General features: G+C 39.0%; 4 protein-coding genes and 1 non-coding gene across 12 annotated transcripts in view; 3 read left to right on the top strand and 2 right to left on the bottom strand.

Moving 5' to 3' along the window:
• The first annotated feature begins 27,150 nt into the window (after positions 1–27,150).
• HABP2 (hyaluronan binding protein 2) lies at positions 27,151–82,642 on the top strand. The gene is made up of 13 exons (XM_027852167.1): positions 27,151–27,266; positions 48,372–48,411; positions 60,720–60,830; positions 62,053–62,160; positions 65,214–65,330; positions 68,423–68,542; positions 69,078–69,249; positions 69,927–70,024; positions 70,841–71,093; positions 72,502–72,644; positions 74,026–74,160; positions 78,328–78,464; positions 81,769–82,642. The coding sequence occupies exons 1-13, from the start codon at positions 27,198–27,200 to the stop codon at positions 81,931–81,933; spliced, it is 1,668 nt and encodes a 555-aa protein (XP_027707968.1). The 5' UTR covers positions 27,151–27,197; the 3' UTR covers positions 81,934–82,642.
• Positions 82,643–82,678: 36 nt separating this feature from the next.
• On the bottom strand, positions 82,679–166,855 carry NRAP (nebulin related anchoring protein). The gene is made up of 41 exons (XM_027852166.1): positions 166,799–166,855; positions 165,618–165,705; positions 160,814–160,918; positions 156,996–157,100; positions 155,227–155,328; positions 154,459–154,563; positions 151,629–151,736; positions 150,126–150,233; positions 146,390–146,494; positions 145,077–145,193; positions 143,127–143,231; positions 140,285–140,392; positions 139,348–139,452; positions 136,437–136,535; positions 134,349–134,453; positions 129,897–130,004; positions 129,514–129,615; positions 128,266–128,463; positions 127,443–127,547; positions 125,461–125,559; positions 123,819–123,923; positions 122,960–123,067; positions 120,654–120,965; positions 119,310–119,414; positions 115,093–115,191; positions 113,052–113,156; positions 111,208–111,315; positions 109,915–110,028; positions 106,762–106,959; positions 104,416–104,520; positions 102,963–103,061; positions 100,343–100,447; positions 99,494–99,601; positions 98,317–98,628; positions 93,971–94,075; positions 93,019–93,117; positions 91,695–91,799; positions 86,699–86,806; positions 85,234–85,545; positions 83,585–83,716; positions 82,679–82,997 (listed from the first exon to the last, which is right to left on the bottom strand). Exons 1-41 carry the CDS (start codon positions 166,852–166,854, stop codon positions 82,794–82,796), a joined length of 5,181 nt encoding a protein of 1,726 aa, XP_027707967.1. The 5' UTR covers position 166,855; the 3' UTR covers positions 82,679–82,793.
• LOC114035866 lies at positions 131,312–131,422 on the bottom strand. The gene has a single exon (XR_003568280.1). It is a non-coding gene; the product is annotated as a U6 spliceosomal RNA (small nuclear RNA).
• Positions 166,856–172,389: 5,534 nt separating the features above from the next.
• Positions 172,390–229,528, top strand: CASP7 (caspase 7). The gene is made up of 7 exons (XM_027852212.1): positions 172,390–172,494; positions 187,063–187,175; positions 220,381–220,526; positions 221,720–221,848; positions 223,636–223,811; positions 224,098–224,227; positions 228,869–229,528. Exons 2-7 carry the CDS (start codon positions 187,063–187,065, stop codon positions 229,090–229,092), a joined length of 918 nt encoding a protein of 305 aa, XP_027708013.1. The 5' UTR covers positions 172,390–172,494; the 3' UTR covers positions 229,093–229,528.
• Positions 229,529–254,151: 24,623 nt separating this feature from the next.
• The window catches only part of PLEKHS1 (pleckstrin homology domain containing S1), a 28,140-nt gene continuing 16,887 nt past the window's right edge, over positions 254,152–265,404 (top strand). For 3 of the 8 annotated variants that reach the window (XM_027851861.1, XM_027851857.1, XM_027851853.1), the window contains exons 1-8: positions 254,153–254,708; positions 257,784–257,873; positions 258,148–258,206; positions 259,677–259,723; positions 262,461–262,549; positions 262,659–262,765; positions 264,111–264,245; positions 265,144–265,219. In XM_027851861.1, coding sequence (XP_027707662.1) covers positions 259,696–259,723; positions 262,461–262,549; positions 262,659–262,765; positions 264,111–264,245; positions 265,144–265,219 — 435 coding nt within the window. In that variant the 5' untranslated portion in view covers positions 254,153–254,708; positions 257,784–257,873; positions 258,148–258,206; positions 259,677–259,695. Of the gene's footprint in view, positions 254,709–257,378; positions 257,488–257,783; positions 257,874–258,147; positions 258,207–259,676; positions 259,724–262,460; positions 262,550–262,658; positions 262,766–264,110; positions 264,246–265,143; positions 265,220–265,404 lie in introns of all 8 variants that reach the window. The other 5 variants (XM_027851854.1, XM_027851859.1, XM_027851856.1 and 2 more) reach the window with 5 other exon arrangements.

Below are 265,404 nucleotides of genomic sequence, written 5' to 3'. Positions count from 1 at the left end.
GATAAGCATCAGACAATGTTTGTGTCCCATTCGTATCCATCAAATGGCCAGTGAGCTAGCAAAAGAACCTCATCTGTTAGACCCCTAATAAAGGATTTATGTGAGAATACGAGCAAGAGTCACACAGGATGTTTTTTGCACTGATGGAGGAAGTACTAATATCAGTGGGTACACAGATCCATTGGAATGTGATGTTTTTTAGAATCAAGTTCTAGCAATGGAATTATTGGGTAATATGGTGTGATAATATTTGTGACAATACATTACCAAATTGATCTCCAAAATGTTTGCACTAGTTCTACAGTGCCACCGCCAATGTATATGCATTCCTGCTTCCCCTTGGCACCAGCATTGAATTTTATCTTTTTTGGATGTGGCTAGTTTACCCATTTTAGTGTATGTTAGATGATATATTAAGGTTTCCTGGATTTGTATTTCTATTATCATTGGAGTATTTGAGTGTCCTTTAATGTAGGTTAATAACAGTTTATATTTTCTCCTTTAAATTCTCTATTCATATACTGGCTATTATCTTCAGTTGTCCCCTTCACTCTGAATGTTTAAAAGCAACTTAAATCTGTATATCCATATCATATATGTGTATATGCAACATGGATCTACTTTAAAACTTAATATAGTTGATGTGTCTATAGTGTGTCTCCAAAACACACTGAACGTAAAGATTCTTTTTCAGGGCCAAACATCCAAAAGATGCTCCAATTTGAGTCCTTCACTATCAGCTTGGAGTTCTTTTCGTGGCAATGAAGAGTTGGAAAACTAAAGGAGCGTGTACCAATTGGGGAATGGCTAACCAAATTATGGTATGTAAATATAACGGTATATTATTGTGCTGAAAAGAATGACAAGGGAGGCAGAAACGAGGAAAGCCTTTTATGACATAGAGCGAAGTGAGCAGAGTCAGGAGAACAATTTATCCACCAACAACAATACCGTACAGGCAAACAACTTAGAAAGACTGAAGAATCTTCAGTCTGATCAATTCAATGAGCAAGCGTGAGTCTAGAGGACCAATGATCAACCATGCTATTCATCTTCTGAAAGACAGGTGACAGACTCAGAGCGTAGAATGAAACACGCATTTTTAGATGGCCAATGTGGGCATTTGTTTTGTTTGGCTATGCTTATTTCTTATAAGAGTTTTGTTTTTGTTTTTCCTTTCTTAAATGGAGCATGAGGAGGGGAGGTGGGAAAGAAAGGAAATTAATTTTCATTAATGGAAAAATAATGAAAACAATAACAACAACAAAATGATAACTGTGAAATCTGATGGAGGGAAGACCATTCCTGACTGGGGAGATTATGACAAGCTTCATGGAGAAAGTAGCATTTGAGTTAGACCTTGAAGGGTGGGTAGTGCAAAATTATTTAAATGAATTATGTCATTCGAGCCTTACAAATAACCTTGGGAACTACAGGTGTTATTGCCACCATTTTACAGTTGAAGAAACTAAGTCTTAAAGAGGTTCAGTGACTTGCTCGTGATTTCAAAACTAGTAAGTCATAGAAGCTTGATTTGAATCCAGGTCTTACTGAAATCCCTTTCATCTTCTCCTGTTGAATTCCTAGCCACCTACTTCAAGACATAACCTTTCTCTATGAAGCCTTCCCTGATCTCCCCAATTAGAAATGATATTTCTTTCATCAGATTTCACATCCAACTTTCTTCATCTCCTATGTGTTTATTTTATTCTGTGTGGCAGTATAGTTATTTGTAAATATGTTCCTTCTCCCCTGTTGTTGTTCAGTCCTGTCTAACTCTTTGTGACTCCATTTGGGGTTTTCTTGGCAAAGATACCGGAGTGGTTCGCCATTTCCTTCTCCAGCTCATTTGACAGATGAGGAAACTGAACCAACAAGGATTAAGTGATTTGCCCAAAGTCACACAGCCAGTAATTATTTGAGGCCAGATTTGAACTCAGGAAGGTGAGTCTTCCTGACTCCAGGCCCCTACTCTATCCACTGCACCGCCTAGCTCTGCTGCCATCTACCCTACAAGGCTGTGACCTGCTTGAAGTCAAGAATCATGTATTATTTAGTTTTATATCTCATTCTACACCTAGCATAGTGATCTGCACATAGTCAGTACTTAATAAATGTTAAGTTTGAATATTCATTTTGCTCTAAACTCATTAAGACACAATAGAATTCTGAGCAGTGGGATTAAGACAAAAATTCTGCTCTTAGAAATAAGTGTAGTCTGGAGCTAGCTTCACCTTCCAGAAGATCATGGGGCCAGAAGGAACCTAAAGAAGCATCCAGTTCAGGGGCGGGGAACTCGAGGCCTCAGAGTCACATGTGACCCTCTAGGTCCTCAAGTGTGGCCCTTTGACTCAATCCAAACTTTAATTGTTCTGTGAAGTTTGGATTCAGCCAAAGGGTGGCACTTGAGCACCTGGAGGGCCACATGTGCCCTTGAGGCCACAAGTTCCCCACCCCTGATCCAATCCAATCCTCTTATTTTACAGAAGAGGAAACTAAGGCAAAATGACTTGCTCAGTGTCATACAGCTCATTATTGGCAGAGCAGGGACTAAAATCTGGGCCTCCTGAGTCTCAATCACTGCTCTTTCCTCTGCCCCACAGCTATCTCATTTTAAGATAAACAAGGGGAAGGATGCCAATTGCTGGAATCATGTAACCCAATCAGAGCTAAGGGACAGGTTTGTATCGCAGATCTCTACCTGGTTGCCCCAGCTTCTGGTTAAGTTAGAAAAATCCCTTTTGGAAGATAGTATTTGGACTGTGGAGACTGAACTAAGTTATTTTTCCCCTCCACGTCATTGTACACATGGAAGGAGAGCCAAAGAGAAAAGTTAACACAGTGAGTTTCTGAACCATGTACATTTAGCTCATCAATATATTGTCTTATAAGAACTATTCCTTGCCTAAGTAGAATTTTAAGTCTCTGGTAAGCCTTCATAAGCTCCAAAGATTATGCTAAGCTGGGAGTATGAAGGAGGAGAAAAGATAAACAGCATAATGGAGATCATTAGCTATGCAGAAAAAGGTAGATTTTTGTGCTTTGGCTACACTAATCCTCAAATTGAAATCAGCTCAGGACATCATTCTGAGAGAGGAGATCACAGAGGTGAGAGAAAGCTACCCTCTGAAGTTACAACAGCTAGAATGTGTCTTTAAAAAAGAAAGTGAACAGTGTCCTTTCCAAAGAGCCAAAGGACAAGATTTGTTGCGGTGGTCATGTTTGACTCTTCATGACCCCATTTAGGGTTTCCTTGGCAAAGATACTGGAGTTGTTTGCTGTTTCCTTCTCCAGCTCATTTTACAGATGAGAAAAATGAGGCAAACAGGGTAAAGTGATTTGCCCAGGATCACACAGTTAGTAAGTATCTGAGGCCAGTTTTGAACTCATGAAGATGAGTCTTCTCTACTCCTGGCCTGGTACTCTAACCACTATGCCATCGCCTGACTACCCAAGGACAAGAAGACAGGACCAAATGATACAAAAAGGCAGAAACTGTTTCTTTAAGGAACCAATATTGGAAGAATTAGAGGAGATGTTGAACAGCACCAAAGGTGGGTGAGCTATTTCTGTGCTGTCTAAGTGCATTGTTTAACTACCAGGCCCTTTTCCATCCACATGAAGAGAAGGATTTTTCTTCTTTCCTTGTCCCATTGTTTTTCCTTGTAATTTTCCTTAAGTCCTAGGTCTTTGGGATCCATGTCCTCTGCTTTTTTCCCACCCTGCTCCTGCCGTAGGACACGTGTTGGGCAGCTTAGCAGCAGTATGACATCTCTTTCTTGGATTGTTGTATTCCAGTCCCAGATGTTGTGAGCATCTGCAGCAGATACAGTATCCTGGGTGCCCAGGGGACCATACAACATGACAAAGTTTGTTTGAACACAGATATCTTTGCATTCAAGTACGGATCCTGGCTTCCTTAAAAATGGTTTTTCCTGTGATGAACACCAATCTAAATGTGCATACTTCATGTATTATTTACACCTCTCTTTGAACAATTCTCCAAGAAGGAAAAAAGTTTTGCAGGATTCCATAGCTTAAAACCAGTGTGACAAGGTAGAGTCAGCAGCTAGCTGTCTTTCTTTCTCCAGGATTTGAAAACGGAACTTAAAAGTCTGGAATTATACTCAGATGGATTTCAGTCTTGTAATATTAACATTTTTTTTTATTACCTGAACTATTTCCCCTGTCTCCATGACTCCCTCAGCAGGGGCTCCCATATGATTTCCTACAGTGATCCACCCCCACTTTCAGGGAGCAGGATTTGAGGAGCTGCCCTACCATTTATCAAAGCCTTCCCCTTGGTCATCAGAGAATATCTCGTCTGGCTTGGGCTCTATGAAATCGTCTGCTTCTACTTCTCTTGCTCTCTCCCCCTCCTTTCCCCTCCCGTTCTCTCCACCCCTCTGCTTTTTCTTCCTCTTCTTTGTATTGAGTTATCTGTTCAGAGCAAAGTAATCTCCCTAGAACTGCCTGGATGGAGATCTTGTCTTCCTTCAAAGCCTCAGCACCCCTCTCAAGCTAAGCCAGATCTTTGTTGTAACTATGTGTGTAAATCTTAACGGGCTGAGGCTCAGAGAAAGGGCCTCTGTAGCCCAGGGCTGAAGGTCAGTGAAAATTAAACCTGGTGTGTTTACATCAGTGTGTAGGTGTATATATATGTGTGTGTGTGTGTGTGTACACACAGACACATAAGCATATACACATGCATATGCAAACATACTATATATACACATTTGTCTATGTATACATATACACACACATACATACATGCATACTCACATATATACATAATGTATGAGTGTGTGTATAACAGCTAAAGAAAGACTCCATTTGAGGTAATAACAATAAACAAGGAGCTAGCTATGAAGTTTGTGGTGCTCTTATAAAGGTTAATCATTCTTAGCTTAAGTCCACCCATAAGCCTTGGGGAAAACTGTCACACACAAAACTCCATTAATTCAAAGCTAGAAGGAGCCTTAGAGATCCTCTATTCCAATCCCTTTCATTTTATAGATGAGAAAACTGAAGCCCAGCCAGGGTAAATGACTTGCCCAAAGTCACAGGTATTAAGGGGCAGGACCAGAATTCAAACCCAGGTCCTTTGCCTCCTGATCCAGCACTCTTTCCAGGGAGCTTCATCACCTCTCTCTGGGCATTCTGTTAGCTGAGGCTGGCTCCCTGACCCACACTTGGGTGAGTCACGCACCCTTGTGAAATTCAAACCCATTTCCTTTTATCGAGCCACCGTAATAACTATTCTAAACTGGCGGGCCGCAGGCTTAAGCAAACCTGTGATTAGTCTACAGTAGACGGATGACTACTGACTCTAAATAGAGTATGCCATCATTTTTGTCTTTTTAAGATAAATAACATTAGCCCAAGTCTGTTTTAGAATTACTTAGCCCTTTACAAGCATTATCTCATTCGATCTGCACAACTCAGAGCAGTGAGTAATAATGATAATAACAACACTAATTGAAATTTACATGGTAGAAGTGCAGAGATGGGACAGACCCAGGGTTACACTTGCACCGAGGTAGTCAAAAGCCTTAGAGGAAGGTGCTCTGTCCCTTCTCCATCCCACCAGAACAATGGGTAAGTCTTTGGTGCAGGATTTACGGAAGAAGATAGACAATAGAATAAATGATGAGAAAGTATGAATGGGGTTTGGTCTGCATCAATGGAAGGAATGTCTACAACAAAGAGATCAACAGAACCATGGAACTACTGAAGTACACTATATACATTATCTTGTTTGAGCCCCCCATGCTTCGAAGTACAAATTGCCATTATGACTATCCCCACTTTACAGATGAGGAAACTGAGGCTTCAGGAGGCAAATTGTTTTGTCCGACCAACTGATATTTTAAAAGGAAATGTGCAGAAGAGAGAAGCAAGGTCAGATAATAGAGGATAATATAGGAGTATGGCAAAGTCCTGTTCAGAATGCACTGAAACTAGCAAGGGAAGCTTAGGACAACAAAAAAAGGGGGGTTTTGTTTGTTTTTATTCTCATTTTAGCTAAAATATTGGGAGAAAAGAGGAACTACCTCCTATCTAAAGTCTTTCCTTATCCCCAGCTATTAGTATCCCACCGAATTATCTTCTATTTATTTTGTGTGTATCTTGTATGTGCTTATTTATGTACATGCTATCTTTCTCCATAGAATGTAAGGTCCTTGAGGGCAGGGACTATTTTGTTTTTGTCTTTGTATCCCCAGAACCTGGCCTGGTGCCTTTCACATAGTAGGCACTTAAATGCTTGGTGATTGACTAATTGATTACTCAAGGTCATGCAGGTACTGAGTAATAGAAGCCAAATTCTAGAAGTCTTCTGAGTTTAATGCCAGTTTCTTTCACCATGTAGTCTCTGCCCTTAAATAAGTGACCAGATAGAGGCACATCAGATGCTTTTATCCCTACACAACTTCTTCCCTCTTTAACTTTTCATAGGGTGTCATTTATACATCTGTGATGTTTTCACAAGAAAAGTCAGAGTTAGGGGTTTGTTGTTTTTTTGTTTTGTTTTGTTTTGTTTTTGTTTTTGTTGTTAAAACTTTCAGAAAGGAAAAATAAAACCAAGGTGTAATTCTGTTTGGGCAGCCAGGTGGCACAGTGTATAGAGTGCTGAGCCTGGAGTCAGGAACACTCTGCTTTGTGAGTTCAAATCTGGCCTCAGACACTTACTAGCTATGTGATCCTGGGCAAGTCGCTTAACCCTATTTGGCTCAGTTTCTTCATCTGTAAAATGAGATCAAAATGGCAAACCACTCCAGTATCTTTGTTGTAAAAACCCCAAATGGAGTAATGAAGAGTTGGACACAACTGAAAATGACTGAACACCAACAAATTCTGTTTAGGTGGTTATTGAGCAAATCAGTCTCCAAAAAAAAGCCCAAATTTACTTCTCTACAATACATGACATGTAAATCTGCAGATTAGCCAGCCAAAGATCAAACTAAAATGGAAGCCAGGAAGAAGATATCATCGCCATCTTTAACCCCTTGCTTAGCCATTATCATTGAACTCAGTTTGGTACTCTATTGTTCAGTCTGTAGAGTAATTTTTCAAAGTAGAGGAATGCCTCAAAAGTCTGCAATTCAGGGAATGGGATGTTTCTTCTAAGGGAATTTTCCACATAAATAAAGTACCCACCAAGCACCAATACTCTTTAAAAATTTGTGGAAAAAAAAAAGAAAGAAAAAAATAAAAATTCTTAAAATGATTCTTCAGTTAGTTTCCCTGGCTTCCTTCAAATCCCAGTTCCTGCAGGAATTCTTTCCCAGTTTCCCCACCTTATGGTGGTTCTTAATCTGGGTTCCATGAACTTTTTAAAGAAATACTTTGATAACTCGATTTCAATATAACTGACTTCCCTTGTATTACACCTTATTTTATTTTATTATTTAAAAACAGTATTCTGGGAAAAGGTCCATAGGCTTCATGAGACTGTCAAAGGGATCAATGCCATAAAAAAGGCTTAGAACTCCCATGAGTCTTTCCTTCTGAGATTACCTCCCATCTGCTCTGTATGTATCTTGTCTATACCTAATTATTTACAGGTTATCTCTCCATGTTAGAATGGAAGTTTCTTGAGGGCAAGTACTCAGGCACTATTTTTTGTCCTTTTTATCTTGGCTTACATATATGCAACTCTTTGTGACTCTGTGGACCATAATGTCCATGGTCTTTTCTTGGCAAAGATACTGGAGTGATTTGCCATTTCCTTCTCCAGTAGATTAACGCAATCAAGAGGTTAAGTGACTTGCCCAGAGTTACACTTTGTTAGTTAGTAAGTGTCTGATGTGGGATTTGAATTCAGGTCTTCCCATCTCCAGGGCCAGTTCTCTACCACTGAGCCACCTAGCTGCCTCCTTGATAGATGATTAGGAGCTTAAATAATGCTTTTGATTGATTGGTTGATTGATTGACTACATTCAATTCAGTTCAATTCAACAAGCATTTACTAAATACAAGAGACTGTGCTAGGGGCTAGAGATAGAAAGACAACAATTTTGAAAGAACTTCCCTTCTACTGGGGTGGGGAGGGGGCCGGGACTTATAAACCACTGTTTAAACTTCCCCATCTTTTTAAACAGAAAATACTGAACACATGTGATAATTTCTTTGTGATTCAGGGTTGCAGTTATAAACATAAATTTTTGTGCCTTTTTTTTTTTTACAACAACAAATGTGTTTCTTTATGCCAGTATTTTTCCCAGAAAAATATAGCACAGTATATAGTAGATAGAGAGCTGCACTAAGAGTCAGAAAAACCAGGGGTCAGACCCTTCCTCTGATGCTTACTAGTGGTGTGGCCATGAACAACTCTCCTCACTTCTCTGAACCTCAGTTTCTTCTTCTAGGATAGGGTTGGCCAACTATGGCCCTCAGATCATAGTTTGCCAATCCCTCTTCTAGAAAATGGAAAATGTGGTACCTACCTCTGAGGGTTGTAAAGTAATGATACAGAGGTGAGAAATGAAGTATTTATATCATGTAAATCAGTTAGCCTGGAACATAGGAAAAGGCAGGTGATATAATTGATAGTGATTGAGAAAAGATTTAGACTGTAATCGGGAAGATTTGAGTTCAAATCCTTCCTCAGTTACTTATTGACTATGTGGCCTTGGTCTCTCATTTCTCTCAGCCCCAGTTTCCTTATCTGTAAAATGAGGATAATCATAGCACCTACCTCAGAGAGTTATTTTGAGGCTCAAATAACATAACATATGTAAGACACTTTGGCAACCCTAAAGCCTCATGTAAGTGCTAGCTATTATTACCATTTCATGAAGAGGAGTCATTCGAAATCAGTATGGAAAGATAAATTGGAACCAGGTTATCCTACAAAGAGTAGGAAAGGCAAGTCACCTGTACCCTCTGGTCAAAGTTCATCTCAGTGGCACTTGCGTTCTAGGGTCATTCATACCCTCCAACCCTAGATGGATGATTCTATAACTCCCTGACCTCCTAGGCTCAGGATATTGTCTGCCTAGACTTACTGGACTTATACAACCCTCCCTGTTCATGGTTAGACTGTTCCTGTCTGCCTGGTTTCAATATACATGGGTGCAGGTGTTGCAGAGATGCCAGGGGCAGGGTAATTTCAGAAAAGTAGTTTGTATACCCAAATTCCTAGGAGTAATTAAATTGGTGTGAATGAGCTGGAAAAGTTATGGAGATAGAACATCTGGAGGTCTATGGGGATTATTTGACTTTAGGTAATACAAAAATTCAGTTGAACAAACTTTTATTGACCATGTGCTATGTATAAGGCACTGTGCTCAGCACTGGGAAAATGATGATAAAACATTATACAGTCCCTGTTACAGTTGTAACTAGGGCAGGGCAACTAAGGCTTTGCCTCAGGGTACGGTAGAAACAACTGAACTTAACAACTTGTTAACTGAGTTAGCAAGTTTAATTTAAAAATTAGTTAAAATAGCAAACTGCAAGATGCGACTCTTCCTCTTTCTCACTCTACCCTCCTCTAGAGAACCTGTGACATCCCAGGGTCTCCACCACCCTATCTTAGGGTCTCATCTCCTTCTCAATTGAATTCATTTTTAAAAGTTGATTTGAAAGCATATTTTTATGCTGCTTGCCCAGGATATGATTTGTGCTATTTGCCTCAAGTGACAGAATTGCTAGTTATAGTTCTGGTCATTCCCTCAAGGAACTTACACTCTAATTAAAGTGGAGGAAGGCCCATGGCATGTGCACAAATAAGTATAATACAAAGTAGAATGTGATAGAGGCAAACTGTAATGAGAAATTTAAGAAAGAAGAGCTCATTTCCACTTAGATGGAGGTGGGGCTGTGTCTAGAAACCCTGGGAAGGTACAAAACCATTGGAGTTTGGCTTATGCATAATGGCCCATACATGTAAATACTATACTCTATTATCCTTCCTCTGGGTTTGGGTAATTGAGCAAAGCGATTAAACGGAGGCTCCCAGCCCAGTGTGCATGTATCATTACTCTGTTGCTTAGAGCACATTGATCACTTTCTCATGTGATGAGTGTAATAGTTGTAGCTGATGAGTTTTCTCTCACATTTCAGTGGCTTTTAAAACAAAATGGGTAGGCAATGCTGGAGACCTGTGCAAAAGCAAATGGAGCTATTTAGGCTGCACCCAGATGTTGCTTGATTGACCACCCATGGTCAGATCTCTACATTTCAGGTAAGGCTCACTTTTCATGCTCTGTGGTTTTGTATCAGTGTGTAGGTAATCATTCCTTAGGGAGCTATTGACAAACGTCCCCTTTGTCAACATTGCCACTTCACAGGTGTATTTATTTAGCTCTAAGGATAAGTATTGATTGAGTTTAAATATCTGGATAGACTCTGAACAAACAAGGAGGTACATCATTTCTAGAGTGACCCCCATGACCTTTCCACAATGCCCACCCATCCAGGATCCCCATTATCACACACAATCACGGACCTGAATGGGGCCTCCATTTAGAAAATGAAAGAACTAGATTAAATAATCTCTAAGGCCCCTCCCAAGTTGAAAAATCATGAGGGTTAAAGTCCTTTAACTTTTGGAATCCCTGTCTGCTTTCAAAGCTCCACTCAAGCTCTATAATCTATTTTCTAATAGAGTTTTTAAAATTAATAATAGAACCTAATAGAAGCTTTCTAAATCCTCCCACTTTCCCTCTGAAACTACATTGCATATATTTTATACTTATAATCTCTGTATGTGTAGCTTCCCCCAGTGGAATGTAAGCTCCCCGAGAGCTGGAATTATTTTGAATTTTTGTTTTTGTATGCCCAGGCCCTAGCATTGAGCTATATATAAATACACTAGGTGCTTAATAAATGCTTATAGAATCAGATTGAGTTGAATAACAGGTATGCTCACACATACACACTTCTCATACATGTGTGCACATAGCTAGAGGTAACAACATCTTTTTCCGGGGTAGAGGAGGAGTCCTGTGATTTTCATCAGGTACAGGGGGCTCCTTCTACCTATGTAACTGTTCTGTAACTTACAGTTTTAAGGAGATGCCTGGGGACCTGGAGAGGCCAAGGGACTTGCCTAGTCACAGTCAGTCAATATGTGTCAGGGTGAAGGCAAGACCTTGTTTGTGACCAACCCATTATCAGCCCCACAGCATTACTTCTCAATACAATCTCAACACAATACAGTCAGGGATGAAGCTGTTGTTTCACTGATAGAGGAAATTTCCAGGTAAGGGAATTCCCTCCACTAATGTAGATTGGTACCTTCTCTGCTATTTACAGTCTTAGTAGCCAAGGGCATTGAGGGGTTAAGTGACTAGCCCAAGGTCACACAGCTTGTAAGGATCAGAGTTGAGACTTGAATCCAGGTCTCAATGGTTTCAAAGCTAGCTTAATCTCCATTACACCATGCTTTTTTTTAATACAATCATACAGAGAGACACATAAAGTTGTTGGGCCTATTTCCCAATCTCTAAAATGAAGGGGTTTAACTGAATTATTGCTAAGGTCCTTGACAGCTTTAAAATCATATTCTCTCTCTCTCTCTCTCTCTCTCTCTCTCTCTCTCTCTCTCTCTCTCTCTCTCTCTCTCCCTCTCTTTTATTCTGCTCACACATAAGTATTGGTAACACAATCTTATAGATTATGTATAGATAACATTATTTGACTTGACAGACTATTATCTTTATTTGTATTAATTGTATTGGAGACTTTCATTTTTTACATTTGTCATTTCTCCATATACCTCCCCTCCAAAGAACCTTCCCAAACTAAAGCAAATTAAACAAAACCTGCTATACCAAACAACCACATCTCACAGTGGGATAGTTTCTATATATTCTGGGAACTTTTCCATCATGAGGAAGGTAGCGGAATCTCTCCCCCCAGGACTAAAATTTCGGGGGTTGGACGTCTAAGTTCCTTCCAGTTCTGTTGGGGCAGCTAGGTGGCCCAGTGGATAAAGCATCTAGCCTGGAGTCAGAAAGACCAATATCCAACTTCAGTCTCTCAAATCCGGCCTTCTCTCTCCCTGACCCCTTCTAATTTCTCTATTTCATGAAAATGACATATAAAGAAAATGGTCACCAGTCATGTGAGGGGACTTGAAAATATGTCTATGAAGAAAGCTTGAAGGACCTAGGAATGTTTGACCTGGAGAAGAAAAGATTTAAATGCAGATCATCAAGTAAGAGATTGTCTTTACAAAGGATCTGATTTTTAGTTTTCTTTTCATCTTTGTTTCCACCATGGTTTAAATATTTGTCTCTTTTTTATCAAGGGAAATCTGATTTGCAATCTAAAGCCTACCTCTCAAATGACTGATATTCCCAAAGTCTCCACCTTGTCTGGTCTTAAAGTCCATAGAGGTTAGTGATACAAAAAAAAATTGAGCCAATCAATCCCATGCAATTTGGATGCATTTGGACTCAGAGCTGGAAGGAGAAGAAATCACCTGGTACAAAATCTTCACTTTGTACATAAGGCAGATAGACCTGGAAGAGACATGACTCCTCAAAGGGAGTTAGTAGCAGAATTGGGACTAGAGCTGAGGTCTCTGTCCCTAATTAGCCATGTGACTTCAGACAACTCACTTCACCAGTCTGATCCTCAATTTCTTCATCTGTAAAATGAAGAGGTTGGACTTCTAAAGTTCCTTCCAGTTCTGTTGGGGGCAGCTAGGTGGTGCAGTGGATAGAGTGCTGGGCCTGGAGTCAGGAAGATCTGAGTTCAAATTCTGCCTCAGACACTTACTAGCTATGTGACCCTGGGCAAGTCACTTAACCCTGTTTGTCTCAGTTCCTCATCTGTAAAATGACCTAGAGAAAGAAATGGCAAGCTACTCCAGTATCTTTGCCAAGAAAACCCCAAATGAGTTTACCAAGAGTAAGACACAACTTAAATAACTGAATAACAACAAATTCAGTTCTAAATCTATGAACCTATGGTATAAAGGAAGGAGCCCTGAACTAGCATTGGAAGACTTGAATTCCAGTCCCTTGAAGATCTAATGCTCAATGATACAGACATAGGGTCATAGGATTTCATCCAATGAGCATCCAGAGGAAGGTACCCAGGATAGGGAAGGATCCTTTCTATCATGCCCTAAGAATCTATTAAAGGAACAGGGGATATTCAGCTTGGAGAAGAGAAGGGTCATAGGGGACATCATAGCTGTGTTCACATAGTTGAAGAGCTGTCACGTGGAGGCATCAGACTTGTTTTTCTTGGTCCCAGAGCATAGAACCTAGAGGAATGGATAGAATGTGCAAATGAGTAAATTTAGGCTCGATATAAGGAAAACCTTACTAACAATCAGAGTTATTTATCCAAAAGTTGGATGGGGTGCTTTGCGATGTTGTTATTGTTGTAGTTCAGTCGTTTTTCAGTCTTGTCTGGGTCTTCCTGACCCCATTTGGGGTTTTCTTGGTAAAGATACTAGAGTTGTTTGCCATTTCCGTCTCTAGCTCATTTGACAGATGAGGAAACTTGAGCCAAACAGGATTAAGTGACTTGCCCAGGGTCATATAACTATTAAGTTTCTGAGACCAGATTTGAACTCAGGAAGATGAGTCTTCCTGACTTCAGGCCCAGCACTCTATCCACTGTGCCACTCAGCTGCCCCAAAAGGTGATGGATAATAGAAATATTCAGAAACTGGATGACTAGTTGTTAGGTATGTGTTAGAATGACTCATTTTCAGGGTATAAATTGAACAAGATGGCCACTGAATTCCCTTTGAACTCTGAAAATCTGTCTTTCTCTGATTTTGTGACTTCAAACTAGAAGGGACCTTAGACTCTGCTTCAATTTAGCATTGCTAGTAAGTGGAGACAGCCAAACTTATGCATCCAAGTGACTGTCCTCTCTTTCAAAGCAATTCTCTTCCACGGTGACGTCCAATTATCCCATAGATCCTACCAGTTCTGAAAATATTTGGAAATTCTTCTGGTATAGTAGAAAGACTACTGGATTCAAAGATAGAAAACCTGTCTTCAAATCTCAGTTCTTGTATTTGCTACTTGTATGACCTTAGGCAATCACATAGCAATTTGGTCCACAGTTTTCTTATCTGTAAAATGAGAAGATTGTACTAGGTATCAAAGGTTCCTCTCTGGTCTAAATCATAGAATTCTATAATCCTATTATATGTGTTCCTAGATAAAGTGAAGAAGCATCCTGAACAAGGAACTCTCTCTCTCTCCCCCCCCCCCCTCTCTCTCTCTCTCTCTCTCTCTGAATACTAATTTCAGACTTCCATAGAATTTTGTAGTTGGATAAGATCTCAGGAGCTCTCTAACCCAACTTAAAGGTATATGTTCTCTCTTAAAGATATAAAGTTCTCTTTTAAAGCTGATTGGTCAGCTCTGGCAAGCCTGTAATAAGGGCTACTCCAGGCCCATGCAAAGTTTGTTCTCTTGGCAATACTGACCCTGTTGCAATGTCCTTAAGATCAATGACACTGGTAGATGAAGTAGGAACTTCTTCATCTCATCCATGAAAGGCTAATGTGCCCCTTTGGCCATAGCAAGTAAGTCCCAGAGGTAGGCACAGCTTGGCTCGCTGATTCTTCCTCCAGGAATGCTTCTGTCTGACTCGTGGATGGAAGAGCAGGGAGGCTAAGGAAGCTGGATGGGTAGTTTTGAGGACTCTGGGCTCAGGAGCAGAAAAGAAAATCCCAAACATATGCAAAACTCCTGAAAAGTCTCCTGGTCTTGTAATCCTAAATCCTGACTGGTCTTTTTTTCTTATAGGTTGTTCATAGTTGATTTTCCTCCCTATTGGTTGATAACCCATGATTAAAAACAAACTCTTCCTCCCCCATCTATATGAGAAATCAGAATTGTTTAAAATTCTGACAATGTCACTATAATATAAATCATCTATAAAAGGAGAATCAGAATTTATCAGAAATGCTATTCCAGAAATTTTAATACAGGTATTTACCTTAACGGTACCAGATTGTCATCTGGAAGGGGATCACAGACAGATCTATAATGGAGAATCATAGCTATGGAAAGCAATAGCCCAACGTTCATTAGGTATACATTAAGAAAGGATCTATTTTCAGGTAAAATTCAAGAAAATGCAAATTATCATAATTTTTCCCCTTCTCTTAAGAGGAAATGATATTCTATGCCTATAAATGATAATTCACATTTCAATTCAATTCAAACAACCATTTATTGATCATCTACTATTTGTAGAGTGAAGAGAGTACAAAGGCAGGAATACAAAACAGTTCCTGCCCTTAGAGAGTCTATATTTCCATTGAGGAAAAACAGCATGTTCACAGATAAGCAAATATAAACTATATGGAAAGGAACGTGTCAGGGGAGGAATGGGCAGAGGATGCATAACACTTTATGATTGCAAATTAGATATTGGTAGCTACACGCTATCTCGTTTGATCTTCTTAATCATCTTATGATATTTTGAGTACAAATATTATGACATATGAGTCTCAGGTAAAGTAACTTGCCTAAGGTCACCCTGATAGTAATCAGAATAATCTAGATTCAAACCCAGGTTTTATGATACCCAAGTCCAAAGCTCTTTCTCAACACATTATGCTGCCTCCCCACCAGTCCAAATCCTACCTTTCCTTCAAGGCCCAGTTCACATCTCACATCTTCCATGAAGTTTTCCCTGTCTAACCCCTATTCAGACTGATATTTCCATTTCTTTGTAGGCACCCAGAACCTCTCTGTATGTAATCTGTGTCACACTATTATGCATTTACAGGTTGCCTCACAAATAAATGCTTGCCTACTCTTTTCATATGTGCATATTTTGTCTCCACAGTTAGACTATAAACTCTGGGAGGGCAGAGCTAATCTTATCTTATGTTGATTTGGTATCCTCCACCACAGCAAAGAAAGATCATTTAGGGCTCAGGGGTGAGGAACTTGCTGCCACACCTCTGAGAGATTTAAGCATTATTCTAAGCATCTTCATTGATTAAGCCTACATCTCCATACACTTTCCTGGTTGGTATCTCTCCTCGGCTCCTACTTCCACCCACTCCTGCTGAGGTGGGGCATCTGAAAGAGAAAAGGAACCTTGAGATTTGGACTTTTTTTTTTCTGTCTAGATTAGTTGGTTCATAGAATAAATAGAGTATCTTTTGTGAAAATGGTTTTCATTTGTTTGGAGCTAGACTTTCTTTGAGTTCTTCTTACAACTTGCTTCTGTGGGACAGACAGTTCCCTGAGACTAATCTCTTCTTTAGTCTTATCAGCACATCAGCTCAACCAGTACCCACTGTTTTACTCATAGACTCATTTGTTAGAAAATGTCTGCATTTCCCCCAAATAGACACGATTTAGAAAAGAAGTATATTAGATTAATTATTAATACATTCAAAGAATTATTAATATGATATAGCAATAATTCAATTAATAAGACAAGTAGGTGTAACAATGAATAGAACTCTGGAAGAAGTCAGGAAGACCCAAATTCAAATCCAACCTCAGACACTTGCTAGCTACAAATCATTTAGCCTCTTTTGGCCTCAGTTTCCTCATCTGTAAAATGGCTGCACCTACCTCACATGGATGTTATGTGGATAAAATGAGATATTATCTATAAAGCACTTCATAAACTTTAAGGAACTATATAAATGCTAGCTATTATGTTATTAGCCATTCATTGTCATAGAAGGAACAAATAAATCAAAGAATCAATGATGTCTTAATAGCAGAGAGTCATGAAACTGTATTCCTGTCTCTGCATATGTATTATTATGTGACACTAACTTTCTTACTCTTCCTCACGTATGATTCTTCATCTCTGACTCTATTCTTCTTCACTAGACAGTCTCCAGTGCACAAGGCCTGGTGCATAGTAAACTCTTAAATAAATGCTTGTTGAGCGATTCACTGACTACTTGACATAGCCTGCTTCTTTTAATGATCATTCCCGGTTGTATAAAAATATAACTATTCCCAAATAAATGAGGAATGGGCAAACCAGTGAATATTGGCTGAACTAATAAGATTCCCAAATAGACTGAATTGAATGGAATTACTGGAGATCTTTAAGTCAACTAAACAACTACTTGTTAGAGATATTGCAGCATGACTTCCTGGATCTGGTATGGAATTGGACTAGACTTGGAAGAGGTCTCTGACAGTTTCGAGATTCTCTGAGATCATTTATATGTAACCATTTTCACAGTTGGAAAGTGACCCATAAGGCAAAATATTATTCTGATGATGTAGCTCTCTGTTCTTACCTAGGTTGGTTCTTGGATGATAGAGATGCTGTCCATTGGTAGAAAAGTACACAAAATAGTTCCAGTTAATGGGACCTGTCAGAGCTTGGCCTCTGCTGATAGCCTTTGAGAGGCCAGGGTCACCTCCATACAATAATAAAACAGCAGAATAGACTATGGGGTCTGGGAGGCATGATATGTGAGGCAGCTGGGTGGTGTAGTGGATAGAGCACCAGGCTTGGAGTCAGGAAGACATCTTCCTGTGTTCAAATCTGGCCTCAGACACTTAGTAGCTTGTGACCCTGGGCAAACCACTTTACCCTGTTTGCCTCAGTCAAATCTCATCTGTCAAATGAGCTTGAGAAGGAAATGGCAAACTACTCCAGTATCTTTGCCAAGAAAATCCCAAATGTGGTCACGCAAAGTCAGATACGACTCAAACAACTAAATAACAATAAAGGCATGCTATTTTTAAGAAGAAGATAAAATAAATTTTGGAAGATAGAATTTAAAAGAAAAATAATAAGTTAATTGCTAACTTATTAACTACTAGCTTCAATTCATGCAATCCCATGACTTGAATTGAATTGGTATTGTGCTGTCTATCTAGAAGACATGAATTTTAAAATGAGATTCAGAGGAAGGCCTGACCCTCCAAAAGTAAAAAGGATTTCTGTTCAAAATATTCTCTTTATTCTGTGAACCAACTAATCTAGACAGAAAAAGGCTTCCAAATCTCAAACTCCCTTTCCTCCTTTCAGGTGTCTTATGGGGAGGTAGGAGGAGGGAGGCAGGAAGAAACACCAACCAACCAAACATATGCAGAATTTTATACAGTAGTGTTTAATAAATCAAAGACACACTTAGAACAATGAGCTTCACTGGGTCTACATGATATCTCTTTGCAGTTAGGGCCGTATAGCTCAATGTGTGGACTCGTGCCTCTCTATAGATGATTGATGGGATGGGGGAGATCAGAAAAGGCAGTTGAAGACAACAGACAACCAGAGAAAATTTGAAAAAGTGAGTGGGAAGGTTGAAGCCCTGCTGAAAGATTAAAGAAAAGAAAGAAGTACAAATGAGCAAATCAATTATTGTGTGAAGAATCTAAGATCTTGTTTAATTCATATCGGCCTGTTCTATTTTTGGTTTCTGTACAGTTTCCTTTTATTGATGTTTCTTAGAGCTCGCATTCAAAATTCTGGCCTTGAGATGTGGCCCTGAATGATCATGGGACTAAAACCCCCAAGGATAAGAGAATCAAGGCTCAGGTTTTTAAGTCTGGGAGAGAACTCTGGTTTTTTGGTAGAATGACTTAGTAATCTTAAATGTATGCAGAAGATGATGACACTGGCTTAGAAATGACTGCTCCTAGGCCACTTGATTCTTGAGTAGGTATTTTCTTGCCCAAACTCTTGACAATAACTAGTTGTGCGAATTTGCGCTAGTCACCCACCCTCTCTGAGCCTTAGCTACCTCACTGAAAAATAAGTAGACTAAATGATTTCTAATGGACCCTTCCATCTCTGAGATTCTGGGGGAAAAATGATTATAGAAGTGTGTGCACCATGGGATTTATCTGAAACCTTAGACCAGCTGCACATATATGAGTTCCATTGGCTGCCTTCCAGCCCTATGTTATCCCCACTAAATTAAGACCTGACAGTTTAAGATTAAAGACATCCAGGTAGTGACCCTTACCATAGAAAGGATCACTGGATTCTTACTTCCCTCAATATCTGCTATTCCATTCCCACCTGGATTATTTACTGTATCTATGAGCACTAAAATATTTCCTTTAGATTAAAGTGGCCTAAAATTATCATGTATCTCATGCTTAACAGTATTACCATTGACTTCAGGGGAATGTTTCAATCCCAACTATGATCCCAGGTAAATTTTCATTCTAGGAAGCCAAAGCAGTGATTTCTCCCCCCCTACCCCCTCAAGATGTACCCTCATTTTAAAAAATAAGCATGTTTATTATTAATAATAATAGCTAACATGCATATGGAACTTTAAATTTTGTAAAGTGTTTTATGTATGTTACCTCATTTGATATCTCATTTCCCTAGATTATTTCATTTCAAAATCTTAGGTTCATCTGATCATTCATGATGGCTTATACATCCATTTATATGGTATGTGGCACTGAAGAGATGACTTCAGAGTAGGACTCTACTTTTCCATGCTTGAAGATTTTGTTGGGAGTGAGGGCAAGGACTGAGTACTTGAAATTCATCTTCCTCTGTTCCAACATACCTCCATTTTCCAAATTTCTTTTCACTTGGCACAACATAATATTAGGGATGCTACTTAGAAAGGTATTTTTCCTTCTAAACTAAAGTAATAGATAAAGTTTCTGGGCTATAGCTTACAAAAAAGCAATGGTAGGCTCTGACCAGGAAGGGACTGCATGTAAGATTCAGGGAAAGTCAAATCATGCGAATTCATGGAGCAGTAGGCCCAGGAAAAATGAGGGGTGCTCAAGAATGAAACCTTGAAGCCATGAAGAGAAACAAATCCAAGAAAGAAGAAAAAGAGCTGTTTACAGAGAGCTATGTGGATGCAGAAGGAGCTGATCCACCAATCTAGATCTTAAAAAGACACAGATTGAAGATGGAACCAGAAAGAGGCTAACAAGATAAATATGAGTGTGACACAGCCCTGCAAGAATGTCAGAATAAGTTGAGCATGATGAGACATTGTAAGGATAACAAAAAAGGGGAAATTCCTGCTGTAATGGAGAAAATAAGAGGTTAAAAAAAAAAAAAAGACTGGACCACTCCTCAGGGAGGATGGGACCAATGGATGATGGAGAGGAGGCCAAGATAGTCATTCTTTCTTTTTTTTTTTTCAGCCAATAAACATCATCTTTGGACTACAATGAACAGAACTGAAAAAAATTACTAATATGGAATTAAATGCCAAAATAAGTAGGGAGATGATAATAGACCACTTTCACCACCTAACCAAAGACTGGAAAGGTAGGAAGGAGATAAACTGGGGTAGTTAGGTGGTGCAGTGAATTTCCTGGAGTCAGGAAAACCTGAGTTCAAATCCAGGTTCAACTTATTAGCTGTGTGATCCTTGGCAAGCCATTTGCCTCAGTTTCCTCAACTGTAAAATGAGACTAATAACAGCCCCTACCTCCCAGGATTCTTAAAAGGATCAAATTAGATAGCACTTGTCAAGTGCTTAGCACAGTGTCTGGCACATAAGGGGTGCAATACTAGTGCTTACATTTTTAAGCACAGCATTTTAGGAAAAAATAGATAAACTAGAAAGCTCCAGAGGAGGGCAACCAAGACAGTTAAAAGCCTAGTGTTTATGCCATTTGCAGATCTGTTGAAGGAAATGGAGATGTATGGCCCAGAGAAAATAAAACTTCGGGCAATATGAAAACCGTGTACAAGCATTTGAAGGGCTGCCATACAGATTAGACTTATTCTACTTGGTTCTAGATGATATAACTAGTAGCAAAATATGGAAATTGCCAAGAGAAAGATTTAAACTCCATGTAAGAGGAAAACCCTGAAACTTCTTGGCAATTAGAGCTACTCCCCCCCCCCCAAATGGAATGGACTTCTTTGGGGCAGTATCATGGATCTGCCTTATTAGAGGTACCTAAAGGTTGGGTGCATGGCCACCTCTGGGATATATTGTGAAGGGGATTCTTCAGGTTGGAGTAGATGGCACTGAGATCCATAACAACCCTGAGATGTTGTGATCCTGTGGCAGGGAGATAGTAAGGGTCCTTAGAGGTAGCTTTTCAGGCCAGTATTAAGGACAAGTATTTAGCAACTAACAACTTAGGAGTCAATAAATCAACCAAGCATATTTATTAAGAATCTATCATCATCATCATCATTGTCAGCGTCATCATTAGTGTTGGCATCATCTATACATTTCTTTGTAGTCACCAAACACTTTCACATACATTATCTTATAAGATATAACTTATAACTCTACCGGCTAAGTAGAGCAAATATTATCGTTCTCATTGTTGCAGATGAGAAAACCGAGATTCAGAGAAAAGAAACGACTTGATTAAAGTCAGATGGTCAGTAAGTGTTGCCTCAGGGACTCAAAACAAGGTCTTCTGACTCTAAGTCCAGTCATTTCAGTTTCTATAATACCACATCATCTTCTGGTGCAGGGTACCCTGCTAGGCATTGGGGAAAATCTGTGCTATGTGAGGCATATCAATCCTACTATCTACCTTTATAGACTTTACCAAGTTGATGAAGAGACCAAAGCAGCATACAGGAAATGAGCAAACAAGTTAATGCTTTTAGGAACCCAACAGGTTAAGTAACAGAGGTAAGGCTAACAACTATGATTATTCCCTAGTTGATTAATAAAATTTGTGTATGTATTCATGCACGCAGGAACTTTGGGGTGAGGAAGCCAATGCTTCTCAGCTTCACCTAGAATAATAGATCTCAAGGACCAGGGATGGGCTATTCCAAGATCAAAGGGGCAGCTTTCTGTTGATTAAAGGACAAGACCCTTTTAATCTCAAACTGGTAGAACCTCCTCAAATAAAGTAATCAACAAGATCTAGGGTAGAACTTGAAAGGGAGAAGGTGGAGTGTACTTTCTAGGCCCACAGATGGAGTGAGAAGAGAGGACCATAGCAAAGTGGAAGGTCATTGTTGTTGCATTTCCTTGTGATCCATCCAAAATGGAAGCTAATGTTAGCGTAATTCAATTCACTTAAATAAGCATTAATTAAGGGCCCAGCCCAGCAGCACTGGATTCACCTAGATTATCTCTTCAGGTCCCTTTGGGCCTATGACTCTGTGACAAGAATAGACTAAAATCTCAGCTATGTCTAAACCAGTGATGTGCTAGAGCTGATTCAAATAGACTCAGGAAAGCCAATTATTAAATTTTCCGAGTGAGCATATATATCTAGGAAATTGGCAAACATAATAAATCAAGGCTTGATTTATTGTTTTGTTAATTGCATAGACTTAGTCAAGTGATAGGGAAAACATAAACAATGCAGATTAAATTTATAAGTAAGTTATAAATGTTCATACTTTTTTTTTTGGAGAGCTAATTGTTAAACATTTACCAACAGTATACCCCTGATCTAAATCCACAATCTATTTGACCATTTGACTTAAAGCAAGTCATTCTTTAAAATAACTGGACAATTTAGTTTATAACCTAGAAGAGTCCTATTATGTGACTGAGTGGTCACCTAAGGTAAAATATGGGAACAGATTATATACAAGCAGTCTCAACTTCAAGACATTCACATCAAGCATTGGACTGCTTGAAAGACAAAGTTAAGGAGCATTTCCTTAGAGGCTAAGGATCAGTCCAAAAGAAAAACCCCACATCCCAGAACAGTTAAGAATATAAATCTATATGCCTTAAATTGGCAGACAGTGAATATTTTACTAACTTAAACATTAATGGGAAAAAAAATGTCAGAGGCGAGAAAAGGAAATGAATTTTCTTGATAAATTGGCAAGCAAATCAAGACATCAACAAGCACTTATTAAGCACTTACTATGTACGAGGCACTATGCTAAGCCCTGGAGGATACAAAGAAAAGCAAAAGACAGTGTCTGCTCTTAAAGAGCCCACAGTCTAATGGAGGAGTCCACATGCAAACAATAATGTACAAACAAGATATACACAGGTTAAATTGGAGATAATGTCAGAGGAAAGGTACTAAGATCAAGGAGAATTGGGAAAGGCTTCTTACAGAAGGAAGGACTTTATCTGGATAGCTAAAGACTGGATAGCATCTGAAATCCCCATGGGGACTAGAGGATAGTTTTATTCTGACTCATGGAGAGCATTAAGTATGTTTGTTCCCTACCAGCCCCCACGATGAGTGAATATCATATGATAGAACTAAATCATTGGTTCTTCTACATTAAAAGAACACACTTTTTTCATTCTTTAGATTTAAGAGCATGAATGTTTTTTTTCTGCATTGATTTCATATTTATTCTATTTAGGGCCAGACAGGATGATATGGGAAGAAGAAAACCTGCTGTTATTGTTGAGGGAGAGGAGTGAGTTTATTACCTAAAACGAAATATGGTGACTGTTCATCAGAGAAAAAAATCAATTCAGAATAAAGGGAACTACCATAAACTTACACAGGTCATTCACTGTTTAGTTAGGAAGAAAAATTTGGGGGGGGTAAGGAGTTTCATAAAAGTTAAGGTCAAAGCAAGGTCTTAATCTCTCTAAAAACCCCACAGGGATAAAGTCAATGACACAGTCCACCACCATGATGGCTAAGTGGCTGTCTCACTTCCTATTCTGCCTGCTAGTGTGAGGTAGACATTGGAGAATGGCCAACTCTCTTCTCCCCAGTCATTGATAAAAGCACACAGGAAATCACAAGAGCATAGATAGAGAACTGGGAGAGTCTTGGTCATCTTGTCCAACCCCTGAGTTTAGCCATGATGTCTCAAAGAGGGAAGTTATGTCGGTCAACTAGCATCTATTTGGTATCAGGCACTGTGCTAAGCAGCGGATAGTTAGTAAATTAGTTGAATATCTTTCTTTTGTCAAGGTTAACCATTTGGATTTTTAAAAAGTTAAATGTTTTTGCCATCATTAATATTACTCATGCCCATTAGTAAATTAAAATATGTTTTAATTTCCACAGATATGCTTTTATTTCATACCTGGGACCTAGACTGAGTTAACACTCCTATGAAAATACATGTAATCAAGTCTTGTAGTTTGTTTTTTTTTTCTCTTTAGTCTAACATAGGATTATTTTTCACAGTAAAGACTTTCGGATTTGCTAATTGTTCTTCCCTGCTACTTGACAATTCATTTTGAGCATTCATCATGCACCAATTATGTGTTAGGAACTGTGCTAAGTTCTGGAAATGTCTAGACAAAAATGAAGAGTCACTGCTATCAAGAAAATTACCTCCTGCTGGGGGGGTTGAGGGAATGATTATGTGTACACAAACAGGTACATACAAAATATATTCTAAGTAATTGAGGGGCTAATTCCAATTTATTTAGTAAGCAGTTGAGATTTCTGATTTCTTTATTGTTATAATTTTTGTTTAATGTTTCATTTTTCTTTGTATCCGTAGTACCTAACACAATGTCTGACATATAGTAGGTACTTAGTGAATTCTTACTGATTGATTTTTTCATATTCTAATGTTTATGTGTTGAAGTTCACTACTATTATTATATTTTTGTTTTATTCATGTTTTACTGTTAATCTTTCTTTTTTGAATTTAATTGGTAAATTGGTACATATAAATTAAAAAATTGCTATAAACATGATTTTGTTTAGTTTTTAGTTCTAATACACATTCAGTATGGCCCATGGCCCTTATGAACTGACATTCTAAACACCCCATAAATATGTGATACTTGTATTGAGCACAGCAACAAATTCCTCCTTACCACACTGATTTCTTACAATTTTTTTTTCTTCTTTCAACTTTTCCTTTTCCTTTTTTTTGTTTTTGTTTTTGTTTTTGTTTTTGTTTTTGTTTTTGTTTTTGTTTTTAAATAAATAACTTCCAAAGGTGGGTAGGGATGGTGGTACAGAGGAGACATCTTCTAAAGTAGGAGCCTGATAGTAGTAAAAGTTTTTATAGTGCCTGGATTTATTTTTCTTTTCTTTTGGTTTCACCACTACCTACTGAAAGACTGTGATTATGCAGAATGTGATATACTATAAGAGAACTACTAAATGCTATGGGAGCTTAAAGAAGAATGGTATCATTCTCAGGTGGGATTAGGGAAGGCTGAAAGACATTTGAACTGGTCCTAGAAAGATGAATAGGATTTTGATAAGTAGGGATTGGAGGAGATATGTGGGGAAAAATGGGATGACATTCCAAGGGGAAGGATAAACATGAATAAAAGGAAGGTGTGAAAAGAAGTTTCATATTAAGGTACAATAAGGAATCCCATTTGGCTACAACAGAGGAAGAGTGCAGGCGGCATGATCAATTCTGGGTCCTACATTTTAGAAAGGACATTACAAGCTGAAGTGTAGATCTATCTATACAAGGGTGAGGGGACCAGAATGGTGAGGTGACTTGAGAGCTAATGGATCAGGGACATAGAAGTACCAGTGGAAGAAACTGGGTTTGTTTAGCCTACAGAAGAGATGACTTAGTGGGGCAAGAGGAGAGCTAGTAGGACAAGATAGCCGTCACCAAGTATTAGAAATACTGTCACATGGAAGATTTGTCTGTTTTGCCCCAGAGGGAATAGAATTGGAGCAATTTGGGCTCAATGTTAGGAAAAGTTCTCTAATTGTTAGGCTATCCAAAAGTCGGATACGAGCTGCCCCAGGAGGTCCTGTGGCAGATTCACAGAATAACAAAATCACAGAATATAAGTGCTACAAGGCACATGGCCAAGAATTCCTTCTAAAATATACCCAACATATTCTGTGGGACAATGATGTCCAATGAAGGGAAAGGAGCCCACTACCTCCTTAGGCAGTCCATCCCATTTGGGAATAACTCTACTCAATAGGAAAGTTTTCCTTAAGTTAATCTCAATTCTGCCTCTTTATATCTTTCTATCAATTACTCTTTGTCTTGTATCATGGGAAATCTTCTGCCAAAGTCTGGGTGACCTTTTATCAAGACGCTTCAGAAAGAACTCCTTGTCTGGTATGAGTTAAATAAGACAACCTCTGATATCCTTTCAGTTCAGGTTATATGAGTTTTTTAGTATAAATGGCATTGAATCGTCAGTCTGGATTCTTGGGCTTTAGCTCCTGGCAGGGGTGGGGTCCCCTTTGCTCTGTGATTGTCTGAAGATGTAGGTGAAAACTGGGGAGCTGGTCCAGGCTACTCAAAGCAATGAACACTGACAAGAAATGGCCCCAATGAAATTCTGAGTTTCCCTCTCCCCTACTCCATCCTAAGAACTAATTAGGGAAAGAAAACGTTCCCTCACACCAGATTCCCATCTGCAGTCAGGCACCCTAAACAGCCACTGTTTTCCAAGGCATGTGTGTGGAATAAAAATAAAGGCTGATGTGGGGAGAGAGGTATGTACCAGATTCAGAGAAGCACATTGCCTTAGGCAACAGAAGGAGTTTGAAGCTTGGATTTAGAACTCAGATGTGGGGAACTCCCTGAGCTATGGAGGCTTTTGCAGTAGTTATAAAACCCTGGTGATCACTTAACATAGGGAAATAAGGTGTCTACATGAGTTGAAATGATTTAAGAAGACAATTCAGCCCCCAAAGAGATAGCACTTAGTAGGTACTGGCTATTTTAAATAGTTCAGCTCACAGAGAATGTAACTAGATAAAGCACATGGGGAAACAGTTGTCCCTAAATATGAGCTACATTTTTGACTGATCAAAGACTTAGCGGGAAAAAAATGATTAAAAAGTAAAATCCTTACGTAATGAGATTTTAAAGAAAACTTTTAAAGCTGACAGGGTAGTCCTGGCACCACTTCAAAGTGTTCATAATCAATGTTTGTCAATAGCAGTTTTGCATCCTTTCATTTATCTTTCATGAATATAAAGCACGATGTTATTAGAGGCCCATCCATACCTTAATTCTGTTTGAGATTTGATGAATCAGGACCCCATTAATATTCAGGACAAATCAGCAGAGGCAAGGACGCCTTGCATAGACCATCCAGTATTGGTTGCTTTTTATCTCATTGTCTCTGCTATGAGTTAAACTATCTGGACTTCATGCAAAACTTCAGGAGCCATTTGGTGGCCATGGATCCATATACAGGCTCAGAGAGTTCATCCACTTGGTGGCTTTCTCTTTCTATGCTAATTCTCCTTGGGCAAAAAGAGTTCTGTGACTCAGCCCAACCCATCAGTCACATTTGTTTAATCAAGATAGTTGGCTTGCAAAACATTAAACAGTATTTGATGCCTAGTTAATAATTTGCATCCTATTCATTTGTTCCTGAATTGACAGTGGATTCTCTTTCTTTGCCCCAAAAGTATAGATAGCAAAAAAAATCTTGTCAACTTCTCAAATACACTGTAGTAAAGATGACTACCTGGGCTGCTGGTCTTCAAATTCTTCCTCTAGTGATCTTGGTGGGGCATGGAGCCCTTGGGGTAAGTATTTTTTCAAATAATTGTGGTCAGTGGACTAGAGAAAGTTATTAGTATAAGAAATTTAGTCTTTCTTGTAATAAAACAAAGTATTAGTTTTAATATTATTGATTGATTAACATTTGAAACCAGGCATTTGAAATTTGATGTTGCTGAATTGAATGTTCTTTGGTCTAGTCTCTAGCTGACCATTTGACAACTGTTTGACTTCCAGCAAACCACTAGGCTTCTGTAACCCTCGGTTTCCTTATCTGTAAAATGAGAAGTTTGTACTAAATTTTCTCTGTGCTTTCTTCCAATTCTATGATTTTATCATTAAATCAAAACTGTCTTAAAATTACTGATAGCTGACTAGCCACATCCACATAAATTGTTAAAAAAAATTACTGAAATCTAATTTATCTTCTAAATTATTGGATTCTGTAGCAGGAAGAGACCTTAGAGGCCATCTAACCTTAGAGACCATCTACTCCTTCCCCATTTTTTGGATGAGATCAAGTGACTTGGCCTAAGTCATAAAGGGGTGGCAAAGCTAGAGCTTGCATACAGCTCTAATGGCATCAGAGCCAGTGGTCTTTCCATAATTCAACAAGAGAAAGACCCCTTACTAAGGCTTCTCTTGGGAACACTATAGAATAATAAGTTCTAGTCTAAAGCCTTCAGATGTGGACAATTTTTGGGGGGTGGGGAGGAATTCTTTCCTCTCTTCCCATTTTTGTCTTATTTATATGACTGCAGTTCACCGTGGTTATCAGGGTGAATTCAAGGGTATGGTTCAGTACCTTAGGAAGAGCCCATAAAGATTAGGATGGAAATGGGAGTGTAGAATATTGGATTTAGAATCAGAATCTAGAATTAGAATTCTGATTCTGCCATTTTGCTGCCTGTGAAAGTCGGGCAACTTGGTTGACTTCTCTAGACTATTCCCTTTACAAATGAAATAGTTGGAGTGGTTCAGGATTAGGTAAACAATGGCCCAAAGGCTAAATCTGGCCCCTTCTCTCTACTTTTGTATGACCAGAGTTAAACATGGTGTTACATTTTAAAATACAACAAAACTTTATTTAAAAAATGTAAAAACCACTCAGCTTGTGGGTTCTACAAAAGCAGGAAGCAGCTGCATTTTGCCCATGGCCAGTTTGCCAGTTCTCTGGACTAGATGATGTCTGAAGCCCCTTCTAGCTCTAAAGTCTATGATTCTGCCAGTATTATATATAATTATTACATATAATAATGTATTAATGTATTTTATATGCTGAGTATTACGCTATAATATCTCTATCCAGGTACTCTTTAATAACATGTAGCAAAAGATGCCTATACTATCTTTGTGTCCAAGGATTTATCTAATTTGGCTCCAGTGGACATCTGGGAAAGGGCCTTCAGCTCCAAGAAGTAGATCAGACTGGAAATTCAGTTTCCTATGTAGCTGTCCCCTATTAAGGAGCCCTTGGGTGGGGAACATAAGATCACACATAATTATAGAGCTGGAAGATGACCTTAGAGGTCATCTACTAAAACCCATTCATTTTACAGAAGGAGAAACTGAGATCCAAAGGAATTAAGTACCATTAAGAATTGCTTAAAATGCTCAGGAAGAAGGCAGCTTCTCCACAAAATTCAGATAATTCTCTCCATTTTCTTGGGGGGAGGGGAGTAAGAGAAAGGATGTAAGGAAGGGGATTAAAAAAACCTACTCTAATAAAAATGTTTATATAGTGCTTTCTATTTTTCAAAGCCTTTTCTCATCCATTATCTCATTTGATGGGTGCAGCTATTTCTTCAGGAGCCACTTTGGAATCTATGTTCTCCTGATTAGAGCCTTGTTTTCTTTTAAAACAGCAGTCACCCCCCCCTCTTTTCCTGTACTCTGTACTCTCAGACACCTCAGCCAGCCAATAAGCTGTCTATGACTCATTCCCCGAAGGGGTTTTCTTTCAAAATTATCTTTTGCACATATGTGGTCTTTGCAATTACAGATGATTATCAAGCAATCTAAATAGTTTGCAGGCTTGTTGATTGTCTGTGGCTGAGACTCAGCCGAAATACCAAAAGTCTACAGAGAGAGGTCTTGGAAATTATTCCAGCAAGGCACATGAGGTACTGCCTGGGAGAGTCAGGGATGGGAAGAATCACATCCTAAAGTTTGCAGGAGAGGAGGAGGCAGGAGTCCGTGTTTGAAGTTCCTACAAAGCTAGTGGACCAGAAGAATCTCTTCTTGCAAGCCCTAGAAACTTTTTAGGGTTAGCGATGAAATTATAAGTCAATAATGGATAAAAGAAAATATGAGAAAGTATCCTTCAGGCAATGAGCTTAGTCAGTTCCAAAGAGAGGCTTGCGGTGTTCAGAAGGGCCTCTTAGCCCATATGCGGGCCGGACAGGTGGTAAAGCACACAGATTTCATTCAGCAGGCCGAAGGAAAAGAGAAAGTGGCCAATTATCCCTGAAGTCTGGGAGAGAGGAGGCTATCTTAGGGGAAATATCCACCTGGCCTGTCTTTCTTGCCCCAGATGGATCAGATAATTATCGGACAAGTTGTTTCCTGCCCATTGTATCCACCTGCTCTTCATGGAGGGAGCAGGTTTCAGATGTCTACACATCAGGATGTGATTCCTTCCTGCCCTAATTGCCCCCGGGGAGCACAATCCCATTGCTAGTTCAAACTGCGGTGGGTAAGTGTCTAACTGTGCCAAAGGATCATAATAATGACCGACATTTATGTAGCATTTTCAAATTTGCCAAGTGCTTTATCTATACTTTGGCAGGTTGTGTAATATAGTGGACAGAACTCTGGACTTGGGGTCAGCAAGACCTGGGTTCTTAATCCCACCTTAGACACTTCCTCATCTATAAAATGGGGCTGGACTTCATGACCTCTGAGATCAAATCTAAATTTGAACTTAATGGCCCTGTGAGGTAGGTCCATAGATATTGCTGCCCCCATTTTACAGATGAGGAAACAGAGGCTCATAGAGGTTCCTTGGCTATGGTCACAGAGATAGAAATGTCAGAGATGGAATCTGAACCCAGTTTTGTTTTGTTTTGTTTTTTGCTTCTCAGGCCAAGATTTTACATATCATATTACATTCCCTTTTATAGATAAGGAAGCATAAGGTTTAGAGTGAGCTTACTTGCTGGGTAGCATTGAGTGGCAAAAGGAAATGATTTGGTGCAGGAGAAATAGTATTGGGCTTAGAGTCAGATCTAATTTTGACTCTCAGCTTATGTCATTCAGTAACCATGTACTCACAGGCAAATCGCTGAAAAGACTAAGAGCCTTCATTTTGAAAAGTCAGTTTCATGACCTATTCAATAGGTTTGTTATGAGAATTAAATGAAATAACATGTAAATTTATGCTTCTATGGATCCATAATCTCATGTATATAAAATGCTATATGAATGTAAGGGGTTAGTGTTATAATTAGTGGTGTCAAGGGCACAATTTCAGTTTAAACAAAATTCAGCAACTACAAATTCTACTACAACCAAAATCTCTATGTAACAAAAAAAAATAATTCTTGACTGCAGGCAGCCATCAAAAATACAGTGTCTATTACGTCTAACACCTGTCCATATGTTTGTCTCTGGATCTTGACTATGTTAGGATGCGTGCGGTGCCTTTCCATCTCAAGAGAGAGAATCAAATGGCTTTTAAATAGAAGAGCAGGAGTCATATTTTTAGAACTCCTTCTTACATGTCAACAATGAAGAAATGGTCCTCTCAGGGAATTATAACAAATATCCTCATTTGTAATATTTAAACTCATCAAACTTTTGGGCTAGGAAAGAACTTACAGAGCAAGGGTTCTTAACTTGAGTTTTGTGAACTCGTTTGTTTGCTGTGGGTTTGGTTTTTTTTAGTATTTTGGGAAGTGTATTTAGGTATAATTGATTTCTTTTGTTTTATTTAAGAATTTAAAAACATTATTCTAACAAGGTTTGATAGGTTTCACCAGATTGCCAAAAAAGGAGGTTAGGAATCTCTGATCTAGTCAAGACCATCTAGTCCAACCCCTTTCCTGACTTTACAGAAGAGGAAACTGAGGGCGAGAGAAAGGAAGTAGATGGAGCTACATCATCCCATGAATTAGTGATAGAGTTAGGACTAGTGGCAAAGTTCCCTTACTCCCATCTTGCTAGTGTTTTTGTTGGTTTTCTTTTCCCCACAACACCAAAGGTGCCTCTGATTTCTTAGCTTTTGAAATTCTCAAATTCTAAGATCTCAGAATTGGAAAGGACCTCAGATGGGTCATCTAATTCATCCCAATTCTTCTACAACATACCTAAAGAGTGTCCCCCAGAGAAGGAGGTCCACACTGAATCCTTGAAGAAATCATTACATAAATATCCTAAGAAATATTTGTGTAGAAAGTAATTAAATATGTCCACACATGTATTTCTTCATGTGGTTATGTGTGTTATGTTGAGCTAGTTTGTGCATTGAGCTCTTGCACTCAGGTGGCTTTTGATGGGCTAGGGAAAGGGTTCCAGTCATTTCCATGGCTCCACAGAATTTTTGATTTATTAATGGATCATAAATCCACATCAGCCACAAGACAGCAAGACGACCTCTGACAGGAAAAAAAAACCAAACAACATATTTGTTGTCATCCTAGAAGACCACCTACCCTAGTAGGAGACAGTGAGTGAGGCACAGTGGAAGGAGGGTTAGACCTGAAGTCAGAAGACCTGGCACCTCTGTGTCCTCTCTGGACCTCCATTATTTCCTCTATAAAATGAAGATTAGACTAGAGCACTTAGATGGTCCCTCATAGCTCTCCATCTATGAGTCAATTTCAGTACCTGTTTCTGGCTTATGCCAAGAACTCTAGTCCATGATTAATTGTTTCCTCTAATTCAGATGAAAAGCTTTATGGTAGGATGAGGGGCTGAATTTCACTGAAACCTCTTAGGATTGTTTTCTAACTGGCTGTAAATGGTGAATTGATTCATTTACTTTGGCAGCGTAAGCCAAAAGTTATGGAAATGGGGTCGTGGAAAATCAGATGTGTGTATATGTGTGTGTGTGTGTGTGTGTGTGTGTGTGTACACGCATGTGCACGTGTGCATGTGTTAGCATGCCTCAGCCCAGATACGTATTTATATTTAAAATTCATTAGGGTGTCTAAAATGCAAAAGCAATTCTGCTGTCACAGAGAAACAGCATGACAGAATATTCAGCAGCCGGGTTTTTTAATAATACATGTTTTTCTTCATAATTAATATAACAAGGTTTCCTGGCTTAGGACTTGGCAAGAATCCCAGGGGGAAAAAAAAAGAGGAGGGAGGCAGGAGAAGGGGGTCATGGTGTAGGGGAGTGAAGGGTAATGTGACGTGATCATCACCCGACCAACAGGTCCCCAAAATATATTTGGTGCTGAACTAGTTCTCAGCCACAACTCATCTAATTGTTTGCTCAGCCTTCCAAAAAGAGAAATCAGATTGCACAGAAGAACATTCCTCTAGGTAGAGGCTTTGTTGACATTCCAAAAACCAGCATTAGGGGCAACAGGCAGGCCTAAGACAAAGAACAAAGTACATTCACTTTGACATAACAAAACAAAACAATGCCGTCTAGTGACTTTGACTCGTTTAGTGTAGATTCCCTTTCCTGAAAACAGTTGACTACCTCTTTGCAATACCAAAACAATTACTTGCTATGTAACTTTGGGGAAATCACTTGCCCTCCCTGGACCTCATATGAAAATTAATGGGTTGGTTCTTTCCAGTTCTAATATTCTGTGGTTAATCCAAGTGAGACTAACAGCTGTCAATTAGTCTTTTTCTTTTTTTTAAACAAACAAGTTGTTAGACCGAAGTGATTAGTTATTTGTCTGAACTAATGGTTTGTTTGTCTATATTGAACAGTCAAAAAGATCAATCTAAGAACCCCATATAGATACTGTTAGTTGATGGCTGAGTTGTTCAGATGGTTGTTATAAGTTACTCTGCTTAAGATGATGATTTATCACCCCAATCTGCTCTGCATTCAATGAATGGCCTTTGGATCTATTTCCTAAGGAGGTGCTGGATATAGGGATTAGAATTAAAATTTTGTGTACAGTAGATCTTGACTTACCAGTGTATTGGCCTGAAAATAACAGTGATATGGAATGTGTGTGAAATCCCTTATTTATTAGTATTAGTTTTATTATTACTGATAAGTTGCAAGAATAATTCACATTTGTATAGCATTTTATAATTTTTCAAAACCATTTCACATATATTATGTCATTCAGTCCCCTCCATCCCTAGTGAGGTGGGAGGGCATATTTCATTATCCACATCGGCTAGATAAGGAAAGTGAGAAACAAAGTTAAGTGACTTGCCCAAGATCATACCACTGGTTAGCAAAAGGTTAGAGAGTATTGTACCTGAAATGAAGGAGACCTGGTTTCAAATCATGCCTCTGATACTTACCAGAGATGTGAGTCACTTCAATTCTCTAGGATCCAGTTCCTTAATCTGTAAAACGGGAAATGATAATGATCCCAGCAGGACCTATCTCAAAGGGTTGGTGTGAATCTCATATGAGATGATGTACATAAAGTGAAAATTTCTAAGTACTGTCTAATTATCAACTTTTATTATCAGAGAGATAGTTGAGAGGCTGGTTGGGCAGCTAGGTTGGTGCAGTGGATAGAGAGTCAGGCCTGGATTCAGGAAGATAAGACTTTATTAAGTGCTTGCTATGTGCTAGGCAGTACGCTAAGCACTGGGTAAGCAGGGGGTCGCAAAACTCTTAGTGCGTTAAGCCTTGCTGCAATAAGACTTTTGGGTACCTTGTACAAAACAAAAGCAAAAATAGTCCCTGCCCTCAAGAAGTTTATAACTGAATGAGTGAAAATAACACATTACATAAATCAATTCATAAAAGACAGCTATATAGTAGATAGAAAGTAGCCTTAGGTGGGAAGGCGCTAGCAGCTGGGAGGATGACGGGCTTTCTATAGGAGGTGGCATTTCAGTTGAGTCTTAAAAGAAGGCAAGGATTCTAAAAGTCAAAAGTTAGGATAGATTATTCTAGGCATGAGAAGATGGAGCATTGTGTGAGGAACAGTAGATAGGTCAATACGACTGGAAAGGTAGAAAATGTTGTAAAGAGCTTTGAGTGGCAGAGGAGCTTGTATTTACTTCTAGTTGTAATAGGAAACGGAGTTTCTTGATCTACATTTTGAAAATCACTTTGGTACCTAAGTGGAAGATGGATTGGAGTGAGGAGGAGACTTGAGGAAAGGAGTCAGATTAAAGACTATTGCAATAGTCTAGGCAAGAGGTGAAAAGGACCTGAACTAGGGTGGTGACATGTAAATGAGCAGGGGATGAATTTGAGAGACACTGTAGAGAAAGAAATTGCAATAATTGGCAATTGATTGGATAAGTGTGGTGAGCAAAAGAGAGCAATTGAGGACAAAAGCAAAGTTGCAAACTTGGATACCTAGAAGAATGATAGTACCCTTATTGGTAATAGAGAAATCCAAAAGAGGGGTGAGTTTAGTTGGAAAGATAATGAATTCTGTTTTAGACATCTTGAGTTTGAGATGCCTCTGAAACATACATTTCAAACTGTTTAATAGGGAGTTGATGATACAAGACTGAAACTCAGTAGAGAGACTAGGACTGAATACACACACACACACACACACTCATATATATATAGAGAGAGATATCTAGCAGTCATCTGAATAGAGATAATAATTAAACCCATGAAAGCTGATGAGCTCACCAAGTAAGAGGGTATAAAGGAAAAAAGAAGAGGACATAAAATAAAGCCTTGAGGAATAGCCATAGTTAGTGGGTGTGAGATGGATAAAGATCTATCAAAGGAGAGTAAGAAGGAATGATTGATCCTACAAGTAGGAAGAGAACCACTAAAAAGCAGAGTCACCAAAACCTACAGTGGAGCAAATATCCAGAAGAAGGTATTCAAGTGTGTCAAGTGCTGCAGAGAAGTTAAGAGAGATGAGGGATTAGGTTTGCAATAAAGAGACCATTGGTGCCTTGAAGAAGGCAGTTTTCATTGAATACTAAGGTAGGGAGTCAGATTGCTGAGGGTTTGGAAGAATGAGAGGTGGGGAAGTAGAGGCACAATATATAGTATTTTTTCTTTTTTTTCTTTCTTTCTTTTGTTAAATTAAAAATTCTGTTTAGTACTTTATTTTCCCCAATTACACGTAAAAACAATTTTGAACATTTGTTTGTAAAATTTTGAGTTCCAACTTCTTCCCCATCCTCCCTCCTCACCCCTCCCCCACATTGAGAAGGCAAGCAATTCGACATAGGTTATACATGTATAGTCATGTAAAACATATTTCCATATTAGCCATGTTGTGAAAGAAAACAGGGACAAAGAAAAAACTCAAGAAAAATATAGTAAAAAAAGTATGCTTCAATCTATATTCAGGCACCATCGGTTCTTTCTTTGGGAATAGATAGCGTTTTTCATCGTAAGCCCTTCAAAGTTGTCTTGGATCATTGTATTGCTGGGAAAAACTAAGTCATTCACAGCTGATCATCATACAGTATTGCTCTCACTTGGTACACAGTACGTGTCACTTTGCATCAGCTTCTGTAAGTCTTTCCAGGTTTTTCTGAGAGCATCCGGCTCATCATTTCTTATAGCACGATAATATTCCATTGTAATCACATACCACAATTTGTTCAGCCATTCCCCAGTTGATGGGCATCCCCTCAATTTCCAATTCTTTGCCACCAGAAAAGAACTGCTATAGATATTTTTGTTCATATGGGTCCTTTTCCTTTTTGTTTTTTAAATCTTTTTGAATACAGACCTAGTAATGGTGATGCCAGGTCAAAGGGTATGCATGGTTTTGTAACCCTATGGGCACAGTGCCAAATTCTTCTACAAAACTGTTGAATCAGGTTAGAGAGTTTTTTGAAGGCTAGCTAAGGAAAGGAAGAGAGGTAAAGAACAATAGTTGGTGGGCATGGTATGATCTAGTGAGTTGCTTTTTTGTTTTTCTTCTTTTTAGGCAGGGGAAGACTTAGATGTTTTTATAGGCAGCAGGAGAGGAACCAGGAAATAGAGAGTAATTGAAAATTTAGAGAGAATGTGGATGATGGTGGGGACAATCTTCTAGAGAAGACAGTAGGATATGGTCTAAGCAAGCAGATGGCCCTTCTTATCATCAGAAACTGGAGAATAACAACAGAGAGATGTAAGATGAGGAGAAGGGAAGAAGAGGGTGAATGGTCTAAATTTGGGGAGTAAAATATGATGTAATGTGTTCAACTGAGAGATTGAAGGAAGAGAATGTTATAGGAGGTTTGAAGACAGAAAAGAACATTTGAAACAGCTTCTGTGGTGAATAGGATGAGAATTTATTAAGGGAGGAGTGGTTTTGGTGCAGTGAGGGCCCAGTTGAGATTACTGGAATAAATTTGTAGTCAGCTTAATCTGAATAGTTTTGTGATTTCCTCCAGCAACATGGGAGTAGGAGTGAAGGAGGGGGATAATTGGAATAATCCAAGGATGGAGTTCAGCAGGGCATGATCAGCAACAGGACAAGAGCACAAGAAATTCAAGAGCATAGTTGAACTGATTCACCAGGTGGTTGAGATTGGGAATGGAGAAGGGTATTGTCGGCATAGGGGGAATGACCTGGGACATGAAGAACTTCATGACTGGAAGTCACAGCTGGGACAAAACATATTTAGGAGCAGTAAAAAATAGAGAGTGGTGAAAAGGTAAGTGATTATGGTCAAATAGAAATGCAGAGTTCCTAAACATGGGAGTAGAACCCATGAGGTAGAATAGAAGAGTAGGTCATAGATCCATTGTAAGGGAGAAGGGCTTAATGGAGCTATATTAGTTTTTAAGTTCAATGGCAATACTCATATCATCAGTACTAAATATAGGATTTTAGACATCCTGTAGTTCTTACGTTGATGATAAGAACATCTCATATAAATACAACCCAAAACATTTTCCCTAAGCTTCTACCACACAACATTCTATGTGCCTTGATGGTGGCCATGTTCTCAATCTACTTTCATCTGAGTCACTGAGAGTAGCTCTAAACTTTCAGGTTGGTTTTTCAGGAGTGAGGATTTATACTAGGCCATTCGAACTTTAGGCCCACTGCGTTCACTGGAGAGTTGACTAGCCATAGTTAAAGGGTAATTTGTAGCCATAGAACAGAATTTTTCTCTGACTTTTATGGGAATTGAACTCTGACTTTGGCTCCATTAACATTACTGTAACCTACTAAATTAACCAGTACAGGCATCTGTTAGACCACTCCATGAAGCTGGGATTGTTAAAGTTAAAGATGAAATGTCATCACATCTCTAGCATCTTCTCCAGGTTTCAGGGGTGGCATGTTTCCTTTCAGCTTTTGTAGCCTCTACTAAGACCAAGCCACCCCTACCAAATCCTTTAAAGAAGACATGGAAAGATACGTTGTTCATCATCCATTTTCCCAGGATGCATTAAACCTTTTGGCATTTGACTTCAGATAGGGTTACCGTAAAGACCAAATGAGATTAATGTAGAGCAATTTGACAGCCCCAGAGTGTTATGTGAACTAATGTTTGAATTAGCATTATCACTGTTGTTGAGTCATTTTTCTGAAGTGTCCAACTCTTTGTGACCCCGTTATAGGTTTTTTTTTTTTTGGCAAAGATACTGGAGTGTTTTGCTATTTCCTTCTCCAGCTCTTTGTACAGAGGAGGAAACTGAGGCAAACAGGGTTAAGTGACTTGCCCAGGGTCACACAGCTAGTAAGTGTCTGAAGCTGGATTTGAATTCATGAATATGAGTCTTCCTGATTCCAAGCCTAGTATTCTATCCATTATACCATCTAGCTGCCCCCATTGTTATTATTATTGATGGCTTCGATGAATGCATTGATGGGATGGAGGGAATAAGCATTTATATTTCATGATCCAGACACCATGCTAAGCACTTTATAAATATCTCACTTGGTCTTTAAGGCAACTATGGCTTGGGATAGTGCACTGGATCTGGAGTCAGGAAGACCTGAATTCAAATCCAGCCTCAGACACTTACTAGTTATGTGACCCTGGGCAAATCACTTAACCTTGTTTGCCTCAGTTTCCTCATCTGTAAAATGAGCTGGAGAAGGAAATGGCAAACCACTCCAGTATCTTTGCCAAGAACCTCCCCCGCCAAAAGAAGGGTCACAAAGAGTTGGACACAATTGAAAACAACTAAACAACAACAACAATATATCAGGCACAGATAAAGCATTCTTATCTAATATGTGAATGGTATTAAGTTGCAGGGGATAGCTAACACACTAGATGACAGAATCAGGTTCCAAAAAGTTCTTGAAATCCAAAAACAATGGGCAAAATCTAAGATGAAATTGATTAGGGATAAATGTGAAAACCTTCACTTAGACTTAAAAAGAAAAAAACCCTGTCAAGTATGATGACATGATGGGAAAGATAATAATTTAAAAATAGACTTGGGATTTTTTGAGGTCTGTAAGCTTAATGTGTCACCAGTGTAAGGTAGCAGTCATAAAAGCTATTGGTGTTATAGGCTACATGAAAAGAAACATAGGATCCAGTGTAAGTTGGTGACTTCCTTATTGTCTCCTGCTCTGGCAGTAAGATATGGGTGCAGGAGCTGGGGACATGGAACTTGGAACAAGATGAATTGGCCTGGGGGAATGAAAGCTGTCTTCATGTCCTTGAAGGGATCTTATGAGGGACGGAGCAGGCTTATTCTGGCGTGCCCCAGAGGGCAGAATTGAGTACAAGTGGAAGTTGCAGAAGAGGCAGATTTTGGCCTAGTATGTGAGGGAAAAATGACCTACCTGAACTTCTCCTTTTTGTTTTCTTTGTTTGTTCATCATCCATGGTGCAAAGGAAAGTGTGCTGAATTAGGAGTCAGAAGCCCTGTGTTCAAAACCTGTCTCTTCCACTAATTCCCTGCATAATCTTGGGCAAGACACTAAACTTCTCTGGGCCTCAGTTTCCTCAACTGTAAAATGAAGGGGTTGAAATAGATGATCTCCATCTTTCAAACTATGATGCTACAGTCCATGTTTTAGCCCCTGAGGGCTAACCTCCTATAGGAGTCCTCCAAGGCTTTGTCCAGAGCCTTTTCTTCTTCCTCCATTCGTTAATGAGAGTTAAGCTATCTATACCCGTGGCTTCCAAATCATCTGTCACCAAAGTCTCATCTTGCGTAGCCAACTGCCTGCTCAACATCTCCACCTGGATGTTATATCAGCATCAGCAACTCCACACGCCTAAAATGAAACTAATCATCTTTCTCTTTGGGCTTGCCTTTTCTCCAAAAACAGCTATCTCTGTTGAGTAAACCACCATCCAGGCACCACTAGCTGTTCTTTAAACTCAAAATTTTATCTCCAGACCCTACACATTTGCACAAGCTACTCCCTATGCCTGATAATATATTTCCTCATCTCTACTTCCTCAAATCCTTCTCTTCAATCATCAGCTAAGTAAAATACCGCATTCTAGGACAAGAAGCCTTTTCTGATCTCCCCCTTTGTTAGTGGTCTCTCCAGGCTCAATTAACTTTGTATTTACTCGTGCATATACATACTGCATCCATCCATTAAATGTGACATTCTCAAAAGCCACTAAGTTCTTTTCTGCATTTGTATACTCAGTACCTATGAGATGTTCAGGGAGGACTAGCACCTCTAGTGTGAGGGCTTGCCTAATCCTCTTCAGGGCTACTCATTCTCCTTTGGTGTCCACCTGCCACCCAACTCTCACCTGTGTCTCCAAGAAGCTGTAGCATGTATAGTGGCCATACCCTGGTAAACCATCCTGGGAGACAGGCTAAACTAGGTTGAAGGTAGCTGATGGGCCTCAAACCCATCAGTGAGTTGGGGGGTGTCTACCTCAAGCATGTGAAGGCTTTTCCTGGCGGAATGGGCAGATGAGAGCAATTTGTTCCAACAGCCACAAAGGCGGGTGAAGCAGGCTCTGTGAAGCATTTAGAGCTTGGTCAGACTTTGAAGACACCAAAGTCATCCACTGAATCCCGGGCCATTACCAGTCTTCTAGATTTTGACCTGCCACTGGAATTTGATAACCCAGGGAGAAAGAGCAAGGCTGACTACTTTGTGCATCTCTGCATCACTTATATCAAATTCACAAGCAAGTGAAGACATCACCCAGTGATGTCATTGGTCCTTTTTGAAAATGAAGGGCAAACAACAACTCTGTACCTAACACATAACAAACACTTAACCACCATGTATTGAATTGAATCAAAATGACCTTTTTATTCAACCCAATCAATGCCCCACCATTTTTTCTAATGGAAATTTCTGTCATAGGATCATAGTATCCTAGCACTAGAACATTTTGCAATTGAGAAAACTTTGGCAAGGGTATGAAGAGACTTGTCCAAGGTCACATCTCTCACTCCCATTCTCCCTTCTACAAGCCAAGCTCTTTCTGTGACAACTCACTTTGTCATCCATCCTGCTAAGGCGGAAAGAGCATGGACATGGAGTTGGAAGAACTGAGATCAAGTTTTGCTGCAGCATCTGCTTACTAGCTAGTGAATTCTGGGAACTTGCTTTATACCTCTATGCCCTGGTTTCTTTCTCAATCAATTGGGAATAATCCTACTTACACTATCTCCCTCAAATCAGGGCCAGATCACAGAGCAGATATGAAAAGTTGTCTCCATAAAGCCCTATATAAATGTCACTTAATATTATTGGTCCAGTCCTGTGACTTCATGCAAGTAGGGAACTCATGATGTAGCTTGTTAAACTGTCTGCAACATATAATGTTTGGAAATTGACTGAGGGAAATGAGAGGTTAAGTGACTTGTCCACTGTCAAAAAATGTATGTATGTTGGAGATAGGATTTGAACCCAGGTCTTCTTAGCTTCAAAGCTGGTCCTTTCTCCAGATTGTTTCCTCTAGCTATTATTAGGCAGCTGGGGGTGCAGTGGTTAGAGGGCTGGGCCTAGAGTTGGGAAGACCTAAGTTCAAATCTAGCCTTGCATATTTATTAGCTGTATGATCGTGGGCAAGTCATTTTATTTCTGTTTGCCTCAGTTTCTTCTACTGTAAAATTGATATACAAATAGCATCTACTTCTGAGGGTTGTTATGAGGCACAGTGCCTGGAATCTAGTAGGCATTTAATAAATGCTTGTTTCTTTCCTTCATTAAGGGGGTAGTGGTGGTGGAATGGGATAAACAGTTCTATCTCTAAATTAAGAAAATATAGCTAAAATAGGTGAAGAGGAATTTGTCTGTACTACGCCAAACCTCCAGATGAACAGCAGAAATTTTAGCCAACCAATTCAATATCCACATGTGCATGGTATAATAATTGCTCATATTTCAATAACACTTTCTATTATAATAATAGCTAACATGTATATAGCACATCAAGGTTAACAAAGCATTTTACATGCATTATGTAATTTGATTCTCACAGGAATGCCAAGAGTTATTAGCACCCCCATTTTACAGATGAGGAAACTGAGGCTCAGAGGAGTTCAGCAACTTGCCCCAGATCACACTGGTGGTCACACGGTGGCACGAACAGGGCTCGAACCCAGGGCTTCTACCATTACCTGCGATGCTCTGGGCACTGCAACACAAACACCGGGCAGCCCTGTGGCACTGGCCCGCTCGTGCCTCCTGCAGTTGGCACACAGAGAGCGGTGCTCAGCAGGCCTGTCAAAAGTTATTCAGAAGCTGAGCTTCGCTCCTTTTTCTGTTTCCCTTCATGAGTTTGTAGATGAAAAGTACAGAGTGATCCATCTGCCTTCTCCCTGAAAGCCCTTGAAATGCAACCCTGGATGTGCCTACGGGATTCGGCAATTTCAGTTTCCTTGAGAACAGCAGGCACCAATGTCTGGCTGCAGAGGGAATAATAGGAGGTGAAGCCAAGCTCGGAGTCTGCAGGCTCCCCTTTTGTCTGAATTTAGCTTCAGGCGCCAGTGTCCTGCTTCCTGGGAAAGACAAGCCTGCCCCCTGCTGACCTTGGGAAAGATAGCATCAGGGCCAGCACGGCCCGAGGAAGCAGCCTGCCGGGCTGGAGGCCGTGGGCAGTTGGGGCCAGAGCACTGGGCTGGTAGTCAGGAGGCCAGGATTCAAGTCCTGGCATGCCACTACTTCTCTCCGGGCCTCAGTTTCCTCATTTGTCAGATAAGGATGATGGTGTTTTGAATGGAAGTTTGTTCCTCTCAAATTCGAGGACTTGCAAAATGTTTGAGCCACTCAGGAGGGCTGGCCCCAGCAAAATGGTTAAGCAGATACAGCCTATTGATGCCAAATACCTTGCCTTGACAGGCATCTAGTGACCTCTCCTGGCTGCTTTCAGATTCCTGGGCACCATGGAAAGAATGCTGGACCTAGAGCCAGGAAGACTTGTATTCAGGCATATCATTATCATTATCAGTAATGATGATGATGATGATGATGATGGTAAATCCAGCCTCAGATACTTGCTAGTTGTGTGACCCTGGGCAAGTGACTTCTTGTCTGCTTCATTTCTTCATCTGTAAAATGGGGAAAATAATAACGCCTCCATCCCAGGGTTGTTATGAGGATAAAATTACCTATTTGCAAGCTGCCTTGTGAACCTTAAAGTGCTACATAAATGCTAGCTATCATCATCATCATCATCATCATCATCATCATCATCGTCATTTTACCCACCAAGACCCAAACAGCAAATTGAGCTTCTCTGCCCTCTCTTTCCCCTCCCCTTACCCAGACTTCTATGAGCTCCTTGAGATCAGGGGCTATCTCATTTTTGCATCTATATCTTCACCCCTAGCATGGCACATAGTAGAGTTTAATAAATGTTTGTTGATTGGCTGATTGATTAATTGAATGAATGCCTAGTGCTCAGAACCTTTCTCCTACGCTTCCCACTGCTCATTCTCATAGAAACTCACCCTGTGCTGTAAGCTGAAAGGCAATGGATGTTCATTAGAGCAGTTGTCCCAATTCATACTAATTTATTACCTGGTTAACAAAAGTTACCTTTTTGGTCAACATATAGGATCACAGAATCTTAGAATTGGAAGGCACCTCTGAGTAAGTGCCTTAAATCTTAGGAAGACTTTTAAGAAGGGGCATGAATAGTGAGAAATTTCATGGAGAGGGGGTAGGTTTTTGGTCAGAGGAATTGGGGCAGAGAGGACTCCAATTAGCTGCATTCCTAGTTATGTCTTAGAACCAAGGTGTAGTTATGAGAAAGGCCAGAGGGAAGATAGTCAGAACCAAAGACAATTCTAATCCCAGAGTAATCTGGTTAGGTCCCAGCAGTGAGCTTAAAGAAGTTAGAACAGGTAAGGGGAGTCAGGGGAGGCTGATAGCCAACTAGCTACAGGAGAAAGTCTAGGTAACTATGGGGCAGCAAGACTTAACCATAAAGATTGTGGTTACGGCTCATCCTGTCCATGAGAAGAGGGATCAGAGTCAAATAACATCACAGTCCTACAGGAATTGGTACATGGCACAGAGTATCAAGGCAAAGACTTAAGCATAGGTCAATATAGGAACCCAGGTCATAGGACTGAGGTGGAAAGTAGGGATTTGATCCCAATGGTCAGAGTTCAGTCAATGAAAATGAAGTAGAAGGTCAAAGAACCAGCAGCCAAGCTGGTTTGGTACTAAGCCTTTGAAATGTTGAATCCAGAGATCTTTACATCTCTTCCGCACAGGCCTGAGTTGGTCCCTGGCTCAGGGACAGGCTAAGCTGGTAGTTGGGCAGGGCATGGCCTAGCAGGAATGAGGAAAAAGGAGCCAGATTAGTCATGGCACTACCTATGAAAACGGACAGCTCTGAGGTCAGGCGCCATTCTGGGTTGTTGACTCTGACCTCTTGATCTTGTTCCTCATCCAAATGCAAATACGATATTTCTTCATTTCGGCTTACTAGTTTGAAATGTGCCTGCATTGGATGGAACAGACAGTTCTTGGCTGGGTTTAGCCTGAGGAAGAGTGGAGAGGCCTGCCCCCTGCAAAGATCCTTTAACTATCAAATCTTAGTTTCTGTTTGGTGAATCATGGAAGGCTCTCTTCCCCTCTTCCTGCCATTCATCTGAACGCATTCCAGGCTTATTTATCACAGGCATATACTCCTTGATGGTCACATTCAACAACTTTTATTAAGTACTTACTATGGGGAAGACACTGCATAAGACCCTATGGATGCAAACATGATATTGGACATAACCTCTGCCTTCAAGGAACTAATAGTCAGGGAAGATGAGACTCAGAAACCAATAGAGATTTTCCACCAAAGACTAGTTAATTCTCCTGGTTTAAGACAATACAAAAGTCTAATGAAGTTGCCTAAAGTAATACAAGTTAAAGTGATTTGCTCAACATCCCATCTCTACTGTCAGAGGCTGGATATGCTCAGCGTTCTAACAACTACCAAATTGTCTCGAAAACTGGTCTTGACCTCTGTTGGTGTAGGGAGCTCCCGATGAGACAATCTTTTCTACTAATATACATCAATGACTTCTCTACGACCTAGTCTTAGGAAGTTGTTTGGAATTACCTGGAGGTTGAGCAGCTCACCCAAGTTTATATAGTTAGTATGCATCAGAGGCAGGACCTGAATTCAGCTCCTGCTGACTCTAAAGTCATCTCTTTGGCTTTTTTTTTACTTTAAAGTTATATCTATGGGAGATAGAGATCTCCCATAGCCACGCCACCATTCAAGTTAGAAAATAAGTAAGTGCTTTGGGAAAGAGCAAGCAATAATGCCTCAGAGAGATTCAAGGAGGGAAAGGCTCCTGGTAATGGAGGAGGCATCTGAACTGGGCCTTGAAGGAAGGGGCCTTCCGTAGGTGGATTGTGAAGGAGTCTCTTTCAGGCATGATGGTAAAAGGACAATGGATTTGGAATCAACAGACCGGAGTCCAAATCTCGGCTCTGTGATATTGGGCAAATCTCTTCACTTCCCTTTGCTTTAGTTTCCTCATCTGTAAAATAGGTTGTTGGAATAGATCATCTCTAAGGTTTCCTCATATGTAAATTTCTCTGTCTTATATCCCAGGAGAGGGTAGTTCCTGAGATGAACGGGGAAATAGTCAGTGGCTCAATTTGGCTGGAATGTGGAATGCTTGAAGAGGATCATAGGGTCATAGATGAGAGAGGAAGGGAGTTCAGAGGCCTTTTAGTCCTGCCCTCTCATTTTTACAGATCAGGAAACTGAGGCCCAAGGAAGTTAAGTGACTTACCCAAGGACACAAGTAGTAAGAATCAAAGGCAGGAGCAGTGAAACAAAGGTGGAAAAGTAAGCTGGTACCAGATTATAGAAAGCCTTGAAAACCAGGCTACAGAGTTTATATTTATCTTCCAAGTAGTAGGAAAGCCAGAGAAGGTTTGAGTGGTGTATCAAATACATGCTTTGAGAAGATTACTTTAGCAGTAATATAGAAGATAGGCTGGATGGTAGAGAAACTTGAGGGAGGGAGAGCAGTTAGGAAGCCTTACAGTACCAGGCAAGAGTAAGACTTGAACTATGTTGGGGGGAGTGAAAGTAGAAACGAGGAAAGGATATGAAAGATATTTCACAGGTGGAAAGGGCAGGGCTTTGATGAATGATTGGATTGTGGGGGAGAGAGAAGAGTCAAAGATGAGTTTAAGATGAGTCTGGATTACTAGGGAAATAATGGTGCCATTAGTGAACTTAGAGAAAGTAACTGCTGTCAGAACAGAGTGGTCAGAAGAGAGCAGAAGCCAGATTGCCAGGACTGATGAATAAGTAGGGTTGGCAAATGTAGACAGCTCTTTCAGCTTGGGGTGGAGCAAACTTTGAAAAATGGTGCTCCAAAGTTCCAAGCTCTGTCCTTCCCCAGTGCTTAAACTAGTAGAAGCTTGACCAAGACCCCTAGGGCTGAAGAGTGTGTGCTGGTTAGTGATAAGATGGTGGATGGGGACAAGCAGGATTATAGACCTGTAGAGATGAGGGTGGCATATGTTCGTTGGTTTTCAAAGGCAGCAGGGAGTAGGGCTGTAGGGTGAGCTACCAACCCATATATCACAGAAAATGTTTGTGAAATGTACCTCCCTTTCTTCTTTTCAAGGATGGGGGTCTATGGGTACAGGATATTACATACGTATGGTTGATGCTTTGGCTCATTTTATTTCATTGCTTGCCTCCTCTTCTTTATTATTCTTTGTTACAAGATATGCCTGTCTGGAGGAGAGAGGAGGAAGAGTTTATTTGGAATTTAAGGAGGTATAAAAAAAAAGCTATTAATTAAAATGAAAAGAAAAGGAAATTTGGGAGTCATCTTTGGCACACAGATTCCTGGCCCAGGTCAGGTCAAGGTAGAGACTGTGGCAGATAAAAGGAAATACGGGAAGTAATCTGCCCTCATAGAACTTGTCACACAGAGAGAAAGGCAAAGCAAGACTCAAACAGGAGAAATCATTAAAAGTAATATAAGACAGTTTATCTTGAGGCTCAATGAATAGTCAAGGAAGCAAGAGCTACAGGAACTCAAAGAAAGGAGATATCCATTCCAGAGCATGTGAGAAGGTTAGAGGCTGGGTAATATCTTGTTTTGGATGCTCTAGAGTGGATTTGTGGCTCCAGTTAGGGGTTGGAGGAGATGCCCTTGAGCTGCTTTCCAGCTCTGATAAGCTCTGAATACCTCTGGGGGCAGGGTTAGGAAAACAAACAACAAAAGAAAGGAAGAAACCAAGAGGAGCACCAAATCACTCCAATAAGAAATGCAAATCAAGGCAATGTTGAGGTTTCACCTTGGATCCAGAAAATGGGCAAAGATAACAAAATGTGGGAATAGTCAATGTCGGAGGTATTGTGGAAAGGTGGGCACAATAATGTACAGTTGGAGTTATGAATGGATCCAATAATTCTGGAAAGTAATTTGGAGTTTTACTAAGAAAGTGACTGAAAAGTCCATACCCTAAGACCTAGAGATCCACTGTTACGTATCTTCTCAAAGGGAGTTGGAAAAAGAAAGAGCCCAAGGACAGCAAAATATTTATAGCAAAACTTTTTTGTACTAGAAAAGAACTGAAAACAAACAGATGCCCACCAATTAATAATAATAGTAGCTAAATTATTGTACAGCATTTACTATGTCCAGGAACTATACTAAGTACTTTACAATTATTATCTCATTTGACCCTCACAATAATGCTGGGAGGTAAGTACTATTATTATCCTCATTTTACAGATAAAGAAAATGAGATGTCTGGCTTAAATGACTTGCCTAGGGTCATACAATTAGTAAGTATCTGAGGCTAGATTTAAAACCCAGGTCTTCCTGATTCCAGGTCCAGAACTCCATTCACAGGGCCACATAGCTGCCTATTGACTAAATAAGCTAAACAAATAATAAAATGGGATATAACTGTGCCATAAGGAGCAATGAATATTAAAAAGCAGAGAAGCATGGGAAGACTTGTATGAACTGATGCAAAATGAAGTAAGCACAAGCAGGAAAACAGTATCTACAATGACTACAGCAGTATAAATGAAAGAGTAACAATAAAACATTTGAAACTTGCATGCTTCAAAATTATAACTATAATTCTCTAGGTTGGCCCTAGAGAAAAGATAGGACAAGGCAGCATCCCTTCTCTGTAGAGGTGGGGGTGGGTCTATGGGTGTAGAGTACTGCTTATAATGTCAGACATTTCTAATATGTTGCTTAGTTGTTCTAAACTGTTTTTTTTCCCTTTGTTATAAGGGATGGCTCTACAAGGGGAAAAAGAAAGGGGAGGGATACTTTGGAAAATATAGATAATGAAATACTAAAAATAACAATAAAAATTGATTTTTTAAAAGGAAATCAAATGGAATATTTACATGTAAAAACAGAGGCAGGAGTGGACAGAGAGATGCTCTGATTATGTGGAAGCAGAATTCAGATTTGGATAGATAAATGGATGCAATAGGACTTTCTTGGCTGGGCTTTTTAATAAAACGACCAAGCTTTCCTCATCTAAATTAACACTAAAAGCTCATCTAGCAGAGGTTTACTCAGGGTCTCACTTGACTTCAATGGAAAATTGCTCCCTAGAAAGTTTACCCTAAGGTAGGGCTATGTTTTTCTGTACCTAAAAAAGGACTCACAAACACATTGGCTTTATTCTGTTTTGCAGTTTTCCTCCTTGACCTCGCCAATAGCAAACATCGACAAGGGTAAGTGTGTTTTCCGTTGCTGGTTTGCCTGTGCTCATTTTGAAAATATTCATCTCCACTATAAGAAGAGAGTGCTGGATGGAGGAAAGCAAGTGGATTATTTATTCATTTGTTTGTTTGTTCATTTATTTATTTGTTGGTGAATTCTTTTAGTCTTTAGAGAACTAAGACAGAAAGAGTAAAACTTTAGGCCACCAGTCAGGCTTTAAGTCAGGGCCCGCTGTAAGCATTATTGTAAGGTAGGTGAATTTTGTTCCCTCACTATCTTAAGTCCTTTGCTCTCCAAGTCACATTTCCCCTCAGGTGCCCAGTATTCTGATATCTGTCTCCCATTCCCCTTCCCTAACTCTTTTCCCTTCCTGATTCTCACTTCCCACTCACCATCTCCTCCTGTCTCTGCTCTTCCCTTCTCTTATCAAGGCCTAATCTCAGGAAAAGCTCCACTCAGTTCAGTCCCACTGAGCTGAAAGCCCCCTTTAGGAGGTTGGAGGCCTCCTGTTCAACTTAAAGAGAAAGGCTCCACACAGAATACTTTCCAGTGGTTGTTACCATCAGAGAAAGCCACATCTTTCCACATGCTGCTCCATTGTGGCGTTCAGCCTACACACCAGAGGATCAGGCATTTGTACAATGTATGAGCATCCAAACTTTTGTCAATAGGCCTTGAGAAAGGAGATTTTTATCCCCAGGGAAATGCAGCTTGAAGTTCAAAAAGCTTCTGAGCCCTAACCGATACCAGATTGAGGTAATACAAAGTGCTAGAAAATACAGGATATGATTCTGAGTAGCTTTGTGAGAATTTGCACTGTTCTCAAGACGAAATCAGCATGTTCTAATGTGTGTTTGCACAGAACTTTGTGCGCAGTAGGCTCTCAATATTAAAAAAAAAATAGAACCATAACTAGGATGAGATAGCCAGGATTTGCCCCCTGGCACCAAAATTTGGAAAATGCTGATAGCACATATACCTTTCAACAGCATAGAAACAATTAAGTTTAGCATTTAGTTAGCAAGAATAACTAGTTAATGGTATACTTCTTTTTCCTCCCTGACCTACTCCAATCCAGGTAAATTCCTTCACAGACATAATCCCAACCTGTTCCACCAAAGCAACTGTCTCATGACATCTCAGGATCCCTGCTGATGCATCTCTCATCTCAATGTCTCTATCTCCCCACCAGGATCCAGTCTTTCCCCCTGAAATAATCTTGTGCCCCTGGATCCCCCTACCACTGGTAGCATCCAGGGTGAGCACTTTTCCCCAAAGAGATTCTGTGTCCCTTCTCCTCCATCTAAGAAGGGGAACTGAATTTTCTGAAAAAGATGATTTGAAACCACTTTTCCTACTGCTTGCCCTGGACATATTTTGTGAAATATGCCCCAGGTGCCATAATGGTTAGTTATGACCCTGTTGTTGAATTAGAATGAATTGCATATATCACTAGATCTTGGAGGATAGCCCATTTTTTGGCATCAGCACAAGCAAAACTTTTCAAAGACATGCCCAATTCCTAGCCTCAGTACAGAAAAAAAAATGAATTAATGAATGATCATTTGATTAAATTCAACACATTTCTTTTTGGACAAGTAGGGAGCTCCTGGTGAGGAATTCTCTATACTAATGTATATCAGTGCCTCTCCTATAGCTGATAGTGCCTGGCACACAGTAAGCATCCAATAAATGTTGTTGATTTGATTGTCTTAGAGAATTACCCAAAGCCCTGAGGGGTTACCTGACTTAGCTCAGGATCACACAGCCTCTGTATATCAGAGAAGGGACTTGAATCTCATGTCTGTTTTTATTTCAAACCAGTTCCAGATAACCCACACTATGTAGTCTCTATCAACCAACATTTATTAAGCACCCACTGTGATTCTGTACTCATTGTGAGGGCTACATAAATGAAAATAACAGTCTTTGCATTCAGAAATGTAACCTCATTTTGTACTAAGGACAATAGCCCATATAAATAGATAAGTATAATATAAGGGAAGATATGATGGAGGAGGCAAAAGAGAAACCCAGATAAATAACTATGAAAATTTAAAAAGAAAGAGAAAACTTTCATCTCAGTGAATTGGGAGCAGTTTTGGCAGAAGAGATGGCTCAGAGTAATAACTAACCCAAACTGCACCAGGGTCAAATTCAACTTGTTGGGAAAGAGACTGACATGGTGAGGTGTATAGGATAGTCTGAAGGAAGGGTACAGAAGGCATCTTTGAAGGCTGGAGAAGTGCAGGGTGTAGAGAGCAGTCTGATAGAATGGGAGGGGCAGGTATGGTGATACAGAGAATGATCCCACCACAGCCACAGTTATGGTGAAAGAGGGGATGGCTTCTCCCCTTCTCACCTCCTACCTGGGAGTCTCAGAAGGATAGTTGGACTTTGAGCCTCCAGAGGCCTGAGAGGTGGGGTTTGTGGACATTGCTGCTTTGGGAAAGAAGTGTGAATGTCAGGACCCTTGAGCAAAGCCTTGTTTACTCCGTGCTTTACAAAAGAAAAAGAAAGAAATTTTAAAAAGAAAAAGAAAAAAGCCCTGCTGGGTCTTGAAAGAAGAGAAGCTTTTAAGAAGCACGGATGAAAGTTGTGAATACCAGACATGGAGGTGAGAGAGAGCACTTGTAGGAATGCACAGGGATAGGAGTATAAAGGGAAAATTGGGGAATAATAGCCAGTAATAGAGTTTGACTGGAAAACAGAGTGCATGAAGGATGATAATGTGAAATCAGGTTGGAAAAGTAGGTTGAGGCCAAATCATGGAGCACCTTAAACGTCAGGCTCTTTGGTATTTTATCCCTGAGACAGTGAGGAGCCAATAGCTTTTGAATTACGGGTAGGATACGGTCAAACCTGTACATTTGGAAAATTATTTTAGTAGGTATGTAAAGGAAGAATAATAAACAGTTGTTGAGTGACTTAATGATTGATTGGAGAGTCAGACAGAGGGATGGGGAGAGAGAGAGGTAGAGAGAAAGACAGAGACAGAGACAGAGAGACAGACAGAGAGAGGTAAAAAGACAGATAGAGAGACAGACAGAGAGAGGGAAAGAGACAGATGGAGAGACAGAGTCAGAGAGAGAATGGAGACAGAAAGACCAATTAGGAAATGAAATAGTTCAGGTGAGTATCCTATATATCACTTTCTCTTCATCGCTACAGTCCTGGGAAAAGTAACCTACATTCATTTCTTCTCCTTCACCATCCATGCACACCCTGCAATCTGACTTAGGATGATAACTTTAGAGCTGGAAAGAATCTTGGAATACATTAAGTCCAACTCCCCCATTTTGGAGATAAGGAAACCGAGGCCCAGAAAAGTGAAGCAATTTGACCAAATTGAGGCTAGTAGGTAGCAAACCTGGAATCCAATCCTAGGTCCTCACACTCTAAATCCAACCATAATGTCCATACCATGAAGAGCCCATTGCTTTTGTAGTTGCTTTTTTTTTTCTTTTAGCTTTCGACCAGTGAGGGGTTACAGTGGCTAGAGTATGGACCTTGGAGTCAGGAAGACTCCAGTTCAAATTCTGCCTTAGTTGTTTCCTAGCTGTGTAACCCTGGGCAAGTAATTCAACCTGTTTCATTTTCAGTTTCCTCACCTGAAAGGTGAGGATAATAATATCCCCTCCCTCACAGGATCTATAATGAGGATCAAATGAAATGACATATACAAAGGGCTTTGCAAACCTTAAAGTGTTATAGAAATGCTAGCTATTATTATATTAACTATTTTACCAAGGACATGAATTAGCCAAGAATTAAGCAACTGGCCAATGGGAACTTAACTTGTTTTGTGTCGTGGACCTCCTTTGGCAACGTGGTTAAGTTTGTGGATCTCTTCTCAAAATAATGTTTTTAAATGCACAAAATAAAATACATAGGGTTAACAGAAGAAACCAATTTTACTGAAATAGTTATTAAAATACATATTTTTTAAAGTTCACAGACCTCAGGTTAATAACTCCTGTTATAAGACTTTAAGCAGAAAGGGACCTTAAATACTATTGATAGTTCAGCAGCCTCCTCCCCCAATCTTACAAATAGAGAAACTGAGGTTCAAATAGAGGATGTGATTTGCCCAAGGTTATGCAGATAAGAGGTAGTAAGTTGGAGAACCAGGTATGGAATCCACTCTTTCAGACTCCAGACCTGGTATCCTTTTTCCAACTCCTTAGTCCTCCATGGACAGCACAGTATGGTTTTAAGACCCAGAGGAGCACCCTGTTTCATTACCCAGCTGCTGGAGAAAGAAGTGTTAAGCCAAACAACTCGGGTCTTTGTGGATCTAACCACGGCAGGTGACACTGTCAGCCACCAGGGCTATGGAGGTGCTTTTTCAAAGCTTGGCTCTCTCCTGAAATGTGTGCTGAGCCCATCCATCAGCCATCCCACTGCCTGCCAGAGAGGATCTCCACAGAGAGCATCCTGTCAGCTAGACTCAAAACGTCAAATGGAATCAGACAGGACTGTGTTTTGGTGGAGGCCCTCTGAGGAGGTTTCTGTGCCATGATGATTGATGATGCCAACAGGGACGTGATACCAGGGATTTTGATTGCATTTCACACATCTGGCAAGCTCTTTAACCAGAGCAGCTGCAAAGCCCCCCTTTCAGTAACTCGGAGCTTTCTGAGGAAAGACCCTGGGCACAGACCCCTGTAAGTTTGGTCCAAAGGCCTTCAGCCTCTGACTGAGCAAAAGTCCTCAACTCCTGATGTTTCCTAAAACTTGCTGATTTCCATGGAACTGAAATAAATGAGAAACCTTGTGCGGTAGTGGAAATCACAAGTCTGGGAATAGAAAGACCTGGGATCAGGTTCCAGAACTGTCATTAATGAGCTGTATCATCTTAAACATATTATTTAATCTTTTCGTGCCTCAATTTTCTCCTCTCCAGTCAGGAGCTCCCTCCCTACTTAATGGGGTAGTTTTGAGTATCAAATATCATCATCATCATCTCATCATCATCATCATCATTATTATCACAATAAATAGGTTACATCTATATAGCACTTAAATGTTTACAAAATACTCATTTGATCCTTACAATCGTGCTGTGAGGTAGATGTTGTTATCATCCCAGTATAACAACACAGAGATAACACAGGATGGCTACTCTATTTACAATGGATATTCGGTTCAACAAACAGGGCTCCCCATCAATAACCAAATTCACAATTTCCAAAATGGAATCCTCGATTTTCTACCCTTCCCTATACTTTCCTATTTCTGTTCAGGGTACTGCCCGGGCTCCCAGCCTCAGAGTCACCGTTGACTCTTCCCTCTCCTCACCACTCCATTTCCACAAAGTTGCCAGGTTTCCTCACCTCCTCATCATTTCCACTGCTTCCAGTCTTTCCCTTGTCCAAAATGTCCTTCGCACAGCTGCTAATTAATATTCCTAAAACAAAGATCAAACCATGTCTCTCCCTTACTCAGAAGTCTTCTCCCTTACTAAATTTATATATAATAATAGCTAGCATTTATATAGCACCTACTATACTAAGTGATTTGTAAATATTTTCTCATTTTATCATATATATGCATACACATATATATATACATAACATACACACATACACATAGGATGATAGATTTTAAATTGGAATGTATCCTAGATGCCATCAGATTCAACTTTCTCATTATACAGATGAAGAAACTGAGGCACAGAGAAGTTAAACTACCTGCCCAGGGTCACACAGTTAGTAAGCATCTGGGGGCAGGATCGAAACCTAGGTCTTTCTGGCTCTGAGCCCATCTTTCTGTCTATTTCTTACATGCATATATGCAAACAAACTCCTCATGCTGGCATCATCTGGAAGCTATTTGTCTCCCACCTACTTTTCTTGACTTCTTTCATGTTACCCCAACCCTTCATTAAGTGTGTGTTCCCCAATACCTAGCACAATGTTGTGTACACAGTAGGCACTTAATGCAGTTTTATTGGACTGAATTGTTGACTAGAGAAACCCTTAAGTGCTTGTCCCCGATGTTAAAACATTTCACACAGTTGTCCATTTTCTCCCCTTTTTCCAGTGCTCTTTTAATTTTCCTAGTGATACTAGGAAGAAAGCCTCAGTTTGAGACCACTTCTTCAATGCCCAATGATATTCCTTTGAACAAAGGAGCTTGGCCCTGGACTCAAAGAAAGCCTGGCAAAGGTTCCCAAAGTGGGCAATACCACTCCCTGGGACGATCCAGGGGAGGGGTGGTAGTAGCCTCGGGTGCAATTGGGGGCACTGAACAAAAATAAGGGTCAATCTAACCGAACTCCAGTGGAGTGCTGAGTAATTGTTTTTTAAAGAGGGCAGTAGGCCAAATACATTTGGGAGCCTCTGGTACAAAGAGCAGCAGTTGAGAGGAAAACCAGGGACCTAAAAATAAGGAAAAAATACACACACGCATACACATCTACATATACATATATACACAATTACACACTGAAGCATACACAGATACATACGCATATATAATGTTTATACATATGTAGTATATGCTTATATTATATGTGTATATACTATATGTGTTTATGTAATGTGTATATATAATATACATTATGCATGTTTACATACATATATGTAGACATGTTTGTATCTATGTGTATATGTGTTTATACATGCGTCGTATTATAATACACATATTACATATGTTTATATATATGTAGTATGTGTATGTGTTGTGTCTATATTTTATGTTTATACAAGTATGGTAAATATGTATATGATGTGCATATTGTGCATGTTTATATATGTAGTATATGTGTATGTGTGTATTATATGTGGTTATACATATAGTATGTGTATAATGTATATATTATATGTTTGTACATATATAGTATAGGTATACATTGTGTGTATATTATATCTGTTTACACACATATAGTATTGTGTATATAATATGCATATTATATATGTTTTTATGTAGTATAGTATATAGTATATATATATTTATATGTAGTATACATAGATATGTTTATATTATATGTGGTTATACATATATTATGTGTGTTTGTACATATATAGTATAGGTATATATTGTGTATATGTGTGTTTATATACATATAGTATTGTGTATATAATATGCATATTGTGTATTTTTATAAGTATGTAGTATAGGTACATATTTTATATGTTTATACATATATGGTATGTGTTTATATAATATATGGGCAGCTAGGTGGCACAGTGGATAGAATGCTGGGCCTGAAGTCATGAAGACTCCTTTTCCTAAGTTCAAATCCAGCCTCAGACACTTCGTAGCTGTGTGACCCTGGACAAGCCACTTAACACTGTTTGCTTCAGTTTCCTCCTTTGTAAAAATGAGCTGGAGAAGGAAATGACAAACCACTCCAGTATCTTTGCCAAGAAAACCCCAAATGGGATCAACAAAGAGTCAGAAACAACTGAACAACAAATATATATTATATACATACAGTATATGTGTATATATGCATATATGTGTATATATAGCATCTCTCACACTGTTATTTGACTTTTTGTGTGCATGTTCTCTCCCCCCAACTATCTTATAAGTTTTTCTAAGCTTCTTGAGATCAGGGACTGTGTCTTAAATATCCTTGAATTCTCCATGGTACTTAATAAAATACCTTTCATATAATGGGGAGGGAGGGGAATTGAACATTTCTTGATAGATTTCTCTTCCTTTTGATGGAGCTTTCTTGTATATATACATTTATTATGTATGTATATGCATACATATTATGTGTATGATTGCACCAAGGACTCTAGTGTCAAAAACTTTCTTTTCTAGGTCTTCAGTAGTTGGTTGTTGAGGAGGTGGAAACTATACCAGCTTCCTTTAAGTTCCAACTAAAATTCCATCTTTTACTGGAAGCCTTTCCCAACCCATTTTAATTCTATTACCTTCCTATTATTTCTTATTTTATTTATTATTTCCTATTTATCCTGTATATAGCTTGCTTTGTATATATTTGTTTATATGTCATCTCTCCTATTAGATTGTAAGCTCCTGGAGGGCAGGACTGTCTTTTGCTTCTTTTTGTATCCTCAGTGTTTAGCACAGTGCCTGGCACTTAGTAGGCACTTAATTACTATTTATCAATTAATTCATTTGTTGACACATAGAGGTGGTCACCATGTCTCATCTCTACAAGGCTTTTGCCCCTAGAGGAACCAAGCTGGAAACAGGATCTGAAATCTCTTTGTGCTGCCTTTTAGGTTTACCTGCCCAATGGTGGTAGTTTGTGGATGTTAATGTGGATGATTCTCCACAGGGAGTGGAGTATGTAGCTCTTTCCAGGGCCATGTCTACAGCAGACTGTTAGTTCTTTGAGTTCAGAAGAGGAAATGGAGCTACTATTGAAGGGAATTTCCACAGTCATCCTGAGGCCTGATCAGCACCAAGTGACTTAGTTCTATTTGGATATACATCCCTACATCTTGAAGACCCCTTCCTGTCTTGGTGATCTGGGACTCATTCCCCCAGTTGATTCTGTCCGTCCCAATAGTGGAAAAAGCCATGTTCTTGAAGAATGAGAGAGTCCTAGAATATTTCTATTTAACAGACTTTTTAGAAGGGAGTTCTCCTGCAAGTTACTTTATGATTATTCAGCAGAGATAAGCTTAATCCTTTCCTTTGCCACACTGTACAGCAGTTAGACACCATTATAGTTCAGAATCACAGAATTTCAGAGTTGGAACAGATCTTGGCAATCATGTAGACCAACTCACACCAAAAAAAAAAAATCCCCACTACAACACACCCAACAAGTGGTCATTCAACTTCTGTTTGTAGATCTCTTTGAGGAGATAGATACCTATTATCTATCATGGCATCCCATTCCCTTTTTGTGTAGCTCTTAATTGTAAGGAAGTTGTAGGGTTTTTTCTCCTTAGATCAAACCTAATTTTTCCTCTCTGAAACTTCCATTCACTATTCCTAGTTTTACCTTTTGGGGCAAAATAGAACAAGTCTAATTCCTTTTCCATATAATAGCCCTTTAAATACTTGAAGGCAACTATTGTGTTCTACACTGAGCCTTCTTATCACCAGGTTAAGTATCCCCAAGTGCTTCATCCACTACTCATAGGACTCAGATTCAAGGCCTTTATTCCAGTTGCCCTCCTCTGAACACTCTTCAGCTTATTGCCAAGACCTGAACACATTATTCTACACATGGTCTCACCAGGGAAAAGTACAGTGGGATTACCACTTCCTATTCTTATAAACTATGCTTCCCAGTGCAGCATTCGCTTTGGCAGGGAGGGGGCGGTAAGGGAGCTGCCATATCATATTGTTGACTCGTTGAACTTGCAGTCCATTCATTTCCATTCAATCCAATAAATATTGATTGAGCTCTAATGTTCCTGTCTTTGTCTGAGCAAAGGAAACAAAAATCAAATAAGACGTATTCCCTGCCTGAATAAAACTCATAGTCTAGTGAAGAAAAAATAAAACATGCACATCAAATGACACTTGTTTAATGTTATATTTTTTCTAGCACTGCAAAGACCTGTCGGAGGTCATTTTTATCATCCCCCTGTCCCTAGGAAAGATAGCATCTTAACTATCCTTCTTAGACAAGTGGTTTTCTTACGTTTTTCAACACCTACAAAGAAGGTGAGAAACTATGTACCATTATGCTGAAGTTATCCAGGAAATGACTTAAACACCTGGAAAAGTAATTATCTAAAAACACCTGCTGGAAAGAAGAAAAAAAAAGGCAGGTCTCCAAGGAGAAATAAATAAATAAATGATCCAATCTTCTCATTACCAAAGTTATTTCTGTACCCCTCCCTTCCTGACGCCCCCCAAAAAGCCAGAATGAAATCTTGCAAATCAAATTTGGAGAAATATTTTATTTCCCCTTGTTTCTTTCTTTGCTTTGTCTCCTTAGATGGAGGGAAACTTGATTTGCTCCAGGAAGACAATGGTCTTATCTTCAACTTCGATCCTTATCCCTGGCTAGGTGTGCTCCAAGAGCACTTTCATACTGCAGAAATTCAGTTCCTGTAAGATAATGAGCCAGGAAAGGGAGTCCTGACTTGACATTGTGATAAATGAGGTGAAATTTTGGAATGGAACCAGAGTTAGTGTATTCAAGAAGAAATAAAGTACTAGTTCTATTTTAATATAAAATACAAAAGTCATTTTACGAAAGTAGATTTTTTTTCAAAAGCCAAAGAGATAAGGACTATAACCAAATGACTGAGGAAGCTAAGATAATGGCAATGGATGATCAGTCCAAGGTAGAGTGTTATCCACTAAGCCATCAGGCCAGCTCTGTAGCAGAGCTTTTTCAAGTTTGCTATCTGCATTTTCTCTCTCCTCATTATCATATGTATCTGGAGAGCTCTTTATATAATTCCTGCTGGTGGCTGGGATACCATCTGGAGTCAAGGAAGTCAACTCAACTTTCTCCCCGTACAAAACATCTTCCACCTCCTATTGCTCCCCAAGTCTAAAGACTACAGCCACTGGCTGTTGGAAGTTTTCAGTGCTTGTGGCTGTGGGGCAGGGCTCTGGGTCCTGTTACCATGTGCAACATTATTCAAGGTTCATAAACATATGCAATATTTCCTTTCGTGCCTATCAAAATTTTAGGCTGGAAGCCTAGATATGTATGAGAATAAAAAGGAAAACCATCCCCCAAAGTAAGTGTGGACATTCTTTGCTCCATATATAGAGTAAGTAGAATGCCAAACAATGATAGACAAGAAAAGAGCAAGGAATTTCTTCGGCATATTGGACCTGAAGTGGATGATAGAGGCCCTTTAAGAAATCTGAATTAATCCATTTGCAAAGGCAAGAAACACAAGTTCTAAACCTGCCTATGTACTCTGTGTTGTTGTTCAGTTGTTTTTCAGTCATGCCCAACAATTTATAACTTCATTTTGGGATTTTCTTGGCAAAAATACAGGAATGTTTGTCATTTCCTTCTCTTAACTCACTTTATTGATGAGGAAACTGAGGTAAACAGGGTTAAGTGACTTGCCCGGGGTCACATAGCTAGTAAGTGTCTGAGGCCAGATTTGAACTCAGGAGGATGAGTCTTCCTGATTCCAAGCCCAGTGCTCACCTAGCTGCCCTTACATAAATCTCATCTCTCTGAGCCTCAGTTTTCCCAGCTGCAAAAAAAAAAAGCTCTCTGCTCTGTTGCCTCCAGCCCAAGGCTATGCTCTCTGACTCTCTGGCTCTCTGGAGGAAGGGGAGGAGATATATCTACAACACCCTTTAAGTCTAATCTTCATTATTCGTGTTTTATGTCACTTTTTTGTCTAGACAATCAAGAACACACACATATAAGAATCAAGCCCTTATTTGTAGTGATTGCCAATTTTTGAGGAATAAATGCTCATACTGAAAATTGAACAAGGGGCTCAAACTTTTCCCTCTCCTTCACTCAATTTTACAGAGTAAGAGGGACAAGCAGCTTCTATTTCAGTCACATTGTTTCATCGGGTAGAAAAGAAGTGAAAAGAGGGTAGAAATTTGTGTGCAGTTAAAGGACAAAGGCTTCCAGCTACATCCTGTTCCTCAAAAAATCTACAGTTACAGTGTTATTTGTCAGGGACACTACTCACCCCAGCCCAAATATGAATCAGGTTTAGTGAAGCCCCTAGTGAGAGTAAAGCAAAGTAGTCAAAAAGACAGAATTTACCTAAGTAATTCTCTATGTTCCTGGCTGGGTATAGCTATGGGTATGACTCAAAAAAGAGATAAAATAGCTATGAACTGGCTCCAAAAATCCTCTCTGTAAGGAAAAAGTCATTTAACAGTTGATAATGGTCAGAGAGCTGGCATAAAGCAATAGCTGAACAGCCAAGAAACAGTCTAGAAGCATTTCATCAGAGAAGCAGTAAATGGCATCTTAGAAGAAGCAGCAACCCAGCAGACAGCCATCAGGAGCTCTGTAGGAAGTAGCAAGTCTCAGCTATGGAGGCAAAGAGATACTACAGCTAACATGCAATTCCAGGAGAGTGGTTGCTGGGTTCTTAAGTCTCTTCTCTTCTAATGGTGTCATGGGAATATGTAAGAGTATGTCCCCTTCTGGATAGCAGGGAATTCTTTTCTTGCTATTTACCTTGCTATTGTTTTAATAAATGTCTTTTACTAATGATTTTACATGTAAAATATCATTGAATGGGAGCTTGGGGAAGAGGTTTTGAAACAATGCTGCCCCAAAGAGTACCTTGAATCCAGATGGAATTTTCACGGGCCAAGTTGAAGACTGTGCATTCTACTAATGCTATATTCATTCCATAAACGCAATAAAATGTTATGTTTCTTTAGTCTAACCACTTCTCTTTCATTCTCTCACCTGCTGTAGATTGGACTCCTGATGACTATGAATACAGTGCTGAATATTATGATCATGAAACAATTATAAGTAATGTGTCTGAGTATCGAGAGTATACTAGTTGGGTCTCTATAGAAAATGGTAAGAAAATCAACTTATTTGGGATGTGATAGATGGGAAAATTGGAAGGAAAGGGAGTAAATGCTTGGATGTCTGTATTCTTTTTGCACTGTCTCTCCTCCCTCTCATCACCAATTATGGCCTCAAAATGGTGGTGTCAAAAGAATTATTTAGACAGTATTATGTTTAGGATTTTTCCTCCTTTGAGGGTTATAGAATCTTAAGACTAGAAGGGACTTTGGAGATTATCTCATCAACATCCTCATTTTTACAGATGAGGAAACTGAGGTCCAGACAAATAAAAGTAGTTGTTCAAGATCACATTTTTAGTTGGTAGTAGAATGAGTGTTAGAACTCACTAGACTTCTCACAAAGTCAGTCATGTTTTTATCTCTTTTCACAGTGTAGGCTCTCATATACAAAACAGGTCACAAGCAGAAGAGTCTGTAATTGCATTGTGGTGAGGACCCAAGAGAAAAGACAGCAGAGAGCATGCCATGATAAATAGAATGCAGGACTTAGCAACAGGACACGAGGTTTTTGAATCCTGCCTCAGACCCATACTAGTTGCTTATTCTTGACAATTATTAACCTTTCAGAATCTCCGTTTCTTTATCCTTAAAATGGAACTAATGATACTTGTATCACCTGACAGGATTGTTGTGAGGAAGGTGTTTTAAAAGTGTGGGTCAGGGCAGCTAGGTGGCGCAGTGGATAGAACAGCGGCCCTGAAGTCAGGAGGACCTGAGTTCAAATCCAGCCTCAGACCAAACACTTGACACTTACTAGCTGTGTGACCCTGGGCAAGTCACTTAACCCCAATTACCTAAAAAAAAATGTGTGAATCATTTATAAGCTCAAGATTGGTTGTTAAGTCTCTTCCAATGGTGCCATGGGAATCTGTAGGAGAGTGTGCCCTTTTGGGTAGGAAGGAATTCTTTTCTTGTTATTTACCTTGCTACCATTTTTAATAAATACATTTTTTCATGATTTTAGAGACCTTAAAGTTAGTAAATAATCTCCTTGCTAATAGGGATTGTTTCATTCTTTGTACATGTATCACCAGCATTTAGCACAGTGCCTGGCACATTTACCTTGCTACTGTTTTAATAAATGCCTTTTATTAATGATTTTATGTGTAAAATATCATTTGGTATATAAGAGAATACATTAGTAAATATCAGTTGCTTGCTTGATTTATCAGCAACCACTGCAAACATTCTCTACTTTCTAAATACTACAGATCCATGCCAGCCCAATCCTTGCAGGCACGGTGGTGACTGTGTTATAAAAGGAGACAGCTTCAAATGTAACTGCCCTGCCCCATTCACTGGGGGAAAATGTCAAACAGGTGAGTGTGTTTTTCTAGATTTTGCTTTTGAATCTCTCACACTGAAAAGGAAACATATACTGCTCCCAGACTCCACCCTTCACCCCCATCCTCAACCTGTTCCCTGGATTATAAAGAAATGGGCCAAACTGGCCTTGGAAGGAGGAGCTAAATTTGCATCTGTACTTATTCCGACAAAGGATTCTGGAGTTAGATGGGACTTTAGAAAGATTCTAGTTGGAGAACTAAGGCTGTGATGGAAGATGTAAGGGGAGGAACATAAGGAAGTGGGAAATGATTCTTCCAAAGTCACACCATGAATTAATAGCAGACCCCAGAAGCAGACAAAGCACTCAACCTGGAGTTGGGAGACCAGGGTCTGAATCCTGGCTCCGCACCTTGCTAGCTGTATGAACATAACTCGATCCTCATTTCCAAGACTGTTTCCTCATCTACAAAATGAGGATGATAACACTTGTGGGAAGTCCCCCATGGTGTTTTTGTAAGGAAAGTATTTTGTAGACTTTAAAGTGCTACAGAAACATGAGCAATTATTACCTGAAACTCTTCTTACTTCAGTGGTTACAGTTCAGGTAATTTTTTAAAATAAATATTTATTCTGAATTTAACATACACCAAATAAAATTGGCATTTCCATTCATACAGTGGAAGAAAAAGAGATTTACATACAAAACTGCAGATTTTATTATATACAACTTACATTTATTTTTAAATCAATAACAAATTCAAACCATAGCTTTCAAAGCTATCCTGTTTCTCTGTGCTTCTTTCTGGCCTTTTTATTCTCTTTTCTGCATTTCTTTTTAAAAAAATGCTTCAATCACTCCCTTTTGTATCTTTTTTTCCTACCCTATGCCAATCTCCTCTTGTCCTTCCACCTCACATCCCATTAGAAAAAAAGAAAATAAAAACAAAGCCCTTTTAACAAACATACATGAACTAGATAATCTTAAAACTCTCCATTCCATAATTATTTATGATATTTGAACCCCTAAATACTACATTTCAGTTAACTCATTGGTGAAGGCACAAATTGACATGCCTATGTCTTCCCTATCCTGAAAAAGCCCTCACTTGATCCTTCCATTCTCATGAACTATCATCCTATATCTCTTCTTCCCTTTGTAGCTAAACTCCTGGAAAAGACAGGCTACAATAAGTGGCCCCCCCTTTCTCTCCTCTTACTCTCTTCTTAACCCCTTACAATCTGGCTTCTGACCTTATCATTCCATCGAAACTGCTCTCTCCAAAGTTACTAATGATTTCCTAGTTACCAAATCTAATGCCCTCGTCACAACCCTCATTGTCCTTGTCCTCTCTGTAGACTTGACACTGCTGACCACTCCCTCTTCTTTGATACTCTCTTCTCTCTAGCTTTTCAAGACACCACTGGTTCTCCTACTCATCTGGCCTCTCCTTCTCTGTCTCCTTTGCTGGATCCTCATCTAGTTCGTGTCTTCTAACCATAACTGTACCCTGGGTTCTGGCCTCGGCTCTCTTCTCCTTCTATATTACTTCACTTGATGATCTCATCAACTCCCAGGGATTTAATTACCATCTCTATGCTTATTGTTCTCAAATCTATTATACTGCCCCAAACTCTCTGCTGACCTCCAATCTCACTTCTCCAACTACCTTCTAGACATTTCAAATCAGATGTCCAGTAGACATCTTAAATTCAGTATTTCTGAAACTTAACTCATTATCTTTCTCCCTAAACCTTCTTCCCTACCTAGAGAATAATAACACCATCTTTCCCAGTCCCTCAAGCTCACAACGTAGGAGTTTTCCTGGACCAACCCTCACTATTTCTCAACCCCCCCAACCAATCTGTTGACAAAGCCTGTCAATTTCACCTTTGCACCATCTCTTATATAGGCCCCCTTCTGTCCTCTGAAACCGCCACCTTTCTGGTACAGGCTTTCATCACCTGTCACCTGGCTTATTGCAAAAGCTGCTGGTGGGTCTGCTTGCCTCAAGTTTCGCCCCCACAGATCTGACCATGTCACCCCCTCCTCAAAAAACTCTAGTAGCCTCCTATATTCTTCAGGATTAAATAGTGCTCTTTTTGGTATTCAAAGTCCATCATAACCTAGCCCCCTCCTACCTTTCCAGTCTTCTTAGATCTTACTCCCAGACAGGTACTCTTCGATCCAAGCATCCTAGCCGCCTGACTGTTCCAAGAAGAAGACATTCATCTCTAATCTCAGGGCATCTTCCCTGGCTGTCCCTCAAGTCTGGAATGCTCTCCCTTCTCCTCTCTGACTACTGACCACCCTGGCTTCCTTTAAGTCCCTACTTAAATCCTACTTTCTACATTAAGCCTTTCCCAATCTGTCTTAAACCTAGTGCCTTCTTTCTGTTAATTATTTCTTATTTATCCTGCATACAGCTTGCTTTGTGTGTGTGTGTGTGTATTTTTTTGCATGTTGTTCCCCTATTAGAGTGTAAGCTCCTTGTGGGCAGGGACTGTCTTTTGCCTCTTTTGTATCCCCAGAGCTTAGCACAGTGCCTGACACATAGTAGATGCTTAATAAATATATAATTTCCTGACTATTTATTGAGAAAATAGCTGGGTGAAGGGGAAAAAAGCCAAACTTGGAGGTTCAAATCTCACATATACAAGTTCATTTCATGCAGAGAATGCTCTCTTCTAAAGCCACAGACTCTACTTAGTTCACTCTGACCACCTCATAAATGAAAGCTGTTATTCCCCAAAGAGATGAAGGAAGGATGGTTTGGGGAAGCCCATCATTTCTACTAGAGCTTCGAGTCAAAGCAAAGGTTGAGTGTTACTGTATTTATAGATAAAGGGCAGCACAGTGAGAAAAATGCACCCAAATCAATGTTATGGTCTTTTTGTTTTTTGTTTTTCCTATTAGATATCAGTTATAGATTTAATTTCCTTTTTTATTTTAAGCTGCTTGAAGGCAGGACCAGGCATTTTTCATTTTTGTATTCCCAATGCTGAGCACAGTGCATGGTACATAGTAGGTGCTTAATAAATACTTATTGAATTGAATTTCTCCCCCTTTCCTACTTATCTGTTGTAGTACAAAACACATGCCAGAGAAATCATTGTGTCAGAGGAGAATGTCTCATTATCCAGACTCCACCCTATTACAAATGTGCCTGTAACCATCCATATTGGGGTCCAAACTGTTCAAAAGGTAAGTCATAGGTGGGAGTAGGGGAGAAAACCTATTTAGGCTGACCTTATATTTAGACGTGGTTGTCACTGTGTATAGAGGGCAAGATCTTTCCTAATATGGCTCCAGCCTACCTTTCCAGACTTATTTTGCATTACTCTTCTTTCAAAGTCTGGCCTTTTTGCTGTTTACTGAACTAAAAAAACATTCACTTTTCAGTCTCTAAGCTTTTAAAAAGGCATTCCCCTATGTCTGAAATATACTTACTTCTGATTCCCAGGATCTCTAGCTTCCTTTAATACATCTCACGTGTCACCTTCTCTAGGAAGTATTTCCATACCTTGAGCCGTTGGGACTCTGTCGCCCTCCCTGAATTACCTTGTTTCTACTTCTCAGTGAGCATGTTGCATCCCCTAATAGAAGACAAACTCCCTGAAGACAGAAACTGTTTTGTTACCATCTTCATATCTCTAACACAGCACCCAGTCAATTGACTCACTTGGAGCAGGTGCTTACTACATGTTTATTATATTATTGAATTGGAGCCGTCTACGGACAGGTCTTGTAGTTATTCAATAGATATTAAACGATAACAGTTGTGAGACAAAGCAAATGGGAATTTGGAAGTCTCCTCTTTCCTGGATGAGCAAGGAAGCAATAGCCTCCAAGGGCCTGGTATTTTAGGTTGTCATTCAATAATATTTCATTAATATTTAATAAGAATCTTCAGGGTATACAATCACCCTATACCTTTTTTTCCCAAAGACATCAGTTCAAAACTCCCTCCCTCCAGGAAACTTGCCTTAATTTTCTTTCCATTTCCCCTGTTTATGTATTCTTTTTGCATGGAAGTATTCATTGTCACTTCCTAAGTGTTCCAAACTCTTGTATTTGGGCACGTGTGGCTATCTCCTCAATTAAACTATAAAAACCCTAAGGGCAGAGTCAATTTCATTAATTTCCTCAGTATCCCTCTCAAGTGTTCAAGACTGTATGTATATAGTAAATGCTCAGTCAGTGATGTTGACTGATTGAATTCCTGACAGTCAACATCCATGTATTAAGTGCTTACTATGAGACAGGCTAAGGGACAAAATGAAAGGTAAAAACATGGTTCCTGACCTCAAGGAACTCACATTCTAATGGGGGAGACAACATGCAAATAATTGTAAACATGCTAGATATAAATTTCATGTAAATGGGAGGCAGTTTCATAGTTGATATACTGGGTAGGAGGAGGAAGAGAGGAAAGAGAGGGAGACCTGGGAAGGCCTCTTACAAAAGTGGTATTTGAACTGAGCCTTGAAGGAGGCCAGGGAAGTGAGGAAGTGAAGGTCACAGGGCAGGGCTTTCCAGTCATAGGGCAAGTGAAAAGGCATGGAATTGGGAGATGGAGTATATGGTATAAGTAACTGTAATAAAGCTAGTGTCACTGGATAATAAATTAGATACTAAAGAATAATAAGCTTGGAAAGGTAGGGAGGGACAGGTTGTGAAGGTGTTTAAAAGTCAAACAAAGGATTTTATATTTGATCTTGAAGGTAATAGGGAGCCAATGGAGTTTATCGAGTAGGGAGGTGACATGGTCAAACCCATACTCTAGGAAAATCATTTGAGCAACTGGAAGATAGAATAGGAAGAGATTTAAAGCAAGGAGAATAACTGAGAAGCTGTTTTCATAGTCCAGGCTAGAGGTGATCAAAGCCTGAACTAGGGTGGTTACCTTGTGAATGGAGAGAAGGAGCTGAAAGATGTTTATGTGAAGGTAGAAATGACAAGACTTGGCAACAGATTGCATGTGTGGGATGTATGTGAATGAGGAGGCAAGGATGACACCCTAGGTTACTGATCTGGATGACTGGAAAGATGGTAGTTCCTTTGGCAAGTAACAGGCAAATTCAGAAAAGGAGGGGATTTGGAGGTGGAAAGATAATGATATTTTGGGAGTATTAAGTTTTAAATATCTATGAAATATCTAATTAGGATGCCCATGAGAGAACTGGAGTTCAAGAAAGAGTCTAGTACTCAGTATATAGACCTGAGAATGGAAATGATAGTTGAATCCATGGGAACCGATGAGATCTTCAAGTGAGATAGTATAGAGAGATCAGAGAAGAGGATCCGGGTCAGACTTTTAGGGGGACACTCACGGAGGATATGAGTATGAATGCTGGTTCTATTCTTCATTGCCTGTGTGATCTTGGGGCTAGAGCTTTATTTACTGAGCTATTTAGCTGTCTAAAGAAAGTCAAAAGACAGCCTCTACTCCCAAGGAACTCAGTCTAATGGGAGAGGCAACATGCAAACAACTATGTACAAACAACCAAATGTAAGTTGGACTGGAGACAATCAACGGAAGGAAGGCACTAGAATTAAGGGGACTCGGGAAAAGTTTCTCATAGAAGATGGATTTGGGGTTAGGAGGGTAACAGAGGAATTGAAGATGGCATATAGGTCACAAGTCTAGGTTGACTGGAAGGTGGTGGTATCCTAGACAGTAATTGGAAAGTTAGGAAAAGGAGAGGCTAAAATGAAGGGGCTAGACTAGGAAGTTTCTAAGGTCACTTCCAACTCTAAATCTTTTCAGTATTTGGCCCTAGCTGGCTCAGTTAATGAAATGAAGCAGGTATGTCCTTTTCCATTTACTCTTAGGTAGGGCCCATGGGTAGAGAACCAAACTATCCTTCCTAACAAAGGTCAACCCCAGAGGGTACTTAAGGGGCAGTTAAAGGGCCTTCTAACCATACTAGAATATCAGAGGTAAGAGTATAAACCATAAGACAATATAGAGATTAGCCAATGTTCTGAGTCAAGAGAAGGAATCTTGTTAGAGAGCACCACCACTTGCTTAAGAGTAGGACCAAAAAAACATAAATTAATATTATATCCCCATAAACTTAAACCCTTCGGCAATAGCCATGCCTCCCCATCCCTTAGAATGAACCACAGCTGCTATTGTAGGCAGCAACAAACATTACGGTGATTTGTCTTTCCTCGTCACTAAAATATATAATCTGGGTGTATAGGCCAGGAGAAACTATCTTCCTTTCAATTCCAAGGCTGTGTATTCTCTTTATGAAGGAACTCATCGACTCCACTTTCCTTTTTGACAGTCTTTCCAGCATGTAGACCAAATCCCTGTAAGAATGGAGGTATCTGCAGAAGGAATAGGAGGAGATCCAAATTTACATGTAGCTGTCCCGAAGGATTCAGAGGAAAATTATGTGAAATAGGTATGATCACTTCCTACATCCAAGACCAAGAGAGCCAAACAACATTCCTGGGAAGCAGCCAGTATGTCTCATTGGTATCTGAGTTTACTTAAAATGTGATCCAGTTCTAGTCCTTAGGGCTTGTAATTCCTTGCAATGTCTGCATCTGCTATTTCTACCTTTTTAGAATAGAAATCACAAATGTGATTGATATCTGATTTGATCAATTCTGTGTAGAGACCAAACTCAACTAGACTTGAATATGATTCTCATCATGTTTACATGATTATTACTTTGGGCCACTAGGGCTCCAGTCATCCTGAACTCATTCATGGCCAGTTCTCCACATATTACAGCTATTTCTAAACCTTGGAGGGAGGATTGGAAATTCAACCCATCTACTTTCTGAGACATTGTCATTGGCACTCAGGGTAGCAAAAATTCACAGGAGAAAAATTACTCCATTGCCACCAGCTGCCTGGCAAATACCCAGCCCCTTCCCCAGGTGAGGGATGAAGGGATGATTGTTTTCCTATATTTGTCTTCTTTCTTGGAGGTCCTGAAGACTGTTACGAAGGCAATGGCTTCAACTACCGAGGGAAAGTCAGCAAGACAATTAACCACAACACTTGTCTTCCCTGGAACTCTCACCTTCTCTTAGATGAGGCTTATAATGTATTTATGGAGGATGCCAAAGTCCATGGTATTGGTGAACACAACTATTGCAGGTAAAAGAGGTTTTATCATCTGTCTCTATGATTAAGAGCTATTATTCTTCTCTACCCTCTTATTCTTATAGTGGATAGCAGCTGGGCCTAGAGTCAGGAAGACCTAAGGTCAAATTTGTTCTGAGACACTAGCTGTGTGATCTTGGGCAAATCCCTTAGCTTCTATTTGCCTCAGTTTCTTCAACTGTCAAATGAGAACAATAATAGCACCTACTACACAGGGTTCTTGTGAAAAATCAAAAGAGACAATGGAAGTATTTAGTAAAGAGCCTGGCACATAGTAGATATTATATAAATGCTTATTATTATTATTATTATTATTATTCTGCCACTCTTTAATTTTCTATAGCATGTTTGTAGGAACTCTCAGAAAGACAGTAGAAATCATGGGGGTGAGCTCCTCATGCTGGCTGAAAAGGGAGAGAGATTGTGATTCCCCTTTCAACAGTCTAGCCTCCTTTTCTCCATCCCATAATGTAAGGGTCTTCTGGTAGAGGTGGGATGATGATACCAGAGGGATTCTGGAGAGGGGATTTATGTACTGGGTTAGGAGTCTGGATTATTTCTATGGTCATCCTCCAACCCTAAGATTCTAGTAACTAAAATAGGAACTAGGCAGATCTGGTCTTGTTCAAAGGGTTGTTTGGCCAGTTCCTATTGGGATGCATTCTTTTCAGGAATCCAGATGGTGACAAAAGCCCTTGGTGCTTCACTCAATTGGACAAGAAAACAGTGATTTGGGAGTCCTGTGATGTCACCTCTTGCTCAACCTCAGGTAAGGCAGGTAGAAGTCTGAATAAATAGACATTTGGTTATGTGTGTATATACATATATACATATATAATATCCAGAGAAGAGGATCTTACAGCAGGAAGAGATCTTAGTGATTGTCTCTTCCAGTTGCATTTTTCCCTCATTAGAGGTCTTTAATCAAAGGGTGGATTCCAGGGATCATAGAATCACCGAATCTCAAAGTTAGAAGGATAGGAGTAATGGATTAATTTTTTATAATTCTTGTTACTTCAAAAATAAAAAAATAAACTATCATTTTAAAGGTATAAGAAAAAAAGTCTCTTGAGATAATCTAGTCAATCAAGCAACAATCACTTAATAAGTGCTTACTATGTGTTAGACAGTGCTGGCACTGGGAATACAAAGAAAGGCAAAAATTTCATATCTGAAGGGAGAGAGACAGACAAGAGACAGAAAAAGAAGAACAGAGAACAAGAAAAAAGAGGAGGAGGAAGAGAAGGAAGAGGAGGAAAAGAAAGAGGAGGAGTAGCTATGGTCAACAAAGCAAAAAAGAGGCTATGATTAGCCGCTCCTCCCTGACCAGTAATCCCCCTACCCCCAAACCCCCTTCATTCCCTGCCTCCCCAAACCCAACCTGGATCCTAGATCCAGGCCGTAAGTCAACAGAGCAGCAGCTGCAGGTGGCAGAGTACATTCCATAGCATTGTCCCAGTGCTATACTGGATCTATGCTGGTTGATTTCATACCCTGAATTCTTCTTGGACGAAAAAAGATGGGACTGGCAGAGGGCAAGTGCTTGTGATGTTATTCAGATTCTGTCTTCACTCTGTTGCCACAGATGTCTTCGAGTTCCCATGGAGGCCCACTGAGCTCATCACTTCAAGTCAAATGTTCAGCACCTGTGGGTTGCCAGAGATAAATGCAAAATTCAAAAGGATCTATGGGGGTTTCAAGAGTACTCCAGGCAAACACCCCTGGCAGGCATCTCTCCAAGTGTCTGTGCCACTTACTATCTCAACGCCCAATGGGCACTTGTGTGGGGGTACACTGATTGAACCCTGTTGGGTTCTCACTGCTGCACACTGTGTAATGTAAGTTCAAGATGTAGGAATGGTCACCTTTCCATAACCAAAAACCAAGAAGGGGTCCAGGGCCCTGAACTTTACCTGCTGGGTGATCATGGGCAAGCAACTTAATTTCTATAGGCCTCAGTTTCCTTATCTGTATAATGGGGGAAATGATGCTTGCATTTTGTACCTCAGAGTGTTGTAAGGAAGATGCTCTGTTAATCTTAAAGCATTGTGGAAATGTTATCATTCAGCAACAGATTTATGGCTTCTTTTTTTAAAATTCTTTTTATTATTATTATTAGGCAATTGGGATTAAGTGACTTGCCCAGGGTCACACAGCTAGTAAATGTCAAGTGTTTGGTCTGAGGCCGAATTTGAACTCAGGTCCTCCTGACTTCAGGGCCGGTGCTCTATCCGTTGTGCCATCTAGCTGCCCCAGATTTATGGCTTCTTGACATACAGGTTTCTTCTCCAAGAAAAAATTCCTTATTGAGGTATATTGGCCTTGCTTGATGGTTTTAAAAACACTTTGCATTAGTTACATCCTTTTGTTCTATTCTGCTGGGTAGAATCCTTAGTAGCCACTGAGGACACATGATTTAGGAAAGAGATCTTCCAAAGCCACTGTAGAAAAGCAGTCTGATCCCCATATCCTGGCATTATTCTAATCAGAGCTCCAAGACTAATCAGTCCCCACCTTATACATTGAGTCCTTTTACATTACTTACTTGACTCAGAATTATAAAAATCGCTCTCAAAAAAGGAGGTTTTACTTTCCCAAAAGGAAACCATCCCAACTCTGGAATTTGATAAAGATCAAGACTGGTCTGTCCTATCCATAGACAGTTGCCAGTGTAATAAAATTTGATGGTGGCACCTCTCCCCAAGAATAGTCGGCCCTTTGCAGAAAGACCCTGTTATTAACTGCATGTGTGTTACCTGGGAATAGAACAGTTTATCACCTGCTGTGGGACTCTTTTATCAAATCAATTAGCCCTTACCTTGTAAATCCCTAAAGATGATGGCAAATTTTAATAATGGAGGAGGATCTAGGAAAGAAAGAGAAAGTTCTGATAGGAAAAAAGGAGAAGGCTATGGGTCTTGAAACTAGGGGGAGATAAAGGATTGCATGGGGAGAATGGCACCAAGGACAACTTTGGTTGGTTGGGAATGTCAGTACACTGGGACATTGCTGCATTCAGGAATACACAAACTCCAACTAGAAAATCCTCCAACTCAGATACATGGGAGGTAGCATGATATACTGGAGTAAAAGAACTGAGTCTGAATCCTGGTTTTGCCACTTATTCCTCATATAACTGAACAATTTGCCTAACCCCGTCTGGTTTTCCAAATAACAAATATTATATGTAACATATACATAACAAATGTTTAACCTTCTATCCTCTTTCTAATGTTGCTCTTACAGGTTAAAAGCCAAAGAAGTACGGGTTGTTCTTGGTAAACAAGACCTGATGAAGTCTGAACCCCATGAGCAGAAATTTAAGGTGGAGAAGATACTTGTCCACCCAGATTACCAAGATGACGATGAAATTCCTTATAATGATATTGGCAAGTGTCTTTTATTATGGGTCATTCCTGGGCATATTTTCCTGGGTGCTTGGATCTAGAAGATTTTAGAAGGCTCTTACCAATTGTAAACATTGTAAAGTCTATAAATTTCTATTCCACATTTATTCCAATGCTTTTTAGCTCTTAGGGAACCTTTATAAAGTGATGCCTATGTTCTTAAGGGTTTCTTTTTTTGGGGGGGGTGGGGAAGGGGGATTTAGCCCATGATTTTATTGTTTTAAGCAACTCCCAGTGAGGAAGCAACCTGTATCAATGCAGATCAATCCCTGGGAGATGCAGATCTTTACCCATCCATGCATTTATTTACTCTGCTTTATCCAGAATGAAAAAGAGTGATATGGTGTTCTTACTCACTGGTCACTACCCCCAAAAACAGATCCTACCCTCCCATGGGTCCTGGCTGCAGTCTTGAGGTGATCTGATCTGGGGACCAGGGAATGAGACAAAATTTTCCCAGTGGTACCTGGGCAGCAGCTGAAGTTAATTTATATTTTAGCTGCCCTGAGGTTCCAACACCAGGCTTCCTCACTTCATTCTATAGGGGGTTTGGGAGCTTACTCGGGTGCCAGGTACAGGAGAGGGGAGTATTGGAGGATAAAGATAGTTTGATTGTATTGAAGATAAACCTCAAAATTAGCTATCACAGCGAGACTAGGGTGCAGCCAGTCTTCCCACCTACCATTCAGTTGATTTTAGGGTAAAATTTGTCTTTGGGCATGAACTCTTAGTTCTCTGCTCTGGAACTCTCTGAAACTTTAGGCCTCAGGTGATCTGAAATTAACTTATGCTAAAGTGGTAATGACTGATACGAATTAGGCTAAACAAATAATACCAGCACTAAGATATTTCAGGCCTCAACCAAATAGGTGGAAAAAATATATGGAAAGCATTATATCTTGAGGACTTTTTAAAATCAAATTGCATATTCAATCATCTGCTAAACGAGGGTTTCCCTGACACTTCTGATTCTACACACTGGCAGAGTGTAATTGTGAAAAGGGTATTGAACTTAGAAACAGCAGAGACCGAGGTTTGAATTCCGTCTGATTATCACTTAATCTCTCTGAGTGACTATAAAATGGTATGAAAACATGAGTTGTAAGAACCAAATGAGATAATGTATCATAAAACACTATAGCGATGTTTGTTGTTATTATGTCCCTATTATTCCTCACAAAATCATCAACAAACATATGAATGAAGCAACTCCGTACTTCTTAGGATTGACTATAGACAGACATGGACAATAAAATTCAGATATTTCTACCCACCTCTCTTTCCTAACAGGCTGAAATGGACAAATCTCTGACCAACAAGGTTCCGTAGCAGCTTATCATTTCTTCCTTTCTTTGTTGTCTAGCTTTGCTCAAATTAAAGCCGGTGAATGGCCACTGTGCTCTGGAATCTAAGTATGTAAAGACGGCATGCATAGCTGAGGTACCATTTCCTTCTCAGACAGAATGCTACATTTCTGGGTGGGGAGTTACATCAACAGGTAAGGTTCTCAATGAATAAACGCTGTTTCTCCCTGCTAAGTCCACATGCTCGCAGTTCAATTAAACAAGTGTTCTCGGGGACAAAACGTTAAGCCTTAAAAGATAGAATCTCTCATCCAAAAATTGAAATGAAAATATTGATACTCAAAGAGATTGTTAGTTTTCAAACAAGCTATTCCTCTCTTCTGCCCAAACTTAGTCTATGTTTCAAAATGAGGGCACTGTTCTCATGGTACTGTGGATCCATCTGTTTTCCAGAACAAAGGGGTCTTGAGTATCATTTCAGTTACTTGACAAGAACTAAAAATTGGATTGTTTTCAGACATAGTTTATATTTTAGGTATGTAGTGAAAATTGATTTCCTGCCTCTCTTCTCCCCCTCCATCTCTTCCTTATTTAACTGAAATGGAAATAGGTTTAAATGGATCAATGAATAACAATAAAACATATGTATAATTTGCAGGTTAACCACTATGATTGACCAAGAGGGAGTTCTATTTAACTGACTTAATGGTTAATTCAGTGCTAACCAGAAAACCATTTTTGTTTCATAAATATTTCTCAATTTTAAAAAAAAGCAACTTTCCTGCCTTATTACATTCAGGGCTATAAGTGGCAGAGAGCCAGATTTTAGCTTAAGGTAAGAGACAACTTCCTAACATTTTTTGTCGTTGTGTAGTCATTTCAATTGTGTCCAACTCTTCCAGACTCCATTTGGGTTCTGGGGAGAGATACTGGAGTGGTTTACCATTTCCTTCTCCAGCTCATTTTACAGACGAGCAAGCTGAGGCAAACAAGGTTAAGTGACTTGTTCAGGGTCACACAGCTACTAAGTGTCTGAGGTCAGATTTGGACTCATGAAGATGAGTCTTCCTGACTCCAGGCCTGGTATTCTATCCACTTTGCCACTTAGCTATCCACATACCATTTATAGCTATGCAAAAGTAAGATTAGGGGAGGAGTGGGTTCTCTCTTACTGGAGGTCTTTAAACAAAGACTGGATAACCACTTGTTGGATATTTTTGCAAAGAGAATTTTCTGCCAGGTGATATACTTGACTAGCTATGTCTGAAATGTTGTCATTCTGAAATTTTGTGGAGGTGGAAGGTATAGGTTATAGGTCTGTATTTACCCAAGGATATGTTAGAAGGCTTGTTGGTTTTTAATAGGCTCCTCGTATCTTCCTGTGTTAATGATGTTTTGCTTTCTTCTAAAAGTAGAAAACGAAACCATCTATTTTCTAAACCTCAAACTACTATGCGGCAAGGAACTGTGTTATTTTAATTTATATCAACAAATATTCTTTAAATGAAAAAGTGAATGGGTAATATACAATTCTAGTTTGCCAGAGTCTGGTTAAATGTTATTACAGTATAATGGGTGGAAAATTAGCCTAAAGGTAGGTAGGTGGAATAGTGGTTAGGATGAAGGGCCTAGAGTCAAGAAAACCTGAGTTCAAATTCAGTCTCAAATTCAGTAACTATCTGTGGGACCCTGGGTAAGTTACTTAACTTCTAACTGCCTCAGTTTCCTCAACTGTTAGAAAAGGATAATCATAGTACTTACCTCGCAGGGTGTTGTTGCAAGGATCAAATGAAATAATATTTGTAAAGCACTTAGCATTGTGCCTCGAACATAGCAGGTACTTAATAAATGCTTATTTCCTTCCTTTCTTCCTTCCCCCTTCCTTAGAATCAGGAAATCCACATTCTTGTGTGTTACTTTGTGTTAATCATTTGGAACATTCTAAATGTCAGTTTCCTAATCTATAAAAATGTATACAAAATGTAGACCAACTGACACTGGGTTATAAACTACCTGAAAATTTTAGCAAAATAAATTGGTGTCTTATTAGCTAGTATGCAACAGTGAGTGGTCCAACAGGGCCCAATCTGCCTGCCACTGTGCATCAGATGTCATGCTAAACAGACTTGGATCAATTTATAATTATAATTAAAGCTGAATGTAATTAAGTATATAATTAAGTTCACACAGTTCACATGTATTTAAAATTTTTATCATATGGCCCACTATTAAAAAAAAAAACTTGGATACCACTGCACTAGGTAATTAATGAAAGAGCATTTATTAAGTGTCTACTATGTTCTAGGCAGGGCAGCTAGGTATGAAATGGATAGAACACTGGACTTGGAAGCAGGAAGACTTAGCTTCATGAGTTCAAATCTAGCCTTACATACTTACTAGCTTTGTGACTCTGGATAAGTCACTTAACCCTGTTTGCCTCAGTTTCCTCATCTGTAAAATGAGCTGGAGAAGGAAATGACAAACCACTCTGGTATCTCGCCCAAGAAAACCCCAGATGGGGTCACAAAGAGTCAGACATGACTGAAACGACTGAACAACAACAACAAATGTTCCAGGCAAAAAGAAGCAACAAACGGTCCCTTCCTTAGGAAGCTCACAACCTAATGAACTAGATGACCTCTAAGGTACCATTCAGCTGTGCGATGCTCTGTCTAAATGAGCCTTTACTACAATGTAGTTGAAATATGCAGTGTTTCAATAGTGATACAAATTTATTTGACCTCCCCAAATCATAAAATTTTAATTGATAATAATAATATCAATAAGAAATAATATTTATAGAGCCCTCTAAGTTTTGCTAAGTGCTCTATAAATATTTTCTTGGCAACCTTAAGAAAATAAGAAATGTTGGAGAATCTATGGGAAGGCAGGCACATTAATGTACTGTTAGGAGTTGTGAATTGGTTCAACCATTCTGAAAAGCAATTTGGAATCATGTCCCAAAAGTCACTGATTTGTGCATACCCTCTGACCCAGCTGTTTGCCTATTAGTGGTATCAAAACCCAATGAGAAAAAAAGAAAGAGGAAAAGACCCTGCATGAACAAAAAAAATTTAGAACAGCTATGTGTGGGTAGGTGGGGGGCAGGAAGAAGGGGGTGGTGATAGAGAATTGGAAACCTAGTGGGTGTCCATGAATTGGGAATGGCTGAACAAATTATAGAATATTAATGAAATGGAATACCAATATGCTGTAAAAATGATTGAAAGGATGGTTTCAGAGAAACCTGGGAAGACTTGTATGACTTGATGCAGAGTGAAGTGAGCAGAACCTAGAAAATAATTTATACAACATTGTAAAGACAAACAACTTTTACGACTTAAGAATTCTGATTAATGCAATAACCAACCCCAATTCTAGAGGACCAGTAATGAAGCATGCTACCCACCTCTGGACAGCTGATGAATTCAGTGTATGGAATAAAATACATATATATATATATATATATATATATATATATATTTTGAATGTGACCAATGCCAGATTTTGTTTTGCTTGACAAAGTATATTTGTCACAAGAGTTCTGGTTTTCTTTCTCGCCTGAGTAGGGGACAGAACGAATTTTTGTTAAATGAAGAAAAATTTTTATTTAATTTTTTTAGCTTAAGAAGAGCCCTTAAAGGCCATTTAATCTAGTTCTCTCATTTTATAGATGAGAAAATTGAAGCCTAGAGGTGAAATGATTTGCCTAAGGTCACATAGATAGCAAATGGCAGAGTCAGATATTGAACCTAAGTGTTCTAATTCCTAATTCAGCATCCTTTCTACTTCATCTTTCTGAATATGATTGATCTCAACAATGATTATTTGGCACTTTTTATCCAGAGACCGATAATACAAGCCAATGAAAATGTGAACTGGTTTCCATATTTTGACAAGAAAATTATGACTCTGGAAAGTTGATAATCTGATTTATTTGAGGGGCAGTGGTGAGTGGAGCTATTTATCTTGAGGAGAGTTTCATGAATAAAGTGTTTGATGAGGAATCAGGAAGACCTAAATCCAATTCTGCCTCTGACATTTACTAACTGTGTGACTTTGGACAAGCCCTCTGTCAGTCCCAGGTGATTAATTCCCTAAGACTTATCTACTAAGTAATAGAGGGTTTGCTTTCTGCTTTATACTGGAGGGAGTTTCTGGACTAGTGAAATTACAGATTCTTGAAATATTAACATATTGACTTAGCTTGATAGCATGTCTAACAGCCTCCAGAAGTCTTGCTGATTCTTGGAAAATTCTCCCTTTATACCTAAATTTTGTGACTTCTTCCAATAACCTTAATAGTAGTAAGATTTTCCATATTTCATCAAAAATAATATTTGTCCTTTATTCTCATGTAGGAAAAGCATCTCGTCATCTCCTGGATGCTAAAGTCCAACTGATCGCCAAATCTCGTTGTAATGCTCCGAACCAGTATAACAATTTGATCGATGATACCATGATTTGTGCAGGCAGACAGGGGATGGACTCCTGCCAAGTATGTTACATTTCATTTATCCAATTTAGTTGGGAGGGATTGGGAGGGTGTCTTTTATTAAATTTTGTAGTACTATAGATAGAATGGGCAGCTAGGTGGCAGGATATATGAGTGCCAAACCTGGAGTCAAGAAGACTTGAGTTCAAATCCAGCCTCAGACACACACTAGCTGTGTGACCCTGGGTAAGTCACTTAATCCTGTCTGCCTCAGTTCCACATCTGTGAAAGGAGCTGGAGAAGGAAATGGCAAATCACTCTGGTATCTTTGCCAAGAAAATCCCAAATGGGGTCACATAGAGTCGGGCATGACTGAAACAACTGAGCAACAACAGATACAATGAATTCCATAAAACCCTTGCATTGAAGGATGGGATGGTGATTATCCTCATAGGCTAAGCATGTCATTTCAGTTTATAATCTTTGTGTTTCAAGAACATTTGAACACTTTCAAGAATCATTTGAACAATAGTATATCAGAATCCATGTAATGACAAGTTATGGAATAAACAAGCAATACTGCTTGGAGTTAATGACACTGTTTATGTCATTGTTATAAGTCCCATGAAAATCCACAGGTCTCAGTGTATACCAAGCCCTGGGCTGAGAGTTAGAGGGGTACTAATATACTATGTGACCATAAGCATATCATCTGCATTCCTAAATCACAGTTTCTCCCTATGTACGATAAAGGGGTTGGACTAGATTATATCTAAATAGTAATGGAAAGTTTGCAAAGCACTTTAGGTACAATATTTGAGGCAGAATTTGAACTGAGCACTACCTAATTCCAAGCCCAGCATCCTATTTTATTAAGGCACATTTCCTTTTAACATTCTATGGCTCTAATTTGCCCTGACAATTATTGTTTGCATATGTATGGGTAGCTAACTTTGAATTATTTGTGTTCAGAATCACTTCTAATTGCCACATTTCCTGAATGGGGTAGGGGGAGATGAGGCTTCATTAATAAAACTGTGCTGTGACTCAAGGAAAGGGCAACGGTCAGTGCAACTTATGTTTAAAAAAAAATAAAATAAAAGGACCTGGGAGTCACATGTATAAAATTAGCCTATAAACACCTTCCCCAATCTCTTGCCCTCATATTCCTCAGACAATCCTTGAGAGTTGTTATTATCTTTTATAGGTTTCCCTGAATGCCAGTTTTAACCCAATTTCATCTGAATATAGTCATTTTCCTTCTCTAGGTTTCAGTTTCTTGGTGGGGGGGATAAAAGGGAGGTGTGGGGATAGTGCAATTTGCCCTCAACTCTGTATCTCTACCACTCCACCCTGACACAGTCATCAGCCATGAGCTTTAAATCCTAAAATCACCTTGCCCATGTTAAAGGGGAGAGAAGAGATAATTCAACATCATAGATATTCCACAAACTTCATCATACCCATTAAAATCAATACTTTTCCCTATCAAATTCATAATCAGGCTTCCCCTCTATAGGTAAGCTAAGTTAAAATTCTATGCCCTTCCTCTGTCCCTTTCATCTGGGGAAGAGATCTGTGAATATTATCACTCATTTCTGGTAATTCTCTTGGATACTGCCAGGAAAAAAAAAGAAAACAGAAAGCATGGATAAGAGTTACAAAGTCTTGGGCAAGAAATGGAAGACCTTAGAAGGACAGGTGATATTTTCATCACTATTGCAACTGAAGTGAAGGACTTCAGAAGAGAAAAGCAAATTTGGGAACTAAAAATCTTGTTAAGATAATATCTAAGAGCAAGATTTGTATTTCTGAGCCATTACTTAAAATATAGGAATGAGAATTCCCTTGGTAGGGATGGAGTGCATGTAACAAGGGCTGGTCAGTTTTTTGTTTTTTGTTTAATATATTTGCCTGAAGTCAAGGAATGAAATGCAATTAGGAAACTTTAGTTATCTAGATACTTTATAGATCTTTTTATTTCTTGCAAAAACAAAGAAGCTAATAATTTCTTGGCTTCTGCTAGTGATATTTTCATGGTTCAAAAGGTAGAGGAAACAATTAATGGAACTGTTGTTCTAAACCTATTCTGGTGAACAAAGAAAATTAGCTTCTGGGGAGGAAACCCAGAACTTTGGGTGGAAGTGACATATCCATCTTAGAATTTGTGATGGAAAAAAAGAGGAAGCACACCCAGTAAACTGACAAAAAGGATAGAGCTGGGAATTGTTCCAACCATTGTGGAAAACTATTTATAATTATGCAGGCGGAAAGGTGACTAAAATTTCCATATGTTTTGACCCAGAGAATCTACTGCTAGGCATATACCCCAAGAAGGTCAAAGACAGAATGAACTATGCCATATAAAACCAAATATTCAAGGCAACATCTAATGCGGTAGTAAAGAAATGGAAACAAAGTGGGTGTCCACTGATTGAGGAATGATTAAACCAATGTGTTACAGGTTACAATATAAGTAATTGTATATTGCTGCACTGAAAAAAAATGATAAATATGAATTCAAGAAAACCTGAAAAGACATAAGAACTGAATCCAGGAAAAATAATATACACAATTATGTGAGCCAAAAGAACAATGAAATGAAACAGAATATGTATAATTTTAATGACCAAACTTGGTCTGAGAGGAGATGAAAAAAATGTCCCACTCCTTTCACTAGAGAGAGATGAGGGACTGTGGGTATAAAATGTCACCATGCTGTCAGTCATGGATAATGTGTTGGTTAATGGTGCTTTCCTCACATCAACTTTGTGAGGTAGATTGTGCAAGTACTATTATTTCCAGGTCAGAAGTGAGGAAACTGAAGGTCAGAAAAGTAAAATTTTGCCCTAGACATGAATAAGTAGTGAAGTAGAAAATTCAACCAAAGTCAAGTGCTCTTTCTATTTTTACCATATTAGCCCTAATTATATCAATATCTCTTCCTTGTATTTACATAAGGATTTTTCCTGTCCTGTTGCTATGCTGTGTATAGTATGAGGCTCTAGAAAATTGATGCTAATGACCAAAGTGGAGTTTTTAGATCATCCATGATTTTGAATCATCCGTTACATCCCTATCCCCTATTGCCACAAACAGGATGGCCTCATGAAGCTACCAACCCACAGGGATAGTTAAGAAGCCTTGACTGTGGTTGGGTCTGAGGCAAAGGAAGTAGGGAATGGGCCATGGGTAGGGATCAGAACCCAGGCGATAATATATAGTGTTTCTTTGCTCCTATCCTAGGACTGAGAGGAATCACTACTCGTTCCCTTCCTCTTACCTTTGGCATCACCTTCATGGCAGAGCACACCCCCACAAACAATTCTGTTTTTACTACAAGGCTAACTGTCTTATTTTCCTCTAGGGTGATTCTGGTGGCCCTTTAACCTGTGAAAGGGATGGTAAATATTACCTCTATGGGATTGTGAGCTGGGGCTTTAAATGTGGAAAGAAACCAGGAGTCTACACTCTAGTGACCAAGTACCACAACTGGATCAAAGACACCATTCGAGAAGAATCTGGATCATAGTAGATGGTGCCTAAGCTAGCAGCTGATAAAGGCACAAGTTACAACACCTTTATCTCTATCCTCCTCTTCATCACAGTATTGCCTTGTTGGATGAAACTAACAAGGAAGGTCCACTCCCAAGAAGCAAACAATCAGAGAGGAAGAAAGAGCATTGGATTGATCAAGATTAGTCGAGAAACCGACTTTCTAGGCCTGACTCTTCCACTAACTAGTTGTGTTGGTCTTGGGCAAATCACTTCCTTTCTCTGGGCCTTGGTTTCTTCATTTGCACAATCTGGGGGGGGGGGGTTGGATTGTGTGGTCTCCAAAGTCCCTTCTAGTTATAGCCATGCAATTTAAAGAGTTCCACTGTGGCTGAACAGAAATCATCTCCAATTATACTGTGCTTGTCTTGTCCTCCATGACCCTAGCCAGCATTTTCACAGTAACTCTCCCTGCCCTCTTATTTTCTGTCATTTCTAAGGGAATCATGGAAGGGGACCCTAAGTTCTTCAGGATTTTTTCTTTAGTTCATATGTCTTTGTAGTCTAGAAAGCATCATTCCTGAAGCATAGGTCCAGCCCAAGAACAGTCACAACACAGACCCTTACAGAATGGAGAAGAGTGACCCAGGTCATGTTTGAACATTTTTATTCAGCACCACACATGGATGAGGAGCTAGACAGAACCAACATTCAATATAGGCTATTAAAATATTGAATTGAAAATATAAAGATCTACATTTCATTTCATGGTGACACCGTGTTCAAAAATGTTTAAAAAAAAAAAAGACACCCTAGTAATACTGCTGATTTTCAGAAATGGTGAGGAGGGGATGGGCACTGTCATGCACCTTAGGCAGCCCTCCAAACCTCACGAATCTAAAATGTCCCTTTTGGAGGGATCTGAGGGATGGGGGGATGGGGGCTACTTCTATATCCAATTTCCTTGTCAAACACTCTGCATGCAGGCTGCTCATTTACAAGCTGATGGGCCTTCTTCCGTTTTACATGCAAAATCTCAGTAGCATCTGGGTTCACATTCCCCTGGTTATTGTCCTCCTCCCCTGAGGGATCAGTCCTTGCCTGTGGAAAAGAAAAGACCCCAAAGCCCTCCTAAGAAGAGTCTAAGATGCCGCAGGAGCATCTATAACTTTCACTGCTTCCCCCTTTCCTATGTCCCTCCTCTCCCCTCTCCCCTCTCCACTCCACCTCCTTCCCCCCCCCAAAAAACCTGAAAAACAAAAAAACAAAAACCCTTAAGGCAAGAGAAGGGAGAAGGAAAATCCAGCGTCTCATTTGGACAAAGTCTCTTTACTCTGAAGAAGGCAGAGCTCAAAACAAAAGCCATTGCAGTGGCAGAGTCCCTGACCCTTTCAACCAACATAGATGCGCAAGTGGAAGAAGGGGAGACTCAGGCTGCAGGTGCTCAGTATTGATGGGGTGCCGCCCAGTTTTCCTCTTGAGGACAACATGAGAGGCGCCCTGTGGGAGGCTGAAGCTGTGGTTCCTATGCCCAGTCACCTCAGACCCAGGAAAATAGGCACCTTATTGGCGCGGTGCTTCGTGTTTCTTGAGTGACTGCCCAAAATAAACCGAAGAGGAAACCAGAAGCAATTTGCGGTTTTGCAGCTGCCCCACAGGCTGAGGCAAGTTTGAGTCAAAATACTTACATGGGGACCCTGAAATCTTGAGCCCCGGGCATTGGCCAGTTCAGCTGCTCTTCTAGCCATTTCCACTTTATAGGAGCCTGGAGGAGTCCAGCCAATGCCTCTAGTCAAGTTCAAGTCAGATTTATACTTGACCTGGATTGGGGGTGGGGTGGGGGGGCAGAGTGGAGAAAGAAAAACATCACTGGGGTTTGGGTGATTTTAATGGGTTAGACAGTATATAAAAAAGCAGCTGGGAGTCAAGAATTTTCTTTTTTTGCCAGTGAAGGATGTCATTTTGAATGAAAAGATCCCTCATGTCCAAAGTATAACATACTGATCTACAGGTTCCTCATAGTACTCATCCTTCCCTCTTTCCTTTAGGGGAATTAACTGTAATAGGGGACAGCGAGAAAGGACATTGGGTTGGAAGTAAGGAGACCTAAGTTCTAATATTGCCTCTGTCATAGAACTGAATACTTCTATTCTAGCCATTACTAGTCATAGAATTTTGGGCAATGGCTTTCCCATTTGGGGACTTGATTTCTCCCTCTGTAAAATAAGGGTGGCTGGCCTGAATGAGCGCTAAAATTCCTTTCAGTGATCATACTCTATATCAGATGTTCATATCCTGGGGTCCACGGATTCCCAAAGAGTTTGTAAATAGATTTCAGGAGGACCATGAACTTGGATGGGGAAAAAAGTATATTTTATTTTCCTTAAACTTTGATTTCCTTTGTAATAGTGTGTATTTCATTTTATGCATTTAAAAATGTTATTCTGAGAAAGGGATCCACAGGCTTCACCAGAGGGGTCCATGACACAAAAAACAGGTAAAAATCCTTTTTCTATATGTTTATACGTCAGCTCAAGTTTCACACTGCCCAGCATCCAGTAGTTAATATACAGAACTATACTCCATGTAATGTTCCCCTGAAGCATGTCATTTCTTATTAACAGCATTAAAACATTGGAAACCAACCCCAGTAAAACAACTATAAACTGTGGTTGAAATGTGGTCCATTGGAATATTTTTTAAGCCCTGCTATAAAGCCAGTCAGTTGATCACCCATTTATAGCATAATCTTGTTCATGAAAGAATAATCAGAGCTGACATTGATAGTAGTAGTGCCTGAAGATTTCTATTGACCCTAGAGTCAGAGGAAGTGGGTTCTAATCCTGTCCCAGGCACTTACTCCCTATGTAATTTTGGGCAAATAATTTCATTTCCTTGAACCTCAGTTTCCTCCTCTGTAAAATGAGCTTAGACTAAATGGTTTCTAAGGCCCCTTCCAGCTCGAGACCTAGGACTCCACACCAGCTCATCTGACCCCTCAACAACCATGTTGTAAAGTAACGGCTATTACTAGCCTCATTTTACACATATGGAAAGTGAGAGAGATTGTCACGTGTCCAGGGTCATCCAACAATTAGTAAATGTCAGAGATAGGTTTTGAACCCAAGCCTTCCTGATACCCAGTCCAGCGCTCTATCCACAAGTACACTTACGCTGGCCCCCTACCCCCACCCTAATGCTGCTTCAGCTGGTGCCTTGTTGGTGAAGAATGAGTGAAAGAAGTTAGAAATTCCTCTGTTACTTTTGGATTTTGGAGATTATGAAAAGAGCGAAAGGGTATGAGAGGGCTGAGAGAAGCCTGTAGTCACAGACTCACATCACTTTGCAGTTTGTGGGCCCTCTGGGCATGCTTCAGGTTGAGTTGCTCTGGGTCACAGGTGTACTGGTGCAAGTGCTGTCTGTAGTTGACATCACTGGCCAGCTCCTGGCTCTTCTTGGCGTGGATAAACCCAGGCTGGTCCATCCGGCTCTGGAACCGGGGCCTACTCTGGATGAATTCCCTTTTGTACTCATTGTCGCTCTGGAGTTTACCCATGGTGAGGAAGTGCTTTGTCCTTGGGTCATCATCCACGCTGCGGTAGCCGATCTGGAGGCCCCGATCCCTCAGGAAGGCCTCTTTGTACCTGAACTATAGGAAAGAAGGGGAGAGCTCACTGTTCGTTCATAGGCACTCAGGTTTCCTTCGGTGACACCCTTATCTGCCAGACCACCTCAGTGGATTCCAAATCACTATGATACATGGTAGCAAGGCAGAGAGAGAGAGAGAGTTATATAGATAGAGATATCCAGATATATATGTATATAGAGAGAGACATATAGATATACAAATATGGATACAGTTATAGAGATACATATCTGTATATCTATCAATACATATCTATATATATACACAGATGTAGATATATAGATATAGACACACACACATATATATACCTATATCTCTACATGTATAGAAATATGTATAGATCACATATATAAATATAGATACAGATAGAAGAGAGGGTAGAGTGCTGGGCCTGGAGTCAAGAAGAGCTAAGTTCAAACTTGGCCTCCAAGACTTACTACACATGTGACCCCAGGCAAGTCACTTAACTCTGTTTACTCTGTTTTAGGTAACCTCTATTTACCTCAGTTTCCTCAATCGCAAAATGGGGATAATAACAGCACCTACCTTGCAGGGTGGTTGTAAGAACCAAATAAATAAGATAATATTTATTTTTAAAAAGTGCTTGTCGGTACAGCTAGGTGGCACAGTGAATAAAGCACTGGCCCTGGAGTCAGGAGGACCTGAGTTCAAATCTGGCTCAGACACTTGACACTTACTAGCCGTGTGACCCTGGGCAAGTCACTTAACCCCATTGCCTAGCCAAAAAAAAAAAAAAAAAAAAGGTGTTTATCACAGTGCCTGGCTCATAGCAGTGCTAAATAAAATGCTTATTCCTTTCTATATAAGACTCCAGAAGGAAGAGCTTTTCCCAGTACAGCTTTAAATGATCTAACCCACGGAGTTCCCTTCGAAGGAGGCTTTTTTTTTGGTAAAAAGTTCATGATTTAGCTTCTTGTTAATTGGTTCTTTTAAGAATGTACTTTTTTTTTTTTACTACATCCCTTCCAAACCACTCCTGGCTAAGGTCTAGAACAGTTTCCACTGAGATATATAACTAGGGAGCAAGTGGGAACTATTTTCTGTGAGTCCCAGCTGCCTGTTTCCAAATCACAGTAAAGCTACATAGTCGGAGACAGTGGGTGCAGAGGGAGAGGCTTGGGCTGGGGTTCCTCACATCACTGGCAATCTCTCGAGAGGCTCTGGCAGTCTGGAAAGGGATGGCATCCAGCCTGAAGTCATAGCCAGCTGCTCGGATCTGTTCCCAAGAGGTCTTATATGTTTTCTAAGGTTAGGAAAGAAAAAGAGAGAGAGAGAGAGAGAGAGAAAAAGTTGTTTTAAGTGCCACATAAATTTATCTCAAGTACTAAATGCCTTCCTTGTGGTTACTTTAAACAGGACCCTTTAAACACAGACAACAGTAGTAATCACTGCTTCATTCTGAGAATTTGTTCACTCCTGAAGTCATTCATTCAGCAAATACTCATTGAGCAGCCACTCTGTGGAAAACATTTTGAAGTTCTCCTTGATAATCTGTAAAACTTTGCAATCAGCATTTATATATTATTATTATTATTATTATTATCATTCCATAGTTTATAAAGGTCTTTCACATTTGACCTATAAAATAACTCTGTTGTGAGATGCCACAAATATTACTCTCCCCCTTTTACAGATGAAAAAAAACTGAGGCTCAGAGATGTGAATTTATTTGCCCAAGTTTTAGTTAGAAATAGAACCTAGGTCTCCCAGCTCTTAGCCTGGCTTCATCACCCATAACACCCCTCCATGTGGTCTTTTGACATAGCCTCTTGGGCTTTGTGGCCTCTGAACATTAGAATGAAAATTTTCAAGGCAAGAAAAAAACCCGACTCTTCAAACCTTTCCAACATCTTGGTCCTAATGTCCCAGCATATGTATTTTCATTAGCTCCTCTGGCTTTATGGGAACCTATTCAGCTTGACTTTGATGCCATACAATTCATTTTTGTTCTGAGGTGCCCTAAATCTAGTTTCCACCCCTGGTGCCAACATCTAGGCAAGAGCCTTCACTTGCATTTAATATACTGTCAAAAACCCTGGTTGAGTATGTGCCCCATGCATTTAATGTCTTCCTCTATCAGTGTCCTCTTTCATTCTTTCCCTTTCAAGTTGTACTTACACACCCCCCAGGTATTTGTAATCATTTCCTTCAGGAGGTCTTCAGGTAGAGCTCCACATCACCAATATAGGCATCAAACTCTTCAGAGCCTTCATGTGTTAAAGAGGTTTTTCTCTCCCAAAAAATAACTGAGGGGATCCATGAAAGGTGTCGCATGGAGATCTCAGTGGATAGCTGTCCTTTATCCATCCACAGAGAAGGGAGGCAGCAGGAGACAGTTGTTAGACCATCAGCCTAGCAGATTGAAAAGCTGTGTCCTCAGCCTAGCTCTGCTGATGACTGCTCTGGAAGTCAGGTAGGGCAGGTCACTGGCCTAGGTGGGCTGCGTGGGGAGGGGGCCTTTAGTTTCGCCCCCTGAAAATGGGGTTTGTCCTAGTGGGTTTTATTTTCCCAAGGGGTCTTAGAATATTGATCAGAGAAGGTGGTGCAGAGAAACGGGAGAAGTAATGTCATTATGCACCATCCCTAAGTCTTTAGCTGGGTCGATTTATTTGAGACGACCAAAACAATCCAAGGCTGATCTGTACTGTTACAGTCATCGTCATTAATACCAATGACCAACATCTATTTAGCATTTACTAACAAACTGACAAAGATTATGCCAAGTGTTGGGGATATAACTATATAAATCCATGTGGATCATACCACACTTATCTACGCATACAGAAAGGCAAAATGTCTGAATTAGCTATACCACAGTCCAGGTCAAGGGCCAGGGGTCCACAAGAGGTAGAAAGAGAATGAACACCATTCTACATTATACCTCCTGTTCAGATGGTCTGACCAAGACGGTTCCTGAAAAGAATGGAAGCAAAATGGTTTTCACTTTACTGAACCTGGAAACTCTTTACCACCATGCCATTATAGAGACAACATGGCGGAGTGGCTAAAATGCTGGACTTAGAGTCAGGGAGACCTGAGTTCAAATACCTCCTCCTGCTAGCCAAGTGACCTTGAGGGAGTCATTTCATATCTCTCAGCCTCAGTTTCCTCACCTGGAAAGTGTGGACAAAAACACTCACAGTACATATCTCACAGGGTTGCCATGATGATCAAATAAGAAGGTGGGTGAAGCGGCTTATATAACCATGAAGTACCATGGAGATGACAACTGTTCATATACACTCAGCCCAACTGTAGACATCATTTAGTGTGCTGACCTCACTTTACAAATGAAGCAACTGAGTCCTAGAGAGAAGTGATTTTATCACAGAGATTACACAAGGACTCCTCATACATACTCAATGGGGCAGCTCTTTGCAGAGGTGATACATTCTGCATATAAGTCCGCTTCAGATTGGTCCTAGACATCCCACCCTCAGCCTAAAACTCCAGGTGCCCATATTTCTAGTCTTCCCCATAACCTGGACTTTTTTTTTTAATTAAAGGCTTAAGTTAATAATACCTGCTTAGTTAAAGAAGGTCCAACTACGCTTGCTCCAAATGGGATCAGGAATCCAGAACTTCACACCCCCCCCAATTTGTTTTCCTGGCACCCTTTCCCCCAGGGTAACTTCCCTCTGTATACTATTTGCTATGTTGTAATAATTTCCTACCTCCTTCTCTCTCTCTTTTTTTAATCTGTTGAGGTTTTTGCCTTGCCACTGGGAGTCTTTACATTGCGCGGGTCCTTTGATGGGAACCCTGGGCGCTCTTCTTCTTGATCACAGTATGCTCAGTTTTGTCCTCATCCTCACACATTAAAGCCATTTGATTTTTAGTTATTTCTGCTGCCTTACAAATATCAATGACTTTCTTTGCCCAGGAAGGTCAGTTTCCCTCTACAGTCTTCCGTGTACTGTGCTTGATCCAATTGTACACACCCCACATGGCCTCCCCCAAAAAGTACTCTTTCATAAGAGGTTCACGAGTTCTCCATAGCCACATTCCCCAGCTGGCAATTTCAGTTCACCGCCTCTGATGATTGGTAGCGGTCGCTAGAGGCAAATGTTCAAGATCCTGTGCGGGCCTCCCCTTCTTAAGAATCCCCTGCAAAGGGCTGCCTATTTTATCCTGGTTTCCAAACCTGCCACAAGCAGGTGACGAGAAGTCTCCGATGAAGGCACTTCCCACATTTCAGGGAGATTAACAAGAGAAGCCTTTTGCCGGAGCATTGCCAAAGGAAAGGACTCTTTGACCCAGGGGGAGATAGGCCCACCTAAGCTGCTATTCTAAAATTATCCTTCTGGCTCCCATCAAAAGCTTCAAATAATAATAATAACTTATATTTATAAAGCATGATTCACTGCAAAGGATCCCATGGTGCTTTACAAACTCCACAAACTGATACACACATAAAATAGAAGAAGCATCTTGCCATCCTCTGAGAAGTAGCCACCTCTGGGGTGAAAAGTGACAGCTGCTTAACCACACGGAGCCGCAGGACACAATAGGAAGGACGGGGACGGAAGAATGGCTGAACTCTGGGTGGCCCATTGCTACCACATTTGGACACACTCAGACCATGTTATTCTGATCTGACAGGTTTCCTTTGATTCATCAGCCTCACTACCTGTTATCATAGGATCACAGCCCCTGAGGACAAGCTGCCACCTATTCACTTAGAATCAGTAACTTCAAATCCTTCCTGGTAACAGGGCAGCCTTTGGTATGGCTTAAAAACAAGATTCCTCCATTATGCACTCACAGGGCATATGTCTAAGGGAAACAAAAAAGGGTTTTGGCCACAGGCAGGGGAAATGCGGACTCATATTCATTCATCATTCATTCATTCATTCATCCATTCATCCATTCAACAAGGATTTATTAAAGTCCTACTAGGTGCAATTACAAAGTAATTTCATGGTGAAAGGAATGACTCTGAGGCCAACACTTTCTTTAGAGTAGGGACTCTTGGACCATGTTTTTGTGTTATGGACCCCATTGGCAGTTCACCCTTATCAGGTGAACCTTTCTCACAGCAATGTTTTTAAGAGCATAAAATAAAATATATGTGACTACAAAGGAAATCCATTATATTGAAATATAGTTGTCAAAAAGAATTTTTTTAAAACAAGGTTAAGAACCCTGCTCTAAGATTAAACCTACTCATTGCCTTTATAATAATGATGAAGCTTTATAATAAAGATGTAATTTTTTTCCCATCCAAGTTCATAGAACTCCTGAAATTTATTTAAAGACTCTTTGGAAATCCATAGATCTCAGGTTAAGAACTCCTATTCTAGAGAAAAGTAGATCTGTTTTAAGGTCACTAAGCATCAGCTAGGTGGCACAATGGCTAGAATGCCAGGCCTAGAGTCAGGAAGACTCATCTCTTTGAGTTCAAATTCAGCCTCAGACACTTACCAGATGTTACCCTGGGCAAGTCACTTAACCCTGTTTGCCTCAGTTTCCTCATCTGTAAAATGAACTGGAGAAGGAAATGGCCAAGCACTCCAGTATCTTTGCTAAGAAAACCCCAAATAGGGTCATGACGAGTCAGATATGACTGAAACGAATGAGCAACAAAACAAAAAACTTTGATGAGATACAGAACTATCACCTCATTAACAAGGTTCAGTTTACAGTACAAGGAAAAAACATTCTGGAGAATAAATGAAGACATCTACAGACAGTACCTGAAGCTGATCCTGGCCAAACCTAAACATAGCAGTGATGGCTTTGAAGTCAAACACAGAATCATAGAATGTTAGACCTAGAAGAGACCTTAAAGGTATAACCCTTTCATTTTACAGAGAGGGAAAATGAGGCCCAGAAAAAAGGACCTGACTTGCCCAAAGCTATATGGTGAGTGATTGGCAAGGACTAGAATATGGGTCTCCTGATTCCTGGTTCTGGGCTCTTTTCACTAAGCTGCCCTGCCCTAATTCATTATTGTCCGTTTGTTTTTTCCTAATCAATAAAACCCAGTTTTAATGAATAATAGCTAACGTAATAGGAGCTAACACTTAGATAACACTTTAAGGTTTTGCAAATCACCTTACATGTGTTATTCCCATTTGATCACTGAAACATAGAAAGACAGAAGAGGAAAAACGTGTTTATTCACTCACGTCACTAAGATGAAGAGCATTGAGACGGGCTCGGATGAAGTCAGGGTGATCAGGAAGGAAAGTGTATCTGTGCATTGATTCTGAGTCCCCAGCTCTGTAGAGACGCTGTCAAGCCAAAACAGATTCCCGTTTAAATGCAGATTATAGCTTGTGGTGCTACATTTCCATGGAATTCAGAACATCATAGACAAATCCGTGTGAAAATCAGTATAACAATATACACATTTCTTTGCATGTCTCAGAGCTTTTAACAGTGTCATGGCCACGATGGCTACTCAATTGTTTTGCTCAGATAAATGGGTATATAGAAAAATGCACAGACAGACGGCGCAGATTTTAGACAGATCTCTTTAAAGCCATACTTCTTCTAGTGTTCTACTACTATCCATCTACCAAATGATGAAATAGCCTAAAACACTGACTGGCTGACACATACCCATCTAATTTCATTACAGATCAATGTCTCATCTACACTTTATAGTCTTAAAGGATTTCCTGGGAGTACTGAGAGAATACATGACCTGCCCACAATCACTCAGGTTGTTCATGATAGACTAGACAGGACTTGATCCCATGCCTTTCTGACTCCACGCCCAACTCCATCTATTATACTCTGCTGCCTTTCAAGCATGTGTATACATGCATGTGTTCATTAGAATATTTGAAGATTTTTTGAAGAGGTGATTTATAAATAATATTAAATTTAAAGATATGGATATTTTATCTGAAAGGGTTCGGTGTCTTATTGGCTTTATAGTGGGAAAACAGAATGCCCTCAGTTCTAATCCTCTCTCTCTCAAATCCAAAGGCAGACTTTAACTATATGTAACAGGAAAAATAAAGTGGCTTTGTCATTGGGTGTAAATTTTACATCTTTCCCAGTGTCAGGAATGTTTTCTACTTCTGGCTCAACTCATTGAGTACAGCTCAATTTTCTAATTAAGAAAAAGTCAGAGATACGGGTGTGTGTGTGTGTGTGTGTGTGTGTAAGAGAGAGAGAGAGAGAGAGAGAGAGAGAGAGAGAGACAGAGACAGAGACAGAGACAGAGACAAAGACAAACAGAGGCGAGGAGACAGAGAGAGACAAGGAGACAGACAGAGACAGACAGAGAATAAGGAAAGAGAATGAGAGAGAAAAGACTGTAGCAAATGTAGAGACTGAACGCAGAGAGACATTTAACTTTTCTGTTCTTTGTCTCCAGTTGAGTTAAATTAAACTTTTATCTCCATTGGACTCCACTGAAAATTAAGGTGTGTTTGAAATGAATGTGGCAGAGAGCCATCTATCAGGAATGGCTGAGATCAGGTACAACATCAAACCTACATCATTGCACTGCAGGTAGCTGTTCTTGGCATGGACCAGGTCTGGGGAGTCAACCACGGTAGTGAACTTGATACTGTCCGGCTTTTGACGATATTTAGCCTGCAAGGAATAAAGACAAAGATTCTCATGAAACAGGAGTTTGACTTTTTGAATGCAGTATTACTACAATCAATCCAGAACCAAATATATCAATGACTTATTTGGAAACATTTCCCCTATTTATGGGCAATAGCAGCAAGAATGCCTTGAGGGGAAAGAGGCACAGGCTGCATCTATGTAATCAGAAATAGCTTTGAGACATTTAAGTCTTTTGAAGATAGATGCTACAGGTAATAAAGTACAAACTGCCCTGGCATCTCATACTAACATGCTCACCGTTCAACAGAATTCAGTATAAAATCAATCATACCTATTCCTACTTTATCCTAGAAGGATTTAGTCACTCAAGTATCGAGAGGACTTTACTATGTTGTATCACCTACCTATGGGATTATCCCCCAAGAAAAACAGTGAGGCCCTGGGGCAGTGTGATTGATTATTCCATTTGGATAAATATATTTTGCTCTTTTCCCTATTCTCATGGTGTTTATATGGCGAATAAACATTGTGAATGGCAATCATAACTTTTCTCCCAACTCGGTAATGCGTGTCTAAATGTATGGAATAAATTATTAGCTCATCTTGCTGATGAGCCTAAGAGTCCTTCAAAATGGTATAATTTGAAAATATTTTCAGAATAAAAGGATATTACACTCTACATTCTGGTCAAATTGTATTACTGTATGGAATGCTGACATTTCCATTCCCTGTCTTCATGACTTTGCACAGGCGCTTTCTCATGCTTGTAATGTTCTCTGTCCTCCTTACCCCCAACACCACCCTCCTGTAACAAAGCATTCTAATGGTAAACAATTCCTACAGATGTGCCAGGCCATGAAAGATTTATTAGTACCTCGCTGATGAGTTCACCAGCCTTCTTTACATTTTCTATCTGTGGGGATCTCAGCGCCAGCCAGCCCAGTCCCTTCATGGAGTTCAGGTCTGATTTGTAGCGTGACTGTAGGAAAAAAAATTTTCTTGGCTTTTTATCAGTATGACATCTGATATCAGTATAACATCTTTGACTATTAAGACTCTTTCGAAAGATCCTTGATTTGTAATAATACTTGCAGTAATGATTGCTAACAACATTCCAGAGTCTTCCTTCTCTCTGCTCATTCTTGCCATCAAGTTGGACCATTTGTCTGGGTGCATTCTTATAGAAATTAAGTCATGGAAACTTGACCGGGATAGAAAAAGAGGCCCTATCAGTGAATTTGACTAATTTAGAGCATAAGATACCAATGGCCTGTGTGAGTGAAATCAAATTAAAGCTCAGATTAACTCCAATTAACTCAAACCAGCAAAGAGTCAGACCGCCTGCCTTTGGTGTTGTTCAGTTGTTTTAGTCATGTCCGACTCTTCATGACCCCATTTGGGGTTTTCTTGGCAAAGACACTGGAGTGGTTTGCCATTGCCTTCTCCAGCTCATTTCACAGATGAGGAAACTGAGGCAAACAGGATTAAGTGACTTGCTCAGGGTCACACAGCTAGCAAGTGTCTGAGGCCAGACTTGAACTCACGAAGGTGACGCCCAGCGCTCTATCCACTGTGCCACTTGACTGCTTACTGCCTGCCTTACTACCTGCCTTATTGTACATCACTGTCACTACTCTGAGCTCTACATTCAAAAACAGAGTTCATATGCTAAGTATAAGTCATTTCTCTGAGCCTCAGTTACCCAAAGTGTAAAAGTGGCAGTCATAACAACCAACTTTTTTCCTTTGAGATCAACTAGTGCAATTCCCACATTGTACATAAAAGAAAAACAAGGCACCAAGAAGCCATTGACATGCCCAAGGTCACAATGTAAGGTGATCCTCTAACTCAGGTCCTCTAATTTCCAAACCAGCATTTCGTTTGGTTTTGTTTTCTTCCCCATGAGATTATTAGAAATCTCTAGTTTCCTTCAAAACCTCTAGCTACTAGTGCAGCTGGTGATGCAGTGGGTAGAGTACAGGGTTTGGAATCAGACACACTCATCTCCATGAGTTCAAATCCAACCTCAGACACTAGCTGTGTGACCCTGGGCAAGACACTTAACCTCTGTTTGCCTCAGTTCCTTCATCTGTAAAATAGGTGAAGTATAATAGCACCAAACTCCTAGGCTGGTTGTGAGAATAAAATGAGATAATATTTGTAAAATTGTGCTTAGCATATGCCTAGCACATAGTAGGGGGTATTTATATGCTATTCTTTCCTCCTCTTTACCCTTGAAATAACCTCATATTTAATGTGTATATATCTCATATATTTATTATGTATTTGCTGATAGACTGCAAGTTTATATACTTATTATGTATATCCTAATAGAATATAAGCTCCTTGAAGGCAGAAGTTTCATTTTTATCTTTGTATCTCCAGGGCTTTAACACAGTGCCTTAAGGCCCTTAGGAAATGCATGTTCATTGACTGGCTGATCAATTAATAAAATATATTGTTTTATTTAGTGCTCTTGGGAAAGAAATTATCCCCTTGATATAAAATGACATGACTTTGGACAATCCAATAGTCATGCTAAGACACCTGAGAGAATGAAAACTGAGTCCACCTTAAAGTCTCACAGGGAAGGACCATAGTGACCATCCAGACCAGGGTTTGCCAATCTATCACCCTGTGGCCATAGTTCCACAAATCCAGGCTATGGAAAAACAAGCAGACAGTACAGATTTGGCCTAACAGCCCCAGTTTGCCAATCCTCATCTAGGTTAACATTCTCATTTTATGACTGAGAAACTGAGGCTCAGAAAGATAAGTGATTTGTTCAAGGTCACCCAAGCAGTAAAGGGGGGCAGCCTGAATCCTAACCTTCTGGTTCCAAATCAAGTGCTCGTTACTACCCTGCCTCTTCTTAACTAGATAGTTCTAAGCAGACCACTTCAATTTGTCCATGACGGAGTTTCCCCAGGCTTCTCTTGCAAAGCTGGGCTAAGCCTCAGACTCCTTCTCTAGTTTCTTCTCAGGGCCTTCAAGATCATAGCTATAGTCAAAAGAGAATGTGTTGTCTCTATGTACTCCTGGGAAAAACAATCAGGGCCATTTGGAAACAGTAAATGTAATGAAAGATATGCCAGAAGTATAAGATATTATTATTCCTGCCACATGCCCCTGGCCCCAGGATGGAGAAAAGTTAAGTCCCCTACGTACTCCCTGTCTTGATGTTCCCAGAATCACCTATGATAGAATTGGTTTCAGCAAATGATCTTTATGGAAATTAGGTTTTTATAAAGAAAAAAAAAATGAAACCTGTAAGAAAATCTAAATTTTGGATCTAAACGAAGCTGATGGCATCCCTTTAATTTAGAGAGAAGCTCTGCCATAATGAAAAATGTCACTCCTGAAATCAGGCTTTCTGCCGTACTCGTTCCTTTCATTTCAGGGTTTACAGCGTTCCTCACAGTTAGCCACAAAGAAGGCTTCTTTCTGATCTACTGTCTAGTGGTTAATGTCCCTGTGCAAATTCTACTTTGCTACCAAACTGGTTAAGAGAGACATCTAAGGTCTCCCTTAACTCAGGTTCAGGAGCGGGTTTCTATGCCCCATGCCAGTAGCTTGCTTTTTATATTGGGATCTTTCAGTCTATACTGGCAACGCTTTTGCCTTCCACTCTGATAAAGAACAGAGGAAATTGGATAAATTTCTAAGTTAGAGAGAATAATCCAACAGGGATTCTTCACAGCTAGGCATTGCTCCTTTCATAAAAGACATGAAGTGGGGAGAGCTCTTTCAACTCGCCTTTTGTTGAGCTGAACAGTACGATTGCAGGTAAGTAAGAAAGCAAGATGCAGGCTCCCTAATGCTTTGATTGTGCCTCAGACTCGCTCATAAATGGACGGGCTATTGATATTTCGTCTCCCAGTCCTGCTTCAACTATTCAGACAGAACCTAATAACAACATGCCAGCATCAGGCTTCATAATAAAAGATGGGAGGGGGAGAGGAGTAACAAGAAATCAACTTCCCCAAGATGGTTTCTAAGCACAATTCCAAAACACTTTTTTTTTTTTTTGGAACCACTGAACTTGGTTTCCATATGCTACCCAGAACTGCAGGCAAGAACTGAGCATTCTATCCTCTCCAATTATTATTGTTGTTGTTAGTTATTATAATAGAAACTGGCTTTGGACTCACACATATCGTTCTTCAGAGTCCTGTGCACTCCACCTCTCCTTGATGGCCCCATAGCTTCGAATACACAAGTCATAAATGAACTGTGACTTTTAGTACCTGGGCATGGTGGGGCAGAAAAATGCAGACAGCTGTGTCCAGAGAACAGTGTAGAACAGGGACATCTATGTCCTCCAGGGGTAGGACTACTTTGAAGATTTTGCTTCTAAACCTTTCTTGGTGACTTATCAACAAGGTTTGTTCCGACCAAAGACGCTATTGACACAACCACCCTGAAGCAACATGCTATGATGAAAAAGGCATCGAGGGACCTGGCTTCTGGTTCAAGCTCTCCTTAGATGCAGCCCACATGAGCTGTGTGACACTTCATGTCTCTGGATTCCATTTCCTTCATTTGGAAAATGAGGGTATTGGACTAGATAAACTCAATAATCTGATTGAGAGCTACTTCTACCAACTGCAGATGGACAATCCATATATGACTTAATAGGTAATTCTTAGGGATTTTTCTGAGGCATAAAGAGGTTAATTGACTTTCCCAGTGTCATATAGTTGCTAAGCATCAGACGCTCGATTTGAACATACATCTTTTAGATTCCAAAGTTAACAATTTATCCAATATGAAATATTGCGTATAGAAAAACCTCTTGCTCCACATATAGTATATATACACATATATGTTAGATATGTATAAATAGCTATAGGTATAGATAAATTTATATCTACACCTATCTAGCCATCTGTGTTCTCCTCCTCCTCTTTCTGTATTATATATACATATGTATACAAACAGGTGTATGTGAAATTGTAATAAACAACCTAGAGAGGAAAGATGAGGGGATACTATAAATACATTCTAAAAGAAAAGGTTGGACCAGTTTGGGGATTGATGGGGAGTGAGGGAGGAAGAAAGAGATGAAAGGAGGGAAAGAGTGGGAGACAGAGACAGAGAGAAAGGACAGATAGAGGTAAAGGAGAAGGAAGGAAGGAAGGGAAGAAGAGAAAGAAGGAAGAAGAAGACAGGAAGAGAAGGGAAGGGAAGGAAAGGAAAGGAAAGGAAAAGAAACTTTACCTCACTCTGTAGTGCATGGGCTTTCTTGGCCCAATACAGCTTCAAGTCCTCAGGAAGGGCTGTAAAGTCATGGCACCTCGTCCTATAATCATGCTCGCTTGCCAGGGCCTGAGCCTTGCGAGCATGGACCAGGTTCACCACGTCCATGGGGAGGTGGTACTGAGTATTGCTGCCTGGGGCCTCCCTCCTGTACTGCTGTTCACTCTGTAGTTTCCCCACTCGCAGGCAGTGCTGAAGTCTGTGGTCATCCAGAATGCTTCTGGCTCCAATAAGTTTCCCTCTCTCCTTCACAAAGTCATGTCTATACTGACACTTTGAGTGAAAAGAAAATCAGTCAGCCATTTGCATTTTACTTGCTTAAATTCCAATTACCTGTGTTTAAATCCTACAAAATCACATTTTTTCCTTTTTTTTTTGTACAAGGGGGTGATTATTATTGGGGTGAAAATCCCTGAACCAAAACAAAACACAGGCTAGCTTGACAAAGCACCTTCCTCCCTGGGGGTGGAAGAACCAAAGAATAGTTCTATTTGTCTGCTTGATCAGAAGCTGTATATTGAAACCAAGAGAAAGGGGCCCTACTTGACTACTTTGCCTATGACCAAAAGAAATTTATCAAAAACTGCAAATGAGAAAGCTGTGTTTTATCCTGGTGCACTTGGCAAAGCGTTAAACCCTAAAGACAAGATCTATGCCTTTGAAGTCCCTGTTTTCTATGATTTGTTTATGGGAAAGGAAAAGTCACCTTCATGTCCCAAAGCTATGGACTTTATCATCAGAGTGGATTGAATTGCAATGAACAAAGTACAATGCTAGTCTCTAAAACTAGTATGGGGACGGAAATATGAAAATTTGATGACTTGAATTATTGTGATTTCTCTACCTGATTCAGGGTTGGAGTTACAGGTGAAGAACATTTATTTCTCTAGCATTGTGACTACAAATACATCAGCCCAGCTCCCCCTGGAAGGTCTTTGACTGTGTTTGGCTTCTGATTAGCAGAGCCTTTTTTCCCTCCTACAAAGACACTCATTCATAAGTAATATATTCTGCAAGTGACATTCTTGTCTCACATGGTTATAGATTTGCTTTAATTCAGTAAAATTTGCCGTAGACATTGTTTTACATGAAGTTAACAGAAATTAGGTGACATGGAAGGTCATATCATTCAACTCACATCACTGGCGATATCTCGGGAGGCCCTTGCAGTCTGGAAAGGGATTGCTTCCATTGTCAGCTTGTAGCCTTGAGCACATAGATTATGCCAAGACTCCTTGTATTTTGCCTAAAGTGGGAACACATGTAGATTTTCTTCTTTTTCTTTTTTTTAAATACATGAATCAATGAACAAAGAAAATCCCCTCTCTCATTTGTAGTTCTGTGTGCATGAATCAATTTCTGACATGCCAAAGCTCTCTATTTTGTATAGAACATCTCATTAGTGTGCATGCTACCACTCCCTCCACATCTGTACTCAGCACATTTGTACAAAGATATGGTTAATGTGGACATGAAGAGGTTACCCATTCTAATAAGGTTCTGGGCTTAACCTCCATGATCAAATTTACATCATTCTGAAGATGCAGGAATAAGTATCTTTGGATCACAACTAAACTTGGGTGAAAGATAAATTTTGATATCACTAAGACTGGCTACATACATGCATATATTTATTTGTTTGCTTATTTATTTATGGCAAAGTTTTACTGATTTTTTTCTTTTTACATCCAAGTCATTTCTGTATTTCATGGAATCTCAGGATTGAAAGGCACTGATCAGAGAGGTCTAACCTCTTAACCCCACTAAGATGAAGCTAGCCAGTAACTATAACTACTCAGCTTTTATTTAAAGACCTCTAATGACATAACCCAACCCCAAAAGACCCAACAGCTACAGCATTTGAGAGCATCAGCAATATTCCACATTCGTTGCCTCCCACTACTCCAAGGAAAGGAGAGAGGTGAATTTCATCATTTTTCACGCAGCCAAGTTTGGCCACTACAATAACTCAAAGATAAATACTTACCTCACTAAGGTTGGCTGCATTTATTTTTGCCCTGATAAACTCAGGAAGACCCAGGGTCACTGTGTATTGGTGACTTGTATCCTTCCCTGCTGCTTTATAGAGGCGCTAGTGGGGGAAAGATTCATAAAAACAGTCATTGAGACCTTTGTGAACACCAAAGTACATCTCTTCTGGTAGTATAAATAGTGCAATATACTTTCTGAAAGTCTATTCAAATCCCATAGGATATAAACAGAAAAGAGGGCCATGGAGCAAATGAGATGCTATTATTATTAGTTTGTCAAAATGCGTATATTTTCCATTTATTAAAATAAAGTTTGGATTTTATGGCTTGGAGACATCAATTCATCATTTGTTTTGCTAGATTATGCCTATTTTTTATAAAGTTTTTGTTTTTCAGTAGGGAAAAATGTAGGAGGGAGAGAAAATAAAGCTTATTAATTGACAAAACAAAATTCAATTTAAAAAAGACACATTTCTTCATTTTCATGGGATCACACATTGAGAGCTAGAAGGGATTTTAAAGGTTATCTACTCCAATCTTTCTTTCTCCATTTTACAGATGAGGAAACTAAGGCCCAGTGGTGAAATGACTTCCCTAAAGTCACACAAATAATAACTAGTAGATTTTGGATTTTGACTTCATATCTTCTGATTCCAAATTCAATGCACTGTCTGCTATTATTAACATTATAATCAATTATTTATTAGAAAAGAAAAAAGGAGGAAGCCACTTTTAGCCTTTTCAGTAAGACAGTTGTTCATATTTCTTTCACTAAAGGGCAAGTCAAGTCCTGAACAAACCAAGCAAATCACTTACACATACAATCAGGGACAAAGGTGCAATGCAAGAAGTAACAATGCGATTGGGGTGATGAAAAGAAGAGAAAGAAAAAAGAAAAAGGAGCCAGGTGACATTTTTCCCCTATGTAGAAAAGGTATAGTAAAATTGCCAAATAGACCTATAGGATTTAGAGTTGGAAGGTACCTTAAAGATCATCTAGTCTAACCCCCTCATTTTATAGATGAGGAAACTGAGATCTAGTGAGGGGACCTGACTTACCCAAGGTCACACAGCTAACAAGGAGCAGAGTTGGAATTCAAACTCTGATCCTCCAGTTCCAAATCCAGTTGTCCATAATCCCTCACACCATATTGTCTCTCATCATCACGACCATCACTGACATGTGTCTACTGCTTTGCTGTTTACAAAGTATTTTAATAAAAAGCCAGCATTTATATCACACTTTAGGGCTTGCAAAATGCCTTACATATGTTATCTCATTTGACCTGAGTCATTATCCTGGAGAAGAGTAGGTATTGCCTTCATTTTGTGTTTGTTGTTCAGTCTTTTCAGTTGTGTCCAACTCTTTGTGACCACTTTTGAGGTTTTCTTGGCAAAGATACTGGAGTAGTTTGTCATTTCCTCCTCCAGCTCATTTTGCAAGTGAGGAAACTGAGGCAAACAGGGTTAAGTGACTTGCCCAGGATCACACAGCTAGTAAGTGTCTGAGACTGGATATGAACTCGGGTCTTCCTGACTCCAGGACTAGAGCTCTACTCACTGCATTACTTACCTGCCCATCCTCATTTTACCAAGGAGAAAATGGTCTCAGAAGAGAAATTTGACTGAAGTCACATGGCTAATAGGAGACAGAACTGGAAATTGAACCTAAATCTTCTGCCTCTAAATCTAGTGCTTTCTACTGGACCACAGCTGCCTTAGATAATGATGATGGTGATGATGATGATGATAGTTCATAAATTTCTAGTTTTGTACAACTCAGAGGTTATGTTAAAATCATTGTCAATTGCTGCATCTTTCCCCATCTCCCGACACTAATGATTCAAGTGTTTGAAAATGGACTAGTTAGATTAAAGAAGCCACTTCACGAGGCAAGAACCAAACAGAGATTAGGCCAAATGCTCCCCTTATTATTGTCCTGAGCTGCCTTTTGTAAATATTAGTCACCACTTGGTAGGAAAAAAATATATATATGTGTGTGTGTATGTGAATATATATATGTGTGTATACACGTATACACTATTTATAATACACACATACATACATATACATATGTGTATGTATATGTACATACACACTATATAATACACATATATATATGTATACACACACACACACACACACACACACACACATACAGAGAGAGAGAGAACGCACCAAATTCCAACTGATTCTTAAAATATCTAAGGTCATGGACAGAATTCTAAATCTAGACATTATCCAAAATCCTTTAATTATTGTTGGTCTTTAGGTAGAAGTCTAACCTCCATATCAAAAATAGAGAGGACAACTGAGAGGTGCTCTATTAGTAAATTGAGAAGAGCATTATACTAGAAGGCAAAAGGCCTGAAAGAATCAAATGAGAAAATGTAAGGTGATCTAAGGTAATGGAGTAACCCAGAAGGGATACTATAGTATGTTAAGTATTTTATAAAATTTGAAGTGCCATATATATGTCAACTGGTCTTAATATTTTTCTTAGGATGAGATTCTTTTCTTCTCAAACTTTTGTTGTTGCTTTTTCCCCCCTTCCTTTTATCAGCACATGGCAACGTTAAAAGTCCACCCCTGATTTCAGTAGAGATTTTTTTTTACCTCATTAGTAATCTGATTGCTGAATTTTGCATGAAGGAGTCCTGGTGAGTCTGTCACAGCTGTGTACCTGAAGGACTGGGGCTGCTGGCGATATTTACTCTGAGTTCCCACAAAAGAGAAAGAAAGAAAGGCTCCATTAGGTGCTAGGTCAGAAGTAGGCCTAGTTTCTTGGTCTGACTTCTAATACTGGCCATAAACCTATGCTTGACAAAGACCAAGATTCTCTCAGCCACTGAGTTCAGTTCTCCCCTTAGACTTGGGAATAATCTAATGAGTTTAGAACTCATTAGTAAGAGAAAGCAAATGGCTAAAAAAGTATAGGGTTGGACCAGATGCTCCTAAACATGAAAGGGAAGTTTACATTGTTCCTTCCCTGCAAATGTTAAAGGGACAGACAAATTAAAGGCTTAGATATTAAATTTGTTCAGAACCACTGTGCACAGGAGTGTTTTAATATTTTAAATTTATTATATATATATATATATATATATACTTAATTCTTGAGCCATATCAATAGGCATAATAATAGAAAGTCATGGGAAAAAAAACTATGAGAATATGTAACATCCTATTCCCTTTGAACTCCTTGTGAACTTTTCAATTAATTCAAGGATTGGTGGGGGCACTCCTCCACTGACACAGATTCCAAGCCCTCCACACCTTTGTAGACCACCTACATGAGTTGCTATGTGTTCAAAATAAAATCATTTCCTACTGGCCACCCCTCTGAGGGTAGGCCATACTTTCCAGAATTACACATCTAGACTTCTAAGTTTAGTAGACAGGTTCTGGCTAGTGCTCTGTAGGAATGGCCTTTGAGGATCCAAGGTCACTTGAGCACCATGATGAGGAATGAAAGGAAGGCTTCAGTGAAGTAGTTCTCATATTATCATAAATATTTAGCTGGGTCAAGACTCATCAATTGATCAATTGATACCAATTGAATCCACTGAAAATGATAAAGATTGTGAACTCTATCATGTTCTCCCACACACAGCTAAAAAGAGTGAGAGCTCCCATGCTTACTTAGAGTATGGGCCTATGACCCACCCAAGAAATCTAACTGTTATTCTTTTTTAAGTCAAAAGGAAAAGCTTTTTATTCTCCCAATCCCAAGATCAGAATCCAGCATTTTTTTTCTTCAAAGCCCACAGGAAATCACCAGCCTTCAAAGCAACACCAGGTAACCACATCTTATAGGCTAGTAAAATAATTTTTGTTCTGGGTAATGGAGGGTTTGAAATTATCTACAAAGCTGTCTTAAATGGCACTAAGACTCAAATGGGCACACCAATAAAAATGGGTGAAATTAAAGATTAATCTAATGAGTCACCACATCTAAATAACATAGCAATGTATTTCATCAAAGATATTTCCCACAATATGGCAAATATCACTGATAATATTAATACCCAGAAGCAATTAACCCAATCCAAGGAAAATTGCTGGTTACCTCACTGATGAGTTCAGATGCTTTCTTTCTTCCTTCAATCTCCAAAGTCCCTGGAATAACACAACCAACACCTCTCATAAAGTTTAGGTCAGATCTGTACAAATTCTGCAGGAAACAAGATGAGAGGGAGAGACAGAAGACTTAGTCAAACATAAGTTTAAACTCATTTTCATTACATTTCAAAATCAAAGTAAAGCAGGAGAGGCCAAGGGATCCATTAAAGACCATCTTAAAGACAAAACAACACTCCAAACAGGTTACCTCACACCTCACTCAAATACTTCCCTCCCCCAAGTTAGGTCTTTTCAGATTAATATTCAGTTTACAACTGAGCCTCATCAGTAACCATCTAATTGGAATGAGTAGCCATTTAATTTAGCAGGGGAAAAAAATAACACCAGTGTCATTTACTTTAGTTGTTGAGTGCCTTCTGAAGGGAAGTCATGCAAATTAAAATAAATAAATATATGCATAGTAGGGAGACAAAAGCTAGGTTAGATTGTACTTATAAACAACTCAGGGCAAATGTTTACACTATTTAAAGCATACCAAAAAAAGCAACCACCAAATCTGTGGAACTACAATAACAGTTCTCAAAGTATGATCCAGGGACTCCTGGGGGTCCCCAAGACCCTTTCAGGGGGTCTGCAAGGTGAAAATTTATTGTCATCACAATACTGAGATGTTTCTATGTCTAATACCACATATTGATAGACATAACCCACATAAACCAAAGCTCTTTGTGGGGTCCTCAATAATTTTTAAGAGGGTCCTCAGATTAAAAATTTTGATAACCACTGAGCTATAAGTGAAGTACCTGGTAGCATTAATTAACTCAAGATTCAGAACTTTGCTAACAAAGAGTTCAGAATATTCTGGCCAAGAAATAAGAGTGTGTGTGTGTGTGTGTGTGTGTGTGTGTGTGTACTCATTTATCATTTGTGTTAATGGTTTGGAACTTCCCAAATTTACTACATAATTGAACCATCTTCCACTCCTGATGCAGAGGCACCAGCCAGGACTGCTGCTTTCCATGTCCAGTCACGATGAAAAAAAGAGAAACTAGCAGGGCTTTTGTGCTTGTGTGACAGATCTGTCTCCAATAAGTGAGTATGACAGCTACCTTGTCAGGTGCTCCTACCCCATTTGTGAACTTCCTGGCAGTTTGTGTTACTCAGCAAAGTCTGTAAATAGGTGTGAAACACACACAGATGACAAACCCTCACATATATCTGACAAGGCTCTGTTTTGGGGACACAGTCCTAAATAATCCCAGTTGTCTCTCCCCTCTACTCTTCTCAGATAAATCTTCTTGCCTTAAGAATATGTCAACTGGGGGAAATGATGTTGATAGAGAAAGGAAACCTCCCAATTCGCAGAAAGTATGCTCTGGATATTCCCAAGAATGCAAAAATCCATGAATACTCTGCCCTACAGTACTCTCCTACTGGAGAGCGTAGGAATGACCAGGCTAGAAATGTCATCCAGGAACTCCAAACATTTCCAAGACTCATATAGAGGATTTAGGATTTAGGTGAGTCTCAGTGGGTCTGATTTCTTTCCTTCTTTCCCTTCCCCACCAAATTTTTCTAGTGTCCTTTTCCCAGAGAGAAACTAGTGGGAGTGGAGCAAGGCAGGCAGTGGAAAGTAGGGGTAGTGTGTATACAGCTTCACTTTCAAGGCTACCTCCTGAAATAGGACCCAGGGCATGAAGAGGAAGCTGTTTTTTTCCCTCCCTGGTCCCAGCTGACAGAGAATCTATCTCTCTTCTGGTAACAAAGTTGTGTGAAGGGAGGGAAAGATTTAAAGGGTCATATTTAGCATGAAAGGAGAGGTAGAGGAGAGGGGCTGTGTTCTGGGGCTCCTCATTATTACTAATTGAATAGCAAATCTAGACATATGAAGGTATCCTGGAGAGAAAGACAGAGGCAGAAATAGACAGAGAGAGACAGAGAAAGAGAGATCTATGTATTTTATATATACAATCTTTTACATATTGTCCCCCACCATTTGCATGCGAGGTCTTTGAGGGCAGAATCTGTGTTTTTGCTTTTCTTTGCATCCCTAGTGTTCAGCACAGTGCCTGGCACATAATGCTTACTAAATGGTTGGTGACTGAATGACAGATAAATAGCTCCTAAGGGAAACTATACTTAAATAGACCCTTTCCAGGCTTTTCAGCAACCCCTATATAGAGTTCTATAAGAAGAGATAAATAGTATGTTCTTCCTAGTTTACTCTTTACTTTCAGAGCCATTGAACACCCTTCAAGGTTTACCATTGACCCAAGGGAGTGTTTATGATCAAACCTAGAAGTAAAATGGCCCGAGGTCTTTCTGCCTTTACCTCACTCTGCAGTTGGTAAGCTTTTTTGGCACAGCGTAACCTCAGGTCTTCTGCCAAGGATGTGTACTTGTGGAGCAGTTGTTTGTAGTCCTGGTCACTGGCCAAGCTCTGGGCCTTCTTGGCGTGCACCAAGGTTACCATGTCCAACGGCAGATGGAACTGAGTCTTTGAATGTTCAAAGCCTTTCTTGTAGTTCACCTAGAGAGGCAGGAACACCAACAGTAACAGTTTCAATAGCATTATTACTATATTTATTGTCTCCATTCTAAAGTCCAAACATTATGTAATTACCCATTCATTAAGGCCCAGGAGGGATTCTTGGCAAAGCCAATGCTCCTTCCTTGCTGCAACTAATATTAAGAGAACAGAACAGTCTCCAGAAACAGCAAATCATTCTCCCTAGCCCACTGAGGCTGATGACCCCGACTTTAGACCCAGTTTAGTTCTATGCTTGCCCCAAACGATAGAGGGTACAGAAGAAGTACCAAGCAATTTCTCATCCAATTCCGGCAATTCTTCATACTTCTTCATAATTCTTCATACAAAAGGACACACCTGGTAAGCTTTTGCTGCCTTTTCCCCATTTCCTTTATGGGTTCAGTTTTCTAGCCATCTGTGATTTATATTTTCTGGGAAACCATGTTTAGATAATTGCTTTAGGGGTCAGTGGGAATTCTTATTTCCTAACAGGCAAAAATTGCAATGCAGGTCCAAGGATTATTCTATAATTTCAAAATTCTCAAATTGGACTTAGAGGGAGAGACACAGCATGATATAGAGAAAAAGAGCCCTGGAAAAATCAGAAGACCCAGGTTCAAGTCATTGGACCATAGCCAAGTTAACTTCCCTGAACTTCAATTTCTCTGTTATTAAAATGGGAAAAATAAAACATTCTATCTGCCTTACTATTTTTTGGTGCAGAAAGTTGAAAAAACCTTTGAAAATCTTAAAATGAACTTGAATGTCTTGAAATGTACTTGAAAGGTCTTATCATTATTGTGATAATCCCCAAAGCCTTCCACTAACCCTTAATCCTGTGCACCACAGAGAAGTGTAGTAAGATAGGAGGGAAAGGTAAGTAACAGGTACACCTGGCCAGGCCATCCCTAAGACCAAGAGCAAATACTACTGCCTATGTCTTCCTTCCACCAGCAAAATTTTAAATTGGGTTAATCAAAAAATTGGAAGGGACCTCAGAGATTATCAAAGGTGCCTGAACAAGAAATACTCTCTACAACCTCTCCAAAAATGTTTCAAAGACTTATAGTTTGATGGAATCCACTAAGTCCCAATGCAATCTGTGCCTTTACTAGATGGCCCAAATTGTTAGGAAGGTGTTTGTTTGGGTTTTTCTGTAAGTTATTTAAAAAAAAATTAAAATGCACTCATTTGTAAATCTACAATTTCCATCTATGATCTCAATCCTGCCCTCTAGAAACAAGGTCAGTTATCATGTCTCCAGAAGAGAAGTCTTCTGGAATATTCTGCCAGTTAAACTGCCCACCCCCACACACTCTCATCAGTCATCATATGGCATCACGAAACCTAATTAAAATAATTGCCTCTGGATAACTTGAAAGACAAAAGTGGTCACTTAGGGGCAACATGCAGCCTGAGGAGGGAGTGGACCACAAGCACAACGAAAGTCATTTTCAGGCAGCCAGTCTCCCTCTGCTTTATGTGTTCACTGTACTGATACAGATTTCAGGTCATGACTTAGCACCAGATGCCTGCCTCCTTAGGTCTCCCCTTACTGTCCCTGATTGCCTTCCTGCCACCCCAGCTGTCTGACTCTCTTCAAAGCACAGAGTTTGGGTCATCTGCCCTGACCTGCCGTACAGAATATTTTGTGCTAACCAACATCTTCAGATCATAGAGCTACGAGTTTTCTTCCACAAAATGACTAAGATGGAAATATGTTTTACATGATAGCACATGTATAATCTATATCAGATTGTTTACTGTCTCAGGGAGAGAAGAGGAGGAAGAGGGATAGAGGGATAGAATTTGGAACATAAAGCTTAAAAAATGAATGTTAAAATTATTTTTACATGCAATTGGGGAAAAATAAAATATTATTTTCTAAAAAGATCATAGAATTAGAAGGAGAAGAGACCTTAGCAGCCCCTAGTCCATTTCCCTCATTTCACAGAAAAGAAAACTGAGGTCCTAAGAGACTCGCCCAACATTACACTTACTGTAAGCAGCAGGTCCAGGATTTGAACTTCTGATTTGTCTTTTGATTCCAAATCCAGTGCTCTTGCCACTACACACTAACACTCTAAAGGCATTATAACAAAATTCTATCCTGGGATCACGAAACCCACTGTAAAATCATCTGGTTGATCACTCATTTGTAACATGTCATATTATTTCTATGGTTAGAACTAACTGCCCCCTGTAATGCTGTTTCTCCTAACATTATGTTTCCCTAGAACCAATTAACAACATTAAACAGAGTATGCCCAACATTGTCTCCTCTAGGGATAGCCTCTCCGAATATGAAGGGAAAGACTTAAATCAAGGGCAAATGAGGCAGAGAGAAGTCAAGCCATGTTTCACACACAGCTGGCCAAGCTACATGTGTTCCAGAAGAAGAGTCCAAGAGTCCAAGAGGCATGCACACAGATCCACCCCATATGAGATAATGGATGTCAAATCACTAGATGAATTGTAAAGCATTTACTGTAAGGCATAATCATTATGATATCCGAATAACTGTATAAACCATAGAATATTAGAATTGAAAGGGGTTTTAGAGATTATCCATCTAGCACCCTCATTTCATAGATGAAGAACGACAACATAGGTAAACTAATCAGTGGAAGAACCAGAACTAGAACCCAGGTCTCCTGACTCTAGCACTCTTTTCACTGCCCTATTCTAAGAATGCGGACATTTTAAAAACTTAAAAAAAAAACCAAAGGGTTGGGTTTTTTTTTTCCTTTTTGATGTTGGGGGTTTTTTGTTTTGTTTTGTTTTGTTTTGGGGTGGGGGTTGGTTGTACATAGAATCTGAAGTTCAGCCAAGGTTCAGGTGTTTAATAATCTCGAAGACAAACATAATTTGTTCCAATAGATCACCAGCCTTGGATTCCCTGGAAATATTACTATGGGTGGGCTGACACATTCATTTACATTTTTTTCAACTTACATCACTTTGGACTGAGGTTGCGTGAACCGAATGTGAGAGGCTGATATCATCTTCCAAGCTTCGAGATCCAAGCATCTGCCCTTTCATTTTCTCAAACGCCTCTTTGTATTTGTACTGAGGGGAGAGAGAGAGGAGAAAAAATAATAACACATAGGTGACAAGGGATACAGAATGGAAGAGGTGGGTATTGGGCGAAAATGTTTTGTTCTTTTGACAGTCACTGAGTGAATGAGTTAAAAGAAAATGTGGTGCAGAAGTCAAGAGGTCTAGTCTTCTTTCATATGCAAGGCTCACGAAGAGTAAAGGGCTCTGTTCTGTTCTGGGGAATGACAGTAGATCTTTAGTAAATCAAATTCCAGTCTGGTTCTACCTGCTGGGACCTGGGTTGTCCTGCATGGTAGAAGAAGGTGCATTGAACTGTTTGCAATTTCTTCCTGGGGGCTTTTTCAAGACAATGATAGATGGATGGCAAATTCCATCTCCTTGGGGCCTGTGTTTATACTTAAAGCAATCAAGTGCTTTTTTTTTCTTACAAAAAAGAAAAAAGTGGCTTATTTGTTTTTGTTTTTGTTTTCTCTCTAAGAGATGAATATGTACTTGAGGCAGGAGAAACAACATTGAACTTGGAGAGTCTGAGTCCTTAATGCTGCCACTTAACCAGTCTGACCTTTGACAAATCAATTATCACATAGAATTGCTATAAAGGAAGGTGTTTTGTAAACTAAAAAGGTCGGTATATACAGAGGAATTATTATTTTTTTTTTATTAAGAGTAGGTTCAGAAAGTGAGAGTATCTCTGAGTACAGGTGGGGAGTTGAACCCTATGCATCCATCTAACCCTCTCAGACAAACCTGCAGCCCCAGAGATGGCAGCCAAAGAGAGGCAGTGGCAGAAGTAGATAAGGCAGCAGCTGGGGAGTGGGAGGACCCAGCTTATATGGGAGGGAGGCATCCTACAGGAAGCCTTCTCTGATCCTCTGAGTTATTGCTGCTCTCTCTCCCTCCTCAAATTATCATGTATATATTTAATTCTTTACATGTAACCTCCATGAAGGCAGGGGTTGTTCTCAGTTTTGTCTCTGTATGCCGCATACCTAGCACGGTGCTTTGCAGAGAGTAGGTGCTTAATAAATGATTATTTTATGAGATTCAACGGATTCTGGAAAGAAGAGTTAGTCAACTCATCGGTTTAGAACATGTGAGAATATCCATACATACAGACAATGAGGCAGGGATTTGAGAGAAAACATTTCAGTACTTGACATCGACAAGGTAATTACAACAAAAACTCACATCGCTTATGATTTCACTTGACGCTTTTGCAGCCTGGAATGGAAGGGCATCTAGCCTCAGTTTATAGCCACCATCTCTAAGCTTGCTCCAGGATTCTTTGTATCGTGTCTGGGGAAAAAATGAACATAAATTAATTTCTTCATTTGACTTGAAGTCTTCCTAACCATTAGGTTACCAAAATAAATTCATTAATTTGCTCATCTATCCATACAACAAATATTATTGAATGACGACTTTTCCATTCAACAAACACTTGAATTTGGAATGTGCTTTCATTGGCTTCCCATTACAGCTATAGATTCCTCAGGCTTAAAATTATAAACTCTCTTTTTTCTTTATTTTTTTGTCAGAGAAAGGGGCAATCTATGATTCCATCAATGTGAGGAACTCCTCTTGAAGATGTAACTTACACAGAATGTTGCTTGGGGCACTAAGAGGCTAAGTACATTGCCCATGGTCATACAACCAACATGTGTCAGAGGCAAGCCCTGAACCTGGGTCTCCCTGATTCCATGACTGGTTTTCTGTTCAATACGCCATGTTGTTGTCAAGAAGGCAAATATTGCCTATATATAAAGGAGCCTATATTATATAAATATAAATAAGCTAAATATTGCCCAATATATGGCCTTGTGCCATCTCTTATATTATCATATATCATTATCTTTTCATGTTTAACTGTCTTATCTCCCTCTCCAAATCATAAGCATCTTGAAAGCATAGACAATGTGTTAAATTTTCACTCTGCTCTACCATGACTCAACCCCCTAGAATAAATATGGTCACAAATAGGGTCTTGCACATACTAAACACTCAAAAACATGGAGACACCCATATTTTCATTGGTATACACCTGCTATGAAATCAGCTCCAAGGTTTTTGATAACTCATTAGCCCATCGTCATCATCATCCTCATTATCATCAAATATTTATTAAATGTTCTCTATGTACCAGGCATAGAACAGGGCCTTGCACATACTAGTCACTCAAAAACATGGAAACAATAGTGTTTTCATTGGTATACATCTGCACATCTGCTCCAAGATCAGCTCTAAAACTTTTGATGACTCATTAGCCCACTATCATCATCATCATTATCATCAAGCATTTATTAAATGTTCTTTCTGTGCCAGGCACTGTACAAAGTTCTGAGAATACAAAGAAACTCCTCAAGGAGTTTATATTCTAATGGAGGAGATGACATGCAAATATTTATGTACCTATAAGACATATACAGGGTAAGTGGAGGATATCTCAGAGGTAAGGGACTTGGGGTGGGGGGAGGTAATGGGAAAGGCCTCTTGACAGGAAGCAGAGGGGAAGACGAAGGGAATTCTGAGAGGGCAGCCAATAAATAGATACGGATTCAAGAGATGGAGTGTTAGATAGAAGGAACAGCAAGAAAGCCATTGTTTTGGGGTGATAGAGTATCAAGAGGAGAGTAAAATATAAGAAGACTGGAAAGTAGGAAGAGGCCAAGCTGTGAAAGGCTTTAAAAGCCAAAACAGAAGATCTTATATTTGTTCCCATACATAATAGATAGCCACCACTGTTTAATGAATAGAGGGTGACATAATCAGAACTATTCTTTGGGAAGATCACTTTGGCAGCTGAGTAGAGGAGGACAGACTAGATTGGGGAGAAACTTGAAGTAACACACCCTTCCTATACATCCATGCTTTCCCATTCTAATTCCCTAGAATTAGTGTCCTTCATGCAAAGAGAGATTTCTCTTTTTCAAGGAAAGTGCTCCCTTTCTCCAAGTTCTTATTATTTTAAAAAAAAATCTATGTAAAATCTTCTCTTGCTTAAGAGCAGTACCTGTCTCCAAAATCATCCTCACCTCACTGATGTTCATGGCGTTCAGTTTGGCCAGGAGTACTTCAGGGAGGTCAGTAGTCTGAGTGTAATGATGTTTTATGTCTTCTCCGTGCTCCCTGTAGAGCCTCTGCAAACAGGGAGTAGTTTCTGATTAAAAAATGGAGCCCATTCCACATCGCTCCTCTAGCTACCAAGTGACCAAGTCATGCGAATGTCTACCTAGATGTAGATCTCAATATCCCACCCCTGTCTCTTTAGATATTCCACGACCTCACTGGAACATTTCTCTTACATTCTCACTGCTCAGAACATGACAGACCGAGACCTCTCCTGCTAAGTTAACTCTCGACTGAAGAATGCAGCATAAATCGTAGAATTTAGAGGTGGAAAGGGTCTCAAAGGTCATCCAGTCCAACCCCTTCATTTTATAGATGAGGAAAAAGGAGCTCAGAAAGGCTAAGTGATTTGCCCAAATTCACACAGGTAGGACTAGAGCTGAGCTTCAGTCCAGGTCTCTGATCCCAAATTAAGGGCTCTTTCAACTGTATATATAAGATGACTATAAGATGAGGAAAGAAAAGGAACATATAAGGATTGTATTCATCTATACAAGCTACTAGCAGATATCAGACTTGAAAAGCCACCAGATAAGATAACCATTTCTTGAATAATTTTAATTTCCTTAAATTTTCACTGCATTTGATTCCATCTACAATGCCTCCTATTTGTCTGCTCTAATCCAGACCATGCTCACACTGCACTTAGGATTAACCTAGCAGTAAATGTGGGTACCTCTGATATAGTGTCTCTGGTGTTTCCCTTTTAAACTATAAAATATTCTGGGCTGGACTAGGCTGTCCCAGCCCCCAAATCTTATTTAATGAGTCCATGTTTCTAAATATCACAGCAGTGCCCCCTAGAGTTAGTTTAACTAAAGGATCTGACAGTTTTCTCAACATAGAAAAGATTCTGTTTCACCATCAAAATTCCCCAGTTTTCAATGTTTATTTTTTTGAGTCTAAAATAAAGATAGACACAATTCATTACCTTTACAATTTGAAAGCATTAAAATGAACCTCAGCTTATTCTAGAATGTCAGACCAACAAAGTACAGTAACGACAACAAACATCTGTTCAATTTGGAGATGTAATAGGAAATTTGGCTTCTGCTTAAAATTTCCAAAATGTACCACTTAGTGGGAAATGAAGATGGTTTGAAAATATTTTGGGCATGTCTATGCAAGACATAGTGAAGAAGGCATAGGCAAGGCAAAGTGAAAAAATGTCTCAATGCAGGCAACCAAACTAGAGTAATGTGCCTTACAGTGAATTTTTACAATTCCAAATACGGAATTGTCGAGCTAGCAGGGGCCTTAAAAATAATCCAGTCCCATCCCATCATTTTGTAGATGAGCCCCACTAAAGTCCAAAGAACTTCCATGTGTGAGGTAAACTGGAGAAATGTCAGATCATTATTTCACTCTGTGCTGTATAGATAGACATAAAGCCAAATTTTGATTGAATTTGTTTCATTTCTTATCAGAACTCAGAAATGAAGAGAATGGAGAAACGGTTTGAAAATTAAACTTAATATCCTCAGAGCACGTTCAAATCATTTCCCAGTGTTAATGATACCTAACTTTTGGGTATCATTGTAGCACCAAGCATGCCATTCATATGTTATAACTAAAAGACAAAAGCAATAACAAAAAACAAAAATGAAAATTCCTACTCTAAAAATGGTATCTTTAAAAAAAGGAGGGATTAGTATAGAGAGGGGGTGGAGAATGAGGGAGTATCACAAAATAAGTTAATACAGAGAGCACAAATTTGGATGGGTCTTTATAAGGTGGGGAGAGATGCCTGTTTCTCATCATAAAGAAAATAACACCGTTTCCATACCAATGAAGTCATCCCATTCTAGGTCCACCTCATTTGTACACAAAAGTTTGCTCATCCTTAGGACAATAGGGAGAGCAAAACTAAGAAAGGCTTCAACTTCCATCAGGTTGCCGAAAGAGGATCCCACTCTGTAATCATAATGTATATACATTATAACTTACATCCACTGCTTGGGTATAACTAATTCTAGCCTGGACCATCTCAGGAGTGTCTTTAATACTGGTAAACTTCAAAGCCCACGGATGCTGACGGTACTTCTTCTGTTGAGCAGAAAAAGATCAAAGCTGTGAATTTTGTGTGGTTCTTTCATGCCATTTGAAAGAGAAAAATCATAGGTTGCTTGAGATTAGAGTGAATTTGTGAACATAATTATAATTCTACTTCCTCCATCTTTATGTCCTGGGTGCCTTCGGGTTAATATTTGTTTCAATTTCAGTATAACCTTGTGTCAATTAACATTAAAGTAGTTCTACCCGATACAAAGAGAACACCTCAAAATTAGGTTATCCCAGTAAAACATTGTAAGAGCCACACTTAGAAATGGGCTTTTAAAGGCTTCAAATACTATGTAGTATGTTGTTTACATATTTTTCGTTCCTCTAAGCAAGAAAAAATTCTGGAACAGTCACATTTAACATCTAAAGTTTTCTATTCTCTTCCCACCCAGGAGCATGGCAAAGTCAAAAACAGCTCACTTAACATGCCACATGCCAGTTTACACAGACTGTGCAGTCATTTCGAGGTCCCATTTAGACCCATTTCTAGGTCCCACAGTAGGCTTTCATTGATGTTTATGCTAACAATGACAAGAATAATACTGTTATTCAAAAAAGGAGTCGTGGCAGAATATAAAACTTAAAACATTCATTCATTCAACAAGTATTTTTAAACACATTATATACAGGGCCTTGTGCTGAGAGGGCTATAAATAAAAATAAGACATAAATATAAATGATGACAATTCAATGTTAGGTTGTCAAAATGGCATTTACCTGATTTTAAGTGTTTGTTCCTGAAAAACTGAGTATAAATGAATTTAAAAAAACAAACAAGCAAACCATATTTGCAATGAAGTAGGCTAATTATTATTTTAAGGAACTTTGAAATGATGCCTTTTATAACCACCCTATTCACCCTTTCTAAAAGCAAGCCGCAATATTTTTCCTCCACTTGGCCAATTTATTTAAAGGGCAAGCAAGGTAATGGCATCATTTCTCTCACTGTCTATTTCCAGCTACTCACTTGTCTCTGGGCCAGAAAGATTAGAGTGTGCTTTTTCTTCTGCCCAAAGAAAATTCTTTAGTCAATATGCCTGAGTATACTGTGGTTGCCTGTGTGTACTATGACTCTCACCAGCATTCAGTTTTCATCCTGAAAGAGTAGAGGTCTGTCCCTATGGCACAGATCTAGTTCACCTTGAGAATCTGGGTGATACAGTAGAAGGGTGCTAGGATCTCAATTACTATCTATGTGACCTTGGGAAAGTGACTCAACTTTGCTGAATCTCATTTCCTCATTTGTAACATGAGGGAGTTGCATCAGATGACCTCCGAGATACTCTGCAGTTCTAAATATACTTGTAACCAGAGCATCTGATTAAAAGTGGCTGGACTACCTGTGAAATGTTGTGAAAGTTTAATTATCTTCTTTAAAATCACTTAACACAATTAAAGATTGGAATCTTGCAAAGCATCAAAGAAATTAAGCAAATGTGTTTGTTCAGGCTCTAAAATTAGGTAGAGAATTAAAACCAGTATGGGATAATTCTGTCTTTTAAAAAACCCATATGTATGGAGGGGTGGCAAATAGGCAGGCAATTGAAGAAAATGAATTTTTAAACAATGAAACCTAAACGATCATAATTCTCCATTTCATTTCATATGTGGACAAGATCTTTGAATTCATTATTATAAATTCTAGAGCTAGAAATATGTTCCTATAAGATGCCAAAGCCCATGTTGTCCCTTTGGCATGGCAGCCATCCCAAGAGTGCCTCCCCTGAATCTCATGAACCATCTTCTGGTAGAACCAAAAGGTCTTTTGAACCCATGTGGTCTATTGGGCCATGGGCTTGTTTGCCCCTTGTGAACAAGGATTGTGGTTTCTTTGGGGTTTTTTGTCTTTTTTATCTCCAGCACCATATCAGGTGCTTAATAAATGCTTGTTGGTTAATTGAGATGGCACAAAACAGGCCAACAAAAGTCATGTATGCTATAGAAATCAATTAATCAACAAATTTTCAATTAGTACTTACTATATGCTAGATATTGTGCTAATTAGCAGAGATACAACGAAAAAGTAAAAGTAGTCCCTGTCCTCAAGTAATAATAATAACAATAATAACTAACATTTATATAGTACTTACTATGTGCCAGGCACTATACTGAGTGCTTTACAGTTATTATCACATTTGATCTTTATGACAATCCTGAGAGGTAGGTGCTATCATTATCCCCATTTTACATATGAGAAAACTGAGGCAAACAGAGGTGAAGTGACTGGACCAGGGTCACATAACTAGTAAATGGCTGAAGGCACATTTGAAATCAGGTCTTCCTAACTCCAGGCCCAGTGCTCTATCCACTGTGCCACCTAGCTGCCAGATATAACAAATATATAAATCTTTACAGCAAAGGAAGAAGGAGAGAAAGGTAAGAAGGAATGAAGGGAAGAAAGAAGGGAGAGAAGGATAAAGGAAGAGAGGAAGAAAGGAAGGAAGGAAGAAAGGAGGAAAGGAGGGAAGGTAGGAAAGAAGTATGGAGGGAGGGAGGGAAGGAAGGAAAGAAGGAAGGAAATATTCATGTATTAGGTGACTACTATGGAGCAGAGAGCAGATAGCCTTAAGAGGAAAGCACTAAAAAGTACAACTTTGTCATGGTAATTGGGAATCTATTCCACCGGGCAATATCAACCCCCAGGAAGATGCGGTGTCTCATGGGGTGAAAAAGGAAACCTCTTTATGTTTTTACTATCTATTTTTGCAGGCTAAAATGGCCACTAGGAGTCAGACTGCAATACCCAAAACCGCAGATCAATGTATCTTACTGTTATATTTATCTGCATATGTCTTCTCACTCCTACTAGACTATAAGTTGTTTTTGTCACCACTAGGCTTGGTTTCAAGGGCTTCAGGTCCTTATAAAAATGCAGAATGTCCCTAGGGCCATCATACAGATGCCTAAAAGCCCATTACAAACAGGAGCAGAGATTTGGATTGGGGATGTTTGACCTAAGATGATCCCCTCATTGTCTCTGTGAAGGCCCAGCACAGGTGGGCCATCTCTGATTTGAGGGCTTCCCTGATCCCCCCCTAACTATTTTCTCCAATCACTTTGTCTTCCCTAATCTATGCCAGCTTTATCCTGCCCCAATAGGATGTAAGCTCCTTGAGAGCACAGATTGTAATTTTTGTTCTTATTATCCCCAGATCCTAGGATAGTGCCTGGCATATGGTGGTGATAGGGATGGATATCTACGGTTAATTTTGAATAGGGAGTAGCCTGATGAGGAAACTCCCTTTACCAACACAGGCTGATACTTTCACTTCAATGTATATTCTTAGTGAGCCGCCTACAGCACTGAGTCACTGTTAACGGACTTACTCAGGGTCACACAGCCAATATATGTCAGTGGGAGAACTTGAACCCAGGTCTTCTGTGGACAGCTCTCTATCTACTGTGCCACACTGCTTCTTGACATATTATAGTTTCTTTTAAATGCTTATTGAATGGAGCTGACCTTAATTCTATCTCCCTGTCTAGCTCCCAAAGATCGGTTCAACTAGATTGTCCTCAAATGTGAGAGAAACACCCTTCCCTCAACTGTCATGCAATTAGTCCAGAGAGCGTGGGGATGCCTTAAGGAAGGGTCCATTTAGTCCAGCTAAACTTGGATGGCCCCAGCACTAACATGCAGGTGAGAAACCCAAAGGGCTGAATTATACAGAGTGCTGGGCACTCCACGGATGTCTAAGGTGTTGGGGGAGTAAGGGGAGGAGGGGAGGAATGGAGAAATGTGTGTATAAAATGACAAACCAGGGCTTTCTGAGTATAATAAATGTATCTTTTCATCATCTCTCCTATGTTGCTTCATTAAAAAGGTAAGTTAGTGGGTAGCAATTGAGCGCTGTTTGATTGCCATTATTATTCATAATATCATTTGTCACCTACTTTGTTTTTGCAAAGGCTATATAGGCTCCTACTGGCGTGTGTTTGGTATGTGGTTTCCCTCTAATTACCAGTCCTAGTCTGGGTTTGGAGTCCTTTCATGTGGCATTGCCTTTTTCTTTGCCTTTTGAGTGGAAATGATTTTAATTTTATACAGGAATTTTGCACATATAATGCAGCCAGTTCTGTTACATGCTGTCACGAAATCTCACCTCACTAATGAGTTCTCCTGCCTTCTTAGCCTGTTCCACATTTAATGACCCAGTGGCTATCCATCCGGCTCCTTTCATCCAGTTCAAATCGGCTCTATATTGGTTCTGACAAAGAAAAAAAATTCACCATTGTTGGTGCTCAGACATTTAAAGCACCATTAAAGGATCCTGACATAGACCAGAGACCAACTGAGTCAAATTAGCTCCTGCTTTTGTTTTATCTGCTTCTGCCCAGTCACAGGTAGAGCCTCCCCTCCCTCAAAAATATATTAAATTAATTTTTAAAAATTGGAGCCATCCCTGCTTAGGACGACTTTATGTGATACCCAGCAATATGAGGAGGAGGGGGGAACTCAACCTTTTTCCTCATTATTGACTTCAATCCTGACTCCAGCAGCTGAAAGAAGCAGATCTCATTGTCTGTCTTACCAGTTTTCTTCTTTAAAATGACATGCAGGGGAGAAGAAAATGAGAATGCACAACAGAACGCAGGTGGAAAACTATTTGATGGAATTTCACAAGACATTCAATGCTTCCTGTGGTTTCAGTTCCTTCCTACACATCTCCATGGGGCAAAATATTCCTTTACTTGCCGTTATACAAGGAGTTTTAATGGGAATGGACATTTAAATGGATGCCTCGTTGAAACTAGTTCACCTATCTACCATGGAGTAACCACACTGGTGAGGATGTGTCTCCCTGCAAAGTGCAATACTCAGAAGCATCTGTCCTGATTCTTTAGTTCATGGCCATTATAGGGTCATATTGAGTTAAATAAAAAAATGAAATTTTTTTTTTAAAGTACAAGTAGGGGTCAGGAGAGCAAAGAAGGGGGGAAATAGCTAATAATTTTCACAGTTGAGGCTACCATTTCCTGGAAGGGTAGTATAGGTGAAACTATATGTCAGTCAATAAATAAACATTCATAAAGGGCCTTCTACATTGCCAGGCCTTTTCCCCTGCCCACAGCCCACAAAGCAGATCCCATTCATTCCATCATAGCCTCTTTTTCCATCATAGTTAACACGACACAAACAAAAATTCCTGCCCCACCCCAACACACACATTTCTACATGAAAAAATGTGAATATGGAAATATTCTATGAATATTTGAAACTGTTATGAAAATACCCCATGAATAAGAAGATAGCTCCACAACTTCTTCGCTGGTGGGAACCTAAGTTTGTTGATTGCATGGGTAAGAGTGAAATCACTGGGAAACTAAACATATTGAACTGGATCTATAAACAGGAGTTTCTATCTAAAGACTGTGTAGGCCTTAAGCACACAGTTATTTTGAATGGATGGGAATCAGGGAAGTGTCCTTTAAAACAAGCAACTTACATCACTTTGCAAACCATATGCCTTCCTTGCCCATTCCACTTTCATGTCTGTTGGCAGAGCGGTAAATTGATGCAGGGCTGTCTTATATCCTATGTCTGTGGCTAAATGTTGGGCCTTCTGAGCATGAACAAGGTGGATCATATCCATGGGAACATGGCACTGAGTTTTGACATCTTCAAATCTTCTCTTGTATTCCAGATCACTCTGCAGCTTGGATACTTGGAGAGAATGAGCCATCTGAGAATCACCCTGGACACCCTGGGCTCCAATCAATTTGCCTCTGGACTTCTCATAGTCCTCCTTATATTTTATCTAATGTGAAGAAAGCACAGAAGGACACATGAGACTTTCCCTGAGAAATGGTCGAGCTTCAGTCTCCAGTCAATATAGGTTACAAAACAAACCCCCAGAATATTTGAAACCCAGATCAGGCCTGATCGAGTACATTTCTGTAAATCCAATTCAATGAATGTTTACTGAACATCTACTATATTCAAAGCCCTAGACTAGGCCTGAAGGAGATGCAAAGATGAAAAGCCACAATCTTTGCCTTCAAGAGAACCTGGTAGGAAGAGAAAACATGTGTTCAAGGTAATCTAATACAAAGAATAATAATTGATTAAGTACAAACAAAATACTCTAAGAGTTTAAAAGGTTTCCTCTATAACAGAGGGTCTTTCCTAACTAGTGGTCTTAACTTGGATAGGAAAAAAATTTACATCTTAATTTTTATTAATCTCTAACTGATATTTAGAATTTCCTTTACTAATTTTAAAACCATTGTTCTGAGAAGTGGTCCATAGGCTTCATCAGACTGCCAAAGGGGTCTATGCCTTGACTCTATACCAATTAGGTCAGACACTCAGTAATGTAGAGCAGATCAAAAAAATACACTGTCCAGGAAAAAACTCTGGAATGGGAGTGGAAGCTAGAGGCATCAAATAAAAGCCTCAGACACTTGCTGTGTGACTCTGGGCAAGTCACTTAGCTCTGTTTGCCTCAGTTTCTTCATCCATAAGATGAACTGGAGAAGGAAATAGTGAACCACTCCACTATCTTTGCCAAGAAAACCCCAAATGGGATCATGAAGAATCAGGCACAACTGAAAAATGACTGAAAAACAAGGGGATAGAACACTAGCCTTGGAATCAGAAAGACCTGGGTTCGAATCCCACCTCAGCTATTGGCTAATTTTGTGATTCTTGGCAAGTCATTTAATCTGTTTGCCTCAGTTTCCTCATTTGTAAAGTGAAGATATTATTAGCACCATCCTCACAGGGTTATTGTGAGGATCAAATGAAAAACACGCAAAACATGAAATGCTAAACAAATGTCAGCTGTTATATATGTGAAAGCATTCTCAACTTAAAAGTACTATATGAAAGAACTGGTACGATCTGAAAACAGACTGAAACATACTGTTTTTCACTTTCATTATTTTTTATTCATCTTCTTGTACAAAATGACTAATATGGAAGTGTTTTACATGATTGCACATGTATGACCTTTATCAGATTGCTTATCATCTTAGTGAGTGGGGAGGTGAGGGAGAGAGCGAAGAAGGCAAAGAATTTGGAACTCAAAACTTTTAAAAAAAATGTTAAAAATGTGTTTTAACATACAATTGGGAAAAAATAAAATATTACATATAAAAAATGAAAAAGCAGATCTAAAAATAATGAAAAAAACAAAAAAATAGATCTAAAAAGTACTATATGAATGTAAAATAATATTACTACTACTTTTATTATTATCAGGATATTTGGGTTCTACTTCCAGGGCTGATGGCCTGATTTTGGGCAAGTTACTTGAAAGACAGCATGGGATAATAATAACAATAGCTCATATTTATGTCGTACTTTTTGTAATCTCATTTGGCCTTCACAAGACTGAGGTATGTGCTTTTTTTGTCTCCATTTTAGAGACAAGGAAACTGAGACAAAAAAAGTTAGTGTCTGAGGCAGAATTCAAACCCAGATCTTCCTGCCTACAAATCCAACATTCTATTGGATCTGAAGTCACAAAATCTGGGTTCAAATCTTGACTATGCTTCAGGGGCACTTGTGTGGCCCTGAGCAAGACATTTCACACCTCTCTGGGCTTTTGTATCATCTTTAAAAGGAGAGAATGGGACTAAATGATCTCTAAGTTCCTTTTCACTGTAAATCCTCGGATTTCCCCTCTCTGATTCTCTGTTTTATCGATCGTAAAATGAAAGACTTTGACTAGACAGTCTCTAAAGTCTGTGGGAAATGTAATAGTCCCTGATTCAATTATCCATTCTAAAAGCTCAAGGAACCACTCACATCACTTGCGAGGTCCCTCTTGGCCTTGGCTGACAGAAAAGACAAGGAGTCCAGATGAAGTTCAAATCCTTTTGCCTTCTGTTTCTCCCAGCTGCTCTTATACAGTTTCTAAAGAGATAACAATTTTTTAAAAAATTAATCTTTAGGTGAGAGATTGGCTTCAGACTTCTTAAGAGCCTCATTAGGAAGGGAAATTAAATCACCAAATGTCACCTGCCAATACCTAAGAAACTACAATGAAGCTCATTAAAACTATGGGAGAAATAAAAGTATTGATTCTTAAGTCACCTAGTAGGGAATAACTTACAAGTCTCTAAACTATCCACAGTTTCATGCAGTCCCCAAGCATTTATTAGGCATCTGTGCATACGACATTGTGCTAGCTACTGAGAGAGAAATACAAAGTTCTCATAAGACATGCGCCCCTGCTATCATGGGACTTTACAATCTTATAGTAATTAGGACATTTCTCTCACTAGATGATACATGAATAATTGTTATGTCACCAAATAACTCCTATTAAGCATCCTTTCCTCACCCCCATCCTCAAGAGCTGATCAGAAATAAAATAAAAGTTAGAGGTAGGGAAACTCCCTGTGACTTAGTTACTAAGCCATAGACAATTTATGTTGTTAGAAGGACTTTACATGCCAGTAGGTCCCCATATCACCAAGTCTTTCATGGACTCACAAATGAATGAGATTAGGATCTAGTCCAAGCACATAATACATGTAACCTTAGATGGTACTAATAAATTGTCTGAGTCAGTCTGTTGTCCACAGAATTTCAAATGAAGTAGGTCTTATAAGATCCCATTTAAGGAAAAAAAGAGTACAGCATCCAATCCCCCTTCCAGTACCTCACTGAGATGCTGGGCATTAGCTCTGGCCTGCAGGAAGAGTGGCTCATCTTTGCTGATGGTATATTGATGAATACAATGCTCGTTCCCAGATTTATAAGCCACCTAGCCAACAAAAGCAAAATGTCAGTAGTAGAGTCAACACAATTCAATTCAATAAACATTTGATGCACATGTGAAGCTTTGCGCAAATGATATTCATCATTTGTATCACTCCATAAGTAAAAGAAGCCAGGAACAACCATTCACTCAGTAGTACATTGTCTTTTCCTTGGTATCATGGGTAGGTGACTATCTTTGTGATTTCTACCCATTGTTCCTGTTTCTACATTCTAGTACTAACTAAGCAAAATATTTTTAATCTTTCTCCCATTTGACAGCTCTTCAAATACTTGAAGCCAGTAGCACACTATTTTGCCCTCTACCACCATCTTCCACCAGGGCCTTCAAGAGATCCCCATATGGCATGATCTCAATACCCCTTGCCAACCAGGTTGTCCACCCCTGGACACTCTTTATTTTATCAATGTCTTTCTTAAAATTCAGTGCCCTGAACTGAATACAATATAGTTAAAATTGTGGCCTGACCACAGAATGGAGGACCATGCTTTCCCTAGCCCTGGGAACTATGTCTCTTTTAATGTAGCCTCAGATCACATTTGTTTTGTTGGTTGTCATATCATATTTGTTAGGCCTGTAGTCCATTAGGACCCCCAGACTTTTTTCAGATGAACTGTTGCCTAACCACAACCATATTATAAAATACTTTGTAAAGTTGACTTTTTCAACCCATGTAAGACTTTGAATTTCCCCCTAGTAAATGCTATCCTTCCCAACTTTGTATCACTTGCAAATTTGATAAGTGGGTCTTCTATTTTTTCCAGTTAATTAATAAAAATGTCAAACAGCACATGCCCAAACAGAGAGAGACCCTGAACACATAATTAATGACCTCTATACAAGCTGAATTGGATTAGACATAGTTAAACCCAAGAAAGGGAGAAAAGACTCAATGCAACTTCACCAAAACTAAAATCTAGCTTCAGTTTGGTCCTCAAATACATCCTCATGTGTGTTTCATGAAGATGATAGGGACTGGGGACTCCAGGAGTCCTGTAGAAGAGGTTTGAAAGTCATACTAAAAAAAAAAAAGACAGCTCATTTTAATCCTTGTTCACCTTCTTAGACAGCTACTGCACCCATCCCTGGGAGCCCATCAGACTCATGGTAGTGGAGATCAGTGGAGAAGGAAAGCAAGGTGGTATAGGTAGTAGAAACAACACTTGACTATAAGCTTAAGTTGAAGTCTCTACTCTTCTATACACATGGCAAATAATTTCACACACACACACACACACACACACACACACACACACACACACACCCTAGACCAGGTTTTCCCACCTAGAAAAGGTGCAACATATTTTTGGGGAGAAGCAATATGGTATAGTGGATTGGTTGCAAGGTATGTGGGTCTTAGCAAATCATTTGATATCCTTCTGCTTCAGTTTCTTCGTCTATAATACGAGGAGGTTGGACTTAATGACCTTTAAGGTCCCTTTCAGCCCTCAGTCAATGAGACTGACAGCTAAGGTACTTCCAACTTTCACATTCTTATTCCAAGAGGCAATTCAGTACTTACATTACTCTGCAGCTCCTGGCTTCTCTTGGCATGTTCCATTTGGGAACTGTCAGTAACACTGGTGAACTTCAGAGCATCAGCTCTCTGCCTGTACCTTTTCTGTTTAAAAAAACAAACAAACAAAAACAGAAAATACCATGACACAAAGATACTATTGAGCATACATACCTCCATTTCAATTAACTAGATCTTTATTGGCTATTCCTCACAACTCCTTAAAGGACTGGGACATTGCTAAACAGTGTTTAGCATAGTGTCTGACACACAGTAGGTACTTAATAAATATTGATTGAGTAACTGATCCATAAATTTAAATATTACCCTCAACTACTTGTACATTGTAAGAAGACTCACAAAGGGAAGGAGTCTCCCCTTCTGGGTCTAGCATTTGTCATTACTAAAAGGGACATTTTACCTTTAGGTGGGAGGGGTCCCCAAATCTAACTGTATACCCCAGGTTATGTTCATCTTAGAAATGATGGAACTGGCATAGAAAAGGAAATTGGGGAAATCAAGATTAGGACTTTATTTTTATTGCCTCTAAGAATATTTCAACCCCCTGACCATGAGCAAGACTGAGTCAGAAACACCTAAGGCACATGGGGAATCTAACTGTCACTTTGTGGTTTTTAGTGTGTTTCATAATGAACTGAGCTACAAGGGCCCAAGTGGGTGTTTTTCTTCTTTCTACTCTCCTCTGTGTACATGAGTTGCCCGATTTATCTCTACTCCAAGAGAATGGTCAGTACCATGGGAGGTTTTCAGTACAAGGAACTCTCAATCTAGAATGCCCTCCACTTATCCAGATCACCAATTCACCTGTAACTTATAATGTTATAGGGTTTCCTGGGGCACCAAGGGGTTACATGACTTGCCCATAGTCTCACAGTATGTGTCAGAGCACAGCTTGGACTCTGATCTTCCTGACTCACTACCCACTCTTCCCTGATAACTATCCTTGTTGGAGATAAGAAGGAACAAAGTCCAACCCAAGCTTATGCTTTTGGAGAAGGCCTGTATTCAACTCTCTTGGCCAAGGAACAGGAATTCCTTCCAAAATTCCAGTGTCCCCTAAAGCCTGGCAGAGGCCTGACAAATTTCCAAATGCAGTGCCTTTTAAAAGTCTTTTATTGATTTCTACTCTGCTTGTTTTACTGAGGTTTAAATTTCTCACACTCCCAATCAGAAGGAAATTTTTTGCTACGGTAAGAAACACATCTCTCATGTGAACTTCAAAGAACTTTAGTGACCTGTATAATACAAATCTTTTAAGTAGAATTAGAATTTAAATGTAACTTTTATTTAACAGGAGGAGGGGGAATAAAACTTCATTGACTTTATATAGGATATATCACAAAGAATCTAAGTATATTAGAGGGGTAAAAATCAGTAAGATATGTTATAGGTTCAAATCCTGCCATTCTTCTCCTTTCTAGGGTGTACTCCTGATTCTCCTGGACGTTCTCTACTATGCCATAGATACCTCTTAACCCTGGATTTCACACATTAGAACTACCCTCTGACTCTTTGGCCTCTTTTGATTGGCTGGCTCCCTTCAGAACCTCCATTTTAAGGAGGATGCCCGGATCAGTCATGTCTTCATTCTTCTCCAGGATGTATTCCTGATTCTCTGGACTTTCTCTGCCATACTCTGCTCTGCATACCTTATTTCTTCCCCTCCTAATTTCTCACTTTTTGGTTTGTGTTATTTTCCCCCATACTTCTTAAAAGTAGGTAGGCACTGTCTTTCTGCTCTTATTTGTTTTCACAGTGCTTAGCATGGTCTCTGGCACACAGTAATCACTTAATAAATGCCTGTTGACTTGACTTGTTGACAAATGAATGGTGTAGGGTCTTTTATTCATCCTGTCTAAAAGTCAATGGAGGGAGTTCAGGGAAATTAAGAGATTTCATCAGGTCTCTCTTAATGTCTCCAGGGCTGAACATGGTCTGAGAGACCAAAAGAATTGTATTTTGGTTACCTCACTAATCAGCTCTCCGGCTTTCTTGGCTTGTTCTATATTGAGACTCCCCTCTGCCATCCACCCAACTCCCTTCATCCATGTCAGGTCTGCCTTGTACTGCAACTGAAAGAGAAAAACCACCAGGTTGTAATTAGAGAAATTGAAACAGATACAGGAAAATCACCAGAGAACTGAAAAAGCCCCACATTTTATAGGTGCCTTCCATTTAAAACAAACAAACAAAAAACTTTGGGTCCTACTCCCTCAATCAAACAATAGGACTAACCTTGTGTCCAACCCAAGTATTTAGCTTGTGCCCACAGGGGCCCTATCAAAGATAAACATTTGATGTCCTTTTGACAAAGGACCCCTCCCCTTGTTATGTGACTAAATTCCCAGTCTTTCCCCCATCTAACACATCATTGCCAATACCTCTTTACCTTCCTAATATCTCCAGGCACCAACCCCTAATTTTCTCTGCCCCAGATCCTTTTTCATTCTCTCAAGTAGGTTCAGCATCTTCAAGTTCTCCTTTTTTTTCACTTACCTTTTTTCTCCCTATCTGGAGCCATCCTAGCTCCTCCCTATGTCCTAATACTCTGGGTGAATCACAGAAGACCCCAAAGTGGATTTTTTGACTTTCTACTCTGAGGAATCAACCCTCTGCTGTTGTATACTCACATCTTTTTAATTCTAAAAGAATTAAAGACTAAGAATTGTCTAAGACCAAGATAAACTATCCAAGACTTAATTAGGTAAGACAAAGACTAAGAAATATCTAAGAAGTCTGAGGTTACTGTGCACAGAGTATAGCTGATAACAGGATGGATGGAGACCTCACCTCACTCTGAAGCTTGGAGGCTTTTTTGGCCCAGTTGGTTTTTATGTCCTCGGGGAGCGCAGTATAGACATGCAGCTTCTTCCTGTAGCCCAGGTCGCTGGCTAGACCCTGGGCCTTCTTGGCGTGCTGGATGTTGACCATATCCATAGGCAAGTGGAAGTGAGTCTTACTCTCTTCAAACCCTTTCTTGTATTCAACCTTAGGTGGATACATAGAGACACACACATACATGCACAAAAAATGTCTGACTTAAAACATGACTGCGGAGAAGTAGAATGAGTGGATAGAGAAATAAGTAAGGCTCATTTAAAGGAACCAGACATCTTCTGGGAGTTATTAATGACTAACATGGTGCTTGGCACAGGGCAGGAGCTTAGTAGACAGCTGTGGATAGAGTGTTGGACTTGAAGTCAGAAAGACCTGAGTTCAAATCTAGCCTCAGACACTCACTAGCTGGGTGACGCTGAGCAAGTAACTTAAAACCCTGTTTGCCTCAGTTTCTCACCTGTAAAATTAGCTGGAGGAGAAAATAGCAAACCACGCTAGGATCTTTGCCAAGAAAACCCCTAAAAGGGGGTCACGAAGAGTCAGACATGACTGAAAAATGGCTGGGCAACAACATGGGTAGTAATAGTAGTAGTAGCAGTAGTAGTAATAGTAGTAGTAGTAGTAGAGGTAGTAGTAGTAGTAGTAGTAGTAGTAGTAGTGGTAGTAAATGTTTGTTGATTAGGAGATACCATGATATTAATACTAAGTGATATTTTTATAGTGCCTTCAGGTTTATAAAATCAGGATCTCATCTGATCCTCACGACAACGCTGTGTGATTTGCATATAGGGAAATGAGTTCAGAAAAGTTGTGTGTTCATAGTCACATAGGTTATCAGGTTTCAGGCATGAGATTTGAACCCTGGTTCCTCCTGATTCCAAGTCTGCTCTTATTTTCTCTAAAGTAAGATGAGTCTTCCCAAACCCCATTCTGTTATGTAACTGAACTTCCTGGGCTTTATTTATTAATTATTGTTCACTCTCAAGAACCATCCCTGAGTCGCTCTGAAATTACAGCAACAAGTCACGACTAATGAACAAAGGTTGCACCCTTCCAACCTCTCCCACAGTTCAGTCAAGGAAGGGGCTTCGAGCAGGAGCTTCAAACTGGTTCACGGGCTCATATGGCGACTGACAAAGAATGTTCACCTAAGAAGTTTTCCCTAAAACACCTTATAAGTAACAGGAAGAAATAGTTTACCTCACTGCTCATCTTGGCCACCTGCAGGGAGTGCAAAAGCCTTGAATCTTTGTTTCCCATGGCTCTCCCTTTTGTTTTTTCGTAGTCTTCTTTGTATTTAATCTTGAGAGAAAGAAGAAAGTCTCTTGTGAGTAGGGAGAATGGGGGGAGAAGTAGGCCATCCAAAGAGGCCAGGCTGTTCCAAATGCAAGGTGAAGGATCTCAAAGAAAAAAAAAAATGTAAAGCATCTCTCAATGTTTATCAAATCCAGAATAAGATGAAAGTATTAGAAGTTCTGCAACTTTAAAATGCAACCTAGCAATCATTATTTTCCCCACATGACCACCAACACCTCATCGGAACAATTTCTTATGCATTTACAAGTTAATGAGGTAAAACCTACGTTGCTAGCAAGCTCCCCCGAGGCTTTGGCAGCCAACAAAGGCATGGCATCCAGCTTCATCTCAAACCCTCGGCCCTTTGTCTTCTCCCAACCTTCTTTGTACTTAACCTGATAAAGGAAACACCAGGTGAATAGGAGTAGCTATTGGCAGCATTGCTTCCAGTCAAAGTGAAAAAGTGGAAAAAAAAAAAGAAAAGAAAGAAAGCCTCTGTCTTTCCCAAGATACAGAAAAATGGGCTATCAGAATTAGACTTCAGAATTAAAACTTTTACTATCGCTATTTTTATCATTATTAAGAGTCCATGAAAACAGGGGCTATGCATTTAAATAAAGACAACTAAATTTAATAGCATTGATAGTACATAAATATTAATAATGCGAATATTCTGAATATTGGTAGCATCTAAAGACAACTAAATTTAATATTATTGATATATGAATATAATCAATCATATAAATGTTGCAAATACTGAAAATAATTAAATGATGGTGACTAGACTTAATGTTATTGATACTATGTGAATAGTATCAATAATGTGGATATTATGAATATTTATAATGTGTAAATGAAGGCAGGTAAATTTACTATGTGAATGAGAATCTTAGCAATATGTGCCTTGGAGGCAAGAAGATCTTGATTTCAAATTCTGCTTCATCCACATATGAGCTATGTGACCATGATCAAGGCATCTGTCTAAGACTAAAAGTTACAAAGAAATTGCTGATTTATACAGATTAAAGGCGTTTGCACATCAGCGCTTCCCTAAGCCAATGAAATTACAGTTCAAGGACAGTTACAGATCCAAATAAAATAACAGTAATATGTTGATACTTCAAAAGGTCTATGATATCATTGAGTGGTTATTCCCTCTACTGATGCAGACTATAAACCCCTCACATTATAGTAAATAGTCTTAAGGTCATACCTTAAACCTCAGCACTGCTTTGTTACTGTGTCACCTACATTATTGTGAACTCTGAAATTTCCCCCGTGATCATTATCTCCTGACCTTTCATATCTCTCCTGGCCTCAGTCCTCCCAAACTTATTATTCATCCTTATCGTATCTTCCAGCGGCTGCCTCCATCCCACCCTATTCTCCCAATCTATCACCCCGTCTCTAGCTTAATTTTCCTCCCTGAACAGTCTTGACGAGTAATTCATTAATTTACTTGCATATTGGCCTCCACCCTGTATTTTTCTTTCTTCCTTGTCCCTGCCGTCCTTAACTCCCTAGCAGATCACATTCCTCTATCACTCTCACCACCTGCTTTCTCTATGTACGCTCTGCTACTGAATGGCACTGGAGGAAGTCTTACCACCGTGCTGTGTAAATTCATTCCCAGATCTCATTTGGGCCTTGAGTGCTGTACCATAGTCATTCCATTCTTTCCTGCCTTTTTTTTCTGCTTCTTTAAAATCTGGAACACTTCACTGATTTGTGTGTCATCCTCGTTCAGGGGCCATGCTAATCTTCTCTGTATCGTTACAATTTCAGTATATGTGCTGCCCAAGCGAGCGAGCACCTTGACTCTTTCTCCCTTCCTCCTTAGTAATTGTTCATAACCTCCTCTCCTTTCCCTAAGGTCCCCTATGCCTCCCCAACCCTTCCTCTCATAGCAAATATCCTCACTTCCTACTTGACTGAAAAAAAGGAGGCCATCTGTCATAAATTCCCTTACCATCCCCACTCCATATACAAAAACCCCTCTACAACACACATCCCTTACTGCAGTAGCCCTTCTCCTTCCCAAGGGTAATTCCCCTATCTGGGCATTTTCCCTTGTCTCCTCCAGGAGCTTGTCCGATTGATAATATTTTCTTTCTGTCTCTGTCTCTTTGTCTTTGTCTATCTCTGAGTGTCTTTCTGTCTGTCTCTGTCTGTCTTTGTCTCTCTGACTCTGTCTCTTTATATATATACATATATAGTATGTATATATATGCATATATATACATATATAGTATGTATATATATGCATATATGTTTCTCTCTGTTTCTGTCTCTGTTTCTATCACTCTCTCTCTGTGTCTCTGTGTTTCTCTCTCTGTCTCTGTATCTCTCTCTGTCTCTCTCTCTTTACATATACATACACACACACATACACATATATACACATGCCTCTCTCTGTCTCTATCTTTGTGTGTTTCTCTCTCTATCTCTCTGTCTCTCCCTCTCTCATCTTCAATCTCGCCTCATCTACTGGTTCTTTTCCCTACCACTTACAAATATGTTCAAGTGTATAACCCATCCTTAAGAAAACCTTCTTTTGACCCTGCCATCTTCCCAAACTGTCCTTGTCTCGCCTTTTTTTTTGCTGCCAGGTTTTCAAAAAGAATCTTCTACACCTGGGACCTTTACTTCTCACCACAATGCATAGCTCAGTCCCTTTCAGTCTGGTTTCCAACCAACTGAAATTGCTCTTTCCAAGGTTGCCAACAAACTTTAAACTGCAAAAGCTGATTCTCAGTCCTCGTTCTCCTCAACCTCTCTGTGGCCCAGAGTCATAACTAAGGGAAGGTAATCAGAGCTCTCCCCCAAGGAATCTGATTTAGACGATGACAAAACTAGAGAACAATGACAACATTTTTAGTCTTTCAACTGTTCAAAACCAACACTCATACAACAATTTAACTCCTAGCAACCAAGAAGAATTAAAAGTAGGACAACTACATGTTGCAGACTAGAGTGATTTTCTCCCCTAACCCTTCCTGATAGTTTTCCATATACCACCTCATTTAAAGGCATGCTTGTCCTGTAGTGATTCGTCACACATTTGTTGTTATTGTTCAGTTTTTTCAGTCTTGTCTGACTCTTCATGACCCCATATGGGGTTTTCTTGGCAGAGATACAGCAGTGATTAGCCATTTCCTTCTCCAGCTCATTTTGGAGATGAGGAAACTGAGGCAATCAGGGTTAAATGACTTGCCTAGGGTCACATAGCTAGTAAGTATCTGAGGATGGATTTGAACTCAGGAAGATTGGTCTTCCTGACTCCAGGCCCAGTGCTCCATCCACTGTGCCACTGAGCTGCCCTGTCATTCCACAGACAAAGTTCCCACTTCCACCTCCGTCTGCCACCTTCTCGCCCTTGCTCTCACCATAATCTCTCCTCCTTTGGCTTCCGGGACACAAGTCTCTCTCCTGTTTCTCCTCCAACCTGCTTGACTTCTCTCTCAGCCTTCTCCATTGCATTACTGCCCATCTTATTTCCCCAAAGAGTGAGGGTCCCCTAGAGCTCTGCCCCAGGTCTTCTGCACTTGATGCTGTCTTCCATAGAGATCTCATCCCATCCTATGGATTCAAATACTAACTCTATGCTTTTAACTCCCAGACACTTCTACCAAGCCTTAGTCTGTCTCCTGGACTCCTATTTTTTGTTATCAACTCCTTGCCGGATAGCCTGGATATTTTGTAGGCAAAGCCAATTCAATGTCCAAACCAAAACTCACTATCCCTCTCCATATATTCCTCCATTTCCTACACCCTTAAAAAAACCCTTTTCTTCCTCTAAACTTCTCTAATCCTGTTAAGGACACCACCATCTTCCAAATCACCCATGTTCACCCCTCTGAGGTCATCTTTGACTCCCGTTGTCCTCAGCTCACATTTCCAATCAGTTCAAGAAGTCTTCTTGATCTAATTTCCACAAAATCTCTCCCAACCATCCCTCTCTCTCTATTATTTACACAGCCACTTCCCTAATTCCAGCCCTCATTGCCTTTTACTTAAGCTATTACAAGAGCCTCCTAACTGGTCTCTATGCTTCTAGTCTCTGCCCTCTCCAATTCATCCTCCTCATATCTGCCAAAATAATCTTCCCAAGCCATAGATCTGACATGCCAGATATCACACCCTGCTCCTCAACTTTACTTCGAGTTAAAATATCAGTAACTCAAATCTGACAATTAAGGCCTGCCACAGTCTGACTCCCATGAACCTTTCCAGCCTTACCTTGTACTCCTCCCTTCATAAATTCTACATTCCAGCCAAACTCAACTACTGGCTATTCCCCAAATTTGACATGTTATATCCTGTGTTCACACAAGTCATCCACCATGCCTAGAATGTACTTCCTTTTCATTTTTGCCATCATCTCAAAATCCTGAGACCCCTTCTTCAAGGCCCCTCTCAGGAACCTCCTCTTCCATGAAGTTCTCCATAATTCCCCCCACCCCCAATTGCTAAGTCACTATGCCTCCCCAATCTTCTTTATACTATACTTATTTGCATACACATTCTATTCCCCAGTAGAATATAGTTAGTTCCTTGCACTTCATTTGTGTCTTGTATTCCTAGCATCTAGCAAAGTGATATGCACATAGTAAGCATTTAATACATATTTATTAAATTGAACTGAACCATCTCCCATTTATGCACATAACAAATGAACTTAAACACATGTTTATTGAATTGATTGAACCAGCTTCCTTTTAGGCACATTGTTTGCTTACCTCACTGAACAGCTCAGCATTGGCTCTTGCTTTTACTAACTGAGGTACATCTTGTGGCAGGGTATAATTCAACTTGTTTTTTTCATAATCTGCCCGATAATTCACCTGTTAGGAACCCAAATACAAAACTGTGAGTGCAGGGTTTCTAAGTAGGTCAACTGTAAACATGCGTCTTCAATTTATACAAAAAGAAAAAAGCTACAGGCATTTTCCTCCAATTAGATTCAAATTAGTAATCCTGAAGTGGGGAAAGCAGGAAGAGTAAAAAGAGGTGAAGAAGGAAGAGGAAGAGACGGAGGAGGAGAAAAAAGAAGAGGAGGAGGAGGAAGAGGGGAAAAAAGAAAGAGTAGGAGGAGGAGGGCATTTCCAAAATGACTCTATAATTTGGTGAATGATGATACTTTTAAAAGGGCAGGATTGAGAAGTCAAATGGTAACTAAAATCACCAAAAAAAAAATGAACATAGAAGATTCAGGCTAGATGAAACCTTAGAGACCATTATAGCCCACTTGTTCTTACGGATAAAGAAACTGAGCTTCAGAGAAGTAAAAGTATTTTGCCTGAGGTCAGTGGGTAAACTGGACTATGGCAAACAGAACCGGGGCATGAATCCAGACCTACTGGGCTCCCAGGCCTGCACCAAAGGAACTGAAGAAGTCAGAAGAGTTTGAAGAACTTCACATGATTAGTCGCATCTCCGCTGCTGCTAGAAAGTTCCATGAGGACAAAAGCAGCCCAATAGTGAAAGGCACACTGGGACTGGAGCAGAAGATCAGGGTAAGTCCCAGCGCTTAGATATATTAGCCACGTGACTGGGTACAAATGACTCTACCTCTCTGACTCTGTTTCTTCGCCTTAAAAGTAGATTTGAAAATGTTTTCATTACCTATTCCATAGGGCTATCTTTGGGAGAATCAAATGAGATAATGACTCAAAAAAAAAAAAAGACTTTATAAAGTAAACCTCAAAGCATTATATAAATGTAAGCTGTGGGTATTTTAGTATTACTGTTCATTATTATTATGACTGGCACAAAGAAAGTGCTATAAAATGTAAGCTATTAGTTATTATTATTATTAAGTAACAATTTCTCTATTTATTGAAATGTTCTATATAATCATCACCCCACTTACCTCTTAGGAAGGTTGTGAGAGAAGCTCTTTGTAAAACATTTAAGCATGATATAAATGTGAGGTTTTATTACACTTTTATATTTACGTAGCACCTAGTACTTTACTAGGCACAAAGTAGGCATTTATACGGCACCTACTATGTGCCAGGCACAGTGCTAAGCATTTAATAATAATAATAATAATTAATAATAATAATAACTAATCTTTATGTAGTATTTACTATGTGTGCCAGGCACTGTGCTAAGAGGTTTACAAAAATTATCTAATTTGACCCTTACAACAACCCAGCAAGGTAGGTGCTATTATCATCTCCATTTTAAAATTGGGGGAACCACGGCCAACAGGATTAAGTGACTTGCCCAGGGTCACACAGCTAAGAAGTATATGAGGTCACATTTGAACTCAGGTCTTCCAAACTCCAGGCCCCATTGCTCAACCCAATGAGCCACCAGCTGCCTCTAGGAGATATTGAATTGATTGAGTGACTTGATTGATTTTACAAAAAAAAATCAGAGCCATTCCTTCAGTGGAAGCATAAAAGACGAAGCAGTGAGCTTAGAGTCAGGATCAGCCAGATAAAAATCATACTTCAGACACTTGCTACTCATGTGACCTAGAGCAAATTACTTAACTTTCCTGAAGCTGTTTATTCATCTGTAAAATGGGGATATTAATTGCATCTCCTTCACAGGATTACTGTTATGATCAAATTAGAAAACATCATATAAAGCACTCTACAAACATGAAAGCATTATAAAAAATGGGAGTTATCTGAGTTTGTGAAAAGCAACATGACATCAATTTCTCCCTGTTCACATGGCTGATTATCAAGGGAGAATCTCAAGGTGTCCAAAAGCCCAGTGGACAAAGAAGAGTAAAACAAAGGTGATCACAATGTTCCCAGTTGGCCGCCAAGAGTCAGGAATAACTCAGTGGTCAGCGGCATCCCCCTTACATGACTGAGTTGTTGTGCGTTGATCTTTGCTTGAACGATATGCGGAGTATTGGTCACAGAGCTGTACTTCAATTTGTCAATGTTCTGCCTATAGTTGACCTGGGTCAAAAGAAGACATCAAAAGAAGTCAGCTTGTTCTCATATAAGGTGGACTATGTTTACTTAATTGTTGGATGGTAGTCCTAAGTAAATATTAACTCTTTGACTTGCTAAAATGAGGCACAGGATAACTCTTGGAGATAGAATACAAAATTCAGAATAGACTTTGTAAAATATAAAAAGGCTATGTACACTGAAAAAGAGAAAAAATCACAACCAATGAACATAATTGACCTGACTTTTCCCAAAGGGAAATGAAATTTTGATTGCTCTACTTGGGGACATTTCTAATGTCTCTTCCCCTTATATCCACTGGATCATCCCAGAATCATTTCTCAGCATTCCTCTTGGTCTATGAATAAATTTATGAACCTGCATTCAGGGATAGGAGTTATGTTCTGCCAACCAACTGGACTGACCAACTCCTACTGTTGCTGCCTTGCATTTGGGGTTGGTTCAGCTGGCTAAAGTCTGAGGAGAGTGAAGACAAACAAGGTTATGGATGACCCAGTGGGGGAAATGGAGTGGCTCAGGGCAACACAGAGAGAGGCAAGAAGAGAGCAGAAAGGAAGGCTGAAGAATGCCTAAATTTTAAAAATCTTGCCAAGTTCTGTTCCTGGGAACCAAGAAATAGGGAAAAATGGTCTTCCTTGTCACCCTCTCCCTTCTCTGGGGCATGGCTCATGCTCCAAGCTCTACCAATGCCACAGTCCACATGCATTATGGCTTCAAGAAGCTGTTGTGGGTCAGTCTAGGCATCTAGGAAAACTGTGTTCAATGTTCCAAATAACCAGCTTGCAAAGGAACTTCTAAAACACAGCTCATTTGTAAGGTGGCAATACCTGTACTAGAAATAATTCAAAGTATATGCCAATCTATCAATGATTTAGTAATAGTCCTGTGCCACCTTTGTAAGTGAATGATAGAATTACTATTAGACTTTTAGGTAATGATTCAGAATAAAGCTTTTGCATGGTCTGAGATTGGGATATAGGAAAAGTAGAAAAAATAAAGTTATTTCAATGTCAAGCACTAATGAGATTAGCGTATGCTAGTTTCCTAACATATTAATTCAGTAGCAGAAATGATCGTCTCATAAGAAGTGAATTAGGATTCTGAGTTTTGCAAGATTAAATGTAATGAAAAATATATTTTTAAGCTGCATATGCCTGCCAGATAACTAGGCATTAAATATGGAGCAGATCACAATTATTTTTCACTGTAGGACATAATTAACAGTCAGCACAGTTAATCACCTCCTTGCGACATCAGAAATGCGTGTATATTGCTTCAATCTAGGTTCTGAAGGGGCTCTTTGCCATAGAGTGAAGTCTAATTTTAATGACATTTAATGTTGACAGTCCTTCTAAATGGAATTCCCTTTAACTCAGTACCTCTATTTAACTCCCATTTCTGTTCCTTTAGCCTGCCTTCATGGTTCTGGGACAGAGACAGAACAGGGACAAGGTATTAGAATTTCCAAGGCAAAATTGTACCCCAATCCCGCATTTGAAAACTGAGTTCCTTGGCTGATACTGTCCATATGAAGCTTTGAGTCTACTCTATAATACACACAGAGCTAAAGAACTGTGTGTTCTGGCATTAAAATACATGCATTTTAAAAAGGAATAGTAAAAATATTCCTTATTGTGCTCCCTGAGTATTGTGCCCGAGGCAGCTGCCTGGCCTGTCTACCCTTAATTCTGACTACAACTAAGAGAACAGAAATGCAATAAAGGGAGTTGTGTTTTTTTCATATTTTTGTCCAGCAAGATTATAATGCTAGCATTGGGAGACAGAAACAGGATAATAGGATCATGAATTTAGATCTGGAAAGGACCTTAAAGGCCATAAAATCCAACCTCTTCATTTTACAAATGGAGAAACTGAGTTTGAGAGTCATTGACTTGCCCAGGGTCACACAGAAAGTAAATCTCTGAGGCAAGACATGAACCCAGGTCTTCCTAACTCCAGGTTCAATCTTCTATCTATGCCACCACCTGTCTCTATACAAATTGATAATAAGAACCATGTTCGAGGTTTACTATTCTATCAGATGTTCCCAGCACATAGCAGGTAGATTTGTGGGAAGTAACCTGACTGAGATTCCTGTTTATCTCTAAATCCATATGATAACAAGCCCTGCTATTATGTGGCCTGACTATATAAAACTTGAAGATCTCCATTCTGGATTTTCATATGTTTAAATAAACCTGCTGGTTTTAAAGGATTCTGCACCACAAGGGACATGCTAAAAGTACCCAACCTTTTCTAAGCAGTTTTACAGCAAAGAAGTTATCTGTTTCCAGCAGATAAATTAAAATGTTGTCCAGAAAAAGAAACAGTGGGAACATAAGACAGTAGAGCAAAGTTATAATAAGACAATGAAAATATCAGCCAGACACTAACTTTCTGATATTTATAAACTTTTACATTTTCTTCTTTCAATCGACCACCTTAAAATATTCAAGTTTGTTGCTTCATCTCATCTCCACTAGAGGAATATTAAGCTAGGTGGCGCCATAGTGCACAGAGTGCTGGACCTGGAGTCTGGACGACTCATCTTCTTGAGTTCAAATCTGGCATCAGACACTTACTAGATATGTGACCCTGAGCAAGTCACTTAACCCTCTTTGCCTCAGTTTTCTCATCTGAAAAATGAACTGGAGAAGGAAATGGCAAACCGATCCAATATCTTTGCCGAGAAAACAGCCAAAAAAGGAATCACAAAGAGTAGGACACGACTGAAAAATGTCTAAACAACAACAAAACAAGCAACAAAAGCAAAAGGGGATCTTGGAAATCAACTTACATCCTTCAGGGGAATGAGCCTCATAGTTGTCTGATAGGAAGGAGTAAGAGTCGCTGGGTAGTTGTAATCAACGTTGTCGTGTTTATAATCAGATTTATAGGCTATCTGAAACACACAGAAAGCAACAGCAGCAAATTTGGGGAGTGGAGAAAGTCTTAGTCATAAATTATTTGACTATGAGTCATAATAAAAACCAACACCAAAGTGAGTTCAAGGTCATCACCCAGTAAGAAAATTTAATTATTTGCATGGTAAAAAAAAAAAAAAAAAAAAAAAAACCAAACCAAAAACAAAAAAACACTAGTTGATCCTATTTCTTCTATTCAATTGACATAATACTAGTTGATTTTTATGTCTGATACATCTCACATAGCAGAAAGAGCACTACCTATGGAGTCAAAGGATTTTGATTAAAATCCCACCTCTGATATATATACTATGTGACCTTGGGAGGGTCACAAGTTTTCTAAGCCTCAGTATCCTCATCCATAAAATGAGGGAATTGGACTGGATGACCTCTATGACCCCTTCCAGCTATAAACCTATAACTGCCTGACCCTTCCCCTCCCCACCCTCTTACTATATCCCCAACTTAGCACCACATGCATAATAATTTAATAGCAGCTTATTTTATGGAATACTAGTATCAATACACTTCCTACATGAACTGAAAGTTGAATAAATTAATAAAAATCCTTTGGGAAACAGAGTCAATAACATTTACATTCTAGGGGTTAGTTCATTTTAAAGCTATGGTGTTATAAGTGGGTCAGTTTTAAAATTCATCTGATAGGAAAAAAAAAAAAAGTATAAAAGAAAACTGGTCAAAATTCCCTCCTCCCCTTCCATGAAATATCATGAAATACTTTTCTGTGTTGGCCAGTTTGGCCTCCCAAAAAAACAAAACAAAACAAAACAAAAAAAAAAAAACACTTACATTGCTTGCCAGATTTGCGACCTTCAAGGCATGTAGAGTACGCCGGTCCATGCCAACACCTTCATAGTGGCCTTTCATTTGGTTCTGGTAATTTTCCTTGTATTTATTCTGCAAAGAGGCACCCACCATTCAATTTCATCATTCTCTTACCCAAGTAGTACAAGAAAAACAATCCTCATTTTTTCAGTCTCAAAATCAAAAAAGAAATGATAAAATATAACTTCATTAAGGTGTTTACTATTCTAAGCTGTTACACCAATGCACCAAAACTGTTTTTAGTGCATTGGTATAACAGCTTAGAATAGCATTTTTTTTTAACTCAGAATTCGAATTACACAGCAGAACATTGGCTGATATGCTGGTACATCCTGGCAAGCATATAGGGAAAAATATAGGTTCTTTAAAGTCAAGAAAATTGGATTTTTTAAGCCTCATCTGAAAATACAGAAGTTTTTCAATTCTCTTCTTCCAATGCAAAGACCTGTAGCATTTAATCAGGTTATAGTCACTCAAATGAGTCAATATTTATAGGTAGCTACTATGTGCAAGGTCCAGTTCCAAGCACTGCAACAAGGCATTATAAGCCACTTCTTTTCTTGATGGTTGCATTTTTTAAAAGCATAGATAAATGTGGGTATATATACCCACATATATTTTCAGTATCAGTATTACATAGGTGAGTCTTTGTGTATATATACACAAAATACATACTATATATGTATATGTGTGTGTATATACATACACACACAAAGTTTGGAGATAACTAGTTAGATAACTAGCTAGCTAGCTAGATATCTGTATATCTCTCTATATAGATAAAGTGCATATCTGCATATCTCTTTGCATATCTATATAGAGAGATATACAAATACCTATCCAGATCTCTATCTTTATGCAGATATCTATCAATCTAGATGTCTATCAATCTACATATATCTATATATCTCTAACTATATTATATATACATATATACATACACACATACACATACATATACACACACATATATATATAAACTTGGTTTTTAATCAGAAACTTTGGGTTTTGACCAAATTCAATTCAACCCATCAGAATTTATTACTAAATACCTATTATGTGGCATTCATATATCATATATCATGTATGATCATATATCATATATTCATATATTGGGGATACAATGACCAAAAAAAGGCCCAGTCATTAAGAAGCTTCAACTCTACTAGGGAAAACAACCTATACAAAAACAAGTAGAAACACATATATATGCAAAATATATATACAATATTTTCTGGAGAAAGGACATTAACAAATGAGTGAATAAAGAGTTGAATCTTGAAGAGATCTGGGGTTCCCAAATATAGGACAGACAGAGAGCATTGAAGGTATGAGGACCAGCCCTGGCAAAGGTATCAAGATGGGAGATAGAACATTCTAGATGAGAACAGGAAGCAGGTCACTTTGGTGAGAATGTAAAAGTGCCTGACAAGGAGGATTATGCAATCAGCCTGAGAGAATAGAGTAAAAACAGATTGTGAAGTGCTTTAAATTCCAGACAGAGGAGTTTGTATTCAATCCCAGAGAGAACAAAAAATCATTGAAGCTTCTTGAACAAAAGACTGACATGTGCAGACTTGCACAACAAATAATAATAAACATGGCCCAAACACATCTACTTAAGTAAATGGTCTATTTCCCTGAAGGGCAAGAATTGTATCTTTCCTAATCACTCTGTACTGTACAAGTGTAAGTAGGCATTTGAGAAATCTTTATGATATTAATGATCACTGCTCATAGTAACACATTTTGCTTTTCAGAACAATCTAAAAAAAAAAAAAATTCCTGTTCCATTTTAAAATATTTCCCAGCTAGCTCTATTAGAATCAATGGGCAGAAGAAGGCAAACTAGAACCAGTGGGAAGAGAGGAAAGGTAGACTAGATATAATAGAGTTACAAAAAGAAAGATTCTGGTTCAACATAAATGAAAATTTACTAATGAATACAACCATTGATTAGTGGAACAAGCGGTGCTGATAGGCATCAAGCTCCCTTTCTCTAAAGGGATTAAAAAAGGTGGCCCTCTGTCAAAAATACTATAGTAAGGATTACTCAATGAGTAGGTTAAACTGGATTATTTCTAACGTACCTTCTAACTCTAAAGTCTATGATGAAGTGAAATAAGGTGATAGAATAAAATCAAGTAAAAATCATGTATAGAATTGAGGTACACTTATTACATCCTTTCACACGGGTCAGGAATATATTGTACACAAAGCCGAAACTAGGGTAAGGCAACTGGGAATTTGCCCTCAAGAATGGAAATTTAGAAGGTATAAAATTTAAATAATAAGTTTAAAAGATTATGCAACTTAAAAAGATCATTTTATTTTCATTTTTGTAGAATTTTATTACATTTGCCTCATATGATTTACCAAGAATAATTAATTAAACTAGGACATTATCAAATAGTGAGTTTCCCCCACAGTCACATACAAGGAGAACTCCTTCCCCACTCAGTATTGCCTTGTTCCTTCTCCAAATAGGGCCTCCCCAGCAGTGGCCTCAAGAGAGTTTCTACTTGACCCTAACAGATAGCGTCAGGGTCTCCCTCACCACCACTGATTTGAGGACATGTTTACTGCTACTTAACCACAGCATCAAAATAGCTAGTTATCACTCTAATTTAATTCTACGTAATCCATTTTGTCAGTAGTGATTACTACATTCAATAGCCACCTACGTTCCTGCCATGCTTATCTGAAACATACATATACATTCACGTTAACAGAAGCATATTAGTATCCCTAGAAGCTAGGAAGACAAGAGCTACAAAGCCTACACATAAAGGCATTGACAACTTACATCACTGGTGAATTTTGAGATCTTGCTGACATTCTTGAACTGAGGAGTCTCACAGTAGTTAATACTGTGGCCTTTACTATTTTCCAGATCTTTCTTATACTCCACCTTAGAAACCAAAGTATCATGAGGTACAACATAACCAAACCCCAAAGTGGCCCTTACAGCCTCTACAGGAATTGAGAATGACTTACTTAGAAAATTTTCAACCCAAAAGTTAAAGGATTTTAAAAGAATTTTTAAATAAGCATGCTTTCCTCACCCCTCCATATCAATATAGCTCTAATCATCCACTCCTTACTGAACCCCTCCAAATTTTTATCTAGTTCAAACACTTGTCTTGGGCTCCTACGAGGCAAGTGAAAAATTTTTGCAACTGTTTAACAGATAATGATTAGACACCATAAAGAGATTAGGAGAGTTCCTTCTAATTTATGACTGATCAAGAAACCCTGGATGGCAGAATGGGAAATGCTATGCAATAGTTATTAAATTGACCCCAAATCACTATGGGTAGTGGAGAGGCCAAATGAAGTCCTCTTACCATTAATAGAGTCTCAGTTGATCTGTCTCCACAGATAAACACATGGTCAAAAGTAATTTGAAGACTCCCTGGTGCCCTTCTCTTACAAATGGAAACGCAGCTCCATTTCATGTGACACATTATGAAATACATGCTTGTAATTTATCCTTTTTTTAAGGGCTTAAAGCATAATCTTGGAAAAATCTTCCCCCAAATCCTGCAACATACATCTCCTGTGTTGTAATTTGAAAATTTGCTAATCCATGTATAATGCTTCTGTATCAACCAGAGTATTTGATCATCAGAATATCTTGCTCCTTGCCCATGCCACGTAACAGTGTCCCTGATAAGCCCATAAACACAGGCAACTCCCTTCTCATTCTTACCTCACTGTGTTCTAAATATACGGATGCTGTCTATTTAACAATACTTGAAACTAAGTCTAAGGAGAGGCATTGTAGAGTAGTAGTAAGAAAGAGCATCAGAGTATAAGTCACATCTGAGTTCCAGCCCTATCTCTGCCATTATCTATGTGACCTTGGGGCAATCACTTCTCAGAGCCTCAGTTTTCTAAACTGTTAGATGAGGGGGTTGGACCCCCTAAGGTCTCTAAGGTCTGTTTCAGATCTATGTGTTTATGAAACACTTTCCTATAAAAGAAATAGTCCCTGGAAGCTAGAATTGGGGAAGGGCCCTCAGCATAGTTTCAAGTCTTTTTTTTAATCCGAATTAATGCTCACCAGGATTATGAGTACTTTCAACACTCTTTCTCACTTCAGATAAGAGGTGCATACAGCTAAGTTCCAATGAATGTGAATAAAGAATACTCTGAAGCGGTTGAATTATTTGAATTCTCACTACATATTTCCACTGGGCTGGAACCAATGACCACATTTAACATAATTCTAACTTCAAATAGTCCAAATTTGAGTACATGAGGCCATTTCTGGGGATTCATTATTTGTACTCATTGGGATCTATATAGTGATTGAGAATAAGAACATTTTCCTGCCTCTGGGTTTTAGCAATGACCAACATTTGGAATTTGATACCTTGTCTTTGAAAGCTACTATATACAAAGCCAACAAGCTACAGGAAAACTTAGCGTGTCTGACATCTAGAAACCTCAATAAATGTTCCATATGGCATTTCCCCCACATCTACAGTACAACAGTAACTAATACTTATGCTGATAATCTTGAGGTATCTCTGCATGGTGCCTTTTGAATCATCAAGGAATCAATTATGTGTATAAGAGTTTTAGTGTTGGACGCATTGTGTCTTATTCTATTTTTAAAAATTTGCTAACCTATGCATAATGCATAGATCAACCAGAGTATTTGATCATCAGAATATCTTGTTCCCTGCCCATGCCATGTAACAGCATCCCTGGTAAGCCCATAAACACAGGCAACTCCCTCCTCACTCACCTCACTGACAAGTTTGTTCACACTCTGGGCACGCTTTAGGACCAAGTTGTCTTGGGCTGGAAGTGAGTGATAGTGAGCAGCCCCTTTCATCTTATTGAAATCCTGCCTGTATTTTATCTGAAAGAAATGATGAACAAAGGAGATCTGAGATCACCACTTTCACTGAAAATGCCTCATAATTAGTTTACAGCAAAATTTTTCTCTACTGAATCTGACACAAAGCTACATAGTATGTGTTCACTTTCAGATTATCAGTTAGCTACTTTACCCTTCTCTTTTCTCTTTGAGTATCTTCCATATATATTCAGTCAACCTATACCAAATGGCTATATAGATGGAAGGAAGGTTTCCACCCTGGAAGGTAAAAATCAGCTTAGGATCAATGAGTGGCAAAACTAAATGATGTGAATTTCATGACTTCTCCCTTCACCAGAAGGCAGAGTAAGGGTAACATAGCCAATGGTTCTATAAGCAAGGAGGCTCAATGCTTGGAACTCCTCTTTATCTTTAATAAACAATAGACTGCAATAAGATTTGACATCCTGGTGATTCTCTCAAAAGAAGGATATGGAAGATGGAAACAGAGATGATTTGCCTCTGATTACCTTTTGCATTTAGAGATTTATATGGAGCACTTCATTGGGTATTGGAGAATGTGTAATTTAATTTTAGCCTGTCTTTTGAGGAATGCCAGCTGGCTGAGACTTCATGAGGCAGTCAGGTTACTGACTAGGCTTTACCAGTGCAATCAGATGCCCAGTACGTGTGTTTACCCAATCAGATATTCACCCACAGTGCTGAATTTCATATGAAGCCATTTCATGTCTGCATGCATGTTTCAACATCTGCATGAGCCCAAATTGACCAGAAGCACAATTATCCTGTTTGTTTACACAAATTCCTACTGGAGCAGGAAACTACCAATAACCTCCAAAAAACAAATAATGTCCAAAGTGTCCCTGGATGCAACATAGAAACTGGGGACTAGGTATCTATGTTACTTCAGTTTCATAGAATTAGAGACTGCTAGACATGGAAGAAGCCTTTGAGATCATCTGATCTTTTTAAATTTTTGCAGGTGAGGAAACTGAGGCTTGCCAAAGTCTAGTGATTTCCCCAAGATTACAAAGGGAATTACGAAGGGAAGAGCCAAGATGAGAACCTTAGACCCCTGCAGTCCAGTCCAAGGCACCTTCCTCTTCCCTCTCATTTTCAACATTGACATTACCTAAGGTTCTTTAAGGACATTGGTGGAAAAAGCCCATTTCTTCATTGATTCTGTTGCCCTTCGGTCTCCTCCACTTTCTACTTACATCACTTGCCAGTTCGTTGGCTTTCTTCGCATTCAGATAAGCAGGTGTGATCATAGCGGGAAAGCTACCTTTTCCCCTGGCCTCTTCATATTCTTCTGAATAGTCCTGCTGAGACATGTGGGAAGTTTAATTGTTAATGCTAACTTCACAGAATGAGTGGATGATGAAAGACCATTATCAAAACCCATACTAGTGCAGTACTTGCAAAAAAAATCACTGAAAGAAAATATTCTTGAGATAATATTGGATAAATATTATTTTCCAATTCAATGTAATCCAACAAGCTTTCTTTAAGTACCCCCTAGGTACCAGCAACTATGCTAGGCAGTGGGGTATAAAGCCAAAAATGAAACTATCTCTGCCCTCAAAGATCTTATATTCTACTGGGAGTGGTGTGTATGTCATGAGCACCCAAAATTTTATATCTAGTGCCAATGGGTAAATAACACATCTTCTACATTCTCACAAGTCCTCGTGGTTATGTTCTTATGTCATTTTCCAAAGCCCTACGTCTTGCTGTAGATTCTGCATTATTATTGGGTTATTATCTTCTTATGTCCATCTAGATCTGAGTCATTACTAGGATGCCCTGTTAGTCTCATCAATAACCTTATTCCAAGTGTGTTTGCTATTTATACTTAATCATTAGTAGAGCTACACAGATGCATGTATTGACATTTGGCCTCTATATTCATTGATTTTTATCATTAATAATATAAGATAATGAAAGTGATAAGAATAATAATAATAACAGCTCACATTTATATAATACTTTATGACTGCAAAGATTTTTCACATACATTAGCTCAACAACCTTCTGATAACAGTCATCATTATTGATAGCTAACAATAGGGGGGACACTCCAAAATAGGGGCTCAAGACAATAGCATTAAAGAATCATCCCGCTATTCCTCGATCCTCTAGAACCCTGAGGGGAAGATGCAGCTGGTCTCCCTTTGGGAGAACCATTACTACATGTGTATAAAGTATATTGTTATATTGTTGTTATTGTGACATTTCAGTCATGTCTCATTCTTTGTGACCCCATTTGGGGTTCTCTTGACAAAGATACAAATGGTTTGCCATTTCTTTCTCCAGCTTATTTTATGGATGAGGAAACTGAGGCAAATGGGGTTAAGTGACTTACCTAGGGTCACACAGCTAGTAAGTGTCTGAGGCCAGATTTAAACTGAGGAAGAGAAGTCTTCTTGATCCCAAGCCCAGTGTTCTATCCACTGAGCCACCTAGCTGCCCATATTGCTATGTACCTCTGTCTTAATTTCCTCATCTGTAAAAATGGAGTTAATAGTAGCACCTGCCTCATAGGGTTGTGATAAAGTTCAAGTAACTAAATGCTTCATGAACCTTAAAGTGTTATATAAGTGCTAGCTATCATTATTACTACTGTTAATAACTTTATTCCCATTTTATAGAGGAAGCAAGTGAGGCTGAGTGGTTTAGGGGTATGGACATGGTCACACAACTAATAAACGGTGCAGTCAAGATTCACATTTAGGTGTTTTGAGTCCTCAGTCCACCATACTACATCTCTTCCCAAAAGAAAGTCTGCATCATGCAGCTATATTTGAATTTTAGTACGTGTTTATGAAAAGGAAACTTCAAGTTGGCAGATGATGATCTGAAATGTAATCCAATGGATATTTCAGGCAGACTATTTGACCCTACCCTTTCCCTTAGAATTTTCTTTTATAGACATTCTGTCAATGTATGAATTATGTAAACCACTCTAGCCATTTTACATAAGTGCTGACACCTCACTCCCTATGTACCATACTCAGTCAGATTAAGACACCTGCTTACCCCATAGAGGAAGGAGTGAATAACGTGACATGTTAAGTGTTTGAGATATGTATAGCTTCTCTCTCTCCGTGTGTCTTTTATCCTGGCTCTTCTTGTGAAGCAGCGGAGCGTGGTAAATCACACCATGGCACACAGTAAGTGGGATCACACTCTACTGAGGGCCCTCAACAGCTGGATGTGGACGATGACTCCGTCAATCAGGGCTTCCTCTGGTTCCCGTGTATGTTATAATGAGGCCTGGAGAAGCCCATCTAAAAGGACTAAATTACTAGGATTGCTAGGAGACAAAAGCTGTGCTTCACGTGTGTGTGTATGTGTGTGTGTGTGTGCGTGTGTGCACGCGCATGTGTGCGTGTGTACAGATTTTATAAGAAAACTATTGGTTTGCAGTTTCCAATTTTTTAAATATCTAGGGAATCTTGTTCACCTTCCCCAAATCCTAATTCTCATAGATTCATTAGTGTGAAACCAATGCTTTTCTCATGTCTCAATTCTTTGTATATGCATTCTTTTCAGATGTAGTAAATAAAAAAAATTTTCATAAAAAAGTATGTGAGTGCATACTGAGTCCCAGAGAGAAATGACTTGCCCAAATATATATATATATGTATATATATACATGTACATATATATACATATATACATACATATATGTATATATTGCATATATGAGTTACATTTTATATCTCTATCATAGGTAAGACCAGCCAAGATGTAGCTAAATCACTTGATTCAAATCTTTTTAAAACACAGTAAGTTTTTTAAAAAAAAAAACAAACCTTCTATTTTCTAAAAAAAAATTGATTTTTAAATATACTTTTTCATTGAGTTAAAAACAGATTGAGACTTCTATTAACTTATTCTTGAACTGCTGTTTTGGAATTCATTAAAACTACTTGGATTTAAGAAAAAACATAATTGAAACTGTTTTTTAAGTGTTGAATTCACCATTTATCTCTGCACCTCACTGAATCTCATCTATCAATTTTCAGATAACAGAATAGTTGCAAATAGGCCTTAACATATGTATGTACACATTCACACACTTTAATAGTATATACAAACACCAAAAATGATCAAGTGGTCTTTATCAGTCAAAGAGGAATGATTTGTTTGTAGTTTCTTATTTCTAGTTCCTTTTTCATACCTATGCCAGGAAGACTGATACCAAAACAACGCAGTACTGGCTAATTAAGAAACATCAATCAAACTTCTTTTTTATAGCCCTATCTCTTCCTCCTCTTCCTAAACATATTTCTTCCTTCCTCCTTCCTTCTCTCCCACTCTCTCTCCTTAACTATCTCTCTCACTTTAAAAATCAAAAATACAACCTTCCAAAAACAGCCATGCACTTTTCCAGAAGAAGAAGATACAGGGCTTTGGAAAAACAAGGATTATCTTTCAAATGGCATCCCAATTGTTGTAATCACTGCACAGATTCAGTTCATGTATGAGTGAGGCTGGGTAAAAGATCTGAATAATTCATCCTTTATACAGTGCTTTATGCAGCACTGCTCTTTGCCCAAGGAATGATCCCTAGTGCACCTGAATTATAGACCAAGTTTAAAGCAATGTAGTTTTATTACTGCCTAGTGCATACAACTAGGCTAGCTAGGTGTTGCTAATTAGCACTCCTTCAAACCTGCCTTAATGAAAAGATAAAAATAATTTATATTTAAAAGTTTGTTATATTTGCAGATTTTATAAATGTCTTTAAAATAGCTTGTTCTCTTAGGTAGGCTAAACACATCCTGTGTGATTATATTTTCATCAACTATGTATTTAGCAAACCTTTCTTTCAAAGAGCAGATTATCCCCCATTCAAATGACTGAGTACCTCAAAATTGGAGTCCAATTAATGAATTCCCAAGGTATTAACAAACCAACCTGCAGTAAGCAATCATGATTACATACCTGGCCAAATTGATCTCCATATTCCTTTGCCCAAGGGCCCTCAGCTCCAGCAGCTGCATGGCTGGCTTTCCCCTTCATCTCCTTATGGTATTGTTGGTGATATCTAACCTGCACGAAGGCAACATGAACAAACCATACACCAGGCTTAAAGCTTTAAAATAAAATTATCTCCTGATGATCCTTCTTGCTTCAAATTCAGGAAAATGTCATGGACACTGAAGAGTCAGATTCCCAACATAACCAAGTTCGTCCATTCAACATTCAGAACACACTTAAGTGCTGACTCTGGGTGATACTTTGTGTTAGATAATGGAGGTGTTACAAAGATAAGCAATTAATTTTCCCTACTCTTGTGGAACTTATGATTTAATGGAAGAGAGAAGACATGTAAACAGATACATTTTTTTTTAGTCCAGATCTGTGATCTCATTTATAAAGGAAATATCTAGCATAGAAATTCCCTCCACCAGATGCCATGTTGCATGTCAAAGTCTTTAACAAAAAAAATGCCTAGGGTATGAGAAGTTAAGTGACTTTTATCCAGAGCCATACAACTAACAACTGTCAGAAAAAGGTATGAACCTAGGTTTTCTTGACTCCAAAGTTCAGTTCTTTATCCACTACACAATGTTGCCTATCAGACGCTAAATAAAATGTAGTTAATATGGCTTAATAACCATGAAATTAAGATGTTTCCTGGCTCTGGGTTACATGGACTAGAAATCAATCAGTTGCATTTATTCTTAAAAAGGCCACTTTTGTGATTGACTAGCATGATGCCCGGCACATAGTGAGCACTTAATAAATGCTTATTGATTGGTTGGTTTCTGAGGATGATGATGATGCCATTTTAATATAAAAAAAATTTGTGGACTCCTTTTCCCCTTATGATAGCAGCTGTACTTTAGTAGCCACCTGGGTGAGAAGGTACAGTTATTTCTTCATCATTGTGACTTTCCTCATTGCAGTTTTGATATAGTGTAAGTCAGCACAAGAAACTAAATGGAAATTCTGGGGAGTTTTGCAGAAGCCACAGATGACACGTGAAGGCTAGCATATGACACAGAGTACATGACCAAATACTTAACCCAAATTTTAAAATAAGGTACTATAAACACCCCATAAAAGAAAAAGAAGAAAATTCAGACTTCTTCTCTGGTACGAAGGGAGGGCCAAAAAATTTTACATGGATTTTCCAGATCATAGGGACACCATGCCCCTAACCCCTGCGATATGGAAGGGATAACTATATACAATGATTAAAAAAAAGTCACTACAGAAGGTCAAATTTCATTCTGAAAGGCCACAGAAACAGTTGCTCCTAGTAGGTACAAGTGAAACATCAACAATATAAGCATTATTATTATAATTTATTGATGTGAAATAAAGATAAAAATGACAACATGCGGTACAGCTATGGATTCACAGACCCACTGGTTCTTGGAGCAAGCGTACTTCCTGGTTGTGAGCTCCTGACATCAAAACATTCCTTTTCATACTTACATCACTGGCTAGCTCATTGGCTCTTTTTGCGATCTGGTAGGCTGGAGTGATCATGGCAGGGAAGCTACCTTTTCCTCTCTGCTGCTCATAATCTTCCATGTACTGCACCTAGTACAACAAACATTTATTGAGCACCACTGTGGACTTAGCACTGGGATAGATACTAAGGGTGACACAAAGTTCAGATAAGAGAAAAAACAAGAGAATCCGAGGACCACTTGCTGCTATCTCGTTTTCTACTAGGTATGGATTTGGAGGACACAGACCTCAATCCCAGGCCTGGATCAAAGCTAAAATAAAAGCAACGGTATAAAACTGAGCCTGGAGCTTGTCTTACAGTAATATTGGTGACAACGGGCACCCTTGTTTCATCTTAATCTTACAGTGAAGGCCTTTAGCCTTATTCATAGTATAACACAATCATCTGGGTAATTGCACCATGGAGCAGGGAGGCTATACAAAAAGGAAATTTTTTCTAGAAATAATGCTTTAATGACTTGTAGCATCAAAGAGAGATTTTTTTTTTTAATTTAAAGACAACAAGATAGACTATGATGACAATAATTAACTACTAGGCTAACTAGATGGCACTCCTTGGAAACTTGCTTTAATGCATAAATAAAAACAATTTATATTTAATGAGTCTATTACGTTTGCAGATGTTATAGTAACAATGTGGTTTAGTGGAAAACTATATAGAGTCAGCTAGATGGTTCAATGGATAGAGTGGGCCTGGAGTCAGGATGAACTGATTTCAAATCTGGCCTTAGACATTCACTATCTGTGTGACCCTGGGCAGATCACTTAATCTCTATTTGCCTTCATGCAATGGAGAAGGAAATGTCAAACCACTAGAGTATCTTTGCCAAGAAAACTCCCCAAAAAGGGGGTCATAAAAAGTGGGACACAACTGAACAATAAAAATAGTGGAAAATTCTTGCCTTATACTCAAAAGACCAACATCAAAGTCCTAACTCCAAAACTTACTAGTTTGTGAACCTAGGCAAACATTCAGAACCTTAGGTTTATCATGGATATAGAGATAGATATGTTTTCAATAAATTAGCATTTATTTTCTTCCCTCACTTTCCCCAAATAATTAAGAAAAATAAAAAACCCTTGTTAACAAAGATGAGTATATATATATATATGTATATATATATACATGTAGATATATATGCATGTATGTGCATCAAATTTTATATATTTTATATATAATATATGTGATGTGTGTTGCATATATGTGGAATTACACATACAATGTATACTTTATATAACATATATCTGTTATAAATGTTTATATGTGTGTGTATGTATATTATATACACATATATATATGGAATAAGAATACTTGTTCTACTAATTCCAACGTGGTATTATATGTGAAACATTTTGTAAACCTAAGTGTTACATGAGTGAGAACGATCATGATCCTCTCACACTTTTCTAGAGCTCTATAGTTACAAAGCACATTCACACATATTATCTCATATCATCTTTACCTAGAAAAGCACTCACAGGTTCTCATCCATACATACCATGTGTGGAAGGAAATGTAAGTATCACTATCTTTATTTTACAGATATAGAAAATGAGGCCCAGAGAGATTGGGACTAGTCTAAAGTCACAAAGCCAATAACTGACTTAAACCCAGGTTCCCTCTCTCTCTTGTGCCAGTACTCTTTTTTATTGTATTTTATTGTATTGTATTATGCTGTTCTAAACTCACTTTATCTGGAGTTTTGCCTATGAGAATCCCATAATAAGAGACCACAAAAAATGATCAAAGGGGTGGTTTCAGAGAAGCCTGGGAAGACTTACATAAACTTGTGCAAGGTAAAGCAAGCAGAACCAGGAGAGCAATATATCCAATGATAACAACATTGTGAAAACAATTTTAAAGACTAAGAACTCTGATCAATGCAATGACCAACCATGATTCCAGTGACCTACAATAAAGAAAGCTCCTTACTTCCTGATAAAAAGGTGATAAACTCAAGATGCGGAATTATACATATATTTTTTGGACATGACTACTCATCTTTGTTACAAGAGTTTGTTTTTCTATTTTTCTTTCTCAATGAGTTGGGAAAGGTGAGGAAAGAAAATAAATGCTTATTAATTGAAAATGTAATTTGTTTTTTTTTAAAGAAAATATTAAGCAAAGTGAAGTGACAGATAAAAAATATGACTATGGAAACAAATATGTTACTAGAGAAAATTCCCACCAATATAAGCACAGTCATTGGATCACAGAATCACAGAATTAGAATTAGAAGAGACCTTGGAGGTCACTGGGTCCAACTTTCTCATTTTACAGATGGGGAAACTGAAGAACAGAGAGGTTTGTTTTGGGTTTTTTTTGGTTTGTTTTTTAAGTGACTTGCTCATGTCACATGGTCCTACATTAAAGCCCTATTTTATGATTTATCATGACACAGAAGGGACTCTGGGGTCTAAAAGGCTATGCCAAAAGACCACAAGCTCTAGTAGGTCTGACATCTAGAAAAGCTATGTTTAGGGACCTGGTAATGTATACTGCTAGAAGACCAAACTGGCTAAGGAGAGGAGGCCCATCACCAGTGGGTTGGCCAACATATAACAATTTTTTTACCAGAACAATTCATGGAGTCCATCTACTAAAGTTTAGAAGAATTGTGAGCTGCATTGGTGGACGGTCTGAGCATGTAAACTCTCAGATTTTCATAAAGATTGAAATAGAGACACCATATTAAATTTCCTCCTACTTTCTTTCTCTTTCCCCTTCTAGGTGAGACAGGGAAAATAAACTGTAAATATGAATAAATGTGTCTCAGCCTCTAGTCCTTACATCACTTTGAAGCTGTCCACTAGCCTTGGCATGCAGGAGATCAGGGGTATCTGCCACTGTGGTGAACCTGGAAACACGTTCATCATGCCCACGTTTATAATGCACCTGATGGAAGAAGAAGACACAAAGTTTAGGTTGTGCCCATTTCCCAAACTTCTAATAGCGCTCATTTCTCACATGTGACTGATTGGAGAGGGACTAAATAGTTGGAACATCCATAATGGTGTTGCCTTGAATGCAATGGCTCTGACCTGTCTTCCAGGAGTCTGACATGGTTATTTAAGCTAGTGGAAGCAGCTGTGCCAATCTCTTAAGTACTACCCAGCAGGAGTTCACCAGGTCTCATGCATTTGATAGACTAATAGGTTTAGAAAAGACCACATCTTTTCTATACATAACACAAGCATGCTTGTCCCCATTTTATGGATTTCATGGATGAGACAACTAGCATCCAGAAAATTAAGAAATTTGTTCAAGATTGTGTCTCCTACCTCTTAATTTGATATCCATGAAACAGTACTATGTTTCCACTAATTCATCCACCATTTTAGGATTATTTTAGTGGCATAGAGAATAAATTAATCCATGCTGAATACAGCTGAGATGTTTTTTTAGACAGCTTAAAATGTGTGTGATTCTTAGAACCCTCTTAAAAATGTATGAGTCACAGAGAATAATGGGATGTAATCTGCATTACTGGAGGGAATTGCCCACATTGATGTGACCACATATCCACTGAAGTACATTAAAAAATATGGAGGAACTTACCTGGCTAGCCAATTCATTGGCTTTCTTAGCTCGTTGGTAAGCAGGTGTGATCATAGCTGGAAAACTGCCCTTGCCTCTCTGCTCTTCATAGGCTTCTGAATACTTGGGTTAGACCGAAACAATGTCAAATGACAGCTAATTAAAATGTATAATAATACAGATTCTACATTTTTTCTACCTCTGTGCCCTTGTTGACACTCTTTGCTCTTCCTGGGATGCCATCACCTTCCTCTCCCTCTACCCAGCTCTACCTCTTAACATCCTATATGCTATTCAAGTTCAAACTCAAATGTTATCTCAATTAGTGATTCTACCAACTAAAAATTATCATTTCTTCCTTAGACCTCACAGAAAGCATTTGGTTTCTACTATGCTTGTGCATTTACCGTACTCTACTTTGCATTATAGAATTATGGGATCACATATTTAGAGCTAGAAGGAGCCCTAGAGACCAGCTAAGTTAATTCCCTAATTTTTGAGATGTAGAACCAGAGGACAAGAGAGGTCAAGTTCATACAGGTAGTAAGCGACAAATCCAAGATTCCAATTCCAATTTTCTGACTCTAAATTCAATACTCTTTCTATTACACCACACTTAAATGTCACTTGAGCATTTTTGTAAGATAATATTTATTTGTGTACAGGCCATATCTCCCTCTTCCCCCCCTCATTAGATTATACAAACTCTCTGAGGCCCAGGATCCTGTCTTATTTAATCTTTGCCTTTCTCCTAGTGCCTTTCTCCCATAATAGTTTTTATAGAGTATACACTTAATAAATACCTTTTGAATACATGGATGGAAGTACTCATGGATGGATACCATAAAGAAAAATTACTATGGCAAGTAAAATTGTCCTTATAAAGCAATGGGAAAATGGAAAATGTTATCCAAAGCACAAGTAATAAGAAGGATGCAAGAACTAGGAAATGCTACAGTGTTAATGAAACCTTTAGCTATTGAATGCCTTCCTTTTTAAAATTAATGCCAACTGCAAATCCTAGACAAAGTGCTCTGACCTAAGTTACTGCCTCTGGCTCATTTAAATGTCTGTATGATGACTGATAACAAAACAAGAGACCTATTCATTTTCTGCTATAAGAACATTTCCAAGGCAGGAAGTAAAAAGTTGTTGACAAGGTTCCCTCTAAACTCATTTGCATTGAAACTCTTTGTGCTGAGCATTGTAGAAGTTTACTCTCCATGATGAGATCCATCTTCTCTGTGTATGTGTATGTATACATGTATCTATGTATTTATATGTGTATGTATATGTGTGTATGTGTGTGTATATATATGTATGTATATGTATGTGTGACAGATATATACATATACAAATATATATGTGTATATATATATATAAATCTATCACTCTAAGTAATGTCCATTGTGGAAAGCTGCTCTCTTTTTCTCTGTGGGACCTTTTGCTGGAGAATCTAGGATGAATAAGTGTTCATCTTTAGCAAATTTTCCTTTTTATGTCATGATTTAAATGAAAAATATAAATGCAGGGAAGATGGATCTCATCATGGAGAGAAAACTTCTACAATGCTCAGCACAGTAAGTTATAAATGAGTTTAAAGGAAACCTTATCAATGAATATATATATATACATATATACACACACATATATATACTTATACATACATACATACATACCGATAGATAAATAGATAGATAGATAGATAGAATGCTTTCTATAAACACTTGCCAACGTTCCCAGTGGAAGGTAACATCCAAATAGAAAATGGAGATTTCTAACCTGCTTACCTCACTTAGAGACTTCTGCGCTTCAACCATTCTTACAATTTCAGGGTCTGGGAGAGTTCCAGGGGACCAAGAATTCCCCTCACCATATGTAGCCCAATAAGCTTTCTAAAAGGAAAAGAAGAATAGCTAGCATTTATATGGTACTTTAAAGATTACAAAGTACTTCATAAATATTATCTCATTTTGTCCTCACAACAACCCTGGGAGATAGGTGCTCTTCTTATCCCCCATTTTACAGATAAGGAAATTGAGCAAGATAGGTGAAGTGACTTGCCCAAGGTCGCACAGCTAGTAAGTGCCTAAGGCTGTATTTTCACTCAGGTCTTCCTGACTCCAAGCCCAATGCTCTATCCACTGGGCCACCTAACTACCTCAAAAATAGAGTTTTAAAAAATCAAGTAAACTCTTTCTTTCCCTTTCCACTCCCTGGCTCACTTGTTCATTTTGTCAACCCAAGATAAAAATGATGGCTGAGTTGCCATCCCCATTCATCAAGAATAGTCAAATGTTGAGGTAGTATAAATAACTTCATATTCTGGTTTGCTGAGTAACAACAGATATCCACACCAATGTGTCATTATTTAAAGAATTAGAATGTAAACAAAACAAAACAAACAAACAGTAATTATACTGGACACAACTTAATATTTCTTTCCTTTTTTTCAAAAGGTTTATATTCACGTCATAGAGCCTCAGGGTCATTGGTAGGAACCCTCATTGCAGCACTGTAGGAAAAATACATTCCTAATGGCATAAGTACTATGGGGAGGGGGCAGCTAGGGGGTACTGTGGACAGAATGCTAATCTTGAAGTCAGGAAAACTCATCTTCTTGAGTTCAAATCCACTTAACCAAAGTCACTTGACCATGTTTGTCTCAGTTTTCTCATCTATAAAATAAGCCAGAGAAGGAAATAGCAAACCACTCTAGTATCTCTGCCAAGAAAACCCCAAATGCGGTCATGAAGAGTCGGACACGACCGAAAACGACTAAGCAACAACAACAACAACTACAGGGTGGCTACACAAGTAGGGTGGTCCCCACCCTCAAGGATTTCAGAAGCCTGGTGGGGAAATAAAGCTGACCAGGAAAACAATGATATCAAGAAGCACCACCGCATTCAAGAGTCCATAGTATGGCGGCCAGTGAGCTGACATGGGAGGCAGCAAGATCTATGTTCAGGTTCTGTCTCTGATATGCATTAGCTGTGCAACTACTCTCTAAGCCTGTTTGGTATAGATGAGTTGCCAATATACATCGGTGGAGAGAGTTTCCATAATGGAGATCATGAAGTCTTCGCAAGGAAGTCTATAAATGTATAAATAAACAAGCGCACCTTCTATAGACTGACCTAACAATGCCTCACACATAGACCAATCAATAAACATTTATTAAGGGCCTACTGCATGCCAAGCACTGTATTACTGCAAAGGATACAAAAGGAGTCATAATAGATACATGTTTTTTTCAAATGTAGATAGCTACTTTTAAAAAGCATTATTAACTCATAGTTGTTCTTTTCGTTGTGAACTTTCTCAATCAAGAGATAATAATTAGCACTATTTTTATGTGAGGAGGTCCGCAAAAATGATGGAAAGAGATCTTCATATTTAAAAAAGAATGAGAACCACTCATTGGTGGAAAAGGCTTTGGAGTAGGATTAAAGATACTTGGGTTTTAATTCCAGTTATGCCAATAACTAGTTCTGTGACCTGGAGCAAATCACTTAACCTCTCTCTGTATCTCCTTTTTCTCATCTTACACATGAGGAAGTAGGATGAGGTGATCTCTATAGTCACTAACAAGTTCAATTTTGGACATATTGGGTTTAGCATGGTAGTGGCCATCCAAATGAAGATGTATAAAAGCAAATTGCTGTAATGATAACAATAACTAATGTCTGAAAATAAGCCCACATAAATCATCAGCATTTTTATATATCACTAACAAAACCCTGCAGATAGAGGTAATAAGAAATGCCCCATTTAAAACAACAGTAGACAATATAAAATACCTGGGAGTATACCTGCCAAGACAAACCTGGGAACTACATGAACATAATCATAAGATACTTTTTATACAAAGAAACTCAGATTTAAATAATTGTATACATGTTAATTGTTCATGGGTGGGCAGAACCAATAGAATAAAAAAAAAATGACAATTCTACCTAAATTAATCTACCTATTCAATGCCATCCCAATTAAAATGGCAAAAATTATTTTATTGAGTTAGAAAAAATAATAACAAAATGCACTTGGAAAAACTAAAGGTCAAGAATATCAAAGGAATTAATGAAAAATACATAAAAGAAGGATGTTTAGTAGTGCTAGATCTTAAATTATATTATAATGTAGTAATTATCAAAACTATCTGGTACTGTCTAAGAAATAGAAAGGTGGATCAGTGGAACTGAGCAGACATATAATATACAGTCGTTAACGATTATAATAACTTTGTTGACAAATGCAAAGATTTAAGTTTTTTAGGATAAGAATTCACTATTTGGTTCAAAAAATTTTGGGGGGAAAACTGGAAAGCAGTCTGGCAGAAATTGGGTATAGACCAAAAAATATCTTATACCATTTACCAAGATAAGGTCAAAATGGATACATGACCTAGATATAAAGAGAGATATAAAAAATTAGAACATAGAACATATTACCTATCAGATTTATGGATAGGAGAAGAATTTAGGAATAAAAATGAGATAGAGAGCATTGTGAGATATAAAATGGATAATTTTGATTACAACAAATAAAAAACGTTTTGTACAAATAAAACCAATATAGCCAAGATTAGGAGGAAAGCAGAAAATTAGGGGAAAATTTTATAGACAGTTTCTCAAATAAAGGTCTCATTTCTCAAATATATAGAGAACCTTGTCGAATTTATAAGTATATGAGTCATTCCCAATTGAAAACTGATCAAATGATATGAACAGGCAGTTTTTCAATGAAGAAATCAAACTATATACAGTCATATAAAAATTCTCTAGATCATTATTGATTAGAGAAATGCAAATTAAAACAACTTTGAGATATCATCTTACACCTAGACACCTATCAGATTGGCTAAAATGATAGAAGGGGAAAATGACAAATGTCAGAGTGGATATGGAAAAATTAGGATACTAATTCACTATTGGTAGAACTATGAACTGATCCAACCATTTTGAAGAGCAATCTGGAATTATGTCCAAAGAGTTATAAAACTGTGTATACCCTGTGACCCAGCAATGCCACTATTAGGTCTGCTTCCCAAGGTGATCAGGTAAAAAGGAAAACAATCTATATGTTTTAAAATATTTATAGCAGCTCTCCTTATGGTGACAAAGAACTGGAAATCGAGGGGCTGCTCATCAGTTGGAGAATGGCTAACCAAATTGTGGTAAGTGATTGTGATGGAATATTACTGTGCTTTAAGAAATGATGAGAAGTTTGGTTTTAAAAAACATGAAAGAATTGCATGAAATACTGGAGTGAAATGAGCAGAACCAAGAGAACATTGCATGCACTAATAGCAATATTGTTCAAAGAATAACTGTGAACAACTAAGTTATTTTGAGTATTATAAGCACTCAAATCGACTACAAAGGACCTATGAAGGAAGATGCTATGGAACTGATAAATAGAAGTATGCATAGCATTGTTTTACATATACACACGTGTGTATGTGTGTGTATGTGTATGTGTGGGGGGGGGAGGAAGACAGTTCAAAACTTAAAAATATAACAAAAAATAAATTTAATTTAACAAAAAAAATAACATCTGAATAGCATCGGACTCTTTCAAATCCCTCTTATTGCTATTATCTTACCTCATTGGCCAGTTCTGGCATCTTATGTGTAGCTGTCTCATCTTTGGATTTCATGTCCCAGTGAAAAACAGATTTAAACTGTTCTCCATCTTCTCCATATTTCATCTAATTGTTGTCAGAAAGGTTCCCAAGAGAGAAGAAAAAAAATCATTAGTTCATAGCCAAAGTTACAGAGTCATAGTAAGACCATTCATTCAACAAACATTTATTAAGCATATATTATATTCAATATGTCATACTACGTTCTGGGGGAGACAAAAATATGAGTAAGACATTATCCCCAACCTCGTGGATTTTCTAATCTAGTAAGAATAAGAATGTACATGAAATAATACAAATTAAAATAAAGTACAGGCCAGGGCCAAAAAGTATTATGAGATTTATAAGAGACAAATCACTTCCTGCTGGAGGAATTTGGGAAGACTTCAAGAAAAAGTAAATGAGTGGGCTAGACTTTGCTTAAACTATGATGCCTTTTACATTAGGGGAAATATTTCAAGGATCCATAATTTCACTGACTGGGTTGCCTCATCACAGATAGAGGTCACAATCCCTCTGCGCCTTAGGGGACAACCTTCATGAGTTGCTATCTTCTTGAAAAATCCAGCACCTTGTGGCCAGCTTTCTGGTGGTGAGTCTCTTCAGACTTAGCTAGGCCAGTCTGTGGACAACAGTATGGTTCATATGCAGGCACCTGGTACCTAAAACCTTTCCTGCTTAGAAAGGCTTCAAGTAGGGCCTGACACAACTTGTGCTCCAAACCTTTTGAGAACCTAGGGTAACCCCCGAACAATAATAAGGAATAGAACTTTGGTGGAAGTGAAAAGGAATCCCAAACTATAAATGGGACCTTCCATATTCATCTAGTCAACACTGCTTGAGTACCCACTGTTTATAGAACCCTAGGAGAAGTTATAATCTAAGAACAATCTCATCCAACCAAATTCACTCTAGTTTGGTATTAGGATTACTTCTGATGCCATTAGGATACCATTTAACGTGATGCTTTAAGAAGCTCCCATATTTTTTCAGGACCTATAAAGGACAGAAAGATACTAACATGCATTCTCTATCTGAAAACAAATGACTACTAAGTGAGACCAAAGTATTAAAGACATTTGAACAAAGTAAGTTCCAGTCCTGTTCAAAGCAGATTTTTTTCACTGTTCATTGCCACAGCAGAAAGCTAACAGTAGAGTTCAGCTGTCTTCCCCCTAAAAACTTCTCAGGAGGATACAGAGAATTAGTATCAAAGCATTTAAGGTAAGGAGAAACATTCTTAAATGCTATAATTAAGGCAACTTCAATAAGGCCCATCTCAGATCAGAAGGGGGGAACTAGACTTTAATATTCTTCTTTAAAAGTATATCTATTACTCCATTGGGCAGATAATGTTAAATAAGTTGTGGATGAATATGGTGAAGTTAGAGTAAGCATGAAAGAATTACATGAAGTAATGCAAAGTAAAGGATGTAGAACCAGGGAAACAATATAAACAATTTCTGTAATAGTGTAAATGGAAAAAACAACTATAAAACAATTAAAACTGAATGCTGTGAAACTATAACGACCACACACGGCCCTGAAGAGAAATAAAAAGTCACTTCCTCCCCTTCTTTGCAGAGGTGTGAGATTACAGGTGAAGCACACAGCATACAATGTCAAATTTTTTCAATGTCTTGGTTAGTTTTGTTTAATTGTTGTTTTTCTTTTTTATTCTTTGTTATAAGAAACGTCTTTCTGGGAAGGGAGAGGGAGTCCATAGGAAAATATAAATGATGCAAAGACCAAAAGATATCAATAAAAATTATGTTTTCAAAACTATGCCTGTACCTACCAACTAGATTTAAGGACATCATTCTGTCCCTGTAAATGTGTATTTTTAAAAAAGAGAAAGAAAGTGAGGTAGCTGTACTGAATGACCTCTAAGATCTCTACCATCTCTAACATTCTATGACTTTAGGAACCATTACAGAAAAAAATATATAAACCTGGTTCAAATCATAACTCAAATTGTCCTCCCTTCCCACAACTGCTAATACTATCTTGCATCAACAACTACCTCAAAGTCTCTCAAAGGTGTAAAAAACTTAAACCGTACTTTATCCCAAGGTGCAGAAAAATCTAAATATTCAGGCACTCTAAAGGGACTGAGTTGTTGGATATTTGTTTGTTTTTCTCCTGGTAAAGGAAGGGAAAATGATCTCAGCAGCCAATCGTTCAGTTTACACCCAACTCTCCTGAGGTTCTCAGATTGCAGCCTGTGAGTGGAAATAGAACCTGTAGTAATTTCTGTCTCATTCCAGTACAGTCTGTCATACACCATTAAAAGAAAGTGAAGCCATCACTACCTTAAAGGATAGCAAATAATGCATGATTTTTTTTGCAAATCATGATGGAGAATTGAATTGTCTGTGTCGGGGAGGAAAAAACAAATATACTGTTAAGCTTATTTTTCCCTCCCCTGGGAAATGTGAAAGGTAAAAAAATAGTAAGATGACTTTAAAAATACATCTCTCATTTTAAAAATATATATACATTGTAAAATGTTGTAGCTGTCTTTTTTATCTGGAATGTTTGTGTTTTTTGCTGATTAAGTTCATAATAAAAAGAAAATGAAAAATGAAAAAAGATCTTAAAATGAACAAAGATGAAATTTTAAAATATTAATGGTAAAAATGACACATTGACTACAAAGATGCATCTCCAATTTTTTTTAAAAATGTAAAGCACTATATGCCATGGAGATAGATTGATTTTTGAAACTACATATATGGGCATCCTATCACTAATCCAAATTCTTTCTTATGTAGCTATCCTTAAACGTCAATAGCCAAATCTACTGACATACCAGGGCTATTTTTCTTCACAAGCCTTTGTATAAAATGTTCTACCTCAGTTGTGAAATAGATGACACAAAACAACTCATAAAACTGTTTTGAAACACTCTATAATAGGGTATTGTGCTATTCCCACGGACAGACCAGGAGCTGAGCTCAGGAACCTTTCTGTAACGCCCTACTCACAAGGAGAGTAGGTGGCATCCAGATTAATCAGTCTAAGGTCCAGGGCAATATGTGGAAGGAATTCAGAGCAAGTCCTTATCTATAATTTTGTACTTTTAGATCATTCACCTGTTTGGGGACTAGGAGGAAGAACAGCTAAATACCATCAAGTAATTCGTTAAAAGGTAGGTAGGTGGTTCAGTGGATAGAGCACTGGGCCTGCAATGAATTCAAATCTGGCCTCAGTCTCTTACTAACTGTGTGACCTTTGGCAAGTCACTTAACCTCTGTTTGCCTTCATCCACTGGAGTAGAAAATGTCAAACCACTCCAATACCTTTGTCAAGAAAACCCCCTGGACATCGTGGTCCATAGGGTCATGAAGAGTTAGACATGACTGAGCAACGATTAGTTATTTAAGGAAAAGGGAAATACATTTTATTCTTTAGCTATAATAATAATTATAATAATGATACGTTATATTTACATAGTGCGTTAACATTTCCAAAATATTTTACATCCATTACCTCATTTGATCTTCACAACAATCTCTTGAGGGAGGTACTATTATTGACGCTAGACTTTCATTTTAGTGCCTTCCCTCTGTTAATTATTTCCTATCTATCCTGTATGCAGCTTGCTTTGCATAAATTTGTTTGCACGCTGTCTCCCCCATTAGACTGCAAGCTCCTTGACAGCAGGGACTGTCTTTTGCCTCTTTTTCTATCCCAGCACTTTGCACAGTGCCTGGCGTGTAGTAGGCACTTAATAAATGTTTACTGATTGATTGACCCCATTTTACAAATACATAAACTGAGGGTCAAAGATGTTAAATGACTCTCTCAGGATTACACAACTAGCAAGTATCCGAACTGTAGACACTTTTTGTAGAGAAGTATAAAATGCTAGAACTGTGAAAGCTCTTGGGGATCACCTTGTTCAATATTCTCATTAGAGATGAGGAAATTAAGGCCTAGAAAGGTATAGTAAATCAGTTTTGCACAGCTCATTAATGAGAGAACTTGTATTAGAATGCCGAGATGCCAATTCTGAGACTAATATTTCCACTCTACTCTGTAGCACTGTCAATAACATTTTTTTTAAAAAGTTAAAAAAAAAACAAACTCAGATATAGACCCAGCGTACAAGCATATAGGTACATAATAAGTATTTAGTAGATGTTTGTTTATTGACTGAAGGATCATTATTAAGAAAACTCAATCTAGTTACGGGATAGACAGAGAAGGTCTCACACATTTCTACCCTGAGCTCTGAAAACAGAGTTGGACCGTCAACATAGCTAATGGTTTTCAGGCTGGGGAATTATAGATTTAAAGTTATCTGAATGATCTCCCAAAGTACACACACACACACACACACAAAATTTCATTGATAAGAAAAGTCAATCTATATGCCCTTTGTTCAATCAACAAGCAATTCTATTTAATAAGTATTCATTAAGCACTGTAGTATGCTAACTACATTGAATAAGTTAATTATCAAATTAGCTAGAAGGATATGAAACTAGTTAAACCAATTATGTTGTATAGAAGCCCAAATAATATTTACTCTTTATCACTCAATAGGTAAGCACACTGAATATTAGCCATGAAGTTGGGGGGAAGGAGAGGTACCAACAAAGAGAAAGCTCAATACTTGTTCAAGAAATACATAAATGTGTTAGTGTGGAGAAAAGGTATGAGATCCAGTCTAGAGAAGGTTCCCAAAAGCAGAGTAAGTTTAAATACAGAGGTCATTCTCTTTTTAAATGATTTCCAAACAAAGAATCAAGTTACTTACCTCACTACCTGCTTCTGACTGTTTTTTCAAATTCATATTTAATGGGCTCTGATACACACTGGTGAATGTGTTGTTCTTGGGGTTATGTCTATAAAATACAAAAAAAAAATACAACAGGAAGTTAGAAAAGTGCTAATCTCTCAGTAAATCACCTTGGCCCAACACTACTGATCATGAAGCATCTAAATGTACAGCTCATGTTCGAAAAATGTAATATCTTGAAATTAAATTAATTATAATTTAGGCTTTGATTCTAGAATTTTAGAAACTTTGAGCTGACCAGAACTGATGATTTCAAATACTCTACCCCCCTCCATTTTACAGATGAGGAAACTGAAGCCCAAAGAGAAATGACAACCAGGAACTGGACAGGGCAGGATTCCAACTCAGGTCTTCCAAATCCAAGTCCAGTGCTCTTTGTGCAACACCGAGTTCTCATATGTCCTATTTTTTAAAAATCCTATTTAACAGGGAATGGCCATTATAAAATGAAAACTTTCTGGAAAAAAAAATACATTTTCAAAATTTTTTTCCAGAACTCTAGCACTCATATTTTATGACTATTAAGTGAGTTTGCCCATTTCCACAGCTCAGACTTAGGGGTCACATTTATAATTAGAAGGGACTTAAGATGTCTGTCATCTGGTCCAACTCTCTCATTTGGGATGAGGAAATCAACGCCTAGGGACCTTTACGTGACATGGCCAAGGTCACACAAGTATGAAGTTGCAGAGCTAAGGGGCGATGCTGCCCTTTATCTGGTTAATTTGATCTTTTGTTTTCCAAAATATTTGAACTTCAGACCTCAGCTTCTTATCTATTTATTTTTTTAGTTTTCAACATTCACTTTTATAAAATTTTGACTTCCAAAATTTTTTTCTCGCTCCCTTTCCCCTTTCCTCCATCCCCAACACGGCAAGCAATCTGATCTAGGCTATACATGTACAATCATATTAAACATATTTCCACAGTAGAACTTGGGACCTCTTTTAGAATGCATTAAGCTACACATTCTGAGATGTGTCCCAAGTTATATTTATGAGAATATTTTTGAAAGACTATGCTTTTCTTTAGAACTGATATAATTTCTTTAAGTGGTTTCTTAGTGATTCTCAAAAAAATATTCAAAAGGATGTCAAAAAAGGATGGGGGTGAACAGAGAAAGCCACAAACACACTTACGCATGGCAATAAGGCTTCTTCTGGTGACTCACAAAATTATTGACAGTTAGCATCATCTTGCAGACCTCACAGTGAAAACAAGCTTTGTGCCATATCTAGAAACCATACAGAAAAGAGAAAGGGAGATTCCATAATTTCCATATACTCAGATATGACTAAAAGCAAAACTCAGTTATTAAGCCTTGGGGTTTGGGCAAGAGAGAGGGTTAAAAACAAAGCTACCATATATTAAGTTAAAAGACTAGCATCTTTTCTTTCGAGACGATATAGACAGTTATATTTCTGCCCTGGAAATAGACTCAAGCAAAAAAAAAAAATGGGGAAATCTATCCTCTTCCAAAGTCACCATTTCAAAATGCACATGAGTTTTTACTTGGGAGAAAAAAAAATAAATTTCACATCCCTGGTGTTTTCCTCAAAGACCAAAGAAATATCTACTGACCTGATCTATACAGTTGATCTTTTCAGCAGGATAAACCCCGTACCCACACCGAGAACAAGCTTGCACATTCATCTTAGCGTCAGAAGAAGGGGGGAAAAGATAAGTAACAGACAAGGAATCCAAGGATAAGTCTTTCGTCAAGCTGTCCAACTCCACTGTGTACCCAGGCCCCTTGCTGAATCTCCTTGTTGTCCTTCGTGGTCACCAGCCTGTGTTAACTTTCTCTATCCAACCACCTCCTTTGCTTTCTTGACTTTCTGGTTTGAAATCAGCAGCTGGATGGCTTATAAAGCTGCCACTTACTCAGAGGGTCTATTTTGGCACCTCTGTCAACACGCATGCTGGGGGAAGGGATGGTAGAGGCATTTCTAGCTGACATGGTTCTCTAAATAGAAAAGTGAACTCATGAACAGCATCATGCCTGTCTGGATGACCAAATCCTGGGAGGTGACCATTCTGCATTCACCTTTGGTTGTTTAATTCTAGCTGTGATCATTAGCTAAGAAAAGAGCTTTTAAAGAGATAACAATCTATCTTCATAAGACCATCGAGGAAGAAAAGTTACTCTTATGTCTGTTCCCATACTGGGCACTTCCAATATAGTAAATAACTCACTAGGGCAGAATCACAAAGGTAAATGAATATTGGCTTTATCACTGAATATTTTTGCCCTACAACTGAGGTCAAATAGAGTAGTGGCGAAGTTGTGGAGAGCGATACACTTGACATTGTGGGTTTGAAACCTACTTCTGATAACTGTCTGTGTCTTCATAGACCAGTCACTTCCCTTTCTGAGCTTCTGACTCCTCATTTGTAAAATAGGGATTATGATACTAGCATTTATCTCATAGGGTTGTTTTGAGGCTCACATGTAAAGTGCTTTGTCAACCTTAACATACCACATAAACATCAGGTATCATAACTGTGTCTGTGTCTTAAACTCACCCCCATTCAGGAATCATAAGACCAGGATAATTGCTATGTTTAGAATATAAGCTTCTTGAAGGCAGAGACTGACTTGAGTTTGTTGTTGTGGTTTTTTTGTTTGTTTTCTCTTTGGAATCTTAAGGCTTATCACAGTGACTAGAACATAACGACCCTGTTATAAATACTTATTGAACTGAATTAAACAAACATGGTCTTTTAAAAACGTTTTTAAGCTATCATTAATTCTATTTTTAAAACCCCTCATAAAACTGGGACATGGTCAAAGTAGATTTACTGCCATCAGCATAAAAACATATTTAGATAGCAACTTATTTTTTTTAAATACTGATATCTTTTGTGTTGTTTTTTTTTTTAACATCATTTTTCCTCCATCCTCTCCCCGAGAGCCATCCCTTAGAGGAAATAAAAAAGGATTTTTAAAAAAATTATTTGTCAAAACTAAAAAATATGTCAACTTGAGTCAACATTAAATGCAGTGTTCCACATCTATAGTCTCCTATCTCTATAAAGAAGGAATAGAGGTGCATTCTTAGAACTCTTCTTTAGAGATAAGCTTGTTCATTTATTTTTTCAGTATTCAGTTTTCATTTTTGTTATTTTTTTTCTATTTAAATTGTTAGAGTCACTGTATAAATTGTTTCCTTGTTTCTGCTTACTTCACTTTCCATTAATTTATTTTCATCTTTTTTTATAGCACAGTAATGTTCAATAACATTTGTGTACCAAATTTTGTTTAATCATTCTGCGATTGGTGAGCTTTTATTTTGTTCCCAGTTCTTTGATACTATAAAAAGTGTTGCTGTAAGTACTTTGGGATCTTTAAGACCTTACTTTGTATTACTGACTTACTTGGGATCTCTAGATGAAAAGCTATGGATATTTTAGTTAATTTCTTAGCATAATTCCAAATTGCTTTGCAGAATGGCTGGACCAATTCCCAGCTCCAATATACCAATTTTTTCACTAGTGTATACAGTATTTTCCCACACTCTCTCCCTCAACATTGACTATTTCCATCTTTTGTAATCTCTGCCAATTTCCTAGGTGTGAGGTAAAGAACCTCAAAGTTGTTTTGCATTTCTCTCAAATGTATCCCTGATTTGGAACAATCTTTAATATGATTGTTAATAACTTGCAGTTTTCTTTTGAGAATCATTTGTTCATATCCTTTGATAGGCTTTTCTTATTGCATATTTGAGTCAGTTTCCAATATATCTTCAATCAGAACCTTATCAGAAATACTTGACACAAAGATTTTTTTCTTTGCTTACCAATCACTTCCTTAATTAACTTAGATGCATTGATTTTGTTCATGCAAAAGTTTTTCACTTGCATTTAATTGAAATTTAATTTGTTATGATCACCCTTATCTTGTTAAGAATTCTTTCTTTAAACTATGCCCAAAGGGCTATAAAAATGTGCACACCCTTTGACCCAGCAATAGCACTTCTAGGGCTATATCCCAAAGAGATCATACAAATGGGAAAAGGACCCACATGTACAGAAATATTCATGGCAGCTCTTTTTGTGGTGGCAAAGAATTGGAAATTGAGAGGATGCCCATCAATTGGGGAATGGCTGAACAAGTTGTGGTATATGAATGTAATGGAATGCTATTGTGCTGTAAGAAAGGAGGAACAGGCTGACTTCAGAAAAACCTGGAAAGACTTGTATGGTCTGATGCTGAGTGAAGGGAGCAGAACCAGGAGAACATTGTACACAATAACAGCCACGTTGTGCAATGACTAATATTGATAGATTTCACCCTTCTCAGCAATACAAGGACCTAAGACATCTCCAAAGGCCTCATGATGGAAAATACTATCCATATACGAAGAAAGCACTATGGAGTTTGAATGTACATCAAAGCATTCTATTTGCTATTTTTTTTCTTCTGTTGTGTTTTGTTTCCTCTTTTTGGTGGTTCCTCCTATTGGTTCTAATTCTTACTTACAACATCCCTAATGTGAAAATATGTTTAATAGGAACATATATGTATAGCCTATATCAGATTGCATGCCATCTTGGGGAGGGAGGTGGGAAAGGAGGGGGAGAAAAATTTAAAACTCAAAAGCTTATGGAAGTGATGGTTGATAAATCAAAATAAATTAATTAATAAAAAATAGAAAGAAAAACAAAAAAAGAAAAAAGTTTAGCTTATTATTTCTAAGCCATCTTTTCAAGCATGTCTCAAAATAGGATGAATTCACTTCTTTTTATATAAATGTACTTTTTTCCAATAAAAAAAAAGAATTCTCTCCCTACTTATAGCAATGAAAGGTACCTGACCTGGCTCTTTTCTAATTTTTTTTTTATTTTTTATGGTGTGAGTTTTAATATTTAGGCCATGAATCCATTTTGAGCTTATATCACATAAGATGTTGGTTTAACCCTAATTTACACCAAAATGCTTTCAGTTTTCCAATAATTCCTATCAAATAAGAAGTTCACCAAGTAATTTATATTCTCCATTTGATTGAACACTGGCTCACTAAGTTCAATTCCTTCCAATTCTTCCCTATGTAGTCAGTTCCACTGACGTATTTTTTTTCTATTTTTTTAAAAATAATATAGGCTTGATAATTACTATGTAATAGTATAGTTTGAGGTGTGGAAATGCTATTTTCCCTTTATTCTCACTTTTTATTTTTATGTTTTCCTTTTAGATTCTAGATTCTTTGTTCCTACAAATGATTATTTATTAGTTTGTCTAGCCACAATTCACATTTTACAAACTTGGTTTCCCTCCATTTCCATTAGCACCAAGACTTCTTTTCAGGGTAAATATCTCAATTCATTCAAATATTTTTATATACCAAGATTTATAGATTCTTTATGATTTTAGTCACCTTTGCTTACATACACTTTGTCAATGCCCTCTTTAAACTGCAGTACCCCAAACTAAAAACAACACTTTAAATGCAGTCTAACCAAAACAGAAAGAAATGGAATTATTACCTTTTTAATAATAAAATATTTTAATTAATGAATTCTAAGATTTAATTAGAGTTTTTTTGTTTTGTTTTTGCTTTTTTAACAACCATATCACAGTTAGCTCATATTGCACTTCCATTCAACCTACATCATCACCAGATTTCCCCCATCTTGTATTTGCATTGGTGTTGTGGACCTAAATGTTGAACTTACAAATTTTATCTTCATTATTTTGGGTCTCTCTTTTAAACCTATCAAAATCATTTTTAATCTTTATTCTGTCATTTAAAGTACTAGCAGTACATCTCAGGTTTTCATTAACTGTAAATTTGACAAGCATACCTTCTACATCTTCATCCAAATCTTTAGCAAAAAAATATCAAATAAGACAGAATCAACCATTAGAGACAAGTAGCATGGCAATTGGAATAACCCTTGCTGACTGGCATGGAGCCATTGATAAACGCTCTTTGGATCCAGCCATTCAACCAACTATGTCTTACTTTACTAATACCCAGTGTACTTCCCACCACACTATATACTAAAAGTGACCTTTAACCTCTAGGATTTAAGAAGTTCAGGAGGGATTCTTCCTGCTCCTCTACTAGTCTCAGAGGAGGGTGTAGTTACAGTGTTCCAAGTTGGAGTGTACATGGCAAAGCTGAGACCGGAGGCATACAGAATAAATGCTCACGCATGGATGGAGTTGTATCTGGTGGGCTACCAGGCTGCTTATTGGAAGGACCCTGCCCCTCAATCTGTTAGCTTGTTACAGAGAGAGCCCTGAACAAATGTTTAGTAATTAGGGCCTTCTTGACAGGTTCTTTCGATTCAAAGGCCTTCTCACTCCAATTCTTCCTAGATCATAAATCATGGAATTTTAGATCTGGAAACACCTGACTCTGGACTGCAAAGGTGGAGATGCGGCGCGGGAGCCTCGCCTCTTCTGGGAATCGGGCGAGGCAGGTAAGAAAACCTGAGTAAGAGCAATGCAAAGAAATGGGGCAGATTGCTCCGGGCTGCCGGGCCCCAAGACCCGGAAAGGCTCCATAATGGGGCTCGCAGGCACCTCCCCGCGCGCACGGGACGTGGGCGGGGTCCGCGGCGCTGCAAACTTAGGAAACTGGGGAGAGCTCGCTCCGCCCTTCCAAACCCCTGCGGCGGCTGAAGCCCAGGAGCCACGTAGGACGAGGCGGGCCCACAGGGCCCTCGGGGAGCGGGGCTCCACCCCCCGGCCGGCCTCGGCCCCGCCCCGCTGCCCATTTTGCTTTCGCGCCCTAAGCGCAGTCTAACTTGGACTGGCTGGCACGGAGGGAGACCGGTGTGTTTGCAGCGTCACCTTCCACCTCCTCCAGCACCCACGGTGGACACGGTAATCCCAGCTGCCCCCCGCCCCCTTCCCCGACTTTCTCTTCTCTCTACTGTATGCGCTCCCTGCCTTTCAGCCCCCTACATCCGCGCTGACCTCTCCAGTCCCGGGCCGCCGGTCCTCTGTACTCAGCTACGTGCTTGCTAACATCGCACTCCCTGCTTCTTCTCCCTTGCTAGCCTTCCGGGGCTTTTCTGCGGATTGCCTGGCCTTTGGTTGAAAAAGGAGTTAGACTGTCTGATAGAGTTAATACTTGTCGATCTACAGTGGGATATTTGTAAACTCCTTAATACACTTTTGATAAATTTAATAATAATATGAAGCATATATGTATATAATCATAGCTAGCATTTATTACAAGGTTTAAGGCTTGCAAAGTGCATTACATATGTTATCACAGCTTCACAACAACCCTGCGAGATAGGTGCAATTATCCACCACAACCCTGGGAGGTAGGTACTATCATTATCCCCATCTGACAGATGAGGAACATGAATAGGAACATAGGTTAAGTCATTGGCCACATAGATAGTAAGTGTCAGAGGCAGGATTCTAACTCATGTCAGGACTGGGAAGTAGACTTAGCTAGTGGGGGCAGGGAGAGAGGGAGAGATCATAGCAACTTGAACCGGAAAGGGATATTAGAGATCTTAGGATAAGATTCAGAACTGGGAAGAAGCTTGGACTTCTGGGAGTCTAGGTTCCTTATTTCTTACAAATGAGGAAATTCAGGCCCAAGATTGGATTGACTTGCTGAAGTTCACCCAAATAATATGTAATATATCTCAGCCTTTACAAATGATTTAGTCTTACTGTTTGACAGATGAGGAAACTGAGACTTACAAGACCATAGGATTTTTAGAGTTGACTTTTAGACATGGAAAGAATGTTGGATTTGGAGTTGAAGGACCTGGGTTTGAATCCTGGCTCTACCCAAGGAGAGGCAGCTAGATAGTGCATTCAATATAGTGCTGGGCCTGGAGTCTAGAAGACCTGAGTTCAAATGTGCCTGAGACACTTACAAGCTGTTTGACCCTGGGCAAATCACTTGACCCTGTTTGCCTCAGTTTCCTCATCTGTAAAATGAGCTGGAGAAGGAAATGGCAAACTGCTCTACGATCTTTGCCAAGAAAAACCCCAGATGGGGTCCCAAAGAGTCAGACTCGACTAAACGACAATCTACCATTTAATTCAAGTGTGACTTTGGCCCAGTCACTGTCCTTGGGCCTCAGTTCTTCATCCGTAAAATGAGGCATCGGACTACATGGCCACAGAGATCCCTTGCAACTCTAAATCTATAGTCCTTTGACTGTAAGCAATCAACCAAGGAACATTTATTAAGCATCTGCTTTGTATTAGGCCAGGCACAGAGCTGTGTGCTGTAGATACAGAAACTACAAAAAAAAAAAATTCTTCCCCTCAAGGAACTTCTCTGACTGGCTTAGACAAGGGGGTTGGGTCCTAGACCGGTGAATTCATAGGGGAATTCCCTATAAGAGACACTCTCTCTCAATGCAGGTTGACTTCTTCTCTGAAATTTACAGTCTTAGCGAGTAGCTTAGGGCATGAGAGGTTAAGTCCCTTGCTTGTGGTCACACAGCCTGTGTGGCTCAGAAGTAGCACTTCAAACCTAGGGCTTCCTGTTCGTGAGCCTACTCTACCTTACCAGGCTGTCTCTGCACGTATAAGTAAATATAATACAAATATATGTAGGTGTATATGCATATATTGTTCAGTGGTATCCAACTCTTTGTGACTCTGTGGACCGTGGCAAGCCAACCTGCTGTCATATCTTTTAGCATTTCAATACTGTCCATGGGGGTTTTCTTAGCAAAGATACTGGAGTGTTTTGGTAGATTTTTCTGACCTAGACAGGCTTCAAGCATGGACGCTTGTGATGGCTGTGTGTCTGCTCCTAGGCACCGTGTTCAGAAAAGTTTATCATCAGAAGGCTCTCCTTTCCCATGTTGGTTTTTCGCCATTGCTGTGAAGCAAGGTGGAGTTGGAATAAGATAGGACTGAAATCTGTTTGGGTGGAGTACCACACAGATAAAACCATAAAGCTTAGAAGTGTTGTAGCATGTCTAATCTAAACAATAATAACTTACCTTTATATAGTAAATTATCATTACATATGATATTTACATAGCACTTTTCTCATGGCAGCTCTGTGAAATAATTAGGTCAATTATCTTTATTTTACAGAAGGGGAAACTGAGGCTTGGAAGTGAAGTAATTTAGAGAACCAAGATTTAAACCCAGGTCTTTTGTCTGCAAATACAATCCCCTTTTAACTTATTAATTCCTAGTTAAACACCAATTATTCACTAAAATTAATTACTAATCCCTATTTACTAAGTATTTTTATGTACATTATAGTATTTGAGCCCTGAAATCACCGAGTGAGGAAGATAGGGCAAGTACTACTATGTTTTTGTAGCTGAGGAAATTGAGGTTCAACCGCTCCCTCTAATAAAGAGAGTAATAAATTCCCCTATATCTCTTCTGACTTTCCTTCACTAACTTCCATTAGACCATTCTGCCCAAGGATCCAGGGATTTCTTGGCATTGCAAATTTAAGAGCCCTCCTCCCACAAGGAAGCTCTTCCAGATTGTGGGGTTTGTCTTGATGAGTCAGTCACCAACAGCTCCAGGAAAGCTTGTAAAGGCCCCGTAGGCAGGTACGCGCGGCCTGGACCCCTTCTTTTACTGAGTATGAACTTATTGTGAGCACCTCCCAAGGAAACCAAGCTCAGCAGGAAGAATCTAGGAACCTGGTGTCCTTTGAGTTGGGAAGAGCAGTCTGCTTCTCTCCTTGCTGAGTAGTAGCAGTTTATAGTGGAGGTTCTCTGTTCAATTGTTCTCAGGAAGGAGCCTTACCAAACTTTGGCTTCCTTTTCCTTCCAGTGGTAAACCTGATGATTTAATTCTTGTTTATTTCCCTTGAAGTTTATTCTTTAAAGCCACTTGACTTCTTGAACCTGTATTCTTGGGCACTCGGCCTGTTCAGAAATTTCCTTGATCTCATTAAGAATAGGAAAATTGATTTTTTTTAATCCCATGTGCCCAAGCAGGGACCAAGTGGGGATTTCCTAGATGTGTTCGAGTTCAGTTCAACAAACATTTATTAAACACAACATTCAGAGCACTATGGAGAAAGTATGCCAGGTAATACAGCACACAGAGAGAGCCAGAAGAGTGGCTCAAGGCCACCTGTGTGACCTTGGGAAAGCCTCTTAACCTCTGTGGGCCTCGGTTTCCGCCTCTATAAAATGAAGGGGTTTCTCTGGATGACCTCTAAGGTTCCAGCTGTAATTCTATGATCCTTTGAAATAATTATAATAGCCCTTATTTACGTATTTTCACTGATGAAAAAGTATTTTCCTTACTTTCAACAAACCTCTGAGGTGAATAATAAGAAATCCTTGTTTTCACAAGGCATACATACTAATAAAGTCAACTGTAATAAACCTCATTGAGTAGAGACAGAAAAGAGTGCTAGGTGGTGCTATACTGGCTTGGAGTTAGGAAGACTCATCTTCCTGAGTTCAAATCCAGCCTTAGACATTTAGTGGGCTGTATGACCCTGGGCAAGTCATTTGACCCTGTTTGCCTCAGTTTCCTCATCCATAAAAATGAGCTAGAGAAGGAAATGGCAAACTACTCCAGCATCTTTGCCAAGAAAACCCCAAATGGGGTCACAGGGCAGACATGACTGAATAATAAAAATAGACAGAAATGGTCACCAGAATTATTTTTCTTCTCTCTATTAAACTATTGAATTTCTAATCAGCTAATATATTGAAGCTCTTTGAGTCAAGTACAACAGTTTATTGCTTTGTGAATACTAGATATGGAGTCAAAGGACTTGAGTTCAAATTTGGCCTCTCAGGGAGAACTATGTGGTAGTGGACAAGGCTTTTAATTTTTTTGACCCTCAGCTTCCTCATTTGGAAAAATGAAAAGGTTGGACTGAATGGCCTCTAAGGCCCTATCCAACTGGTGATTTATGATCCTGTGACCCCATTTAAAAAAATAGCTCACACCAGGCTCCAGAAGCCTTTTTTTTTCACCTGGTGGTACCTTTATGCATAATAAGTCATTCACATCACTAAAATATTTTAAAACAATTTTCAGTCAGCACTATTAAATGTCCTCTTTGGGGACTGTTTGATAGTATAAGAAGGCCACTGGATTTGGGGTCAGAAGAGCTGGGTTCAGATCCCACCACTGACACTTAACCTCAGTGACTTTGGACAAATAATTTCATTTCTCTGGGATCAGTAAGAGAGTGATGATCCTGAAGGTCCTCTGAAGCCCTGAATCTTTGTGATATACCTGGACTAAATTCCTCATGGGGACATGATCTAGTTGATAACTTAGGAGGTACAAGGTCCATTCATTTCAGAGTATCTTGTAAGTTTGCCAGTTTCATTTTCTTTGTAGAGGTTCTGAGCTAGGAATAGGCAAGTTAAGCAGTTGCCGAGGGCACGGCACTGAATCAGCGACACTTTGTAATATTTTATAAGCACACTTACTTTAATACAGCGGGAATATTCTGCTGCATGTGGCATGTGAATGTTTATCTGTGACATAAGGCCTGAGTGTGTTACAGTTTATTTTTAAAACTAGAACTGGAATGCCTTGTCCGAGTTCTGCCTGGGTGTGGTAAAATGCCTTATAGTGTTGGGATCATGTTTATAAACTCTGCATTGTGACAAGGTGAGTCCCCAAGGAGTCATGATTAGTAGGAAAGTGCTGTGTAAGAATACTGTAATTGCTAATTCCTCAATAGAGAGGAAGCCTAGGGCAGTGACACATGTAATAAATGTGTGACCTGGAGCAAATAACTCAAACTGTCAATACTCTAGACCCGCAGGTCTCTAAGTGCGGGCTGAAAATCCCTAGGAGATCCTTTCAAGATGTCCACAAGATCAGAAACTATTTTCATAGTAATTCCAAGAAATTATTCATCTTCTTGTTTTTACTCTCATTCTCTCATGATTATACAGGCTGCATGACCTGTGAATTGAAGATTTAGCTACAAACATAAAAACCGAGTTAATATATCTCATCTAAATAAGTCTACTTTTGCTTTACAAATGGACAAATCTACATACACGGCTGGGCCCACTGTTTTGCTTAGATTTGTCTGGCATCAGCACCAGCTAGCGTTTGAAGATCTTTTTTTTTTTTTTTTGTTAGGAGAATGCTTGGCCACAAACACAAACACAAGTGGTACTAAAGTGTTCAACAATGTTGAGTGACTTTTTTGAATCTCCTGTTTTATCCTGAAACAACTGTGTTGACCCTGATGGTAAAGAAGCAATTGGTGGGTCAACCCATTGGCTTATTAGCACAAATCATGTCAGTGGCACCAGACTGGACTACTCATCATTGTAGTCCTCATAGGCAGTTAAAAACAAAAGCCAGCTTCACTTAAAAGTGTCTCTGATGAAGCGGTTAAAAATGATTGACTTTCTTAAATCTTGTTCCTCAAATACACGTCTTTTTAACATTCTGGGTGATGAAATGGGAAGTACTCGTAAAATACTTATGTTGTATACTGGAGTATCATGGTTGTTAGGAGGAAACAGATTTGCTTGACTGCTTGAGCTGTGAGCTGAACCAGTGGATTTTTTTCATGGGATAATCCATTAGATTGTAAGCTCCTTGAAGGTAGAGCCTTGTCTCATGACACTTTTCATATCCTCAGTGTTTGGCCCAGCGCCAGGCATATAGTAGATGCTTAATAAATGTTTATTGATTTATTGCTTTAATTGTTGGGTTTAAATGACCAAGGAACATTATAATAAAATTTCAAAATCACATAATCAGAAAACAAACCTTGCAGTTGGCAAAGCAAAAACAAAAGAGCACCTGAAAACCCCCAAGACCTTCAAATTCCAAAGAGAATGACTGAAATATCACATGATTATTCTCTGTATAAAAAAAAATCAAAGAAAAAACTGGAATATTGTTTTGGAACAAAAAGGACATTAACTGGGACCCCTTACACACACACACACACACACACACACACACACACCCCTTGGTCAGTCAATAAAAGGGAAGGATTTGAGCCGTCCTTTCAAAAGGATCAATGGTGTGGAAGAAAGAACCCTGGATTCTGGTACTGCACTAATTAATGCCGACTTGGGTCTAATTTAGGGTCCAGGGTGGCGGTTTAATATCTAAGATGCACCAGAGGCTAACTATTCCATTAATGCTGCTTCAATGAAGACCATATCCCCCTTTAACCAAACAATCCAATCTGCTTTCTGCTTTCTTTTGGCATATTACCCTTTTTGTGTCTGTCACCTCTGCTTCTCTGTATGGTCCATTCTAGCAATTGAATCTTCTGCAGATCCTACCTTAGTTCAAGAAGTCTCAGATGCTAGCCCAACTACTCATGTCAACACTGCCCCTGTCATCACCTCCATCTTTCCTAATCCCTGGATGCCACTCCCATCACCATGCACATAGGACTTGCTTCCCTCTTCTAAACAGCCTGCCTCTCCTTCTCCCTGTCTCTGACCTTCCCCTCACCTTCCTCTCAAAAAGTTACTGCTTGGCAGCTTTCTTACATGGCCCCTTGTTTCCCTAGTATTTTGGAAAACCCATCATTTTTCAATAGTAACCATGTTATTTGGACACCTGGACTTCATTCTTATCACAACTGAATATGTTTGTTTTGCATGAATCTGCTTGGTGTAAGAAGTCTTGGCCAACTGCTCGAGGTGCACAGACAAGCCATCGTCACTACCTGCTATATTGCTGTATTTCCTATGTGCATTTTTATGTTCATGATTAGATTTTAAACTCCTCAAATACTTGGGCCTTGTTACTTTCTTTGACATCCTTGTCTGCCTCTATAGTATTTGATTTGGGGAACACTGTGAGAGGTCAGTACATGCTTGTAGAAAAACGGAAAGGGGGTAAAAGATTTGCAGATTAGTTGTGTATTTGTAGCAGTAGAAAGTAATTTCTACCCCAGCAATTCTGTGCATGGTGAAAATAATGGCTGGAGACAATAATAATAATTCTGTAACCTACTTCCCAAACCCTACCACTGTTACTGTGAAGGCTGGATATAATTCTTAAGACGAGGACATTAATAAGTATTAACCCAAGGCACTGAAGTTATCTTTTCTCCCTCACCATTTAAATGAATATATGTGAATCATAGTTTTTATTTTTGTTGTTCATTCATTCAGTCCTATATGACTTTTTATGACCCCATGGAGCACGCTGGGCTCTTCTGTCCTCCCCCACTTCCCAAAGTTTGTCCAAGCTCATCTCTGTTGCTTCGATGACACTATCTATCCATTTCATCCTCTACTGTCCCCCTTTTCTTTCTTTCAATCTTTCCCGACATCAGGGTCTTTTCCAATGAGTCTCATCTTCTATGTGGCTGAAGTATTTAGACTTCAGCTTCAGTATTTGTCCTTCCAGTGAAGACTCTGAATTAACATCTTTAAGTATTGACTGATTTGATCTCCTTGCTGTTCAAGGGACTTTCCAAAGTCTTCGCTAGCACCACAATTCAAAAGTGTCAATTCTGTGGTGCCTCTCACAGCCATACATTGCTACTGGAAAAACCACAGCTTTGGCTATACAGACCTTTGTTAGTAAGGTGATAGCGCTGCTTTTTAGTATGCTGTCCAGATTTGCCATAGCTTTCCTTCCATGTGGTTTTTACTACTACTCTGTAATAACTCACTTTGAATGTTAAATTAACTTTGGGCCCCCAAAGTGACTTTAAAGCCATCAGCAGGTAATTAGTTCAGTCTCCACCCTGTGAAGACAGCTGGCATAGAGTATATAATGCTGGAGTTGTCATCAAGAGGGCCTGAATTCAAAGCTACCTCTGACATATACCATGAGTTTGTGTGACCTTGGACAAGTCACTTAGTCTCTATGTGTCTTAAGTAATTCCCTAGGATTTACCAACTCATTAATAGATTGTTGAGATCTTTTGGTGGAGACAGTTCCCATTTTGGGAGTTCCTTGCCATGACAGAATCACAGATCCTTTGTGTATTCAAGTATAGAAAGTGTGATTTCATAGCAAGGGTGTACTGGAGGGCCTACAAGAGTTGATTGTTAAATGTTCAGCAAAAGCATTTGTTGTTATTGTTGTTGTTCAGTCATTTTAGTCATGTCTGACTCTTCGTGATCCATTTTCTTGGCAAAGATGCTGGAATGGTTTGTCATTGCCATCTCCAGCTCATTGTACAATTGAGGAAACTGAGACAGACAGGGTTAAGAGACTTGTCCAAGGTCACACAGCTAGTAAGTGCCTGAGGTCCTATTTGAATTCATGTCTTCGTGTCACCAGGCCCAGTGATCTATCTATGGTTCCACCTAGCTGCACTATATGAACTTTCACACCTCAGATATCTGCAAAGGCTACATCCCTGCCCTCAGGGAGCTACATTGTTTTTTTTTCTGGAAAGACAAATGTTAAGCATTTAACAGCACCATGCCTTCTTTATAGCAATGTGATGTACTCTCAGCTGTCCCCAGTCCTAAAATGTTGTCTAAAAGTTTGAAGATCACTTCTGAATTCCCCTTTGCTTCCATGGGATACCTAGGGTTAAACGTTTACTGACCTCCATGCTGTGACAAAGCAGTTCACAGAGTGTTAGTTCTGGACAGGGTCTTAGAAGTTATCTAGTTCAGCCCCATTGTTTTGCAGATGAAAACCAATCAACAAGCATTTATTAATGTTCGATGTTCACGCACGGCATTAAACGCTGAAAATACAAAGACAAAAACAAAACATTCTCTGCTGTTAAGGAATTTATATTCTATCAGGAGATATGACATATACACATATTAATTATAAGTAAAATAAATACAAGGTGGGAAGGAGTACACTAGTAGTTGGGAGATCAAGAGAAGTTTAATGTTGATGATGGTGTTTGAGCTGGTTCTTGAAAAGTCTGAGGGATTCTGAGGTGTGTTGGTGAGGAAAGAGTTAATGCTAGGTCCATGGAGTTATAATGAGACCTAGCTACATGGCATAGTAGCTAGAATGCTGGACCTGGAGGCAGGAAGACCTGACTGCAAATCCAGCCTCAGACACTGACTAGCTGTGTGACCCTGGGCAAATCACTTGCACTCTGTTTGACTCTGTTTCCTCATGTGTTAAATGAGGATAATAAAAGCACCTATCTCCCAGGGTTATTATGAAGATCAAATGGGATAATATTTGTAAAGTGCTTTGTAAACCTTAAAGCATTATATAAATGCTAGTTATTAATGAGGCCAGGGAGATAGGTTGGGGCCAGATTGGCTTTAAAAGAAAGAAACACAAGGATTTGTTAGATATTAAAGGCAATAGGGGGCCCACAGAATTTACTAAGTTGGGGAGTGACTTAGGTCAAGGAGATCAATTCAGAGTTCATTGAAATAAAGAGAAGGATAAGATATAAGAGATGCCAAGATTTGGTGACTGATTTGGGGATGAGAAGTGAGGAGTCAAGGATAGTGCCAACGTCATAAATCTGGGAGACTGGAAAAATGGTGATGCCCTTGTCAGAAACAGGGAAATTTGGTTTAGGGGTGGAGGGGAGCAAGAAGAGGTAAAGTACAATAGATTCTCTTTTGTATATGTTGAGTTTGAGACCTCTCTGGTTTGAAATTTCCAGTAGACAACTGGTGATGTGACATTGAGGCTAAGGAAGATATTGGAATTGGCAATATGAGAGTCATCTGCATAGAGATGATAATTAAATCCATGGGGGCTAAAGAGGTCATTAAGAATGTAGAGAGAGGAAGAAAGGAAGAAGCATTTGTTAGTGGCTATTGTATAAATGCTTATTCCCTTCCCCCTGTTAAGCACTTACTGTGTTCCAGGAACTCTGCTAAATGCTTTACAAATACCTCATTTTAACCTTACAATAACCTTGGGAGGTAGGTATTATTTTTATCCTTATTTTATAGTTGGTGAAACTGAGGCAGACAGGTTAAGTGACTTGCCCAGGATCACACAGCTAGTTAGGGTGAGAGACCAGCTTTGAAGCCAGGTCTTCCTAATTCCAGAGCCCATTGCTTTCCCTCCTAACTGCCCCTACCGAGCTTTGGGTTATACCATAGTTGATTGATGCTTACAATGAGCTAGCTGACTGAAGAGCAGTCAGACATTAAAAGAAAAACAGGGAGAGGAGAGGTGGTCAGCAATGTCAAATTCAACAGAAGCATCCAGAAGGAGGAGGCCTGAGAAAAGACTATTAGATTTGGCATTTAAGAGATAATTGATAAGTTTAGAGAGCATCGTTCCTTTTGAGTGATAAGGTCAGAAGCCAGGCTTTCAAAGGGTTGAGGAGTGAGTAAAAGGTGAGGACGTTGGGGTGAGGAGTTCAGGTAGCTTTTTTTCTAAGAGTTTGGGCAAGAAATGGAGGAGAGATTGAGCGGATAGTCGAGTCTAGTGAAGGATTTTTGAAGATGGAGATTTGGGGCATGTTTGAAAACAGTAGGAAAAGACCGAATGGAAAGGACAGATTAAAAATTGAAGAGAGAGGGGAGATAATTGAGGGGGCAACCTGCAGGAGAAAAGGAGGAAATGGATCCATTGGTATATGTAGAGGGGCCGTCCTTGGTAATAAGAGCCACCTCATCAAAGACTGGAGGAAGGAGAGAGTGGGAGGTGATGGCAAAGGGGAATTCATACTGAACTGTCTCAGTTTTCTTAGTAAAAGAAGAGGGGAAAAGTAAGTAAGAGGGAAAGTCTCCAGAGAGTGTGGGTGGAAAGTAGGTGAAGAAGCTTTGGGGAATTGGAGAGTGGGATCATTTAGGGAGGAATAAGGATTTCCTTGTTGTAGTCAGGGACCTGTTGAGTTAGGGAACATAAAGTTTAGGTGTCGCCAGGCCAGCAGCACGTTCCTAGGCCAGCCTTTCTAGCAGCAACTAAGTAGGAGAGATGGCAGAGAGTAGTGAGAGTTTGGCAGGGTAAGAGGGCAAATGATTCAATAGTTTGGAGGTAAACTAATTAACCAAGGGTGGGGGGCTCAAGTGCGGCCCTTTAACAATTTGGATTCAGTCAAAGGGCTGCACTTGAGGACCTAGAGGGCCACATGTGGCCTTGAGGCCACAGGTTCCCCCCTCCCCCCCCCAGTAATTAATGACAGCATTAAGATTGGGAAGGAAGGAATTTAAAGCTAGAGAAGGGGCAATAGCCTGAGAAAGTACTAAAGAATTGTAGGTCACAGTGCCAGTAAAGAATAAATGTAGTCCAGGCTTCTTGTACAAAATGATTAATATGAAAATGTTTCACATGATTGCCTATGCATAACCTATATCAGGTTGTTTACCATTGCAAGGAGAGAGGGAAGAAGGGATAAAATTTGGAACTCAAAATTTTTTTTTAAACTGTTAAAAATTGTTTTAACATGTACTTGGGAAAAAATAAAATGTCTTTTTTTTTCTTTTAAAGAAAGTTCATGGTGCTAATGGGATATCCAAGTAGAGATACATAGCAGGCGGAGTGGAACCAGGGCTCAGAGGAGTTTGGGCATTCAGGGCTGGAGGCATAGTTCTGTGTATGGTTGGTAATAGAAGCCATGTGAGTAGATGAGTATTAAGTCAGTCACTCAATAAACATTTATTAAGAACCTACTATATGCCAGACATTGTGTCAAACACTGGATTAAGAAAGAAGGGAGAAGGATAGACACTTGTGAGACTGAAAGCAGCAGATGAACAAGAGAAGACTGGAAAGGGACATTCAGATAGTCAGTAGTATGCTGAGTTTACACATATTTCATTTAATCTCCATTAGAAATTAGAAGCCAGTTGAATTTTCTTATGCTGCCTTTATTTTGAAAACTTTCCAGTTTTTCTTCAAATGAACATGTAAAGTAAAGTAATTGAGATAGGTTAATATAATTTAGAAGACTGGTATCCAATAAATATTATTTAATACCTTCCCTAAAAAAATAATAAACTTAGGAGGAATAAGGGATAGGGAGAGATGATAGGAGTATATGGGGGTAGGATAGGAGAACGTTAGATTCATGATTCAATAAATACTTGTTGACTGATATATGGATAGGCCTGACCCATGCATTAGGACCAGATTTCAGTCAGCACACCCACTGCTCACTACTTAGTCCTTCTTCCTCCCACTCTGAAGCCTTTGTCCTACTCATCCATCTCTAGTTTAACAAGGCCAGTCATTCTGTCCTGGTAAATGGTTTAACTATCGAAAAGTTTCATATATAAACAGTCATTTGCAAAGTACCTCCTATTAGCAGAGGTATTTTTGAAAATACATTTTCAAGGGAGAGGGTTTTTTTTTTTAAGTGCCCACGTATGGTCTCCCTGCCAAAGAGCTTATTGTTCTCAGAATTGTCCTTGACATGCCAGAGATGGCATGGACAAGAGCAGGATCCACCCTGCATTGCTTCCGCTAGTGTCTACAGCTCTGTAGAGGGCTGTTTCAAGAGTAGAGGGGTTTGGGCATAAGGTGGAAGAGGGATCACGCAGGAATTATTGAATCTCAGCATAGGAAGGGACCCACTCTACTCCATTCTATAATGCTCTCTATGGTATGCCTAACATATGACCATTGAGCCTTCCCTTAAGCACTGTCAGTGACACGGAACTTATTACCTCATGAAACAGCCTTTGTTGGATAGCTTTAATAATTAGAAAGCTGATTTTTGCCTTTAGTTAAAATCTGAATACCTCTTTTACCCACTGAATTCCAAAATTCGTTTGATAATAGCTAGCATTTATATAGTGCTTTAAAGTGTGCAAAGCACTTTACAAATATCTCATTCTACCTTCTCAACAACTTTTGTTGTATGTAGATGCTATTATCCTTTCCATTTTACAGAAGAGGAAACTGAGGCAGACAGAGGTTAAGTGACTTGCCCAAGGTCACACAGCCGTAATCTAAACTGGGCCCTCACTGCAGGGAGGCAAACATTCTATTCCTCCCCACTTGATTCTCTGTCCCACTTTCTGCAATGGCTGTTCCAAACCAAACCTCACCTGAGGCCCCGTGACAACCCCTTACCCTACCCTCAGCCTCATACTTTGCCCCCCCAAAATTAAGGTCCTTACTCATCCCATTTAACCAGTTCATCACCAAATCTTGTCATTTCTACCTTCACAACATCATGCTCACTCATGTACATATATACACACACGTACGTATATGTATATGTATATATGTATGTGAGTATACATGTGTGTGTATCCCCTTCTTTTCATTCATATAGCCACAATCCTAACTAACCTAGAGTACTACAATGACCTTCTAACTGATCCAGCTCCCCAGTCTAATCCTTGCCTCCCTTCTCCCTTTCTTCCTCCCTTCTCCCTTATTTTCTTCCTTTCCTTCCTTTCCCTCCTTCCTTCTTTTCTCCCTCCCTCCTTCCCTCCCTTCTTCCTTTCCTCCCTTCCCTACTTTCTCTCCCTCCCTCCCTCCTCCTTTCTTTCCTTCCTTCCACCTCCCTCACGCTTAGAGACTAAGACTCTTCTGTAACTCTCAATGTCCATGATGCACTTGGCATATGTTACCCTGTACAATTACTTCTTCCTTTATGTTTATGATATACCTCTCCCTCTAGACTTTTTGTATGTCAAAGGCAAGGACCATTTTTTACACATTTATTTCCCCATTGCCTAGCACAAGGCCCTGCAGGAAGGAGATACTAAGCAAATATTTGTGGGTGACAGTGGTTTTAGATGGTGAGCAAAGCAGGGAAAGGTCATTAATAGAATTATAGAATTGGAAAGAATCTTAGTAACATTCTGATCTAACTCTCTCATTTTTCCTGATGAGGAAACTGAGACCCAGTGAGAAGAAGTGATTCACCCAAGGTTGTACATCAACATAATAGTAAAATTGGGATCAGAATCCAAGTATCCTAACTGATGCCAGTACTTTCTTTGCTATACACAGTCAGGAGCAAACATGGTGTGTATTGGACTGGGATTAAAGATTCGGCTTAGAGACCAGTTTATGGCCAGATTACAGAGTACCCTGAAAACTCAGGAGAAGGGTTTGGACTGCATTCTTTAGGCAATAGGGAGTCATTGAAGGCTCTTGAGTAGAAAAGCAACATAAAAGTTATTTTTGTCTGTGTTTTCTTTCACAACATAGCAAATATGGAAATATGTAATAAAAGTAATATTAGGGGAAGATTAGTTTGGTAGTGCTCTACAGGATAAGTGAGAGACAGAAAGCTGCTGATCTCTCTGGTTATTGATTCTAAATTGGGCTTGAGTAGAGATGGTGTGTACTCAATACTAATGGAAGCTTAGTTTAGTGATGAGAGTCAGAAGGCTTGAGTTCCAGTTCTGATATTTATCTACTGTGTGGCCCTAGGTAAGTCACTGAAACTCTGTGCTTTAAGCTCTTCATTTGTAACATGAGATAAAAATGGACTACCTCCCTCACAGAGTAGTTATAAGAAAAATGTGTTGTAAATACCAGCACTTTATACATGTGAGCTATTTATTACATGATGCTGTGATTTTGATTTGGTGTGTGTGTGTGTGTGTGTGTGTGTGTATCTGTCTATCCACATACCTATGCACTTATGTATCCACACAGATGGCAGATGAGTTGGAGTCTTCAGTGCGGCAGGGAGCAGGTGATGTAGAAGAAGACGATGACGACCTTGTAGATGCCAAGCCTGATCGATCCTCCTTCATATCAGTGCTCAGGTAAATTGTTTTATTCTAGTCTATGGAGTGGAATTAGCTCTGTATACTCTCTCTCTCAGGGATTTCACTGGGTCCCATGAATTCAGTTATCTCTGGGAAGATGACTCCCACATCTATATCTCCCATCCTAATCTCTCTTGAGCTCCATTCCCACGTCACCTACTGCCTGTTGTATATATCCAACTCAATGTCCCACAGGAATCTCAAAGGAAGGGGTTAGACTAAATAACCTCCAAATTAGGTTCCTTCCTACTCCAGATTTCTTATCCTATGAAGTAAACATGTCCAAAATGGAACTCATTGTCCTTCCCCCAAAATCCACCTGTCTTTCAAACATGTCCAGCCTGTTGACTTCACAGCATCCTTCCAGTCACCAAGGGTTCATACCTTGAATCCATCTTCAGCTCTTTCTCTCTTTTATACGAGCATCCAACTAGGTGCCAAATCTTGGTTCTGATGTACAATCAGAGTGATATGGTTCATCACATGTCATGATAATCTTGTAGTCCATGTACATGTTGTCTCCTCCGGTGGAATGTTAGCTCCTTAAAAATAAGGATTGTTGGGGCAGCGGGGTGGTGCAGTGGATAGAGCATCGGCCCTGGAGTCAGGAGGACCTGAGTTCAAATCTGGCCTCAGACACATAACACTTACTAGCTGTGTGACTCTGGGCAAGTCACTTAACCCCATTGCCTAGCCAAAAAACAAACAAACAAACAAACAAACAAAAAAAAAGTAAGGATTGTTTCATTTTAAAAAAATTTATATACCCAATTTCTACCTACCATAGTACCTAGCACATAGTAACAGCTTAATAAGCACTTGTTGATTGTATTAACTGATTTCTATTATTGGTAGTAATCACTCAGGTGTAGCAATTCACAGAAGTCAATCCTCCCATGTAGAAATGAGGGTGAATGCCAAGCAGTGTTGCCACAGCCCAATATGCAGTAGATCTGTTGTAAGAATCTATGATAGCTCCCAAGTGGACTCTGTCATTAAAGATCTGTTCTAAAGGGGACTGACTCAATAGATCCAGGAGAGATAATTTAAAAATTATTGGACTGTCTGAAAGCCATGATCAAAAAAAGAGCCTAGACATCATCTTTCAAGAAATTATCAAGGAAAATTGCCCTGATATTCTAGAACCAGAGGGTAAAATAGAAATGGAAAGAATCCACCAATCACCTCCTGAAAGAGATCCCCAAAGGAAAAATCCTAGGAATATTGTAGACAAATTCCAGAGTTCCCAGGTCAAGGAGAAAATATTGCAAGCAGCCAAAAAGAAACAATTCAAGTATTGTGGAAACACAAACAGGATAACACAAGATTTAGCAGCTTCTACATTAAGGGACTGCAGAGCTTGGAATATGATATTCTGGAGGGCAAAGGAGAGAATCACCTACCCAGCAAAACTGAGTATAATCCTTCAGGGGGAAAAATAGACATTCAGTGAAATAGAGGACTTTCAAGCATTCTTGATGAAAAAACCAGAGCTGAATAGAAAATTTGACTTTCAAATACAAAACTCAAGAGAAGCACGAAGAGGTAAACAGAAAAGAGAAATCATAAGGGACTTATTAAGATTGAACTGTTTACATTCCTACATGGAAAGATGATATTTATAACTCATGAGACCTTTGTCAGTATTAGGGTAGTTGGAAGGAAAAAAAATTTATATGTATAGATAGATTGAATAGAGGACACAGGGTGAGTTGAAGATAAATGGATGATATTTGGAGAATAAAATTAAGGAGTGAGAAAGGATTGTACTGGGAAAGGAGAAATGGAGAGGTAGAATGGGGTAAATTATCTCACATAAAACAGACAAGAAAAGGCTTTTACAGTGGAGGGGAAGTGGGGGAAGGTGAGAGGGCATGAGTGAATCTTGTTCTCATCAGATTTGGCTTAAGGAAGGAATAACATACACACTCAATTGGGTATGGAAAGCTATCTTACTCCACAAGAAAATGCGGGGGGGGGGAGGGGGGAATAAGAGAGCAGAGGGGATGATAGAGGGGAGGGAAGATTGGGGGAGGTGATAATCAGAAGCAAACACTTCTCAGGAGAGACAGGGTCAAAAGAGAGAATAGAATAAATGGGGGGTGGGTGAGATAGGATGAAGGGAAATATAATTAGTTTTCCACAGCATGACTACTGTGGAAATGTTTTGCATGACTATACAAGTATAACCTGTATCGAGTTGCTTGCCTTCTCAATGAGGGTGTATGGGAAGGGAGGAAGGGAGAAAATTTGGAACCCAAAGTTTTAAAAACAAGTGTGAAAAAATTGTTTTCACATGCAACTGGGAAATAAGATATACAGGCAATGGGGTATAGAAATCTATCCTGCCCTATAGGAAAACAGAAGAAGAAGGGGATGAGAGAAAGCAGGGGAGATAGAAGAGAGGGCAGATTAGGGAAAAGGGTATTCAGAATGCACGCTGTCTTGGGGTTGGGGGAGGGACAAGATGGGGAGAAAATTTGGAACTCAAAATCTTGTGGAAGTAAATATTGAAAACTAAAAATAAATAAATTAATAGACAAAATAAAATAAAAAAAATGTAAAAAAAGGGGAGGGGGTGAAGCTGACTCACTTGCATGCATCAGACGTCCTAAGCCTCAGGTAGCCAGAGATAGAAGTGGGCCCACCCAAAGGGGACTCATATCTGTACATCCTCAGCGGATTTGTCAGAGACCTGAGCCAGAAGTACTAGAAGACCTTCATTTCTAGTGTCTCAGAAATGAGGAGATGAAGGCTTGCTACCTATCTTGGGTTTTTTTTTTTAGTTTGGTGTCCTCCTTCTTCCTTTCTTAAGGAGTTCAGTGCCTGGCTCATGGTCTTTCTGCCTTTGTAACTGGAACATTTTGTAGACATGGGATTTTTTAAAGTTTTATATATTTTCCAATTACATATAATATAATTTTTAAGATTTTAAAATTTATTTTGTTTTTTAATTTATGGAATAAAACAAGGCATTTCCATAATATAGTACAATAAAAAATTTTGAGTTCCAAATTTTCTCCCTCCCTCCTTCCCTTCTCCTCACTTCAAGAAGACCATCCATTTGACATAGATTATACGTGTGAAAAAAAACTCAGACAAAAATAAACAATAACAAAAAGAAAGTTTAATAAGTATGCTTTGATCTGCATTTGGACTCTTATCACCTCTTCCTCTGGAGATGAATAGCATTTTTCATCCTAAGTCCTTCAGAATTGTCTTGGATTATTGTCTTGCTGAGAATAGATAAGTTATTCACAGTTGATCATCATAAAATATTGCTGTTACTGTGTACCAGTCTTCTTGTGGTTCTGCTCACCTCACTTTGCATCAGTTCATGTAAATCTTCCCAGTTTTTTCTGAAATCATCCTGCTCATCATTTCTTAGAGAACAGTAGTGTTCCCTCACAATCATATATCACAATTTGTTCAACCATTCATTAATTGATGGGCATCCCCTCAATTTCCAATTCTTTGCCACCACAAAAAGAGCTGCTATAAATATTTTTGCACAGATAGGTCTTTTTCCCTTTTATTTGATGTTTTTGGGATATAGGCCCAGTAAAAGTATTGTTGGGTCAAAGGGTTTGCACCATCTTATAGCCCTTTGGCTATAGTTCCAAATTGCTCTCCAGAATTGTTGGATTAGTTCACAACTCTACCAGCAATACATTAGTGTCCTAATTTTCCCACATCCCTTCCAACATTTGTTATTTTCCTTTTCTGTCATATGAGCCAATCTGATTAGCCAACACCAGGTGTGAAGTGGTACCTCAGAGTTGTTTTAATTTTCATTTCTCCAATCAATAGTGATTTAGAGCATTTTTTCATATGACTTGGTAGCTTTGATTTCTTCATCTGAAAACTGCATGTTTATATCCTTTTACCATTTATGTTGTCGACATGGTAATATCCTCTGCTACCCGATATAGAGATTCCCATTTATCAGCCTCTTCATCTCCTATGATCTATATCTTCCCTCCAGCTTCGCCACCAAAAGGTGGGATCATTTTGTGGATCTCATTATTATCTCTACAATGCTACCTCCTTAACCTCAAACTCTGAAAATTCTCTTTCTAATTCTAATCCTTTTTCCTGCCATTTCTTCTGCTGCCTCACCCTTTCTCCTGTCCTTTATCTTCACCATGGCCTTCCAACTCTGCACTCTCAATCTATCACCCTTTCCCTGGCCTCACTTTCCTCTCTTCATAGTCTTAACATAGTGGGCCAAATCACCCGCACACTGCCCCCATCTCTGAATTCCTTTCCCTCCTTGTCTTGTTGCCCTTCACACCCTGCCCATCTTCAACCTTGGGTTGTCTGCAATCTTTGTCCTAAGAAAAAGTCTTCTATACTTTCTGAGCTCCCATTACTTATGCCTCCTTGCCACTCATTTACTTATCAACCCCATACATTTAGCCTGTCTGACTCCTGCCCTACTTTCTTCAAGGTTACCATCATTTCTGGATAGGCAACATTCCGCCCATCGTCATGAATTTAGAGTTGGAAGGGACTTTAGATCTTACTGAATCTTGCTTACTGAATCTGGTCCAATTCCTTAGCTTTATAGATGAGGAACCTGAATCTCAGAGAGGTTAATAACCTGTCTAAGACCACCCAAGGAGTACAAGTGGCAGAGTCTGGATTTGAACACAGTTTCTTAACCCTATATCTAGCACTCTTTCTACACGACTTCTCCAATGAAAGGAAAGTGATACATTTCTTATCTCTTCTTTGGCGTCGAGATTGGCTAGTTGGACATTAATCATTAGGTAGAATGAGAAGAGAAAAAAGCCCAGAGGAGAGCCCTGAGGGAAATCCACGATCAGTAGGTGAAAGATGGATGATGAAATAGAAGCAGTGTGCTGTAGTGGATAGACAGCCAGTCTCTTATTGGGAAAGACATAAGTTCAGATCCTGACTCGTTGACATCTAATGGCTGTGACTGTGATCAAGTCACTTAATCTCTTGGTGCCTGCGGTTACTTTCTAAGATTATTAGTTGTAAAACGCCATTGATAGAGGAATTTTCTGCACTGATAGTTCCCTATGTCAATTAAATCATAGGACTGGTCCAAAAGAATAATAATGATAATTATTAAGTGTTCATCTTAATTTTATTTTTTGTTTATATTATTATAGTTGTTATATATATGGTTTTCCTTAAAATACTTCTTAGTTCATAGAACTTCACATCAATGATGTTAGTTCACATAAGACTTCCTATTATTCTTTAAGATCCTGTTGTTCAGTCGTTCGGTTGTGTCTGACTTTTCGTGACCCTGTGGACTATAGCACGCCAGACCCTTCTATCCTCTACTATCTCTCAAAGTCTATGGAAGTTCATGTTTGTTGTTAAGCATTTGGGTAAATGACTCTCAGAGCAAGTTTGTATTCTTTTCCGTGTTTCCCAAAGAGTGGAGTCCTCCTGTGGGGTTCCTCTGTTCTTTTGTTGTTATTGTTCAGTTGTCTCTGACCCTTCATGAACCATAGCATATGAATCCTTCTCTGCTCCATTATCTCTCAAAGTTTGTCCAAGCTCATGTTTGTTGCTTTCATGACACCATCTGTCCATCTCATTCTCTGCCATCCCCTTCTCCTTTTGCCTTCAATCTTTCCCAATATCAGGGTCTTTTCCAATGAGTCTTGTCTTCTCATTATGTATTAAGTATTTAAGCTTCAACTTCAATATTTGACCTTCCAGTGAACAGTCTGAATTAATTGTTTAAGTATTGACTAATTTGATCTCCTTGATCCAAGGGATTCTCAAGACTTCTCTAGAATCACAATTTGAATGCACTGATTCTGTGGCACTCAGCTTTCCTTATAATCCACCTCTCAGAACCTTACATTACTTCTGGAAGAACCATAGCTTTGACTAAACAGACCTTTGTAGGGAAGGTGATGTCTCTTCTTTTTCATGTTCTGTCCAGATTTACCATAGCTTTCCTTCCAAGGAGCAAGCATCTTTTAATTTCATGGCAGCAGTTGCTGTCTGTGGTGATCTTTGAGCTGAAGAATATAAAATCTTACACTGCTTCTATTTTTCTCCCCCTATTTGCCAGGAAGTGATGGGACCAGTTACCAAGATCTTAGTTTTTTAATGTTAAGCTTCGAGTTCCTAGTGTTTATCATTTCTTACAGTGTGACAATATTCCATTACATTCATGTGCCACAGTTCGTTAGCCCTTCCTCAGTTGCCCCCATCCTGGATAGTCTCTCTTGGGCTTCCATGACATGTTTTTTCCTGGTTCTCCACTCTATGTACCTATTCCTTCTCTGTCTCTTATGCTATTTCATCATCCATTTTTCATCTCCTGCGTGTGGACGTCCTTCAGGACTCTCTCCTGGGCTGCCTTCTCTTCTCATTCTACCTGTTGACTTGTCAAGTGCCATGAATTCTACTATCACCTCTGTGGAAGTGATTCCCAAATTTATAGGCCTGGTTTATTTCCCCTCTCGAATGTCAGCCAAGCCTACACACTGAGTAAATTTTTTTGTCCAGTTGAACTGCAAACCCATGCTGACTTGACATTTTCTTCTGGATTTCTATTAAATGGGTAGTTTGAGTCACATACAAATTGTAGATTGAGAGTAGTTCGTTTCTCATTTGAAGCACTATTGTTACCATACATCTCATCCTTCCTTGTGCCCATCATTGAATCAAGGATTTCTTATTCCAGCCACCATGTTCCCTCTTCATAATTTTGGATGTTATATGGAATTATTAACCTTGTTACATTTTATTTCTTTTGTATGACATGATATACTGTTTTAAAAAATAACTTCTTTGTTGCCCAGTCTTATGTACAAATAGTTGAATTCTCTCTCCAGGGTTTAAGAGGGCATCTTGCTTACTTAGCATGTATGGAAAAGTATAGATTGGGATCTCCTGGTGGATCTGGAGCCTTTACCTGGTAGATCTCCAAGGACCCTGCAGCTCCCACAACCCTACCCACCTTGTTTATGTCTATTCACTTTGCTAGGATTCCCACCAGAGAGTTCTGGATCAGCTGACAGCATCAGAGACCACTTTCCCTCTTCCCTCAGGGACTTTGCTACAAGCCCTACCCCCTTCATTCCTCTCCCAAAACTGATTCCAGGTGAAAAGTAGCTTCTCAAGAAAAGATTGTGGGAAGCCCTGGGAGGCAGGCACTCACCAAGTCCTAGAAAGAGTCCTGTTTCTCACAGTTGAGAAGATGGGCACAGATGGGCAAACAGTGTGTGCTTTGAAGCTAGAGGGAGCAGCTAGGTTCAGATCCAGAGCTGTTACTGAAAAGCTTTTTGACTTGGGACAAACCAGCTCACTTCTAGGTCTCTGTAAACGGATATCACTTTTACCTTGAAATCTACATCTGTGACCCTAATAGCTTTTTTGTCTCATTTCCACTAGGTGGCAGGAAAACATCATTTTATTTCCAGTTTGTTTGGCAGCAGAGAACTGAATCATTCGGGAAGGCTGCTTTATAATTACTTAAGTATTTGAACTTTTAAAAAAATTACTTAGAAAAAATAAATGTGGTTATAATCCGGCTTAGTTATGGACCTGCGGGTTCTAAAAATAAAGTCTGGTTTCTGAGATCTGGGTTATGGATATACACACACACACATACATAGATATATACATATATACACACTATGCATCTATATATATTTAGTATGTTTATATAATAGTATTACATGTATGTATATTCATATATATATACAAATATGTGTATATATTTTATATATAGTATTATATATGCATATTGGTATATACACACCTATATATGTACATATTGTGTCTATATATGCACACACATATGTAAGTATATATATGTGTATAGTATTATATATATGCATATGCATATATATAGTGTGTATATACACATATGTGAATGTGTGTATAGTTTTTTTTGGTGTTTTTGTTCATTCATGTGTGACTCTTCATTACCCCATTTGAGGATTTCTTGGCAAAAATATCAGAGTGTATTTTAATTTTGCTAATACCTTCTGAGTAATGAATGCAGTGCAGTGACTAGTAGTGGTATTAAATACTTTTATTCTATTTGCCCTTCTAGAGTAGTATAGCTCAGAAGGGGTGGGAGAGGGAGATGTGATACCTTCAGTTTTGCAGCCTCACTCCTGCATGGTGCAGGGTTAAGGCAGAGCCCAGAGGCAATGAAGCAGATGTGTTTACCCATATCTACCCTGAGTATTTGTTTTTTCCTGTGCTTCCCACTGGAATTCTGAGCTTCCAAACAAAAGAGTTTTGAGCCCTAGCTCTAGATTCTTACAGTGCTAGTCATCTTCTTGGAAAGTTGTCTTTGCCCCCACATCAAGTCTCCCTGTCACCTCTCTCCCTCATAAATACTTTTCCTGGGGAGAAAAAAAGTCTGATGACTATGTGTAAGTCTAAGTGGAACAGAGATAAATGATTTATCCAGAGAATCTGGTCAGTGTTATGGGCCAGTGTGACTAGTCTATCACAAAGTTAAGTGAGTCTCCAGTTTTAAAAAAAATGACCCGGAGCATTATTTTAACTTGGCTTTACTTTACCTTGGCACATGTACCTGTTGGTCCTGGAACACCTTTTTGACCTTTTTTTCTCTGTGAATATTATTAGTGAAGAAATATTCCATGAGGAAAAGGATAGCTAGGTGGCACCATAGTACATAGAGTGTCAGGCCTAAAGTCATGAAGCCTCATCTTTCTGAGTTCAAATCTGGCCTCAGATACTCAATAGTTGTGTAACTCAGGGCAAGTCACTTAACCCTGTTTGCCTCAGTTTCTTCATCTGTAAAATGAGCTAGATAAGGAAGTGGCAGACCACTCTAGTGTCTTTGCCAAGAAAACCACAAATGGCGTCATAAAAAGTTGGACATGACTAAAACAACTAAATAACAGTATTCCATGAGGACCTGTTACGTACTCAACTCTGGTAGGTCTTGTGGTAAATACCAAAGCCAAAGGCATGATCCTTGTCCCCAAGGAACTCACCATCTAGCTCAAAGAGAAGCTTTGAAACTAGAAAATAATATAAAATAATGCACAATTAAGGACTAAGCTGAATAGAGATGGCCTGGTAGAGTAGAGAGAGGCGCTGCTTTCCTAGTCAGGAAGACCTGAAGTCAAGGTCCACTTCTGACGGTAACTGGCTCTGTGACCTTGGACAAGTCACAATGTCTCAGTGCTTTGGGCATTTCTCTAGACTATGAATTATAGAATTGTTGATGTGCATCTGTGGGGTAGGTACCCAAAGTTTCCTGCACCAGGGAAATCATAGGTCTGGACCAAAAAAGAAAAAAAAATGTATAGTGAAGGCTGTGTGATGAGAGGTCGGGGAAGATGGTCAGTTTTGGCTGACAAGGAAGGCTTCCTGGAGGGTGTGGGGCTTGAAGAATGGATTTCATTTAGTTTAGAGCAAAGTCCATGGTGGGATGCATAATATATTGAACTTAGAGTCAGAAAGACCTGGGTTTGAATCCTGGCTCAGACACATAAAGACCTTAGCAATAATCATTAATAATAGCATTAATATAGCTCCTACTGCATGTTAGGCACTATGCTAAGCACCTTCCAGATAACCCATTTGATCCTCACAGTATCCATGGGAAGTAGGTGCTGTTATTCTCTCTACTTTACAGTTGAAGAAATGAGGCAAACAGAAGTTAAGTGGCTTGTCCAGAATCACACAGCTAGTAAGTTTCTAAGGCTGGCTGGATTTGAACTTGAGTCTTCTTGACTCCAGGCCCAGAGTTCTAGTTACCTAGCTACCTCTGCACTTGTATAATGTCTAACATGTTGTTGTTGAGGTGTGTCTGACTCTTTGTAACCCCCATTGGGGTTTTCTTGGTGAAGATACTGGCGTAGCTTGCCATTTTCTTCTCCAGCTCATTTTACAGATAAGGAAACTGAGGCAAACAGGGTTAAGTGACTTGCCCAGGGTCACATAGCCAGTGTCTGAAGTCACATTTTAACTCAGGTCTTCCTGACTCCCTGCCCAGCACTCTATCCACTGTGCCACTTAGCTGCCCCACACATGGCACATATTTAATAAATGCTTGTTTCTTTCCCCTCCCTTCAGTTTCCTTTTCTTTAAAATGAAGGGGTTGGAACCAATAATCTCTAAAGTGTCTCCCTCCTTTAAATCTATGATCCTGTTATCTAACATGAATAAAGATGGGTATATCCTGGTATGTTTGGGGGAAATATATTAGGCCAGGCTAATTAGAACAGAGGATGGGTGTTGAGGAACAGAGAGGGGTAAGATTGACTAGGCAGGGTTTTGTTAAGTTAGGAGGGAACCTCAAAAGTCCAGCAGCTGAGTTGAGATTTGTCTAGGTAGGTGATGGAGAGGTATTCTAAGTACAAATCTTGCCTTACAATAGAAGATGAAATAGGTAGAGTCGATTGGGGAAATCAGCATTCTCCTGTCTAAGCCTGAGCTCAAGGTCAGAAAGAAACAAAACAGAACAAAAATGAATTGATTTTGTACAATCAAGGGCTTCCCCAGGGCCTGAACCCTATAAACGGAGGCTTTGTTTATACCTCTGGTCCCCCAGAGTGGAGGACAGGAGGGCAGGGGAAAGAAAGTTCATTTTTCAAAATGGACAAACTTCCTATTTTTCGGGTACTGTTTCAAATCAAGAACTCCTTTTTTGTCCCCAGTATCATTTTTTTTTTTTTTGGTCCTTTGTTCTACCCCTTCCCCCCAGGGTTGCTTAATAAATATCACTTCCTTTTTCTTGTGTGCTATGATTTTGATTCTCACAGCTCGGATGTGTTATATGTAAACAAATCCCTATAGAAAATGTGTTATTTGTGTAATTATGAGAGAGATCCAGGTGGTCTACCTTTTTCTTTAGCAAAAAAAAAAAAATAGCTTTTATGAAGAAATAATGCTATTAGAGCTGGAGCAAAAAAAACAACAACAAAAAAAAAAAACCAGAGAGAACAGATGATGTCAACTTCCCCAAGCTGTGATATTTGACAGTTTCCTGAATCAGATTGTGGAAATGTACCTGAAAATGCCAGTGCTGATTTGTGATGGGCTGGCTGGCACTGTTGGTGATGTCATATAAAGAGACCATTTTCATTCTCTCCAGGGAAATATGGATGTGAAAGCAAATTTGATTGCATTTATTACTCAAGATCAACATCCTAGAAGTTCAAGTGTATTTTTTCCTTCCTTTTTTGGAGGGGATTAAGTGATTTTCCCAGGGTCATTTAACTAGTAAAGTATCTGAGGTCAGATTTGAACTCAGATCCTCCTAACTCCAGGGCTAGTGTTCTATCCACTGTGGCACCAAGTATATTGTTTTTAAAATACCAATTGTTAATGATTTAATTGAGAGGCAGAGTAGATATTGAAGGGAAGGCTGTCTTTGGAGGATCTAGTTTTAAATTATGTCTCTGACACCAATTAGTTGTGTGACTTTGGGTAAGTCACTTAATCTCTTAGTGAGCCCCAGGCAAGTCTCTAAGACTTGAGTCAAGGCCTGCATGAGTCCAAGAACTTTCCACACCAAAAGTCCCCACCCTATGATGAAATTACAGTTCTGGGCCACTCCAAAACAAACAAACTCAAAAAAGCCCCTCCTATAACCTCCAAATTTAATTATGTCTGATTTGATAGAGAAGTAATTTTAAAAACTATAGAAGCTCTGGGAGACTGAATCTTAACAGTCTTTGTAATTAAAGACTGCAAGAAAATCCTTTCTGCTCTCCTTCCCTCCAGCACTGTCCCCTTGAATTTTGAATTCCATGTGAACTATGAAAGACCGAAATGAATAAGAATAAGGGGGTGTCTAGGAATCAAGTGGTCCAGGCCTATAGTTATGCTCAGATACCATACATACATATTCAGCATATTCAGTAGCCCAGAGTCCATGCATGGAGATGTTTCTCTGCAGAGTTCTGAGGGAGTGTTTGGGGCTTTGTTTTTGTTCTGTAGGATCTACAACCAATTTCCACGTAAATTTTCCAGACTTGGCTGGAGGATGAAAGGAAATAATTCATCAAAAATTCATTGAGTACAATGCAAAGCACTGTGCCTGTCTAGTAGGGTAGATTCCATTCAATTCAATAAACATTTATTAAGTGCCTACTGAATGCACCGTGCTAATTTCTAGGGATATAGACCCAGAATATGAAATAATCCAGGGGGTCAAATTCCATCTCTGCTGGTCAGGTCACTACCTACATGACACTGGACTTGTTTTAACTTCTCTGGACCTTGGTTTCCTCATCTATAAAATGAAGAGTGTGGACTAGATCAAGGCTAGGATCCCATCTAATTCTGGCTTTGTGATCAGAGGGTTTATATTTCTACGTTTAACATGGTCACAGATAAAGATGAAGTATATACAAAATAATTATAAAGCTGTTTAGGGGTTGGGTAGAGATCACTAACAATTAGGGGCATCAGGAAAAACCTTGGATAGGAGATGATGGTACCTGAGCTGAGCTTTGAGAGGAAGCCAGGAATTCAAAGGCAGAGATGAGAAAGTATGCTCTACGTATGAGGGAGAGCCTTTGAAAAGATAGGAGGGGGATATAGGTGTCAATCAGGCAGTATTCATTACATACATATGAGGAGTGGAGTCAAGATGGCAGAATGAGAGTCAGCGTTTTTGCTTCTCTCTCCACGTACACCCCCTGCACAACAGCCTAGAAAATGTGCCAGTCCAAAATCTGATCAGAAAAGCCAAGAAAAAGTCTTAGTGAGTTACTTTTCCAGCCTAGGGCGGCTTAGAAAGACAGACAGGGAGGTTCACAAACATTGCGGTAGGGGCTCCCACTATAATATCTATATGATAAAAATGACTATACATTAAACAGTTTTTAAAACTTTATAAATTGATTAAAGAGTGAAAAGAAGAACCAGGAGAACAGTTTAAACATATTTTATGTGCCAAGCACTATGCTGTGAGAATAGAAGGAAGAGGTGGAAAGTCTTTGCCCTCAATGCACTTTCTCAGCTTTCTAATGAGTGAGAAGACCTGAACCTACCTAGTGATCCACAAGGTATTTAGAAAGTCAATACAAGGTAACTTTAGAGGAGAAGGCACCAGAAGATGGGAGAAACAGGAAAGGCCTCCTGCAGGAAATGATGCCTAAGCTAAGGGTTTTGTTGTTGGTTTGTTTTTTGGAGGCAATCAGGGTTAAGTGACTTGCCCAGGATCACACAGCTAGTAAGTGCCAGAGGCCAGATTTGAACTCAGGTCCTCTTGACTCCAGGGTCAGTGCTCTATCCACTGTGCCACCTAGCTGCTTGAAAAAAAATCTTGAAAGAAGCAAGGGTTTCTGAGAAGTAGATGTAATGAGAAGAGCATCCCAGGCATGAGGGACGGCCAATATAAAGACACAGAGATGGAAAATGGAGTGTTGTTTATGAGGTCACCGGGGTTATTGAAAGGGAGTCACTTGTAAGAAGATAGGAAAGATAGAAAGGGGTCAGATTCTAGAGGGCTCTGAGTACCAGCCAAGGGGCTTTACATTCTATCCTAGAGGTAACAGCCATCCAAGACCCTTGGAGCTGACATGGTCAGCCCTGTGCTTTAGGGATCTCAGCTTGGCAGTTGTGTGAAGGGTGGATTAGAAGAAAAATGCTACACGTATACAAGTAGCTATAAGAAAACAGCACGTAAGTCCTTAATGAGGAAAGGGCCATGAGTCAAGAGTCAATAGTCAATAAATATTCATTATTTATCATGTGCCAGGCACTGTGCAAAGTTATGAGGACGGAAAGATCATTTTTGTGTAAAGGGATCCAGGCAGGCACTAGTGGGCCTTCCTTTGGGCTCTTTGCACTACTTTTAGTTGCAAACGATACACATAACCAGGCTTCTCAACTTTTTTGTGTGTTGTGGACCCCTTTGGCAATCTGGTGAAACCTATTATTTTCAGAATAATGTTTTTAAATGCATAAAACACAGGATTATGAACGAAAACCAATCATACTAACATAGTTATCAAAACATTTAAAAAAACAGTTCACAGACCTTGGATTAAGAACCCTCCCACCCCATAGATTCCTAGATCTAAAAAATGTGAACATGAAAGGATTTGGCAAGCCTCTCCTATCTCTCTCTCTCTTAAAGACCAGTCTTCTTTCATGTGGGTCAGTGATGGGGGATGCTGTGCTGTGACTTTTCTGCTTGTCAGCAGAAGTAGCTGCCCAGCCCTTTGTGACCCCAGTAGGTCACTAGAGCTGATAGTTTTGAATAATCCTATGGAAAACTCCAGCATCTCTCTTTCTGTCTCAATCTCCCTGTCTCTCGCTGTCTCTCTCTCTCTCTCTCTCATACACACACATACACACACACACACACACACACATACACATACACACACGCACACACACTCACACACAGACGCATCCCGCTGATTCAGTCACTTTATCAGGCCTGGATGAACAGTGTCAGGTTTCCTGCCCAAGCCTAACCCTGAATATGCTAAGTCTCTGATACGACCGAAGAAGATAACTTGCCATCCCATACTGGGTGAAATCTATTTCCGATGCAGAGTGGAGTGCTTTTGGATGAAGAGTCTAGGTACTGAATGAATAACCCTCTTTCTCTCTGTCTCTTGTCCTTTCTTCCATTCGGGTGGTAGGTAGGTCTGTGGGAATGTCAGCAGCCAGAATGTCAGCAGCCAGGAATGAATCATCCCCAAAGAATGTGGACAAAAAGCTGGGTAGGGAAACCAGAGTTTTAGTTCCATGTGAAATAATTCTGGGGAAAAGTGTGCCTGGTGCTGTATTTCTTTTCATGCCGATGAAAGGCTGAAAACAGGCATGGCTTCTAGGAAGGAGCTGTGAAGATAAATGGGAATTTGCCAGTGGGATTTAATTTACTATCTGATACAGAAAAGCAACATGTAGACAGGAGAGCTCTCGTTGAATAGCACACAGTGGAAATCTGTAAGAGGATAAAATCTACATTGATGATCTTTTTTAATGAGGAAATTAAGCCCATGCCCAGAATTTTATGTATAAATGTATTTTTCTGAGCAGCCAGGAATGGAGCCTGATTTCTTTGTTTTTGTGCCCCCCACCTCTATCCCAGCTATTTCACCTTTTGAAAGGTAGAGTGGTAGTGTGGCTAGAGACTTGGCCTCAGATCCAGGAAGACCCTGTTTCACATTCTGTCTCTGACATACATAATGACTGTGTGAGCCTGGGCAAGTCACAGCATCTCAGTGCTCTGGGCTCTTCTCCAAGACTGTCAGCTGCAGACTGACTATAACTTTACTTTGGTAGAAGGAGTTTCCTCTTCTGGCAAGGAAATTAAAGGTGCAATCTCTGTCTTGTCATTTGGAAAGTGAACATGTGTTCCACTTCTATGATGTATTCTGGCATGATTATTATATTAGCAGTATGCTAATCATAATTAGTCTATTTATTATAAATATTATAATAGTATAATATAAATGTTATAAATAATAATTAATATTTATTATAGTATTATATTGGGAAGGGTTTTTTTATGAGTTAGTCTTAATAGGTCAGTTTTTTAATACTTCTCTTACTTTTTGACTAGCTATTATTATAATTGATCTAACACAGGACTGAATCGGCTCAACATACAGGTTTTCAGGGGTCAGACACACCATGACATTTCTGGATAGGTGACTAGATTGGAAGTATATGAAACCCACAGTTCTTCCTAGCTGCTTCAAATTGGACCTTTGTGACCCTTGTAGTCTCTTAGCCCTCTGATAGCATCTAAGAAATGAAAGTAATAGTGAGCAGGCAACCATATTTATGCCCAAGGTGAGGTTGGGCGACCAATAAAATAATTATACTGAAGCCTTCACTCTAACTGAGTTTGTGACGTTGGACAGGCAGGCCCTTGTGGAAAGCGTACTAACTCTGGTGCCAGGACCTTGCTTCCAGTCTCACCTCTTACTACCTGCATCATCTTGGGCATGCAACTTAACTAATCCCGCTGGACCTCAGTTTCTTAATCTGTAAAATGAGGAGGTTAGGCTAGATGGGCTCTGAGATCCATTTCAACTCTAAGACAGCTGGGTGGTTTAGTGGATAGAGCACTGGATCTGGAACCAGGAAGATCTGAGTTCAAATCTGGCCTTAGACGCTTACCGGTTGTATGACCCTAGGCAAATCACTTACCTACTGTCTGTCTCAATTTCTTCATCTTTTAAATGTGGGTAATAATAACCCCTGCTTCCCAGAGTTGTTGTGAAAAAAACATTTATGAAGATCTTTGCTAACCTTAAAGCATTATATAAATGCTGGCCATTGTTATTATTAATATTATTATTTAAATCTAAATTAATCTCATTCATTTAGAAGTCAGGAACCTCTAGGTATTAGATCATATGAAAACTTTTCAACAGCACAATTTAAGAGGAACCTTACCTGAGCGTAATGGAGGGAGCTGACCTTGGTTTGGGAAGACCTGGGTTCATATCCCACTTCTGACACATGCTGGCTGTGTGATCCTGGACGGGTCACTGTCTGTGCTCTTTGCAATTCTCTAAGACTCTTATGTTGTAGGGAAGGTGCCTACCTGTACTGGTAGAAGGAGTTTCCTTACTCCTGAAATCAAAGGTCCAGCCCCAGTTTCTTACCCATTTAATGTATAGTGCAGTGAAAAGGAAAAATAGTAAGATATTGACAAAATATCTTTCCTTTTTTTTGTAAGTTAATAGCAAGCAATTCCAAAAATTCCAAAGTACATAAACTTGAGAAAGGCCCAGATCTTTAAACATGAAGCTCTGGTTTATTATGATCCCTACATTTAATCTCCTGACCATTCCCCTCTTCCCCTCCCCCCAACCCCTAATGTGATGACCTTGGCAAAGGTTTTTCCTTCAAAATGCAAGGCAGGCAAGATATGAGCTAGTTTTACAGGCAGAAAATTATCAGAGGCAGAAAATTATCAGAGGCAGAAAATAGAGGTGGACTAGGCAGGGAAGCCTGAATCTAGATCAATTATGCTCTGGTACTAATGACAACTTTCTCTTGCTTACATTTTTGATGACTATCTCTTTCTTGCCCATGTCGGTAAAACAAATGTGATGATGGCTATCGGAGTACTTGCAGAATGATCTTAAAGTGCTCCACAAACATAAGGGATTAGTATGGATAAGTGGAAATATAACTTTAAGAAATGCCATAATGAGGCCTCTGCTACTTTTAGAAAAGGGGAGAAAGCCTTCTGTCTGTTACAGCACTTGACAGGCAAACACAGCCTTTGTTTTAGGAGGTTAGCTCAGGGATCCTGTGTGTACAAAGTAAGTTTGGTAGGAAACCCAAACACCAAGCTGGACCAGAAGAGCTGTTTTTATTTTTGTTTTTGTTTGAATCCTTGTCTGTCCCAGAGGACGAAGCTCCATGACTGAAGAAGGTTATTAGCTGAGTCTTTGAAAGCTGCTTATTTCATGCTGTCAGAACCCTGCTGTGCCCTGCAATTCAGAACATGGCCATCTTTCTGCAGTCAGCTAATTAATCAGTACTATCTCCTTGGGAGTCTCTGAGGCTGTTGCTGACCAGTAGAGAGAGTTCATCTGATTATCTGCTCAGCAACCCTAATTAATTACCAATCTGGTCATAATTCTTTATTAGCAAATAGAAACGGTCAGTCCCCTATTCTACTGACTGTTTACACCTTCTCTGCCTTATTGACAGTGAAAATTGCTCCTCCTCACTAAAGATTGTTTGCCATGCTATTAAGGGAAGCAGCAGGTAGTGTGGTTGTGGCATGGCTAATAGCATCACCAAATCTGGATGTTGTACTCAGTAAATGGTTACTTGGAAACAAGGTGGAATAATGATTATATTTCAGGCATGGCAGTGTCTTTTCAAAACATTCCAGTGGTTATCATTAAAGTAATTTCATTTATGTGTTACATTAGGATGCCCCCACAGGAAGAATATTTAGTGTAGAATAATCTCTTTCATACATTCACTAGAACTAATTTAGCCTTGCTGCAAAAACATTTTAAAAAATCCTGTCCCAGTGGATCTCCCAAACAACCTTCTTGGTTAATGGGTTTATGGAGTAGACTGAGTCTGGCTAGGCAGTGTGATCTTCATCTCTCTCCAGGCTGCACTGCAAACTCATCTCTATAGGACTTTTATCATTCCCCTACACTGGGTATCTTCTCTGCCTGCCCCCCTCCTCCCACCCATATTGTTATTTAGTTATGTCCAACTCTTTGTGACCTCATTTGGAGTTTTATTGGCAAAGATACTAGAGTGGTTTGCCACTTCCTTCTCCAGCTCAATTTATAGATGAAGAAACTGAGGCAAACAGCGTTAAAGGACTTGCCCAGGGTCATGCAGCTAATAAGTGTCTGAGACTGGATTTGAGCTCAGGTCTTCCAGATTCCAGGCCCAGCTTTCTGTCCACTGTGCCACATAGCTGCCTCAATATGTTTTGTATGTATTTTGTATTTATAGTGGTTTCCCTCCTTGTCCCCAGTAAAATATAAGTTCCTTAAGGACAGGTATAGTTTCATGTTATTTTTTTTTATTGTTATCATCTTTAAATTTCAAATGCTTAGCATTTAAAGCCTGACAGTGTGTTCCCCGCCCAACTCACCCACCAGATTTGTGATTTCAGAGATATAGGGAATTTTGCATAGGAAAATTCCTACCCTGAAGGAAGTCAGAGAAGCTAAGAGGTAGAGATGAGGAGATAGGGAATCCCAAACATGATGGACAGCCAGTGAAAAGAAAGAGTGTGTGTGTGAAGTATCATGTGTGAGGAACATGTAGAAGGCCAGTGTCACTGGTAGGTAGAGGATGTGTAAGAAGACTGGAAATATGTGGGGGGGGGGGGGCAGGTTATGAAGGGCTTTAAAAGCCAAACACAGGATTTTATATTAGATCCAAGAGACAATAAGGAGCTACTGGAATTGATTAAACTGGGGGGCAGGAGGAGTGACATGGTCAGACCTACACTTTAGATTGATGTGACAGCAGAGTGGAAGATGGCGGGGGTATGCAGAGACATATATATATACATATATATATGTATGTATACATATATTTTATATATATATACACACATATGATGTTAGGAACATAGAAAAGACAGGATTTGTCAACTGATTGTCTGTGGAGGAGGGGTGAGAGATAATGAGGAGTCAAGGATGACATCTAGGTTGGGAAACCTGGGTGACTGGGAGAATAGTGGTACCCTTGACAGACAGGAAAATTAGGAAAAGTGGAGGGTTTGGGGGGAAAGATCATTAATTCAGTTTTGGACATGAGCTTAAGATGTCTATGAGACATCTAAGTTCAAGATACCCATGAAACATCTAGCTCAAGATGTCCGGTAGGTAGCCAAGATGGTGGAGAAAAGGCATTTCCCTTCAAACAGCTTTAAATAATGCTTCAAAAGAAAAATTTTGGAGTGGCAGAACTCACAAAAGGAAAGAGTGGAGCAATTTTCCAGCCCAAGACAACTTAGAAGGTCTGCAGGAAAGGTCTGTCACACCTGGTTGAGAGAGGAGCACAGACTAGTGCTAGCAGCAGGCCACATCCCAGCAAATCAGCAGCAGGCCTTGGGAGTGACTGAATTAACCACAGCTGGAACTGCTTCCAGAGCTCTCAGCCCACAGACAGTAAGGGGATAAGATAACTGGTCAGAAGGAGATCACAGGGGTCCCTTTGCAGGTACCAGGGGCAGGACTCTGTTGCATTGCCTATATGTAGATCTTGGTCTCAGTGCAAGATTGCAGTCTCAGCGTGAGGATGAGTAGCACTAGCGTACCAGAGCTTGTGGCTACAGGGGAGTGGGAATCCTCGTCACAGTCCATGGCAGAAAAGAGTGCTTGTGGTCACTTACAGACAAGAGCAGAGGCTAGGAGAGACCTTTTCCTTAGATCATGCCACCTTAGGAAAACCGAAAACATACAGACCCCCAGAACTAAATGCACAAAAAATCTGAAGCTTGTGACAGTGCTCCTTCCACCCCCGGAGCAGAGTCCAATAATATAAAGTTAAAAGTCAAGAAATAGGCTGGGAAAATCAGCAAACAACAACAAAGCAACAAAATGTACTGACCATAAAAAGTTACTATGGTGATAGGAAAGACCAAAACATAAATTCAGAAGAAGACAACAAAATCAAAACTGCTTCATCCAGAGCCTCGAAGAAAAACGTGAATTGGTCTCAGGACCAAAAAGAATTCCTGGAAGAACTCAAAAAAGATTTTTTTTTAAAAAAATTAAAAAGAATGAAAAAAATAGAAGAAAATGTGAATAATGTCATTGGAAAAACGACTGACCTGGGATATAGATTAAGGAGAGATAACTTAAGAATTATTGAACTGCCTAAAAACCATGATCAAAAGAAGAGTCTAGGTATTATTTTTTAAGAAATTATCAAAAAAATCTGCCCCAATATACTAGAACCAGAAGGTAAAGTAGAAATTAAAAGAATCTACCAATCATCTAAAAGAGATCCCAAAATGAAAACTCCCAGGAATATTATAGCCAAATTCCTGAGCTCCCAGGTTGAGGAGAAAATATTGCAAGCAACCAGAAAGAAACAATTCAAATATTATGGAGCACCAGTCAGGATAACACAGGATTTAGCAACTTCTGCATTAAAGCATCTGAGAACTTGGAATATGATATTCTGAAGAGCAAAGGAGCTAGGATGACAACCAAGAGTTACCTACCTAGCAAAACTGAATGTAATCCTTCAGGGGGAATAACGGAAATTCAACGAAATAGAGGACTTTCAAGCATTCCTGATGAAAAGACCAGAACTGAGTAGAAAATTTGACTTTCTAACACAAGACTCAAGAGAAACATAAAAGGTAAACAGGAAAAAGAAATCATAGGGGATTCAGTAAGGTTAAACTGTTTACATTCCTAAGAATTACATTCCTAACTCCTAAGAATTTTCTCATTATTAGGGCAGTTAGAAGGCATATACATAGACAGAGGGAGCATGGGCATGAGTTGAATATGATGGAATGATTATCTAAAAAAATAAAATTAAGGGGTAAGAAAAAGGAATGCACTGGGTGAAGGGGAAAGAGAGATAGAATGGGGTAAATTATCTCATGTAAGAGACAAAAAAGAACTTTTACAGTGGAAGGAAAAATGGGGGAGGTGAGAGGGAGCAGGTGGGTAGGTAAGAGGGAATCTTGCTCTCATCAGAACTGGTTCAAAGAAGGAATAGCCTACACACTCTGTTGGGCGTAGAAATGTGCCTTACCCTACAGGAAAGGAGAGAAAAGGGATTGGGGTGGAAGGGCTTATAGAAAAGAGGGTGGATTGGGGGAGGCAATAGTCAGAAGCAAAACACTTTTGAGGATGGGGCATGGTGAAAATAAAGAGAGAGCAGGATAAATAGGGGGAAATAGGATGGAGGAAGATGGTAATTTTAAGTGTGAAAAATTTTACAGCAGGTTTCTCTGATAAAGACCTCATTTCTCAAATATATAGAAAACTGAGTCAAATTCATAAAAAAATAAGAGCCATTCCCTAATTGATAAATGGTCAAAGGATATGAACAGGCAGTTTTCAGACAAAGCAATCAAACCTATATCTATAGTCAGATGAAAAATGCTCTATGTCACTACTGATTAGAGGAATACAAACTAAAATGACTTTGAGGCACCACTTCACACCTGTCAGAGTGGCTAATATGACAGAAAAGGAAAATAACAAGTATTAGAGGGATGTGGGAAAAATGAGACACTAATATACTGTTGGTAGAGTTGTGAACCACTCCGACCATTCTGGAGAACAATTTGGAACTACGCCCAAAGGGATATAAAACTATGCATACACTTTGACTCACTAAATCTGTATCTCAAAGAGACTTTCTTTTAAAAAAGGGAAAAGGACCTATATGTATAAAAATATTATAGCAGCTCTTTTTGTGGTGGCAAAGAATTGGAAGTTAAGAGGTTGGTTGTCCATCAACTGGCAAATGGTCAAACAAACTGTGGCATACGATTGTGATGGAATACTATTGTGCTACAAGAAATGATGAGCTGGATGCTTCTAGGAAAAACTTGGAAAGACTTTCATGAACTGATGCAAAGTGAAATGAGTAGAACCAGGAAAACATTGTACAGAGTAACAGTAATATATGCTAGTCAACTGTGAAAGACTTACCTATTCTTAGCAATACAATGATCTAAGACAATTCTGAAGGACTATAATGAAAAATGCTGTCCATCTCTAGAGGAAGAAATGATGGAATCTGAATGCAGATCGAAATATACATTTTTTACTTTATTTTTCTTGAGGTGTTTTTTTTTTGGTGATGTTTTCTTTTACAACATGACTAATATGGAAATATGTTTTGCATGACTGCACATGTATAATCTATATCAAATTGCTTGCCATCTCAGTGAGGGGAAAGGGGAAATGAGGAAGGGAGGGAGAGAAATTGGAACTCAGAATTTTAAAAAAATGAATGTTTAAAATTGTTTTTTACATGTAATTCGGAGGAAAATAAAAAATTTAATATTTCTGTAAGTTCAGTAGAAGATATGAGACAGAAAGTCAGAAGAGTGGTTAGGACTAGGCAAATGAACCTGAGAATCATCTGTATAGAGATCATAGTTAGAGCTGTGGGAGCTAATAAAATAACTAAGTGAAATAGTATGGAATGAGAAGAAGAAAAGGCCTAGGATAGAGCCATAGAGGACATGCATGGTTAATAGGGGTGACCTGAATGAGGATTCAGCTAAGGAAACTGAATAGGATTTGTCAGACAGATAGGAATTACCTCATAAAGAAAATACCACAAATTGGAATCAGATGTCACAAACCCTCTTAGTTTTGAATTGTTTTTGCTTATAAGAAATTATAAATTAAGAGAAAAGATGAGATACTGAGGACAGAGTAGAATGAGGACTTTGATGTGTTGGTTTCCCCATCTGTAAAATGGGGATTATAATAGCACTTACCACACGGTGTTGTTGTGAAGATAAAGTGAGATAACATCTGTAAAAGCATTTTGAAAACCTTAAAGTACTATGTAAATGCTAGTTTATTATTATTTTTAATCAAGTGCCATTTTTGTAAGAACTAGCAGAGATTGTAGAATTCATCTGATCAGACTCCCTCTCTTTATAGATGAAGAAACAAAGACCCAGAAAAATAAAGTAAGTTGATTTAAGTTTCTCCTCTGGTTAATAACTAGAACTGACATCTCCAAATTCCCGATCTAGTACCATTGTCCCTGTACCATCCTGCCACTCACTTAAATATTGGTTATTGAGATGGAGAGGAACAAAGAATACCAAAAGGTGGAGGAGAAAAAAAGAAGGAGAATAAAAGGAAGATGATGGAGAATGGGTATCCCCCAGGGTTACATGAAAGGTTGTCAAATACACAATAGCAGGGACCGGAATATTTCCTCTTTATTTTTCACCACTAATTAGGTTTCTGTTTTCGTAAAAAGTCCCTTTCCTCTCTCTCAGCCCTACCTCTCTACCTCCCACAGGCAAAGAGACATTGACATTCTGCCTAAGCTGCCAAGATATTATGTAAATGATGAGTTAACACCTGTTTTTAAAATTCTGTACCTTAGAGGTGCCCTATTAATTGGATTAAATGAAAATAGAAGATTAAATAGGAAGGGGGGATAAGGGGAAGAGGAAGAAAACTAATCAGCACAAACAATGCTTCTAGGTAGCGTTATATTTTAGGGGAAAAAATTCAAAAGCAAAACAGACCTAATGTTAAATAAAGGAAGTAAATAAAATTAAATAAATAAGTTTATAAATAAATAAATAAATAAATAAAAGAAGTAATAATTTTTTATGATAAAATGGCTTCCTAATAATGTTTTTCCCCCACCTCCTCCTAGTTAGGCTTAATATTTATATATCAGGTCTTTTCTAATATTGCTGCAGCTAACAATTAACAAAATTAAATAATGTGATCTCTAGAGAGACTTCCAGATTGAGCAGACTGTGATTCGATGTAGATTTCACTGTCAGAATTCTGTGCCCTGTCGACTGTCAAACCTCTGACGGAGGCTCACAGGCAAGACTGGGAAAAGGCTCTGAAGGTGGCGTCAAGGCTGCAGCTGTCACTGATCTTGTGACAGCATCATCAGTGTCCATTCTTTTACTATATGTTATGCCTTAAGATATCCAGCAGCCTGCAGTGCAAACCAGTGCATGAAACAGTGGGGGGAGAGGGAGGAGGAAAAACACAAGACGAGGGGAGGCAAACATCGACACACAACAGAGAAAACCACCTGGCTAACCAGGCTGTCCAAAGCGGTATTGATATGCCACAAAGAAGGGCTCATCTGGCTCTCTTGTTTTCATTTCCTGTCAACACAGTCAGTTCTGCAGTGGCCTGGGTTGTGAAGATTGGCCCAGAAACCTGGGCTAGCTCTCCTATTATCGCTGGTGGCCTGACAGTGAGGTGGCTGCTACTTTCTTCACTGAATAGCAGTTGCCTTGCCTAATTATGGTAACACACACCTTAGAAAGGAAGGTGTCTTTGAAATTAGTGTCTGGCTCATTTAAGGTTTCATGCTTAGGAAAAGTTTACGAGCCTGGCCTGGGCTGAGCCGGAGCATGTTGAACCAGTACCTGCATTTGGGCCAACCCAAACATCAGTAATATAAGGAGTGGTTCTGTCCCGTAAATCCATCAGATTGCATCATTTCAAGTTAGTTCATCTTGGACCAATCCTTGAACACTTTTCCTAGGCCAGAAACATTAAGTGTACCAGGAATAATTATGAAAAGATTCCTTTTTTCTTTCTAAAATGAGCTCTATTATGTGTCACAGAGAAAAGGTAGAGGTATAACCTTTTTTTTCACCTTGAATTCAAGCTCAATGAACAGCCCTTCCATATAGTCTAACCCAGGTTCAATGTAAGATGGCAAGTCCTCCAAGTTTTATGCTGAATGACCCTGGCCCAAGCCGGTAGGGAACTGGTCAGTGTGTTGGTGGTATCCAGTGGGCATTTTCCCCAGAAATTGTTTCAAGGCGCACAAAAAGTTCAGTGGAACAGATAGACTGCTACGTGACCCTACCCCTACTAAAAGGTAGGATTATATTCTATCAAGTTTTATGTTGAAATACCTAAACTCATTCCACTTATATGGAACTGAGGCCTTCAGAATGAGATCTGTTGTCAGTCAACAGGACTTCATCAAATGTTCTATCTCTGCCCTCAGAGAACTTAAAATTTATAGTGAATTCAGAACTGGTTGAAATGACCCGACCTAAATCAGAGACTGGAACCACATCTCAAGAGAGATCTCTTTTGGAATGTCCCATGGATATGTTTTTAGACCAGTCTTTTTACTGGTTTTATCAGTGACTTGGCTGAAGGCTAGAGTATTCTTAGGTAAATCTGTCCAGGACTTCAAGCTAAGGAGGTACAGCTTATAATGAAAGGATATGTATCCAATAATAATAATTACTCCCATTTTTATGTTTAGTAGTTTACAAACCATAGGGTGTAGTAGATTTAGAGCTGGAAGCTTCTTCATAGATGTCTAGGCCAGAGGTATCAAACATGTGGCCCACAACAGTGTGTAGATTAAAATGTAACTGGGAAATATTTAGCCAAATAAATACAATAAAAATACAATAAAACATAGATATATTACATTTTAAAACTAAGTCAATATGTGGCCTACAGGGATCCTTATGTATGGCCCCCATCTTGATTTGAGTTTGACACCAGTGATCCAGTCTAACCCAGGGAGTCTAAGTTTCTTGCCCAAGGTCATTCACATGGGTGGTAAGTGGCAGAGCAAGAATTCAAATCCAGGTTTTCATACTTCAAATCTGGCCCTATTTTCACTGTACCATGCTGCCTCACTGTAATCCTGTGAGAAGACAGTAAAAACTATTTTATCCGCTTTAAAGATGAGGAGACTAATATTTAGAGATATTAAGTGACTTGCCCAAAATTATATTGCTCGTGGCTTCGAGAGCTGGGACTTCGAGAGACTAGAATAATAGACCAACTCTAGTAAGATACAATTTAATAACAATAACAATAATAATAATAATAATAATCTCCTATCCTTGGGTTCAAAAAACAAACTGTACAAGTATAGAAGAAGGGGAGGTATGGCTAAACAATGATTTCTGTGAAAAGTTCTAGTGGTCTTATTAGACCACCAACTCAACATGAGCCAACAGTGTGAGATGCCAACTTTAAAAAACAACTAATGAGATCTTAAGATCTTAGAAGCATTATGTCTAGAACAAAGGAGGAAATTATGTAATGGTGCTCTGGTTAGATACATCTGGAGTATTATTGTATTTAGTTCTGAGCCTAGGGTTTCAAGGAAAATCTTGATAAGATATAGTGCAATCAGAGGGTGGTGAAGGGACTGGAAATCAGAGCATAGGAAAATTAGTTAAAAGAACTTGGGATCTTTGGGAGCTGGCAGGTTGAGTTCAGGGAACCATCCACAGAATCATAGATTTTGGAGCCAGAAGGAACATTAGAGACCATCTATTCCAGGCCAGTCTGGTTTGAATAGAGAGTACATATAGAGAAGTAAGTGATTGAACTAAGTACCCTTGAAGGTCCCATCCAACCCTGGGGATGGGATTAAATTAAATTAAATCTAGTGATTTAATAGGAATGGGAGTTCTGAAATGAGGAAACTTTCTCTACCAATGCAGGTCAGCATCCCCTCTGCAACTTGAATTCTTAAAGATTGGCCTAGAGCATTGAGAGGTTAGGTAATTTGCCTCGGATCACACAGCCAATGTGTGTCAGAGGTGGAATTTGAACCCAGGTTTCCCTGACTCTAAGGCCAGCTATCCATCCATCTAGCTATTCCATGCTGCCTCTCTAATGATTTTAATATCAGGACAATTATATTGTTTGGACTTTTATGCATCCATGTGGAATGGGTCTTGATTTAGCACATCAAATTTTTCTTTTTGGAGATTTTTTTCATTTACTTCCACTTATTGTGGTGAAGAATGTTAGTGCTTGGAGGGTGTTTAGAGATCATTTTGTCCAACTCTCTACTTTTACAGATGAGGAAACTGGGAAAAAGAGAGGGGAACTGACATCCAAGGTCACATTGACCAGTGCAAGTGGTATAGCTAGGTCTCAGTTCTTCTTAATCCTAATCCAAGGCTTGCCAAACAAAACTTTGCTATCTTTGTCATTACTCCCCGAAATGCTCTGAGCCACCGGCTATAAATTAAACCCAGAAAACTAACCTTTCCTGATGTTTGTCTCCCCCAGTTAGAATGTGAGCTCCTTGAGAAGAGGGAATGTCACTCAATTTTGTGTTTGAATCTCCAAGGACTTGGCACATGGTATATAATCTATGCTTTTCCATTCCATCCTTCCTGACTACTTGTGTGAAGCTTGGCTTCAGGATTTCCTTTCCCAGTTATAAATGGCATCTTCCCTAAGAACTTTTCTTCTTAGAAAAGGATTGATTAGGAAGGACTAAACAAATAAGTTCTGACTACCATTCCCTCCCAGCACATACTGGTGGACTTGGAGAAAGAGTTGCCAATTGAGATTTCATTTGATTTTATGGAAGGTCTTTGACTTTTCATTCTGGAATGAGGAAACATATTATGTTCCTGTATATAGAGTAGGAGTTTTGTTTGGGGACAGGATAGGTAGGGAAAGTTCCCTTTCTCTGTCTTTTGAGACTTAACTGGGGAAGAGCATTATGTTTCATATTTAAAACAAAATGAAACAAAAAAACCACACACCCTTTTGTAATAGTGGAAACTTTTTTTCTTAAGCTATTTCCTTAAATAATATCTGTATTCTTTCCCCATTATATTTATTTCTGGGCACTTGATTAAATAAATGTTCAAATAAAAAGCATACCACCTTTTCTTTTTCATGTTAATCATGTCTGGGCATGTTGTTCCAATGACAGATACTTTTAGGTTTTGTTTAAATTGAAATTCACTGAGTACTAATGGCAACTTCCTTTTAATCATAGACCAAATGCTATTCAGATACCTAGTGCAATTTCTTTAAAAAATCATCAGTGATGCAAAGGGTGACTATAGTCTTCTTTCTCATACACACACGCAGATTCTTTTCCTTAGGACATCTTTTGGCTCTCTAAAATTCTATGGCTGTCATTAATTTATTGCGTAAATTATAACCTTCCACGTACCATGTTAGGGTTGCAAAATTGGGACAACTACTTTTTTGGGGATCTGGGAACAGCTGTGTTCAGCCACAGGGGTCCTATTGTGTGCCCTAGGAAATCATATTTGATGTCTTAGAGTCCAGTTTAGCGAACAAAATGGTTTCCATTCAATCCAGCTTAACAGCGGTTGATTTTAAGTGCCTTCTGTGTGCAAGACATTGTGTTAGGGGATAGACTTACAAAGACAAAAATGAAACAGCCCCTGCCCTCAAGGGGCTTACATTCTACTTGAGGCACACAACATGAACACAAATAAGTATAGTATAAGGGAGAGAATGAAGACTAAAAACTGGAGAGATCAGGGAAGGCTTCATGGAGGAAATGGCACCTGAGCTGAGCCTTGAAGGAAGACCTAGATTCTGAGATGTGTTATTTTAGGGGAGTGGGTGCATTTCAGGCATAGGAGAAGGTTTATGCAAGTGCTCCCCAGAGGTAGAGGGTGGAAGAGCAGTTAATAGGCCAAATTGGCTAGGATGTAGTTCATGAAGGGAGATAGTGTAAAATAAGGCTAGAAGAGTAGTTGGGAGCCAGTTATGTAGGGCATTAAAAACCAGGCTAATAGAAGGCCAGACTTCAAGTCAGGAAGGCCTGGGTTCAAATCCTGTTTCATACACTTAGTAGTTGTGTGATTCTGGACATATCATTTAACCTCTGAAAGGCCAGCCTCACTTTCCTCATCTGTAAAATGGAAGTAATAATAGCACTTATTTCACAGGATAGGATCAAAAGAAATTGAGGATCAAATGAGAAATAAATATATAATGCACGTTGCTTAACATACTATAAAAGTGTTAACTACCATTATTGTTATTATTTTATCTGATAAGCTCAGGGGAGAACCACTGATGGCTTTCAAGTGACGGAGTGATATGGTCAGACTTAGGTCTTAGGAAGATTTTTCTTGGCAGTTGTATGAGGGATGAAATAGTGAGGGCAGAGAACAGAAGGATGGAGTTCAATCAGGAGACTATTTTTGTACTCCTAATAAGTCCCTGAAGTAGTATGGTGGTTACATGAATGAAGAGAAGAGCATAGAGGTAAGAGATTTGGGAGGCTGAAATGACAAAATATGGCAGCTGGTTGGATAACCCATATCTTGGGGTGGAGATGAGGGGGCGTGTTGAAGAAGAGGAAGGAATCAAGAATAACTCTGAGGTTATAGACTTGGTTAACTACACAGAAATAGAAAAACTGAGAAAATGGTCAGGTTCTCAGGGGAAGATGATGGGTTCAGTATTGGAGATACTGAGTTTGAGATGCTAATGAGATATCCAGAAAGAAATATTCAACAGACAATTCGATAATGGACTGGTATCCCCACCATCCAAAATGATGGCCCTAGCACAGTGAGGACTAGAACATTGGGTGAACCCCTGAGGAAGATTTTGGGGAGAATATGATTGAATGTTGCACAGAATGACAGAACATGGATAGAATGTAATTTGCATCGTTTCCAGGAAAATTACCCAAATCAGTGAGATAACAGATCCATCAAAATGTCTTTTTGCCAAGAGGTTCAGGACAGATTATATATTATAAATTTTTTGTTAAAATTTTTTTCAGTCAACAGGCATTCATTTTCCTTCCCTCCCACCTCTCTTCCCTCTCCCCCCACTATCCACTGATAAAGAAAAGAGAAAAATAAACCCCCATTAAACAAATATACGTAGTGTCTCAATCTGCATCCCTCTATCAGGAGGTGAGACTCATGTTTTATCATGGGTTCTCTGGAATCACGATTTATCATTGCATTCATCAGAGTTCTTAAGTCTTTCAAAGTTATTTGTCTTTACAGTATTGTTATTGTACATATTGTTCTCCTAGTTCTGCTCACTTCACTCTGCATCAGTTCCTTCATACAAATTACATTCATATATCATAATTTGTTCCATTATCCCCTGATTAATGTGCAAGCTCTTAGTCCCCAGTTCTTTGCCACTGAAAAAAAAGAACTACTCCAAACATTTTGGTTTGTGGGTCCTTTTTTCTCTCTATCTTTGATTTTTTATTTTAGGTATAGAGGCCTAGTATTGCTGAATCAAAGGGTACACAATTTAATCAATATAGTTCCAAATTTTTTTTTCCAGAATGAGTGAACCACTTCAGAGCTCCTTTAACAAGGCCTCAATGTGCCAATTTTCCCACAGCTCCTTCAATAATTATCTTCCTTTTTTTTGTCAACTTGCTAGTCTGATGAGTGTGAGATGTAAAACCTCAGAGTTGATTTAATTTGCATTTTTCTAGTGTTTTCGGAGCTATTTTTTAAATACGGTTATTGATAGCGTAAACTACCTCCTTTGAAAACTGACTTTATATCCTTTGACCATTTATCAGTTAGAGAATATGAAATGTTAGCGCCCAAAGAAACTCTGGAAATCACAAAAGTCCAAACCAAGAAACCCAGAGATAAAATGAGTCGTCCAGTATCTCGGAGATAAAGTGAATGGCATAGCCAGAATTAGATGTTGAGCTCACCCTGGCTTCCAGACTGGGAGTCCATTCATTATACCATACTTTAAGGGACAGACAGCAATAGGAGCTGTGATTGCCACCTTAACCTGAATAGGGGACACTAAGGAAAAATGAGTTTATTGACTGAGCAGCAACGAGGAAATACCTTATTGCCTCCACTCCCCTTTGTCCTGGCCCATAGCAACATAATTCTCATTTTGCTGTCCCTGGTGTTCTTATGAGTTTTGCTAATATCAAGATGGAGGCTTGACTTGAAGAGCTGAATATTCTCTACTGCTGTGAGCACCTTTGGTTACTGAGCTTGTAATTCTGACTGTCCTTTTTTAACATTAAGTGAAGAAAACAATGTGCTGAAACGCCAAAATATCCTAACACGTGACATAGGAAAGAAACAATAGGAAAGAGTAGCCTAGATGTGCAAGTGAATTAGTTAATAAGTAGAGTGAGTTCTTTTTTTTTTTTTTTTGCTTATCTGATTTGTCATTTTGTTTTGTTTTTTAAGAAAATGTCTAACATCCCGTAAGAATGAGTACAATCATACAACAACACTGTCAAGTCATGTTGAGGATAAGGGACTGAACCTGTGATATTTATCTACATCCATATAACAAATCATAAATGTCAATGTATGTGGAAAAATCACTGGCCTGAGAGTCAGAAGACTTAACCAACTATGATATTTGGAGAAGGAGGTTTAGTTTCCTTTTATTCCTTTTATTTTGTGTGTATTCTATCATTACCCACTAACTCATCCTCCTTCCGGTAAAGGTAAACAAATCAGCACATTGGCCATTTCTAATAATGTCTGTCTTAACCTGTACTTCTAGTCCAAGGTAGGAGGCATGCTTTATCAACACTCTTCTAACGTCATAAGCTGTCCTTGTATTGATCCAAGTTTGGAAGCATTTCAAAATTGCTTTCCTTCTCTGTTTTTTCATTTGTAAAAATAAATGGGTGAACCAGATGACCTCTAAGGTCCCTTTCAGTTCTGACATTTGATGTTTCTCTCTATCATAAAATTTAATTCAATTTTAAAATGTCATCAAAAACTTAAGACATGCAAGGCATGTAAAGATAGGAAACAACACAGTTTCTGTCCTCCTGGAGCTTAAATTGAACCCGATTGTGTGCAAAACCAAGGTGGGTGTGATAGGGACAAAGGAAAGAAAACTTTGAGCTTATGGGAATGTTAGCCTGAAGAGGGGGAAAAAATTTTAATACATACAAATGAGTATTCTAAGCATTTATGATTGCTTAGAAAGAGGAGAGATTGAGATCTAGTGGCTAATAGGAGATTAGAACATGAAGGGGAAGTAAGACTGAAAGGTAGATTGAAACCAAATTGTAGAAGGATTTAAATCCCAGTTAAGAACTCTGCATTCTATCGTGGAGGCAATAGGGAGCCACCTAAGGTTTTTGAGCAGGAGAATAACTTGGTTAGACCTGTGCATTAGGAAGATGATTTTGGCATCTATAGAAAGGATGACCTGGAAGATGAAGATCCCTGAAGCCAGGAGATTACTTTAATAACTAAGAAGTGATGAGGGCCTGAACTAACGTAGTAGCCATGAGATTGGGGGAGAGTGGATTTTTGATAGAATCCAAAAGACTTGGCAACTAATTGTAAATGGGGGGAGGGAAGAGGAGCAGATTATCAGGATTGACTCTTAAGATTTCAGACTTGGGTAACTGGGTGCCATCAACAAAAACAAGGAAATTATACGGAAGGGTAGAGTGGGTTTATGAGGTAAAATGATGAGTGGGTGTTGTAGAAATCCAGACAGAGATGTTCAGCAGGCAGTTAGAATGGGGGCTGTTGAGCCTATATAGGCAGATTTGAGAGTCATCTGCATAAGATGATGATAATTGAACCCAAGGGGACAGGTAAGATCACTCTGTGGGGGAATGGAGAGAGAAAAGAGCAGAGGGCCTAGTACATGGACTTAGGGGATGTTTATGGTTGCTGATTGGAGGATGGGGATGGGAGGAGAGAAGAGGAGGATAAAGGAATCAGTGAAGGAACTGAGAAGTAGTCAAACTGGTAGGAGAATGAGGAGAGAGCAGTTTCATGGAAGCCATGGGAAAATTTTTATCCATCAGGAAGGGCTGGTCCACAGTAGCAAACGCTAGAGAATAAGGTAAGATTTCTCATGCATCTGTGACTATTCTATATTTTGAATTTTATAGAACCAGATAGTATCCTCAGTTTGGGAACCTTCCTTTATTTTATTTGTAATATCTTTTTTTTGTTGTTAATTAGGCATCAATCAACTATTAAGCTCCTACTGTTTTCTAGGCACTATACTAGATGCTAAGGATACAAAACCAAAAATGAACCATGAAACAGTGAGCTCTTTGAGATCAGGGACTGTCTTTTGCCTTTCTTTGTGTCCTCAGAGTTTAACACAATACCTGGCACGTAGGAAATGCTTGTTGAGTATCAGGTAGCACAGCCATCTTCACACTCAAGTTAATTTTTCTGCACAGATAGACATGTTGGTGGGCTAAAAGTCCTTCATAGAGGCAGACAGTAAAGTAGGAAGCCACAGAGGTCACATCTTTTTCTTTTCATAACCCCTAATTGGCTTTTTGTTTTTGTTTTTTTTCCTAGGAAAAAGAAAAATGTACCAGAGAAGTCAAACCAATCCCTGCATGACCATAAGCGAGTAGTTGTGCCCAAATTCCAATATGATATGAATTACAAGAAGGTTGGCAAATGTGTCATAATAAATAACAAACACTTTGAGGATAAAACCCGTAAGTCCTACTTGAAATCAAAGCAATAAGAAGATTGAATAAAGAAACTGAGAATGTCTAAGATGCAAAAGACTTAAAGAAATAGTAAAGATAATGTCAAATGAGTTAATATTTGTAAAGCACTTTGCAAACCTTAAAGCACTAGGTGAATGCTATCATCTTTGTCATCATTATTAGTATTATTATTATCATTATCATTATCATCATCATCATCATTATTATATCTGAGTTCAAATACCAGTTCAGACACAATTGCTTTTGCTCCTAGGCAAGTGTCTTAACTTCTCTGGGGCTCAGTTTGCTCATCTGTACAATGAGGGCATTGACCTCCCATCCAGTTCAGTCAAAGGGCCACATTTGAGGACCTAGAGGGCCGCATTTGGCTTCGAGGCCACAGGTTCCCCACCCCTGACCTAGATGGTCTCTGATGTATTGAACCTGGATGCAGGAGCTCTCTGAAGAGAACTAATAAACAGTAAATTCAGGCTTGTGGTCCCACCCTGTCTGATAGCCAATAGTTGGCATAGAGTACTCAAGATTTCTAAAGTGCTTTGCATTGATTATCTCCTTTGGTCTATAAAACAATCCAGAGTGTTAGTTTGTGCACATGTGATTGTCCATTTTGCAGACGGAGAAGCAGGTTCAGTAAATTTGCTCAAGATTATAAGGCTACTAGATGATGAAAGGAGAACTTTAGTCTACATGTTCCAACCCTCAAGTCCAATATTTTCCCTACTATGTTGTGCTGCCTCTTAGAAGTTAGCAGTTATTTCGGGGATAGGGTCTTAGATTAAGATACCCAACAATCAAGATAGTCCAGCTTGATAACCAAATCCCCTCTAATGGCCCGTGTGAGACTTTGCCCAGAAGGCCCATATAAAGAGGTTTTTGTTACAGAACTGCTCAATTTGACCACAATGTTGATTCAAAGGAATCATCTCACCTTGGTTAGTTTGAAAGTGCTTTGATCCGTTCAGGTTTGGTTTTTATTTTGCTTGTTTTTTTTTTTTCCTTAAGTTTGGCCTTTCAAGATGCCAAAGGGAGGAAGTGAAATTAGGAATGAATTGGTATTAAATGTTAGGTGGCCTCTAGCTTGATTTCATATTCCTGCCAGATTTGAGGCCCTTGGGAAATGTTTGTTGTTCGATTTTGTTGGCTAACTAATTTATTGATTGGTTCCCCTCCCACTCTAGGCATGGGCACAAGGAATGGCACAGATAAAGATGCTGAGGGACTGTATAAATGCTTCAGAAACTTGGGCTTTGATGTGGCAGTCTATAACAACCGCTCTTGTTCCGACATGCAGAACCTGCTCAAACAAGGTGAGCCTGGGGGTCTTTTGCTCCAGTGAGCCAGTGTTAATGCAGGTGAATTGTACAGAGCAAGCCTCTTAGCCAAGTGTCTGTGTCTGTGTCTCTGACTGTGTGCGTTTGCAACAGGGCTATTATGGAAATGTGTTTCGCATGACTTCACCTGTATAATTGATGATATATTGCTTGTCTTCTCAATGGGTGGGGAAGGAGTAAGGGAGAATTTGGAGCTCAAAATTTTTAAATGAATGTTAGAAATTTTAAAAGATGATATTAGGAAATATTTAATGAAATAAAAAGACCTCTTGGCCAAACAGAGAGAGTGATGCACTACAGATCTTTCCCTCCTACTAAGTTGCCTGCCTGACCAGTGTGTGGCCTGTTGGTAGTATGATAGTGCTGACTTAGAATCAGAAATACCTGTGTTCATATCCCACCTCAAACACTAGCTGTGTGACCATTTTATAAATGCACAAGGCACTTCTGCCTCTTCTGGGAGTTTTGAAAAGGACTAGAGGACAACTGTGAAAAAATATGATACAGACTAAAAGTCAGAAGTAAGCAAATTCATTCCATTTTAGAATGACCTCTTTAAGAGAAATTTGGGCCCGTGGAGAAAGGCAAGAAATGGATAAAATGTGGAATGCCTATCATCGATGGACTTAGGGAAGATATTAAGACCTTCATTGGAAGCCTTCAAATGAGAGGGATCAGCCTTCTTTTTAACCTTGCAGCAATCACATTGAACTTCTCTGACTATACCCAACAACATATATATGGGCTGGTAGGGAAGTCACTGAGGCAGCTAAGTGGTGCAGTAGATAGAGTGCTGGGCCTAGAGTCAGGAAGACTCATCTTCATGAGTTCAAATCTGGCCTCAGACATTTACTAACTGTGTGACCCTGGACAAGTCACTCGACCCTGTCCGCCTTAGTTTCCTCATCTGTAAAATGAGCTGGAGAAGAAAGTGGCAAACCACTCCAGTACCTTTGCCAAAAAAAAAAAAAATGAGGTGACCAAGAGTTGGACATAACTGAAAAAGAAACAACAGGGAAGTCACTGCTAATATTTCTGTAGCTGTTGAGGAAACCTACAGCCCTCCCTAGGTTATGACAGATGAGACAATAGGCCACATTCAGGTTTTAGGCAAGTCACATTTATGGAAGGAAATCTGTTACTTATTCAGACCAGTGTAGTGTTCTGAATGGTTTTCCTTATGACATTTGATACGCCCCTGAGAAAACTGGAATAGATAATAATCATAGAGTTCTTTCTTATTGGCCTATCAGATTGACAGTGGTTCTGCTGTTCTCTTTGACTTCATTGGTGGTAGCAATGAGGGCAAGATGTCACTGAACTGACTTAACTCATCTTACCTTATCTAATCTTCAAACGGTGTTGGAAAAATATTCTGAGTGCTGTCATATATCACTACCACCCCACCATTTCCTCCAGCTATAGAAAGAACTTTGAGAGTCTAAGATATCAGGTAATTATAATGGGAAAGGCTCTGCCTCTTTTGTCCATACCCACATCTCCTGTTGGACAGTATGTGGTGTTTCCTGGTAGAACCTGGACAGGGAGGAGAGGATGAGAATGAAGAGAACTCAACTATCCCCTTATTCCAATACTTTTCACTGAGGCTACCCACCCCTTTTCTCTGTATGCCCTCCCACTCAAAAATAAATACCAGATCTGAGGAAATGTTAATTGTAGAGGGGAATTAGTGGCTTAGGAGGAAAAAAAAAAGAAGGCCTGAGTGCTCACTCTTCTCATTGTAAATCACTTTTTAATTCCAGTTTCTCAAGAAGACCATAGCGACTCGGCCTGCTTTGCCTGTATCCTTCTGAGCCATGGAGAAGAGGACGTAATTTATGGGACAGATGGAGTGACCCCAATAAAAGATCTGACTATCCACTTTAGGGGAGATAAATGCAGGACCCTCTTAGGGAAACCCAAATTATTTTTCATTCAGGTAATGACTTTTCAAAGTTAACCAAGTTAGAGAAAAGACTGTCCCACAGAGACACTTGGACTGTGTTTTATCCGTGTATCCACATATTTGCTCTTTGGGTTTTAAAAAGCAGTTGAGGTTTTTCCCCCTTTTTCTTCTGAGATTAGTATATTAGCTCCCTCACTGTGGACTTCGTGGAAATAGTTTGCAACACTTCCATTTTCTATATTCACCATAACTTGGTAGGAGGCCAACACACTGGTTTTAATTTCAAACTCTATTGGGTGGATCCTGCTTTGGTTTTCAGGCTTGCCGAGGTTCTGAGTTTGATGATGGGATCCAGACGGACTCCGGACCTATAAATGATACAAATGCTAATCCTGGATGCAAGATACCAGTTGAAGCCGATTTTCTCTTTGCCTATTCCACAGTTCCAGGTATAAAGCTAAATGTAGTCTGTTAAATCTACTATTCCAGGGTAAAATGTCAGGTTCTAACGTATTTTAACTAAGGTCTGTTAATGTTTACATAAATAGAAACACTCTTGTGGGGTTTTTTGTTTTGTTTTGTTTTGTTTTGAGGTTTGTGAGCATCAAGTACACGGATTCAAGTAACATTTGCCAGATGCATTTTTCAGGATTTATGATGGCTAAAAAGAGCAAGGTTTCCACTCTTAGTTTCCCCCTGGTGTTTACCACCCTTCATTGCCACTCTGCATTTAGCCGAGGATGGAAATAGCCAGGAACGATACAAACAAGTATGGAAAAAAACAAAAACTCCTGCGATCTGCAAGCACACTTCTTATTTGTCCTTAGGAGAATCTATACTGATCTTGTGGAATGAAAGCCTTTATTTTAGATCTTGTAGAAACATCATACCTGAGTTAAAGTCCTTATACCTATAAGGGCAGCCTTGGCAAGTGTTCGCTGGGGAGATGCTGACAGTCCATAAAAACTTAGGAAGAGATTAAGTTAGATAGGGGTAGGGATGGGGACTGGATCTGTGATTACATTGCCATAGGGAATATCTGAATGAAGAAAATTCCCTCTACCTGTACAACTTCTCTGCAATTTAGACAGGTGCTTAGAACACTAAGAGGTTAAGGTGTTAAAGCTGCCCAGAGTAACCCAGCTGGTGTGAGTCAAAAATGGGCCTGAAGCCCAGTCTTTCCAGGCTTTGAGGCCAACTCTCTCTGCTGTGTTCTTAAAATAACTCAGGGAGACCCTAATGATGGACCTCTGTGAGGTTTTTAATGCTGCAGGATTTAAGAATTTTGCGTGCTGGAACATTTGGAGTCAGAGGAAGGACTTGGGTTCACATTTTGGCCCTGCTACTTACTGTTTGTATCACTCTGAGCAAATCATTTAACCTCTCTTGAGCCTTAGTTTCATCTGTAAATCTCTCATGTCCCTTCCAACTCCGAATCTGGTGGCAAGGTGATTCTGTAATTTAGTTCCCTTCTCCTCCCCCTCCCCCCAGCCATGAAGGATGTACCGTAATATGGTAGAAGGAACACTGGATTTGGAATCAAAGGGCCTGGGCTCAAATCCCAGCTCTTCTACTTACCTCGGTGGCCTCAAGGAAGTCACATTAGTCCTCTGGGACTCATTTTCCCTATGTGTAAAATGAGGGTGTTGGGCTAACCCTAATGTTATTTCTAGCTCTGAATTTAGATTGTCCTCACTATCATCTCCTCCCTTTTTCTAATCTTCAGTCACTATCTACTCCTTCCTTCCTTACTGCTTATAAACAAACCCATATCTGCCCCATCCTTCAGAAATTCTAACTCAATCCTTCCATCTTCTCTAACTTTTGTCCTGCATCTCTCCCCTTTTGCTCAGGTAAAGTCCTCAAAAAACCTGTCTGTACTCACTGCCTCCACTTTCTCATTTCCTTCTAAACCTTCTGCATTCTGGTTCCGACCTAATCACTCAACTGCCTACTCCAGAGTTGCCTCTGGATCTCCAGATTGCCCAGTCTAATTGGTTTTTTCCTCACTCCTTATCCTTCTTGATCTTTCCTCAGCATGGTACTATTGACTGTTCTGTCCCAGATATTCTTTTCTTCTCTGGATTTTCATAGACACTTCTCTTCCTTCCTTGATTCTCTCCTGTAGTCTCTCCTCCAGAACTCCTCAGGCTCCTAGGATGGATCTTTATCCATATGACATTCACCCTACCATATCATTCTACATCTTTCATGGCTGGTGCGGAGAGGGAGGAGGAGGTGATCAAATCATAAGGTCACTTTATTACCAGATTCAGAGTTCAAAGGGACCCTATGTTTACCCCCAAGTCTCTGTTCTAGATCCTCTTTTCTTTCTGTACATTGACACCTGGTGACCTCATCAACCCTCATGGATTTAACAGTAATTTCTATACATATAACTCTCATAGCTATCTAGATAAATCTGTATAGCTCTATAAAGAGATATTTCTATCTGTAGTTCCTTTTAGCTCCAGTCTCTCATCACCAACTGTCTATTGGACATTTCAAACTGTAAGCATCTCAAACTCAACATATCCAAAAAACCCTCATTCCCCACCAAAAAAAACCTTACCCCTCTTCTGAATTTACCTATTACATCAACAGTTTGCAAAGCGTGGTCTGTGGACCCCTGGGATTTCCCAAAACCCTTTCAGAAGGTCCTACAGAAACAAAACTATTTTCATAATAACACTGAGACGCAATTACTTATCTTTTTGAGACTGGATTTTCTTCTTACATCTACTTCAACCAAAACAACATATTGTAACAGGTTGAAGGCAGAAACAGATAGAAGAATCCAGCTGCCTTCTGGCCTTCAGCCTTCAGCTGGCAGACATTTGAGAGATTTGCAAAAAAAATATGTAAAACTGCTAATCTTCTCACTATATATTTTTTCATTTTGGAAAAAAGTTATTTTTCGTAAATGTTTTATTTATGTTAACACGTAACGGGTTTGTTATTGTTATTATTTTAAAATGAATTGATACATTTTTTAAAACTTCTAATACAGTAAATGTTGATTGGCATAACCCACATCAGCAAAAGCTCTTTGAGGTGCTCAAAGAGCATCAAGGGGTCCTACCAAAAAGTTTGAGAGTAGCTGACTTAGAAGGTGCCGCCATCCTTCCAGTCACCCAGATTCACATCTCTTCATTCTCACTTGCTCCACATTATAAAATTATCACCAAATCTTGTTGTTTCCATCTCCATCTCTCATCTACACCCCCTTTCTTGTGAAGTGGAAAAATAGGTTGGGGAGGGAAGCAGAGATTCTGGAACCCATGTGTTTTTAAGCTTTGAAACTGATTAACAGTGAAGGAAGGGTTGAGGTCGACTGAAAGTGAGCCATCTTTTATTAGTAGACTCCTCTACCTCTTATAAGTCTATTAGAGTGAAAATGGGCTTTAAAAGTTACATAGTCATTTTACAAGTGAAGAAATAGACCTGGATATGTGAGGTGACTTACGCGGGGTTAATGTCAGCCAGTTAGCAATGGAGCCAAGATTTTTACGTGGGTCAAGGGCATCTTGCTCCAAATCCAGGGTGCTTTTCACAATTCTTTCATTAACAAGCATTTATTAAGCCCCTGCTGCATTCCAAGCATTGTGGTAGGTACTTGGAATAAAAGACAAAAATGAAGTAGCCCCTTCCCATAAGGAGCTTACTTTCTATTGTAAGGAAACAACCCGCACACAAAGCAAATACAAAATTATTGTCTTGTGGGGGATGTAGGTAGAGAGTGAATGAGAGCACAGGAAAAGAAAGCCACTAGCAAATTAGGCAATTTTGAATAATTATTTTTCAGTGTATACATTTTTTACTTTACAAAGAGGTTGCTTTTTAATGGGGCAGCTTGTATTCTGACCAGTGTAGTAATAACTGACCTACCTACCTCTTGAGTTTAAGAAGATCAACGGACCAGTAGTACAGAGTAATACTTTCAAAACTAGAAAATACAATGCAAGTCTTAGAAAGTAAATTTTTCCCATTGGATTTAGACAAGGGGCATGCTGGAAGTATAATCAAGCTGGGATTCTTTTTCTGACAGTGGCTGATGACATGTCCTTTCAGAGAGAAATCTGAAAAGCACCATATAACTGATAAGCAAACAGATATTTATTCCTGATTTACTTGAGGTCAGAACATTTAACCAATGAGGTTCTCATTATAGACTCAGTAATATACAAGAGTTGAGTCTATTTCATTTGTCTCATTAACCTGCCACTAGTAGCCCTTGGCTTGTTTCACAGTGGTGTACATAGTACTGTCCTGTCCTAATAAGAAGAAGAAAAGACTGTAACCCTATCTGCCATGCCACACTATAATAATAGCTAGTATTTATATAGGTCTATAAGGTTTGCAAAGCTCTTTACATATATTATCCCATTTGGTCTTCGCAGAATCCCTGGGCGGTAGATACTATTATTAACCCCATTTTATAGATAAGAAAACTGAGAGAGTCAGGGACTTGCTCAGAATCACATGGCTAATAAATGTATTAGGCAGGATTTGAACTCAGTTCTTCCTGATTCTGAGTCCAACACTATATCTACTACCCACCAAGCTTGAGTGGGTAGTAGGGAGACTTGGGTTCAAGTCCCACCTCAGATAATAGCTTTATAACCTCAGAGAAGTCACTTAAACTTTCTGGGCCTTGTTTTCCTCATCTATCTTTTTTCTTCTTCTTTTTTTCCTTTTCCTTTTTCTTTTTTGGCTAGGCAGTGGGGTTAAGTAACTTGCCCAGGGTCACACAGCTAGTAAGTGTCAAGTGTCTGAGGCCGCATTTGAACTCAGGTCCTCCTGACTCCAGGACTGGTGCTCTATCCACTGCACCACCTAGCTTCCCCCAGTTTCCTCATGTATATAATAAGGAGGCTGGCCTTGATGCTCTCTGAGGTCCTTTCCAGTTCTAAATCTGTTATCCTATAATCAGTAGTGACTCACACAAACATAGTTAGGACTGCTTAAGAGTATTCTGAAAAGCAGATCCAAAAAGCCTTTCTAATACGTGAAAGCTTATCTCTTCCCAATGGCTCTTGGGGAACTAGCTGCCAAAGTCATGCCCTTTGATCTTTCTCCCCTCTCTGAAGGCTATTATTCATGGAGGAATCCGGGAAAGGGCTCTTGGTTTGTGCAGGCCCTCTGCTCAGTCCTGAATGAGGATGGGAAAAGCTTGGAGATCATGCAGATCCTCACACGAGTGAACTACAGAGTCGCCACGGACTTTGAATCTCAGTCTGATGACCCATCCTTCAATGAGAAGAAACAGATTCCATGCATGGTCTCCATGCTCACCAAAGAACTCTACTTTTGACAACGCACCCAACTGCAGCAAGGAGATTTCAATCAGAAACTATTGGTCTTTCTCATTTTTTTTAAAAAAGCTTCTAATTTGTTTTGATGTTGCAATCAGTGATCTTAAATCTCCAGAAGTGTTTGATTGCAGGGAAAACCATCAATCCAATGGACAACTTTTCCAGTGTTACCTTGGTGCGTTCGTGAATTTTCAAAGGGACTATAATTTTTTAATTATAGTTTTATTTCGTGACTGTAATTATCTCAGGATTCAGAGATAAGGGGTGAAGGGTGTGTTGATGATTTCTTTTGAATCTTTATGGAATGTGATGCAAACAACAAAAGTGACCTCTCAGTTGGATGCTTAAGGTCTGCCTCTTGATTGTTAGTGGACATGGGAAGAAACACACATCTTCATCACCAAATAAAGTTGCTGCTGTCAGTCTTGGAAAGGATCATTCGTTTGTGTTTGTCTGAGATGGATAGAAACACTTGGCATTTAATAGTGGTTCCAAAGAGTTTTCACACATACACGTATCACATACCCTAATAGATTAGAGAAACTATTAAGAAGTGGTTCTGATGTGGGTTTCAGAATCCAACTTCCCATCACTCTTACCCTACTGGAAAATAGGAGGGGAAAGGGACAAGAGAGTAGGGGGATGATAGAGAGGATTGCAGATTGGGAAAGGGGGTAATCAAAAGCAAATACTTCTGAGGAGGGACAGGGTCAAAAGAAAGAATAGAATAATGGGGGGGCAGGATAGGATTAAAGGAAATAGAGTTAGGTTTTCACAGCATGTCTACTATGGAAGTGTTTTGCATGACTGCACATGTATAGCCTATATTGAGTTGTTTGCCTTTTCAATGAGGGTGGGTGGGTGGGGAGGGAGGAAGGGAGAAAATTTGGAGCCCAAAGTTTTAAAAACACATGTTTTTTAAAAAATGTGTTTTCACATGCAACTGGGAAATAAGAAATACAGGAAATGGGTTACAGAAATCTATCCTGCCCTACAGGAAAATAGAAGGGGAAGGGCATAAGAGAAGTGGGGAAGAAATAGAAGGGAAGGCAGACTAGGGAAAGGGGTATTCAGAATGCTTGCCATCTTGGGGTGGGGGGAGGGGTGAGATGGGGTGAAAATTTGGAACTCAAAATCTTGTGGAAGTAAATGTTGAAAACTAAAAATAAATAAATTTATTAATTTAAAAAAAAACAAACTATGCAACTCTGACCAAAAAAAAAAGAAAAGAAAAGAAAAAAAAAACAAGAATCCAATTTCCCCATGCCATCCCCTGGGTGCTTTGGCTCCAGGCAGTTGATTGACTGTATTCATTAAGCAACCCTTCTGTTAGAGGCACAGGTTCTAAGGTACCGAATTTAAAAGTTAGACAGGACCTCATAAGCCATATAGTTCAGCTTCTACCTACAGAAGAATTCCTTCTATTTTCAAATAATTATTAGTTGGTTTTTATTGTGGAAGATTTTTCCTCGCAGTTTGTGCCAATACTCATTAGATAATTTGTTAATTTTTTTTTTTAATTAAAAGGGTATTTTCTCTTCCTCTCACCTCCTCTTCTGCTAGGGGGAAAAAAAGAAAAGAATAGATCCTCATAATGAATATACAATCACACATACACACACGCACGCATACAAATTTCCACATTGTTATTTCAAAAAATGTGCATCTCTCTTATTCTGCATATTTAATCTGTTACCTCTAGATGAGGAGGTGGGTAGCATCCATTATCACTGGTCCTCTGGAATCATGGTTGATCATTGTATTGATCAGGGTTCTTATCTCTTTTAAAGTTCTTTTTAGAGGAAGTTATATATTCAGCATGAAAAGGACAAGGAGGCCACTGAAGTTCCTTCCAGCTCTGTAATTCCATTACCTACAACAAATGGTCTTCCAGTCTTTGCCCAGTTACCTGGAACCCACTACCTTCTAAGACATCTCTTACTGTTAGGAAGTCTTTCCCTTCCATTGAACCTGAATGTACCATACAACCTCTAACCACTGCTCCTACTTTGTAGTAAAAGCTATAGCAGAGAACATTTAATTCCTTTTCCACATGCTAGTCTTGAAATACTTGGAGACAGCCAGCATATCCTCAGCTAAGTCTGTTCTCCAGAAGGAGCACCTGTCATTCCTAAAAGCTAATAGCGACTTCCTTTATTTGAGGTCAGTTTTGGTGAGGTTAGAGTAGAATCTATGATAAGTATTGTCCATGTGACTTCTGAGTAGGTTTTGTCTTCTAGATCCTTGACACTGAATCGCTCCTGCCTTAAGTAACCAGCTGTCCAGCAAATGTCCATATTTACCAATCAAGAATAATTCAGTTCCCCCAACCATCTCTATTCTCTTCCCTATCCTTCCTTTCTACTTGCCCAGCTTTCCTTTCTACTTTGAGTATCCATTTTATCATTCTGTGGAATTGAGAAGACCCTGTTGACTTGCACCCAACATAGAGAAAATATGAGATTCATAAAATGAGAAAGTAAAAACTCACTAGGGAAATGAGATTTTCCATTGAGAGTTAACCAACTCACAAGGCTATTTATAATGAACAGCCACATTTGAGGGTGTTGATTGAATCAGATACTGGCAGGTAGCCTCTTTCAATTAAAAAAAAACGGGGTCAGTTTAATATACCCATCCTTGGTGGCCTGCCATCTAAAATATACTGACTGTTAAAACTTAAATGAAGATGAAATTAAGACTCCAAAAACATCTGACCTACCATTCCCAGAATTCACAGGACACTCCTCTTTGGAAAATATGATCTTCCATTGCATTTCCTTATTTTATAGAAAGAAATGTGCCACTGTGGATTATAATTGGAAACAGAAACTAGTAATAGGCTTAACTGCTTTGCACATTATATTTGTAAACAGAATTACCCAAGACATCAGAGTTAGCATAGTTTCGGATTTGCTGAGATTAGCAATAGCCTATGCAACAGCACAAGTAGGTACAGAACTCAAGCAAATGAAGACAGTTCTTTAAAAAGGTATATTATGTTTTACATGACTTCAGATATATAATGGGTATCATATTTCTTGCCTTCTCAGTGGGTTGGGGGAGGAAGAATTTCAGAGTGAAAATAAAAGTTAAAAATTACATTCTGTACTTACTGGTGTTTAGCACAGTGACTGGCACATAGCAAGCATTTAATGCTTATTGATTGATTGAGGAGGAAGGGGAGTGTATTTATGAGCAGCACCATGTGTCAGTGGATAGACAGCTAGACTTAAAGTCAGGAGGACCAGGATTCAAATCATGCCTCTGGCTTTAGCAGAAGTATGACCATGGGAAAAATACTTAATCTCTCTTAGACTTTAAGTTACAGGAAGGTTGGGTTCTCATTGGGATGGAGTTCCCACACTGACAAGAATAAGAAGTGCTTGAGGTATATTGGGGATCATACGATCCTATGTCTGGAACTGACTCTCATTTTACAGATGAAGGAAGCAAGGCCCAGGCAGCTTAAAGGACTTACCCTGTGTGCATTATGGACTATTATAATCTATTACTGTTCCCTGTATCAAACACTAGCTGCTATCTGACATTGCTGCCTGCAGGTTGTGGTCTTCCTGAAGTCTTCACAGTGGTTTGGATCATATCCAGATAAGTGAGCATTCTTATTCCCCAAGGGAAGACTGGGTATTTTGGGGGGCATTTGTTTTCTTTGGTGGCATAGTAGATAGAATGTCAGGCCTGGAGTCAGGAAGATTCTGCCTGAGTTCAAATCCAGTCTCAGAAACTTTCTAGCTGTGTGATTCTGAGCAAGTCACTCAACCCTGTTAGCCTCCATTCCTCATCTGTAAAATGAGCTGGAAAAGGAAATGGAAAACCATTCCAGTATCTTTGCCGAGAAAACCCCAAATTGGGTCATGAAGAGTCAGACACAACTGAAAAATGACTTAATAACAACAACAAAATGAAGGCTTTGGATCAATGGTCCCTTCCAACTTTGAATCCTGCAGAAACTCTGAAGTAACTACAATACAAGCTAGCGGGTGGTAAGTGGATTAAAGAGGCTCAAAGTCCCATAAGAATTCAAAGAAGAGATGAAAGAGAATAGTTTGGGACCATCAGGGAAGGCCTCAGAGAGGAAGTAACAGTGGAACTATGCCTGAAAGTGGGATAGTAATCCGATTCTTATCCATGGAATGCAGACAGATGGCAATATCTTGTGCCAGAAGCATTGGAGCCACTATGGTTGCATTAAAATACGAATTTAATATTAATTTAACTTGTTTGAGAACATGATCCAGAAGATCATGCTGTTGACCTTGGTCTTTGCTTTGTTTCTCTAGGGCAGGGTTCTATAACTACTCTTTAAGTAGATAACTTTTGATTTAAAGTCCCCTTATGATCAGAGAATGGTATGGGTAAAGACAGGGGCCTGGAAAAGACAGTAGGTCAATTTGGGGGAATGGGAAGTGAAATAAATCAGTCAAATGTCTTAGGTACATCAGAAACGCATCACTAACCTGTAAGGTTCTGGTTGAGCTCCGGCCTAACTGGAGCTGTCACCTACCTGTCCCACTGCCCAAAACCTCAGTTGGGTTATAAGGACAGTAAGATTTTGAGCTTTAAGCACCCTTAGTAATAATTTAATCCAACACTTTCATTTCACAAGAGGGAAGATGCCAAAGAAAGAAAATATTTTGCTCCAGCTCAGGTCTCCTTGATGTTTATCTCCTCTGTAATTCCCCTACCCTATATTCCTCTAATGCTCCTACTCCATCTCCCTATGTGTTTGTTGCCCCCATGCTTCTCTCTACTTCATCCCCTTAGGACTAGGTGCTCTCTTCCTGATACTTGTCATTCAGCTGTTTTAGTCATGTGTGACTCTCTGACCCCATTTAGGGTTTTCTTGGCAAAGATACTGAAGTGATTTGCCATTTACTTCTCCTGCTCACTTTACAGATGAGGAAACTGAGGCAAACAGGGTTAAGTGACTTACCCAGGGTAACATAGCTAGTGAGTGTCTAAGGGCAGATATGAACTCAGGTCTTCTTGACTGCAAGCCCTGGAGAGGGCTCTCCGTCTAATTCCTAGGCTACATGAGTACATAATAATGGACCATCAGGAAGAACAACCCCAACAACAATAAATATTGTTTGTTCTTTTTGTTATGTTAATTTCCTCAGTTAAATAACATAATACACAAACTATTATTGATGAAGTTAGTATAAAATTTCCTTGACATGAATTAGACTTTGTGATAAATATACATCAACATGTATGTGGCATAGCAGATAGAGCCCTGGAGTTGGAGCCAAGAAGACCTTAGTTCAGTTCCTGCTTCAGACGTTAATAGCTATGTGACCCTGGGAAAGTCACTTAACTTGTCTGCCTCAGTCTCATCTGTAAAATGAGAATAATAATAGCACCTATTTCCCAGAGTTGTTGTGAGAATAAAATGAAATAAATATGCAATTCCCTTTTTAAACATTAAAGCACATATAAATGTTACCTATTATTATTATTATTGTTAGTTTACATGCAAGATGTAATATAGCTCTGTGTACATGTATGTATACGTAAGATAGGATGCAGTTCTTCAAAAAGTTATATTCTAACATATTTGTTACTTCTGCCCTGAGTCTATTAAATTCACACTCCCCTAATTCATCTTCTGATCTCTTTTCCAGGCAACCTCTAATGACTTGAGCCAAGAGAGCCTTTTAAAGTTATTTGTAATAACCCCCTGGATAGTTATTGTGGTTTAATAGCTACACTGTAAATAGCCACAAAACTCTTAGACATTTGTGGTCCTTAGAAATTCTTTATACACACAGAGGTCATGAAATCTTCAAAAAGAGTTCAAATACTTTCCATGCCTTCTCACTTGATTTTCAAAGCCCCCTACAATCTGTCTCCAACTTATCTTTACAGCCTACCCTCCTTCTCCTACTGCTCCTCAATCTCCTCAAAGATTATACTACTTACTTCCCCATCACCTCTCATTGTGCAATGTCCTCCTTCCCAAATCTGACTGCTGAAATCCTATCCATTCTTTAATATCCACTTCAAACGCTACCACCTCCATGATGCCCCTTCCTCCTGCCTGCATTAACCAGTACCCCAATGAAAGATTGCTTCTCTCTCTGAGGTATCATAGCATTTTGTTTATACCTCTTATATGTATTTAATCATATTTTAATTTACATTATAGTTCTTGATATCTTTTCTCTTTATTAGATTATAAATTCTAAGGTCAGGTAATCATTGCATATTTACCTTTGTGCATCTCCTAGACCTAGCATATCCTCCTTAGCACTTAATACAGTGTTTTGAACAACTAATAGGCTCCAACAATATTTAGCATTAATGAATGAATGAGGCAATGAATGAATTTTGATACTTGCAAGAAGAGTATGTGTTCAAATGAATGAAATCTTCGGAATAAATTTTTATATGATATCCCTATTCCATTTTCCAGGGAATCTATTGTTGTTGTTTGCTAATTTTTCCATTCACATCCAACTTCTCATGACCCCATTTGAGTTTTTATTGGTAAAGATGCTGGAGTGCTTTGCCATTTCCTTCTCCAGTTCATTTTACAGATGAGGAAACTGAGGCAAACAGGGTTAAGGGATTTGCCCAGAGTCATGAAGCTTCTGAGATCAGTTCTGAACTCAGGTCTTCCTGACTCTGGGCCTGGTGCTCTGTCCGTTGTGCCACCTAGCTGCTTCATGAAGCCTCTGAATGTGGTGGGTACCAGCCTTGAAAATGTCTAAGTAAGCAGAATAGGACAAGCACGGTGCAGTGTTTCCTCATTTGTAAAGAGAAGGGATTTGCACTAAATGATCTCCAAGTTCTCTTCCAGCTCTAGATCTTTGATCCTACTACATGTTCATGTTCTATCCATCCATGTGCAAAAGCTAAAAACTAATGGGGGCTTGACATTTGTAGTGGTGACTGAAACCTTGGTAAATGTATCCCTGGTATTTTTGAGTTAATGATTTATGAATCAATTACTTAAGAGGCACCCAAAAAGAAATGTTTGTCATTTGGTCCAAAATAAAATCCTAAATTCTATTTCTAGAAAGACTAGAGAACCTAGGGCACTTTGGAAGAGAGGAGAAAATAAGCATGAAATATTACCAGTAGTAGGATTAAAGATTTAGAGCTGGAAGAGAACTAGTATGTAAATCTTTGTATATATAATGTGTCTGTATTTTCTGCAATAAATAGAATGGCACCCAGAAGAAAATGTTTCAAGGTATTTATGGTGAAAGGCATGAAGGGTAGAGAATTCTCCAAAGAGCAGAACATACCTGCAGTTTTGATGTTCTGACCCAGGAATAGAGGTATGTGGATAAAGCATTGAGAGGAATAAAAAAAGAGGGACTTAACTCTATCTTTCCAGCTCTCCTTTCCTTCTTAGTAGACATTGTCAAAGTATAGTCCCCTAGTCATGCATTGTGGCTTATGCCAAAAGGTGGAATTCTCTCACACTCAACCTCCAGCCAGGGACTGGGGGACAAGCAGCAGGCAAATTGATGCCAAGGCTTAAGAAGAACAAGATGGTCCTTTTAATCTTCCATCACAAAGAGCTCAAGGAGACCCCGAATATGGACAAGACTTAAAGGGCTTGTCCGAGGATTTAAGCTCATTTATACTGAAGCAAAATAAAGATACCATAGTTAAGCAATTATAAAGGTCTCACCAAAGAGTGAGAATTAAACTGTTGGCACACACACACACACACACTAACTAATAATAGTAATAGGTCACATTTACAGGGCACTTTTCAAAGCATGTTCCTCACAATTGTATGAGAGTCTCGTCAATATTACACCCCCGTTTTACACACAAACACAACACATGCGTATCGTCAGAGACACATACCCTCGACCACACCCTTCCACCCCCACAAAGAACATTTTGAGGAGGGAGGGGATACATCCAGCAGGGCTGGGGTCTGAGTTGGGAGGAGAGCAATTATAAACTGAAAAATCAAATCCACTCAGCACTCAGATCCCAAGGACTGAGATGAGAGGCTCACTGGTTGCCAAGGCAGAGGTTTGGGCTGAAAAGGCCACCCAAGCTCAGAAAACAAACTGCAGAGAGTGCCAGGGAAATAGCCATTTGCCTGGTTCAACATGCCTCCTCAAATTTGTTGTTTTATTTTTCGATATTTTGAGACCTATATTTCAATATAATTTATTTCCTTTATAATCCTATGTTTTTTGTTTTACACATTTTAAAGCACTTTCCCAAGATGGCCTACAAGCCTTTCATAGGGACTGCTGGTGTTTGTCACCACCCTCACTCTTCATTGTTGTGTAAGTGTGATGGGATAGGGTTAGGAGCCCGCCATGCTTTTTCTTGACTCAGTTGCCCCAGTTAGACTAGGACTGAATAAGAGCTTCTTATTCCATGTTCAGTGCTCTTTGCTTAAGACGATGAGAGCTCCTTGAGAGTAGAGATTGCTTTTGGCCTTTCTTTGTTTTCCCAGCATTTAGCACAGTGTCTGGCACACAGTAGGAGCTTAATAAATGCTTGTTGACTTGACTCTTTCTACTCCACCTCACTGCTTCTCAAGCAGAACCAGCTCCAAAGTGAAGAGCAGAGGACCTTAAAGCTAGTGTCCACTCCTCCAGCAACTTTGGGGTGAATCCACTGATATGCCGTGCCCACAGCAGCTCACTGGGAAACTTCAGAAAAGTGAGAAATGATTCACGGGCAATAGGGCCCAGATTTATTGGACCTTTCTCTGGATTATCCCAAGCAGTGATGTGCTGAAACAAGCTCACAGCTTGTGAAAACCAACTGTTAAATTTTCAGTATGAGCATTTATTTCCACCTTAGAAATGAGCAAACAAATCAGGGTTTCATTTTTGTTGTTGTTGGTGGTGGTGGTAGTTGTCTCGACTTAAAGTAATGGAGAAAAATGTTAAGAATGAAAATGAAACATAAAAGTATGTCAGTGTCTAAGAGGCACTTAATAAATATTTATTGACTGACAGTATAGCTGGGTAGCTAAGTGGAGAATGCTAGGCCTAGAGTTAGGAAAGAGCAGAGTTCAAATTTGGCCTCAGATACTAACTGTGTGACTCTGGACAAGTCACATAACCTCTGTTTGCCTCAGTTTCCTATCTATAAAATGGGGATAATAATAGTACCCAGGGTTGAATGAGGATCAAATGAGATATTTTTAGTGCTTTGTACAGTGCCTGGCACATAGTAAGTGCTATGCAGTATAAATGTTAGTTTATTTTTTTTCCTCAGAGAGCTGTTAAATATATACTAGCATGTCTCTGAATTCTCTAGCATTCTCCAGCTTTCTTCCTTTGCCCTTTAAATCATACAATCATAGAATGTTAGAACTAGAAGGAAACTTGGAGATGATTTATGCCAATCCTTCGTTTTAAGATTAGGAAACAGAAGCCCAGAAAGGTAACCATGGGCAAGTCACATTACTATTCTATTCCTTGTCCATAAAATGGGAGGGTTGGGCTAGAGCTTGGTTCAATACATACAATACAAAACTTCATTTTTAAAAATGTGAAAGTCATTCTTAGATCACCTGCCATCCAAAGACAAGTGGCAGGCCACATTTGGCAGGGTCATAATTTGCTATACCCTCAGACTATATTATCACCACGGTTCCTTCCTTCCCCTTCAAGACCTTATGTTACTTATAATGATTTTTCTCAGTCACAGAGCCAGCAAGTAAACCCAGGAGTCTCCTGACATTAGGTCTAGGATGTTCTTTCCACTGCTTCATGGGATTCCATTATATAGCCATGTCTGTTGTTGTTTATGTTTTCAAAGAGGGCCAATGACATCATGGAGTGATGTCTTGACTTGGTGGGTGAATTGGATTTAAGTGAGGCAGAGTTACACAAAGTTGTCAGCCTCACTCTCTCTTCAAGAGTCATTGAAGTGCAGTGGCAAGACAAAAGTCAGAATGACAAATGGCTAGGATGCAGTGGATGACCTTGGGGTTTTTGATGTCTGACCAAGCTCTAAGCCCTTTACAGCACTTACTTCAGCTGCCTTCATGGCCATTGGAACAAATTATACTCTTCAGCCCATTCCACCAAGCAAAGTCTTTACATGCTTGGGGTAGACATCTCCCTAACTCACCAACAGGTTTGAGGCCTTCTGGTTATCCTTAACCTGGGTTAGCCCATCTGTCAAGATGGTTTACTGGGGTGTGGCTGCTGTGCATGCTACAATTCTTGGAGCCACAGGTGAAAGTTGAGTGCCAGGTGGACACCAATAGTGGATAAGCAGCCCTTAAAAGGGCTCAGCAAGCCCTCACACCAGAGGTGCTAATCCTCCTGAACACCCCATCTACCCACAGCTATGTCTAGATAACAGTTCAACCCATTATTCCTCCTACTTCCAACACTGGCCAGTTGGCACCCCATAGTTGTACCCCAATGCCTTTAATAGTACCCTCAAGGTTTAAACAACCTTTTCTTATGCTTTGGGGGTTGCATGCATCTAAACCAGAGGTGTCGAATGGTGGCTTTAAGGCCACATGTGGCCTTCTAGGTCCTTAAATTTGGCCTTTTGACGGAATCCAAATTTGTTCTGTAAAAGATTTAAAGCCACAAATTCCACACCCCTGATCTAGACCTTCTCCAAATGCCCAATGAACATTAATTAATTTCCCAGTTAAGTTAACCCAATTAATTTTGCTAAGTAGAGAAGTAGGGGAGAAAATCAAATGGGTATTTTGTGTACCAGGCTGTACAATCAACTCTTAAAAGCTTAGAAAATCCGCTTTTGCAAATTCTCTTTGCTAAAGCCTCTAGCAGTATTAAGAGCACTGGGTTTCAGATGAAAGAGACAAATCCATTTTTATTTGTACAGCTAATTACAATACTGTTTGATATGGTTTGTCTCCATAATGCCCTGCTTCCCTCTTGAGATAGTTGCCAGCCAGAGACTTTCTTACATAAATATTTACAAGCTGTTAAAGTATACAACACAGACCACTTACACCAAAAAAGATAGCGAGCATTATTTGCAAACAGACTCCCGAACAAAACACTCCAGTTGGAGAGTGCCACAGAACTGGTAGAAGCCATTCACTCCTTCCTTGCTTTCTCTGTATGTTTTGAGAACAGCTTCTCTGGACAGATTTGTGTTGGTCCTGTTGGCATTTAGCATCAATTACTCTCTCCATGGGCTCAGAGAGGGACATGAGGTTTTTCAGTGTTGGAATAAAGATTTCCAAGAATCTGTCTGCCTCTTCTGGACTCCTGTACTGTCAGCATCTTTATCTCCAAAAGCCACCCACAGGCAGCAAAAGAGGTTTATCTACTGGTTGGGCTAAATCCCAGAGGCTTCAAAACAGCTGCCGGGTGTAGCGAACAGGGGAGCATGGGCAGAGACATGATCTCCAAAGATTACTCACCTTAGTGTCCACCTGTGGCTCATTTAGGAAAATGTTAAAAAGATGAATAAGAGATAAAGGAGAGGGAGGGAAGCAGAGAGTAGTTTGTGGGTAGAAATCTACTATTATTTTTCCATTTTACATAAGGCAAAACTGAGGTTGACAGAGTTAAGTGATTTGCCCAGGTTACCACAGCTAGTAAGTGTCAGAGACAGGATTCTCGATTCCAAGCCATGAGCTGTCTCAACTAGCTGTAAAGCAAGGGTTTGTAATTTAGCATCCAAGAATTTGGGGGTTTTTGTTTTTTCATATTTTGCTGCCAGTATTTCATTATAAGTAATCTCCTCTACAATCCTATGTGTTTTATTTTATGCATTTGAAAGTGTTTTTCCTGAGAAGAGGTCCATAGGCTTCATGAGTGTACCAAAGGAATCTATGACCCAAAAGAAGATGAGAACATCTTCTGTAAAGGCATCTCAAAGCGACTCCTTGTGATCTTATAAAGTAAGTAACCACCCCAAATCCATTCACTCTGTAACCTCAAATTTTCCTATGTGGTTTTTAGGATGAAGACCACCTGTCTTCTGGGTTACAGTGAGTGTGTTATACTACATTCAGCTTTGCAAATTTCAGAGTGATAGCAAGCATGAAGCTGGGGCAGCTTCATTGGTGTAGCCACAGGAGAGACCTGTCTGAGAAAAACTGCAAAGCAAAAGGGCAAACAGGTTAAGGCCCTCACCTATGGTCCTTCTCTTCTTGGATTCTTGGTATTGACATAAAGTTCTGGAACCATAGGAACCTCTAGAGTCATAGATTTGGAGTTGGGAGAGACCTTACAATATACCTAGTTGGACTCCCTCTTTTTACATATAAGGAAACTGAGACCTGGAAGAGCTAAGTGACTTGTCCAACATCATACAGATAGGCAAGTGGCAGATTTGGGGTTTAAATGCCCCATTGTCCTGCTTTAAATCTAATGCTTTTCTCCCTGCACCATGCAGTGAAATGTCTGTTGGTGCTTATTATTAGAAATTGGTCCTCTCCCCTACTAAACTGGTTCTCTCTAAATTGAATTTTAGACAGATGAATTTGGGAGATAAAGCCCTATGACAGCAGGTATTTGGCGTCTGTCCAACATGGATTCAGTAAAAAAATACTGCAATTTCCTGAAAGCCTGCTTTTTTCTTCCTTTTCAAGTCCAGGTCCAGTTCACTGTCCATCTGTAATTGTTTCCTGGGTTATGACCAATATATCTATTTTTATTATTGTTGTTGTTTTCACTTGTCCCAATGGTGTCCAACTCTTCACAATCCCATTTGGGGTTTTCTTGGCAGAGACTTTGGACTAGTTTACCATTTCCTTCTCCAACTCATTTTACAAATGAAGAACTGAAACAAACACAGTTCAGCCCAGGGTCACACAGCTATTAAGTGTCTGAAGCCGGATTTGAATTCAGGTCCTCCTGACTCCAGATGACACTCTATCCATTGTGCCACCTAACTGTCATCTATCTATCGATCATGTAGAGACAGAGGATGAGGGACACAGAGATAGGAATGAAAAGGGAAAGGAAATTCATGATAATGCTTAATAGGTACCAATTTTATTTTCAAATTTTTTTTCTTGATCTTTAGAACAAAAGTGTAAGATATTATGTGTAAAAGAAACTATCTCCCCCCACCAAATAAGAGGCACACAAATTAAAAATCTTCAGGTGATGGGGCAGAAAATTTTAAATAAGTTACTGTATTTTCTATTAAAAAAAAAAACAACCCAGAATTTTACCTTCAATTTTCAGTAACTTAGAGGGAGGTCCCAGAAACTATAAATTGGTATCCAAAAGTTCATGATACAATGAGTTGTTAGAGTGGAACTTTGTGCAAAAGCTTTCTAATTTCATTTAATCAATATATTCCATTTTGTCTTTCATGAATTCTTCTGTCCTGTATCATTATAAATTATTCTTCAATCCATAATTATAAAAGTATAACTTTCTACTGTCTCTAACTTTTTTATGTTATAACTTTTAATATTGAAATTCTTTATAATTTTCATTATGTTATGGTATCAGAGGTCTTACTTGCCTAGTTCTATTCCCCTGACCTACTTTTCTACATTATAACCATGTGCAAGTAATTTTGACAAATAATGCTTTGTGGTATAGTTGAAAACCTGATAGTTCCAAACTTTCTTTAGCCTACTTTTTTTTTCATTATGTCTCTTGATATTGTTGACTTTTTATTCCTCTAAATGAATTTGGTTATTTTGTTTAATTTTATAAAATGCCTCTTTGGCAATTCATTACATAGCACTAATTTGGGTAGCATGACATAAAGTTCTGGAACCATAGGAACCTCTAGAGTCATAGATTTGGAGTTGGGAGAGACCTTACAATATACCTAGTTGGAATCCCTCTTTTTACATATAAGGAAACTGAGACCTGGAAGAGCTAAGTGACTTGTCCAACATCATACAGATAGGCAAGTGGCAGATTTGGGGTTTAAATGCCCCATCGTCCTGCTTTTCAGTAATTTGGGTAGCATGATCATTTTGGTGATATTGGCATTGTGATTTTTCAGTCTTTTTTCAGTCATGTCCAACTCTTTATGATCCCTTTTGGCGTGGGTTAAGTGACTTGCCCAGGATCACAAAATTAGTAAGTGTCTGAGGCTTGATTTGAATGCAGAAAGATGAGTCTTCCTGATTCAGACTCAGTACTCTATCTATTGCAACCCCTACCTGCCCTTACATTGGCATAGTCCAGCTATAAATGTTAACTGTCTCTCTACTGATTTAGCTCTTCCATTATTTCTGTAAAAAACGTTTATTATTAATTATGTTTATGGAAGTCTTGTGTATATTAGTAAGGTAATTCCTATATAGTTTAATTCATTTTGTTGCTATATTAAATGGAACTTCTCTTCCTATCTCTTTATCCTCGATTTTGTCAGCATTAAACAGTAAGGTTAATGATTCCTGTGGGTTTATTTTGTTTCCTTGTACATTATTGATACCATTATTATGATTCACTTTTCATTGACTCTCTATACTTCTCTAAGTAAACCATAGAGAAGGTTTATTTTCATACTGTTTGTAAGCTACATTCAATTCACTCAATTTATTTTTACTCTCTTATTGATATGGTTACCACGTCTAGCACTATGCTAAATAACGGTAGAGGCAGGCAGTGGGGATCTGTGCTTTATACCTGATTCTATTGAAACAGCCTTCAGTGTTTCATTTTAATAAATAATGCAATATTTGGGTTTTAAATGCTTTTGATCATATAAATCAAAGTTCCTTTTACTCATGCTTTCACTGTTTTAGCATAAGCAAGTAATATGATTATTCTGAGGCTTTTCCTGTGTCTATCAATATAATAGTATGATCTTCACTATGTTTTAATGTGTTTGTTTATAGTTTTCCAATATTAATCCATCCTTATATTCGTGTTATAAATCTTATCTGCCCTTTGACCCAGCAAATAGCACTTCTAGGACTGTATCCCAAAGAGATCATAAATGGGAAAAGGACCCACATGTACAAAAATATTTATAACAGCTCTTTTTGTGGTAGCAAAGAATTTGAAATTGAGGGGATGCCCATCAATTGGGGAATGGCTGAACAAATTGTGGTATATAATTGTGACAGAATACTATTGTGCTATAAGAAATGATGAACAAGCAGACTTCAGAAAAACCTGGAAAGACTCATATGGACTGATGCTGAGTGAAATGAGCAGAACCAGGAGAACACTGTACATAGTAACAGCCATGTTGTACGATGACTAATTTTGATAGACTTAGCTCTTCTCAGCAATGCATGTATCTAAGACATCTCTAAAAGTCTCATGATGGAAAATGCTATCCACATCCAGAGAAAGAACTATGGAGTTTGAATGCAGATCAAAGCACACTATTTACTCTTTTTCTTTTTTCTCCTGTTTTGTTTTGTTTCTTCTTTCTTGTGGTTCCTGCTACTGGTTCTAATTCTTCTTTACAGCATGACTAACATGAAAATATGTTTAACAACACTGTATATGTAGATCCTATATCATATTGTACACCATCTTGGTGAGGGATGCAGGGAAGGAGGGAAAGAAAATTTAAAAGTCAAAAGCTTATGGAAGTGAATGTTGAAAACTAAACATAAATTAATTAATTTAAAAAATCCAATCTGGTCACAATGAATAACTTTTGTGTATATTATTAAAACATCTTTCCTAATATAATATTGATGACGTTTGTTATTTTCCTCTGCTTTATTTCTCCCCTATTTGTGCCAAGGAAGCCAAGTGACTTCCTCTCTCTTGGCCTCAGTTTCCTCATCCACAAGATGTAGGGTTGGATGAGATGACTTCTAAGATTCCTTCTTGCTCTAACTCCATGATCCTTTTATCAAAGAAAGCATAATACCACTGTATTATGACTGTAGATATGAAAATAATAATGGATGGCAAAGGGAAGAAAGAACTACTCAATTCTTATTTTGCCGCTATTATAAAAAAGGGAAAGAGGATAGATTCTTAAAACTCTAGTGCAGTAAATTTGATCTTGATGCCTGGGAAAATTCTAAAACATGTTACTCAATGGAAATGATCTTTGTACTGGGAAGGACAGAACAAAAATGGTTAATAGAGAATTGAAATCCAAGATAAACAAAGATAGTAAAAGTATAATCCTTGATGAATTCAAGTCAGTAGTCCCAGACAAATTATTCCTGTCAGAGCTATAGCAATAAAACCAGATCTTAGTAGGGGGTAGCCTGGGGAAATGAAGAATAAAAACATCTGGTGAACCCACACCAAAGCCCACCTCCAGAAAGTCTGAAACTAGCCTGATTTCTGATATCTGGCCAAGGACTCTCATGCCACAGCAGAGAACAAAGCTAACTCCCATTTGGTGGTTGTATGAGAACACACAGAGACAGACAGAGACAGGGCCAGGGCAAGCATCTGCATTGAGCTACTAGACAAAAGTAGTAGGAAGACAATTTGATGAAGGGCAAGGCCTTGGTTCCAGCTACCTCATCTAGAACTGTGGGAGAGCAACAGCAGAGACCCAGTCTATAGAGGAGATAGGGGGTGGAAGGACCTGCCTATGCTATCCAAAAATGTAAGAAGGAGTAAAGCTTGACCCTAACTCAAAATCTTAGTCCAGGAATTAAGACTGGAGGGGGAATAAAGGAAACCAAAGAAAACTATGAAGAAATTGAACAAATACTATAGGTCAGGAAAAGCCCAAGGGGTAAACCCAGAAGAGAATACCTCAAAAATAAGTAAAAGTTGGACCTCATTTAAAAAAAATTGGTTTGAGTACAAGGAATCTAAGAGTAGAAAGAAGAAAAGAAGGAAGAGAAAAATGATTAAATGTGAGCTTTTGAGGAAAAAATTGGAAAGAAAATAGTTTAGAACAGAAGGTAGAAAACATGGCCCAAGTAGTAGTCTACTTGAAAAATAGAATAAAACAAACAATTCAATGATTGGAGGAGATAACGAGAAATATTAGAATAAAATCAAAAGACTGAAAAATTACAAGAATATGTAAGGTTATTGAAATTTGAGCCTTAAATGACCCTTGTCTGATTTGCCCTCCCCAGCATGTACTTGGTAAAAGTTAATCAGCCTGTTGGGAGATGAGTCAGCCAGTCTGCACATACTTTGATCCTATTTCCTTATTCTTTTCATTTCCTGCTATAGCTATTCAGGCTTTAGTCCCATCCTCCTTGCCCTTAATCTCATTTCCCATAATGTGTCTGTGGGGGGTGAGCCTAGACCCAATAATCCATACCCTCTTGTAGACATATACCTATCAAGATTGTCTTGCTCTTATTACAAAAAGTTATCTTTAAAAGCAGCTAAGAGTTTGAGGCCTGTATTTGTCCCTGGTGTCCATCCCACCAATTTGTCTCAGCCTTGGTGTTTTTAAATAAACTCCTTTTAATTTTCTCTACCTGAGTTTGCTTCATTTTTGAAGGCAAAGACCCGAAGATTTTCTTTTAACAGGGTGTCCACTACCAAAAACAAATGACCTGTAAAAAAGGGTTCAAGAGAGATTATTCAAGAATGACTGAACCCCTGAAAACTGGCCACACAAAAAAGTTGGATAATATATTTCAATAAATCATAAAACAAAACCAGATCTATTAGCTCCAGAGGGCAAAGTAAATTTTGAAAGAATACACCAGTCACCTTCTGAAGGAAACCTCAAATTGCCAAGAATGTCACAGTTGAAATCTAGAGCTTCTACTTCAAAGAAAAATATACTGCAAAGAAAGCAGAAAAAAAAAATAAAATCCAAGTAACAAAGAACTACGGTCAGTAACACAGAGGACTATGTTAAAGGTAACAGAAAGAAGAGGAATTCTTGGAATACACACTCTATAAGGCAAATTATAAAGACTTCTAGCCAAGAAAAATATAACCTGTAAAACTGTATATAATCTTATGGGGAGAAATTGACCTTTAATTAGAATAAAGGACTTTCAAGAATTCCTGTTGAAAAGACCAGAACAGGGTAGAATCTTTGAAATGCAAATGCAAGAAACAAGAGAAATGCAGTATTTACATTTTAATAGAGTGAAAAGAGACAAATATCCCTTTAGAACCCCACTGAGCTGAGTAGTCACCAAGGCACAAAAAGAATAAAGAAAGAAAAATTCAGGACCTGAGTATGGTTTTATTCTGCTTTATTTTTATGAGAGATAAGAGAAGGTAGGAGGAAAGAAGTGCATTAGAGGAAAAGTGAAGGAGATATAGGGGAAAACTTATTGTTTCTGCTAATTGGGGTATGCCAGAAGAGTAAACAAACATGGAGGAGGGGGTGGACAAATTAGGTGCCTTGTGAACTTCTCTTATCTGAAATGGGCAAAGGAAGTTTGAACATGTTCTATTCCCTAATCCACCCTACTCTGGACTGGGTGAAGAAAAGACAGATGAATAGACTGAGACCATTTCAATTTTAGATCACTAGAGTTGATTCCATCCGTCACCCTCTCTTTCTGTGTAAAGAGGTGTTCCAGGAGTAAAGAAAGGAAAAATTGTGAGGATATAGTTGAGGGGAAAAAGACAACAGTCACAATTAAGAATGTGATGTCAATTAACATCCATTAAATTGGAAGAGGTAGCAGAATGGATTAAAAAACAGAAGCCAATAATGTGTTGTTTAGAAGAAATGCATTGGGAACATTCACACAATTAAAATGAGAATTAGAACAAAATTTATTATGCCTCAGGCAATTAAAAAAAAATCAGGGTGGTAATCGTGGTCTCAAAAAGGTCAACAGTAAATGCACACATTGTATAAAGAGAAAATCATGGAAGATATTAAACTGGTAAATAAAATTAGAAGCTTTACAAAAACTAATAAAATAAACAAAATCAGCTAATTTTGCTTTTTAAAAGAGGGAAATTATATTACCATATGCCAAAAAGAAAATTCTTCAGATTCACACTAGATAAAGAATAAATAACGGACATTATTAGAAACTTTTGCCTAATTCTATGCCAACAAAACCGATATATAAAGAGATAAATAGTTACAAAAAATAAAAATATTCATATTAACAGAATAAGAAATTGAAAATTTAAATAATTCAATCTCAGAAAAAGAAATTTAACAAGCTATAAATAGAAAAAAATTTCAGGCACAGATGAATTTATAATTTAATTCTATCTAATATTCAAAAAACAGTTGATTAATATTGCATAAATTATTTACAAAAATAAAGAAAAAATCCTACAAAACTACTTACATGAGAAATATACTTAAACTAGGAAGAGATAAAGAAGAGAGAGGAAACTATATACCAATATCTCTAACAAATATCAATGTAAAATATTGAATAAAATATTAGCAAAAAGGCCACAACATATTAAAAACATAATATATGATGACCAGGTTGATTTTATGCCAGGAATGTGGGGTTAGTTCAACATTAGGAAAACTATGCTCGTAATAGATCATATCAATAGCCACAAAATTAAAATCCCATCATTATACCAGTAGATGCAGAAAAGACTTTTGATGAAATATAAAATCTATTTATGTTGATAGCTTTTAAAAGCATGGTAATAAATGGAACTTTTAAAAACAGAGTAAACAGTGTCTATCTAAAACCAAGAGCTAGCACTATCTGTGCTCATGAAATCCTAAAGGCTGTCCAATGAGATTAGAGATAAAGCAGGGATGCCCATTATCACTAATATTATTTGATGTAGTTCTTAGAAAAGAGAGCAACTGCAATGCAACATGAGAGGGGATAACCAAAGGCAAAGAAATAAAACTATCAGTGTTTACAGATAATATAATGGTATACTTAAAGAAGCCTAGAGAATCAACTGAAAAATAATTTAAACAATAATTTCAGTAAAGTAGCAGGATAAAAATATACTCATAAAAATTATTAGCTTTTCTGTATATTACCAACAAAAGTAAGTAGGAAGAGACAGAAAAAGAAATCCCATTCAGAGTAACTACAGAATGTGTAAAAGAGCTAGTAGTCCATCTACTAAAATATGTATGAGAATTCTAACTACAAAACACTTTCTAGAAATAAAAGAAGATAAATAATTTGCAGATAAATCAATTGTTCATTGTTGGGCTAATATATTTAAAATAAACATATTACCTAAATTAATTTACAAGTCTAGAGTTATATATATATGCTTTGATTAAAGCACCAAAGGGTTATCTTCTAGAACTAGACAACATGATGATGAAATTCATCTGGAGGAACAAAAGAATCCCAAAGGAGTTTTGTTTTGTTTTGTTTTGTTTTGTTAAGTGGAAAGGAAGGTTTAGCACTCCTGGATCTCAGATTATATGCCAAAGCAGTAATCAGCAAAACTATTTGGTAAGGGTCTAGAAATTGAAAAATTGATCAATGGAACAGGTTAGATAAACAAGAAACAAAAGCAAATCAAGCATAGTAATATGTTGTTGTTTTGTCAATTAGTCATATCCGACTCTTTGTGACCCTATTTGGGGTTCTCTTGGCAAAGATACTGAAGTGGTTTGCCATTTCCTTCTCCAGCTCATTTTATAAATGAGGAAACTGAAGCAAACAGGGTTAAGTGACTTGCTCAGGATCACACATTTAGTAAGTGTCTGAGACCACATTTGAACTCAGGCCCTCCTGACTCTAGGGTCTGTGTTCTATCCACTGCATCACCAAGCTGCCCCAGTAGTATAGAGTGGTCTAAACCCAAAGACATCCATTACTGTGGTACTATCTATTTGACAAAGTCTGCTAGTAGAAAGGGAAAACAGTCTGGCAGAAATTAAATTTAGGCCAATACCTCACATCTTATAGCACAGTAAACTCCTAAAAATGAAAGGTCATATCATAAGCTAAAGGAGTAGGAAAGGATATATTTTTCATAACTATAGCTACTAAAAGAGTTCTTGACTAAACAAGGGATAGAGATAATCATAAAAGATAAAATGAATAATTTTGAATACCTAATATTAAACAATTTTTGCATAAGCAAAACCAATATGTATATAGGAACAACAAAACCCAGCAGGGAGATATTGAAAGAGAAATCCCATTTAAAATAACTGCAAACAGTATAAAATACTTGGGATTCTACTTCCCAAGACAAACACTGGAACTATGTGAACACAATTTAAAAACATTTTTTACACAAATAAAGACAGATATAAAAACTGGAAAAATATTAAGTGTTCATGGGTAAGGCTGAGTAAATATAATAGAAATGACCATTCTGCCTAAATTAATTTACTTAGCCCATACCATACCAATCAAACCAAACAATGAATTATGTTATAGAGATAGAAAAAATAATAACAAAATTCATCTGAGGAACAAAAGATCAAGAATATTAAAGGAATCAATTTTTAAAATGTGAAGGAAGGGGACCTAGCAGTACCAGACTTCAAACTGTGTTACAAAGTGGTTATCATCAAAACAATTTGGCACTGGATAAGAAACAGAGTGCTTGATCAGTGAAGTAGATTAGATACACAATTTAGAGAAGCAAATGAGCACAGAATTTGCTAAACCCAAAGATCCCATATATTGGGAAAAGAACTCACTGTTTGACAAAAACTTCTGGGAAAACTAGAAAGCAGTCTGGCAAAACCTAGGCATAGATCAACATCTCACACCAAATACCAAGGTAAATTCAAAATGGATAGATGATTTAGATAAAAAGGGATATTAAAAGCAAATTGGGGGGGCATGGAATAAATTACCTGTCAAATCTATGAATAGGGGAAGAGTTCATGACCAAAAGAGAGATGGAGAAGTTCACAAGAGGTAAAATGAATTTTTTTTTTATTTTTTTAAGGCAATTGGGGTTAAGTGACTTGTCCAGGGTCACACAGTTAGTAAATGTCAAGTGTTTGGTCTGAGGTTGGATTTGAACTCAGGTCCTTCTGACTTCAAGGCTGGTACTCTATCTACTTCGCCACCTACCTGCCCCAAAATGAATAATTTTATTACAAAAAAATTAAAGTTTTTGCACAAACAAAACCAATGCAGCCAAAATTAGAATAGTAGCAAGAAACTGGTTGGGGAGATTTATAGCAAATTTGTCACATTAAAAACCTCATTTCTCAAAAAATATAGAAAACTGAGCCAAATATATGAAAATAAGAGTCAAAAGATATGAACAGGCAGTTTTTAGAGAAAAAAATCAAAACTATCAACAATCATATAAAATATCTAAATCACTAATAAGTAGAGAAATGCAAATGAAAACAACTCTGAGGTATCAAATCGGCTAACATGACAGAAAAGTAAAATGACAAATGCTGGAGGGGATGTGGAAAAATTGGGATACTAATGCATTGTTGGTGGATCTGTAAACTAGTCCAGCTACTCTGGAGAATAATTTGGAACTATGCCCAAAGGGCTATAAGACTCTACATGCATTTTGGCTTAGCAATACCACTACAAGGTCTATACCCCAGGAAAAGCAAAGGAAAAGGAAAAGGAAGAAATATGTACAAAAATATTTATAGCAGCTTTCTCTATGGTAGCAAAGAACTGGAAACTGAGGGGATGCCCATCAATTAGAGAATGGTTAAACATATGGTACATAAATATGATTGAATACAATAGTTCTATAAGAAACGATGAAGGAAATGGTTTCAGAAAATCAGGAAAAACTTATATGAACTGATACAAAATTAAGTGAGCAGAACCAGGAGAACAATCTATACTGTAACAGCAATATTGTAAAGATGATCAGCTGTGACTTAGTAACTCTAATCAATACAATGATCAACCGCAATTCCAAAGGACTCATGATGTAAAATGCTATTCACCTTCAGATATAAAACTGATGGACTTAGAGTATAGATTAAAGCATTTTTCTTTATTTGTTTTTCTTGGTTTTGTTTTCAGAAGATGGCTAATGTGAAAATATGTTTTGCGTGGCTTGATATGTGTAATGTATACCGTATTTCCTGCTTTCTCAATAGGTAGGGGAGGAAAAGAATTTGGAACTGAAAATAAAAATAAAATTTTAAAATAAAAATAATTTTAAAAAAACCAATGTGGTTAGAGTTAGAAAGAAATTTAACTGGGGAAAATATTTATGGCAAATTTCTTTGATAAAGGCCTAATATCCAACATGTATAGTGAAATGATACAAATATTTGACAAAATAGCCGTTCCTCAATAGATAAACGACCAAATGATAAGGATAAGCAGCTCTCAAAGCAAGCTATCAATAGCATTTTTTCTCTAAACCATTAATACTAAAAGAGATACAAATTAAAACAACTCTGATTCCTAGTCCCACCTCCACCAGTCATTAATTGTGTGACCTTGGGCACATATTTTGGCTTTGGTAAGATTTCACCTTTGAGTAAGCTGATGTCTTAAAACCCTATCCAGCTCTAAGATCCTTTAACTCCGCAATCTGGCAGGCTGAGTTAAATGACAGAGAGGGGATTTCCTTTCAAATCATTGGCAAGATGATAGGAACCTGGAAGTGGTGATTGCATCATTCTGAAAAGGGGGCTCTCCTGGTTCATGGTGTTGACTCTCATTTTTGGGAATTTCTGGAGTCCAAACAAAAGGAGATTGTTCCTGCTGAGGGTTAAGGTCATTAGACAAGATGTTTCCTGAATAAGGTAATAAGGCATTTCTTTGTTGTTCCAGATACCTGCAGATAGGTTGGTGCCCACTTGGGTGTGGAGACATGCCGGTCAGAAATTTAAAAGAAATTTTCTGGAAATGGCAAGAGTTGTTGTGTCTGCCAACTTGGCAAATGAAACAGGAAAATTCTTATCATCTTAAAGAGGTCATGATGATTGTGTTGATCCCAGGAACTGCCAACCTGAGTCAGTGTGAGCCAGGGCACTAAAGCAATCTCTTGGTTTGTCTTTGTGTATTTTCAGATCAGGTTTGAAAAAGAAACAGAAGTATTCGCAGAACCTTAAGCAGACACATGGATGAGTTTGTAGAGGCAATATCTTTTCTGGACAAGATCAGAAAGTGGCTGAAACTTTTCTTCAGCTTCTTGGATCTTTCTTATCCAAGTTTTCCTCCTACGCCAATGGCCCATTGGCACTGCGCCCCGTTTTCCCTCAGGACCCACCCCCATGTTTGATTTCAGATCTCTTCTTATGCTAAAGTCTCAGTGTTAAGACAATTACCCGGAGCTATTTAGCCTCTGGACAGCTAGGTAACACAGTGGCTAAAGTGCTGGGCCTGGAATCAGGAAGACCTGAGTTCAAATCTGACCTCAGATACTTACTAACTGTGTGATCCTGGGAAAGTTTCTTAACCCTGTTTACCTCAATTTCCTCATCTATAAAATGAGCCGGAGAAGGAAATGGCAAACCATTCTGGTATCTCTGCCAAGAAAACCCCAAATGGGCTCACAAAGAGTTAGACACAACTGAAATAACTGAACAACAACAAGTATGACAGACACTGTGCTAAGCACTGGAAATGAAAAAAGTCTATAGAATTAGGAACAAGATTCAGACCTCATTTCTCTTGATGTTAAATTCAATGCTCCTTCCATTTCACCAGGCTCCCTCTACAATAGATGGTCTTGGAGAGTTGCTACAGCAAAAAAAAAAAAAAAAAAAAATTCATTATCCTGGGGCAAACCTAGTAATAAGTAATGAATTTAGCTAGCTAGTCTGGTCTTTGGACAGTAGACATATAGTGGGTCAATCACTGGGCCAATTCTTCATGAAATTTCAGAATAAAAGAGGGAAGTAACAGAGCCACACTGGTAGGTTAGGTTCTCATGGGACAAGGTTCAAGGTCTGCTCTGGGTTATCCATTCCTCAAACCACAGCTCAGCAGCCTCTGCCTATCTGTTTATCTTTATTCTGGTCAGCAAGAATACACAATTAAACAATTCATAAATGTCAAGGCAAAGTGTTTTATTGAAATAGCACAGTAAAAACAATAGCAATGCAATACCTCCCCCATAGACCTGGGACACTTTCCCGCAAAGGCATTGACTATGACATTGAGAAAATTAGACACATCTAGAGTTCACAAGTGGAAAGCCACAAATATATGGCCAAGGCATGTGGAAGGAAGGACAATTCCTACTGAAGCAACAGAGGCCTTGATGACCTTGCACTTCTCCTAAGACTCAACTCAGTTGTATGGTACCAGATGCTACTCTGATGGATGTTTGTTCATTGATTTCAGCTTCGGACACACCTGAAATCCTGGCCTGACCTACTTCTCTGCAGTTTCAGAAAGAACAAGAGGTCTTACCTTAGAACCATTAAGAGTCTCAGCTCTGGGGCCTACCATTTCCCAAGCAGGATCCCAGTTCCAGTCCCAGTAGACCATGGAAAGAGTTAAAAGTCTTTTGATTGAGTCATTTGGGTGAGAAGTATTAAATGAAAGAAAGAAAACTCCATCAGAGCAGTTCCTGTAGAAAGTCAATATTGGGTTTGTAATCAGATTTTATTCAAAGAAGAAAAGAAAAAAAGGGACTGTGGGTGACAACTTCCTTTTTGTATCCAGAAGTTTATAGGGCATTCTTCAGTCACCTGCCAAGTCAGTACAGGGGTGAATTGCCTTGATTTAATCTTATTTTCCACTCACTCTTGGGGTCAGATTAAGCCCACAGGAAGGTGCTGGCTTGGGAAATTCCTACTGACTCAGATTTCAGAGAGAGATTGTACTTAATCATCACTTCATTGCCTGAGCTACATAGCAGAAGTAAGAAGGCCCCTTAAGAGTGAGTTCTGGAGATCTGGAGTCAAGTGGAATTTCCCAAGAACATCTGCAACAGCAGCCCAGCTTCCAGTAAGTATTATCTTGGTGTGGCTGGGTGGCTTGATTTCTCAACATAATATTCATGTGGAGACTCAAAACCCTTATGGGTCAAATAGCAGCTGTCTGAAATTTGGGGGTGGGATAGCTGGAGCTCTGGGAATAAGGGAACTAGATAACTGGCTTTAAAGATCTTGAAGAGCCCTTGGGTGGAAAGGAGATTAGACTTGATTTGCCTGACCACTGAGGACAAGAGGAAGGGGCAGAAGCTCCAGAATGGCAGGTTTCTACTTGATGGAAGGAGAAAATGAAATGCCTACTAAGGGCAAGCTTGCAATTAGAACTATTCAGAGTGGAACAGGCTTCCCTGGAAGGTTGCACCTTCCCCTCACTGAGAGTCTCCAAACAAAAGCTGCATGACCAATTTTCAGGCATGCTGTGGAAGGGATTCCTGATCAGATGCAGGTTGTACTTCACGGTCTTTGAGGTGTTGTCCAATTCTTCAATTCAACGATTCTGGGTTTTTTCTGTCTTCAATAGCTTAGACTCTAAAGTCATCAGGAAACCAATCCCCCTGATAACACTTTCAAGTAACTCCTTAGTGGATAAATAATGATTAATAATAAATAAATCAGAAGACAATTATGGATGGGATATATCTTGAATGAGATTAAAAAACTAAATGTCAAATTGTTTATGTGGGTTTTGGGGGGTTGACATATGTGTGTGTGTTTGGGGGTGCACAGTGTGTTGTCAGTGAAAGGAAATATAAAGGGAACATTTGAAAAGTTTCTGTTCTTCATTCCTAAAAAGGCATAGAAATATAGATATCTAGACCAGTAGTCTCCAAACTTTTTAAATTATGAATCCCATCAGTAAAAGAAAAAATTTACCATATCGGCTCTAGTATAATAACAAGCATTTAGATAGCACTTCAAGGTTTTCAAAGTCTTTTACAAATTTTATTTCATTTTGTCCTCACAATAACCCTGGGAGAAAGATGCTATTATTGTGCCCATTTTATAGAAGGGGAAACTGAGGTAGACAGCAATTAAATGACTTGTCCAGGGTCACATAGCTAATAAGTGTCTGAGGCCAGATTTGAACTCAGGCTTTCCAGATTCAAGGTCCAGTTCTCTATCCACTATGCCACCTAGAACAAATCTCCCTATTTATAAATTATGTAGTGCTATATTAATAATTATGTACATTATAAAACTCACTCAAGTAATACATCTTTTAAAAAGATAAGATAAAGAAGTATTTAATACTAGAGTCAATGGAAAGTCACTGTAGTTATTGAATTAGGGGGATGATATGGTCAAACCTGAAACTTTAAGATCAATTTGGCAGGTTTGCAGAGAATAGATTCCAGTGGGGAAAGCCTTGAGGCAGAGAGAGCAGTGAGGAAACTATCGAAATAGTTTGGATGATAGATGATGAGGCCCTGTATTTGGATAGTGGATATTAGGGGAGGGATGGGATGAATTCAAGAGATGTTCTGGAGATTGGGAGGTACCAGCTTTGGCTACTGATTGGATTATGTAGGTTAAAGGAGAGTTAGCTTGAAAAATTAAGGGAGACACTAAGGTTTCAATCCTGAGTAATTGGAAGAATAATAATGGTTAGCATTTATATAGTGTTTTAAGATTTGCCAAGCACTTTGCAAACATTAACTCATTTGGTCCTCACCACATCTCTGGGAGATAGATGTTATTATTATTATTATTATTATTATTATTTCCATTTTACAGATGAAAAAACTGAGCAAGAGACTTAGCCAGGGTCACACAGCTAGTAAGTATCTAAGATTAGACTTGAAGCCAGTCTTCCTGACTCCAGTGCTCTATTAATTGCTTCACTTAGCTGCCACCAAAGATGGTAGTACCTTGGACAGGAATGAGGAATTCTGATTGGATTTACTATGTCCCACATAAATCAGAAGGTAAGGGTAGGGAGGAGTAGTCCTGTTCAGTAGCCACTGCCCTGATGCAGAGTCAGACCATTGAGGGATCCATACCACAGCCAGAAGTATTCTTCTGACTGACCTTTTTTCCACTAGCACCATCAGTCTTCCATGTTTGAAACCTTGAGATTATCTTTGACTATTTCTTCTCCTTCATCTCTTATATCAAGAAGTTACCAAAGCCTGATAGTTCCACCTCAGCAACATCCTCTCTTGCCTCATTGGCTGCCTCAAATATATACCTTCATCATACCTTTATTATTGTCTGTTTAACACATATTGCTACCTCTATTCTCCACTCCTACTCTCTCACATTCCCATCAAACTAATCTTTCTTATATGCAAATCTCGTCATGTCACTCCTCTGCTCAAAGATTTTCAGTGGCTCCCTACTATCTGCTGAGTATAATTCCAATTCCTTTGCCAGGCATTCAAGGTCCTCAACAACTTGGCTAGACCTTACTCAGATTCATAACTAGGATGGGGCCACTGGGGCTTTTCCCCATTTGGGAAGATATCTAATACATGCATTAGTTACTTTGCCACAGAGCAAAGTGAGAAGAACATGATCTCGGATGCTGGTTGAGGAATGGGGAACAGAAAGTTAACTATATGGACGGAGGACTTCAATTTATTGACTTCCTCCATCTCTCATTCCATCCCATAAATCTTCAATCTGCTTTATCTTATTCTTGCCTCACACCCTGCCCCCTTTCCCTTTTCTCTGTCCTTTCCAGGCAGACTAGCCTCTCTCCTTCCACAAGCTTCCCCCGTCCCCAACCTAGGGAGAGAAGGGACAATCCCAGTGCTACTTGTGAAGAAGGGAACCTCAGCGAGGCCTCTCAGGTAAAGCATAGAAGACCATGGGACCTCAAATCCCTTTCTTGGAAAAGGAAAGTTTAGGACTAAATCCCAGGTCCTTCTAGCTCTGGTATTCTATCTTCTAAGCTGGTACAGTAACTCTCTCTCCCACTCCACTGAATCTGTCTTAATTACTTCTTGTATTATTTTCTCATTCTGAATTACAAAATCCATTTGAGGTCAACTTAATTTCTTGTTACCCCAGTTGATGCTGCTTGTCACATGCCTGGAATATATTCCTTCCTTATTTCTGCCTCATAGGACCTTCCTCTTCCTTTCAGACACAGCTTAAGCACCACTTTCTGCTTGAAGCCTGTCGTCCCCTCCCAAGGCAATCGGGGTTAAGTGACTTGCCCAGGATCACACGATTAGTAAGTATCAAGTGTCTCTGTCCACTGCCTGTTCTGATCCTCACCAGCCGCTAGTTCCTCAACTCCCCCCACAAACTACTTTATATTTCACTGTTTTGCATATATTCCTCTTTTTGCCTGCTAAATTTCTAACCATCCTTTAAAGTCTGGCACAGAACCACTTTCTTCATAAGGCCTGATTCTGCAGCTAATAAAAAACTGCCCCCCTCCCTTTAAACCTCATAAAACACTTTCATTTTGCAGCTCTCTGATTTACTTCTCTTTGCCATCACAGATCTAGACCTTGGAGGGTCCTTGCAGTACATCTAATCCAAATTCCACATTTCATAGATGGTAAGTGAAATGACCTAATATTATGTATTATAGTTACCTCTGTGTCTTATCTATCCCTCTGCCAGACAATAATTAAATTCAAATTAATAAACATTTATTAATTCCTGCAGTGAACAAAGCATTGTTCCAGGAGATATGGATATAAAACCTAAAATCAAACTGTTCTTGGAATTGACAGTCTGTTGATGTCAATAGGAGTGCAGTGAATTAACTCCAGAAGCTGTGCTGACTTCTATGACCAGATTACGAATAGTTCAAGTTTAAAATCCTGCAGTTTATAACCCAACAATTCTATACTTTGTTGTTGTTTGTTGAATCATTTTGGTTGTGTCCAACTTTCTGTGACTCCATTTTGGGGTTTTCTTGACAATGATACTGGAGTGATTTGTCATTTCCTTGTCCAGCTCATTTTACAGATGAGGAAACTGACACAAACAGGGTGAAATGACTTGCCCAGGGTCACATAGCTAGTAAGTATCTGAGGGTGGATTTGAACTCAGGTCCTCCTGACTCCAGGGCCAGTGCTCCATCTACTGCACCACCTAGCTACCCCTCTATACTCTGTGAATTACATTTCAAAATAAATTGTTATTGGTATCTTTTCTTTTTATATCTCCTTAATTCCTCTACTAAGTGCCAATAGATGCTTAATAAATGCTTATTGACTGACTGATTCTCCTAAAATAGTCTGACAGATACTATTCCTCCTTGCAAATGATATCCCCTTTAACAAATAATATTTTTAAAGAAAAAAAAGGAAGGAGAGGAAGAAAAAAAAACTGATCAGTTCATCAAAAAAGTCCTAAATTATATGCAGTGTTCCACATTTATGGACCTCTTCCCCTCCCCTCCCCCTTGCAAAGGAGGTATTTTTTCAAATCTCTTGGAGGCTATGCAATTCTATAATGTTCAACTTCAATTTATTTTATATTAATGCCCTTAAGTGCTCATCTCCATGGAGGAAGGGACTGTGTCTTCTCTAAATGTTGCATCTTTTCCAGGACCAAGCACACTACTGGGGCACACAGTAGGTGCTTAAATAAATTTGCTGAATATTATTGGATCTGAACCTCTCCCCTGTTTCATGTCAACTTTCAGTATTGCAGATCCTTCCAGGCAAGAGCCCAAAAACCATTTAAAAATCAGTAACAGAGAATATGTCCTACAGAGAACAGCTCTGGTAATAATCTTGTGCACACCTGCAAAATACCACTGTCTTTACCAATCAGTTTTCAGCTACTTGGATGTTTCCTGGTTACGGTTGCTATTGATCTGTCTTTGGGCAGAAAGAAAAAAACCGATTTTTCTCATGACTTAACTCACACTCTATTTGTCCAACATTCCTGTAATAGCTGATCATTGGCGTCTTCATCATACCACTATATTATTTATTATCTGGCTAATCAGTGCAGTGAACTGTTTATTGTTCAGGGACTAAATAAATTGGGCCTTTTTTTTTTTTTTTGACAGATAGGAGGAGGCATCTGCAATGGCTTCCAAACCTCAAACTTACTCAGGTAACAAATTGATGCTATCTTAGAAAGAAAAAAAAGATCTTTTGTATCACCTGAAATCTTCTAATCAATTTATTTGAAAGGAATCCAGCTTTGGTTTTATCAACAGGAAGCATTTTTATGGAAGATTCTCCTCCAGTGGGAAACAGCCACTGTTTAAACCAATTTCCTTTCCTTCCTCTTAAGGTGGACAGTTGGAATGTAAGTTCCTCTAGGGAAGGGATTGTTTGTTTTGTTTTTATATCTCCAGTGATTACTAAAGATGCCTGGCATACAGTAGAAACTTAATAAATACTTGTTGAATTGAATTGGACCTGTATATTCATCCTAGAATAGATTTCTTGGGCTGTTTTTTCTCATTTGATGGTTGTAAAATAGAATGGAATTTTCATTTCTAAACAGATAAAGCAAAATAAAGGCCAACGAAAGTTTTCATCAAATTGATGCTATCCCTAAACCAGAGGAACTGCCTATTATCAATATAGGATCATCCGATTCCCCCTATAGAGCTGGAAGGAATCTTAGAGGTCATCTAGGGTATCAGATTTTACAGTAAGGATAGCACTGACTTCACTAACCACACTCCTCATGTCTGTATGGCTCAACGATATATCAAGTAAAGTATAAGGGTTGAGGATGGAGTAAGCAAAGGATTCTTTCATAGGATAGAAGGAACTCAGGAAGACTTGAGTTCAAATCCAGCTTCATGATACTTAACTAGCTGTGTGACCCCAGGCAAATCATTTAACCTCTCTTTGCCTTATTCCACTGGAGAAGGAAATGGCAAATAACTCCAGTATCCTTGCCAAAAAAAAACACCCCATAGACAGTCTGATCCCCGGAGTTATGAAGAGTCAAACATGACTAGATGGTTGAACAAGAGTCTTCTGTAGGATGCTCTTCCCATTCCCTGTTGATTCTAGTGCCTTTCCTCTACTGATTATTTCCTATTTATCCTGTATCTGCATGTTGTCTCCCCCATTAGATTGTGAGTTCCTCAAGGGCAACGACAGTCTTTTGCCTTTCTTTGTATCCCCAGCATTTAGCACAGTGCCTGACACATGCTTAATAATAATGCCTATTGACTGACTGATTCTCTTAATAATCTTACAACTGCTATGCCCAGAGCATTGTTGGGGATGGCAACTCCTATCTTGGCAATAACAGTTGTAATAGAATGAGAGTACAAGCCAGTTCCAATAAACTGAATGATATGAGAGGAAGCATTTCTAACTAAGAGAAGAAGAAATAGTAGAAAGAGACTTCCTGGTGCTTATGATATTGAAGCTTGGTCTTGAAAAATGGGTGGGATGTCAACAGATGGAGATTATCATGTAGGGGATAGAAAGGTCATTCCAAACACAGGGAATAGTTTGAGGAAAGGCAGAGGTAAAAATGTTAGACATGTTCGAGTGATGGTCAGTAATACAAGTCAGCTGAAATATAGCATATGTGGAGACAATGAAGAAGAAAGGAGGAAGGCACCATATTGAGGAAGGCCGACCAAAAGAGTTTGGACTTTATTCAGTAGAGAGTGGGGAGAGTTTTGAACAAAGGAGTTAAGTGATCATATCTGTGCATAAGGAAGATTAATCTGACTGTGATGTGAAAAATGAATGAAAAGAATGGAGTGATGAAAACCAATTAGGACGTTGTTAGAGAAGTCCATTATTCACTTTGGCAAAACCCTCTACATTTGCAAGAGAAACCTTCTTGCTGAAAGCCAGTTAGTAAATTTATTGAGGATTAATTATTCAGTAATAGAAAATATCTAGAAGTGATAAGGAAAACTAGATCTGAAACAAGGGAGACAGTCCCTTCAAGATGAGGTTACTTTCTCTTTGGTGTAAACACCACCAAAGTAGCCCAACCTCATGATGAGAACTGAGGTGCTGAGTGTAGAGTTATCCATTTTTGTAAGTAAATGGTCAAGAGTGGGGAAGCCCTTCCTGAATTTTTTCCATGGGAACCCAGACTTGTATATTGGGTGGTGGGGCAATGGGGTGGGATGGGAACCTTGACAGTTGTTATTTGCTTTGTCCTGGGAGCTTCATTTAATAAAAGAGAGTTCAGTTCTCTAATGAAGTTTTTTTTTTCAAACTGAAAAATAAAACAAAAAACTAAACTCGGCAAAAACCACAGCCGGCATGTACAAAAGAAATCAATTCCTTTTCATTTCAAACTTGAAAAGATTCTACTTTCCAGTCTTAAAAGGCAGGTGATAGTTGAGTTTGATTGGGGTTTTTTTGGAGGGCGGGGTGAAGTGGAAGGTGGGTATTGTTATTGGTGGGGTTTTTTTAAGACAGTAGGCAAAGAAGAACAGATTAAGCTTGTGCTTCAGTGGCTAATAATATAACAGAAACAAGAATAAAGCCTTGTTCATGTCTGGAGAGCCAACAAAAGTGAGTCAGAAATGCAAAGGAAAAAGAGCAAATAAGAGACTCTCAGCACAATCAGAATAATACCAATCTATTGCTGCCAATCTTATACCCGGATTTTCTCTCCCCTGAGCTATTGTAAGTTTGTTATTTAGGGGTGGGTTGTGATAGTTGCTTTGCTATCATTGTTGTTGATATTTTGGTGGGGGAGGGGAGGTTGGAGGCACTTCTTTCCATAACTAAGTCACTTGCAGACCTTCTATGAGTTAAACAGTAATATCTCCAACTGAGCAAGCTCTTTTCTTAGATTGACCAGAAATAAATTGAGTAATAATTCTATTCATTTTTATTGTTGTTATCAGCCAAACAAATGCCGTTTTATTATGAAAATGAAGTCTGCAGACAAGCCCACTTTATTAAATCACCACCTCCTCAGCTTTTCTCCTCACAGGTATGGTATTCAGTACAATTAGGAATCCTCCCACTGCCTTCATCAGCATTTTTTGCTTCTGCTCCCCCAACATCTCACAAAAATGCAAAAAAAATTTTTTATTGTGTAGACCTCCTGGAAAAGTCGGTATTTCATCCTGTCAAAAAATGAGGAAAATTGCTACAGTCTTCAGTATTTTAAAGACCATCACTGCCGGGGTTCCATTGAAGTTGATCAGTGAGTACAATTTTTATCAACTTCAGATCCTGAAAAATCAAAGTGGCTTCATATAAATAGTGAATTTAAGTCATTGATCTAGAGAGTTAGGCCAAGGGCTTCGAACAGAAAGTGACTCTTGTCACTGGAAAACAGCTAAGAGTGAACGTTTTGAAAAAATACACAGGGTTTTATTTCACAGTCCATATAGTTTAGTTGTTAAAACTTCAAGTAACAAGAGTTCAACAAAGACAGACCATGTTTTTTCACTCTCATAAATTACTTGTGTGTGTGTGTGTGAGTGTGTGTATGTGTGTTTGTGAGTGTATGTGTGTGTATTTCCTCCTGACTAGATAATATTTAGCTCTACCACAAAAGGAAGGTGAAAGGATCGTTTAATCTACGCAGAACTTTGCGCTTAAGTGAGTCATTAGGAAAACATGTTAGGTTACATCATCACTTCTCATATTAACAAACTGCTCAAAAGATATCAAAGAAAAGGCTTAAGATTCATTAATAGGAAACCAGGAATTTGAATGGAGCCAGAAGAAAGCCCAAACTATACAAATCGCAATACTTTTCTCAGCTTTGCCTGAACCAAACCTAAATATTAATGCAACCATTAGATTATAAGCCTAGCAAATAATTTTTGATCACTTAGTGAGTAAGTCTGAGCCAGTACCAAATTTAGTTTCTAAGACTACTAAATCATCAGGCAGCTAGGGAGCACAGCAGATAGAGTGCTGGGCTTGGAATGAGGAAGACGTTTTCCTAAGTTCAAATCTGGCCTTAGACACTCACTGTGACCCTGGGCAAGTCACTTAACCCTCTTTGTCTCAGTTTCCTCATCTGCAAAATGAGCTGGAGAAGGAAATGGAAAACCACTCCAGTATCTTTGTCAAGGAAACCCCAAATGGGATCATGAAGAGTTGGACATAACAACAAAAGCAAGAACCAAATCATCATTGAAGTATTCTCAAAAGTGGAATGAACATCCTATTAGAAATTTTAATTTTCATTTGAATCCAATGGATATCTCATACTTTTTAATTCCCTGAATAAAATTACACACCAGTTTTCTCCCCAGTTTTTTGTTTACATCAGTTTAATAGGACATGTCATGGAGTTAAGGTAGAGTGCTGGATTTAGAAGTCAGGAAGACCTAGATTAGAATATTACCTCAGACTAGCTGCCTTATGCCAAGAAAGTCACTAAACTTTTTCCAGCCTCAATTTCCTGATATATACAATGGGGATAACATCTATGGTACTGCACAGGATTGTCTTGAGGACCAATGAGATCATTTGGGGAGCTTTGCAAATCTTAGGGCACCAGCTAAATCTCTACTGTTATTATCACTCAACAGAATTTCCAATGTAGAAGTTGGCATCAGTAACCATGAGAAAATGGCAATAGTCCAAAAGATGTTTAAATGCTTACCTGATGAAGTGATGTCCATTATAACCCCTAAAAGGGCTTACTTTCTCATTGGCAAAGACTGGTGAGTGGCAGAAGGAAAAAAGATTTCTCTTCTATAATCTCTCTACTCTTCCTTTTTAACTTAATCTGAGACCAATACAGAAGGCAACAAATCCAAATATAGCGTACACTTAAATTTTTTTGTTGTTGAATTGAGTATCATCTTAATAGAGTCTACCATTTGTGAAGAAATCCTGGTGGCTCTTGCTTTAAGAAAACTGGGTATTCCAACAAAGAGACTCACAAAAAGATATAAATTAAGGGTTGGTAACTCTCCTCTCAGAAGGATCTACCACTTCATGAAAAAGATTTCTTTCAGCAAACATGCTGAATATATTACTTGCTGATTATTAGCAAATTGACAGAAAAGTTGGGAAACAGGGCAAGAAATAAACAATTTGTGGAGACAGAGAACTTAAAAGCATTGGGCACCACAAACAATTTGGTCATGATCAAAGAGAAAATAAGACTTCTCTGAAGTTTTCATGGAAGCAAACAGAAAATAAGATATACTTTATCAAAATTTAACAAACCTTTTTGAGAACGCTATCTTACGTCAAGTGAGGCACAATCTGGGTAGTTTATACAAAAGTACGGGCAGGGTAGGTACATGCTCAAAAGCACAAAAGAAATTGGTGTCTAAGACAGGCATTAGAAACCATATCATAATTAGTATTATTTCCCACTTTCCTCCTCATTCCTACCACTTTCCTCATAGAAGCATCACAAGGATTCGTCTTTAAAATTGAGGGGGGGATGAGCATGGGGGGGAATTCTGGGGCCAGGTACCTATTGAAGAATGGAACCTTATTTCCCTGCTAATGTTCCTTGGGCTTTTCTAACTTCAAATAGCAGAATCTTGGCTCAAAATAAATCCAGTCACTATTGTTCACTATTGAAACTTTAATTTCCATCAACAGGAGAACAATTGAAGACTGGGTCTCCTTCATATCATCAACCTGCCTGGATCTGAAAGTCACCCATCAGAATGTAAAGGTGACATTCCTTTACTAATAATGCGATAGGCCGTCTAAGTCTGACCTTCTTTCAGAAGTAATCAAGAGAGCTTCCTCCTCCTCCTCCTTCTCCTCCTTCTTCTCCTCCTCCTTGTCTTCATCCTCATCCTCATCCTCCTCCCCCTCCTCCTTCTTTTTCTTCTTCTCCTTCTTCTTCTATAAGTA

This window comes from Vombatus ursinus, unplaced genomic scaffold (assembly GCF_900497805.2).
Source record: "Vombatus ursinus unplaced genomic scaffold, bare-nosed wombat genome assembly UNPS02009205.1, whole genome shotgun sequence".
NCBI lineage: Eukaryota > Metazoa > Chordata > Mammalia > Diprotodontia > Vombatidae > Vombatus > Vombatus ursinus.
The sequence above is the reverse complement of the archived record's forward strand: the minus strand, read 5'-3'. Positions and strand labels throughout refer to the sequence as shown.

What these genes read in the sequence shown, in the direction of transcription:
- HABP2 (XM_027852167.1), top strand. Translation starts at nt 27,198, where the DNA reads ATGACTACCTGGGCTGCTGGTCTTCAAATTCTTCCTCTAGTGATCTTG. An exon ending in GGGTCCAAACTGTTCAAAAG is followed by an intron (nt 65,331 to 68,422) that starts GTAAGTCATAGG and finishes CCTTTTTGACAG; the next exon opens with TCTTTCCAGCATGTAGACCA. An exon ending in ACTGCTGCACACTGTGTAAT is followed by an intron (nt 71,094 to 72,501) that starts GTAAGTTCAAGA and finishes TTGCTCTTACAG; the next exon opens with GTTAAAAGCCAAAGAAGTAC.
- NRAP (XM_027852166.1), bottom strand. Translation starts at nt 166,854, where the DNA reads ATGATGCTAACTGTCAATAATTTTGTGAGTCACCAGAAGAAGCCTTAT. An exon ending in TGAACAAACTTGTCAGTGAG is followed by an intron (nt 143,232 to 145,076) that starts GTGAGTGAGGAG and finishes TTGGTTTCTAAG; the next exon opens with GTGGAGTATAAGAAAGATCT. An exon ending in CTCGAGAGATTGCCAGTGAT is followed by an intron (nt 85,546 to 86,698) that starts GTGAGGAACCCC and finishes TCTTTCCTATAG; the next exon opens with TTCAGGTACAAAGAGGCCTT.
- CASP7 (XM_027852212.1), top strand. Translation starts at nt 187,063, where the DNA reads ATGGCAGATGAGTTGGAGTCTTCAGTGCGGCAGGGAGCAGGTGATGTA. An exon ending in TCCTTCATATCAGTGCTCAG is followed by an intron (nt 187,176 to 220,380) that starts GTAAATTGTTTT and finishes TTTTTTTCCTAG; the next exon opens with GAAAAAGAAAAATGTACCAG. An exon ending in GCAGAACCTGCTCAAACAAG is followed by an intron (nt 221,849 to 223,635) that starts GTGAGCCTGGGG and finishes TTTTAATTCCAG; the next exon opens with TTTCTCAAGAAGACCATAGC.